This window comes from Marmota flaviventris, chromosome 3, assembly GCF_047511675.1.
Source record: "Marmota flaviventris isolate mMarFla1 chromosome 3, mMarFla1.hap1, whole genome shotgun sequence".
Taxonomy (NCBI): Eukaryota; Metazoa; Chordata; class Mammalia; order Rodentia; family Sciuridae; genus Marmota; species Marmota flaviventris.
In genome coordinates this window covers 79744635-80032992 of record NC_092500.1, presented here as the reverse complement: position 1 = coordinate 80032992, position 288358 = coordinate 79744635, and the positions used below count along the sequence as shown (strand labels likewise).

The 288358-nt window shown below is 37.4% G+C and overlaps 2 protein-coding genes and 1 non-coding gene across 20 annotated transcripts; 1 reads left to right on the top strand and 2 right to left on the bottom strand.

The window, feature by feature from the left end:
• Positions 1-106968: 106968 nt before the first annotated feature.
• On the bottom strand, positions 106969-179775 carry LOC114091683 (importin-8). 6 transcript variants are annotated; one of them, XM_027934172.2, is made up of 25 exons: positions 179542-179771; positions 173102-173183; positions 165635-165791; positions 159483-159641; positions 157920-158076; positions 155304-155393; positions 153825-153919; positions 152828-152912; positions 152242-152376; positions 149953-150052; positions 148503-148579; positions 148009-148125; positions 147488-147577; positions 147045-147210; positions 145887-146047; positions 145144-145269; positions 141178-141244; positions 136705-136830; positions 136015-136112; positions 132087-132182; positions 118345-118565; positions 115443-115648; positions 113332-113535; positions 110837-110953; positions 106969-108931 (listed from the first exon to the last, which is right to left on the bottom strand). In XM_027934172.2, exons 1-25 carry the CDS (start codon positions 179623-179625, stop codon positions 108834-108836), a joined length of 3114 nt encoding a protein of 1037 aa, XP_027789973.1. In that variant the 5' UTR covers positions 179626-179771; the 3' UTR covers positions 106969-108833. The 6 variants fall into 6 exon arrangements, with proteins under 6 accessions (XP_027789973.1, XP_071466117.1, XP_071466116.1 ...); XM_071610016.1 differs by lacking the exon at positions 132087-132182 and having other exon boundaries at positions 179542-179772; XM_071610015.1 differs by lacking the exon at positions 155304-155393.
• On the top strand, positions 150540-150612 carry Trnaa-ugc (transfer RNA alanine (anticodon UGC)). Its single transcript has one exon. It is a non-coding gene; the product is annotated as a tRNA-Ala (tRNA).
• Positions 179776-191921: 12146 nt separating the features above from the next.
• On the bottom strand, positions 191922-239524 carry Caprin2 (caprin family member 2). Of its 13 annotated transcripts, none has more exons than XM_071610004.1 (19): positions 239384-239524; positions 238087-238352; positions 234162-234224; positions 228489-228575; positions 226384-226622; positions 225148-225230; positions 222618-222785; positions 221179-221222; positions 219481-220158; positions 216314-216436; positions 215071-215152; positions 213624-213679; positions 210154-210258; positions 207004-207150; positions 202377-202545; positions 197963-198148; positions 197097-197197; positions 193861-193927; positions 191922-192849 (listed from the first exon to the last, which is right to left on the bottom strand). In XM_071610004.1, the coding sequence occupies exons 2-19, from the start codon at positions 238336-238338 to the stop codon at positions 192281-192283; spliced, it is 3219 nt and encodes a 1072-aa protein (XP_071466105.1). In that variant the 5' UTR covers positions 238339-238352; positions 239384-239524; the 3' UTR covers positions 191922-192280. The 13 variants fall into 13 exon arrangements, with proteins under 13 accessions (XP_071466105.1, XP_071466108.1, XP_071466109.1 ...); XM_071610007.1 differs by having other exon boundaries at positions 238087-238302; XM_071610008.1 differs by lacking the exon at positions 239384-239524 and adding an exon at positions 239272-239307 and having other exon boundaries at positions 238087-238302.
• Positions 239525-288358: the final 48834 nt, after the last annotated feature.

Below are 288358 nucleotides of genomic sequence, written 5' to 3'. Positions count from 1 at the left end.
GTAAATAGAAGGCACTACATGAGTAGGTTGTCGGCAATTCTACCAGGCCAGAAACAGCACCTTATGTGGAGTTTCTACCAAAAGAACTTGGAGCTAGGTGCAGTGGTGCATGCCTGTAGTCCCAGGGGCTCAGAAGGCTGAGGCAGGAGGATCACAAGTTCAAAACCAGCCTCAGCAACTCAGTGAGGCCCTAATAAACTCAGTGAGACCCTGTTTCTAAATAAAATACTTATAAAGGTTTGGGGATGTAGCTTAGTGGTTAAGCGTCCCTGGGTTCAATTTCTGGTACAAAATAAATAAAACATGAAAGGACCTTTATAAGCCCACAAAGGGTAGAAAGTTATTTAATCATGCTAGCTTTGTAAACATTTCAAAATTTTGCATTACCTAAGAGTTAGTTATACGAACATGTATCAGATCTGTGATCTCCTGCCAAATATGTCTACCTCCAGCTGCAAGTTTTTAAGCAAATGTAAAGTGCTATTTTTTAAAAGTAGACAAAAAGAACAGCACAGTCATTCCCTTTCTGAAGAAAAAGCAAAGGAAGAATTCAGTGTTTTATTTCAGCCATGAAATACCTGGGGGGGAAATGATGAACAAACTATGCCAAATCTAAAGGCGTTTGAACAATCATGGCTTACAATTTCTAATGTTTAATGTCATAGCTCACCATGAGAGTGCCCTGAACCACCTGGCAATGCTGGTGAGACAGACTCCAGCTCCACCCACAGCATGGCTGGTTCTTTCAATCTAGGGAGTCTCCTTAAGGGACACATTTAGAAGCCTTGTGAATCCAAGAGCCCTTTTCTTCTGCACACTCATGCAGCTGTGATGCCATCACCTCTCCTGAGAGCTGTGTTAGGACCTTCAAGCATTGGGTAGATGCAACATTTATCTGAATTGATTCTATCCCTCCTCAGTCAAGAGCAGCATTTCCCAAAGTGTCTTTCTGGAAAAAGAAGTTCTGAGTGAGGCCAGTGGGAGATTAATGGTCAAATAAACTGAGGAAATGCTGAGTTAAGCAAAGATAAGTAGGCTCCTTTGTTATGAGAGTCATAAATATATGATCATATATCTTGGGAATTTTCAAGAAGGGAATATGATGTTCAGATGTTTCTCCCAAAGTATGTTACTCAGCTATTTTTTATCGTAACAACTACCTGAGATAAGTCAACTTGAGAGAAGATTTATTTTGGCTTTCAGTTCCTGGTCAGTTGACCTTGTTATTTTGGGCCTGTGGCAGCGCAGCACATCATAGTGGAAGCTTATGGTAAAAGAGCTGCTCATCCTGGCCAGAAGCAAAGACAGACAAGAAGGGGCCCATGTCCCAATATCCCCTCCCAAATACACCCCAATTACCTATCTTCCTTCCACTAGGCCCTACCTCCTAAAGACTCCCAAGAGCATCACAGGCTGGTGACTGGCATACTGGCCCTATGGGGACATTTAAGATCCAAACCATTACAGTATGTTTAACTGACCTGTGTTTTGGAGAAAGTCTCTAGATAGGTGAATGGAAATGTCCAATCGCTGGGGTTTTTGCATTATTTTATGTTCTTGGAGTGATTTCTGACTAGAAACTGCTCGATTCCTTGGGACTCCAAATCTAGACTTGTTGCTTTTGGATCCTAACTATGAGATCACCTGAGAGATGTTTAGAACAGTGACTAACACAGTAACTAATGATAGACCCCAAATGTGCATCTGGTCTGATGCCTTTTGGTCCATATTAGGTTCTGTCAGGTGAGGGGAGAATACACCAAAGCCATATTCCAGCTGCAGTGGGCACTAGACACCAGCTCAAGACAGGGGCAGCAATTCCAGAGTGAAGTAAGGAGAATCAGTAGAAAGTAATTAACAAATGTGATGGACATTAACAAGAAACCAAACTGGAAACTATATGATTGAAAAGTTATTAATATAACCAGAGGGAAAAATACCTACACAGATGACCCAGCTAAGACTTACTTGTGAAACTTAAGTGTGTCGGTTAATGACACTTCAAAATAGCTTACCTTTGTTTTATCTTCCAGATCACTGTTACCAGTTGTTTTAAAAAGTCATAGTTCTTTTCTAAAAAGTTAGAATCAATCTCCTATGGATTTGCAGCAATTTGTTCCTTTTCTTCCCATCTGCCTTCTCCTTTCCTGCCACCTTTTATGTTCCATACACACCTAGCAGCAGACACACTCACATTCTTAATAAAAGCTCTGAATGATGCTATCTAAAGAAAATTCCTAAGGTGGTTCTCTCAGGCCTCAGCTCTCCTTGTTTTTCTAAAATGAATTTGACACCATTGAATCTTATATTCCCACCCTTCCCACTCTCACTCCTACAAGCCCTGACCCCCACTATTTTTTAAAGTCTCACATTCTTCATTTCTGTTCTCATGTAGTTTGTTTCTTCTATATCTGACACCACACTTTTTCTACTCTTTTTAAAATTCAAATTACCAGATATATTCATTGATTGCCTATTGTCTATCCACATATCCCAACTTTTAACGTTTCAGACTTTTCATAATCCAGTTACTTTTCACCACTATCTTCTCTGACTCTGTTATGCTACCAGCCTTTGGATAAAATGATCATTTGTCCATGAAAGGAAGATATAATTCTATCAAAATACATTGTATAGTGTTAAGAAACAACTAATATTTTCATATTCTGCAGAATTATGGTTTCCTGCCCAAACATTACTGGCAACCTGGGTTAAAGAATGATTGAAAATAGCCATGCAATAAAAGCTGGAGATTGTGAATTACTCCTAAGAGATTTATAAGTCTATCTCCCCTGGAGCCATTTATTCACAATTCAAAGGGTAATAAATTCCTAGCCTATGTTTATATTCCAAAGATCTGTAACACCTAGGGAATTTCTGCTTCCAAAAGATAAAATTTCTCTTCCTCTCTCCAGAGAGGAGGAGAACCTGTGCAGCAATCCCAATCTAAACTCCCAGGTTTATAATTTGGGGGCTTCTCCCCTATATTAAGGCTCACTCTATATCTCTGATTGTGGGATGACATCTATTCCTATTGCATTGCCCCAAAACTGGAATTAAGGACTACAAACCAACACAAGGATATTCTATAAGTAAATAATCTACCTCTGATCCAAAAACCTCATAATTGTTGTCAGGAGAAAATGAGAAAGTATAAATATTTAAAACTTATTAAATGGACAATTACAAATAAGCTCATTTAAGTGTTTTTTTTAAAGATGAGAATATTTTAAGTTCATTTAGAATGTTTTCACTTATATTTTTAGTTACTTATCAATTTTTATATAAAATTGAATTATCTATAAAATGGTGATAAAATTTTTACCTATATTCTTAAGATTGGAGAAGTTACTGTATATAAACTAATCATTAATTCTTGAAATGGTTTTGTGACTCTTTGTACTCCACCCCCACCATGAAATCTATCCATTCAAATTGGGATTTCTTTTGAACTAACATGAAGAGATTGTTAAGAAATCTGTAGCCCGGAGTCTCCTGTTTTATAAGGGAGCATCCTTTGCAACATCCCATCTTTTCCTGTGATGGCTGCAATAGACACACATGTATTGAGGCCAGAAGATAATTCTTCACAGAATGTGCTGTGGGTAAAAGCAAAGCTGTAAAGAGGGTCCCCCCCACACCACCAATTCTTCTAGAGAAATCAGAATGCCATTATTCCTTTCTATAAATATTTCTGACAGAGGCCAGACAGCTTTATCAATTATATGAAATGTCAGTAGTCTCCCCTGTCAGAGAGCTCATTTTCCCACCCCTACATGCTCATAAACTTTCCTGGATGCTTCGAAATCCAATGCTTTTATGTTCTTGAGTGATGACTTGAAACAACTCCAAAATCAGGAAATGGGTTGAGAAAGGAATGATTCAATTAAAAGAATCAGGGAAATGAGGCATATTCATTAGAAATCTCCCCTTATAGAGAAAGTATAGGAAGTGAAAGATCACCTCAATAAAGACAGATTCTAAAAAAGAACCAGCCAGAAATCCTGGAAATGAAAGACTCAATAAACCAAATTAAATATTTGATGGACAGCATCACCAATGGATTAGGACACTTTGAAGACAGATTTTTTAGGCCTCAAAGTATAATGTTGAAAATAATGTTGACCATAAAGAAAAGATGCTAAGAGATCATGAACAGAATATTCAAGAAATCTAGCATAATATTAAGAGGCCAAATTGAAGAATCACTCATAGATGAAGGCTCTAAATACAAGCTAAAGAGATGCACAATCTTTTCGATGAAATAATATCAGAAAAATTTCCACACCTTAAGAATGACATGGAGAGAGCTTCCAATCACTCCTGCAAGGTAGGCGGGCCTGCGACCCACCAGCAGAAGAGGAGCAGCGGCCTGCTGAGAGGCTGAGCCGCCCCCTCCCCCTGCGCCGGCAAAGTAGAGGGAACTGGGACCATGCACAGAGCAGGCCCAGTGGCCTGCTGAGGGGCAGAGCCGCCCCACACCCCCCGCGCCTGCCAGGTAGGGGAACTGTGACCACCGACAGAAAAGGCCCAGTGGCCCACGGCGGGACAGAGCTTCCAATCACTCCTGCAAGGTAGGCGGGCCTGTGACCCACCGGCAGAAGAGGAGCAGCGGCCTGCTGAGAGGCAGAGCCGCCCCCTCCTCCTGCACTGGCAAGATAGAGGGAACTGTGACCATGCACAGAGCAGGCCCAGCGGCCTGCTGAGGGGCAGAGCCGCCCCCCATCCCCCGCACCAGCCAGGTAGGTGGAAAGGTGACCACCGACAGAAAAGGCCCAGTGGCACGCGGCGGGACAGAGCTTCCAATCACTCCTGCAAGGTAGGCGGGCCTGCGACCAACCGGCAGAAGAGGAGCAGCGGCCTGCTGAGAGGCTGAGCCGCCCCCTCCCCCTGCGCCGGCAAAGTACAGGGAACTGTGACCACCCACAGAACAGGCCCAGCGGCCTGCTGAGGGGCAGAGCCGCCCCCCACCCCCCGCGCCTGCCAGGAAGGGGAACTGTGACCACCGACAGAAAAGGCCCAGTGGCCCGAGGCGGGACAGAGCTTCCAATCACTCCTGCAAAGTAGGCGGGCCTGCGACCCACCGGCAGAAGAGGAGCAGCCGCCTGCTGAGAGGCAGAGCCGCCCCCTCCCCCTGCACCGGCAAGGTAGAGGGAACTGTGACCACGCACAGAGCAGGCCCAGCAGCCTGCTGAGGGGCAGAGCCGCCCCACACCCCCCGCGCCTGCCAGGTAGGTGGAACGGTGACCACCAACAGAAAAGGCCCAGTGGCCCGCGGCGGGACAGAGCTTCCAATCACTCCTGCAAGGTAGGCGGGCCTGCGACCCACCGGCAGAAGAGGAGCAGCGGCCTGCTGAGAGGCAGAGCCGCCCCCTCCCCCCCGCGCCTGCAAGGTAGACGGAACTGTGACCACCATCAGAACAGGCCAGACCTGCAACCGAGAGACAGAACAGGCCCAGTGGCCTGAGGAAGGGTAGAGCCGCCCCCCCCCCGCGCCTGCAAGGTAGTCAGACCTGCGCCCCACTGGCAGTACAGCCCCAGAGGCCTGCAGAGGGGCAGAGCTGCTGCCTGCGCCTGCAAAGTAGGCAGAACTGCGACCACCGACAGAACAAGCCTAGCGGCCCGCAGAGGGACAGAGCCGCCGCCTGCGCCTGCAAGGTCGGCGGACCTGCTACCGACCGGCAGAGCAGGCCCAGCGGCCTCCCGGCGTGGTAGGCACATTGCCCCAATTGGAGGAGGGGCAGAGCCGCCGCCCGCGCCTGCGAGGGAGACTTTGCAACTATACAAGACCAAAATAAATATATAGGGGGAAAATTCAATAGCACAACAGTTTCACCAAGTAGAAAGGAACGCGAACAGTATGAAGAGACAAGGAAAGAAAGGACCACAAGCAATGCAGGTCAACTCAACGTTAGAAGAGGTAATAGCTGCAGCAGATGGAATGTCAGATAAAGAATTCAGGATATACATGCTTCAGATGATCTGGAGTCTCAAGGAAGACATTAGACAGCAAAATCAGACAATGAAAGATCACTTCAACAATGAATTACATAAACAAATCCAAGAAGCAAAAGATCAACTATACAGGGAAATAGAGGTTATAAAAAACAAACAGACAGAAATCCTAGAAATGCAGGAAGCAATAAGCCAACTTAAAAACTCAATTGAGAATACTACCAGCAGAGTAGAACACTTAGAAGACAGAACATCAGACAATGAAGATAAAGTATTTCAACTTGAAAAGAACATAGACAGCTCAGCAAGACTGTTAAGAAACCATGAGCAGAACATCCAAGAAATATGGGATAACATCAAGAGACCAAATTTAAGAGTCATTGGGATACAGGAAGGGACAGAGTTTCAAACCAAAGGAATGAGCAATCTATTCAATGAAATAATACGAGAAAACTTCCCAGACTTGAAGAATGAGACAGAACCCCAAATCCTAGAAGCCTACAGGACGCCAAATGTGCAAAATCATAAGAGACCCACACCTAGACACATTATAATGAAGATGCCCAACATACAGAATAAGGAGAGAATTTTAAAAGCTACAAGAGAAAGGAAGCAGATCACATTTAGGAGTAAGCCAATCAGGATAACAGCTGATCTTTCAACACAGACTCTGAAAGCTAGAAGATCCTGGAATAACATATTTCAAACACTGAAAGAAAATGGGTTCCAACCAAGAATTGTGTATCCAGCGAAATTAAGCTTCAGGATGGAAGATGAAATTAAAACCTTCCACGATAAACAAAAGTTTAAAGAATTCACAGCTAGAAAACCATCTCTTCAAAACATCCTCACCAAAGCATTACAGGAAGAGGAAATGGAAAATAACAATGAAAACCAACAGTGGGAGGTAGGACAGTAAAGGGGGGGAAATAATCAAAGAGGAAAACAAACCATGTTTAGTAACAGAAATAAACAAATATGGCTGGAAGAACAACCCATATCTCAATAATAACCCTAAATGTTAATGGCTTAAACTCACTAATTAAGAGACACTGGCTAGTAGAATGGATCATAAAACAAGACCCAACAATATGCTGCCTACAGGAGATGCATTTGATAGGAAAAGACATACATAGGCTGAAGGTCAAAGGTTGGGAAAAATCATATAACTCATATGGACTTCGGAAACAAGCAGGAGTATCCATACTCATATCAAATAAAATAGATTTCAAGCCAAAGTTAATCAAAAGGGATAAAGAGGGACACTACATATTGCTCAAGGGAACCATACACCAACAAGACATAACAATCATAAATATATATGCCCCAAACAATGGTGCAGCTATGTTCATCAAACAAACTCTTCTCAAGTTCAAGAGTCTAATAGACCACCATACAATAATCATGGGAGACTTCAACACACCTCTATCACCACTGGACAGATCTTCCAAACAAAAGTTGAATAAGGAAACTATAGAACTCAATAACACAATTAATAACCTAGACTTAATTGACATATATAGAATATACCACCCAACATCAAGCAGTTACACTTTTTTCTCAGCAGCACATGGATCCTTCTCAAAAATAGATCATATATTATGTCACAGGGAAACTCTTAGACAATATAAAGGAGTAGAGATAATACCATGCATCCTATCTGATCATAATGGAATGGAACTGAAAATCAACGATAAAAGAAGGAAGGAAAAAGAATACATCACTTGGAGAATGAACAATAGGTTACTGAATGATCAATGGGTTATAGAAGACATCAAGGAGGAAATTAAAAAATTCTTAGAGATTAATGAAAACACAGACACAACATATCGGAATCTATGGGACACATTGAAAGCAGTTCTAAGAGGAAAATTCATTGCTTGGAGTTCATTCCTTAAAAAAAGAAAAAACCAACAAATAAATGAACTCATACTTCATCTCAAAATCCTAGAAAAAGAAGAGCAAAACAACAGCAAAAGAAGTAGAAGGCAAGAAATAATTAAAATCAGAGCTGAAATTAATGAAATCGAAAAAAAAGAAACAATTGAAAAAATTGACAAAACTAAAAGTTGGTTCTTTGAAAAAATAAACAAAATCGACAGACCCTTAGCCATGCTAGCGAAGAGGAGAAGAGAGAGAACTCAAATCACTAACATACGGGATGAAAGAGGCAATATCACAACAGACACTTCAGAAATACAGAAGATAATCAAAAATTGTTTTGAATCCTTATACTCCAATAAATTAGAAGATAGTGAAGGCATAGATAAATTTCTTAAGTCATATGATCTGCCCAGATTGAGTCAGGAGGATATAGACAACCTAAACAGACCAATATCAATTGAGGAAATAGAAGAAACCATAAAAAGACTACCGACTAAGAAAAGCCCAGGACCGGATGGGTATACAGCAGAATTTTACAAAACCTTTAAAGAAGAACTAATACCAATACTTTTCAAGCTACTTCAGGAAATAGAAAAGGAGGGAGAACTTCCAAATTCATTCTATGAGGCCAACATCACCCTGATACCTAAACCAGACAAAGACACTTCAAAGAAAGAAAACTACAGACCAATATCTCTAATGAACCTAGATGCAAAAATCCTCAATAAAATTCTGGCCACTCGGATACAAAAACATATCAAAAAAATTGTACACCATGATCAAGTAGGATTCATCCCTGGGATGCAAGGCTGGTTCAATATACGGAAATCAATAAATGTTATTCACCACATCAATAGACTTAAAAATAAGAACCATATGATCATCTCGATAGATGCGGAAAAAAGCATTCGACAAAGTACAGCATCCCTTTATGTTCAAAGCTCTAGAAAAACTAGGGATAACAGGAACATACCTCAATATTGTAAAAGCAGTCTATGCTAAGCCTCAGGCTAGCATCATTCTGAATGGAGAAAAACTGAAGGCATTCCCTCTAAAATCTGGAACAAGACAGGGATGCCCTCTCTATCCACTTCTGTTCAACATAGTTCTCGAAACATTGGCCAGAGCAATTAGACAGACGAAAGAAATTAAAGGCATCAAAATAGGAAAAGAAGAACTTAAATTATCACTATTTGCAGATGATATGATTCTATACCTAGCAGACCCAAAAGGCTCTACAAAGAAACTATTAGAGCTAATAAATGAATTCAGCAAAGTGGCAGGATATAAAATCAACACGCATAAATCAAAGGCATTCCTGTATATCAGCGACAAATCCTCTGAAATGGAAATGAGGACAACCACTCCATTCACAATATCTTCAAAAAAAATAAAATACTTGGGAATCAACCTAACAAAAGAGGTGAAAGACTTATACAATGAAAACTACAGAACCCTAAAGAGAGAAATAGAAGAAGATCTCAGAAGATGGAAAAATATACCCTGTTCATGGATAGGCAGAACTAACATCATCAAAATGGCGATATTACCAAAAGTTCTCTGTAGGTTTAATGCAATGCCAATCAAAATCCCAACGGCATTTCTTGTAGAAATAGAGAAAGCAATCATGAAATTCATATGGAAAAATAAAAGACCCAGAATAGCAAAAACAATGCTAAGCAGGAAGTGTGAATCAGGTGGTATAGCGATACCAGACTTCAAACTATACTACAGAGCAATAGTAACAAAAACAGCATGGTACTGGTACCAAAACAGACAGGTGGACCAATGGTACAGAATAGAGGACACAGAAACCAATCCACAAAACTACAACTTTCTTATATTTGATAAAGGGGCTAAAAACATGCAATGGAGGAAGGATAGCATCTTCAACAAATGGTGCTGGGAAAACTGGAAATCCATATGCAACAAAATGAAACTGAATCCCTTTCTCTCGCCATGCACCAAAGTTAACTCAAAATGGATCAAGGAGCTTGATATCAAATCAGAGACGCGCCGTCTGATAGAAGAAAAAGTTGGCTACGATCTACAGTCGGTGGGGTCGGGCTCCAAATTCCTCAATAGGACACCCATAGCACAAATTTAATAACCAGAATCAACAAATGGGACTTAATCAAACTAAAAAGTTTTTTCTCAGCAAAAGAAACAATAAGAGAGGTAAATAGGGAGCCTACACCCTGGGAACAAATCTTTACTCCTCACACTTCAGATAGAGCCCTAATATCCAGAGTATACAAAGAACTCAAAAAATTAGACAATAAGAGAACAAACAACCCAATCAACAAATGGGCCAAGGACCTGAACAGACACTTCTCAGAGGAGGACATACAGTCAATCAACAAGTACATGAAAAAATGTTCAATATCTCTAGCTGTCAGAGAAATGCAAATCAAAACTACCCTAAGATACCATCTCACTCCAGTAAGACTGGCAGCCATTAAGAAGTCAAACAACAACAAGTGCTGGCGAGGATGTGGGGAAAAGGGTACACTTGTACATTGCTGGTGGGACTGCAGATCGGTGCAGCCAATTTGGAAAGCAGTATGGAGATTTCTTGGAAAGTTGGGAATGGAGCCACCATTTGACCCAGCTATTCCCCTTCTTGGTCTATTCCCTAAAGACCTAAAAAGGGCATGCTACAGGGACACTGCTACATCGATGTTCATAGCAGCACAGTTCACAATAGCAAGACTGTGGAACCAACCTAGATGCCCTTCAATAGACGAATGGATAAAAAAAATGTGGCATTTATACACAATGGAGTATTACTCTGCATTAAAAAATGACAAAATCATAGAATTTACAGGGAAATGGATGGCATTAGAGCAGATTATGCTAAGTGAAGCTAGCCAATTCTTAAAAAATAAATGCCAAATGTCTTCTTTGATATAAGGAGAGTAACTAAGAACAGAGTAGGGACGAAGAGCAGGAGAAGAAGATTAACATTTAACAGGGATGAGAGGTGGGAGGGAAAGGGAGAGAGAAGGGAAATTGCATGGTAATGGAAGGAGACCCTCAGGGTTATACAGTGGAGGAGGTAGAGAGAGAGGAGGGGAGGGGAGGGGAGAGGTGGGGAGGGGGGAGGGTGGAGGACGGGAAAGGCAGCAGAGCACAACAGACACTAGTATGGCAATTTGTAAATCAATGGATGTGTAACTGATGTGATTCTGCAATCTGGGTATGGGGTAAAGGTGGGAGTTCATAACCCACTTGAATCAAAGTGTGGAATATGATATGTCAAGAAATTTGTAATGTTTTGAACAACCCACAATAAAAAATTTTAAAAAAAAAAAAAAACTTTAAAGAGGAACTAATACCAATACTTTTCAAGCTACTTCGGGAAATAGAAAAAGAGGGAGAACTTCCAAATTCATTCTACGAGGCCAACATCACCCTGATACCTAAACCAGACAAAGACACTTCAAAGAAAGAAAACTACAGACCAATATCTCTAATGAACCTAGATGCAAAAATCCTCAATAAAATTCTGGCCACTCGGATACAAAAACATATCAAAAAAATTGTGCACCATGATCAAGTAGGATTCATCCCTGGGATGCAAGGCTGGTTCAATATACGGAAATCAATAAATGTTATTCACCACATCAATAGACTTAAAAATAAGAACCATATGATCATCTCGATAGATGCGGAAAAAGCATTCGACAAAGTACAGCATCCCTTTATGTTCAAAACTCTAGAAAAACTAGGGATAACAGGAACATACCTCAATATTGTAAAAGCAATCTATGCTAAGCCTCAGGCTAGCATCATTCTGAATGGAGAAAAATTGAAGGCATTCCCTCTAAAATCTGGAACAAGACAGGGATGCCCTCTCTCACCACTTCTGTTCAACATAGTTCTCGAAACACTGGCCAGAGCAATTAGACAGACGAAAGAAATTAAAGGCATCAAAATAGGAAAAGAAGAACTTAAATTATCACTATTTGCAGATGATATGATTCTATACATAGCAGACCCAAAAGGCTCTACAAAGAAACTATTAGAGCTAATAAATGAATTCAGCAAAGTGGCAGGATATAAAATCAACACGCATAAATCAAAGGCATTCCTGTATATCAGCGACAAAGCCTCTGAAATGGAAATGAGGACAACCACTCCATTCAAAATATCTTCAAAAAAAATAAAATACTTGGGAATCAACCTAACAAAAGAGGTGAAAGACTTATACAATGAAAACTACAGAACCCTAAAGAGAGAAATAGAAGAAGATCTTAGAAGATGGAAAAATATACCCTGTTCATGGATAGGCAGAACTAACATCATCAAAATGGCGATATTACCAAAAGTTCTCTATAGGTTTAATGCAATGCCAATCAAAATCCCAAAGGCATTTCTTGTAGAAATAGAGAAAGCAATCATGAAATTCATATGGAAAAATAAAAGACCCAGAATAGCAAAAACAATGCTAAGCAGGAAGTGTGAATCAGGCGGTATAGAGATACCAGACTTCAAACTATACTACAGAGCAATAGTAACAAAAACAGCATGGTACTGGTACCAAAACAGGCGGGTGGACCAATGGTACAGAATAGAGGACACAGAAACCAATCCACAAAACTACAACTTTCTTATATTTGATAAAGGGGCTAAAAGCATGCAATGGAGGAAGGATAGCATCTTCAACAACAAGTACATGAAAAAATGCTCACCATCTCTAGCAGTCAGAGAAATGCAAATCAAAACCACCCTAAGATACCATCTCACTCCAGTAAGATTGGCAGCCATTCTGAAGTCAAACAACAACAAGTGCTGGCGAGGATGTGGGGAAAAGGGTACACTTGTACATTGCTGGTGGTACTGCACACAGAGGCCTTTGAAATATTTTAAGAGGAAAATCAGGCCATGTTTCTCTTCTGCTAAAACTCTCTAATTCTTTTAAGACAGGTGATTAAGTTTTACAGTACTATTTTGATTTAAAGTGAAATATGATGAAGAAATAATGTTCTAATAGTCCACTTTGGATGATTGACTTTGAAAACAATTTTCACAGATGAGTTAAAAAGTATTTAAAGAAAAATCAACATGTTGTATGTTAAGTATGACTATTAATTATTCAAATGAATTTCAGAATATAAGGAGAATTATTAAAAATGATACTGAGACCATTGAACTAAATGAGAGTAATTCCTGGAATAGTTCAATGGGAATTTTATCCTGGGTGAGATGCCAAAGATTAGATTGCAGAAGAATAAATATAGAAGGCACTAACATTAAAACACCAAAATCAAAATAAATTTATTTTTCCCAGATTTTGTCATATGCGTGACATATGGAAACAACATATGTAAACATTAAATCCATAATTATTAATATTTTAATTGAGAATTGAATTTTGATGAGAAAAATGAATAGTTGAGACAATTTTTGAAAGGTGCTAGGACAAAGTAGCTCATATGTAAGATAAATCAGAGCCAGTTGCCCATAGAAAGTTGACCGTAATCTCTCCCTTTCAACCTTTCTGACCTCATTTCTTTGTATTCTCCTTATCACTCATGGGGCTATGACCACAGTTAGTATTTCTTGCAAACACCAACCACACTCTTGCCTTGAGGGCTTTGCAGTTGAGATCTTCTCTACCTGAGGTTTTCTTCTTCCACCTATACTCAATCCCTTCATTTCCTTCATATCTCTAAACAAATAACACTCTAATAGAGTCTTGTGTTTCCCTGGAAAATGTGTACCCATGATCATATCCTAGCTTCCTTGTTCTGCTTTATTTTCTATCAAATATCATTATTTGATATATTACATTATATATTCAATACATTATCTGTTTCCCATACATGTACTAGAGTATAAGCAGCATGAGAGAAGAAACTTTATTATTCTTTGATTGTTCTGTCTCCAGCAATTTCAATAAACCTTGGCACATAAAAAAAAAAAAAAAAAAAAAAACCACCCTAAGATACCATCTCACTCCAGTTAGATTGGCAGCCATTATGAAGTCAAACAACAACAAGTGCTGGCGAGGATGTGGGGAAAAGGGTACACTTGTACATTGCTGGTGGGACTGCAAATTGGTGCAGCCAATTTGGAAAGCAGTATGGAGATTTCTTGGAAAGCTGGGAATGGAGCCACCATTTGACCCAGCTATTCCCCTTCTCGGTCTATTCCCTAAAGACCTAAAAAGAGCATGCTACAGGGACACTGCTACATCGATGTTCATAGCAGCACAATTCACAATAGCTAGACTGTGGAACCAACCTAGATGCCCTTCAATGGATGAATGGATAAAAAAAATGTGGCATTTATACACAATGGAGTATTACTCTGCATTAAAAAATGACAAAATCATAGATTTTACAGGGAAATGGATGGCATTAGAGCAGATTATGCTAAGTGAAGCTAGCCAATCCCTAAAAAACAAATGCCAAATGTCTTCTTTGATATAAGGAGAGTAACTAAGAACAGAGTAGGGTCGAAGAGCATGAGAAGAAGATTAACATTAAACAGGGATGAGAGGTGGGAGGGAAAGGGAGAGAGAAGGGAAAATGCATGGAAATGGAAGGAGACCCTCAGAGTTATACAAAAGTACATACAAGAGGAAGTTAGGGGAAGGGGAAAAATAATACAAGGGGGACAAACGAATGTCAGTAGAGGGGGCAGAGTGAGAAGAGGGGAGGGGAGGGGAGGGGAGGGGGGATAGTAGAGGATAGGAAAGGCAGCAGAACACAACAGACACTAGTATGGCAATATGTAAATTAATGGATGTGCAACTGATGTGATTCTGCAATCTGTATATGGGGTAAAAATGGGAGCTCATAACCCACTTGAATCAAATTGTGAAATATGATATATCAAGAACTATGTAATGTTTTGAACAGCCAACAATAAAAAATTAAAAAAAAAAAGATAGAGACATAATAATTAAAACAGAATTGGGCTGGGTATGGTGGTGCATGCCTGTAATCCCAGTGGCTTGGGAGGCCAAGGCAGGGGGATCACAAGTTCAAAGCCAGCCTCTGCAATTTAGTGAGACTCTGTTGCTAAATACAATATAAAAAGGGCTAGGGATGTGGTTCAGCATCCCTGGGTTCAATCCTTGGTGCCAAAAAACAAAAACAAAAAAATTAAAGTTGAAAAAAAAAGAATGACATGGAAATTCAAATACAAGAAGCATTTAGGACTCCAAATGTACAAGATTACAATAGAGCCACTCCAAGTCACATTTTAATGAAAATGCCTAACATACAGATAAGGATAAAATTTTAAAAGCCACAAGAGAAAAACAGCTGGTCATATTTAGAGGTAAATCAATCTAGATTTCAATTGAATTCTCAGCCCAGACCATAAAATCCAGGATAGCTTGGAAAAATAGATACCACACTCAAAAGAAAGTGGATACAAACCAAGAATACTATACCCAGAAAAATTAAGCTTCAGAACTGAAGATGAAAGAAAAACTTTCCATGATAAACAGAAGCTAAAAGAATTCGTAACTAGAAAGCCTGTACTATAAAACATACTCAATAAAATATTTCATGAAGTAAAAACTAAAAATGAAACCCAGCAAAAGGAAGAATTACACTGAAAGAATAGTCAATTAAAGGAGAATCAAGTCCAGTTTGAACATTAGAAGTAAACCAAAATAGCAGGAAATAAAATTATCTCAATAGTAACATGGAATGTAAATGGTCTACACTCTTCAGTCAAAATATGTAGATTGGGCTGGACAAAATGGCACACACCTGTAATCCCAACAACTCAGGAGGCTGAATCAGGATGATCAAAAGTTCAAAGCCAGTCTCAGCAACTTAGCAAGGCCCTAAACAATTTAGTGATACCCTGTCTCAAAATTTAAAAAAAATTTAAAAGGTCTGGGGATGTGGCTCAGTGGTTAAGCTCACGTGGGTTCTATCCCCAGTACCCCACACACACACCCCAAAAATATATAGGTTGGCAGATTGGATTAAAAAATAAGACCCAACAATATGCTTTCTGTAATAGATTCACCTCACAGGGAAAGATATCCACAGACTGAGGGCAGAAGGATGTAGAAAAAAATCATACATCCACGATGGACTCAAACAAGTAGGGGTAGCTATTCTTATATCAGATAAAGTGGACTTCAAGCCAAATTAATCAGGAGAGACAAAGATGATCATTTCATACTGCTTGAGGGAATTATACATCAACAAGATATAATGATTATAAATATTTTTGCCCCAAACAACAGAGCCATCTACATACATCAAATCCTTCTCAATATTAAGAATCAAATAGACCTCAATATATTACTACTGGGTGACTTTAACACATCTTTCTCAACACTGGTTAAATCATTCAGACAAAAACCAAGTAAAGATTCTATAGAACTAAAATATACAGTTAACAATATGGACCTAACCTATAGAATATTTCATCCAGCAATGACTGAATTCACTTTCTTCTTAGAAGCACATGGAATTTTCTAAAGTAGACCATATTTTAGGTCATAAAGCAAATCTTAGCAAACACAAGAGATAATACCTTGCATTCTATCAAATCATAATGGAATAAAATTAGAAATGAACAATAAAATAAAAACAGAAACCAATCTAACACCTGGAGATAAATAATACTTTTGGATGGCAAATGGATAACAGAAGAAATTAGGGGAGAAACAAAAAAATTCTTAGAAGTAAATGAGAATAGTGATAAAACATCAGAATCTCTTGGGCACTATGAAGGCAGTTCTAAGTAGAAAGTTCATTGCATTGAGCTCAGACATTAAAAAAATAGAAAGATAATAAATAATCTAACATCACATCTCAAGAGCCCAGAAAAAGAACAAACCAACACCAAAATCATTAGAAGAAATAATTAAAATCAGAGCCAAAATTGATGAAATTGAGAATTTAAAAAAATACAAAAGTTCAATGAACAAAGCATTGGTTTAATTAGGAAAACTAATGCATTCACAATTGCCTCAAAAGATAAAATACTTGGAAATCAATCTGGAAAAGAGGTGAAGGACCAACAACAAACAATATAGAACCCTAAAGAAACTGAAGGCTTTAGAAGATGGAAAGACCTTCCTTGTTCATGGATAGAATTAATATTGTCAAAATGGCCATACTACCAAGAGCCCTGCAGATTCAATGCAATTCCCATCAAACCCAATGATACTCTTCGCAGAATTAGAAAAAGCAATAATGAAATTCATTTGGTAGAATAAGAGCCTAGAACCATAGCAATCATCTTTAGTGAGAAAAGCAAAGCAGGAGGCATCACAAAATGGGACCTCAAATTATACTACAGAGTTTTCATAACAAAAACAGCATGATACTGGCTGCAAACAGACAATGAAGATCAATGAAATAGAAGACAGAGACAAAACCACATAAGTACAATTATCTGATACTAGACAAAGGTGCCAAAAATATTTGTTGGAGAAAAGATAGCCTTTTTAATAAATGGTGATATGAAAACTGGAAATCCATATGTAGAAGAATGAAATTTAACCCTTTAACACATGAACCTTTGAAAGGCATTCACATCCAAACTATAGCATAATCAAAACAATATTCACTAAATAACCCAGGAGTAAAAGAATTCACAACAGAAATTAGAAAATATTTTTAATTGAATGAGACACAGAAGAGATTAAATCCTATGATATGTAACTAAAGCAGCAATTACAGAGATACTTACAGTCATATTGCAATATTAGAAAAAAAGATTTGAAAAATCACTGAAGACTCCATCTGAGGAAGCTAGAAAGAGATTAGCAAATAAAATAGGAGAAAATAAATAACAGTATCCACCTCTAATGTTATAAATATTAAATGTGATGTTAATATTCATTATCATAATTATCAAATATAACATTAAGTGCTCAGTTTAATGCCTATAACATAGGCATTGTATGCTTCAAGTTTTAAGTGTTATTGATTAGTATTGGCCTGGGACCAAAATCCCTCCTTTCTTTCAGCATGGTTTATTAGGACTGCCACAACAAAGAACAATAAACGGGGTAACATGAAAGCCAGATATTTATCACCTCACAATTCTGGGTGCTAAAAGGCTGAGATTATGGTGTTGGTTCTGAGGCTGTGAGATAAAGATCTGTTCCAGACCTCTCTCAGTAGCTTGTAAATGGTCATCTTCCCTCTATAATTCTTTACATCCAAGTTTTCCTTCTATATAAGGCCGCCAGGCATATTGGACTCAGGCCAACCCTAATTATCTTATTTTATCTCAATTACTTCTATTAAAACCCTATATCCAAATAAGGCCACATTCTTGAAGTATTGGAGGTTAAGAATTAAAACACAGGGCTTAGGAGGCTGAGGCAGGAGGATAGGGAGTCAAAGCCAGCCTCAACAAAAGCAAGGCATTAAGCAACTCAGTGAGATCCTGTCTGTAAATAAAATACAAAATAGGGCTGGGGATGTGGCTCAGTGGTTAAGTGCCCCCTATTTCAACCCCAGAAACGACCCCTCCACCCAAAAAAAGAATAATTAAAACACATGGATTTCAATGGATACATTTCAACATTACACTTTCCAATTTCTTTAGCTGAGACAATTTACATACAGTAGATTGCACAGAGCTTAAATGAACAGTTCAATGAATTTTGAGAAAAATATGAAACTCACATCCCCAACAAGCTAGAGAACATTTTCTTCACCCCAGAAGTTTTCCTTACATCATTGTGCAGTGAATTCTTGCTTCCAATTTTTACAACAGTTTCTCATGGTAAAGGAATGTGAATAATCAGTGTCCTGCAATTGGTCAGCCTTGGGCATTTGGCAACCTTTCTGTCGCTCAGGTTGCACATGAGTCCAAGAGACCGTTGTGTGGGTGCTCTCGTATTGCTCCAGCTCCAACAATCTGTGCTTGTTATCTAGAAATCTCAATTTGTAAACCCAAGTGTCAGTTAAAGAAGCCCAGAGAAGAAACAGCAGGTTCCTCTTCCCTTCAGAGGTATTGATTCCCTTTTCATGCTTTCTTCTGGAGTCACTTCCAGCGACACAGTAGTGAAATCCCTTAGTGATTTTCTAGATGAAAATTTTAGGTCAGGTGGGATGCTAACTGGTGGTTTAAACATTCACTGGATCTTGTCACATGCAGACAGTCTGCCAAGCAGTCTCTCTCCATTTCTTAAGCCTTACAGGAACCTTCAAGGTCGAGTTAACCTGCATTTCACAGATCAAGGCCCCAAGGCTCACAGTGGTGGTGCAGCTGATCCAAGTCACACAGCTGGCACATGGAAGCCCCAGGTTCCAGGAGCAGTTGGTCTGAACCTTTAATCAGTGACACACATTAAATTCCATGGCAGAAATGGCCCTTTATCAGTAGGGTGCCAGGCTCTTCCTATATTGCTTCAACCGAGCAGCTTGGCTTATATCTCAATATATTAGGCTTCTGAGTATGATTTCTTTGAAGGATGGGTTCCACAGCTGAGGTGTTTTTAATATCAATGACCTGTACCACCTAAGGACACTTCTGCATGTCTAAGCCTCCCCTGGGCTCTGTTTCCCTATGTCTCCTTCCTCTCCTAATGATGAGACTCAATGAACCCTCTTCATCCCAAACTTTCCCCAAAAAAATTGTCCCCATATAAAACCAAAAAGAATAAGAAAGTCTGAAATGGATTTTTGATTCTCAAAACCTAGATTAATTTAGCTTCTCAAAATTTGTCACAAATTAAAGCTACAAAAAACAAATTCATCACGTTAGCCTATTAATATTACTTTAAAAAAAAAACTTTTCAGTGTCCTAAAAATCAAAATCAGCCTTGCTTTAAAAGACCTAGTTTACAAAAGTCCAAACTAAGAAAGTAATGAGAAATCAATTCTCCCTTTTTAAAAAGAATTCTCCAAAGCTTTGACTTGGTAGTAAGGTGGTCCTCTGATGTACTCAAACTAGTTTCAGATTTTCCCATTTTACATGCAGCTTTTGAGACGCATACCTGGTCGTATATAAAAAACAAAATCCCTCTACCATTTTTCTCTCTTAGACAAACTTCTAAAGGAAAGGGATCCTAGATGTTTTTATGTACAAATCAGTGGGTCCCATCTTACCTCTGTGCTGGGGCAAAGAGCATGGTTATTACAGAGAGCCAGCTCTCAAAGGGTGAAAGCTACTTCTCTACAGTGTTGTGACGTAAACTGGACATTGGATATCCATACATGAAAATCAGAAAGCCCATCTTCAAAGAAATAGAAAAAAAATGTCAGTTAAAAAAAAAAAACAGAAAACTGAGGGTGGGGAGACCAAAAAATTCATAAAAGGCTATTCTCATTATCTAAGTAACAACTACCCTAATTGTAATGTGGACCAAAAATAAATATTTCTACACTTTTATTGGGGGTATTTAAATATTCTGGTCCCTAGATAATCATCAATAATTGAAAACAAAATACAAAGTCAATTGAAACAAATGAAAACCCAATGTCACAACTGAAATCAACTATCCTATTTTTGATCATATTAGCACAAATAGATTTATTCTGATCTAAAGCTCACTTTTGCACAGGCCCAGAAGAAACATGTGACATCACCTCCAGTGGGGGATCCAGAGAGAGCAGGTATAGTGAGACCCTGGTGGTATGCGCTGCCTTAAAAAGAGCATTAGAGGGAGAACTGAAATTACATGATGTGCAGCAGAAATCACCTACACAGGTGATGCTCTGAAAAACCACCCAGAATAAATTCAGAAAATGTTGCATGACACAAGTAGTAATCTCCTTATAACACCCGCGGTGGAGATCAGAGAGTAAGAGGGACTCTTATGAGTGGAAGATCTTTTACAACATAAACTTCTGTTTTATTTTTTAAACACAAGCTCCATTTGTTTGGGTTTCTTTTCTTTTTTTCTTTTTTAGTAGCAAGTGATTATATTCAAGCCTGATACTGGAAACATTTTAAGGTAGTTTCTAATGTCAAAGAAATCAACACCTTTCTGGTTCAGTAGGAAAATAATATGAATGGTTTATCCATCTCTGAAATTCTGTCTACAAAAGCCTGAATAAATTTATGCAGCACACCTTTCATGTACTAAACTGAGAAATAACCAACAAATTGATAAATGCATGACTTGGTAAAAAAATAATAATAATAAAGTAAGGGAGGTGGCTCACAGAGAAGAGTAACACATATTTTTATGAACAAATGGAGAGGTTAAAATAAAAACAGAAACCACAACACACTGTTTTTAAACATTGCATTCAGTTTTTTAAAATGACTTTTTCTTCTGATGTACTACTCTATGCATTTTTAAAAAATATAAATTTTCAAATCAACCACAAAAATCAGAATACAGAACAATTTCATCACTGGATAAAAGACTGTCATGCTTCCATTTTGTAGTTAAATCCTGCCTCCAATTTCACCCCCGGCCATCTCTAATGTATTCTCCTTGCAGTTTTTTTTAAATGGGATTTTTCCTATTCCTGTTTTATTTTATCCCCTTCACCTCAAGACCACTCACTGTTATATGCTTAGGGTATCTTCAATATTTGTGTCTCCTTGAAAACTACACAGTGTTGTGCATATGTGAATTTTCACTAGTTTTACTTTTCTAAAGAGAATAATCTATTGTTTTTTAGTATATTCACAAAATTGTGCAACCATATCCATTACCTTACACTAGAACATTTATATTGTCCCAGGAAAAAAATCCTATACCCATTAGCTGTCATTCCTATTTTTCTTCCTGTATCCCCTGATATGCACAATTACTTTCTGGGTGTTTTCTTTTGTTTTGTTTTACAGCACTGACGATGGAACCCAGGGCCTTGTGAACTCTAGGCAAATGCTCTACCACTGAGCCACCTCCCCAGCCTTTGCATTAATTGACTTTCTGTCTTTATGGTTTGGTCTATTCTGAATATTTCATGTAAGTGAAATAACAATGTACATCTGTCCCCTTATTCTCAACACATTTTCTGCTTTCAATCATATCATAGCACGGACCCAAAGTGCATCTCTTATTATGGAATGTTGTTTAATATTCCGTTGTATGGCTATGCCACAGTTTTTACCCATTCATCTGTAGATGGACATGGGATTGTTTCCCCTTTTTTGCTACTATAAACAATGCTGCCTTTAATACTGTAAATAACGAGTATTCATGTAAAAGCTTTTGATTGGACATGTCTTTCGGCTTCTCTTATGTAAATATCTGGGTTACATGGAACTAAATTTTGAGGAACTACCACTGTTTTCCAAAATGACTGCACCATTTTACATTTTTCCCAACATTTCCCATGAGTGCTCCAATTTCTCACACCACCTTGAACACTAGTTCCTTGTCCATGCTCTATTACAGCCACCCTGAAGGGGATAAAGTGTTATATCACTGTAGTTTGGAATTTCTCTAGTGAGTAATGACACTGAACATCTTTTCATGTGATTATTGGTCACTCATATTTCTTTCTTCATCAAAAGAAGTGCATATCCTTTGCCCCCCTTTTAATGGGCTTGTCTTTTATTATTTTTTTAATATCAATTAAGCTTTCTAGCTTTGTTTATTTATTTTTTTATGTGGTGCTGAGAATCAAACCCAGTGTCTCATGCAAGGCAAGCACTCAACCACTGAGCTACAACCCCAGCCCTTATTTAAGCCTCAAAGTTACGTGGTTAAGTCCTTCAAGATTGTTCTGGCCATTTTATGTATTTTGCATTTCTATGTATATTTTAGAGTAAATTTCTACAAAAAAAAAAAAAAAAAAAAAAAAGGTCTTCTGAAGTTTTGATAGGAATTTCATCAAATGTCTAATTTTAAAATAATTAACATCTTAACATGAGTTTTCCAACTCATGGACATATTTCTGTCTCCATTTATTTAACTCTCCTTCAGTTTTTCTCAGCAATGCTTTGTAGTTTCAACATAAGAGATACTATAAATATTTTGTTAAAAATTTCTCATTATCTTTGTGCCTTTGTGGTACAACATTTTTAAAATTGTCTAATTGTATTAAGATAATCTGTATTGACCTTTCATCTGACAACATTGCTAAAATGACTTACTAACTATAGTTTTATGTATTTATTTGTAGAGTGCTTGGAATTTTCTATAGATATAATCATGTCATCTGTGAATAAAAACCACTTTACTTCCTGACAATCTGTGTTCCTTTATTGTGTGTTCCTTATTATACTAACTAGGCCTCCAGTACAATGTTAAGTTGCAGTGATAAAATAGTTAAACTAGCTTTTTTTCCCCCAATGCTATAATCTGACTATTTTCTTGATCTGTTCAGGCTACTCTAACAAAACACCACAAACTAGGTTACTTATAAACAACAGAAATTCATTTCTCACTGTTCTGGAGGCTGGGAAATCCACTATCAAGTTGAAGGTCCACTTTCTGGCTCAAAGACAGCACTTTCTTGCCGGGTCCTCACATGGTGGAAAAGGCAAACAAGCTCCCTTGATCTTTGCCCTCCCCTACCCCTCACTTTTTTTTTTTTTTAAACACAGTGCTGGGGATCAAATCCAGGACCTGATGCATACTAGGCAAGTGCTCTACTACTGAGCTATACCTCCAGGTCTCCCTGGTCCTTTTTTGTAACACTAATCTCACCCATGAAGAGTCTACCCCATGACCTAATCACTTCCTAAAGAATCCACCTCCTAATGCCATCACCTTGAGAGTTAAGATTTCAACATATCAATTTGGAGGGAAGAAAGCATTCAGACTATAGCAAACATTAAGGATAATTTTAGTTACATGGTCTCTGTTGATGTGCAAGAGCTTTCTGTGAAATCATGAGATAGTTTAGCACAAATATTTGCACACATTTTGAGATGAGTTAGGTTTGGGACTAACTCTCCACCTCGCCCAAAACCAGTTACTCCTAACAAACCTGGCTCTGCATATAAAGAAGCACACCCAGAGGTGGCAAGCAATCAGAAGTAGTTGCATCAGAGAGCTAATGTAAGAGATTTCAAAGGAACAAATGGAAAAGGGTTAAACTAAAATCACTTCCAGAACCTGTGTGAGGCCTCTCATATAAATAATCTCCATTTCTGCTCTTCTTTATACAGAGTAAGAATGTTTAGATACTACTCCTCCATCCCCAGTGAGGGAGAGAGAAATGCACTCTACCAGAAGGCCATAAACTAGGTAAAAAACCTTTTCTCACCACACCATGCAAGTCTGGCTCCCAGGCAGTCACAGGGTTGCTGCAATGACCTAACTCTGATCATGCAGACTGATTATCCAGGCAAGGGGGAAACAACTGACTTCCTTTGATTCGAGCTGAAATAAGTTTCTTTTATCACCACCACATAATATGAATGTAAAACCTCCAGAAAGTTTTTATGGCATGTGTGTGAAGTCTATTTAGAAGAAACCCCACCCCAAACTAGATGTTATATTCCCACTGTATTTCCCAGGGATGAATTTGGAAAACAGCATTTTATATAATTTTATTTATTTATATTTTAGAGGAAAGAAAAAGACCCTAGGATCCTTCTACCCAATAATTTTCAGATGAGGAGTCATGAGTCAGGGAGTTTCAGTGGACTGACTGAGTTTTCACCACCAATAGGTGACAAACTCTGAATTGGAAATGAGAATTCTAAAACTCCTATGAATCTCATTTCCACTGATCAGCATGAACACTAAGTCTCTTACACCATAATTAACTTGCCTATTATGGGTCCTCATTAACCAAACTTGGATTTATCAGTTCCAATATGCCCACACCTAATCTACTAACTCAGAATTATTGTTAAATTACATTTTCAGGTGCATCTCTCTTCCCTTAAATGGACAAAAGCTGAGAAGGTTGCTGCAACAAATTGTGTGGAGAAAAATTAAAAGCTGTTTCAACAGAACAACACATGCTTTTTTGGCAAGTTATTGTGACATTTTTAACATACATGAGAATACACAGAACATAATCCAGTTTTCTTCTCAGGGTACACAAGTGTTTATTCAGGCTGATAAGAGACATGTTACAATTTAACTCTCAAAATTCAATTTTTTACAAGAGGTCATAATGTCTAATCTTTATGCATAATTCAGTCTGTAAGAAAAAATAAAAGAAAGCCATACCCTTTTTTTTAGTTGAGACATTGTTTAAGAACCTAAATAAATAAAGCAAGGAGACTCCCACAAAGGAATAGAAATTAAGAGTCCTGCCCAGCAGTTCAGACTCACACTGTGGTTAACAGGGAGTTTACTGCCACCAAGTGGTTTGTTAAATTCATTAATTCTGTAGTTCTCCACCTAGGGTTTCTTAAATGCCCTTTCAAAGCCTCTTGTTAGGACAACTAACAGCTACTGATAATGGTTCCCAAGCATTGTAACACAAGAAGATAATTTAGGGATACCTTTAAAAGCATTGATGCCTGGCTCTCACCCAAGGCACTCAATTAGTTAATACGCGGTGTGACCTGATCCTTAGGGTTTTGAAATTCTTCAGGTGATCCTAATGTGCAAGAAAGTTTAGGAACCTCCATCATTAGTCTAGCACATCATCACTGGAGGGTTATTTAACAAACAAGGAAATATACAGGATGCCAAATGGTCACACGATTGCCCAGCCTGGAGCCATTTGTACTCTCAAGTGTCTATCTCATTTGACCAGGAACCCCTCTGTTTTAGTCACTGCTGTGACTAAAGGATCTGATAAGAATAATTGTAGAGGAGGAAAAGTTTGAGGGCTCACAGTTTCAGCGGTCTTTGTTCATAGGCAGCTGGCTCTATCATGGAGGCTCAGGTGAGGCAGAACATCATGGTGGAAGAGTGTGGCAGAGAGAAGCAGCTCACATGGTGATCAGGAAGCAGAGAGGGACTGCAGGCACCAGACACAAATATATACCCCCAATCCACGCCCCCAATGCCTCTGGCCACACCCCACCTGCCTTCAATTACCACTCAATTAATGCCATCAGGTGATTAATTCACTGATTGGGTTAAGGCTCTCATAATCCGACCATTTCTCCTCTGAACCTTCTTGCATTGTCTCACACACAAGCTTTTAGGGGACACCACACACATCCAAACCATAACACGCTCACAGTTCCATCAAGGTGTTCATTTAAGGTGTTCTTCTCTGTGATTCTTGGGCTAAAGTAGACCTACTAAGTGAACAGGATGAATATCAAGGTGATACACACTGATGCTTTTCAATCATTTTATTTTACATTAACTCAACAAATATTGGCTAGTTAATTAAGTCCACAGGTTGTTTCTATCTGGAAAAACAACCTGTGGACTTGTTAACCAATATCACATGCTTGGTCAATTCAGAGGAAATTTTTATTTTATTAATTTTATCCCTCCTGAAGGCATCTATCAACCCAGCCAATATAGTTAATGGTATAATCCTTTATAGATGGAATTTAGATCCATACTTGACTTTGGGTTTCCCCTAAATTACTTAGTACACAGTCAGAACTAATTTATGAGGGTGTTTAGTAATGCCTGATACCCACCCCAACTCCAGATGATCTGTATTGTCAGAATAGACAGGCTATTTACATTAAGAAATTGCAAAATGCCTGCCTGAAATTTCCTACAGGCTTCTACCTTTTAATACTTAAGTAACTTAAGAATCTCCTCTTCCATAAGGCTTGCTTCTCACCAGTGTCCCACGCAGGCGACAGAACTGGGGTTTCTCTGCATGAAATGGGCTGGCTGTGAAATAAAAGATACTAAAGAGAAAATGGTGAAAAAACCACAGTACCCAGGAAGTAATTTTTTTAAAAGGGGGGGTAGGACAGCTCTCCGATCTTAGGGATCAAACTTCCACACTGGAAAGAGAGAGATGGAGCCTATGCTTGCTTTATTTATATGGGGGGACATCAAAGGTTTTCTATGGAATGTTCTTTGCCAAATAAGGTAGGAAGTGGGCTGTCCAGTTCCCAATGGGTTATGCCAACTCTGGATCTACGAGAGTTGTCTCACTAGTAGAGAGAAGACAGAGATCTCATGCCTTGGGCAGTTCGGTACACACTGGAAAGCCAGGATAATTCCTAAGGAAAAAAAAATGTAAGTCTCCATGGCTCAGTACCAAGTAAAAGACCACTCATATAGCTCACAGGTAGCTTCCCACACTTACTTAATTTCCCTAAAATGGAGAGTTCAAGTGGGTTCTGGTTATTTCTTACCAAAATATTCACCTTCAGAAATCACTGACAGAATATTCAGTAACACCCACTTCTTTGGCCCTCATGTCACATGCTGAGTGAATTCTGAACCAGGCCTGCCACTTAGGACTCCTCACCTCCAAGTTTGCCTGAGGATGAGGCTCCCAGGGGTAATGACTCTGTTACTGGTGTTATTTTGAAATTAGTGTAGTAATAGTATTATGTGTGACTATTGAAAAATCTGTTACATAAATAAATCTGTAATATCAGATATGAAGGAAAATTTTTTGTAGAAGTTTTAACTGTGGAAGGATCTTATGTATTGGGGTTTCAAAACACATTATATTCTTTGAGAAAATTTTTTAAAAAGAGAGAAAGGAGGTAGTTTTCAACAGTGATTTTTAAAAATTAGATAAGATGATAACTAAACACCAATAGTGCCTTCTGTGTGCCTAGCATGTATCTAATCATTTAAAATCATTTTACTCTCACAATATCTCAATTGTGTAGGCTCTATTAATTTTCCCATCTCACAGATGAAGAAACAAGAAGAACAAGAAAGTAAAATTTACCTAAGGACCCAGAGCTAGTAAGGGACAGGTGGGATTTGGACATAGCCTTCTTTTTTTTAATCTTTATTTTTGGTTGTAACTGGACACAATATCTTTATTTTATTTATTTATTTATTTTTATGTGGTGCTGAGAATGGAACCAAAAGCCTCCCATGTGCTAGGCAAGTGCTCTACCGCTAAGCCACAATCCCAGCCCCTGGACATAGCCTTCCGATCAAAGAACCACACTGTGGCCACTTAACAGGGATGGAGTAAATAAATTATTTGGCAAAGCCTTCTTAGTAGTAAGTGAGCAATAAATAAAGGCTCTGTTTGCATTTGTTATTGCTGTTGTTGTTGTTGTGTTTTATTGTTGTTTGGTCTTAAGTGAGGCTTGGGATGATCTTTAGGATTTTCACATCCACAGCCCAGTTGTAACAGGAAAGTGAGTCAGGTTGCCGTGAGTCCCAACATACCCAGAGACAGAATAGGAGGCCTATGGTTTTATTGAAAAATGCTTATGAGGAATGCCCAGTGTGATAGGCTGATCAATAGCACCTCCATACCTTTTCTTGCCAAGAAGCACCTCCTTTCTCTCATGGCATTTTGTCCAGTGGTGGCTGGTTGGACAATGACACATATCCTTTCCACAGTGCCCTAAGTTTCTTGCCCAACCCCACTGAGAGAAGGGTTTTATATGTGAGGCTGCAGAAGCAATGCTATCATGAGAATTGGCTTGCTTATTTTGCTTGTATGACCAGCATCCCACAGAGCAACTCTCCTGGTTTATGTGCGAAAGAGAAACTTTCCACAGATAACACTAACTTGCCCTAGTTCCCAGGGTGCATAACAGAAAGCCAGAGCCCTTCAAGATAACCCAGCCCTACCCAAACTAAATAAAGCTAGAGGCTATGAAGGAAGCGTTCTTGTATGTGAGCGCCTAATAATTATGCTCACAAAGGACTCTAGAGTTGCAAGTTGGTCCTGAGTTAATTTGAGCCAGACCTCATAGACCTACAAATCTTCCTAACCTGCTACATTGATAAACTTGATCTGTTTTTCACTGATATGAGTTGCTGTCTTCCTGGTTTTCAGAGACTGGCTGCGATACTAATTGCTTTTGTGCTAATCATTTACAAAAAAGTAATACTTTGCTGTCTAGTTTATTCTTACCTTAGCATGATCCTTGCCCTATCTATGCCTTGTCCAGTCACCTGCCATCTGCAGCTGTGGACCTTTGAACTGCTCTGATGATGAATGTCCTTCACTGTCCACGCCCCACATAAAAGAGATCAAGGACTTTGGGTTACTTCTCCCAACTTTGCCCTCTTTCAGCAGGAAGCAGCTTGGACATGCTGTCACCCATTTTTCATAGAAATGGAATGTATAAATTGACAGTGGGAAAATGTACAGTGGTCCACTTTTTGCTTTCAATATAGCCCTTGCTGCTCTGCCACTGCAAAAAAAAAAAAAAAAATTAAAAAGATACAACGAACAGGTTGCCCTGAACTCTCAGTAACTGACTATCCCCAAACAATTCCAAGAATAAGTAGCATTTTCCTAGAGCACAGACATAAGAAGTCTTATGGCCTGAAGTCTTGGCATCTTTTAATATTTCCATATAAAACCAAATTACCCAACAAGATGTCTTTTCTGGGAATGACATCCCTCAAGGGTACTTGGGAGGTGTGGTTTTCCATAAGAAGCAGAGTTCCCAGTGTGTAACTTTGATATTTAATAGAGGATTTCAGGTATTTAAATTCACATCAGGCACAGTGGCACATGCCTGTAATACCAGTGACTCAGGAGGCTGAGGAAGGAGGATCACTAGTTCAAAGCCAGCCTCGCAAAAGTGAGTCACTAAGCAGCTCAGTGAGACCCTGCATCTAAATAAAAGACAAAATAGGGCTGGGGATATGGCTCAGTGGTGGAGTGCTGCTGAGTTCAATCCCTGGTATCCGACCCCTTCCAAAAAAAAAAAAAAAAATTCACTATCTTAACTACCAGGTATTCTATGCAGCCTGGTATAAAGAGTCCCACAAACCTCCATTTAAAATGAAAAAAAGAAACACTGAAAACCATTTTCCTTGGCAGATGTGAAATAGCATCTAAGTCCCTTTATGATGGAGATGTCATATCCTGTAGGACATAAATAAATTTTCCTAAATTCATGTTTTTCCTTGAGACATAGGGAGAATTCCAAGTTAATGATAAAGACAAGAAATCTCAGAAGTGGAGTCCTGCCAGCTATAAAACCAGTAGTAAAATGATCAAGATATTTTAAAATCCTCTTTAAAAACATATCCTCATTAAAGTACAGCTTCAGGATATAATTTCGTGTAAAAGCGCAAATCTACACATTTAAAAATACACACACACACACACACACACACACACACATAATGGGTTTCTATGGTGCTTTGATCACCCAAAGGTGTTCAGGGTTTGGAATGAATTAGATGTTGTTTGACCACATGAATAAATAAACAAGAAAGATGCATTTTTAAAAAGTGCAGAACTATTGTATAGCATGGTGACTTTAGTTAGTAATAATGCATTATATATTTGAAAACAAAAAGAAGTTCTAGATTCCATGCTATTACAAACATGTGACTTTAAAAACAGGAATGGGATGAGTTACAATAAGCGGGGAGTAGTGAGAATGGCACCTCCCTTGGGAAATCACTAAGATCTGTACTTCACACAGTGCCTGGCCCAGAACAGACAACAATAAATATTTGCTAAACTGCATCATTAAGCATACGGTCACTGTAATAAAATATTTGCTAAGTTATATCATTAAGTGTAAAGTCGTTGTGGGAAATATAATTTTTCAAGGTCCTTAATAGCACACTGCCTTCCAGATGAAATTGCTTTGAATGAGCCGCTTCAAACACTTCATAATGAAAACTCATGGAGTCAAAATTAGTTTTCCTTCCAGAGAACTTCAACCTGCACAGAAATGAGCCATTAGGGTCTTGTAGCAGGTGCCACGCTCAGCTGCCTTTGATACTTCATGGAACAGTTCTCATGAAACCCAGCATGCAAATGGCCTCTAAGGACCTTGTAGAAACCTTATTTCAGGTCAGCATAGGCTGAGACTCTGCCTTTGTAACAAGCCCCCTCATTGATGGCATCGATGGGCCACACTCTGGGCAGTGAGTCCTGGGAAAGAAAGTGGGTTTCTTAAGGATGAGCAGGTAAGGGAAATGCAGGCACTGCACGTGGAGCCAGGGAGCTGCTATGTGAGCACATGAGTCATTGCCCTGAGCTGCATCCCAATCTGTCACACAGGAAAAATGGGTGCAATAATAATCATATACTTTATTTATTTATTTATTTTAGTTGTAGGTGAATATAATACCTTTATTTGTTTCTATGTGGTGCTGAGGATCAAACCCAGGGTCTCACACGTGTTGGCAAGCACTCTACCACTGAGCTACAGCCCCAGCCCAATCATACACTTTAATACACAGTTCATAAGATCCTGGTGAGAGATTTAAATGAATCATTTAATAGAAAAGGTCAGGAGCATTCTTGCACACAGCAATGCTCAGTAAATGCTGACCGTAAACAGCGGGCCCAGGTTAGGTGCATTCTCTGACTCAGAGAACTGCACCCCTCATTCATCTCTGTGCCAAGGACAGTGCCCAGCACTGAGCAGGGCTCAAACAGAATTTCTGAAGTTTAGTTAATAGCACAGCAGATTGATTCCTGTGTGTTTTGGCTGTAAAGACATTAATGTTTGGATAGTGTGATGGCTTCCTGTGGCACCAACAAAAGAAAATCTTCACCAAAAAAGTGCTAACTTTGAGGACCTTCAGACCCCTGAGCTAGCAGTTGAAGACAGAACCAGCTTCTTTTAATAAAAATATGATGTTAGAATAGCCAGCCTTTCCTTTCTGCTGATACTGCTTATGGCTTGAAATCATTGTGTATTACATTCCTCCATCTTTGGTGTATAGCCAGGCCTGTCCCTGGCAGGGGCCTCAGCCCCCATTGGAGCACAGCCTGCACTAGGATGGCATATACCCAGAGTCCAAATCATCCTCCAGAGCATTGTAAAACTGGCTCCCGTGCTCTGGAAAGTGCTTGTTGAAGGTTCTTTGAACAACTTGTGCACTTCTGAACAAAATGCTCAAGCAGCATAGCAGGTATGGAGGTAGAAAAACCAGAGAATTACCTGCAGAACTACTTAAGTCTTAACATTCCCTCTACTGACAATTCAGAAGCAGAAAATCTGTTAGCACCTAGACAAAATCTAGCTTGTTTGATTTTGAGTGAAAATCCATGATAAATCTTTGCTAAAACAAATGAGACTTTAAAATATTCCCAAAGCGTTCAAGCAAAATGTTCATAGAGATATTTCCCCCTTCTTAATAATCTGTGAGTCCCAGAAGAAAAATGAAGAAGCTATCATCTTACTGAAAGATTCCATTAAATTCGAGCCAGGGTTTGCAGGTGTGCCTTCAAATTCAGCTTCATTATTGGCCAAGCAAATGACTATTCTCATTCAACTTCACACAATTTTTAAAATTTAACTGTCAATATTATAAATGAGCATTGCAAAGATTTTCACACTTTCACACTCTGAGCTTTATTTTGTAACTTATATTGGGTATGGTATTAGTCTACTTGGGCTGCCTCAACCAACTACCAGACTGGATTACTTAAACAACAAACATGTTTTCTCATAGTTCTGGAGACCAGAAGCCCAAAGTTAAGATGCTTGTAGGGTTGGTTCCTGGTGAGGCTTCTCTTCCTGCCTGATAGAGGACTACATTCTGTATCCTCATGAGCCCTCTTGTCTGTTTAAAAGTGGAGAAAGATCGCTTCTTCTTCTTATAAGACTCCAGTCCTATTGGATTAGGGCCTCACCCTGATGACCTGACTTGACCTCAGTTACTACTTTGATGACTTCATCTCCAAATACAGTCACATTGGGGGTTAGGACTTCAACATATGAATTCTAGGAGAACAGAATTCAGTCCATAACTGACATTTTGTTTATATCTATGTCAGTTTTGTTCTTGACAAAAATCATAAGCCTAAATTTCTCACAAGCACATTCACTCATCAGTCTTGGCTGAGGGATGTGTGAATAATGATGTATGAACTCAGCATCAGCTTAATTAATTAAAGGAAAGAAGCTTCATCTTAATGTCTCTCAGAAAATCACAGAGGGCTATGAGGATGTGCTCCTGACAGACAACATTCCTGGTGTCAAGAAATAGAGATTATCTTGGATCCCTTTCTTCTTTTTAACTTGTTTCCGAATGATTTAATATTCCTTTTCAATGCCTTGCTCCTGCTATTAACATTTTTAAGTAAGTCAGTAGTCTTCTCCAAATTGATACATAGTTTTATTGATAACTGTAATAAACAACAGCTTCTTTATAATGCTTGTGGCGATAGAATGTCTTTAAAATCAAATTCATCACGTTTTGCCAGATTCCCTATAGAAACCATTACCTAATGGTTTCTATCTAATGAATCAATTGGCTTGTATCTCATGAATAATTCTATACTTCAGGTCAGTTACCTAGAGGTAAAATTTGCATTTAGTTAATCATGGAGAATTCACCAGGAAGCAAATAGATATTTCAGTGCATTTTCCCATGGCTATGGTGAGTGAATTCAATGTATGTTTAAATAAACAAACTAATATTTATCATGCTCTATGATATCACGAGTCCTCACCCACCTATTTGTGTGTTAGACACAGGTTTTCTGAAGACAGTCAGGCTCTATTCATCCCATAGTCTGTAGCTCACCCAGCCCTGGGTTGTTCCTTTGCATAAAAGGACCCTCCCCTTACCTTGACTGTCTGGTGGTCGCGCATGATCTAATTTGGCAGCAAAATCTATCAGGAAAAAACAACATTATTTGTAGAGTTTTATTGCCTTTTACTCCTCAGTCTTTGCTGGGGTGTGTGTGAACAATGACGTTTGAACTCAGCATCAGCTTGAGGCGGTGTTTAGCTCCTCTACACATGCTCACCAGGGAACCTAACCCAGAACCCTCAGCTGCCCTATTCCCACATGAGCAGCTAAAAAAAAAAAAAAACAAAAGAATAAAGAAAAAATATGCAGAATATATGTTGTCCACCCTTCCTGTTCTAAAAGTTACTCCTTTTTCAAGACAGATCATTAACAACCTGGATATATTCATAGAACTTCTGTGATTAGACTCTGCCTTGTATTGATTTTGGGGGTTTTCAGGCTTGTCTCCAGCTAAGGCTCTGAGTCTCCTTAAGAAAAGTGCTGTGTTCTCTCCTGCCAGAACTTGGTGTGGTACATTGCACAAACCATGTCCTCTACACAGTAGCTCTTGACTTCAATACTTTGGGTTTCGGTTACCCAGTGGGGTAATATAGAGAGCACTTGACTGTGAATGAGGAGGCCTTAGTTCTAGAGACACAAGTCTCCCTCCATCCTGCCCCAGTAACCAGCAGCACAAGCCTGGCCAAGGACTTGACCTGTTTCCAACTATGAAAAATATACTGAATGATCTTTAATGTCTTTTCAGTTTAATAGTTTTTAGTGTCCCTCAACATTGACTACCTGTCAATACTTTTAATAGATTGTTGAAATCATTGGTGTTCCTCTATAAATAATACACTAACATTACTTTTGAAAAGACATTTTACCTTCTTAATAATACCCTGAAGTTTTAATTACATTTATTTTGAAGAGGACAAAAATGAAACTTAGCCTTGAAATGATCAGTCATCCAAGTTTAACAAGCTCCAAGTTCATTATTTGAAAATGACTGAGATGTTTAATGACCTTGAATTTATGTAAATCTATCTTTACTGTGTTTCTACATTTATTCTTACTCTTAACAATTTTTTTAATTGGACATAGAAGTTAAAAATTGCCCAAAATGAATAAAAATACTCATTTTTTTTTACTTCATTTGTGTTTATAAATGGCAGGTGCCATGTTTTTTAATCAATAATCAGATTTCACCTAAATAAACCACCAGGGTACATGGATGAGACAGTCTGCATTTCACATAGTTGGCTTTGTGGATGATTATGAAGAAAAAACAGCATATTATCAAGATTAGAACTTTGTCTAAATCCAAAGGTCACACTCCTTTGCCAGCCTTTCATATGTGACTCTCAAATGCCATGAGATCTGTGAACGTAGTTGAAAAATCGAGAAGTTCTCACTTCAACTGTTTATTTCAGAACCAAGGATACAGAGCAGCCCACTCACTCCCCTTTCCGGCTTTCCTTATTTCTGTTTCACGTGCTGATTTCCACAGCGTGTTTTAATTACACAGGCCAGGCACAGAGAAGCTCTTAAATAAAAATTGATTTGACTCATTCTTCAGCAGCAATTGATTTGACTCATTCTTCATTTCAGGGTGACGCCACATAGTTCAGCCACCCATTTCAGGGTACCTACAGTACATGGGAGCCTTGTTTTCAGACAGTGGTCTGTCTGGTGGCCCTTGTCCCTCGTTCACCTGAGAGTGTTATATGTGCAGCACAGTTATCATGACTGTGTTGTATGCTCTCCTTTTTTAGCTGAACACCCACATCTTTTCTCTTCTTCCTCATTTGCCCTGGTTTCCTTCCATATCTCTTTCTGGTCACTTTCCTTGTATTACTTCTGGATTGTCTATTCCCCCCCCCCCCTTTAAATATTTAACCCACAGTTAAGTAGGGTTTCCTGAACTCTTGTTCATTATGTTGAGTGAAGTGAGATTATCTACGTCCCTTGCTCTGGACCCTAAATCTGTCATCCGATCCCAAACTTAATTTTTTATGCTTTTCCTCCATATGACTATGTGGATCACATTGGAGGAAAATATGAGATGCAACCAAATGAAACCTCTGATTTTTGTTCATATGAACTTTTGTTAAACCAAGTGTCATCCATCCAGTAGTTATACGCCTAATTTCTTAAACCTGAACTGAAGAATTTATATTGATCTGCACTTTATCTTCTTGACATTAGTCTAAATTTTTAGGGTTTGGGGGATTTCTCTTTTTTCTTGCATTCATTCGGGTTATTTACTTTAAGGCCAGTGATACAGAACAGCCTTCCTCCTTTCCAGCTTTTCTTATTTCCTCTTCATGTGCTGATTTCTATCGTGTGCTTTAGATACACATGCCAGGCCCAGAGAAGCCATTAGTGAAAAGTTGAATTGACTCATTCTTCAGCAGCAAGGAGATTCGTTATAAACAATCCTTTTTAACTATATTAATTGGACAAATTTGACAAGAATACCTTCTGAGTACTTGATTGACTAAAATGCTGAAGAGGTCAACACCTGACAGATCAGTACCCTTATAAATCTGCAGAACCTTCTTTCCAAGGTTAATCTTAATCAAGATTCTTTTTACAGTTTTTCAACCAACTATGGATTTATATAACCATTATCATCCAGCTCACATTTCTCAGTCCACAAGTTTGTCAAATGTTTTTATTGACTACTTCACTGAAACTATTCTCCTGGTCAAGTCTAATCAGTTCTCCCAAAATGAGTCCAGAATGCCCTGTTGCTCCTTGCTCCTTCTGACCATCATTCCTTGCCTTCAGAGTCATGATTCTTTCTAGTATTTTTCCTGAAACTGATAGTCTGTTACATCTAGAATCTATCTTTCCAATTATTTAAAAGTTAGAAAAAAAATTAGCCAAGCTGAGAGTGTTGCCACACACCTGTAATCACAGAAGCTCAGTAAGCTAAGGCAAGAGGATCGAAAGTTCAAAGCCAGCCTCAGCCATTTAGTCAGGCCCTAAGCAAATTAGCGAGACCCTGGCTCAAAATAAAATATAAAAAGAGCTGGGGATAGAGGCTGGGGTTGTGGCTCAGCAGTAGAGTGCTTGCCTAGCACATATGAGGCCCTGTCACCTAGCACATATGAGGCCCTGTCACCTAGCACATAGCCTTGGGTTCAATCCTCAGCACCACATAAAAATAAATAAATAAACTATTGTGTCCAACTACAACTAAAAAATAATTTAAAAAAAAAGAGTTGGGGATGTGGATCAGTACCAATACCATTAACCATGATTCTTTAAGTATTATGCTATACCAACATACTGCCTAATATTTGTGTAATGCTTTTGAAATATTGTGTCCTATTTGAATCTCACTAGGATGCTATTGTGGTTTAGATATGAGATGTCCCCCAAAATCTCACCTATGAGACAATGCAAGAATGCTCATAATCTAATGAAATAATTAGATTATGAGAGGTGTAACTTAATTGCAGATTTATCCACTGATATGAATTAACTCAGTAATAACTATAGTCAGGCTGTGGCTGGAGGAAGGAGTCACTGGGGGCATACATTTGGCGTTTATATTTTGTCCCTGGTGAGCAGAGATTGCTCTCTGCTTCCTGTTGCCATGATCTGCTTTCCTCCATCAGGCCCTTCAGCCATAATGTTCTGCCTCAACTCCAGAGCTATGGAGTCAGCTGACCATGGACCTCTAAAGCCATGAACCAAAATAAGCTTTTCCACCTCTATGTTCCTCTTGTCAGGTCTTTTGGTCACAGCAACACAAAGCCGACTAAAACAAATGCTTAGAAAGTTCATGCAAATAAAGATTAAAAATACATGAGGTAAAGCATCCCCAAACATGGACATGATAATTAATATGAACTTGGAGTGGGTTTTGAGGGAGGAACCAGGAAGACCAATGAGTACAAAGCAGCGGACCCCAGAAGAGCAGTCTGGCAAGGGTAGAGAATGTGGTTTGAGGATTTGTAATGAGGTTGCAAAGTTGAAGTAGATCAAAAGGACAGAGCAGTAAAACCAACTATGGGGGTCCAGATCTGAAATTGGTAGATAAAAAGGGAGCACAGATAGGTTTGTGGGAGAGGAAACATTCAGGATATTTGAGGGCTAGTAAGTGCATTTTAACTACAGTTGCTAAGAGCTCAGACATGGGCAGAGAATATGGTAATGGAATGATTCTGTTGTAGAATATTTCATTGCACTTGGGGATAGTTTGAGTATAAGAGGCAAAAATAAAGAAAAGAAATTATGAAGTCCAGAGCAGAACACCTAGAGGTCTGAGAAGACACATGGCCACTGATGGAGGTGGGGAAGCCATACAGAGGCAAAGTTGTAGAAAATAAGGAAATAAGATCAGCTTTTAGAATTAACCTTTCTTTCCAATTACACAATGGTATAAAAAGTATGATTGAGCTTGGAAAAAAATTTTTTAAAAACTCATGTGTGGTCATAGGTCTGAACAGTTATTGTCATTTTGGTGTATTTTCTTCAGAAACTTTGTAGGTGGTTCAGCTTGCATGCCCCTATGTTATGTTATATGTAAGATTGCACATATTTTTCATATATCAACATGGAACTGAACTATTTCAATAATATTTTGGTATTTATCAAATCAATGTATCAGGAGTTACCTAACTCCTTTGCTATTGGTCATTTAGCTTCCCTTCAACTTTGGGAGGGAGACAACATTTTCCCAAAATATATTTTGAATTATTTTCTTATGACGGATTCCTAAAATTAGAATGCCTGAGTCAATAAGTAGGATTATATTTCATGACTCTTAAGACATATTATTAATTTGCTTCCAAAAGAGGATACCAATTTCCACTCTCACTCTCAATGGTCAACATTTAAGTCTGAATATTAATGGGACCTTTGTATTATAATGGCATCTTGATAGTTTAGAGTTGAGGGAAATTGGAACTAGCAATAAACATCTAGAACATTTTGTATGGAGATAATAAACAAAACAAATAGGCAAATTGTATAAGGGAATGAATAGAGAGAATCATGTCAAAAGTTGGACCATAAACGAATATTTGCAATCTTCTCATTTTGCAGATGAACACAGAGTTTAGTAATTGCGAAAGGTCTTGTAAATGATAGGTAAGGAGATGGGGTGAGAAGTAGAGAAAGAAAGGGGAAGGAGGTAATGAAAGAGAATGACAGAAGTATAGTGCTACAGAAGAGAAACTGAAAATCTTGTCCACCAGAAGATGACAGCACCACCGTGTCAAGCAGCAAAGAGATTTATTTTTTTCAACTGAGAGTGGAAGATGGACTCTTGGATTTGAGAGAGGGTGGTTTTTGACTTCCTGATTTTCCTCTGATCCTCCTTTAGCTCAGAGAATTGGTCATTACCCAGCGTCACAGATGGACTTGTAAATATTTACGAGCCCACAAACATTATAATCTGCCTAGTTCTGCCCCAGGTTATAGTCTCAAGCAATAAAATAAATAAATAAATAAAATTTCATGATTCTGTCTGCCTATAAATTATTGCTACCTCGGGTTTGTGAACTATTGGAAAAACTAGACCAATTCACTTAATAGCACATCTAATTAAATATTTTCTTTTCATGCATTTAGGTACATCCTCACCCAGCACACAAATAAAAAGAATATTGGACCAATAAAATATAAATTTGTGGTGGAGACCTAAACTAGAGAATCCAACGTCAATTTCTCTTCTTCTACAAGTCCAGCCCTTTAGATATTTTATCTCATGCCACTATATGTGCATGGACAAGTCAAAATAAAGTACCTTACCTTAAGGATTTCAGGAATAGAAAGGTCAGGGTTCCTACAAGTGTAGATATTGCAGGCAAACATGGACGAGATGAGGGTGAGTCTGCAAAAATAGGAAGCAGTGACTACTTACCTGCTCTGCGGTTTTCTGCTTCTGTCTCCATCTTCACGGTCTCCAAACAGTTGCATACCTCTGTGCCTGTGGCTTATGACTCATGTCACACTTTTCTCTAACTTTGGGAATTCTTGGCATTTTCTCTTGAAGGCATATTTCTCTCTTGCTTAAATTGTCACTGTATTATGTTGATCTCATCCTGCTAGATGCAGAGAAAAACCCAAAATGTAGGGTTGGGGCAGGGGTGGGGAGTGGGGGGGGAACATTTGCTGGGTGGGTGGGTGGGTGGAGAGAATGCCAAATTTCAATTCTATGTGAAAGAGAGCAGATACTGATAACTGTCTCATAAGACGTTCACACTGATGACAGATGAGTGGGAGGTTGTTTTCTTGACTATAAAGGGTCTGTTTTCTTTATTTATTTATTGGTTACTGAGGATTGAACCCAGAGGTACTTTACCACTGAGCTAGATCCCCAGCCTTTTTATTTTTTATTTTTGTATTTTATTTTGTTTTGTTTTAATTTTTGTTTGTTTGCTTTTGGTACCAGGGATTGGACCCAGGGGCAATTAACCACTGAGCCACATCCCCAGCCCTTTTTTTTTAATTTATTTTAATTAGTTACACATGACAGTACAATGATTTTGACATATCACACATTTGAATCAGATGGGATATAATTTCTCATTTTTCTGAGTGTACAGGTTGCAGATTTTTTTTTTTTAATTTTTTATTTTGAGACAGAGTCTCGCTAAATTGCTGAGGCTGCTTTGAATTTAAGATCCTCCTGCCTTAGCTTCCCAAGCGACTGGGATTAAAGGTATGTGCCCAACTGCTTTATTTTTTTTTTAATTGCACATTTCTTAGAAAAAAAATAATTAGCATTAGCCTAAACACCCATTAGTCCTCAACTTAATAGAAGTGCCATACCTCAGAAAGTCACCTGGCTTTGGGAGAGCTCACTCAAGGGATACGCTCACTCAGAGGCTGGAGTGGAAAGATTTCTAGGAAGCAGAAGAGGAAGGTGACCGTGTTATCAGGACATTAGTCAGGTTTCCAGAGATGGCACCCTAGAACTCCATCTCTTCTTCTGTGGCTGCTTGGTCACTTGGAATTCCACACCCTTTGGCTTCTAGAAAGTAGGAATTCGTGATTGTAGACCATCCATTAATAAATGTCCATTTTTCTTCAAAGCCATTGTTACTTGAGTCTCAAGGACAGTTTTCCAATTACATTATTGTGCCAAGGAAGAAAATAACCTTCAAGGGTTCTTCAGGTTCTTCAGAAAATCTTTTTTTTTTTTTTTCACTTTTTCTTTCTCAAGATAAAAAGCATGCCTGGGTGGGTGATTATCTCACATGAGAGGAAGTATTTTTTTGGGGGGGAAGGATACGGGAGTGCTTTAGCGCTGAGCTACAACCAGTACTTTTTTATTTTTTATTTTGAGATAGGGTCTCTCTAAGTTGCTGAGGGTCTCACTGAATTACTGAGGCTGGCTCCCATCCTCCTATCTTAGCCTCCCAAGACTCTGGGATTACAGGCATGAACTCACTTTTACTTTTACCCCACTGCAATGTGTAACCACAGAGAGGAACACTGTCCCCCAACTTGCTGTCCCCAGGACAATTCAGGTTAATTAGTGGCCAGCAGGGATTCTGACATGCCACGAAGGAGATGGCTGTCAGGGCTGACCTCCAGCTCACATGCATTCTGAATTACACAATTGCTATGTGTGTTTTATCTTCTTTTCCTCCTGAGCTCACAATGTCAAAAGAGAAACCACAAATGGCCAGGTTTAGTCCAGAACTTTCTAACTTGATGAATTAAATACAAGAACAGCTTGAAATTGAATTTCAATAATTAGATTACTTTAAAATAACGCATTACCTTCCTAGAGAAGGCAAAAATAAGCTTTCTGCAAACAAGATACATACCAGGTATTTCCCTTTCATAGTGCCTCTTCTTTGTGGATTTAAAAAGTGAAACTTTATTCCCTGAAATTCAGAATCATGAAAGAAAGGGAAGAAGGCCAGTTACTGAGAATAGTGCCCACTGACCGGAGTTTTGAGCCTATTCTGGGGGATGAACTTGTTGAAAAGATTATTTGTTCTTAATGGAATCCCTCATTATCTTTTTGAACTTTAAAATTGAAATGCAGATCTGATTTCTATCCGATACCCAGAAGTGTAAGCAAGGCATTTTAGGTGAAAGACTACAATGTGGTGGCCTATCTTAAGTGGCAAAAAAAAAAAAAAAAAAACTTGGGGAAAAAAATAAAACTAAACTTTGTAATTGTACTTTGGATCACTGTTGTTTACTGTTATATTTGACTTCTGAAAGTTACAATGTGAAGGAATTGAACTGACCCTATATTTTCAAGAAAAACACTTTCAACTCTCAGTGCTCAGCTTAAATGATGCTCTTGAAATCTCAGGTCTTTACAGATGATTTTTCAAGCACCTCTGGGATACCCGTGCCCCTGGAGTTAGTGATAACAGGTGCAGTACAAGGGGGTGACATTTGGATCTTGACAGTACCTGATGCGAATTTCTGGCACATTTTTATTCACAAGTTAAAGTTGTTATCTCTGAGAAATTGTTAATGTAATTATCACTCCACATTCCCTTTCCATTTTTCTGGTTGAATACTCCATAGTAGCAAGTAGTCGTACAGTTATGAAAAATGTCCACACTCAGTGAATCTTGAGGAAAACATTGCCATGGGACTTGTGCTGCATCACCAGCTTGTACTCGACCTTCAGAGCTTATACTATAGAGTCATAAATTTCTTTAATCAGGGTTGAACCTCCATAGTTTAGAACTATTAATTCAATCCTACCCACTATAATACAAAGGTGATCTTAGTCATTTGAAATCTGAAAGCTTAACAATAATCGTTCTTGTGTTGTATTTAACCAGTAGGTACAGGTGGGGCATGAATCACTGTGAGGAGCTGCAGCCCACTCCCACAGAGCACAATTTTCTTTTGAAGAAGAATTAAAGTAGCCCTCTGCAGGGCACCTGATTTCACCAATTTGGGTTGTGGATATATATTAGTCAGCTTCTTATCACTTCAACCAGAATATCTAACAAGAACAACTTGGAGGAAGAAAAGTTACTTTGGGCTCATGGTTTCAGAGGTTCGGTCCATGGTCGGCAGAACAGCACTCTGCACCTAAAATGAAGCAGAAGATCATGGCAGAGGGAAGCTACTCAGTTCAAGTCAACTGGGAAGCAGAGAGAGGTGGAGAAAGAGGTCCCAGGGAAAATGAACCCTTCCAGGGCATGGCTTTAGCCACACACCTCCTCCAGCCACACCAACCTTCCTCCAGTTACCACCCAGTTAGTCCATTCAAACTGGAATGCACTGATGAGCCTACAGCATTCATATTCCAATCATTTACCTCCAAACAGTCCTGCGTTAACACAGGGGCTGTGGGGGGATTCCTCATATCCAAACTATAACAAGGTGCAAGTGATGGTCTCAGGTGGCACCAAGACATAGCGTGGAGTTGTGGGTCACTGTGCCAGGGGACACTGTCCTGCCATAGCCTGATTGCAAAACTATAAGAGCAGAGCGGTGTAGACAAGGTTAAACCGGGACTACTCCAAACCCTTCACTTGAATGGATTCAAAACTTCTTTTTCAAAAGTGAATTCATGTGCGTAGCCCTGGGTTCAATCCCCAGCACCAAGAAAAGAAAAAAACTGAAAGTGAATTAATGAACAGAAAGTGACCCCTGAGGCTGTGGGTGAAAGTGGCTGTGAAAGTTAATAGGCTGCTCTTGGTCCCTGCTGGACTGTGACCAGAAACCAATGAGCAGCCGGGGCGTGTTCTCAGCTTGACATGTGAAGATCTACAGAAGGGAATCAAATTAGGAATGAAAGAGATGGAGTGTTGTCAAGCGCTTTTTTTCAGGCTGTATAAAAGCTCTTAAGAAGTGGGGAGGTAGGGAAATAACATGGCAACCGGATGAGGGGAAGGACAACCATGCTTTGCTGGTTGTGTGGTTCATTCAACAGTGAGTCGGGCACCTGCGCCAAGCACAGGCGACGCCAGCAGCCATACGTTCAAATGCCTACAGGCGGGCGCCCCCAGTGAAATGAAGAGCAGATGCCCCTGTAACGGGGAGTCAGCTTCTGCTAACTGAGTCTATTAAAGAAATGTGGGTCTTAAGATGCCAGACCTTTTTTTGTTTTTCAAAAAAAGCCAGAAAGCTAGTTTTCATATATAAAATGTTTAAATGCTTACACTAATTTTGAAATGTTCGTTTTAAGAGCCAAACTAAACATGACTGATATGTTTGTGTGCATGCTCCATCCTGAACAATATGAACATGACTCTGCCACGGTGCAGAGACAGACATCAATTCCTGTCACACAAGCTGGAAGCCATAATGCCAGGAGGATGTTCAAGTGCCACATACAGTGGCAACAGGGACCCACAGTGGGACCGCAAGGGACCATGCACAGGGTGGACTACCAAGGGACCTGCAGCCTGCCCACAGTAAGGAAGCACAGATTGGTTAGTTCAATATCAAAAGGTCATCGTGAGCCAGGGGCGGTGGCACATGCCTGTAATCCCAGCGGCTGGGGAGGCTGAGGCGGGAGGATCTCAAGTTCAAAGCTAGCTTCAGCCAAAGCAAGGCGCTAAGCAACTCAGTGAGACCCTGTCTCTAAATAAAATACAAAATAAGGCTGAGGATATGGCTCAGTGGTTGAGTGCCCCTGAGTTCAAACCTCAGTAACAAAAACAAACAAATAAAAAAGTTCATTGTGTTACCAGCCTTAGGCTATGGAAATGTTCCAGGTATAGAAAACACAAAAAACAAAAAGTCCTCCCCATAATCTGCATGAGCCCATCTACTCACAAAACCTCCCCTAATGAATCAGACAATGTAGCTTCAAAATGAATATGAATTTTTTTCCCAGTTCTATTGAGATATGATTGAAAAATAAAAATTATATATATTTCAGGTTTACTACCTGATGATTTAACTCATCAAACAAAACAACCACCACAGTCAAGCACATTAACATTCCCTCACCTCCCAGTTACCGTGGTTGTGTTATTTGTAATGTCTACTCTCAACAAATTTCAAGTGTATGATTTAGTAACTATAGTCACTATGCTGTGTGTAAGCTCTCCAGAACTCATTCATCCTGATAACTGAAACTCTGTGCCCTTTGACCAAAACCTTCCATTGGACCCCGCCCACCCGCCCCTGGAAACTGCTTTTCTACTCCCTACTTCTGAGATCAACTGTTTTTAGATTTCACACATAATGATGTCATTCAGTATTCGTCTCCATGCCTGGCTTATTTCATTCAATGCAATGTTCTCCAGATTTACCCATGTTGTCACAAATGGCAGGATTTCTTTCTGTCAGAAGACTAAATTGTGTATATATACATATACAAGATATATATATATATATATATATATATATATATATATATATACACATACATATATACACTCAAAAATCTACACATATATGTATGCATGCATGTGTGTGTATATATATGTATACACACACACAATACAATCTATATCACATTTTCTTTATGCATTTGTTATGGTTTAGATATGAAGTGTCCCCTGAAACACTCATATGTTGGAAACATGGTCCCCAATGCAGAAATGTTCAGAGGTGAAATGATTCTGAGCAGTAACCTCATCGGTGGATCAACGTATTTGATCCATTTGATCAATCCATTGATCCATTTAATAGACTAATACTTTGAATGAACTACTGGGTAGTAATTGTAGGCAGGTGGGGCATAGCTGGAGGAAGTAGGTCACCAAGGGTATGCCCTTAGGGGTTGTATCTTATCCCTAGCTCCTTGCTCTCTCTGCTCCCTGGGTGTCATGAGCTGATCACCTTGCCTCTGTCACACCCTTCTACCAAGATGTTCTGCCTCATTTTGGGCCCACAGCATGGAAGATGGCCAACCATGGACTGAAACCTCTGAAGTTGTGAACCCCAAATAAATTTTTCCTCCTCTAAGTTGTTCATTTTTTAAAATTTTTTATTTGGTCTTTTTAGTTATACATGACAGTAGAATGTATTTTGACATATTATAATACATGGAATAAAACTTCCCATTCTTGTGATTGTACATCAATCATGTGGAGTTACACTGGTCGCGTATTCCTATATGAACATAGGAAAGCAATGTCTGATTCATTCTACTGTATTTCCTATTCGTACCCCTCCTCCCTTCCCTTTATTCCCCTTTGTCAAATCCAAAGTACAGCTATTCTTCCCTCCTCACCCCACTTATTGTGTGTTAGCATCAGCATATCAGAGAGAACATTCAGCCTTTGGTTTTATGGGATTGGCTTATTTTATTTAGCATGATATTCTCCAGTTCCATCCATTTACCAGCAAATGCCATAATTTCATTCTTCTTCTTGGCTGAGTAATATTCCATGGTATATATATATATATATATATATATATATATATATATATATATATATATATACCACATTTTCTTTATCCATTCATCTGTTGAAGGACACCCAGGTTGGTTCCATAGGTTAGCTATTATGAATTGAGCTGCTATCAACATTGATGTGGCCAGGCGCAGTGGCACACACCTGTAATCACAGTAGCTTGGGAGGCTGAGGCAAGAGGATCACAACTTGAAAGCCAGCCTCAGCAGTGCTGGTGAGGTGCTAAGCAACTCAGTGAGATCCTGTCTCTAAATCAAATACAAAATAGGCCTGGGGATATGGCTCAGTGGTCGAGTGCCCCTGAGTTCAATCCCTGGTTCCAAAAAAAAAAAGAAAAAGAAAAAAAAACCAAAAAACATTTCCAAGACCAAAGTCAAGAAGTTTTTTCCCTAGGAGTTTCATAGCTTCAAGAGATGCATTAAGTTGTTTAAGTCTTTAATTCAATTTAAGCTGGCTTTATTATATATGGTCTAAGCGTTCAGTTTCATTTTTCTGCATGTGGATATCCAATTTTCCTAATACGACTTATTAAAGGAACTATTTCCCCACTGGTTAGTCTTCCCCGCTGGTTATTAACCTTTGTTGAAGATTAGTTGACCAGGTATGTGCAGGTTTATTCTGGGCTCTGTTTTGTCCAGTTGGCGTATACATCTGTTTTTATGCCAGTATCATTCCATTTTAATTGCTGTAGCCTCCTAATATAATTTGAAGTCAGAAAATGTGATGCTTCTGCTTTACTCTTCTTGTTCATGATTGCATTGGCTATTCAGGGTCTTTTGTGGTTCATTATGAGTATGAGGATTGGCTTTCCTATTTCTGTGAAAAATGTCATTTGAATTTTGATAAACATTGAATTGAATCTATAGATTGCTTTGGATTTTCACAATATTAATTCTTCTAACCTATGAACACAGAATGTTGCCCCAGATATTTTCTAATTTGTGTTTTCTTCTTTTTTTTTTTTTTTTTTTTTTTACAATTTTGGGTTGTTTTCAGCATACAGCTCTTTCATCTTCTTAAATTATTGGTAAGTATTTTATTCTTTTTGATGCTATTGTAAATGGGTTGTTTTCTTAGTTTCCCTTTGGGTGTTAGTGTATAGAGATGTGTTAGCTTTTCATCACTGTGACACAAACTCCTCACAAGAACAACTCAGAGGAGGAAAGGTTTATTTTGGCTCATGGTTTCAGAGGACTCGATCCTTGGTTGGCAGCTGTATTGCTCTGGACCTGAAGTGAGGCAGAACATGAGGGCCGAAGGGTGTGATGGAGGAAAGCTGGGGTCAAAAATAAAAGCCGGTACATCTTATAGGAGAGCCTTTGCAATTAAGTGTGCTGAGCCCTTTCCTGTCTTCAGGGAATGTTACATTTCTGAGCTTCCAGGGTACCAGATATCCCTTTTTAGTAACCAGGGCACATTGCCTCACTCTCTGAGCACTACGTTTCTTTGAACACTGCATTTAAATTTTTTTTTTTATTAGTTGCTGATGGACCTTTATTTTACTTATGTAATTATATGTGGTGCTGAGAATCAAACCCAGGGCCTCATGCATACTAGGCAAGTGCTCTACCACTGAGCCACAGCCCCAGCCCTGAACACTGCATTATTAAGCCATATAGATTCTTAACTTCTCTAGGATCAGTCGTGTATTTTCAAAAAGTTTCAGACAAACTTTCTTAATACAAAACATGCCATTTGCCTTGATTTAATGGAGTTTATAAGGAAATAAAGCCACCGTGAGTAAAGGGACTCAATAAACTCACAAATTACAGATGGCAGCAGCTGCTTTACTGAAAGTCTTAGACTTCATCCAAGCATCATGATCTCTTTCCTTTTCCCTTTCTGAAACATCACCCATCTGGGTAGATGACGTTGTACCCAGGTCATCTGAGAAATTAGTTTGGCATAACCTCTTTTCCTTCTAGTTTTGCAATAAAAGATACATATGTGATTAAAAAAATAGTAAAGATAACTGATTGTAGCTCCATTTCCATTTGGAGTAGATGATGCATTCTTAAGATACTTGTTAAAAGACAAGAGTCCAAGAATTTTAACAACGGGACTTAAAGTTAGTAAACATAGTAGATGTTTTCATAGATAATATTAACATAAATACAACCAAACCAAGTGAAATGCTTATCAAGGTGCCTGATATATAGTAGGTGCTCAGGAAATGTTAATGCTTTTCCCAATTACCATCTCTTTCCTATTAGTGTTGACTTTAGTCTTGTGTTTTAAAGCTCTCACTCACTCTGTATTTACTTTTAAAGAGCAATTTGAGAAAGTCAAGGAAACGTTTCAGGATGTAATAAAGAACTTCTAAAAAAGGTCAGACTTGTACAACTACAGAGTTCTCTCTGTCAACCCTGGTAAGTGAGATTAAGGAGAAGCTATTCTGTTGAGATCAGGTGATGCCCATCAGGTCTATTGATGAAGAAAACAGAAGTCTCCCAAATAACAGAAATAAAATTCACTGGACCTGAAGGAAGCTCACATTGCTGATAATCACATTGTACCTTGAGACGAGACTGTGACCTTTGCAAATCTTCCGTTTCAGCGCACTAGAATCTGTTATAGTCATGTCTGTAAGGAATACACTGCAGCATGTGGCAATGGTCTTGATAATTAACTAAGTAAATTTGGCTTTTAGGACATTCATTACATTTAGAAATCCTTGATCTTGCAATGTATCTGAATGGTATACTGCAGACCCTGCATTTAAATCCAGTCATGGCCCATGGTACTTTCCACAGCTGATACAAACCCTTAGTATTTGTCTTATCTTTCCTTACTTAATATGCCTTTTAAAAGCAAGATTGTAATCATAGGATGCTCTTGTATGGCAAATGATATATAAAATATGCTTACTACATCTTATTTAATGTAAAATGTATTGGGCGGAAGTTCTGTTTTTGTTTTGTGATCTGTGTGGGTCTCCATATACCATTGGCATGTAATGAGCACTTACAAATAATGACAAGAAAAATGTTGTGTTTAATGCAAGAACATGATTTATTTTTCATTAACTAATAGACTGGCTGCCTGTAGGAAAATTCTGTTTTAATTATTTTTTTCAATATGGCAAGTTCAAAGAAGTTTCTCTTTTCTGGCACAGTTGAGACTTTTCTGTTTTCTAGAACATAAATTATATCATGAATTCATTTGAAACTACCTGCCTTAAAAATCTGCTTTTATTCATGCATATAAAATTGCTAGATAATCTTACTTACTAATATATAGAAGTAACATAATCCAAATTAGGAGCGACACAGATTAAGTAAATAAAAACCAGAGTAGACCTTAAGAAAATGATTTCTTCTACTTCAATAACCATCAAACTTCCAAATCAACCCACTATCCACTCTCTGTTTATTTTGCCAGCAATATGCTTTATCTTGGCTTTGATCTGTTCATACTTAAAAAGTGTCCCCACTTCCTCCCTTGACGTCTGCTGTGTATAGAGTTGTCTATAGGGTACTTTTGTCTCCCGCCAGTCAAACGTGGGTTCTAAGGCAGCCTGCCTGACAAAATCACTGTGCAAAGAATCATTCCTTTGGGGAAACTGTCTACCAAGTCCAGTTACCCAAGTTTAGAATCTCCCTAGGAAGCCAATTTAGAGAAAGTTCCCTGGGCCTCGGAGACCTATTTCTCAGTCCAACCCCCTCTTGCCCTCAGATCTTCGCCAGGATCCTTCACATCCGGGAGTTTTCGTTTCTGTCTATAAAGTCATCATTTTGCAATTTGTTTCTGTCTCTTATAAATCAAAGGAGTTTTAGGTAGCTGCATGATTTTTGAAATACTTGCTGTGATTACTTGACATCACAAAAGCAAGTGTGTTAGTCCGTAGATTACACTAGACAAATACAGAGTAATATTGTTATTATTACATGGTAAAATGCCCTGTTTGTGTAAGTAACATTAAGATAAAATTATATCTTAAAAATGCTCAAGTCCTGCCAGGTGTGGTGGTGCACACCTGTAATCCCAGTGGCTCAGGAGGCTGAGACAGGAGGATCGAAAGTTCACAGCCAGCCTCAGCAATGGCAAGGCACTAAGCAACTCAGTGAGACAGTCTCTAAATAAATACCAAACAGGGCTGGGGATGTGGCTCAGTGGTTGAGTGCCCCTGAGTTCAATCCCTGGTACCCTGTCCTCCGAAAATGTTCAAGTCCTAATATACACTGATTTAAAGCAATATCTTCAAATCCTATGTTTCAGTGTAGCAAATCAGAAAGTCCCTGAGGCTTTCTACTTCCCAGCTTATGAGGAGGCAGCCAGCGCCTCGATAAGGGGTCCTTCTTCCTGCCTGCAGAGGGTGTAAGCCACCAGAGAAGATAAGTCAGAAATAATCAGTGAAGAACAAAAGACACAGAGTCAGAAAAAAAATAGTTTCAAAAGAAATCTGGAGCACCTGATAGGCCCAGCCCACACAGGAGCTGGAGCTGGACAATTAGAAAACAGCTCCCATGATTTATTTAAGAGGGTACATCAAAGGCAGGGGTAAGGCTTCAGGGGTGGAGCCTTGATTCTGATGTCTTACAGTCAGCAGGTTGACTGGCATCTTGGCAGGTCACACCCATCTCTGAGAGGCTGTGTGGCTGCAGCAGGTCACCCCATCTCTGCTGCTGTGTGGGACCTGGGGCAGAGCTTGAATAGGGTCACATGTATTTGGGTGGTCTTGGCCAGAGGAAATTTCCACTGGAAGTTCCCAGACACCAGATTCTCCTATTTACTAGGTTATGATGCCAAAGTAGTGGACCCACAGTCCATGGATGGCTCTCAACACCAGCTGCCATGAACTGAGACCTTTTCCTCCACCCTGCCCTTCTACCATGATGTCTCTGCCTTGGAGACAGCTGACCGTGGCCTGAGTCCTCTGAAACCACGTGCCAGGTCAATGATGAGTTACTGGGTCAGCCCACCTACAAAGCAGAGGAGCCTGGGCATGACTAAAGACCTGACCAGATCTGAGCTTCCACATAAGCACTGCATTGAGTCGACCCTGCTGGAGAGGTCAGGGTAGATGCTCAGCTGGACTCAGGCACCAAGGCACCAGAAACAGTTCTGGTGAACCCTCACAGCTGCCAAGGGAGGCAACGGGGCTCTCCTGTAAGGCTGGATTACAAGCTTCCCACGAAGCCAGACTCTTCATAACTGAGATTTGGTTTAGGACTCCAGACAGCATCTCCCAGCTCAATCACCCAACCTGCTCAGCACACTTAGCTCCAAATGGCTGAGAACTGTTCTCAAAACCCACATCCCCGCTCTGAGGACACACGTTGTCAGAGTTATCTAAAACACACCTTGGATCAGGTGCATTAGTGGCTCTCCATTGCATAGAGAATTAAGCCCAATTTCTCAGGATGGTTTTCAAAACTTTCTGCATTTCACACCCCCACTTGGCTTTCAGTGCTGTCACCCACCAGCACTATTCCAGGAACACACGGGGCCCTCTCTATTTACCAATGCCAGCTACCATGCTCTGAGCCTTTCCTACATGCCCCACATTGTGCTAAGAGCTTTACATAATCTCTGATTTTATCTTTTTAAGATTTTGTAAGGGCTGGGGATGTGGCTCAAGTGGTAGTGCGCTCGCCTGGCATGCGCGCGGCGCTGGGTTTGATCCTCAGCACCACATACAAATAAAGATGTTGTGTCCGCCGAAAACTAATAAATAAATAAATAAATAAAGGTTCATCAACATCTAAAACATATTTAAAAAAAAAAAAGATTTTGTAAGGTAAACATTATTTTTATAACATGGCTAATAATAAAGCCATGATCATTAATACTTCATACAGTGCTCACAATGTGCTAAACCATTGTCCAACAGAAATATAATGTGTGCTACAGATGTAATTTGATATTTTAATAGCCACATTAAAAAGTAAAAATAAGGGCTGGCATTGTGGCTCAGTGGTAGTGCGCTCGCCTAGCAAGCACAAGGCCCTGGGTTCAATCCTCAGCATCACATACAAACAAATAAAAGTATTGTGTCCAACTTCAACTAAAAAAATAAATACATATATTTTTTTAAAAAAGTGAAAATAAGAGAAGGAAGGATAAGATAACATAAAGATAAAAGGAAGATCAGTAATGTAGAAGAAGGAGACCAAGAAGCGGAGTGAGGGCTGAGGTTATGGCTCAGCGGTAGAGTGCTCACTGTGCATGTGGAAGGCACTGGGTTCGAGCCTCATCACCACATAAAAATAAAATAAAGGTATTATGTCCACCTACAACTAAAAAAAATAGTTTTAAAAAAAGAAGCAACGTGGGGGCTGCGGTAGTGGCTCAGCGGTAGAGCTCTTGCCTAGCGCGTGCAGAGCGCTGGGTTCGAGCCTCAGCACACATAAAAATAAATAAATAAAAGAAAGTATTGTGTCCAACTATAAAAAAACTAAAAAATATTTTAAAAAAAGAAGCAATGTGAAAGAATGAGCAAGGGGAGGAAATGCAGAGGGAGTTCTTTAAAAATTATGTTATGTGCATATATAAATATACCCCAGGGAACTTCACCTTTTTTCATAAGAACCAATCAAATATAAATTAATAGATGAGCAAAAGGAAGTCTAGTAGTGTAGAGGAAGGAGAATGGGACAGGAGAGGGAGAGGGAGAGGAAAGGGTGGATCATGAACTGAAATTGGATTCCATGCATGTATGAGTTTGTCGGGATGAACAAAACTACTATGTATAACTACAATAAAAATAAATTAATTAAATTAATTAAATAAAAAATATTTTGAAAGAGAGCATATAATCAATATAAAATGTACACATGAAATATAAAATATTTCACATTCATGGTTTTCAGTTCTGTCACCCACCAGCACTCTTCCAGGAACAAACGATGCCCTCTCAATCAATGGTTTCAATATGAAGTTATTAAAGCACTCTGCATATTTTGTATCAACAATTTTGATGCTAAATTTTCATTGAAAACACTTGAGCCTGTATTTAGATTTCATAAAATGTACTGTAAAAAAAAAGTAAGCCATATACTCAAGTTGTTCCAAACATACTTAGAAGATTTCTAATAACTGAATCAATATAAAAAATAATTTCCCTTTCTGTTTTCATCCTCATTGCCAATAAACTGTTTCAATTAAAAATTTTTAATTTCACCTTTAAGCAGTTAAAATTAAATAAAATTGAAAAATTAGTTTCTTGGTTGCACTAGCCACATGTCAATTGCTCATTAGCCACCTGTGGCTTGTGGCTGCTGTGTTGGACAGTACTTCATAGTGCTCTACTATGAAGGAAATAGGGGCACAGAGATGTAGTGACTTGTACTGGTTAACACAGCTAACAAGCTACAGGTCAGAATAACTGATTTGCCCAAAGTGACTTCACTAGTAAAGACGGCGCCAGAATAAGAGCTCAGAGCTGCCTATTTCCCTAGCCTAAGTCTTAAGCCACTGTGCTAGTCTGCTCTGCACACTTAATTTTGCTCACTATTCTCTTATAATCCTTACTTGATTCTGATCCTTTCTTATCAGAGTATTGCCTCTCTCAAGAATGCTTTGTTAGGTCCATTTCCAATGTCGTCCATTCATTTATTCACTCTTTCAACAGACACTGTCAGCCATTTTTCATAGATTGTCCACAGAGGTGATAGCAGTGAATAAGACTGACACTGCCTCTGCCCACAAAGCCTGGAATCTAGAAGGAAACTTCTCAAACTCCTTTTAGTCTCAGGACCCTGCAACACAATTACGGAGAACTCCAAGGGACTTTCGATTAGGTTGAGTATAAATATCAATATCAATTGCACTATAAATTAAAACTAGGAACTTTAAAAATATTTATTTATTCATTTAAAAAATGGCATAAAGAACCAATTATATGTAGACACAAAGAATGCATGATTATTAAAAGATAATTCTATTTTCCAAAACAAAAAAAAATTACTAAGGAGACTGGCATTGTTTCATACTTTGGCTAAAATCCTTAATGTGCATCTCAATGAAAGATAGCTACAGTCTTAAAAAGAAAAAAAGAAAGTCCCTGAAGTCCCTGAGAAACTGCTACAGGATGATTTCCTTTGCACAATATTCAATTCCTTAATTTATATTATAGGATGCAGAGATATTTGAATAAATAAATGTTCTCGATCATCTCAAAATATCATAATAAGCTAGGATTGGCCCACACAAATGTTTACTAAAACACCTCAAAAAGCAAGCAATAGGTTTTAATTTTTATGTATTATAATAATGCATAATCATGTTTATATTTTATACAGAAAATTTATCCTCATCATTATTGTTCCTGCTTTATTATTATTCTCATTGAGGATAGAAGTAAATAGTAAAGTGATCTATAGTTAGGCAATGGCAAGGAGAGATATTTTAAAAGCATGCTAGTTTACACAGTGAATAATCAACCTATGGCTCTGCAATGCTGAAGAAGAATGTTATGTCACAAGAGTGATTGAGAAACTCAGTGTTTTATAAATACTAGTGTTTTCTCTCCTACCAACCTATAAGTGGGTAGAGGGGATCTAGACAAGGTAATGGCCAATACCCAACAGGCCATCCAACTTAACCCAAGCCACCACAGGGTCGTGGCGAACCTGGGCACACTCTGCAGGTCACTGGAGGAGAAAATAGTACAAATGGTAAAGTATCTCTCTTTTGTTTTGACAGTTGCTCAGAAACCCTAGCATTGCCCATCCACTTTGCGGGGTGGATAGTGGGGATTGAATTCAGGGGTGTTCTACCATTGAGCTATATCTTTCTTCCTCCCTCCCTCCCTTCCCTCCTCCCTCGTTCCCTCCCTCCCTCCCTCCTTCCTTCCTTCCTTTGAAACAGTTCTTAGCCTCCTAAATAGCTGGGGTTACTGTGCCCGGCTTACTTTTCAATTAATTGGAAGAGATGTGTTTGTAGGATATGTACTAATTTCCTCAACTTGAATGGTACCAATTTCCTTTCTCAAAAAGAATAATATATGGGCTGGGGATGTGGCTCAAGCGGTAGCGCGCTTGCCTGGCATGCGTGCGGCCCGGGTTCGATCCTCAGCACTACATACAAACGAAGATGTTGTGTCCGCCGATAACTAAAAAATAAATATTAAAAAATTCTCTCTCTCTCTCTCTCCCCCCACCTCCTTCTCTCTTAAAAAAAAAAAACTAAAAAATATAAAAAAAGAAGTTAGATTAAAAAAAAAAAAAAAAGAATAATATGGGGCTGGGGTTATAACTCAGAAGTAGAGCACTTGCCTAGAATTGAGGCACTTGAGGCACTGGGTTTGATCCTCAGCACCACATAAAAACTAAATAAATAAGCTGGGGACAGTGGTGCACACCTGTAATCTCAGATGCTTGGGAGGCTGAGGCAGAAGAATCGTGAGTTCAAAGCTCGCCTCAGCAAAAATGAGGCTTAGCTAAGCAACTCGGTGAGATCCTGTCTCAAATAAAATACAAAATAGGGCTGGGGATGTGGCTCAGGGGTCAAGTGCCCCTGAGTTCAATCCATGGTACCAAATAAATAAATAAAGGCATTGTGTCCATTTACAAATTAAAAATTAAAAGAATAATATATTAGACATCTAAATGGTATCTTAATTAATGACTTGTTATAAAGTGAAGTTTATGAAGTCAAAAGTGGAATTAATTTCCATGGAAACTAGTAACTTTACAAGGGGAGCAGATGAAAGGGTGTAGAGAGGACAAAACAAGTCTCACCCGGTTGATGGGACTGTCCCTTGGCTCTGGTCCCATATCGTGGTTCAGTGTATAAAGCGGTAGGTATGAGAACATATTTTTTTAAATTTTTTTCTTGATATAATGTCAAAGACCAAGCTAGCTCAAGATTGAAAATCCTCCTTAAATTTAAATTTAGACCTTTGGAAAAATACTTTTAAGAAAAAATGAAGTGTGATGCTCTGTTCTTAGAATTTGGTGCACTGCCAGGGGCACAAAGGGTGAAAGTGCCACCCTTGGGAGTGCTGTTACAACACGGATGGTGTCAAGAGGCCGTGCCATTCACCAGGAAGCTGCAGCTCCTCAGCCTGCCCACAGGAGTTCCGCCTGGCACTGATGAGAGGCACACCAACAAAGGAGAAGAGAGGAAGGAGAGGGAGCCTGGCACGAAACACAGGGAAGGCTTCGATGACCTCAAAATGGGGTGAGATTCATGTGACCCGCCCATCAGATCCATTTACCAAGAGCACCATGACCAGAAAAGTATACAGTTTATCTAAAAAAAAAATTCACAAAACAAGCTCTTCTCCTTAGAAATGCAATCTGTGAAGCTTCTCTTACACAGTTGTGTGGAAAACATAAACCATTCAGCTCTGTGGCTCTGGGTCATGATTTGTCATACTTAGTCAACAGTTTATTTAAAAGAACAAATCATCTATGTGGGTTTCTTTTGGCCATCTTTGCTAGCTGTAGATGGATGCACACAGGTGCACACACACACACATACACACACACACTGTAAACTGCAGCATATGTAACCCTAGATGTATGCACTACATAGAAACTGAAGGCTTTTTATCAGGAGAACAAAAGAATTGCACTGTATAAAATGTGTGTATACCTATATTAATATATATATAATGTGGGTATATATATATAGTAATATATAATGTAAAATATATATAAAACATTATACTATAATGTAATATGGTGCTCCCAAGGCATTTTCCCAATGTTCCTATGCAGGGATGCTTTATTTAATAAGGAATAACAAACTATCTTCTAAGCCAAGGTTCATGTGGTTTTGCAGACTCAGGTTTGGGGTATGAGGTTCAGACAAAAAGAATCACATTGTGTCACAAGAGACTGGATAGCTTGAATGCTACTGCCCCTTGCCAGCAATCTACAGCAAGCAGGGACACCATAACAAGAAAGCCACTCTTTGGTGTTATGTTTGAAGTCAAAAGTAGACAAAGATGTGAGGATAAATAATTCATAAATTTGCACATTGCAAAGGCTGAGACTTCTAAATACTGTCAGTTGGCAAATTATTTCACCAAAATACCATCAATCTTAGATTTCCTTTCTAAATGGTAGGATCTTTTTTAGCTCATCTTCAAGCTAAAGATTTTGCATGGTATTATCTCATCTTGTTCTCAGCGATCTCTATAATAAATAAAGACCAACATTTGTGCACAGTGTGCTTTGCGAACCTCAGGGTGATACACTGAATATTGATGGCACTCCTGCAAAACAGTGAACAGCTTTCCATAGAGCTGTTATCATTTATCTCTTTAAAAGTCACACAACCAGTAAATCTGTGATTCGGATCAACAAACATTCTGAAGGTCTTGTGTAGGAGACACTCTGTGGGGACCAGGAATTGAATGAGAAGATGAAAAACACTGCCTTTTCCTCATGGCACATATTGTCCAGTGAAGGAGACAGATACGAAACAAATGTAGGATCACAGCTGTGCTCACTGATGTCATAGGGTGACATGTCCCTAAATAGCATGCAATCAAGGGACCTGGGCGGTCTGGGAGGTTGGTGTTCCTGTGGAGAGATGTGCAGGAGCTGGGTGATGAATAGTTCGCAGTGAAACATCACATACAGAGGCCTCACGGCAGCAGCGAGTGTCCTGTTGGAGACGGGCAGGAGGGAGCAGAGGTACCGTGTGAGATACAGATGCAGAAGTGGGTAAGGACTAGACCCCTTGAGCCAAACCAAGGATTTTGTTCCTTATTTTGTTTAGTGTTTTTAAAGAGAAACGCAGCCAGCACTGTGCTTTGAAGAGCTTTCTGGCTGTGGTGTGGTCAGTGGGTGGTGGGGCAGAGTGGGCCCCAGGGGCCTCCAAGGAGGCTGCTGGAGTGGTCCAAATGAAGCCAAAACTGGCCCCAAATCTTCTTTTCTTTCCAAAGCATCACATGACCTTTCTGCAAAGTGAGCAGGAACATTTTATTGTCACCAAGTCATAAATAGGAAATGGAAGAAAACTGTTTCGTCAGGGCTACCTCATTTCTCAATGAGAAAGTCAGGAAGAATGAAGAATGTATTTGACTCACACCACAGTACGGTTTGATGCACCATGCTGGCTAAGGCAGAGGAGTAGGATTATTGCTTTTACCTTTTCGTCATGTTTTCCTTTAATATACTTGCATTCTGATTTTCAGCCTCAGCAGGCACTCTGGCTGAAACCAAAGGACCCTGAAGTTATAGCTCAGCTTTGGCTCACAAAGAAGAAACTAAGAAAGCAAAAACTCGACACAGCTCTTGAAGTATGAACATTGAGTCAGGCATTACATTTATGAATTAATACTAATACCCCTCAGTGTTTAAGCAAATACAGTAAAGTCTAACACTGTTAAGACTATTTATCTAATCAATCTTTAGTTAATTGACATTATGTCTTAATTTCTTTTTTATAACTGAACCTTCAATTTTTTATTATCCAGAGTCCCACAATACCTTTGGATTATTATTTTTAGCTTTTTTTTTTTCTTTCTGTTTTACTATAAAATCCTCTCTTCCAGCTCAACTAATACCTAGATATGCTTAGGGCATTTATACCTCTTGCCTGTAGGTGTCCTTGGAATAGACCACTTTATATGTCCTCCAAAGGTTCATAAGCCAAAGGCTTTGTCCCCAGTGAGGCAATATTCAGAAGCAGGGCTTTGGGGAAGTTACTGGATCATGAGGGCTCTGACCTTGTCCATGGGTTAATTCATTGACATATCAATAATTTGATCACATTAGTGAGAGATGTTGGTAACTGTAGGAGGTGGAGCCTAGTTGGAGGAAGTGGGTCACTGTGGGCATCACTTGGAAGAAATTTCTTGTCCCTAGCACCTTACTCATGTACTCCCCCTACCTCTCTCCTTCCCAACCATCATGAAGTGAATGGCAATTTCAAACATAACTTGAAAACTCTAAAACCAGTGGCCACAATAAATTATTCCTCCTTTAGGTTGTTTTTCTCATGTATTTTGTCTTCATGATGAAAAGTTTACTACCACAGAGGAAGTAGAAACTTTAGGAGGTGAGCACTAGTGAGCACTAGTTAGAGAAAGTCAGTCACCGGGGGCATGACCTTGAAGGGTATATTGGGAATCTCACCCCTTTTTCTCCCCAACCCCCAACCTCCTTTCTGGCTGCTAGTAAGTGAGCCAGTTTGCTTCACTATGTGCCCTGACACGAGTTTTGTCTTGCAAACAGGCCCAAAGCAATGAAGCCAAATAACCTTGGACTAAAATCTCTGAAACCACAAGCCCAAATAAATCTTTTCTCCCTTTAAGTTGGTTTTCTCAGATATTTTTGTCACAGAAACAGAAAACTAATAGTTCATCCCACCCTGACTTGAGTACAACTTACTCAAAAAGATACACTGACTCTTCCTCTCGTTGGAAGCTTTCCCTGATACCCCAGTCACAGTCACACTGACCTGGACACCTGTTGTCTATACGTGTCATCTAAAGTCACAGTCTGTTGAATTGTGGTATTAGGCCTCTTTATAAATATGCTTTACAGCATCTAATGGATTGAAAGTTCTTTAAGGGGAAAGACTGCTTCTTTCCATATTTATAACACTGTGTCTTGCATCCAATAGGTGTTTAATATCTACATCATTCATTAAAATTCATATAATATCTACATCATTCATTAAAAGTATACACAGCTTGCTCAATGGTAAACATTTACAAATAGAAACACTATATTTTTCTTTTATCTGACAAAGTCACTGGTTAGAATCTGTAACATCTTCAGATCATACCAATTATTTTTTGGACAAAATTCCAAGTGACATAATTTTGTCAGAAAATAAAGAAGTGACTTTTAAAATATTATTGAAAGGCAAGTACAAAGATACTTTGGGAAATAATTTGCTAAACTTGAGATGGAAATTATTCTATTATCTGTTAAACATTTTCAACACCAGCCTCTTCAGTTATTTTTACTAACATAATTTTTATCATTAATTTATATATAAATATAAATTACATGTGTACATATATATGTAAACAAGTGAATAAGATTATAAAGATGTTATTTTTTTAAATGAAGATGTTTGCTGATTGGCCAATGAATCAAATGTCATTATGTGGAAGATGAACATTTAGACTAGGACAGTAAGTTAATATTAATAGATAAAATGTTCTGGGTACTTACTATTTGACAGGCCTTATTTTAAAATTTTTATATGTATTAGCTAAATAAATGTTGATAAAAGGTCTATAAGATAGATGATACAAATCAAAACTACAGTGAGATATCACTGCACACCCAGTATGATGGTTGCATTTAAATAAATAGGTAACAAGTGTTGGCAAGGATATGGACAACTTAGAAACCTTGTGAACTGTGTTTGAAGAATGTGAAATGATGTGGCTTTTGTGGAAAACTGTTCCTCAAAAAATTACAAATAGAAATAGCATATGTTTCAAGAATTCCACTTATGGGTATAGACCCAAAAGAATGATCTGAAAGGAATACATGTATACCCAGATTTATAGCAGCATTATTCATAATAAGGAAAACCCAGAAGCAACCCAAGTGCCCATCAACAGAATATGAATAAGCAAAATGTGGTACACACATACAATGAAATATTATTCAGCCTTATAAAAGAAGGAAATTCTGGCACATGCTACCACACAGAGGAAACTTGAGAACATTATGCTAAGTGAAATAAGCACTTAAAGGCAGATGCTGTATGATTCCTCTTAGATAGGTACCTAGACAAGTCAAAATCACAGACAGAAAATAGAATGATAGTTTCTATGGACTGGGAGGGAAGGGAAAATGGGGAGTGGTTTCATGAGTACAGAGTGTCACTTTTGCAAGATAAAAAGAGTTCTAGAGATGGATCATGGTTGCTCAACAATGCGAATTACCTAATACTACTGAATTAGATGATTAAAAACAGATAAAATGGTAGAGTTCATGTGTATTTTACCACAATAAAAAATTGGGAGAAAAAAAGTTTTTCTTGCTAATTTCATTCAACAGAAGCAGTTTTTACAACAACTGAAAAACAGTTTTCTTGCAGGTCAAGGCCAGCAGGAAATAATCCCTGATAACAGAAATCGCCTGGGTTCCCACAGATGTTTTCAATCTCTTCAAGTCCACTAGATTATCTCTGCAGAGAAATTACACATTTCCAGTTTCCTCCACTTTAGAAGCAACAACTTTTGTGATACATAGCACTTTGGAAAATAATAACGTCTGGTTTTCTATTACTTTGGAAATAATAAAAAAATAATAGTGATAATTATATTAACCATTTAAATGTTAGTGTGTGAAGAGAATGATTTCCACAACCCTGTGGTGCTAAAGATGGGCTCTCATTCCTAACCTGAAAGTATCCCTTATTTATTTAGATCTATAAAGCAGCTATTGAACTAAATCCAGATCAAACACACGCCTGGATGAACACCAGGATAAAGGAAATGGCTCACTGCCTCATGAACAGAGGTTTTCCCCCTCTGGTTTCCCTTTCCATGTGCCTTCTCTTTTAAGTGATTATAAACCTAAACCCTCTCTGAATTCTCTGAAGTCCCAAAACATAGATGCTTAAAAGCAAAATTTGCAGTGTGTGCCCCACCTGTGGGATCTGGATGTTGAATGCCGTCAGTCCCTCCTTCTTTCATTATTTTTTAAATGTGTAGATGAGGCACCATGATTTTACCAGTCACAAACAGAATCACATGGACTTCTCAGAAATATCATTATATAGCAATTATGAAACAATTCTATGAACTAAAATCCTGTTCGAATTTAGTTGGTTTATTTTTTCTCACGATTTTACTGAAACATCAAGATGAAAGTGCTATTTTATCTTGGGGATGGAGTTTCCTGGAACCAAACCTGTGGACACTGAGGGGTCACTGTACAGATATGAGAGAGTGTTTTCCTTTTGACCCCCCAAAGGCCTGCCTATTGTAATTGGCAATGTCCATGGAACCTCTGCCTCCCACACACTTCCCTTCTGCCCTCTCATGGAAGGGCTTACCTGGAAGCTAATAAGCTTCAGCTTCAGGTATCTCACTTGCCTGGGCTCTTTCCAGGTTTTCAAGGGGCTGTAGCCATATGTTCAAATGGTCAGATGTTTAAAAAATAAAAATAAGTTGCAAAAATAAATAAATAAATAAGATATTTAAGAGCTGGAAAAAAAAAGTGCTATTTTAATACTATTTTCCTATTTCTTACCTAATATATCTTTCTTCCTTCCTGACTCTTTGGGTAAATTCCTATGCTTCCTTTTATTTACCTTTTTTTTTAAATTGTCAATGTTACCTTTATTTTGCTTATTTCTATGTGGTGTTGCCTCACACACGCTAGGCAAGCACCCTACCGCTGAGCCACAACCCCAGCCCTAATTCCTGTGCTTTTTATTTCCTTTTCTTCAAAAGAAAACCCAGCCTTGATGAATCTTCCAGCCAAGAAGGGCTGATAGTTATTTCTCTCTCTCTCTCTCTCTCTCTCTCTCTCTCTCTCTCTCTCTCTCTCTCTCTCTCTCTCCTGAAATCTATATTGCTGGGGCCACCATGCTCTGCCCTCACTCAGGCCTCAACACTTTTCAGGCCCAGCCCTCTCACACTCTCCCCAGCATCAGCCTCTCCATGAAATAGCAGGAGACTTTTGTTAGGGCTCCCCGTTCAGCGAGATCTGCATGGATCTACCTGACCTTCACCAGCACGGCTTCCCATGGGGTAAAAGAGAAAAGTGGAGTCAAGGCTTCCTCCAGTTAGACTCTAGATTATACTGGACAAATAAATGATAAAATGATTAAAGACTTGAATGCTCCTATCTTTTGGCTAATGGCTGCTTCTCATCACACAGGGGCAGACGCAGAGGCTGCCAGCCACTTTTAAAATCCTACCAACACCATCACCCTTTGTCGCAAGCCCCTCTTCCTCTGGCTGAAGTGACTTCCAGGACCAGTGCCCACGCACCCCTTCATTTCTCCATCAGTCCCCTTTTGGGAGTCAGTCATTAAAGACTAAGACCTTTAAAAGCAGCTAGCTGTATATGAGAGAAGAAATAGAAAGTTACATGCTCGTGCAGGGAAAGGTGCAGGTACAGAAAAAGACCTAAGACCTTAAATTTAGATCTTAGACTGATCTTCAGCACAGAGACAGTCCATAAGAACCAAAACCAAAACAAACAGCAGCAAACCTGGGGAAGGGATAGAACCTGCTTGTTAGAATCAAATGCCCAGCATTCAAAAAAAATCATGCCCACACAAAGAAACAGATCTATAGTGCACATTTAATGAAGGAAAAAAACTACAGAAACAGTCCCTGAGAAAGACCAGATAGCAGCCCTACTAGACAAAGACTTTAAAACAACTGTCTTAAGTACACGTATGAAGACACGAATTGGGTGTCAACCTACTTTATATACAAACAGAGATATGAAAAATTGTGGTATATATGTGTAATAAGTCTTTTGCCAATTTTAAGGTGTTTTTGGTAAAGGCCCCTGAGTTCTATCCCTGGTCCAAAACAAACAAACAAAAAAGGGGGGGAATGCATTCTGATGGGTAACTTCATGTTAATTGAAATGACCCAGACACACAAGGAAAAATACGTATGATTACACTTATATGATCAGGCAAATTCACAGACACAATAAGAACACAGGTTACAAGAAATAGAGTGGCTGGCCAGGTGTGGTGGTGCACACCTGTAATCCCAATGGCTCAGGAGGCTGAGGCAGGAAAATTGCAAGTTCAAAGCCAGCCTTAGCAAAGTGAGGCACTAAGCGATTCAGTGAGACCCTGTCTCTAAATAAAATACCAAATACAGAGGCTCAGTGGTTGAGTGCCCCTGAGTTTCAATCCCCAGTACCAAAAAAAAAAGATACAGCAGAGGGGAGAGGGGAGACTGGAGAATTTTTTTGATGGACACAGAATTTGAGTTTTGTAAGGCAAAGCATCATAATACAGCACTGTGACTGCATTAATGCCATTGAATTAGTCACATGAATATGGTCAAGATGGTAAATTTTGTTATACTTATTTTACTATAATTTTTTTTTTTTTTTTTTTTTTTTTTTGGTGATGGGGATTGAACCCAAGGCCTTGTGCAAGCACTCTACCAACTGAGCTATATCCCCAGCCCTACGATAGAATTCTATTTATTTATTTATTTATTTATTCATTTAATTTTTTAGCTTTAGGTGAACACAATATCTTTATTTTATTTTTATGTGGTGCTGGGGATCGAACCCATTGCCTCACGCATGCCAGACGAGCGTGCTACTACTTGAGCCATATCCTCAGCCCCTACAATAGAATTCTTTAAAAATTTTTCCAGGTTTCTCTGTAATAAATTCTGCTGCAATGCAGCCTTTCATTTAATAAATCTTTATTGAGCATCTGCTATGAGTCAAGCAATGTGGATAATATTTTGTAGATAAAAAAGGAAAAAGACACAACCAGCATTTATCAGGTACCTACTCTAGACACCCTGGCTCCTCAGTATTTTGAGAGATAGAAGCCAAAAAAATGCACAAATAACAGTAAGGACCCTATAAAGGGATCCTCAAGGATGCAAATGAAGCACTACTGGCTTTGTGAAGTGGAATGGCTCCATGAGTCTCCAAGGACTGGCCACCATGGTAACAGTGGGGCAGATAGGGTGAAACCAGGTGCCAGCAGGAAGTAAATGGTGGGGAAGAGAACAGAGACAAGTATGGTGGGGACATGGGACTTATGAAGAGGACGTGGGGAAGACTGGAAGCCCCGGGAGCTGGCTGGTTCCAGATCCTGAAGAGGTCACAAAGGCCAGTCGCAGCCTTAGTGGGTGAAGCCAAGGACATCTGTCGGTGCAAGATGCAAGGTGATCTTGAGTGGGAGTAAAGCAAAAAGAGAAGGCAGGATCCAGATGCTGTCCATGGAAAATTCTGGTCTAAAATGAGTTTGTGTTGACAAAAGCATCTCTTGCTAACTTCTAAGCGCATGGAAAGTCTCATCTGTACACTCCAACTTCTGCCTAGTGAAGAAAAGCCAAGTGGGAATTTTTCCATCAAGACCTTGATTAGGGGAAAATTCCTTAGGACAGACAATTATGTCAATATATTTCTCTAATTTATATTTTGAAACGCACTAATGTTCACAGAGGCCTGGTGACAGACTTAACATTTATAAATACCAAAAAGGTAATCTGCTGCAACTGCTGGCCCCTTTCGGATTTAACCAGTCTGGCTTTTTTTTTTTTTTAAAGACAATTGTGCTTTCAATTTTTAAATATGCAGCTAATCAGTCTAAGGAAAAACCAAATTTACTCCAATAATGCTGCAGAAGAGCATATTCCCTCAAACCCTGTTTATTCAACATCAGAGTTTTTCTTCTTGAATCGAGAGCTGGAGACCTATGTACATCACCAGGTACATGAAGGGAAACCTGAAGCGCTGTGAGGTGCAGGCAGATGTGGTGGTGTGGAGTCCACCATGAGAACCTGGCACTAGAACCCCAGTCTAGTTCCTAGCAGGTGGCAGGCCCTTAAAAAGTTACTTAGCCTCCCTCCCAAGAGGTCCCTTATTGTAGTAGCTAAAAGCCAGGGACTTCTTGGGCTCAACTGGCAGTCAATCTCTCAATGGGGGGGTACTAAATTACAGTACCTATTTAATGACATCATTATGAGGAGTAAATGAGTTAACATGTAAAATACTTAAAAGAGTACCTGTCCCATAAAGAGTAATGTATAAATGCTTTCTGGTTTATTATTAGTTAAAAAGAAAAGAGGATATAAACCCTCATAGGGTACTTGTGACAATTAACTGAGATAAAGACAAAATACACAGATTCAAATCCTAGCTCTGCTACTTACCGGTCCTATAAACAAGGACCTTTGTCTTGCTGTACTTCAGACCTGAGATCAAAAGATCATGCACTTGCAGAACTTAGCACAGGACCTTGCACACAGTGAATAACAGTAAGTGTGACTACTATCATCTCACAACTGAAACACATGGTATAAAATAAGAGAGAGAGAGAGCGCTCAACTCTGCCAAAGAGAAAGCTCCTTCCAGGTGAAGAAGTGGTGAGCTGGGTATAAAGAGAGAGAGGAGTCTTCCAGGCTTCCAGGCATAGGCAAAAGAGCATTCTAGGCAAAGAGATGATGTCTATAAAACCTTCCCCTCAAGGTCCTCACCATCTGTCCAGGGAGGCAGGGTGTACATGGTGTTGAGTATAGTTATTCAGGTGGAGGAATAAATACTCTGCTGGAAGATTAAAATCAGGACCATATGAACAAGGCTGGAGAGACCAGGACAAGTATCACCTTAGCCAGGTTTTGAAGGACGTGTGAGCCACAGAAGGGCATTCCATGCACAAGGAACAGTATGAAGATTTGCAATGATGCCATGTGTAAAGTGGCTCAAAAGTGCAAGCACATGGAGTCCAAGGCAGGATTTGAAGATGCATAGTGAGCGCTGTGCTAGGGGACTTCCACATACCTCAGTTGATCCTTCTAACAACTCTATGGGATAGTTTGTCAAGGTTATTAATGTTGCTATAATAGAAAACCCTGAAATCTCAGGGGCTCTCCACAATAAGGGGTTATTTTTATTTTTTTAAATAGTTTTTAGTTGTCATTGGACTTTATTTTGTTTATTTATATGTAGGTGGTGCTAAGAATTGAACCCAGTACCTTAGTCATGCTAGGCAAGCGCTCTACCAATGAGCCACAATCCCAGCCCAATAATGGGTTATTTTTCAGTTGCATTAAGTCTAACACAGGTGGAGCAGCCCTCCTACAACCTCAGTGTTTTAGTCAGCTTTTTTTTTTCTGCTGTGACTAAAAGATCTGGCCAGAACAATTTTAGGGGAAGAAAAGTTTATTTAGGGGTTCACAGTTTTAGAGGCCTCAATCCACAGACCACCGCTCCATTCCTCAGGGCTCAAGGTGAGGTTGAACATCATGGCAAAAGAGTATGGCGGAGGGAAACAGCTCACATGGTGATCAGTAAACAGAGAGAGACTCCATTCACCAGATACAAATATATATCCCAAAGCCACATCTCCAATGAACCACTTCCTCCAGCCACACCCCACCTGCCTCCAGTTACCACTTAGTTAATCCAATAAGGAATTAATTTGCTGGTTAGGTTAAGGCTATAACCCAATCATTTCTCCTCCAAACCTTCCTGCATTGTCTCACACGTGAGCTTCTGCGGGACACCATATCTAAACCATAACAACCAGCTATGCCATCCTGAGCACGTGGCCTCCAGGGTGGTCATGGCAGGAAAACAAATAGAAGAAGGTCACAAGGCCCATACCAATTCCACTTCCTGTCAATTGGCCAAAACAAGACCCCTGGCCCAAACTTAACTTCAGGAAGAACTGAGAGACACAGAGAAGTGTGGAGGTATTTTCTGAGCAAATGTCATAAGTAGATAATGTTATCATATTCCCATTCCATTAGAGAGGTTAAGTGTTTCTTTCACCCAGAGCCACACAACCAATAATCAATGTAGCCAACAGTCTCATTTAACCATCTGATTCTAAAACCTACATTTTACCCACTGAATGGCATTGTCAGATGTGAAGAGCTTTTTATTATGATAAGATTAGATGATATCCTGCAGACAATGGAGAGCTACTCAAGAATCTGAAGCAGATGAATGGCATGATTAGATTTTTCTTTTGCATAGATCACTTGGGCTGTGGTTTGGAAGAAGGCTTTGAGAGATCAAGGTCAGATGTATAAAGGACACTTAGGAAGCTATGACCACAGTTCAGATGAGAGATGATGAGGGTCTCAAGTAGAGCAATAATAGATGGAACAGAGAAGAGGGACATACTGGAGAAGCTTTGGGGACATGGATAAAATTAGCCAGATTTATTGATTTATTATGAGAATGAGGAATAAGAACTATTTAAGAAAGATATCCTGGTATTTGAATTATGACCTAAAAAGACAGTGTCATAAATAAAAGCAAAATACATAGTAAAAGCAAGTTTAGTAGAGAAAATGATGATTTCAGTTGTGGAAATTTGAAAGACATCAAAGTACAATGCATAATCAACTGCTTATAGAGCAAAGTTAGGGAACAAGTTAGGGTAGGAATTCATAGATATATAAGTGGCTGTTGAATAAAAGACAAAGAGTTAGAATCCTGCAAAAAAACAATCATTGAAAGACCAAGTTCTCAAAGGAGAAAGAAGAGGAAAAACCCAGTGGTGGTACAATCAAAGCAGCAGACAGTCCAATATAAATATCAGTTGGGTTTTGTCATTGAAAGTCAATGATGATCATAGAGGAAAGGCTTCAGTGAAGTAGGAGTCAGGGGCAGAAGTCATCACATTGCACAGGGAAAGTGGATGTAAAATGCTGCCTCTTTTAATTCTCTCAATAAGTAATTTTGTCATCACTACTTTATAATGAAGCTCAGAATGGTGACTTGGGGTCTTGGGGCCCCAGCTAGGAACTCAGACTCTGGAACATGGCTATTTAAAATTGGGTTCCTTGAATTAAACTCTGAGATGGATATTGCATGCAGGTTTATTGGGGTGCATTTTCAAAACCAATGTCTATGAGGACTGGGGATGGGAGGTGGGCAGGGGTGACTAAGGAGCTATAGGAGGGCTACTCTGACCTTGCAAAGACCTCTTGGACTGGAAAGGGCATACCAATACCTTAACATAGAGGCTTTTAGTCCACATTGCCCAGACATTGGGAGTGAGATATTCCAAGAAAGGATTTGATCTGGGGTGTGGCAGCTCCCTTTGGTCAAGGACAACTTCCAGAGAGGGACTCAGCCAGAGCCATCAGGATGCCAGTTTTCCCAGCAGCCTGGCTACTGAACACAACAGATCTGAACAGGGACTCTGTGGGGCCCATGACAGGATCCATGACAACACTGTCTAGTAGGTAGCAATCTCAGTTCAGCCACTTACTAGCTATGAAACCTAGATTAGTTTCCTAATCATTCTATGTTTTAGTTGTCTCAATTCTACATCAGGAAAAATACTATACATATATATTCTCATTCTGATAATTGTCATGAAGATTGGATGAGTTAACAAAAGAAGATTCTAGAAACATGCCTGATACAGGGTCAATACTTCATAAGGATAGGCTGTTATCACTAAAGGTAGAAAAAACACTGTAGCCCAAGTCTGCAGATTTTCAGACCTGGGCTGCTTCTTCAAATCATCCAGCCTCCTCCAGTCTAATTCTGTTTCCAGTACATGAAGTACTTAAGTATGGTGGGTCACATCACCATGGTGAAGTACATAGGCTACACCAGGTTAATTTGCTCCTTTACAAAAGTCTGTGTTAATTTAATATTACCAAAACAAGGATCTTAACAACCTGGACATTTAAGTAATTTTATCCCAAACCTTTGCCCCACTCATACATCTGAGGGTTTAGGTGATATGGCAGGGCTTAGAGGCACCTGCCTCCTAGCTGCAGGCTGAGTCCAGGCCTGCTCCACGTCACTCACCTATATTATCAGTGCCCCTGACATATTATTTTCATGGTAAAAGGGAGGTGCTCATGAGAACACCCAAATATGCAAGCACAGTTCAAGGCTCTGCTCACCTCTGTGGACCTTCCCTTGGCTAAAGCAACTCAAGTAGCTGAGCCCAAAATCAAGCACATGCAGGAGGGTAAAGAGCATACGCAGAACACCCAGGGAGGTTGGAGTGAAGGAGGAAACAGAAAATTGCTAAACAATATCCTTCTACACATCTGAAGAACAAAGATTCTAAAGTAGAAAAGAAGATACCTGTGACAAGAATTTAAAGAAAAAGAAAGAAGGAAAAAGCTACAATTGCTGGGCATGATGGTGCATACCTATAACCCAGCAACTCAGGAGGCTGAGGCAGGAGGATGGCAAGTTTGTGTCCAGCTTGGGAAACTTAGTAAGAACCTATCTCCAAATAAAATTAAAAGTTTTGGATATATAGCTCAGTGGTAAAGCACCACTGGGTTCAATTCCCAGTACTAGTGGGGGTAAAGGTTGCACTTGAAAGCCTTTATTAAATATGTTTTTCTGGTGTGTCTGGGTAAGTCCTTCTAGCCTCTCTTTAACTAAATTTCCTCATTTATAAATCATAATTACAATATTACTTCAACTTAACCTGCAGGCATGAGATATCATCATTCTCATCTATGTGTCATACTTTTATGTGAAATATTGAAGCACCTTTTATGACAAATTGAAATTTTTGCCATCTAGTATAATTTTTTGTTGTTGCTACTAAGAAGCAAGGTGTTTATTTGAAGACGTAATCAATTCAATCAGGAGAATGCTTGTAATTCTTTACTGAGTGTTCCAACATGCGCCTGATCCCCAGTGCTGCCATAAAAAGACACAGAATTGCAGATTAAGTAGATGGAAGCAGATGGAATCTAACACACTACAGATTCCACACGCCCTGGGTCTTCTTCTAAAAGCCTTGACAGTGCTCAGTATGTAGAGGATCTTCCGCACTATCTAGTTAATTTCCTGAACTCCTACGTCTTCAAGATTGGTTAAATAGAAGATGGTACCAAAACACTGCTGAGATAGATCCCTTTCAGCCAGTGGCCTATGCTAAAAATCTAATCAAGTCTCATTGCCAATCACACTAAATACACAGCTGAGCACATCCCTGCTTAATTCCAAAATCTTCTATTTGGGCACTACCTGTGAAGAAGCAGTAAGTTTCCTCAAAAAAGGAAGAAAGAATTGTGGTTCAGCAACCTGCATCTTCTTGTCCAAAAAAAAAAAAAAAAAAATGTTTTTTTTTGTCTTTCTAATCTTTTCAATTACAGCAAGACAGACGCCAAACTCTTATGGCCTCTTAGTCTAATCAAATTTGTTTACACAAAGATGAAATCTTCCTCTCTCCACTTGCCAGAAACAAGACAGAATCTTTATCCCCATAAAAAACTATCTTACTACAAGCATCATCCAGCTCCTTAAAGATACTCTGAAATCATTTAGATTTCAGTAATGTTTTTCATTAAACCTCTTCTAGATAGATCTTTTATAAGTGCTACAAGACTTCTTGAAAGAAACACTGGAGAAAGTCTCAGTGGCTTAGTGACTGTTGCTAGGACTGTGTAGAGAGCAGCTGTGACCTGCTCAGAGTTATTATAAGATGCATAGAACAGCAAGTTTTCAGCTGTGCCTAAACCTGTGTTACTCTGTTTTTTAAAGCAGTAGTTTGCCATGAGCTACTATATTTTGAATACAAGTGCCAAGTAGAATAAGTCTAAACCTTGATCACATAATAGCCACCTTCAGCCCAGTACAATCATAAGGCATGAATTGAGAAATTATATGTGCCAACTTATTAAACTAAATCAAGTACCTAGACACATGGACATCCAAAATCATATCAGAAACACCAGACACAGGAGCTTATCAACCACACCAGATGCAACCCCTTGCCTAAGACCTATAAAAGGAGGAATCCCCTGAGAATAGACATGGCAGTGCCCTGATCCCATCATCTGAGCCCTACCCAGAAAAATCACCACAGTGACACACCTATGACTCTCTGTTCTCTGGCTTCATCTGAGTGAGGCTTCTCCTGCTCCTGATGACTATTCATCACCCAAGCTGAGAATGTGAAACTGAAAATGACATCCATTGTTGTCCAGACCCTCTGTTTTGACAGAACTGGTTCTTGACATTCTTATCTGAGGACCTACAGTGACTCTGACTCTGCATTCATCTCTCTGCCTCTGCCCTTGGCTCAGCATTCTGTAACCCTGTGGCTGCCTAAACCTTTCCTTCATCTGTCCATGATATATATATATATATGTATACATATTATATACATATACATATATCATATATGTCACAGCATATATATGTGTATATATATGTTATTATGTGAAGTATGTGACTTGAGTGTTAGAGATATTAGAAATTAAGATTAGAATTTAAAAAAAACATGCTTGCTTAGGTGACCCACAAGCATTTGAAGAATCATCATTAATAAAAATTTATTGTTATTCAAAAGTTCTGACACTGTGGAAAGACACAAACATGTTTGGTCTATGTTAATGACATAGCTTGCACACAACAGGCTGCCATAAAAAAAAGTTCCACAAACTGAAGGGTTTAAATAACAGAAATTGTGTTATCTCACAGCTCTGGAGGCTGGAAGCCCAAGGTCCAGGTGTGAGCAGGGTGGTTCCTTCTGACGACCGTGAGGGAGGACCTGTTGCAGGCCTGTCTCCTTTCCTCACGCTTAGCTGACATTTTGGCATTTTTTGGCTTTGGATACCTCACCCAATCTCTCCTTTAGGTTCACATGGCACTTTTCCATCTATCTGTCTTCAAATGTCCCCTTCATATAAAGACACCAATCATAATGGATGAGGAAATAGCCCAATAACCTCATTCTAAGTTGATTACCCCTGTGAACACCCTATCTCCAAATGAAGTCAAAATCTGAGGTTTTAGCAAGTGGGACTTTGATATATAATTTGGAGGAGACACAATTCAACTCACAATAGTGACCTTGTGTGACACAGACTTCTAATAAACCATAAAAAAATACAATTGATAAGTTGAATGTCATCAAAATCAAATACTTCTGGTATCCAAAAAACACTGTTGAGAAAATGAAAAAAAATCAGCCATAGACTGAGTGAAAATATTTCCAAACATGTATCTGATAAGGAATATATAAAATATAAAGAAATCTTAATAATGACTCAATAAGAAAAATGAAATGACAAATAATCCAATATAAAATGAATAAAAGATTTGGACAGATATGTCAACGAAGAAGACATATCTGTCAATAAGCTTATGAAAACATGCTCAAAATTATTAGTGATCAGGGAAAAGCCAATTAAAACTACATAATACCTTTGCACATCAATACATGAAAAATCAAAGGGAATGACAATACAAAGTGTTGGTAAGGCTAGGGGTCAGCTGAAACTCTCATGTAGTTGTGTTGGAACACAGTATGGCATTTCCTTGTGAAAGTCATCATATCTCCATATACAATACACCAATACAAATCTTAGGTATTTTACACAAAAGAAACAAAACTCACATCTATACAGAGACCTACATGAATGTTCATAATATCTTTATTCATAGTAACCCAAATCTGGAAACAACCTAAATGCCCATCAACTGAAGAATGGATGAATGATGATATACATGTACAGTGGAATACTATTCAGTAATAAAAAATGAACTTCTAATACAAAAGAATATATATCCTGTATTCAATATATATGTCATTCTAGAAAAGAAAATACTATAGAGACAGGAAATAGATCAGTGGTTAACAGGAACTGGGGGTAGTGGAGGGAACTAACTGAAAAGGAGAACAGTAGAACTTTGGTGTGACAGATATTTCTGTACTTTGATTGACAGACTTCTGTATCTGGATGATAATGATATTAGATGACAATGCATTTACCAAAATTCACTGAGCTCTACTCTTAAAAAGGAGAATTATTGTATGGAAATTATTTTTAAAGAACTACCATATCTCTCATTCCTCCAGCATTTACAAAGATTCCTGAAGCTGCCCCAACTCCATGTGCAATGCACCATGCAAATCCCCACAAAGTCATCGGGGATGTAGTTTCTCCTTGCAGCTCATTACTAGAGCCAGCTTCCCAGCTGGAACATACCACATACCTGCTGACTTTGTTATTCTCCCTCTGATCATTTATGGGATGAGTGTCCCCAGCCCTTCTCCTTTGCAGATAAATCAGGTTCTGGTTCTGCCCACTGATTGGTACCTTCCCTGCCTCTCCCTCTGAGCACAAGTAAGCAACACTGAGGTCCTTGGGAGACAGAATTGGGGCAGGGGGAGGGGAGCTGAGGAATGAAAAGTTATGAAAATATGCTTCACTTTCCAGGGCATTGAGAGAAGAATCCCACACCTGGAAAGTATGAAGAGACCAGAGCAGAACTGGGAGAGTTGGGATCAGGGTGGTTCAGAGAGAGAACCGGGCTGGGCCAGTTCCTTCTGTGGGAGAGATGGGCCTCCATCCATGTTGTCAGGTGCTAAGGAATGTGAGGGAAAGGGGGTTGGGGTAAGAGCTGCCTAAGAGTTGCATATTTGATTTGTGTGATTTTGATTCATCTTTGTAGTATTTTTTGAACGTGGCTCCATCCCAAATGAACCACAGAGGTCGTGATTTTAAGATGATCATACATATCACAAGCTTTTATCAAACAACCTTCTGGGGATCCCATATCTCACTATGCAGCAAAGGATAAGCAAAAGATATAAAAGACAGCTTTCAAAATCTTGGGATGTTTGATACATTATGATTTTATTAAATCCTGATAAGAACTTGGTGGGACAGATAGAATGGGTCTTATTTTATCTAACTAAATAACTGAGAGTAGCTGGTGTTCAGCTCAATGACAAGAATCTGAACCCAGGTCTGAAGGACTGCACATCTTGTCCCCTTTGTTCTCTCTGCAACCTCTCACTCTGTCTGGTCTGATAAGAATCATGGAATACCCAAGAGAGACTCAAAGCGGAAGTCCAGTTTTTGGTGTGTAAAGAGGCATTCAGGGTTTACTACAGACATGCCTAGTTCCCTTCAGAGCAAGGATTGCCAATAAGGATTCACAGCATGTCAGGTTTCTAAGTCATCATCTGCCTTTTGGCTGGACAGTCATTCTTGGTCTAAAAGAGTTGGCTACACCACAGGCTCACAGACCACTAATCCCATCACATCAAACATTGGGAGATGACTTCTATTTCTGCTTATCTCCTGGAATCCATGCTTAAGAAGAAAGAGGATCAAGTTTATCAATTTAGCACCATCCCACACAGAATTCTGTACATGAAATGCTTTTGCCCAAAACTCCATGAAGACATCTGGCCTCCCTAGTTTTCTTCCAAGGAGAGCTGTGGATGGATTAGCAGTGATGAATGGAGAGAGGCTATGACTTTCTTTGAGGCAAATGATACAAGTAAGGCTGCTATTGTGTTGTATTTTCTAAATCGATAAATATGTAGCGTTGTTCTTTCCTTTGGTACAATATAAACCTAATACCTCACGTGCTCTTGCATTTCTGTCTCCAATGCTTTCAGGCAACATGGGCTTTCAGAACAGTTAGTTTTCATTACTCCATCTACCCACCATTCCTCCACTTCATCCTCTCAGCTTTAAGAGTGCATTCATCTCAATTCAGAAAAGAAGAGAAATACCTATGCTATTGTTTTTTAGATGACTCTGAACCAATTCTAACGTAGCACTCAGAAGCAGATATTGCTTATTCTTTAAAGATTCTAAAGCTCCCTGAAAGAGATATTTTTAAAAACTGGCACAAATTATCAATGGGTCATATTATTTACTATATTTTAAGGTTTCATGAAAAAACATGAAACAATCTGGTCTGTAACTCACAATTTGAGTGTTAACTCAAATTTTTAAAATATGTAATTTTAAAATTAATGTGGTACAGATAAATTAGAAGTCATACCTGTTGGCCTCAGAGTTATTTAGTATCTTTAATTCTCTAAAGTTATTTAGTATCTTTAATTCTCTGTCATGAGGAAGGATTAACAGCTAAACTGCTTCACTGTAAGCATAGCAATTATTGTGGTTGGAATTCAGGGTTCTGTAAACTATCCCATCAAAGTATGTGAAGGGCAGTTGTTGAAGGATTGCTGCCATTATGCCACTTAGATCATACATCTTCATTTCCTATAATAAGCTCAACTTTCACAATGTTTGCATAAGAAGAGTGAGGTAAATGATGGGACTGACCTTTGACCTAAGGCTCAGGAAGCCTTCTGGAAAGATCCCAGCAGCAGCCCCTGCTGTCACTCTCAGATCACCTCTCAGCACGTCATAGTCCATGTTCCTGTCCTGTCTGGATGAGTTTATGAGGGTTGTTTGGACTAGATGTAGAGACTGAGAATTAGTAGGCACCCAACTGTATTATGATTTGGAAGATTCTTCAAAGGATGCCCCTTCTCCAAGGTTATTCCCTCTACCTTCCATTAGGATATTTGAAATCCAGATCTCAAAGGCATTCTAGTTCTTCTGACATTTTTGTCTAAGACCCACATCTTACGTGGGTCACAGAAGAGGCAAAAGAGAAAGACAACACTGGGAACACTGGGATTGGTCTTTCTCCAATAAACAAGATTGCAGAGCTGGCTCAAGAAATCAATCCTTCCTTCCTTCCTTTCTCTCTCTCTCTCTCTCTCTCTCTCTCTCTCTCTCTCTCTCTCTCTCTCTCTTTCTTGTCCTACTCATTCAAAATATACTTTCCACTTACATCTTCTCTTCCTTTTGCAAATTTATTCTCTTTCCTTCCCTCTCCTTTCTCCCTTTGTTTCTCTCTCCCTTCCACCTCTGATTTCTTTCCCCAAGATCAATTATAGAAAATTACCAAGAAATTATGATATTCTTTTATCTTCTGTTGGCCCTTTTAAAGACTTCTCAAATCTTCTCAAAATTCAAATTAAACATGTGACTTATAAACACCCTGATCCCCAACTTCCTTGAAAGTTGTGCACTGAAATGCACAAAATACACAGAATCTGACTGAACCCCTGGGAAAACTTTGCTTTTGTTTTCTGAACAATGCAAATACATTTTGAAAATATGCTAGGATTTTTATATAGTTATAAACATATAGTATAAATATGGTGATAGCATAGTTATGAATTTTCCCATGACTTCTATTGAAAACCACAAGGAGCAAGACAGATAATTTTTTTAAAGAGACAAACTTAATTTTTGTAAAACTATAAAAAAAAAAAAAACCTATAAATTGAATGGAAAGGTTTTCAAAAGCTGCTTAGTTCGTTCAGCAGAGCTTTTTGAGAGGCAGAAATGAGACAACTAGGATGATAAGGAGAATGCAGAAGCACCTAGTAGTAACCCACCTCAGAAATTACTAGCAAGAGTTTTCTCCCAGAGGACCTCCCCCTGAATGACAACTGCTGTGGGCAGGGATGATGTTGAGTAGGTTTCGAGTTCTAGGAAAGAGTGAGAAAAGAAGGTGGAAGGTGTACAGGGGTATGCAAAGTGGTAAATATAAAAAGCAGCAAGCACCTACTTGAGTAGGCACATCATTAAGTGAGGGAACCAGGGGAGTGCAGATGGCTGTGGCCACCACTTTGAACCAGGTGAATTCAGAGACACTATATTTAGAGAAAAAAGAAAAAAAAATATTTGAAGAAATGGTTACAAACTTCCCACATTTGCTCAAAAACAATCTATATATCCAAGAAGGTCAATAATTTCTAAATAGAATAAACTCAGAGTTCCATGCCTAAACATATCATACTCAAATTGCCAAAAGACAGAGAAATTTTTGAATACAGCAAGAGAAAACTTACCACAAAGAATCTTCAATAAGATTAACAGCTGACATCCCATCAGCAACAATGGAGGCTAAAAGCAGTGAATTAACAAGGTCAAAGTGCTAATGGAAAAAAAGTAGACAACTAAAAAGTATATATCCAGCAAAATTACCATTCAAAAATGCAAATGAATTAAAGAAAGACATTCCCAGATAGTCAAAGTCTGAGAGAATTTGCAACTAACATATCTTCCCATACAATTAATTCTAAAGGAAGTCCTTAAGTTTAAAAGGAAATTACACTAAACACAACTTGAATCCATACAAGAAATAAAGAGCACCAGTAAAAGAAGTTATATCTTTCCTATGGCTAATGTAACAAGTTACCAAGAAATATATAGTGACCTAAAATAATGCAAAATATTATCTCATCTGTGAAATTTAAACGTCTAATCCAAGTTTCACTGGGTTAAAACCAAGGTGTCCTGGAGAAAGGGGAAGTCTTATACATTATTGCTAAAACTAAAACTTACACCACCACTATGAAAAACAGTATGGAGTTTCCTCAAAACAGCTAAAAATAGAACTATCATGTGATCCAGCTATCCCAGAACTAGCTATATCCAAAGAAAATAAAATCCACCTATCAAAAAGACATGTGTATTCCCAGGTTTACTGAGGAACTACTCACATAGTCAAGATATGGAATCAGCCAAGGTATGCATCAACGAATAAACATACAAAAGAAAATGTGCAATACACACATACATACACAATAAAATATTATTTAGCCATAAAAAGAATGGAATTCCATCATTTGTAACAACTTTGATGGAATTGGAGGACATCATGATAAGTGAAATAATCCAGGCACATAAAGAAAAAGACTGCATGTTCTCTGTCATATGTGGAAGCTAAAAAAGTAAATCCCATTAATGACTACTGACAACCCCATCAGCAATTTTCTAGGCAAGTATTTTCAAATTTTTAATTGTTCTTTGCTTTCTTGAGGGGACATCTTCTAAGTGGCCTATTTCTCAGCTGATTTATTACTGTTGTTTTCTGAAATTTCTGTAATGTGTCCTGGAGCACAATTGTACTAATTTTCAAGAACCATGCTCCCTTTGAAGAATACATCATTTCTTAAATATAAAGCAAAATAACATGCTTTTGAAGACTAAATATTAAAATAACTTTGGCAAAATTGCCCTCTTTTTTGCTCCCTGTTTTTTATTCTAAATTACAAAGAAGGAAGGAAGGAAAGAAAGACAATCATCCTTTTACAAAATGCTGCCCTCATGATAATAAGGGTGTAATTCACCAAGGCAGCGAGGTTTCCCTCTACAAATGCCATTCCACAGAAAAAGAAATCACCTGAGCCAGTGTCAAGACCAGGAACTAAAATACAAACATCCAGATTTCCTGAATTTTCATCTGAAAAAATATCTTTCTCCTACCTGGACAGCTCTGGCTAATAGTCAGTTAATAATATCTAAAGATAATATTTAAAATAATAAACATTCTTCAAAACAGAATCCTTGAGTTACTGGCTAATGTTCTAAATAAATAATATGAAAGTATTCCGTGATATTAGTATAAGACTGTGGCTTAATTTCTAAAACCAAAATTATACTCATTTACCTTTCTCCCTTTGATTTTGATTTTCATAAAGATCAAAACATGTAACTGGCAGTTTGCCAACAGTCTCAGTCCTCTAAGTCCAACAGCAATTTTGGAAACAAAAGTAAAGATATGCTAATGATTACTATACACCAGTTACTTCCTTGAAGTGCTATTAAGTAGACAATAGCCTTTAGCCCCCAAAGAGATAACCCCTCCCAACAGTTTTTATGTCTAAAATATTAAAGCTAAACATTCAAGTCATCTTGGAGCAGTTCTTTTAGCTTGCTCACATGGACAAACATCTTCCACTCTTTTTCTCTCCACTTGGTTTAAGTTCACACTGTGAGGTGCATTTGTGAATGGATGATTCAGTCAGCCTTATCTGGGGCCCTTCAGAGCTGGGAAGGATCTCTGATTGGCCGTATTCTATAGTGACTGAGAAAAGTGGCAGGGAATCAACAAATCAGAAAATAACAAGTACTGACTAGAAGTGCTGACAACGTCACACCTACTGTGTGCTTAGTACAAAGCAGGCATTGGCACAGTGGGGGGGTGAGGTACAGGGGAAAAGTACTCACACCCCCAGAGTTCCTCAGCAGGGCATTCCTAGCACCAGTTGCATCACCATCATCCCCACCACCCTATGCACCAGACACAGCCCATGGTCCACTCTGATCTCAAAGCCTTTGAAATGGCACAAGTTAGGTGAATTTTCATTACTAGGATTTGACTTTTTTCCCAGCTCTGCCAATGACCACAACATGATTGATATTATCTACTCTTTCCAAACATCTGCTTTCCTCCTTCCCCCTTTTTCTTCTTTTGTATCTAATAGTCAAAATATGCAGAGTGAACCAGATTAACAATCCTTCCACCTCTAAAGTGTCAGTAGGTAGTTAATGAGCTTAGCATGAATGGCTGCAATGTTCCTAATATAAACTAAACTTTCAAATAGGAAGAGATAAAGAGGTATCTAAAGAAATATTAGAAATCAGAGGAGAAAATAGGAGGATGACAAAGTACAAAGCCTTGTCAAAAATGGTATCAATGACCTTTAAAAAGCATGTTGGCCCATAAATACTTTTTTAAAAAGCAGGAAACAACATACCAAGAATTTAAAATCACAGCATGTTTTAGAGAGCATCAATAAATTTGTGTGGGTAAAAATAATGTTTGAAATTTCAAAGACAAAGTAAGTCACAACCTCTTCTTTGCAGTACTAGTAACAGAGAATGCAGGTGGCCTGGGGTGAGGCAAATAGCTCAGTGGCTCTTCCTCTGCTTGCCCAGTGTGCATGGAAAAGCAGAAGCTAGCCTTGGCCTACATTATGTCCATATTCTTAGATGTTGACTTTCAGACAATCTTCAATAGATGGAGTTACCATCTCTATCTATGGTGACTTCTGTACATATCTACAGCTTTTAAAAGAGGAGAGTTGTGCAAAAATGTACACTGCATTTTAAAAACATTCTCTTGCACTGTCACTCAGACACATATGAGAGCTTAGACAAACTAAGACAGCTACAATGTCACCAGGCAATATAAACTAATAGGACCAAGTATGTGCAGTATGTGATTGTTTTAGACAGCTTTTGCATTGCTGTGACCAAAACACCTGACAAAAACAACTTAGAGGAGGGAAAGTTTATTACATTTCATCGCAAAATCCCTTAGAGGCTGGAGGTTTGGTCAAACCTGATTGACAGCACATTCCATTACTCTAGTTTAGTGGTTCCCTGAATGGCAAAATAGAATTAACAGTTTTACCAAATAACCATTGTCAAGTGACAGTTCAGCAAAGACCTGAGGAGCCAAAAGCCTGTGTTATTTAATGAAACACAGGCAATTCTACTGTTGTATTTTAACCTTAGATGACTCTGCAAATCAGATTTCTAAGTTGAATATAACAAGAGATGATAAAAATAGAACCCAATGGCAGAGAGACATGCGTACTATTCATTCATTCATTCATTTGTCAGGAATCACTCTGGAAATACAGGCTCTTAAGTCCTGAGCAAGAGATACTGAAGAATTATTGAGCCCTGCAATAACATGGGCTTTACCCCAGCTCAGACAACACGGCATGGCTCCAGGAGTATAATCCGAAAGAAACTATATATTCTTATATTAATCTCACTACAATCCTTTCTAATTATAACTTTTTCTGCCACTGAATTAATCATATTCTATATCCTATTTGAAGCTACCCTAATCCCTACGCTTATTATTATCACTCGATGAGGAAACCAAACTGAACGATTAAATGCAGGACTATATTTTCTATTTTATTTTTTTTTTAATTCTCTGAATAGCTTTTATTTATTTATTTTTTTTAATTTTTTATTGTTGGCTGTTCAAAACATTACATAGTTCTTGATATATCATATTTCACAATTTGATTCAAGTGGGTTATGAGCTCCCATTTTTACCCCATATACAGATTGCAGAATCACATCAGTTACACATCCATTGATTTACATATTGCCATACTAGTGTCTGTTGTATTCTGCTGCCTTTCCTATCCTCTACTATCCCCCCTCCCCTCCCCTCCCCTCCCCTCTTCTCTCTCTGCCCCCTCTACTGACATTCGTTTGTCCCCCTTGTATTATTTTTCCCCTTCCCCTCACTTCCTCTTGTATGTACTTTTGTATAACTCTGAGGGTCTCCTTCCATTTCCATGCATTTTCCCTTCTCTCTCCCTTTCCCTCCCACCTCTCATCCCTGTTTAATGTTAATCTTCTTCTCATGCTCTTCGACCCTACTCTGTTCTTAGTTACTCTCCTTATATCAAAGAAGACATTTGGCATTTGTTTTTTAGGGATTGGCTAGGTTCACTTAGCATAATCTGCTCTAATGCCATCCATTTCCCTGTAAATTCTATGATTTTGTCATTTTTTAATGCAGAGTAATACTCCATTGTGTATAAATGCCACTTTTTTATCCATTCATCTATTGAAGGGCATCTAGGTTGGTTCCACAGTCTTGCTATTGTGAATTGTGCTGCTATGAACATCGATGTAGCAGTGTCCCTGTAGCATGCTCTTTTTAGGTCTTTAGGGAATAGACCGAGAAGGGGAATAGCTGGGTCAAATGGTGGCTCCATTCCCAGCTTTCCAAGAAATCTCCATACTGCTTTCCAAATTGGCTGCACCAATTTGCAGTCCCACCAGCAATGTACAAGTGTACCCTTTTCCCCACATCCTCGCCAGCACTTGTTGTTGTTGACTTCATAATGGCTGCCAATCTAACTGGAGTGAGATGGTATCTTAGGGTGGTTTTGATTTGCATTTCTCTGACTGCTAGAGATGGTGAGCATTTTTTCATGTACTTGTTGATTGATTGTATGTCCTCCTCTGAGAAGTGTCTGTTCAGGTCCTTGGCCCATTTGTTGATTGGGTTGTTTGTTCTCTTATTGTCTAATTTTTTGAGTTCTTTGTATACTCTGGATATTAGGGCTCTATCTGAAGTGTGAGGAGTAAAGATTTGTTCCCAGGATGTAGGCTTATATTTTCTATTTTATACCTTAGTAGGTTCTCTACCCTTACTAGTGGCATTAATTTATATTCAAAAATCTACTGGATCTTTAAACTTTATTATTTCAATATACCAGTCATCTGGGCATTTAATTCACTTTTGAACGGCCATTCACATAGTTGCTAACTTAGTAAGTGCTTTTCTTATAGAACCCCTTCTTAATGAGCAATATGCCTCCTACCTGTACTATCTTTCTAATAATGCATTAGTTTTTTTGTAGGTTAGTAAAAGTGCATTCCTGTTTTCATGTTACTTTATTCAAAGCTAATAAGTACTTTCCTTAGTTTTCTAATAACTAGGTGTAAAAATCATGTGTTGCAGCTTTACAGTTTTTAAAATATTTTAGATATTCTTCAACTATGAATCTTCTTAACATCACTGTCTTGCCAGATTATCAACACTGTCACGTGACTAATACTGACCCTGTTTACCTCACACACACACACACACACACACACGGACACACGCTTCCTGTTGTGGCTTTGCCTAATGATGTTCTTTGGGTCTGTGAGGTTCTGTAAACTGTGATAGTGCTAACAATGTTCTGTACAACTTAAACTCACTGGCAAGAACACAATGTTGGACCTTTCAACCACTAGAACAAAATTTTTTAAATTGACAGTTGCAGAACTGTGGAGTGTTTTTACATTGATCTTTTGCTAATGCAATTAGCAGTATGTTTTGCATGTATGACTTAATAAATTCTTGAATCATAAAAAAACATTAAAACAAATGATAGTCCTTAAGAAATAATGCCTTGGGCTGGGATTATGGCTCATGGGCTGGGATTGTGGCTCAGCAGTAGAGCGCTTGCCTAGCATGGGCAGGACCTGGGTTCGATCCTCAGCACCACATAAAAATAAAGGCATTGTGTTGTATTCATCTACACCTAAAAAATAAATATTAAAAAAAGAAAGAATGCCTAGCATCTGTAAACAGGTGCAAACTGAATCTAAACTGTTTTCAGGTATACCTTAGTTTGAAAGTAGACAATCTAAACCATTTTAGGTTTATCCTATTCACTCCAAATCACTAGGGGGAAAAAGAGTTTCTGAGCTCCATACAATATTTTACAAAAATTACATCTCTTTACAAGGGATACATGCCTTTAATTGGTCACTTCCATGGGTAAATAAATAACAATCATAGAAGTGATGTTAGAAAGCATATGGGCTTTTATTTGCTGACAGACTTTATGAAATGCAGAAAAAGATAAAAGGGGCTTCCTTGAAATTAGCTGCTTTTAGTGGGCTGCTTGATATGAGCAATATGCCACCATCTATACCACATGATCTATGAGTTCAGCAGATTATAAAATCTGTCTTCCCAAGTTGCTAGACCAGATGGCACATCTTATCAAGAAGTGGTGGTCTGTTGGAAAGGGGCCAGGATTGTAGCTCAGTGATAGAGCACTTGCCTAGCATGCATGAGGCACTGGGTTCGATCCCAGGCACCACATAAAACTAAACAAATAAAGGTATTGTGTCCATCTACAACTAAAAAAATTATATATAAAAAAAGAAATGATCTGTTGGGCTAAGGCTATAGCTCAGATGGTAGAGTGCTTGCCTCACATGCACAAGGCCCTTGATTCAATCCCCAGCACCAAAGAAGAAGAAGAAGAAGAAGAAGAAGAAGAAGAAGAAGAAGAAGAAGAAGAAGAAGAAATCTCTCTCCCCTCCTTTCTAATCAGGGCCTGACTATGACTCACCTTGGCCAAAAGGATGCAGAAGTGGCACTGTGGGACTTCTGAGGCTGGACAGCAAGAAGCTTTCTACTTTCTTAAAACATTTCCATATAAAGGAACCCAGTCTTGCTTCGTTAAGGCTGCAAGTTCAAATGGAGAGGCCCAACTATCCCAGGGGAGCCCAGTCCTCAGCTGAATTGCCAAATGGTGAGCCCAGCAGAGCAGCAACCAAACAACTTACAAAATACTGAGAAATAACAAATTGTTGTTTTAAGCTGTGAATTTGGGAGTGGCTCTGTAACAAAGGCCAACTGAAAAGGGGGGGGAGGGGGGACACCATAACAAAAACCTAAAACACATAGCATTAGCCTTTGAAGCAGATGAAACACTGAAGATAGAAAGTGGGGTAACCACTATTAGATTCTGGAGAAATCATGACCCATTGTCTTAGTCAGTTTTTCACTGCTGTGACCAATAGATCCGACAAGAACAATTTTAGAGGAGGAAAAGTTTATTTGAGGCTCACAGTTTCAGAGGTCTCAGTCCATAGATGGCTGACTCAATTGCTTGGGCCTAAGGTAAGGCAGGACAAAATATATAGCCCAAAGGCACACCCCAATGACCCAACTCCTCTAGCCACACCCTACTTGCCTGCCTTCAGTTACCACTTAATCCCTATCAGAGAATTAATGCACTGGTTAGGTTAAGGCTCTCATAAACCAATCATTTCACCTCCAAACTTTCTTGCATTGTCTCACACATGGCTTTTGGAAGGACATCTCATATCTAAACCATAACATGCATGCTCTATACTGGTGGAAACATTGGTAAAGCTGTTGCCCAGGTAACTCGGAGAGTTATTTTTAAAATGTACCTAATAAAACTGTGTATCTGATTAAGGATATTTAGAGGCAAATTTTGTAAAAATCAGCGGGCTTTTTTTCTTTTTTAACTCTACATGATATAGCACGAAAAGAAAACTAAAAAGATTTGTTCAGTTTTCAAGTCAAATTTGGAGGAGGTATAGAAGACCCAGGAAATAAACTGTTAAGCATTTCTAATATTTCCAATCAGCAAAAAACATCAAAGTAAGAAAAGACCTTGGTGTAGAATCAAAGATGTGGCTATAAGATCATCTTTTGTTGAGACTTCAGAAAGATGTAAGGCAGCACCTAGTAGACATTGCTCAGCAGGATAAAAGGCCTCCTAGGAATCTCAAAAACATTGTCTCAGCTGTGGGACAATTTAGGTCTGTCTCAAAAGAATAATGCACGTGGCTTTGGATTATGAAAGGAACCCCAATAAGACACATAACAAATCCACAAAGTTTCTGAGAGAATTACATTGGTAAGGATGCCACTAGTTTAGAATAGAAGAGACAGAGACAGTAAAAAATGGAGAGTCTGGGCTTAAATTTTTCTACAGTTGGCAAATAGGAAAAGAAAGTTACTCTTCTACAAACATGGGACAGTTTTAAACCAAAAAGGAAAAATATCTCAGAAGGCACAACTGAGGGCCTAAAGGGAACCAAGATCCCACTGCAAAGCCAAGAACCAGGGATCAAGTAGGATAAGACAATCACTCTAAGGGACTAGAACTAGGTGCTTGTTAATCATTCCCTGTTACCAAAGAAGTGGGTCCTGGCAAGATGAATCCAGCCAGCCACGTTTCAAAATTGCTGTTAACTAGTCACTATCAAGTACCTTCCATTCCTCATATTTTTCCATGAGAGTGTTTTGTGGACATCCTCTTCCTGTCTCACCTTCGTATGTGCATTGGGTGGGGAGGGAAGAAAACCTCTGAGCTCTCAGTTCTCTGCATCAGGAGGAGCTACACCCATGGAGGCTAAACCATTTGGACCTAATGCAGATTATAAAATAATGGACTTTGGGACCAATGCAATAACTGGATAAGACTTCAGGGATCTTGGGAAGAGCTGAGTGTACTTTACATGTAGAAGGAATTTGAATTACTGGGAAAGAATGCAAAAGTGGCAGGTTCTTTCTATAATGGCTTCCAATGAATTATAGCATCCTGTGGCCACACTCTTTTGTAATGTGATTTTGCCACTCCACCCATCAAGAACTAATCTGTTTCTATCACTTTAATCTGATAAGGATTTGTTTTATACAATAAAATGCAGCCTAAGTGATTCCGTGACTTCAAAGGCTCTTAGACCATGCAGCTTCTATTCATACTGTATCATGTGAAAAACTTTGGCCTTCCAGCTCCAGGATGAAAGAGGCCTCATTTGCTCAGGTGAGCACCCCCACAGGCAATCAAGCAGCTAAATGCAGTTGCATAAGTGAGTCCTGAGAATGTAACCAAAAACATGCACAGAATAGTGTGAGGGAAACTTATTTTTTAAGCCAACAAATTTTGGGGGTGGTTTGTTACACAGCAAAACTGAAACAATATATAACAAAATGCATGTTTTGGAATAGGTAGCTAACTAATTTTAAATCCCCTTCTTAAATTGTCTAATTCCCAAATCTTTGCCATCATTATTTAGCCTCAACAAGATGCAGATTATATGATCAATCTACTCAAGTTTTACAATGTGTCTACAATTGCTTTTTAGAAACATTAAAAATGCTTCATCCCTTTTCCTGCCTTGTCCCCTCTCAATCCTGGGTATGAACAATGTATTAGTTATTTATAGCATGTGGGAAGCCATCCTGACACGTGACTGGGCGGCTCCCGTTAAGGGTCTGAGGCGTTCTGGCTGTGTCGGAACTTTCCCGGCCCTTTCCTGATGAGAGAACCCGTCCGTGTGGGGTGTGACTAACCACTGACCCTGGGGGCCCAATCACTGACCCTGACCTTGGAGTGCAGTCCCCCCTCAACCTTCATTGGATGGAATTCTCCCCTGAATTTCTTGTTCCCCAATAAAAGGCTACTCCCAGGCGTGTTCACTCTCTCTCTCTCCTGCTAGCCCTGAGTAATCCTTGCTGCCCTGCTGGGCGGTTAGAGGTTGGAGCCAGAGAGGGGAGCCGTCTCGGACCTGGCAATAGAAATAAGGTAACTGAGTCTGTGTGTTTTATTTCGATCTCTTCTAGCTAACTTTTATGCCAAGAACCTCATTAATGAAACCATTGCGCAGGCCGCATGGTGGAATAGCACATAACAAACTGTTCTCAAATGTAGTAGCTCAAAACAATTATTGCTGAAGGGTCAGGATCCAGGCTCTCAAGAGGTTATAGTCAAGCTGTCATCCAGGCTGAAGATTCTGAAGACTCCACAGGGTTGAAGTCTACCTTCAGGTTCACTCATGTCTTTTGGCAGGAGGCTTCAGTTCCAAACCACGCAGATCTCTCCACAGGACTGCTCATGATGTGGCTTCCTCCAGAGTCAATGATATAGCAGAGAGACAGGGAGAGAGAGCACCTGAGACAAAGTCACAGCTCTTTATAACCTAATCTAGGAAACGACATACCATACATAACTTCTCCTGCATACTATACCCTGAAGTCCAGCTGCAGAGCAATGTGAGAGGGACTCACTGGAGAAACAGAATTTAGTACTGGACACTCAAAGCAGATTAGGGACTAAGGAGGTTGGATATTAAAACAATAAGGAAGAAATCTCCAGCACCACAATCTCAGCTTCTGCTAGAGGCACCAGCCAAAGCGGTCCCTCTCTGAGCACAGTGGAGGGATAGGAGAATTAGAGGTACCTGCATATTTAGGAGGGCTGGGGTGTGTCTGGGTACAGAGAGTTTACAGATCAAAGACAACTTGCCTGACTAAGCTGAAAGAGGTGCTTCATAACAGCCTTGTATGGGAAAGAAACCACACCTCTCCTGGAGGTGTGTGGAGGACAGAAGAAGAAACCATTTGAAGCTGCATGTAGGGACTAGCAGCAGAGGAGCCAATTCCTGGCTAACCCAAATCTGGCCCAAAACACAGGCCTGGCAAACCCACACTGCACAACATAGAGTGTGCCTAAGAATATCAAACCTGGAGAGAGGTTTACACAGGAGACAGCTGGTCATGGAAACCCACATAGCTATCCTTCTCCCCTTCCGATCAGGCTGCTTGCAGGACCTCCTGGGAGACACATGCCTGACCAGGAATTTTAAAAGGCCAGGGAGGGAGAGATTGAGTTTGGAGAGTGAACCTGAAACCAGGAAATGTGGGGCCCACAGGTGACATAGTGGACTAAGAATTTGCTCCTCCACCACATGAGTGGAACCCAGAGGAGATCCCTGGTGCAGACTTACAGCTTGGACCAGCAATTGCCAGGCCCTGGAAGTGCACTGATTTAAAATCTCCAGACCAACTGGCATTCAGCAAAGAGCCTGCAGCCTATTTAAGCCTAAATCCTGCCTTCAGAAGTCTTGCCTATGGGATTACCTCTCTCACCCTAGCAACCCCACACTAAGGGTGTAGCAAGCATCATACTGCAGAAAACCACACCAAACTATTGAGAAGGAAAGCTGAGAATCTTTTGAACTCCAATAGAAACAATTCTTTAACTTTTCATTGAGATCTTTTTCCCCCTTTTTCTTTTCTCAAGTTAGTTTTTGAGGACTAGGAATATGGATTGTTATATTTCAGTTTTGTTTTGTATTCTTTTATTTTTATTTCTCAAATTTTTACTTTATATATTTTTTCTTTCACTTATCTATTTCCCTTGAATCTTTCTCTCTTTTCTTCTGCCAACAGCCAATCCCTATTGTTCTTTTACTCTTCCTTTAATTTTTTACTTCTATTCTTTTCCCTCCTTCCTTATAATCATCACATTCTACATCACTTCTTTTCTCTCTCTGTGCACTATTTGAACTGTAAACCCTTTTGCAAACTAACTGTTTTTACTGTAAGCAATAAATGATCACATAATTTCTATTTATTGTAACAACACTATAGACATCATAGCAGGGGCTCTTTGGTTTAATGCTGTATATTGTTTGCATTGGTTGTTGTTATCATTTGTCTCTCCCCTAGATGGCAAAATCTTCAGGGAAACTATATATTCAAAGGGTAGAAACTCTACTGCCTCAAATTTATAGTTAGATGGGTAGATACACAAACAACATGAAAAAGCAAGGGAACAAAATGTACCAAACAAACCAAAATACTTCAGTAACAGAATCCATCAACACCACAGTGGAAGAAATGTCAGAGGAGGAGTTTAGAATGTACATAATTAAACTGTTCTGTGAAGCAAACAATGATATAAGGAGTGAAATCAGAGAGAAAATACAGGAGGTGAAAGATCACTTCAACAGAGAGATGAAGATTCTGAACAACAACAAAAAAAGCAGAAACCTCAAAATGAAGAAATCAATAAACCAAATTAAGAATTCAATTGAAAGCATCACCAACAGGCTAGACAACTTGGAAGTCAGAATTTCAGGCAATGAAGGTAAAATATATATTCTTGAAAACAAAGCTGACCATGGAGAAAACATGTTAAGCGACCATGAACAGGACTTCCAAGAAATATAAGACAACCTAAAAAGACCACACTTAATATTTATTGGGATAGACAAAAGCTCAGAGGTAAAAATGAAAGGAATGTACAATCTTTGCAATGAAGTAATATCAGAAAATTTCCCAAACCTAAAGAATGAAGTAGAAAATCAAGTACAGGAGGACTACAGCACCCTTAATATACAAAATAACAACATACCCACACCAAGGTACATTATTATGAAAATGCCTAACATACAGAATAAGAATAAAATTTTAAAGGCTGCTAGAGAAAACTGACAAGTCATGTTTAGAGGGAAACCAATCCAGATCTCAGATGATTTCTCAACTCAGACCCTCAGAGCTAGGAAGCCTTGGAGATATATATATCTCTCTCTCTAAAAGAAAATGGATGTCAGCTGAGAATACTACACCCAGAAATATAGCTTCAGAATTGACAATGAAATAAAAACCTTCCATGATAAAAAAAGTTAAAAGAATTCACAATTAGAAATCCTGCTCTATAAAACATACTATACTAAAAGAAGAGTAAATCAATGGAGAAATTAATTCAAATTAAAAACCAGAAATAAATAAAAATGACAGGAAATAAAAATTATTTCTCAATAACATGAATGTAAATGACCTAAACTCATCAATCAAAAGACATAGACTGCCAGGTTGGATTAAAAAACAAGACCTGGGCTGAGATTGTGGCTCAGTGGCAGAGTGCTTGCCTAGCATGTGTGAGGCAATGGGTTTGATTCTCAGCACACATAAAAATAAATAAATAAATAAATAAATGTCCATCAACAACTAAAAAATATTAAAAAAAAAAAAACAGTATGTTGTCTCCAAGAGCCTTACCTCTTAGCAAAAACATTCACAGACAAAAGGTAAAACTATGGGAAAATACATATTACTCACATGTATCTCGTAAACAAGCAGGAGTTTCTATCACATAAAGTGGACTTCAAGCCAAAGCTAATCAGAAGGGACAAAGTACATTTGCTTAAAGCAATTATATATCAATAAGACATAACAATTATAAATATTTATGCCCCAAACAATGGATATCTACATACATCAAACAAACATTTCTCAATTTCAAGAATCAAATAGATCATAACACAAATAATACTGGGTGACTTTAAAACATCTCTCTCACCATGGGATAAATCCTCCAAACAAACACTAAAAAAAGAAGTGATAGAACAAAAAACTACAATTCATAATTTAGACTTAAGAGACATATTAGAATATTTCATCCACCAATGACTGAATACACTTTCTTCTCAGCAGCACACAGATCCTTCTCTAAAATAGACCATATCTTAGGCCACAAAGCAACTTTTAGAAAATAAAAAAAGAGAGAGAGATAATACCTTGTATTCTATCATACCATAATGGAATAAAATTAAAAATCAATGAGAAAATAAAAAACAGAAGCTACTCTAAAACTTGGAGACTAAATAATAAGATATTGAATGACCAATGGATAGCAGATGAAATTAAAAAAAAAAAAAAAACACTTAGAAGTAAATGAGAATAGCAATATATCATGTTAAAATCTCTGGGACATTTTGAAGGCAGTGCTAAGACAAAAGTTCACTGCATTAAGCTCATTCACTAACAGGATAGAAAGTCAACAAATAAACAACCATCATTACATCTCAAAGCCCTAGAAAAAGAACAAATCAACACCAAAATGCTGCAACCTGCACGGCCATTAATTCAGAAACCCAGCAAAGGGTGATGGTGGCCTGGAAAAGACAGACATACAAAGAGAGAAAAAGCTGAAACCAGGTGGATCATCACACTCTGATGGAGATATAATGACCCAGAGATAGCTCAGCACTTTTATTATATAGGGTTTAATATCAAAAGGATTTTTTCTGGGAAAGTTTCTCCAAAGCAGGCAGGGTAAAGGATGAACGTCTGGGCAGCCTAATTATAATTATCAACTTGTGCTCATAATTCTTTACCCCCAGAAGCTGGTGTCTGAACTCAGTGTCAAGACTGATAGTCCCATGACTAGCATGAAATCTCCTTTGTACAGGGCATCACCATAGCAACTGGACAATCTCAATCTGTGCCTTTCCACAAGGAGTTCCCAGCAGAGGCATGCTCCTGTTGCCAGAGAGTCAGAGAGTAATTCAAATCACCACTCCCAACACCAAAAGCAGTAGAAGACAGGAAAAATAATTAAAATCAGAGCTAAAATCAATAAAATTGAAATGAAAAAAATATAGACAAAACAAAACCTGATTCTTTGAAAAAATAAATAAAATGGATACACCTTTGTCAAGCTAATGAAAATAAACAAAGAAAAATCAGTAAAATTCATGATGAAAAAGGAAATATCACAACAGATACAACTGAAATACAGACAATAATCAGAAACTATTTAAAAATTTTATTCTCTAATAAAATAGCAAACCTTGGGCTAGGGTTGTGGTTCAGTGGTACAGCGCTTGCCTAGCATGTGTGAGGCACGGGGTTCAATCCTTAGCACCACATAAAAATAACTAACTAAATAAAATGTCTATCAACAACTAAAAAATTTTTTTAAAAAACAGAAAATCTTGAAGACATTGGCAAATTTCTAGAAACCTATGACCTACTAAAATTGCATCAGGAGGACGTAGAAAATTTAAGCAGATAAGTTTTAAGCAATTATATTGATGATGCCATTAAAAGCCTACCAACAAAGAAAAGCCCAGGCCCAGATGGATTCTCAGTCGCATTCTACAAGACCTTCAAAGAAGAACTAACACTAATCCTCCTCACATTATGCCATGAAATAGAAAAGGAGGGAACCCTTCCAAAATCATTCTCTGAAGCTAGTATCACTCTGACACCAAAATCATAAAGAGACACACAAGGAAAGAAAATTTCAGACCAATATCCCTAATGAGCATAGATGCAAAAATTCGTAATAAAATACTGGCAAATTGCATACAAAAACATATTTAAAATATAGTGCACTATGATTAAGTGGGGTTCATCTCAGGGATGCAAAGTTGGTTCGACATACAGAAATCAATAAATGTAATTCATCACATCACTGACTGAAAGACAAGAATTACATTATTATTTCAATAGATGTAGAAAAGGCATTTGACAAAATACAACATCGATTCATGTTCAAACCACTAGAAAAACTAGGAATATTAAGAACATACCTCAACATTGTAAAAGCTACCTAAGCTAAACCCAAGGCCAACATTATATTAAATGGAGAAAAATCAAAAGCATTCCCTCTAAAAACTGGAACAAGACAGGGATACCCCCCTCTTTTACTACTTCTATTAAACAATCCTGGAAACTCTAGCCAGAGCAATTAGACATAAGAAAGAAATCAAATGGATACCAATAGGAAAAGCAGAACTCAAACTATCTCTATGACATGATTTTATATTTAGAAGACCCAAAACACTCCACCAGAAAACTTCTAGAACTCATATATGAATTCAATAAAGTAGCTGGATATAAAATTAACACCCATGAATCACTGCATTCCTATATATCAGTGATGAATCCAATGGAAGAAAAATTAGGAAAACTATCCCATTCACAAGAGCCTCAAAGAAAATAAAATGCTTGGGAATCAATCTAAAAAAAAAGAGGTGAAAGATCTGTACAATGAAAACTACAGAACTCTTAAAAAAAGAAATTGAAGAAAACCTTAGAAGATGGAAAGATCCCCCATGTTCTTGGATAGTCAGAATTAATACTGTCAAAATGGCCATACTACCAAAAGCACTATACAGATTTAACGCAATTCCTATTAAGGGTCTAATGATGTTCTTCATATAAATAAAAAAAAGCAGTCATGAAATTCATTTGGAAAAATAAGAGACCCACAATAGAAAAAGCAATCCTGCAGGAAAAGTGAAGCAAGAGGCATCATAATTAACCAGAACCTAAATTAGACTACAGAGCTATCATAACAAAAACAGCATGGTATTGGCACCAAAACAGACATGAAAACCAATGGTACAGAACAGAAAACACAGAGAAAAACCCACATAAATACAGTTCTCAAATACATTGAAGAAAAAATAGCCTCTTCAGTAAATGGTGCTGGGAAAACTGGAAATCCATATGTAACAAAATGAAATTAAACTACTCTCTCTCACCCTGCACAGAACTCATCTCAATGTGGATCAAGGACCTAGGCAATAGACCAGAGAACCTGTGCCTATTAGAAGAAAAAGTAGGCCCAAATTTCCATCATGAAGGGTTAGGAACCGATTCCTCAACAAGACTCCTAAAGTGCAAAAAATAAAATAAAAAATCAATAAATGGCATAGTATCAAATATCAACCTAAAAACTTCTTCACAGCAAAGGAAACAAGAACATGAAGAGAGAGCCTACAGAGTAGGAGAAAATCTTTGCCACCTGCACCTCAGATACACCATTAATTTCCAAGATTTATAAAGAACTCAAAAAGCCAGGCATTTGGCACACACCTGTAATCCCACAGGCTCAGAGGCTGAAGCAGGAGGATCGTGAGTTCAAATCCAGCCTCAGCAAAAGCAAGGCACTAAGCAATTCAGTGAGACCCTGTCTCTAAATAAAAGACAAAATGGGACTGGGGATGTGGCTCAGTGGCCAAGTGCCCCTGAGTTCAATCCCTGGTACAAAAAAAAAAAAAAAAAAAAAAACTAAAAACTTAACACCAAAAAAACAAATAACTCAATCAATAAATGGACCAAGAAACTGACACATCACAGAAGAAGAAATATGATCACTCAACAAATATATAAAAAAAAAATATTGAACATCTCTAGCAAATTAAAACTACACTGAGAATTTATCTCACACTAGTCAGAATGGCAATGACCTAGAATACAAGTTAATACAATAAATGTTGGTGAGGATGTGGAGAAAAAGATTCACTCATACATTGCTGGTGGGAATGCAAAATGGTGCAACCACTCTGGAAAGCAGTATGCAGATTCCTCAGAAAACTTGGAATGGAACCACCATTTGATCCAGTTATCCCACTCCTCAGTTATACCCAAAGGACTTAAAATCAGCAGACTACAGCAAAAGAGCCACATCAATGTTTATAGCAGCTCAATTCATAATAGCTAAGCTATGGAACCAACCTAGGTACCCTTCAACAGATGAATGGATAAAGAAAATGTGGTACATATACACAATGGACTATTACTCAGCCATAAAGAATGAAATTATGGCATTTACTGGTAAATGGATGAAACTAGAGACTATCATGCTAAGTAAAATAAGCTAATCCCCCAAATCTCTCTGATATGCAGATACTGACTCAAAATAAGCAGAGGGTAGGGAGAAGTTCACCAAATTGGAGGGAGTATGGGCAAAAGAAGGGGAGAGAATGAGAATAGGAAAGACAGTAGAATGGATCAGACATAACTTTCTTATGTTCATATATGAATACACAACCATTGTAACTCCACATTGTGTACAACCATGAAAGTGGGAAGTTATACTCTATGTATGTATGATATGTTAAAATACATTCTACTGTCATGTATAACTAAAAAGAACAAAATTTTAAAATTAGCTGGCTACAAATACATGGGTTTATTTTTGGTTCTCTATCCTTTTCCACTATTTGTGTTTCATGCTGTTGCAGTTACTCTATCTTTGTACTGTGTTTTAAGTATTGTGAAACCTCCAGCATTGTTCTTTTTGCTCAGAACTGCTTTGGTTCTTTGAAGTGTCTTGCAGTTTCAAACAAATTTTAGGTTTTTCTATTTCTGTAAGGAATATCATTGACATTTTGATAGGGAGTGTCATTAATCTACAAATCTCTTAAGGCACTATAGACATTTTAACAGTATTAATTCCTCCAATCCACAAACATGGGATGTTTCTCCATTGTGTGTGTGTGTGTGTGTGTGTGTGTGTGTGTGTGTGTGTGTGTCCTCTGCTGCTTCATTCATCAGCAACTTATAGTTTTCATTGTAGAGTTTTTTTAATCTCCTTGGTTAAATTTATTCCTAGGTTTTATTTTTGTAGCTATTGTTAATGGAATTATATCCTTGATTTCTTTTTCAGCTAATTCATTGTTGGTGAATTGAAATGTTAATTTTTGTATGTTTATCTTATGTCCACAAATCTCTAAATTTATCAGTTTTAAGTATTTTGATGAAGTCTTTAGGTTCCTCTATTTATAATGCCATTTGCAAACAAGGATAATTTGACTTCTCCTTTCTATTTGGATGCCCTTTCTTTTTCTTGCCTAACTGCTCTGGCCATGACTTCCAAATTGGGTTGAATAAGAGTGACAAAACTGAGCTTCCTTGTCTTGTTCCAGATTTTACAGAATGTTTCCAACTTTTCTCCATTTTGTATGATGTTAGCTGTTAATTCATCATAAAGAGCTCAGAAATTATATTGTCTATATCTGATAAGACTTTTTATCATGAAGGAATATTGAATTTTATTAAATACTCTTCATGTCTATTGAGATGATCATATGGTTTTTGTCCTTTTGATGTTTAATATGCATATGTTGAACCATCCTTGCATTCCTGAGATAAACCCACTTAATCATGGTGTATAATCTTTTTTGATGTGTTGTTGGATTCAGTTTGCTAGTATTTTATTGGGAATTTTTGCACATATTCACCAAAGATATTATTAGTCCATAATTTTATTGTTATTATAATCTTATCTGGTTCTGATAGCAGGGCCATTCTGGCCTCATAGAAGGAGTTTGAAAGTATCCCCTTCTTTTAATTTTTTTTGAGGGAGATTTTGAGAATTGGTGTTAGTTGTGCTTTAAATTTTTGGTAAAATTCAGCTATAAAGTCATCAAGAGAGATTTTCTTCAAAGAGGGCACATTACAAGCAATGCCACAGAAATTCTTTTAAAAAGATCATAAGGGACTATTATGAACAATTACAGGCCACCAAATTTCACAACCTAGAAGAAATGAATAAATTCATGGAAACATATAAGCTACCAAGATTAAATCAAGAACAAACAGGGAGCCCAAGCAGAAGAAAAACAATTGGGATTGAGTTAGGAATTTTAAAACTTCCAAAAAAGAAAAGGCCAGGAACCAAGGAGAAGAAACACATGAATTGGAACCAGTGAAAACAGGCAGCTAAAGCCTATGGAGGGTGAGGAACAGCCAGATTACTTTGGACATTATACATCACATTAAAGATTTTTTCTTTATCCAAAGCCATTGAATGACATCTTAGGTTTGTGATACCATCAAGATTAGGATTTTGAAAAATCACTCTGTCTTCACTGTGAACAATGGGAAAAGACAGTGAGATGGGTCACAGGAGCAGGTAGACGATCTCAGGTTTGAGAATATTAGGATAACCTAGCAAAGAAATTGTGATGACTTTCACTAAAGTGATATAGGAAGAAGTAAACAGATTCAAAATGTATTTCAAAGAAGGAATTAGTGAGACATTGTGTTTGCAGGGTGAGTGTGAAACAGTGGGAGTAATCAGGATGAACAAGCTTAGAAGTTACACAGAGGATAATGACTCCATAAAGGGGAAAAAGAACATGTTGGAGTTAGGAGAAAGGAAACTCAAGTGAGGTCTGAGAAAGAAAAAAAAAAATAGGGGGAGGAGCCTATTTTGAACACTGTTCACTGCTGCACATAAAAACTGTGCACTGGGGGGTGTGGCTCAGTGGTAGCCCAGTTGCCTGGCATGTGTGAGGCACTGGGTTCAATTCTCAGCACCACATATAAATATTTATTAACAGCTGAAAAAATATATTTTAAAAAAATTGTGCACTGGGTGTAGAAAGAACAGGAAGTACAGCCACAGTGATTCACAAACATCTCGCTTTCACTGGCATAAGCCAACTTTTCTTATAAAGGAGCTGCTGCTGATACTGCATTTTTGTTTTCTCCTTCTAAAAGCCAGGTGCCTCCACAGGAACCGCTGTCTCTAAGCCCTTTTTTGTGGCCTCTGAGATATTTCTAAGTTCCAAGCTCATTGGTAGAACCTCAAATATTCATTCATTCAATCAGCCATGCTTAGTCACCAGGTGCAGCACATCATAAATATGACAAGATGTTTTTATTTTTATTTATTTATTTTATTTGTGGAGCTGGGATTGAACCCAGCGCCTTGTGCATGTAAGGCAAGCACTCTTACCAACTGGGCTATATCCCCAGCCCAAATAAGACAAAGTACTATATAAAGCAGTCTCCTCCCTCAAGCCTATCATCAATGGTGTAATTCAAGGCAAGGCAATAAAACACAAGTGACAGGAACACAGTTCTAGTTCATTGCCATGCTTAAGGACATAAGACTAGTGGAGTCGGACTACATGGAAATCAGTAGGAGGGAAGACCCAGCTATAGAACATATCTCCAGGGCAGAATGACTGGCAAGGAAAAGAAACTGAGGGCACTGTCCTCATCTTCTAGGCAGCAGAACTGGAGAATCATTCTAAATGTACAAAAGCAGTGTATTTGACGACGAGACACAGCTGAAAGGTACCCATGAGGCCTTGTGGGGAAGTTCCCGTTCTTCCCAGATTTTTCTTCCATGCCTGGGTAGGTTCTTTGGAGGAAAAGTTTCCTGAAGATCATTCTTCTCCGAATAGATCTTAGCTCCTGTACATTCCAAATCCTTGTGAAAGTCTTGAGACACCCCCATCTACTTGCAAAATCTTTCTCACAAGTTCGGCAACCTCCAAGATGAATTTCTTCTCATGTGTCCTGCTAGGAGCACGTGAACCCACTCCCTCTTCCTCCCTGATGGTACAGTTTGCATCCCCTCTCTCCGGAACACACTCCTCTCCTTCCTCTACCAGCACTACTGTCTTGCCCATCCTCTCCAAACACATGCTGTTGATTATATACTTCTGCTGTCTTAGCTACAGAATCAACTGTTTGCCCTATGCTTCTTCCTCAAGCACGGTCCATGCATTAAAATGAGAAGCCACTCTCTTGATTTTGCAGACTTATCAGCAGAGTACCCAAAAGCTCACAACCCACCCAGAGTCAGCACTGAACACTCGTCCCAATGCAGACAATGGAGTAAGGACAGGAAGGCAGGAAGGGTTGTCATCTACAGCACAGCTGAATGATTTTTAACAGATGACACATGTGTGCATGCACACAGAGATGGTTCCTAATACTAGGCCAAGTTCCCCTGGATTTTCAGTCCCCTTTACTGAAAACTATACTATATGTAATTCACTCTACCACTTAGAAAACAATTATTTAAAAATCGTCATTTATCTTAGAAATGTTCACTAACTTCCAGTGTATTGGTTCAGTGTAGTCTTAAAATAATTTAGAGGTGAAGTTTTTATTGTCAAGAAAGGGAAGCACTAAGAATATAAAGGCTAGCATATATCCAACCAGTTATGACCACTCCGAATTTGATATTAATAAGAATATTGTGAGGGAAGATGGCGGCGAGGGGAGTGCATTGCCCCCGTGTGCTGCTTCACTGTGTGGGAGTATGACAAGTCAGGACGACTAAAGGATATCTTGTTAGGAATTTCCAGCAATAGTGGGGTGCTCCGGAACCTGGAGGAAGGATTTCCATCGCACGAGGATCAGCTACGGGGACTCAAACGCGAGAGGTTTGTCGCACGGAGGGTAACACTGCTTATTCAGCAAATCGCCCCGCGGCTAGAATCTGCAGCGTGCGCTGGGATAGAGACGCAGGGTTACAGCGCTGCAGTTTCTGCCAGGCGCGCAAGCACCGTACTCAGGGCTGAATTCTGGGTTCGAGACGGGGGAAGGAAGCGGTCCATCTCGGTTCTCCACACCGGTCAGACCACAGAGGAGGCCAGCAGCCACCATGTTGGTAAACTGACGTCACCACCCCTGTTTTCGACTGACCGCAGCTCATTCAGCCATAGAACAGGTAATTTCAGGCTGCAATTCGCCTGCGGCTTGCAGACAGATTGCTAGGGCTCAGCGCCTGGGTGCTTCTTAGAACCTGATCTTATCAGAGTGAATACCGAGCGCGGGGCGGCCGAGTTCCGGCTCCCGGAACTGAGCCCGCGGGGACTGCTTCTTGGAGCTTACATTTATAGGAGCTTACACCGAGCACGGAGTGGCCGAGTTCCGGCTCCCGGAACTTCCCTGGCCCGGGGCTAGGAGCCCGCGGAAACTGCTTCTCGGTCCGGGTCCTGCTGAGGGCCGGTCAGGACTCACCCGGTGCTTTGGTTGTCCGGCAAGGGGAACGAAATGCTGCCATTCGCATAGGATACCAACATGGCAGAGATCTGACGTCTGCAGAAAGCGGCGGAGGAGGGAACTTCATCAATACCAGTGGTGACATAAGCAGTTGGTCTCCTGGTAGGGGGGGTGAGGCACAGTCACCCGAGTCTCCTCAATTTGTCGTCGAGCCAGAGGGAAGGAGCCGGGCCGCCGCCAGCGCCCGGAGCAGGCCCAGGGGCTCGCCAGCGTGGTGACCGCGTGACCCCAATTGGAGAGGGGGCGGAGCGGAGCCGCCACCCGCAACCGCAAGGTGGGCAGACCCGCGACCCAGTGGTACAAGGGCGTGGCAGGAGGGGCAGGGCAGAGCCGCGGTTCGCGCTTGCAAGGTAAACAGACCTGTGTCAGCCTGGCGGGTCAGGCCCAGTGGCCTGCCAGTGTGGTACACACGTCACCCCAACTGGAGTAGGGGCAGAGCAGATCCTTCTCCCACGCCCGGATCAGGCCCTGCCGGTGTGGTGGTCACGTGACCCCAATTGGAGTGGGGGCGGAGCGGAACCGCCACCCGTGCCCGCAGGGTGAGCAGACCAGTGATCAACCTGCAGATCAGGCCAAGGGGTCCGCAGGCGTGGTAGGAGGGGCAGGGCAGATCCGCCGCCCGCGCCTCCAAGGTAGGCAGACCTACAACAGACCGGCGGATCAGGCCCAGGAGCCTGCCGGCGTGGTACAAACACCACCCTAATTGGAGTAGTGGCAGAGCAGAGTCGCCGCCCGTGCCAGGAACAGGCCCAGCATCCTGCAGGCGGGGTAGCCACGACACCCTAATTGGAGTAGGGGCAGAGCAGAGCCTCCACCCGTGCCCGAAAGGTGGGCAGATCTGCGACCGACCAGCGGGACAGGCCCAGTGGCCTGCCGGTACGACAGACACGTCACCCCATTTGCAGTAGGGGCAGAGTAGAGCCGCCACCCGCGCCTGCAGGGTAGGCAAACCTGCAACCGACCGGCGGATCAGGCCCGGTGGCCTGCCGGCGTGGTACACTCGTCACCCCAATCGGAGTAGGGGCAGAACAGAGCCGCCGCCAGCTCCCAGAACAGGCCCAGTGACCTGCCGGCGTGGTAGCCACGACACCCCAATTGGAATAAGGAGAGAGCAGAGCCGCCGCCCGCACCTGCAGGAAAGATACGCAAGCAGTATGAAAAGACAAGGAAAGAAAGGACCACAAGCAATGCAGGTCAACGCAACTTTAGAAGAGGTAACAGCTGCAGCAGATGGAATGTCAGATAAAGAATTCAGGATATACATGCTTCAGATGATCTGGAGTATCAAGGAAGACATTAAACAGCAAAATCAGACAATGAAAGATCACTTCGACAACGAATTACGCAAACAAATCCAGGAAGCAAAGGATCAACTATACAGGGAGATAGAGGTTATAAAAAACAAACAAACAGAAATCCTAGAAATGCAGGAAGCAATAAACCAACTTAAAAACTCAATGGAGAATACTACCAGCAGAGTAGAACACTTAGAAGATAGAACATCAGACAATGAAGACAAAGTATTTCAACTGGAAAAGAACATAGACAGCTCAGCAAGACTGTTAAGAAACCATGAGCAGAACATCCAAGAAATATGGGATAACATTAAGAGACCAAACTTAAGAGTCATTGGGATACAGGAAGGTACAGAGCTCCAAACCAAAGGAATGAGAAGTCTATTCAATGAAATAATACAAGAAAACTTCCCAGACTTCTGTATTTCTGAAGTGTCTGTTGTGATATTGCCTCTTTCATCCCGTATGTTAGTGATTTGAGTTCTCTCTCTTCTTCTCTTCGCTAGCATGGCTAAGGGTCTGTCGATTTTGTTTATTTTTTCAAAGAACCAACTTTTAGTTTTGTCAATTTTTTCAATTGTTTCTTTTATAAGGAGAGTAGCTAAGAACAGAGTAGGGTCGAAGAGCATGAGAAGAAGATTAACATTAAACAGGGATGAGAGGTGGGAGGGAAAGGGAGAGAGAAGGGAAAATGCATGGAAATGGAAGGAGACCCTCAGAGGTATACAAAAGTACATACAAGAGGAAGTGAGGGGAAGGGGAAAAATAATACAAGGGGGACAAATGAATGTCAGTAAAGGGGGCAGAGAGAGAAGAGGGGAGGGGAGGGGAGGGGAGGGGGGATAGTAGAGGATAGGAAAGACAGCAGAATACAACAGACACTAGTATGGCAATATGTAAATCAATGGATGTGTAACTGATGTGATTCTGCAATCTGTATATGGGGTAAAAATGGGAGCTCATAACCCACTTGAATCAAATTGTGAAATATGATATATCAAGAACTATGTAATGTTTTGAACAGCCAACAATAAAAAATTAAAAAAAAAAAAAAAAAAAAAAAAAAAACAAAGTACAGGTGTGAAGAGATGAATTGGTGTGAATATACTTTGTATACAACAAAAAAAAAAAAAAAACTTCCCAGACTTGAAGATGAGACAGAACCCCAAATCCTAGAAGCCTACAGGACGCCGAATGTGCAAAATCATAAGAGATCCACACCTAGACACATTATAATGAAGATGCCCAACATACAGAATAAGGAGAGAATTTTAAAAGCTACAAGAGAAAGGAAGCAGATTACATTTAGGGGTAAGCCAATCAGGATAACAGCTGATCTGTCAACACAGACTCTGAAAGCTAGAAGATCCTGGAATAACATATTTCAAACACTGAAAGAAAATGGGTTCCAACCAAGAATTGTGCATCCAGCGAAATTAAGCTTCAGGATGGAGGATGAAATTAAAACCTTCCACGATAAACAAAAGTTTAAAGAATTCGCAGCTAGAAAACCATCTCTTCAAAACATCCTCGCCAAAGCATTACAGGAAGAGGAAATGGAAAATAACAATGAAAACCAACAGTGGGAGGTAGGACAGTAAAGGGGGGGGGGGGGGGGGGAATAATCATAGAGGAAAACAAACCATGTTTAGTAACAGAAATAAACAAATATGGCTGGAAGAACAACCCATATCTCAATAATAACCCTAAATGTTAATGGCTTAAACTCACCAATTAAGAGACACAGGCTAGTAGAATGGATCACAAAACAAGACCCAACAATATGCTGCCTACAGGAGACGCATTTGATAGGAAAAGACATACATAGGCTGAAGGTGAAAGGTTGGGAAAAATCATATCACTCATATGGACTTCGGAAACAAGCAGGAGTGTCCATACTCATATCAAATAAAATAGATTTCAAGCCAAAGTTAATCAAAAGAGATAAAGAGGGACACTACATACTGCTTAAGGGAACCATACACCAACAAGACATAACAATCATAAATATTTATGCCCCAAACAATGGTGCAGCTATGTTCGTCAAACAAACTCTTCTCAAGTTCAAGAGTCTAATAGATCACCATACCATAATCATGGGAGACTTCAACACACCTCTCTCGCCACTGGACAGATCTTCCAAACAAAAGTTGAATAAGGAAACTATAGAACTCAATAACACTATTAATAACCTAGACCTAATTGACATATATAGAATATACCACCCAACATCAAGCAGTTACACTTTTTTCTCAGCAGCACATGGATCCTTCTCAAAAATAGATCATATATTATGTCACAGGGCAACTCTTAGACAATATAAAGGAGTAGAGATAATACCATGCATCTTATCTGATCATAATGGAATGAAACTGAAAATCAACGATAAAAGAAGGAAGGAAAAAGCATACATCACTTGGAGAATGAACAATAGGTTACTGAATGATCAATGGGTTATAGAAGACATCAAGAAGGAAATTAAAAAATTCTTAGAGATAAATGAAAACACAGACACAACATATCGGAATCTATGGGACACATTGAAAGCAGTTCTAAGAGGAAAATTCATTGCTTGGAGTTCATTCCTTAAAAAAAGAAAAAACCAACAAATAAATGATCTCATACTTCATCTCAAAATCCTTGAAAAAGAAGAGCAAAACAACAGCAAAAGAAGTAGAAGGCAAGAAATAATTAAAATCAGAGCTGAAATTAATGAAATCGAAACAAAAGAAACAATTGAAAAAATTGACAAAACTAAAAGTTGGTTCTTTGAAAAAAATAAACAAAATCGACAGACCCTTAGCGATGCTAGCGAAGAGAAGAAGAGAGAGAACTCAAATTACTAGCATACGGGATGAAAAAGGCAATATCACAACAGACACTTCAGAAATACAGAAGATAATCAAAAACTATTTTGAATCCTTATACTCCAACAAATTAGAAGATAGTGAAGGCATAGATAAATTTCTTAAGTCATATGATCTGCCCAGATTGAGTCAGGAGGATATAGAAAACCTAAACAGACCAATATCAATTGAGGAAATAGAAGAAACCATAAAAAGACTACCAACTAAGAAAAGCCCAGGTCCAGATGGGTATACAGCAGAATTTTACAAAACCTTTAAAGAAGAACTAATACCAATACTTTTCAAGCTACTTCAGGAAATAGAAAAGGAGGGAGAACTTCCAAATTCATTCTATGAGGCCAACATCACCCTGATACCTAAACCAGACAAAGACACTTCAAAGAAAGAAAACTACAGACCAATATCTCTAATGAACCTAGATGCAAAAATCCTCAATAAAATTCTGGCGAATCGGATACAAAAACATATCAAAAAAATTGTACACCATGATCAAGTAGGATTCATCCCAGGGATGCAAGGCTGGTTCAATATACGGAAATCAATAAATGTTATTCACCACATCAATAGACTTAAAAATAAGAACCATATGATCATCTCGATAGATGCGGAAAAAGCATTTGACAAAGTACAGCATCCCTTTATGTTCAAAACTCTAGAAAAACTAGGGATAACAGGAACATACCTCAATATTGTAAAAGCAATCTATGCTAAGCCTCAGGCTAGCATCATTCTGAATGGAGAAAAACTGAAGGCATTCCCTCTAAAATCTGGAACTAGACAGGGATGCCCTCTCTCACCACTTCTGTTCAACATAGTTCTCGAAACACTGGCCAGAGCAATTAGACAGACGAAAGAAATTAAAGGCATCAAAATAGGAAAAGAAGAACTTAAATTATCACTATTTGCAGATGATATGATTCTATACCTAGCAGACCCAAAAGGCTCTACAAAGAAACTATTAGAGCTAATAAATGAATTCAGCAAAGTGGCAGGATATAAAATCAACACGCATAAATCAAAGGCATTCCTGTATATCAGCGACAAATCCTCTGAAATGGAAATGAGGACAACCACTCCATTCAAAATATCTTCAAAAAAAATAAAATACTTGGGAATCAACCTAACAAAAGAGGTGAAAGACTTATACAATGAAAACTACAGAACCCTAAAGAGAGAAATAGAAGAAGATCTTAGAAGATGGAAAAATATACCCTGTTCATGGATAGGCAGAACTAACATCATCAAAATGGCGATATTACCAAAAGTTCTTTATAGGTTTAATGCAATGCCAATCAAAATCCCAACGGCAGGGGCTGGGGATGTGGCTCAAGCGGTAGCGCACTCGCCTGGCATGCGTGCGGCCCGGGTTCGATCCTCAGCACCACATACAAACGAAGATGTTGTTTCTGCCGAGAAATAAAAAATAAATATTAAAAAAAAAAAAAATCCCAACGGCATTTCTTGTAGAAATAGAGAAAGCAATCATGAAATTCATATGGAAAAATAAAAGACCCAGAATAGCAAAAACAATGCTAAGCAGGAAGTGTGAATCAGGCGGTATAGCGATACCAGACTTCAAACTATACTACAGAGCAATAGTAACAAAAACAGCATGGTACTGGTACCAAAACAGGCGGGTGGACCAATGGTACAGAATAGAGGACACAGAAACCAATCCACAAAACTACAACTATCTTATATTTGATAAAGGGGCTAAAAGCATGCAATGGAGGAAGGATAGCATCTTCAACAAATGGTGCTGGGAAAACTGGAAATCCATATGCAACAAAATGAAACTGAATCCCTTTCTCTCGCCATGCACAAAAGTGAATTCAAAATGGATCAAGGAGCTTGATATCAAATCAGAGACGCGCCGTCTGATAGAAGAAAAAGTTGGCTACGATCTACAGTCGGTGGGGTCGGGCTCCAAATTCCTCAATAGGACACCCATAGCACAAAAGTTAATAACTAGAATCAACAAATGGGACTTACTCAAACTAAAAAGTTTTTTCTCAGCAAAAGAAACAATAAGAGAGGTAAATAGGGAGCCTACACCCTGGGAACAAATCTTTACTCCTCACACTTCAGATAGAGCCCTAATATCCAGAGTATACAAAGAACTCAAAAAATTAGACAATAAGAAAACAAACAACCCAATCAACAAATGGGCCAAGGACCTGAACAGACACTTCTCAGAGGAGGACATACAGTCAATCAACAAGTACATGAAAAAATGCTCACCATCTCTAGCTGTCAGAGAAATGCAAATCAAAACCACCCTAAGATACCATCTCACTCCAGTAAGATTGGCAGCCATTAGGAAGTCAAACAACAACAAGTGCTGGCGAGGATGTGGGGAAAAGGGTACACTTGTACATTGCTGGTGGGACTGCAGATTGGTGCAGCCAATTTGGAAAGCAGTATGGAGATTTCTTGGAAAGCTGGGAATGGAGCCACCATTTGACCCAGCTATTCCCCTTCTTGGTCTATTCCCTAAAGACCTAAAAAGAGCATGCTACAGGGACACTGCTACATCGATGTTCATAGCAGCACAGTTCACAATAGCAAGACTGTGGAACCAACCTAGATGCCCTTCAATAGACGAATGGATATAAAAAATGTGGCATTTATACACAATGGAGTATTACTCTGCATTACAAAATGACAAAATCATAGAATTTACAGGGAAATGGATGGCATTAGAGCAGATTATTCTAAGTGAAGCTAGCCAATCCCTAAAAAACAAATGCCAAATGTCTTCTTTGATATAAGGAGAGTAACTAAGAACAGTGTAGGGACGAAGAACAGGAGAAGAAGATTAACATTTAACAGGGATGAGAGGTGGGAGGGAAAGGGAGAGAGAAGGAAAATTGCATGGTAATGGAAGGAGACCCTCAGGGTTATACAGTGGAGGAGGTAGAGAGAGAGGAGGGGAGGGAAGGGGAGAGGTGGGGAGGGGGGAGGGTGGAGGATGGGAAAGGCAGTGGAGCACAACAGACACTAGTATGGCAATTTGTAAATCAATGGATGTGTAACTGATGTGATTCTGCAATCTGTGTATGGGGTGAAGGTGGGAGTTCATAACCCACTTGAATCAAAGTGTGGAATATGATATGTCAAGAAATTTGTAATGTTTTGAACAACCCACAATAAAAAATTAAAAAAAAAAAAAAAAAAAGAATATTGTTCCATTTTAGTCACCTTTTCTCTTCCTTCCCTTTCACCTTCCCTTCCTGATGTAGGTAAATGACCTTGCTTTTCCAGAGCTCTGTCACTCTCATTTGGATATGTGGCTAGGGCTCAGTGGTAGAGTACTTGCCTATCACTGTGTGGGGCACTGGGTTCAATTCTCAGCAGCACATAAAATAAATAAATAAAGGTGTTTTGAGTCCATCTACAACAAAAAATATGTGGGGGGGGGGGGGCTGGCTTCCTACCACTCCCCATACTTTGGCTGTTCCTGATAAGACCTTCTGTTGGCCCAGATGAGTCCCTGGTACCATCCAGACCAAGTCACCTTGCTGCAGGATTCAGAAAAACGTACTAATACTTTGTTATCATCTACCTAAAGCACCTGCACATTTTGGAAAACATTTCACACAGAAGAGTTCAGAATTCTGGGAATCAGTCCGCATTTTATTTTACAGTACATTCGTGTAAGTTCCTGCATTTCCAAGATAACCAGATCACATTCAGGTTAGCACTGCTGGTAACAAAATCATACAACTTCCCTGGCTTCAAAAACAAGATAGGGCAATGCACATTAATACTTCTTTCCCTTTAATACTGCAGAAGATAATACATCACACACACAAAAATCACATGCCTTTTACAATCCAGTGTGAAGGCATTTTATGTTAAAATTAAGCCATGTGGAACATGGGCAGAGTAAGAGTTCCAAAGTTCCCTAACATTTCCAAAAATGCCATCTTTCTCTTAACTGACAAGGATAAGATTCAGCTTCAATGCCTTGGGAAGTGAGGGATAGGAAAGCAGAGGATTATTTAATTCTGAAACTCATGGCTTTTCAGGCTACTTCTGTGAAAATTATTTAAATAATCTAAAATTGTAAAGAGTTAATATGAATAAGGGATAGTAATATAGGAAGCACCTGGGAAAAAAATTCCACCAGTCACTGATGGGAAATTTAAACTGCAGACATTTCACAAAAATGGAAAATCTGTATCACATCCAGTAATACGTAAATTCTCAAGATACATTTTCATTTTACTGAATGAACACACTATGATCCATGTTCAGGTCTTGAACAGTTCAGAAAAATCCTCCATCTGCAATATTTACTAAAAGCCATCCTAGATCATTACCCATCTAAAAATACAACTGACCAATATACCCAACCCTTACAAACTGAGCTATAATAAAAACGAAAACAAGATATGTAGGAGAAAAATCAGAAGTGTGGGAAAGCAAGTTAGACTTGTTTAAGTCGTGTGACTAAATAAACAATTTCATTATAAAATGGTTCAGACCCTGGTCCAACACAGCTGGAATGATGAGTTACTGAAGATACAAGCCCCCATCCAGAAAGACACTGTGCTACGCAGCATCTTTCTCCTAAAAGTTCAATGTGCTTTAGGTAAAATCATTACTTCACTGCATAATTAAGTACGTGATTCAGAATATCTTTAGACTTGCTGTTAACTCCAGTGACTAATGAGCCTCTGCCACTTGCTTCCAAGAAGCTGCTGAGTCCTGAACGTATCAGGTTCTGAATAAAATCGATATGCATATTTGTTGATCCTGAAAGAAATCCCACCCCTTTCAAGGCAGAAAAATATGACGGAAGAGGGATTAAGACACTTCTTAGGAAAGCCACAAAACAACTTATGAAAAACCAGAGCCAGTGCATATTTTACAACCCCTGAAGAAAGCCCCCGTAGCAGGGTGGGCAAAGGGAGCAGTGATGTTTTTGAAACCAGAGTGACTTGCAGCTAACTGCCTAACAGTAAATTCACAGAGTAAAATGCAGAATAAGTCGACATATAACCAAGGTTTACATTATATCTAGAAATATGTTTTATGCTTTAAAAAAATTGCAATGCACTCCAAAAAAATTTTTCTGATAATTCATGTACAACAGAAGGCACTATTATCCGCATAAATCCATGGATTCTGCATGGCAAAAACCTGAGACCTGCAAGTCAATCCAATCCTCTAAAAATCACCGTAGGCTGTCAGCCTTTGGAGCGTTAGGTTTGTCCTTTTCAATGCAATGATTCTGTTTTTTTTTTTAATTTCATACATTACAGTAGCTGTTGAAAATATATATTTCAGGGTGAGAAAGGTCAAAGGGGAAAGGGAGAGTGGAGAAAAGTACTGCCTAATGCCAGATGATAACTGGTACAGCAGGAGGGCCCTGAAAAGCAGCCCCCTAATTTCTCCCCTTGACTCTCACACTCCCTTTGTGAAATTGTGAGATAAAACACAGCAAAGACATCTGGTCAGTTGATGTCCTTCCTTCAGTTGTTGCCCGGCACAGTCCCAAAGTTAAAGGCAGAGAGAACTCCTTTGTTTTCAAACGTGAAGCCTCCTTGTTGTTCAATCTTCTTCTTTGCCTCTAGCATTTTCAAAAAAAAAAAAAAAAAAGAGGAAGAAAACAGAAGAGTCCTTAAGGCACAAAGTTGGAAAGAATCTCTGTAAAGCCAGATTCTTTACATACTTAGAACTGAAGAACCGTGACTTATGGTATTTGTTACTTGGCCAAATTGAATGCCAGCCTTTAGCAGGAGCACATCAATGAGTAATTATGTTTACTATCACAGAAAAACATTACTACAATAAGTGAAATGAAAACAAGTCTCAAGCTAGATTCCAATAGCTTCACTGTCTCTACTGCTGAAAAGGCACCAGACTTTTCATAGCAGGAGGGTCAATACCAAATCTGAAGACCTAAGTCTGTGCAGAAGAACCAGAGTTCTCAACTCTAGACGCCTGTCCACGATGTTTTCTACCAAAATATTTTTGTGATCACAAAGTCTTTTCCATTGCTAATCTAGGAGTGGCCATTAACAATCTCAACATAAAAATAATTTCTTTAGCTTAAAAACTGAAAATCAACATGAGTCACCAACACAAAAAGCCCAACAAATATAAATGGAGAGCATTTGTTAGTTTGGATTGTAAATATCCCCCAAAAGCCTACATGCCAAAGGCTTGGTTGCCAGCCTTGGCACTCCTAGGGGGGATGAAACCTTCAGGAGGTGGGGCGTAGTTACAGGAAGTTAGGTCAACAGGGGCATGCCCTTTAAGGGAACACTGGGCCTTGGCTCCTTCCTTCCTCTGTTTCCCAGCCACCTCTATGAACAGGTTTCCTCCACCACAAACTCCTAAATGTTGTTCAGCCGTACCACAGGCCTAAAAGCAACAGGGCCAAGTGACCGTGGATTGAAGCCTCTGAGACTAGAAGCCAAAATAAACTTTCCTTCCTTATAAGTTAATTTTCTCAGACATTTTGTCACAGCAACAGAGAGATGACTAATGTAGTATTTCATTTCCAGGTGTAAGGGTAAAAGAAATGGAAGTTAAAGTATAAAAGACCGGGCATTGTAAAGTTTCTAAGCTGCAAGGCCTGAGTTAAAATGTAAAGGACCAGGTATTATTAAGTTCCTATGCTACATGTAAAACCTGAAATTCGTGTAGCTGTTAAGACAATACTTGGAACTGCCCAGTAAATATTTCCCCTGACCGCCTGGTTGTTTAATAACCTAGGACTCTGTGTGACCTTGCACGTAGACATCGCAGGGCCTGAACCAATCAGTTTGAATGTGTACCCTGCTTTAGAACTGACCTATCACCCCCGCCCGACCTGTTCCCACCAATGAATGTACTAATCATGTCTCAGAATTGTTGTTTGATTTTCCCGCGGTGTATGATTTGTTAAAGGAGACTGTGATGTATGTAAAGTCCCGCCCTCCCCAAAAAGTGTACTTAAGCATTGCTCAACCCCTGCTCTGGGCTCTGGGCTGCTCTCCCTTCTTGAGTGAGCACGGAGCCCCAGCGCGCTGGAATGGATCCCCAAAAAATCCCCTTCTGCAATTGCATGAGTCAGTCTCTTGGTGGTCTCTTCCTCCAACGCTTCGCCGGACCCTTACACAGGAATACAAGTTCCTTGCAAGAATTCATAAAGAGACTTTGGTCTACCTGTGGTTAAGATGTTTAGGTAGGTGTCCATCTGATTAAGTCTCCCTCAGCAAGATTCATGCCTACCCTTACTTTTTACCTATACCTCCAAAATAATGTAAGGCTCTGAATGGGAATACCACTGATAAACACATAATGGAAAGATTTTTGCAAATCTAAGATATTGGAAATGATTAAAAAACCAACCATTCAATGATGACAACTCCTCATTATCATAAAGGGTTGGTCTCTAAAAATTTAAAAAGCATATTTAGGTGCCCCCTAGGACACTGAAAAAGTCTGGCTGCTGGCAGTCTGACACATGTGGAAATGAGTGGCTGACCTGCCACCGTCCTTCGGTGCTCTGCCAATGTGTACACCTCCTGCAGTGTTCTCTTCTGGTCCTCACTGAGAGGGGCTAACAGCAACTGGTACCAGGCAGCATCCCGATTCTGCACAGCTGTTGCATTTCAGGGGTGTATAGGAAAAGGAGAAAAAGATAAGAGTCCAATAACAACTATTACTCAGAGAAAAACAAGTGGCATGATCAAATTACAATGAAATTACTTCAGATAATAAGGGACAGGATGATGAAACTTAACCAACGAATAAACTGTTCTTCTTTCTAAATTTTACCATCTATAAATGTTCCCTAAAATCCAGATCATGGGACATACACCTGTACTCACTTGTTACCATTTTCCTCTAGAGTTTTCTAGAGGAAAATGCAGCTTCAGCATTGTTTCCACAACAAGGACCCACATCTGTGTGCATTTAGGCAAAGTCTTCCCCTTAGCTACTGGACTTTCCCACTTAGATAGCTCATCTCAAATTCTACACAATAAAAACAAATTCAGCACTTTCTCCCCAACTGTATTTATCTCCCTATTTCTATCACTGGTTCTATTAGTCTCCCAGGCACCCATCCCAAGCCCTTACCACCTCTGGCCACATTCTCTTCATGTCCAATCCTCTGAGACTTGATGTTTTCTACCCATATGATTCTTTCCATTAAATCCCATTCTCTACTCCAGGACCTTATTACTCCTACCTTAACAAAATAATCTCAGAATGCTTGGTTCCCTCAGCTCTTTTTACACATTGAACACCTGGAAACTCCCTTACAGAAAACACTCAACACTCCACTAGGGAATGGCGACCAGAACTCAAAGCCGCTACAATCTCGTCCTATTTCATTCCTTCACTGAGGCTTTCAGCAGTGGTCATTACAAACTGGTCCAAAGCTGGGTGCCTAACTATCACTTGAGGAGCATTTTAATAATACCATACGTGCTGGGTACAGAGGCACACACCTATAATTCCAGCTACTCAGGAGGCTGAGGTAGGAGGATCACAAGTTTCAGGCCAGCCTCTGCAATTTAGCAAGACCCTATCTTAAAATAAAAAATCAAAAGGACTAGAGATAGGGCTCAGTGGCTAAACACCCCCGAGTTCATTCTCCAGTACCTAAAAATAAAAAAGCGGTGGGAGTATAGCTCAGTGGTAAATCACCTCTAAAGTCAATCCCCATTACTGAAAAATTAAAAAATGAACTACATCTTTTGAGACTCCACTCAATACCTAAAAGTTTCGTTGGTGACTAGGGTGCACACCCATGTCTGGAAAAAACTATCTTGGTAAACATCATATTTCCATCTCCACATTTATGCTTTTATTTTCCTATTGTTTTGTAATGACATTCCTTGTACTCTCTTTAATTCCTGTGAAATTTCAATAAAAATATTTAGGTAGTTTTTAATCTTCATCAATGGTGTTTGCAGCAACACTAAATGATGCCAATATTATGCTAATATTGTCCCTGTCAGTAAAAAAATTTTATACCAAAACATATCCACTTTAATATCACTTATAATAACAAAAAACTAGAAATAATCCTACATGTCCAACAATAAAAATAAGTTATATTATGATACAATCACAGAAATACCATCTACCATAACAGAATATACATTAGTGGGATTTTTCTCATTATAATTTCTTTAATAATTTTCTAAATATTATCATTGGTTTATCATTTCTTTTGCGGGAGGGACTGAACTCAGGGGCACCCAACTACTGAGCCACATCCCCAGCCCTATTTTGTATTTTATTTAGAAACAGGGTCTCACTGAGTTGCTTAATTCATCACATTTGCTGAGTCTGGTATTGAGCTTGCAATCCTCCTGCCTCAGCCTCCAGAGCTACTAGGATTACAGGCATGCACCACTATGCCCGGTTCATTTATTTTTATTCTGTAAAATTTCTATTTCCCATTTTTATACTAGTTCATTGGTCTTACTCATTTGTAGAAGGCTTTTGGCTGTTGTGCATCATAAGCCTATGATACATTTAGCAAGTCTTCTCTCCCAATCTTCAATGAAGATTTTAATTATATTTATGTGTCTTGCTGTACAAAATTGGTAAACTGTTTAAGAAGTAAAGAGCTACTCTCTGTTCCCTCAGGGACTGTGAATAACTAAAAGGTTTACATCATCATTTTTAAGTAATATACATCTGAAATACTTCATTCTTTTCTGTAAATGCTTGCTCGCTTTTTGCCTAAAGGATCAACAACACATTTGCCTGGAATTGCTTTCGTGAGGATAACCTACAGGCTCACCCTATTGCTTTAAAATGATGAAAGATGCTAGGACTGGGTGATGAGAGTTTCTTTATGCTAATCCCTTTCATTTTGCATATGTATGGATATTTCTGTAACAAAAAATTAAAATTTTAAGTGTCTATACCAATTTTTAGTCAGACCCCAAAACAAGTAACAGAAAGGAATGAAAAAAAATTTCTAAGAAATAGCTCAAAATTCAGGGAGTAAAGACATACTTAACAGAGCTTGTGTAAAGAACTGATATTCATCCACACTATTGTCAAGGTCAAGTGGAGTGCTGAACCCCTCAAGGGCAGTTTCTTCCAGCACTTCTTCATCCCAGTCATCCTCCTCTTCCTCCTGGTCTCCACCTCTCCCGTTATTTGCCTGCATGGCTTGAGCAGCAACGTTTGTATCCTCCTCATCACTGGAAATCTCCTCTGTGGATCCATTAATTATTTAAAAGGAATCAAAATATGCAAGTGTAATAGATAAAATTCCATGAAAAAGACTATTTTAAAAATGTAGAAATGGAAAAAAAAATTTTACATAAATACATAAAAATAAACCTTATGCCTACTCTACAGTTTGATAAATTGAGAATGGCTTTATCCTTCTCACTGAAAACAATTTCCCTAGATCTGCGGGTTACCTGAACATTGCTAATGTTATACTGTAGCTGACTCATTAACTTGAGAATACTATTTAACTGCAGATTTCCCATAATTTTTGTTAAAAAAAAAAAAAAAAGACATCAAATGATTTTGTAATCAGTACACGTTTAGATAACAATGACCTCCCATTGACTAAACAGATTACCAAGTGTTCAGAAGTACCAAAATGAGGAGGTCATTTCCTTTAATAGAAATAGTAAAAATGCAAAAAATGTAAATAATAATAAAGTAGTCAACTACATGTGGCTTGAAAAGTTATAAGCCAAGTTACGCATGACCTATTTTCAGTGCTGCTCTGTTCCAAGTGGTTAGATGAATATTGTAACTGGAATATTGTAACTAGAAGGCAGCAAATGCAGAATAAAAATCAACTTAAAAGGAAAAACCTAGAGTAAACCAGGCAACGTCAATCTAAAACTAGTTGCATAAAACACACCACACTGAAACAGTTGGATTAAACTAAAAGACAGGGATAAAACAAGAAACCATAGTTTGGGACCAGACATGTAGTGGGGGAAAGTGGCAAAGGTACAATTACAAAGATAGCAAGAAATACCTTTGCTAGTTAATAATTCTACAATTTGGAAGGAAATTCAACAAGTCTTGGAATATTACTAGAAAAAATTATTTCAAGCCGTATTATTTATAAGCCAAAAACCAGCAAAACATGAAGTTAGAAAGAGATCATAACAAAATGAAAAAAAAGAATTTGTAATTCTTGGCATATGCTTAGCCCCCTCCAAAAAAAAAAAAAATAATAAAGAGGGGAAAAAAAGTAACTTCTAGAAAGAAACTACTTCAAAAGATCTACTCAGAAATCAGAAAAATCAGAAACTTTTGTGGTAAGAGTGGTGAAGGGTAGCTTAAAATTCCTTATATATGAACAAACTGGGATACCAGTTAAAACAAAAAGTGTTTTAAATCTATACCTGAAATCACAAAGTTTAGCATCAAAAAATAGTTTGGTTTTTTGTTTGTTTGTTTGTTTGCTTTTGTTTCCTGGCAAGAATTCTGATTTTTCTTAGCTAAAGATAAACGTCTTTTTTAACCAGAAAAGGAAAACCTCCACTCAGAATTAAATAGTGCTACTTCCTGGGCCCTAGCAAGTAGCTTTACAATCTCATTATTAAATGTCTTATATTCTTGATATTGACAATCTTATTCTGACTTTAGATTAAGCAAATCATCTTCATTTCTGAACTTTATTCTAAATGTATATTTAGACCACAAATACATCTCTCATTAATAATTTTGGAAGATGAATCACCTACCAATCCTTTTTTTTTTTTAAATCAATCTCCACTGTTCTTAATCTAGTGTTTCACTTAATTCATGGCTGCTGCCTTCATTGAGTCTATTAGCATTAACAAGAAAATAAAATACTAAGTTGTTAACATGTATCAAGACCATATGATTCTGTTACAAATATATTTACCAGGTATAAAAACATCCATTAGGCTCAGGTTTAAAAATAATTCAGTTTACAGTTTCAAGAAGTACACAAATCTGTTATCCCACATGATACAATTAACAAGTCAATCAAGTCCAAGATATTTGTTAAATGTTCAGCAAGCCAAAGAATGTAAATCTGTTTAATGAAGCCAAACAGACTAAAAGTCAAAGAAAACAATACTCAAATCACAATCAATTCTAGCACCGTATAAGACTTTTACCATTTTCTTCTATGTCAACTTTCTCTGCTTTTGAGCGATCTTCCCGGTTTACCAGTTGCCTAGTGGCACAGACCTGCTTTAGGCCAAGGAAAAGAAAAAGTATTGAAGGGACAATCTGTCCCACCACAGCATCTACTGCAGGAGGTCGATTTTGCAATTCAAAAAGGATACTCAGTCCTATTATACACATCTTCCGATCATGATGTCTGCAAAATTTGAAGGGAAAAAAATGTAGTCATGAGAAGTGCAATAAAGGACAAAACCCAGAGAAATTACAAAAAGAAATGTTCAAGGCAAACTCTAGGGTTTATTCATTGGGATTGTACAGAAATATCTCCAGTTTTCTGCTATATGAAATCTTACATTAAAAAAGTTTTATAAATCATTATCATTAAAGACCCATGGGAGTCTGCAATTAGCATGGTGAATCTTGCTATAATACCAACTTATGACTAATGTAAATGCTACATTTGAGTGTTGGCATAATGGGTTTTGTTAAAGCAGAAAATTCTTATACAATGGAAAACATGGAGAATTCCCCAGACTCTTCCCATTAGACTAGTCCTCAAGTTTTCTTGGCACAGGTACTATACACTAACATCAGGTGTCAAAAGGTGTTTCAAAAACTCGACATCCAATAAGCTGAGCTTAATAGATCTAAGTAAATCTACTGGCATCCTCTGCTATAACACAGATAAGAAACTCTTTTTATTAAATTATTTATTCTAATTTGTTATACACAATGGCAGAATGCAATTCATTTCATATTACACATATGAAGAACAATTTTTCAAGTCACTGATTGTACACAAAGTATTTTCACACCATTCATGTATTCATATGCGTACTGAGGGTAATGCTGTCTAACTCATTCCACCATCATTCCTACCCTCTTGCCTCCTCTCTTCCCCTCCCTCCCTTTTGCCCTATCTAAAGTGCCTCCCATTCCTCCCATGCTCCACACCACCCCAGGAAAATTTAATTCTGAAGGAAAAGATGTTTGACCAATTTATATTAGTCATATTTTTCTATATATTCCCTTTAAATTGTTTAAAACTAAAGATACTAAGAACTAAAAGACTATTATATTAGTATAACCACTTAAAATTGTAAGCATGAACAAAAAAAATCACTTGCAGTGGTTCAATTCATTTAAAATGAGATTATAATACAACAACCTCATGAATACTTTACAAGCTTCTGTTATTCCTCATTATATGCATTGCTTGCTTCATTTGAGTTACTAATGGCCAAGCTGTATGACATAAGAGGAATTGTACTTGACCTGAAGGCTTTCTCATTCTCGTAGTACCAAACTAGTAGTGCATACCAGTCAAGTGGATCATAGCAAGAAAGATGATTAACCAGTGGGTCTCTAAAGAATCTAAGGAAGCACTCTCCAAGGATGCCCAGTGTATGCAAAAGCTAAAAAAAAGACTGTCTTTAAAAAACTGCTTATTCATGTTGACAAAGATATAAGAATACCAACTACATAACTTTGCATGAACAAATCTCGACTCTAAATCTTTGTCAGAGATAACTTTAAGCACACTTTTTTTTTGGGGGGGGGGCAGCCTCTGGGGATTGAACTCAGGGACACTCAAACACTGAGCCACATCCCCAGCCCTATTTTGTATTTTATTTAGAGACACGGTCTCCTTGAGTTGCTTAGCACCTTGCAGTTGTTGAGGCTAGCTTTGAACAATGTTTTTCCCTTGAAAGTTTTATAAACAAATATAAGTGAGGGACAAATTCCAGGCTTCTACAAGTAGAAAACAGGCAGAGTATCCTGTAAGTGTGTTCACTCAGTCCTATTCTACCATCCTAACCCAGGCCTTCATCATCACCCACCCACATGGTAGTGTACTGATCATTTCTACCCAAGTGTCTACTCCCTTCAGCAAATTTTTCTAAGTAATATCTTATAAAACTTTAAAAATGTTCCCAAATTAAGACAGCAAGCAAGCTCAAATTCTAACATAATATGGCCATCAACATGTGTTGGGTGACTTGAGATGGGCATATAACAATGTAGGACCTTACTTTTCCTGAGTTTGAACCATGCCCCCTGCCTTTTTTTTTTTTTTCTCGCAATACTGGGGATCAAACCCAGGGCTTCATGCATGCTACGCAAGCACTCTACCTTAGCTATATCCCCAGACATAATTTGTTTTTTTTTCTTTGTAGCACTAGGGAATGAACCCAAGACCTTGTACATGTTTGGCAAATGCTTTACCACTGAGCTCCGTTTCCATCTCCTATGTATGAAAACTAGGAGAGTGTTTCACAGAAAGCCAAACTCTTCTACAGAGGCAATCTCTAAGCTAAAATTAATAATCTTTCTGACCACATTTGAGAACAGGCTCCTTTGAGAGCTGCAAAGAGCTAAACATCCCAGGACAGTATGTAACATCTTTGGCAGACTGGTATCCTCCTTAGAAACCTGATTCTCCCTAGAGTGTCTGCCCACAGACACATAATAGTCATAGCATTTAGACCCTTAATTTTTGCTGCCTAAGATATAATGACATACAATAATCAAAAACAAATGGGAAGGGGCTAGGGATGTAGCTCAGTGGCAGAGCACTTGCCTAGCACATGTTGAGGCACTGGGTTTAATCCTTAGCCCACATAAAAATAAACAAAATAAAGGCATTCTGTCCATCTACAAGTATTAAAAAAAAAACTTTTTTAAATGGGAAGAGGTTTGAATTCTTTTCAATAGATTTTACTGTTGAAACACATTCATAATACTCTAAAAATTAAACATCATGTTACTAATATACCAAAAATAGTTCCAATGATATGAAAATTGATTTTGTACATTCTATCCTACATATATATATATGAAGTAAACTTCCCAGAAACAGAAAGTCAATATTTAGTCCAAAGGCACACATACCCAAGAAAATAATCTGTATCGTTCATCCACTGGTTTATAAACTGTACAGTGATAGGTCCAGGGTTGTGAGGCAACTGAATTCGCTCTAAAGTATGTAGCAGCAAATCAGGGTTATAGTACAAGGCAGCAATTGCAACCTGAAGACACATCGTACGGAGTTCACTAGTTTTGACCCCTCGAGTTAATCTCTCCAAAACAAGTTGAACAAAGAGAGGAATGCACTAAAGAGTAAAAAGAAAAGAAGAGTCAACCATACACAGAGCAACCAAGTAACTTACAGAAAGCTAATGCTGGCAAAGAGTAGTATCAAAAAGTCTTAATGACAATAAAATTTTTGCTTAAATTGTTTTTAGATATTTACAAGATTTATATGTTCATAAAATTCACAGAAATTAAGTAAACAACAGTCCTTCAGCAATGCCAGGAAATCTGCTTTCTTTAGTGAACACTGGAGTTCATGGAAGACTGTCCAGTAGAGTCCACACTCAAATGGTGATAATAACCCATGAATGAACCCAGCTAGATAAAATGATGAAGGTGGATTTTTCTTTGATTAATCAAATTGAAAATAAATGATTTGGACTAAAAATAAGTATGACAGTCTCAGTATGTCTCTTGAAAACAATTTTACATGAAAGATGAAAAAGAAGTGGTGAACCCCACACATTAAAATAAAATGATCTAATTCCAATGCTAACTCTGTTTCTTACTCAGATGCAGAATACTCCTGGTTCTAATGTAATAGCACAACACATATGATTTTAAAATAGATTAAAAATTATTACCCTGGCCAAATAATTGGTTGAGAATCAGTGAAGCCACAATGGAAAATAAGCCTGAAGAGCTCTTTTTGAGAGGTTTTAAAAGTAAATTTTTACTAATACATACAAAGCCAAGAGGAACCAAAGGAATCTTTAAGTTTTAAACTAGTAACAGTAAAATTATCCCCTTTACAGTATATTAAGACAAAACTGATTATGGAGACAGGTTGGACAAGCTACACAAATCCACAAATAAAGCACGGTGCAACTACAAGAGCAGTGCAGGAGAGCTGCGCGTACCACTGTGGAGGGTGGTCACCAAGAGAAGAACGGCGAAAAACATAGGTAGAGTGCATTGCTATGTATCTAAGAAGCAAGGAAAGAATGAATTTAAAATGGGGGGGAAATAGGGAATTGCAGTAAGGTAAAAGGATCAGTGATGGAGGATAGACTCCTCTGAATACACCTTATTTATTAAGTTAGACTTTAGAACTGTGTATATGTTCTATATTCGTTAATTTTTTTAAAAAAAGCAATCCCTAAAAATTCAGATTAATTGAAGTAAATGAATAAGCCAAACAGGGATTATTTTAGTGACTTTAAATTTAATCATTTGACTGTATATTAACTACACGTATATATTTATATACTCCTAGAGTATGGACATACCTTAGGTGAAAAGAGCTACCAAAAAATCTTGAACTGTTAATAGTAATCACATATTTTTTTTTTTGAGAGAAAGAGAGACAGAGACAGAGAGAGAGAATTTTTTAATATTTATTTTTTAGGTTTTGGTGGACACAACATCTTTATTTTATTTTTATGTGGTGCTGAGGATCGAACCCAGCGCCCTGTGCATACCAGGCGAGCGCGCTACCGTGTGAGCCACATCCCCAGCCCAACAGTAACCACATATTGATGATAATAATGATATAATTATTCTGAGACTATTGTTTATATTAGTGGAATAAAGCACATAAGTAATTATGATGATAACCTAATTGATCCTATCTCCTACACCAAAAATTATAGTTAACTAAAAATAAAGAAGCCCTGAATTTTAATTGGAAATTAGAAATATCTACATATATCTATGTGTACTAATGATGCACAGACTAAAAAAAGAAAAAGGTATTTCAGCTCTTCTTCATAGAAACAATGACCAACTCAATATTGATGACTGTACATAAATAGCAGTAAGATATATATTATATATGAATGTTAATATATAATTGATGCGAAGCCAGACCGGAGGAGGAAGCCGCCCTGCGCCAGCCAAGCCAGACCGGAGGAGGAAGCCGCCCAGCACCAAGCCAGACCGGAGGAGGAAGCCCGGCCCCGCCCCGTGTGCTAGTCCGGAGGAAGCCCATCAACCCTTAAAACCCATCAAAGGGGGTGTGGCTACCAGCACGGTTCTGCAGCTGATCCAGACTCTGAAAGCTAGAAGATCCTGGAACAACATATTTCAAACGCTGAAAGAAAAAGGGTTCCAACCAAGAATCATGTATCCAGTGAAATTAAGCTTCAGGATTGAAGATAAAATAAAAATCTTCCACAATAAACAAAAGTTAAAAGAATTTGCAGCTAGAAAACCAGCTCTTCAAAACATCCTTGGCAAAACATTACAGGAAGAGGAAATGAAAAATAACAATGAAAACCAATAGCAGGAGGTAGTACAGTAAAGGGAAAATTAATCAGAGGAAAAACAAATCATGTTAAGTAACATACATAATCAAATATGGCTGGAAATACAAACCATATCTCAATAGTAACCCTAAATGTTAATGGCTTAAATGCACCAATCAAAAGACATAGGCTAGTAGAATGGATTAAAAAAAAAAGATCCAACAATATGCTGCCTACAGGAGACTCATCTGATAGGAAAAGACATACACAGACTGAAGGTGAAAGGTTGGGAAAAATCATATAACTCATACGGACCCCAGAAGCAAGCAGGGGTGTCCATACTTGTATCAAATAAAATAGACTTCAAGCCAAAGTTAATCAAAAGGGATAAACAAGGACACTACATACTGCTCAAGGGAACCATACACCAACAAGACTTGACGATCATTAATATATATGCCCCAAACAATGGTGCAACTACGTTCATCAAACAAACTCTTCTCAAGTTCAAGAGTCAAATAGACCACAACACAATAATCATGGGAGATTTTAACACACCTCTCTCACCACTGGACAGATCTTCCAAACAAAAGTTGAATAAAGAAACCATAGAGCTCAATAATACAATTAATAATTTAGACTTAATTGATATATACAGAATATACCACCCAACATCAAGTGGGTACACTTTCTTCTCAGCAGCACATGGATCCTTCTCAAAAATAGACCATATATTATGTCACAGGGCAACTCTTAGCAATTACAAAGGAGGAGAGATACTACCATGCATTTTATCTGATCATAATGGAATGAAATTGGAAATCAATAATAAAATGAGAAAGGAAAAATCCTACATCACATGGAGATTAAACAATATGCTACTAAATGAACAAAGGGTTACAGAAGACATCAAAGAGAAAATTAAAAAATTCTTAGAGGTAAATGAAAACTCAGACACAACATATCGAAATCTCTGGGACACTATGAAAGCAGTACTAAGAGGAAAATTCATTTCATGGAGTTCATTCCTTAAAAGAAGGAAAAGCCAACAAATAAATGACCTCACACTACACCTCAAAGCCTTAGAAAAAGAAGAACAAATCAGCAGCAAATACAGTAGAAGGCAAGAAATAATTAAAATCAGAGATGAAATCGAAACAAGAGAAACAATCGAAAAAATTGACAAAACTAAAAGTCGGTTCTTTGAAAAAATAAATAAGATTGATAGACCACTAGCCACGCTAAAAAAGAGAAGAAGAGAGAGAACCCAAATTACTAGCTTATGGGATGAAAAAGGCAACATCATCACAACAGACAATTCAGAAATACAGTAGATAATTAGAAATTATTTTGAAACCCTATACTCTAAATAAAATAGAAGATAGTGAAGGCATCGATAAATTACTTAAGACATATGAACTACCCAGATTGAGTCAGGATGATATAAATAATCTAAACAGACCAATATCAAGTGAGGAAATAGAAGAAGCCATCAAAAGACTACCAACCAAGAAAAGCCCAGGACCGGATGGATATACAGCAGAGTTTTACAAGAACTTTAAAGAAGAACTAATACCAATACTCTACAATCTATTTCAGGAGATAGAAAAAAAGGGAGAACTTCCAAATTCATTCTATGAGGCCAATATCACCCTGATTCCCAAACCAGATAAAGACACTTCAAAGAAAGAAAACTACAGACCAATATCCCTAATGAATTGAGATGCAAAAATCCTCAATAAAATTCTGGCAAATCGGATACAAAAACATATCAAAAAGATCGTGCACCATGATCAAGTAGGATTCATCCCTGGGATGCAAGGCTGGTTCAATATACGGAAATCAATAAACGTTATTCACCACATCAATAGACTTAAAGATAAGAACCATATGATCATCTCGATAGATGCAGAAAAAGCATTCAACAAAGTACAGCATCCCATTATGCTCAAAACACTAGAAAAACTAGGGATAACAGGAACTTACCTCAACACTGAAAAAGCTATATACGCTAAGCCTCAGGCTAGCATCATTCTAAATGGAGAAAAACTGAAGGCATTCCCTCTAAAATCTGGAACAAGACAGGGATGCCCTCTCTCACCACTTCTATTCAATATAGTTCTCGAAATACTGGCCAGAGCAATTAGACAAAAGAAATTAAAGGCATGGATGATATGATAATATATCTAACAGACCCAAAAGGGTCTACAAAGAAACTGCTAGAGTTAATAAATGAATTCAGCAAAGTGGCAGGATATAAAATCAACACGCATAAATCAAAGGCATTCCTGTATATCAGCGACAAATCTTCTGAACTGGAAATGAGGACAACCACCCCATTCACAATATCCTCAAAAAAAAAAAAAAACAGCATGGTACTGGTACCAAAACAGGCGGGTGGACCAATGGTACAGAATAGAGGACACAGAAACCAATCCACAAAATTACAACTATCTTATATTCGATAAAGGGGCTAAAAGCATGCAATGGAAGAAGGATAGCATCTTCAACAAATGGTGCTGGGAAAACTCGGGAGGCTGAGGCAGGAGGATCGTGAATTCAAAGCCAGTCTCAGAAATAGCAAGGCACTAAGCAACTCAGTGAGACTCTGTCTTTAAATAAACTACAAAATAGGGCCAGGGATGTGGCTCAGTAGTCAAGTGCCACAGAGTTCCATCCCTAGTACCCAAGATAAAAAGTATTATTTTGAATCATGGTAGAAGAAAGAATTAACATACTTAAATACTCAAACTTTCTCAGGATAATCTGATAATTTATGAGAAAACATTTCGTTTTATAGAAATATTTCATATAATAAATGAAGAAGGAATGGTGATTAGAATATCACTTTCAATACCACTAACCTCAGAGGATAGGAGACAACTAGACATATTGTGCTTCCTGGGAAAAATACACATCATCACCCATGACTTGTTATTGGCAAAAAAGTCAAACCTGAGTCTAACCCAATCTCTAAATTTAACTACCACGTGACAGGAAATTTAGAGAAATGGAATGCCAAGGTGATGTGTTCCTTAATAGACAGTTAATGCACTGTCTATTCACAACCATTAGAAATCCTCTTAAGTCCTCAGCTTTCTGATTAAAAATTCTCTAATACTATCTTCCCAGATCATTCTACCACCCAGTTTTAGGAGTGGAAATTGACTATATCACTTTAGAGATTTTTGGTTGCCGACTTTAAATGAAACTACACAGATAAAAAACAATCCTCTTATTCAACTCTTGATTACCTACCATATTGCTCCAAACTGAAATTTCAATTTTTTGCACTTTTACAATTCTTCCTAATTTGCTGATAAACAAAGCCAAGATAGGCCAGTAGTTCAGCAGAGAAAGCCAAGGAAGGAGACAGCCAAGAACAACTCTCCTGGGGAACAAGAACAACCCTCACGGGGACAAGACAAACCTCAGAAGAACCTGAAAACAAAAAATCAGTCATTACAAATGCTTCAAGAATAAAGGAGGGCTGGGATATAGATGAGTCTAGAGTGCTTGCCTAGCAGGTGAAGCCCCTGGGTTCAACCACCATGAAGGAAGAGGAAACCATTCTTAAAGGAAACTTTGACTACAATACCTCAAATATAAAATAACAATAAAAACAGACATTATAAAAAGAACCAAACAAAAATTCTGAACTTAAATACTATGAACAAAATGAAAAATTCACTAAAGAAGCTCCACTGGCCAAAGGTTTAAAATGGCAGAAGAGAGAATTAACATACTTAAAAGACAAGCAATAAAGACTATGAATTCCAAAGACCAGAGGAAAAAAGAGAACAAAGAAAAATGTCCACAACCTCAAGGAAATGTGGAACATAATTAAGCACACTAGTATACGAATAACAAGAGTACCAGGTAAAAAACAGGACAGAAAGGGGGGGAAATACAGAAACAATGGTTGAAAACTTCCCAAGTTTGACAAAAATAATCTGCACATTTAAGAAGCTCACAAATTTCAATTAAGATAAACACAAAGAGAGCCACACACATCCACATCATAGTAAAAATGCTGAAAGACACAATCTCGACAGTAGTGGTAAGAGAAAAACATATACGAACACAATGAACAAAGGAAGGTTAATAAGATTAACATCTGTTAATCATTGTTTCTTCCCAGAAATAAACAATGTTTCTTCCCAGAAATAATGGAGGCCAAAAGGCAATGTCATAGCATAGGTAAAATTTTGAAAAAGTTGTTCACCAAAAATCTACCAAAATTACCTTTCAAATATGAAGGCAAATCTTTTCTAGCTACTCTTCTGACAGAGGATTAATATGCAGAATATATAAAGAACTCAAAAAATTTAACACCAAAAAAAAAAAAACCCCACCAAAAATCAAATAACCCAAATGATAAATGGGCAAATGAACTAATTAGACACTTCTCAAAAGAAGAAATACAAATGTCCAAAAAATGTATTAAAAAGTTCAACATCTTTAGCAATTACAGAAAAGCAAATCAAAACTATACTGAGATTTCATCTTATTTCAGTTAGAATGGCAACCATCAAGAATACAAATGACATCCAGGAGTGGTGACATATGCCTATAATCCTCAGCTCAGGAGGCTGAGGCAGGAGGATCACAAATTCAAAACCAGTCTCAGCAATTTCGCAAGGCCCTAAACAACTTCATGAGACTCTGTCTCAAAATGAAAAACAAAAAGGCCTGGGAATAGGGCTCTGTATTTATGTAACCCTGGGTTCAATCCCTGGTACCAAAAGAGTATGAACAATAATAAATGCTGAAGAGGATATGGGAAAAAAGTTAAATTTGTACATTGTTGGTGAGAATGTAAATCAGTACAACTACAGTATGAAGGTTCTTCAAAAGACAAGGAATGAAATTTCCATATCACCCAGCTATACCACTCTTATTTATACAAAAGAATTTTAAGTTATCATACTATAGTGATACATGCATACCACTTTATAGAAGCACAACTCATAATATCCAAACTATGGAACCAAACCTATGTGTCTCTCAGTGAATGAATGAACAAAGAAAATGTGGTATGTACACACAATGAAGTTTCTTTCAGCCATAACTAAAAATTATGTCATTTGCAGGAAAATGGGTGGAATATGAGACCATTATGTTTAGCAAAATTAGCCAAATTCAGAAAGTCAAGGGTCATGCGTTTTCTCTAATATGCAGAAGCTAGAAAGATAAAAAGAAAAGAAAGGTGGGGGTGGATCTCATGAAAATTGAAGGGACATTAGTAGAGTAGAGGAAAGGGAACAGGAGGTGGGAGGAGGGGAGGTAAAGGAGAAATACTGGGAAATGGTATCGGCCAAATTATATTGTTATATTGTGTGCATGTATAAATATGTAAAAACAAATCCCTCCATTATGTACAACTACAATATACCAATTAAAATATTTTTAAAAAATAAATATCCCTTTAAAAAACAAATACAAGGGACTTGGATTGCAGCTCAGTGGTAGAGTGCTTGCTTAGCATGTGTGAGGCCCTGGGTTCAATCCTAAGCACCACATAAAAAATAAATGAATAAAATAAAGCTATAAAAATATGAAGGCAAGATAAAGGCATACTCAGATAAAAAAAACCAGAGAGGGGCTGGGGATATGGCTCACGTGGTAGAGTAGAGTGCTTGCCTCACATGTACAAGTACAAGGCCCTGAGTTCAATCCCCAGCACCACCACCAAAAAAAAAAAAAACGAGAATCCATTGCTAACATAGCTGCATTATAATAAGTACTAAAGGAGGTTCTCTGGGCTGTGAAAGCAAATGACCCAATTAAACGTTACACACACACACTCATACACATACACACAGGCACCAGTAAAGAGAGCATACACAATATTTCTTTGACTTTGTTTTCTTTACTGTTTTAAAAAGCAACTACATTAAACAAAGTATACCACAATTGTACTGTTGGGCCTATGACATAAAGCAATGTAATAATACAGAAGAGGTAGGAGAAGCAAGGTAATCCTGAAGCAAGGAAATAACACCAGATGGTAAGTCCACAGGAACAAGTAAAGGAATCAGAGATGGTTAAATAAGAAGGCTAATATAAAAAGCCCCATATTCCACAAACCAAGAACAACTTTGCGCATACATACTTGGTTATCTCTCCTCTCTCTCTTCAATTTCTTTAACAGATGCAAAGTTACAAAAAGTAATAATTATTAATAATGTATTATTGGATTTGTAACATAAACGTAATATGTATAAGAACAGTGCAAAGAGAGAAGAGGAAAGAGTTATATCAGACTATTTCTGTTATCTTTCTGAAATTAATATTAAGTGGATTCTATAAATCACCAGAAAAAATTTATTAAAATGAAAAAGTTTATAAGCCTATGTCAGATTCTTTAAAATCTTCAGCTATACCAACAACTCCCGAGTTCCTTAAACTATAGGATCCTGGCCATGATTATTTGCTGTAAACCCATGATAAAGGGGGATCAGAAAGAGAAAATATTTAGGCTGACAGATTTGGCCTTAGGTTTCTCTGTCCAATTTCCTGGCCTATGCGTACTTCATTTCAGATGGAATCTCTCACTGGGCTTCTCTGTGAATCAAATGAACAATCACTATTTATATCAAACACTACTTTAGTCATGTCTTTAAAGTTTTTAACATCCAAAAAAATTTAAATAGTGAAAAAATATGGAGTAACCACTAAGAGATCAAAAAAAGTATAGTGAAAAAAAATAATTAAAGAAATTAAGATGTGACATTGGAAAATATTTACTTAATCAAAATAAAGCAGATAAAGGATTAAAAAATGAGAACAAAAACACATGAGATATAAAAAATTGACTAAATCCACATGTAACAATAACAGAGAATGTCAGGATGTCAGATTGGATTAAAAAACAAGATCCAATTATAAACTGTATACAGAAAACACTTTAGATTCAATACACACAATAGATTAAAAGCAAAACCATTGGAAAAAAAATATATCAGGGAACACAACTATGAAAAAAGATAATATCAGACAAAATAGACATTAAAACAGTTTCTAGAAATAGAAATTTTGACTAATGAGTCAATCCATCAGAAAGCTAAAACCATTATAAATATACACAAACCTAACAACAGAGCCAAAAAAAATATGAAGCAAAAATGAACAGAAATTAGAGAAGTAGACAATCCAACAATAGTTGCAGGCGACTTAAATACTTCACTTTCAATAATGGACAGATCAAGTAGGCAGATCATCAAGATATACAGGACTTAACATTATAAACCAACAACCAGACCTAACAAACACCTACAGAACACATCAAAGAACAGCAGAATATACATTATTCACAAGTGCACACAGAACACTAAGACAGACTAGATGAAAAGCATAAAACAACCCCCAAGGTCTTAAAAAGGAGTGATATGACAAAATGTGTTCTCCACTCACAATGGAGTCAAACTTAAAAATTTCTGAAAATCTACAAATTCACAAAAATTAAAAATAATACTTCTAAATGATTGGTGGGTCCAGAATAAATCACAAGGGAAACTAGAAAACATTTTGAGATAATAAAACAAACATATCAAAATTTATGGAATTTATCTAAATCAGTGCGGAGAGGAAAATCTATAGCTATAGGTTCTTATATTAAAAAAGAAGAAAGATCTCAAATTGATAACCTAAACTTCCACCTTAAAATACTAGAAAAAGAATAACAAATCAACAGAGGAGAAAAAAAATAAAGATTAGAGGGGAGACTAAAAAATGGAAAACAGAAAATAAAGAATGAAACCAAAAGTTAGTTCTTTAAAAAGATGGACAAAATTGACAAAACCATTAAGTCAATTACCGAAGGGAAAAAAAGAGAAGACTGCTGAAATCAGGAACAAAATAAGGTCATTATTGCCACTCCTATAGAAAAAAAAAAGAATTGTACAGAATCACTATAAACAACCACATGTCAACAAACTAGACAACTTTGATGAAATGGCCAAATTCTAGAAAGATGCTAGATAATGAAATTGATTTCAAAAAAAAACTGGAAATATGAATAGACTAACAAATGAAGAGACTGTGATAGTAAGTTTACAACTAACCACTGAAGTCTACCAAACATAGAAGAATACCAATCCTTCACAAACTCTTGGAAAGAAGAGAATAGGGGAGAACTTCCAAAATTCTGAGGCCAACATTACTCTGATACCAAAGCCAGCAAAAGACATCACAAGAAATGAAAATTCTATATTAATCTCTCTTATGAATACAGACATAGCCAGACATAATGGTGCATACCTGTAATCACAGTGGAAGGGAAAAAGAGAAAAAAAAAGTAAGGAAGGATGAGAGGGAGGGAGGGAGGAAATCAACAAACTTTGTCTAGAAATACATAAAATGAATTATACTCTATGCCCAAGTTTGTACCAGGGCTGTAAAGTTGATTTAAAATCTGAAAACTGAAAGAAGGGGAGGAAACCACATCATCTCAATTGACGCCAAAAAAATCATTTGACAAAAATTCAAGCCCCCTCATGATAAAAATATTCAATAACCAGCAATAGTCAAGAACCTCCCTCAACTTGATGAAGGGCATCTTTGAAAAACCCCAATTAACACTAGATCTAATGGTAAAAGATAGGAATGTTTTCTCTTCCTAAGACCAGGAACAAGACAAGATGTCACCTCCCACCAAAGGCAGTCAACATGGGATACAAAGTTCTAGTCAGGCAATTAGTCAAGAGAAAGAAATAAAAAGCATCCAAATTAGAAAGGTAAAACTATTTGTAGATGATATGATCTTTTATATAAAAAATCCTAATTACTAAAACAAATGAGTTTAGCAAGGTAGTAGAAGATAAACATACAAAACACATTTGTTTTTCTATACATAGGCAATGAATCTAAAAATAAAATTATGAAAACAATTCTACTTATAATAGTATCAAAAAGTATAAAATACATAGAAATATTTTAAGAATAGAATTGTAAACCATATACTCTGACAACTATCAAATATTGAAAGAACATAAAGATGATCTAATAAAAGTAAAGACATACCATGTTTAGGGATTAAAATACTAAATATTTTAAAATGGCAATACTTCCCAAATTGATCTACAAATTCCAAACAAGGCCTATCCCAATCCCTGCTGGGTTCTTTACTAAAATTGGTCAGCTGATTCTAAAATTCATACGTGGAAATTTAGGGGATCCTGAATCGCCAAAATGATCTCGCAAAACAATAAAGTTGGAAGATTCAAATTTCCTGATTTCAAAACTTACCACAAAGCTACAGGAATAAAGATACAGCAGTTACTTGTAAAACCAGATAAATAAGTAAATCACAGTGACAGCCCAGAAAAAATACCCTCACATTTAAGGTCAATTGATTTGACAAGAGTGCCAAGAAAACTCAATAGGGGAAAAGTCTTTTCAGTATACTGTGCTGAAACAACTTAATATCCACATGCAATAAGTAATTTAGAGCTCCTCTCACTTCATATGCAAGAAATTAACTCAAAATGGAGCAAAGATCCAAGTATAAGAGCTAAAACTATGAAATTCTTAGAAGGAAACAGGTAAATCTTTGTGATCTTGGATTTAGAAATTTTTCTTAAATATGACACTAAACAGGCAATAAAAGAAAAAATAAACTAAACAGCACCAAAATTAAAAACTGATGTGCTTCAAAGGATATGATCAAGAAAGTTAAAAGACAGCCTACAAATTGAAAGAAAATTTGTGCAAATCATTTATCTGCAAGGGACTTGAATCTAGAATATATAATGAATTCCAACAATTCCACAATAAAGAAACAATGCAATTAAAAATTAAAAATAAGTGTAGAATTTGATTAGACATTTCTCAAAAAAAAAAAAAAATAAGTATACAAAGTCAATTATCCTTGAAAAGATCTTCAACATCCTTAACTATCAGAGAAAAAAAAAAAAAAAAAAAACTAGAGCAAGGCACTAGATTCAATTCTCAGCACTACACAAAAATAAAATAAAAGAAAGGTATTGTGTCCATTTACAACTAAAAAAAAACCTACAATGAGACACTACTTAATACCTACTATAATGACTATCACAAAAAGATGAAACAAGTGTTGTCAAGGACTTGAAGAAATGGAAAACCGCCTTCACTCCTTTGGGGAATAGAAACAGTTTGACAATTCCTCAAATGATTAAACTTTGAATTCCACATTATCCAGCAATTCCACTCATAGGAAATGAAAATATGTCCACATAAAAACGTATACACAATCATTCATAACAGCATACTCATCATAACCACAACAGGGAAATAACTCAGATGATGAACAATTGGTGAATGAATGAAAAATGTGATATTTCTACATGATGGAATATTATTTGGCAACAAAAAGAAATAAAGAACTGATACACTACCACTTGGATTAACCTTGAGAACCTTAAGTGAAAGAAGCCTACAACAAAGGATCATATAATGTGATTCCATTTGCATGAAGTGTTCAGAATAGGCCAGTCTATAAAGATGGGAAATACAGTAGTGATTGCATGGGCTGGAGGGAGTGAGAGGAGTGTTGGAGAAAAGTGATTGCCCATGAAAACGGAAAGGTTACTCTTTTTGGGTGGGGCAGATGATGAAATATTATAAAATCATGGCAATAGTTACACAATTCTGTGAATACAATGAAAATCATCAAGGTGTACACTTTAAATGGGTAAAATGTATATCATGTGAATTATATCCATACTACTATTATAATAAATAAAAGAAAAATACAAAACTAAAGAGAAATTCACAATTTTACTCTAATGCCTCCATATGTATACTTAATCATTGAATATCATAATAGTACCAAAAAGTAATCTCATTGAAAATTTATAAATTTATCTTATAAAAAAGAAAATATAAATTTATAATTTTTAAATTTGTCAAGAGAAACTTTCTCCTTTTCATTTTTTCATAGTATCTTAATTTCTGTTTAGAAAAGATATTTGTTGAGTATTTAAACACTATACACAAAAACAAAGAAATGTACTAGAGAGCACGGCGGTTGAGTGCTTGCGTGTGGGATGCCCCGAGTTTAATCCTCAGCACTGCCAAAAAATAAAAGAGAAACATGCAAACACTAGGGCTCCAAATAAGTAAAATTTACTTACACACTTATTTCTTTCATTATTTCATAGCTCCTTAAATTATTATATATTTATTGTGCATCCTTCTCAGCTAGGATGCAAGGTACAATCTCCAAAATGCATGATTGTTTGGTCATTTAAATAAAATTTGCACCCACAAGCACAAATTATAGGCTACCTTTTAAATTTTGCATCAAAAGAAAATGTCAATCAGGCATATAAATTTTAAATTTGAATGTTTAGACACTTTCCAGAATTGTATTACCTGATCAATTCCCCTTCCTTTGCACTGAAGAATAATGACTTCAAGAAGTTTGGCTGCATGACATTCTGCATCTTCTCCTGCATCTCCACATAGTACCTACAGCAATTACAATTTACCTCAGTAGTGAGTGGTATTGCATGCAATTTAATCAAGACCACTTGAAGCAAATATTCTATACAAACTCAATCATAGGGATTATAGCTTTCCAAGTTTACTTATCAACCCAAAGAAGGGAAGGTCAAAATAAAGTCCATTTATCTTCTCTAGTACCTACTCTAATTCCTTATAAGGCATAATAATTCACTCATTTGACTCTAAATTAATAAAGTAAGCTATTTGCATTAACTATCCAGATAAATAAAGATTCCCTTTTAAAGCAGCAATGAAAACAAAATAACTTTTCAAGCAAACTATTTTTCTGTCTCTTTTGCCCATTTTTTTCATAACTGTAATTTGATACTATACATTTTTTAATTTTCCTACCTGGAATTCATAATTAGAATATTTTCATTGGATGTTATAACTATTCATGTTACATATAGTAGGACATAGTACAATAGTACATGAATATAACAAAGTTACTAAACTGTTTTTCTATTGTCAATTCTGTATTTTTGCTATTATAAATGATTCTATAATAAACATGTTCATATGTAAAATATGGAATATAATTTTCTTATGATCCCTAGAAGAGAGGTTCCTAGAGTAGAACATGCTTATATTAGAAATTAAGACAAAAAATAATGAGTCCAAACACAAAACATAAGAAAATTAACTGACTTAACCCCAAAAAAATAGAAAAAAATGAGAGCAGAAATTTAAAACACAAAGAGATTACAAAGAGAAACCAAAAGCAGATTCACTAAGAAAAAAAAGACTAAGTAGACAACTCTTGCCAAATGTTTACAAAGCAAAAACTTAAATATATTAGAAATGTAAGACAAATATAAAAGAGAAATAAGAAATAGGAATATGGGGAACACTATTTCCATATTTGAAAACCTAAACAAATTGAATTATTTCCTAGAAAAATACAATTTTAAAAAACTGATTTGAGAAAGACAACAGAAGGAACATTCCTATTTAATTGCATTCCCTCCCGAGAGGTTACTAAAACAACAGTGAAGAGTTTTTAACAGCACATATTCAACAAAGAGAAAAGGAAAGATACACCAGTAAAAATTTTGGAAGCTGGAAAATAGTGAACTGATTCATAAGCAGATGACAGCAGAGCTAAGAGTGAGGGCTATTTACATAAGTTTAAATCTCTCCCTCCAGGACAATGTACAAAATCCAGCTTCTAAAACAGCTCTGGAACAAGTACAGCTCTGCCAATCATTACTTGTACTTTTAAAAGCCACTTAACCCCTGTGTCTTACTTTCCATCTATAAAATGAGGATAATAGTACCTACCTCAGGGATTTGTAAGATATGTAATGAAAAAAAAAAAAAAAAACATTTCCCAAAATTGCACTCACATGGAAACTTGTTTGCTTAATTGATTTCTGTTTTCTCAAAGGGAAAGAAACAAGATACATCCTGTAATTTTAAAAATGGAGTCAAGGAATGGTAGCACACACCTGTAATCTCAGCAACTCAGGAGGCTGAGGCAGGAGGATGGCAAGTTTTAGGCCAGCCTCAGCAACTTAGCAAAGTCCTGTCTCAAAAAAAAATTTTTAAAGGAAGAGGGGGTATGTTGATGGGAGAATGCCACTGGGGTCAATCCCCAGAACCACTAAACAGGTAGAGAGGGCTCTGGAACTAGACTACCTGGGCTTCAAATCTGCCTCCAACACATAGTAGCTATGTGATTTAAAACAATTTACTAAACTCTAGCCACAGCAAAAGAAATTAAATTATGCCCTAGTTCTCTCATTAATAAAAATGTGACACCTTCTTCATAATGTTACAAAGATTAAAAAAGTCAGTATGTATAAAGTGCTCAGAAAATACCTGATATATTGAGAATTAAGTAAATATAATTGATATTAAAACCAAGAATATGAAATATATTTTAACTACTTGGTAAGTATAAGGACATTATGAGTATCAGTTTTAGTGTACATGCTTTTTTTTTTTTTTTTTAAAGAGAGAATTTTTTAATATTTATTTTTTAGTTTTCGGCGGACACAACATCTTTGTTTGTATGTGGTGCTGAGGATCGAACCCGGGGCGCACGCATGCCAGGCGAGCGCGCTACCGCTTGAGCCACATCCCCAGCCCCTATGTGTACATGCTTTAACACAGAGCACCTGAGTTACTAATGGAACATACAGGACTGCTGTTTTCTACTTGTTTTCTTTCTCCCTTTCTGTCTCCATAACGGGAAAACTGAAGATGCCAGTGATTTTGATTTAACAAGATGGGCTATCGCAGTGCTAAATTGAGGTTTTTAAATATCACAGCTTAGATGTGAAGTTTAATGACTTCCCAAAATTTCCCAGGCTTTTAATAATGAACTAGAACCTAAAAGAGACAGACTGATTTTCACTTCACAGCTCTTACCATATTCTGGTACACATCTCTTCCAGTGAGAATAATGGGTTATACACACTTGCTATTTTATTCCCTACTCCAGAATCAAACTTTTTGTTTTCAGGCTAGTTAAGCTTTCTAAAATCTGCCTGATGGCTTTAGGCAATATAGTTTTAAATTTATGTATATGCCAATAATTATCTAAATGAGAAGGAAAACATTATTTAGCCATCAAAGATTCCAAGACATAACCAACAGAGGCCTAAATCTAATCTATAAAGACAACACAGTAGACAATCATGTTTGATAAGATAAGAATAGCTATAAAAAATAATAACAATAAAATAAAGAATAAATTAGGGCACAGGGGCTGTGGCTCAGTGGTAGAGTACTTGGCTAGCACATGTGAGGCACTGGGTTCAATCCTCAACACCACATAAATAAACAAATAAAATAAAAAATAAGAAAAAAAAAGGATTGCCATTATAGGGATTATAAATTATCTTGTCCTGAGCTAAATGATGCTGTTTTTCTAACTACTATAATTGTTTGGGGCTGGGTTTATAGCCAAGTGGTAGAGCTCTTGTCTAGCATACATGAGGTCCTAGATTCAATTCCAAGTACTGCTTAAAAAAAAAAAAATTTTGTCTTATATTGTTTATGTTCAAATTACCTATACCTCGTGATTTCCAATATACACATTCAATCAAATAAGAAAATATCAATGACAGAATGGGAAATTGTGTGGCCAGTTTTCCTAGCTTTTCTTAGCACATTTCTTTAATTAAGTAATGAGCTTATATTTTAGAAAGAAAAAAGTAGAGAAGTACAGTTGGTCCTCCATAGGTTACCTATCCAGATTCAACCAAAATATCAAAAATACTTTTTAGAAGAACTACATCTGTATTGAACACATACATAGTCTTATCATATAACAATTATTTACACAGTATTTACATTGTATCAGTTATTATAAGTAGAGATGACTTAAAGTATATAGAAAGTATGTGCATAGATCATATGCAAATACTATCCCCTATTACTCAATGGGCTTGAGCATTCCTGGAGTTTGGCATCCATGGGGATCATGAAATCAATTCTTCATTAATACTAAGGAACAGGGCTGGGGTTGTGGCCCAGTAGTAGAGCACTTGCCTAGCATATGGGAGTCACTGGGTTCGATCCTCAGCAACACATAAAAATAAAGTTGTTCATCTACTGCTAAAAATATTTTTTTAAAAATTCTAAGGAACAATTATATTTATCTTCAAAATTATAATGTAGATATTAAAGTAGTAAACATTTTAAGCACAACATAGATCGTGAAACTTTCAAATTACAACAACCCCAAATTCATTTTGAAAATGCAAATTGACAAATACATGTTGATAAAGGATATAAATATTCAAGTATTAGTAAGAAACACTGTGACAATTGATTAGGATATGCTTACCTTTCTACACATTGTAAAAAGTACTTCTAAATGCTTTGGATTTGATAGTAAAGTATTTGTATCTATTGTCACATAATTATGCAGGAGAGGCATCATGTCTAAGAAAAAATTCAAAATCCCAATGAGATTTGAGCAACAGGAGTAGAAATAATTATTCCTAGTGAAACCACACTTCCGTAATGCCCAACATAACTCTCTTACCTAGCAACTACAAAATGCTAGAAATGAAGGTGGTCTGCCCTTTTTGTAAATGAGGAAAATGTGAATTTGAAAGATTAAGATGCTTACCATTTATTGTAGTGATTGTCCTGAATTTTTGCTTATTCACCTGAATACTTCCCTGCTCTCTCCCATTCCCCACCAGAATGCAGGCTTCAAAAGGGTTTCTGAAGTTCACTGCCATATTACTGAATTTAGAAGAGCATATGGAACATAGCTGACATTCAGAAAATATTTATTGAATTAACATAAGGACATGTGCTTTGGTTGCAAAGTAACTTAACACAACAAGAAATACAGCCTAACTCTTTTGATTATATATAAACACTGCTACAACAGCTCCACCCTATTCATGACAGAAAAATAAGAACATTTTCTAATTAGTGCTAGAATCATGTGTGATATTTGAAGTGTCAAAGGAGTAAATATCCAGAACCAGAAAGTAAAAAGGCTATATGGTCAAAGCCATACCTGTAAAGTATTCAAAGCAATCCTGCTGGAAAACTTCATATAAAATACCTAGAAGTTGCCACATTTGAGGGGAAATTGTGTGACAGGTTAAACTATATGCCAGTGAAAGAATTTCTTCATAGAATTCTAGAAGGAAAAAAATCTCTCATTAGAACACCAGAAATAGCAAAAATTAAACGCAAAGACCACGCAGAGGAGCAACACACGTTCCTCCTATATTTAATGTGCTTACCAGCATCCCTTTCTCAGCATCAGCACTTTCAGCCTTCAAGATTTGTCCTCAACTTGAGGCAAGGCAAAAATTTGTTTTTACTAAACTTTCTTTTAATACTGGAAAAAATATAAGTTTTTCTATTTTATAACAAAATATAATTTATTTTTATAAAATTATATTAGAATGCATGAGAGAAGGAATAGATTATCATACCTCTTTCACGTAGAGGATTTTAAACTTACAAATAATAATATTCTTTAAAGAGCTTAATTACATAGGGATTGAAATATCTACCTATTTCACATTTATATTTTTAAAAGCAATTGTTGCTACCAGTATTTTTCAATCCATAAAACTTAAAGATTTGCACAGTATTCTTTAATTTACCTCAAAACAATTATACCCACGGGGCACAGTAGCACACACCTGTAATCCCAGTGGCTCGGGAGGCTGAGGCAGGAGGATCTTGAGTTCAAAGCCAGCCTCAGCAAAGGTGAGGTGCTAAGCAACTCAGTAAGACCCTGTCTCTAAATAAAACACAAAATAGGGCTGGGATATCGCTCAGTGGTCGAGTGCCTGAGTTCAATCCCCAGTACAAAAAAAAAAAAAATTATACCCACTGTAAAGTAGAAGAGTTCAAAAGAAATGTTCTTACATTCACACATATTTAATACCATCACCCTCAATCAAAAGTAAATTATAGCTAAATATATAATCAGAAAAGACAAGCCTCACTATAAGTTTCAAATAACTCCTACCATGTCACTGAGCCAAGAAGTCGAACTAGAAAGTTTTATTTTTGTCTCAGAAAGGTAACTAATACTTACCCTGAAAGCCTGAATAATATATTCTTTGTCTTACTTAAAAGAACATATTCAGAAGCTACTAATACAGACATTTGCCTTATTAAAAGTAAAATAAGATAGAAAGTATAAATTTGGGGAAATAATCTGCTATATATAAGGTAATCACTTGAAAACCAACAAATTGTCTGAATAAAGGATTTCTGAAAGTTTCAACATGGCATAAAATCAGTAAAATAGAATGGAAAACCTAGAAATAAATCCATATTCACACTCAACTCATTTTCTACAAAAAAAAGCACAAGAACACATATAGGGAAAAGACAGTCTCTTCAATAAATGGTGCTGATAAAACTGGATATCCACATACTGAAAAATGAAATTAGATCCTCATCTCATAGATATACAAAAATCAACTCAAAATGAATTAAACACTTGAACATTAAGACCTGAAATTATAACACTACTACAAGAAAACAGAAGGAAAAGTTCTGTGCCATTGCTCTGGGGAGCAATTTTTTTATGACCCCAAAAGTACAGAAAACAAAAGCAAAAAATAGACAAACAGAATTATGTCAAACTAAAATTTTTCTGCATAGCAAAGGAAACAATAGAGTGCGGAGACAATCTATAGAATGTAAGACAATATTTGTACACCATACATCTGGGGGGAAAATCATATGTCTAATAAAGAATTACTATCCAAAATACATTAGGAACTTAATTCAACAGCAAGAAAAAACAAAATATAATTTTAAATTGGAATCACGCAATCTGGCATGTTCCCATAGTCCAAGCTACTCAGGAGGCTTAGGCAAGATTGCTTCAGTCCAAGCCACAGTTAGACCTCATCTCAAAAAATAAAAAGACAAATAGATATTTTCAAAAGAAAACATGTAAATGGCCCATAAGTATATGAAAAAAATGCTCAATATAACTAATCATCAGGGAAATGCATATTAAAGCAGATTAAAACTCACATCTGTTAGAACGTTTATTATCAAAAAGATAAATGCTGGAGAGGATGTTGACCAAAGAGAATCCTCAAACACTGTCAGTCATGCAGCCACATGGACAACAATGTAGAGGTTCCTCAAAAAAGAAAACCCAGAACTACCATATGATTCAGCAAAACCACTAATGGATACATATCCAAAGGAACTGAAATCAAGATCTTGAAGAGATGTAATAGTTAGAAATGAAAAAGCTAAGTGCCCATTGACAGATGAATAAATAAAGAAAATGTGGTACATATCCAGGATAGAATACTATCCAGTATTTTGGAAATTCTATTCTATTATTACTACTACTACTACTACTACTACTACTACTATTAAAAATCTTTACAGTTAATTCTTTATACTGCATTTTATGCATTTTGACAAATGTATATAATGACATATGTCTATCAATACTGTATCATACAGAAGAGTTTCAATGTCCTAAACATCCCGTACTCCCACATATTCATCCTTCCCTCTCTCCCATTCCTAGTCCCTAGCAAGTATTGATCATTTTACTGAAACACATACTTTTTAAAAATTATCTTTTACGTATTTTTTAATTGGCCAAATTAAAAATGTGCATTTTATAGTGTACAACAAAATGTTTTGAAATATACATGTTTTCCGGAATAGTTAAATCATCTAATTAAGATATCCATTACTTCACATACTTATTTTTTGTTGTGAAAACACAAAAACGACTCTCTTAGCAATTTCCAAGTATATAATACATTAACTATAGTCACCATTTTGACCAACATCTCCACATCTCAATCCACTCCCACCCTTGGAAACCACCATTCTAGTGTCTCTTTCCAAGAGTTCAACGTTTTTAGATTTCACATGAGATCTCACAGTACTTGTCTGTTTCTGACTTATTTCTATCGAGAGCCATTCGTCAACTATATGTGAGGACCTTTTCAGCATTGCAGCCAAGGAGTGGGAAAGTCTGGTATTAGGAACTTCCCGTGGCAATCCCATAGAGTAAGATCACCCAAATACATGTGAACTCCCTCTCAGCTCTGCTCAAAAAGGTCTCACACAGCACCGGAGATGGGGTGACCTGCTATTGTCATACAGCCTCTCAGAGATGGGTGAAACCTGCCAAGATGCCAATCAACCTGTTGACTGCAAGACATCAAAAGCAAGATTCCACCCTCAAAACCTTATCACTGCCTTTCATATATACCCCCTTAGATAAACCACGGGAACCATTTTCTAATTGTCCAGCTCCAGCTCCTGTGAGGGCTGAACCTATCAGGTCCTCCATCCTTCAAAACTATAATTCTGTCTCTGTATTTTGTTCTTTACTAATTATTTCAGACTTTAAGTTCTTTAGAGGTTTATCCCTCTGAGCAGAAAAGGGTTCCCTGGTGAGGTGCTGGCACCCACGATATATTTCACTTCATATAATTTCCTTTAGGTTCGTCTTCATTTTTGCAAATGACCAAAGTTCCTTCTTTTTAAAGGTTGTGTAAATACTGTGTGTGTATGTACATGTATCATATTTTATTCATATTTTATTCAAATAATCTCAAATACTATAAGTATTTGAGTGAGATCAATACTTACTGAATAAATAATCTCAAATACTATTAATATATATTAGACATGCATGCTCAATTTTTTTTTACTAATGAGTGAACAATAAAAAGTTTGGAGATAACTACTCTTAAGCCATCTTTCTACATCAGTACTAAATAACTTGTGTCTTTCTCATGCCCACATGTCTTGGGATTGGCATCTTCAAAATGCTTGAAACTACAGAAAGTAGCCTCCTCTATCAAAAATACCCATCAGCTCATAATATCTAGCATCAGTTACTGATTCTACTCACAAGTCAGGCACTTTTAACAGAAAACAGGACAATTCACACTGCCAGCAATAAATATTTCTATTTTTAAACATTTTTCAATCCCAGATTAAAGAATCTCACCAAAATCTCACCTCAGTTCATTTCTGAAAATGTAAAATACAACATTCTTTGTCCTTTATACTTTTCAAAGCCAAAAATTCTCACTGGATATATTATATAAGTTACTCCTTCTCTAAATTGTCCATCTGTCAAATTGAAGGGCGAAAAATGTACTTTAAGTTCATCAAATTGAGAAAAATAAAGTCTCGATTATCTTTCTTTGCGGGGGAGGGGTTTTGAACCTAGGGTCTTGCACACGCTAGGCCAGTGCTCCAACATTAAGTTATATCCTCAGTCTTCAATTAACCTTTTTTGGGAGTGGGGTGGTGGTACAGGGAATTGATCCCAGGGACACTTAACAGCTAAGCTATATCCCCGGAATATTTTTATATTTTAATTAGAGAAAGGATTTCACTGAGTTGCTTAGGGCGTTGAGGCAGGCTTTGAACTCGCGATCCTCCTGCATCAACCTCCTGAGCCGCTGGGATTACAGGCATGCACCACCACTGCCGATTTTTATTTAACCTCTGAACTTACCAATTACATGCTTCTGTAAAACAAGGTCAATGATCCGTAGACAGATATTCTCTAATTGCTGTGTGATCTGAAAACAAATTTTAAATATTTACTTTAAAATTCATCATGATAACCTTTAAGTTAATATACAAATTAATATTATCCCAATAAAAATACCTACAAGACATTTCTGAGGGGAACTTGATAAATTAATTCTAATTTTCATGTGAAAAATTAACCATGCAAAAATGCAAGGAAGGGGCTGGGGTTGTGGCTCAGCAGTAGAGTGCTCACCTAGCACATGCAAGGCCCTGGGTTCGATCCTCAGCACCACATATAAATAAAATAAAGGTATTGTGTCCAACTAAAAAATAAATTTTTAAAAAATGCAAGGAAATTCCAAAAAGTAGACCAAAGATGGGGATAAGAATAAATCCATAGTAAATCTGTGAATTAGATTAGTTCCTTACCTGTTTTATAACAAAATAAATTTATAATGGATAAAGATTTCAGATGCAAAGAATTAAAACAAACAAAAATACTAGAATAAAAAAAAAAAAAAAAAGAATTCTTGTGTAATCCTGAAGTGGGAAACTGAATCGAAGCCCAGAAATTTAAAAAAAAACTGAACCATCTGATTGCAAAAATTAAAATTTTCTGCATGGAGCCAAAAATAAAAATTTGAGTGAAATACTATCAAATGGTATTACAAAAATCAAATTCCCATTATATGAAATCAACAGAAAAACAGGCAAAGGTTATGAAAAATAAATCTAAACAAGCCTTAAGCTTATAAAAAAAGATGTTTACTCTAATATGAGAAAATTATAAATTCAAAGTGCAATATTAATACTTTTGACCTATCAGACTGCCAATGATCAAAAAGTATGAGACTGGAAAGAAAGACATTGTGGTACATTGATTCGTGGACTATAAATGGGCGCACTCTATTTAAGACAAATTAGCAACATCCTTAGAACTAACTCATATACATACCATTTAACCCAACAATTCCACGTCAAGAAATTACCCTCCAGACATTGTTATGTGCACAAAATGACATGCAAAAACATTCATTGCAACAATATTTGTGATTTCTCACCAATGTCAATTTAAACAAGGGACATCTAAATTATTCCTATTAACTAGCAAGCTGTTATATAAATTTGACACATCATACAAGAGAATAGTATGCAACCATTAAAAATATGTAAGTTTACTGACTGGTATAGAAGGATCACCAAGATGAATTAAATAGAAAATGGTAGCTAAAAATTGTGCATAGTATGTTACTGTGTTCATAAAAGAAAAATATGTACACTTTTTGTTTGTATGACAGTAGAAAAACCTCTGGAAGAATACCAAAAAAACCTGAAAAAACTTTGCTATCTTCTGCAAGGGATAAAATTAAGACAACTAGAGAACTGAGTAAGAAAGTGAAATTTCACTGAGTAATCTTTTCAGACCTTTTAAATCATTCAACATATTTGTTTTAAACATTTTTTAAATAAGTTACAATTAAAATCCATCATGTTAGATTTTTACTGTAAATATCCAATTTCATCTTTTAAGCACTTTCTAATACTCAATTATTTTCTTCATTGTTGTTTTTGAAGTATTGGGGATTAAACTCCTGAACCCAGGAGTGCTCTAGCACTGCCCTATATTCCCAGTTTTTTTGTTTGTTTTTGTTTTGAGACAGTCTAAGTTAGCTAGGCTGGCCTTCTAATCCTCCTGCCTCAACTTCCCAAATAGCTGGGATTATAGATCCATACCACTACATCCAGCTGTGTTTTTATTTTTAATTTTCACATAATAATGGTGCATTTTTGTGGGATACAGTTTAGTAACCCGATACATGTTAAACTATTTATCTAAAGTTCAAATGATCCAAAATGTCCCAGTTTAAAAATTGCCAATATACTTAAAACCATTAAATAAAAATGTACATGCTTAAACACCTATTTCAGATTTCCAATTTTGTTCTTCATGCATTAAGTATTTGTACAGATATAGGTTTTTTCCCTTTTAAGGAAATACTGCTTTCAAAGTTTGCTTTTAACAAGGCAAAGTTCAAAATTAAAGAGCAAGTGACCTAGAGACCAAGATTTCAGTTGGTGTTTCGCCTCTAACTACCCATGACCTCAGTAAAGCCATTTAGCTAAATCATTAAGGCTTTGCTCTATAGTATAGGTAAGGAAGTTAGATTTGTATTTCTCAGTTTTAACCCACTCCTCCTTTGAAAACCAGAATTCACAGCTCCTTTAACATTATTAGAAATTCAAAATAAATTTAATATCAATAGTGAAAAATTAAAACAAAAAGACAAAATGCTATTTTGTTTTCAAACTAATCCTAAAGCTAATTCTCCTACTTCTTACACCCTCACCCACACTCAGAAAAACTGGAATAAGTGATTTCTAAGGTCTCTTCAAATTTAAAGCATAAGTTCCAAATTTAAGGTGAAAAAAACTATCCTTACAATACATATTATAACTTAACTTGGAATATCTCACTGTTACAAGAGGACCATAGAGTTTCAACATGAACAAAAAAATAAAATGATGATTATGAAAATAAAAATTCACATTAAGCCCTTCAATTAAGAAGATGCATCCAAGAGAGAATACTGAACCATTTTTAAGACACTAGGAAGCTCTCATTAATATCTGATAAACACAGGATAAATCAACAGTCACATAGTTTAACAATAATAATGCTGTTATGGTTTAGATGTGAGGTGTCCCCCAAAAGCTCAAACGTGAGACAATGCAAGAAGGTTTAGAGAAAAAATGAGCCTTAACCCAATCAGTGAATTAATCCCCTAATGGGATTAACTGAATGGTAACTGAAGGTGGGTTGGGTGTGTCTGGAGGAGGTAGGTCCCTGGGGGGGGCGGGGGGCGTGCCTTTGGGGTATATGTTTTTGTATCTGGTGAGTAGAGTCTCTGTTTTCTGATCATCATGTCAGCTGCTTCACTCCAACACACTCTTCTGCCATGTTGTTCTGCCTCAACTCAAGTCCCAAGGAATGGAGCCAGCTGTCTATGGACTGAGACCTCTGAAACTGAACCCATAAATAAACTTTTCCTCCTCAAAACTGTTTTTGGCAGGTATTGTAGTCACAGCAGCAAAAAAAAAAAAAAAACTGACTAAAACATGCTATTTAAAGAACTGGCACCTACTCCCTAAGTCCTCACTGTATAAAACAAGAGCTCCATCCCTGACAAACCAATCAACTTGTGCTCACAGAAGTAATGAGTAAAAATCTAATTTGAGGTGAGTCCACATTATAATTCAGAAGGAGAACTGCAGGTTTTAAGTGGTGGGGAAAAACCAATACATTATCAGAATGATCTGACTACAAACCTAAATGCACAACTTATTAGCTCTGTAACCATGAACAAGTCTCCTGAACCTACCTGAGCTTGTTGGCCTGTTTCAGCAAAAGGAGACTACCAACACCTGCGCGCGCACGCACTCTCTCTCTCTCTCTCTCACACACACATGGCATCAATAAGACTACATCAGTTAATGATGTGAAGACACAGGATACATGTCTTTGTAAATTCTTATCCCAATACTATTTTAGAAATTGGTTTATGAAAAATGTCTAAGTTCTTGCCACTCTTCTATTCTTACAATACTAGTAACATCAGAATTCTATTCCTTTACTTAACATTTGCCCTCTACCACAAAGACCGAACTGTGGGTTCCCAGAAAACAGGGTTCATGTCTTATACAAAACCTAGCCTGGCACATAGCAGATATGATGAACTAAACTCTTTAATACAGAGAGATATACTATATACTTTAAGTGCACAGGTAATAGTTCCTCTTAATTTTTTTTTTAAATTTGAGGGCAATTCTTAAAGCCTAGCAACATAACTAAATAGCAACTTCAAGGTCAAGACTTTAAAACTCATGCCCACCAGTCATAAAAATTTCAGTCATTATTATGTCATAATAAAACACAAAGAAATCCCACCTCTTTATGATCTTCTACAACTGTTAAGATAGTGTCAATAGTATGTAAAATTCCCATAGCCATTACTGTTTTGTCTTCAACTTCTTCATATTCATCACTTTGAAGAACTTTGCCAAATATCTCAGCCTATGCAAAACATATTAAAATATTCAACAGTTGGTACTGTTACAACCCCCCTCATTATAAAAATTAGCAAAAGGGTAATGTCACACATTAAAATATCAGCATCACTCAAACGTTAATTTCTGCACTTTATGAATAAATCACCTTTTTTCTTACAAAAATAGAATCTGTCATATTTTAAATATAGCCATTTCCCCCATATAGTTATCAATGTGGAATATTCATTAGTCATTACAACCGTTAACTAATTTTATTGGTTGTCATTAAGCAAAATGACTTTAAAAAACAGTAGAGAGAAATTTATCAAAGTGGTAAAACAAAAACAAAAATGCCCCAATGTAAAGGAATTGAGATACCAGAATCAAAGTTAAGAAAGTAAAAATTTAGAACGTTCACATCAAGGCACATTATGAAATCTTAGGATACTACAGATGAAGAGAGATTATCCTACATGTTATTAGCTTCAAGTCTGCTTAACTACAGGAATATCAGAATTATCAGAGCAAACATTTTTATATTAGTATTTCAGTTACAAATAAAACTGAACTTGAAATTATGGGGTTTAATTTAGATTACTCAAGGATTCCAAGCAAAACTAACAAAAAACTGTCATGTCTTACCAAGTGTTGGGTCATATCAATAGCAATCGAGGCTACCTCTTGACTGTATTCACATATCATCTTCTGGATTACATTAGTAACATCATCATTTTCTGTCTCTCTAACAATGTGCAACAGCTCCTGCATAATAGGCCTCACATGTGGCTTCATATATTCCTTAGCTAATGCAACAAAACAAAATTAGTAAATGTTAGCCATTCACAGATAGTAAAAGGAATTAACTTGGTAACAGGTCAAGTGACACAAGGTAATACCTAGATAAGGTTCTAGATGCACTCATGCTCTATGGTGAGTAAGTTACAGAGTTGCATCAAATAATGTTCACCACTATACCAACTTCAAGAATATCAAAGGGATAAGCAGTTCTACATAAGAAAGGACAGTCCTATTCCAAATGCTAATATTTCCCACTGAAAAATTCTAACTACACATATTGTCATCAGCATAACTTGGAGAACATAAATATTACATCAGTCTTGATGACAAATATAAAAACTCATGTACATAAAGACTATCCCCAACACTGATGGGGCCCACTCTCTACCCTAACCCATTTCTACCCCCAGATCTCCTGGAAAATCCTCATACAAAATCCAGTCCTCCCATTAAAACATGTTAAATAAAGGTAAACAAGGTTCATGTTTTTCATAAAGCTGAATTTGTTTGTAAAGGTTTATTTGAACTTTGAACAGAACATTCTTCTAAACAAACAAATGAGATATTTCTTTTATCACTCCCTAGAAATATTACTTTCCTGAACTGGTAGAACCAAAGAATTCTAAAGTTGAAAAAAATCCTGAAGCCATCTAATCTAACCCCCTCAAGCTTAAATATGTGGAATCTAAGCTTTGACAGATCATATGTCTCACCCAGCTTTCCATGACAAATTAGTAGCAAAATCAAAACTGAACCCAAGCCTCTCTTCCCAGTCTACCTTAGTGCCCAGCAATTATTAACTTGTTCCTCATGTAAAACTTTTCCAGAAACCACAATCAATAGGAACTCCTAAAAAAGGGACAAGAATAATCCCCTACAAAATTCTGAGGGAGCAAAAGCCCAGGAATCCAAACTCTGAACCCCTGGAACCTAAAGAACCCCCTTTATCAGGGAAGGAAGTGAATGAAAAATTACCCTTCTAAAAGGCATTTTTGGTTTTACCTTGTATCTGATTAGAAATTAATGACTGAAGAGCAAGGGCAGCTTCAACTTTGACGGGCATCTCCTTATCTTCAATCAGGCTCTTCTTTGCTAATTCAACTGCATTTCTGAGGTTGAGTTCATTGTGAAACTTCAAAGAACTAAATGCATGAAGCACCCAACATGACTATAGTATGAGCAGAAAGTAAACAGAAAGCTATTAGAATTATGGCACTGAGCAATAATGTCACATAAACAAGAACTTTTTTTTTTTTTTTTTTTTTTTTTGGTGGTGGTGCTAGGGATTGAATCCAAGGGCTCACACATGCTAGGCAGGCACTGTAACTATAAGCTACACCTGCATTCCTCACACAAGAACTTCTTATTAAAATATCACATTTATTTCAATAATTTTCTTACAGACGAGGATTTTAAGGTATAAAATAGATACACAAAAAACTTACTCTAGCTCGAAGATATCCCAGGTTAGACAACAATAAAGGAAATACATGATTCTGTAGGAATAGCTCGATTTGGTCCTTGAATAAACTCTTCTGTTAGGAAACAGAAATTAAATTTCAATTTATCAGTGGCTTTTCTCATATGTAAGAATCACTTCCTGATAAAGCATGTTTATTATGACTTGCATTTATATACATCTATTCACAATTTTGTAAAATTGTCTGACCTACATACTGCATATTTTAAAACACAATAAGTCAATTAGATATTAATGGATTTTTGTAGAAATAATAACACTAAAATCATTTCGTATCCTTTTTTATAGAGCAGTTTCATAAGGAAAAACTGACAAAAGTCAAATTTTCTTTTAATAAAGAAATAGGTTACAAAAAGAAGGATCTGTATCGTTGACTCAATCACCCAGAGGAAGTCATAATTTTTAAATTATCCATAACTTTCATACTATCTTATTAGTCTGTGCTTTGCAATTTTATTAAGTAAATTAAATTTTGATAATCTTAACCTTCAATAAAATCTCAGCTAGGGAACCAATCACATGCAGGGCTCCATCTTTCTTCCTAGGGTCAAAGTTCGGGTCTGTTAGGATTTGATAACAGAATGCCATCATTTTTGGCAACACCTAAAGAAATAGAAGAATCCATTTTAGTCTACAAGAACTTTCATTATCTTAATAAAGTATTAAATATGATATAAATTTTCAAAAATAAAAACCATTTTATTGTGTTTTATCAAATAACCTTAAGCTCAATAAGAAAGGTACAATTTATTAAAAAAAAAAAAATAATAACCAAAAGTACTTCACTCTTTTCCCCTACTAGAACAAAGAATATTCTTAAACTGACAAGTTACAACTTATGATAATATTATTTTTGAATACTAGGGGTATATTAGAATATACTTTTTCCTTACTAGAGCAAAAATATTCTTAAACTAGGTTATAACTAATACAAGATAATTTTCAAATACAATGGGACATTAAAAAGAATAATTATATACCTCTTTCCTTTTCTTTGCAGCAGTATATAAGAGAGTCTGGGCTGCTGTGGTAGGAGAAGCATAATCTTCAAAAATATCTAAGATTTCAAAAGGTCAAACCATATTAGTAAAAATGTAGTGACTTATGATACAGATTTTAAATCTGACCAACCAATAATTCAGACCAAAAAATAAAATAATCCACATAATGCCATTCACAGCATAAAGAAGCTAAGAAGAACAGGTGCAGTGGTACACGCCTATAATCCCAGCAACTCTAGAGACTGAGGCAGGAGGAACACGGATTTGAGATCAGCCTCAGCAACTTAGTAAGATCCCATCTCAACAAAAAGGGCTTAGGAGTGTAGCTCAGTGGTAAAACACCCTAGGGTTCAATCCCTGGTACCAAGTCGGGGAAAAAAAGAGGAGAAAATTAGCTAATCATTTTGTCTTGTCAAAGCAAAGTAGGAAAACAAATACATAAGGAAGGGGAAGTAATAAATTCTACACATGACTTTCAAAAAATAAAGATAGGATAAAGAAACAAAGCAAGTGGTAAATGTTTCATTTGCTCTTCCTGAACTTTGTCTCCAAGAGAAAAAGTGCCTCCTCACTTACAAAACCCTGTAAAAACACCAGAGTCTGATAATCTAATGCTCATACCAGTAAGTTTAACTCAGATAGCTAGAGACACCTGGCTGAACAGATGACAGCACAGCTTTGTCATGGCACATTTGGCATCTTTGTGTTAGTTCTAGTAATTGATTTCGACATTTACTGAAGACATATTAAGGCCACGCACTAGCAGAGGAATACAGAGGGAGGAAAGGATAAAAAATATAAAATAAAACAAATAAGACAAAGCTCCTGACTTCAGATAGCTTCTAACTTGTGGGAGAGATAGAAACACACAAATTAATATTTTACTATGTTAAGTGCTTAAAGAAGGATAAAGGGAAACAACTTAGGCAACCTACACAGTTCAACAGCGTCCAGGAAGATCAAACTGAAAAGAACCCCAGAGAATCGTGCACATGCAGTATGTCTAAAAGAAATCCTATTCCCTGTGGAATACTTAGTCATAGGGAAAGGAGACAGGTGAAATAGGATGCCCCCAAAACATGCAGAAATCTAAAGGCTGTCTCAGAGTTGAGAACAACCCAATCTGTAGGTGAGAACAAAGAAAAAGATGGTCCCTGAAAATACACGGGACACAGCCTAAGTAACAGATGGCTTCATGAGTATTTCAGCACTCCTAAGAGAGATACAGAGGATTTTCATCTCCCACACCCAAAGGCCTCAAATTCTCTTGTTCAAAAGGACACCAAACTCTCATGAGCTTCAGTTAAAGAAATAAAGTGAAACTTTGGGAATTTAACAAAGTGATTAAAAAAAAAACTGCTTAAAATGTAAATATAGTTATATTATTTTACATATCCAGGAACTATTAAGGAAAAAATATCTCAAGTACCAAATTTCATCCTTATATACTCATATGGATCTTCTTGCCACAGCTCTTCATCCTCATCTTTATAGCACATCACAGAAAAAATCACATCTTCAGAGATATTCTAAGATGAGAAACAAACAAAACAACAAATGGGTATGGGCTATTCAAATTTGGGGAATACCAATAGTGTATTCATTGACAGTTTCTATGATCGTATTCTTCCAATTATAGTAATTCTTCTTTTAAGCCTGCATTCACTATGATGAAAGCAAGTAAACAAAAGTCCCCAAGCAGGCATAGGGGTTAGAATTACAGGTAAGATTGCTTTTGAACAGCGAGTAAAAGCACAGAGGAAGAAACAAATATAAACTACTCTTTGAAGCAACAACAGGGACAATGAAATTTTACTAACAAATTGACATTAAACAGACTTTGATTTCTTTAAGGAAGAAAAATGTCAAGTCAGGGATATATTTCTATTTCTTATGTTGAAATTCTTAACATTTCCACATTGGTCCTAAATGTCCACTTATCAACAATATTATAATTTTTTTTTCTTCCACTTTCAAAAGACTAATTTTCAACCTCCAAACTGCATGTTTAGGGCTGGGGATATAGCTCAGTTGGTAGAGTGCTTGCCTTGCATGCACAAGGCCCTGGGTTCAATCCCCAGTACCCCCCAACCCCCGACAAAAAAATGGCATGTTTAGGGGAGTCCTAAACTAGTGGCCTCTCTTACACTGCTCTAACAACTACTTATACAAAACTGAATAATTCAAGAATGGATCCTTCTCTAAAACAGACCATATCTTATGCCATAAAGCAACTGTTACCAAATACGAAGAATAAAGGTAATACCCTATAAGATCATAATGGAAAAAATTAGAAATCAATGATAGAATAAAAAATAGAAGCTACTGTAATACCTGGAAACTGAATAATATGCTATTGAATGATGAATGAATAATAGCAGAAATCAGAGATGAAATTAAAAAATGCTTAGAGGTAAATGAGAATAGTAATACAATGTATCAAAATCTCTGGGACACCATGAAGACAGTACTAAGAGGAAAGTTCATTGCATTGAGCTCATTCATTAAAAGAATAATAAGTCAACATATAAATTACCTAACATTACAACTCAAAGCCACAGAAAAAGAACAATTCAACACCAAAAATAGAAGACAGGAAGTAACTAAAATCAGAGCAGAAAATAATGAAATTGAAACGAAAGAAACAACTGAAAAAACTGACAAAACAAAAAGTTGGTTCTTTGAAAAAATAAGTAAAATTGAAAAAAGAAAGAAAGAAAGACAGTTCATCAACAACTAAAAAAAAAAGAAATAGAAAATGCCATCAAAAGCCTACCAATCAAGAAAAGCCCAAGACAAAACAGATCCTCAGCCAAGTTCTACAAGATACTATATATTTTTTTAAAAGTACTTCTCAGTTCTCAATGGGCGTCTATTTTATTTATTTATATATGGTGCTGAGGATCGAACCTAGTGCCTCACATATGCTAGGCAAGCACTCTGCCACTTAGCCACAATCCCAGCCCCAAAATACTATATTTTTAAAACTAATAGTAACAGAATGCTAACCAAATCCTATTCTGGACACAAAGGAAAAGTGAAACAATTTATTTTCTTGTTACATACCAACTTACAGAACTGAAGAACTCATAGTTGGGAAGTGGTGATTCAGCTCCTAATGTTTTTGAATTAGCCAGGATTATTTATGTGTGAGTTATTTATTAATGGCCCATAATTTTTTATTCTCGTTTGTAGTTTAAGTAATAATGCTGAATTCTACCTTAAGTAAACAATTGGTATAAAAACAGAAAATGTTAACTTCTACTGAAGAACTTAATCTAAAGAAAATAAAAAACTTTTCTGCTCAGACCTATAAAAGAAAAATGGTCCACATATCAGATTTTATTTTCTATACAATAATACTGTCTTAGTAGAGCTCAACTGAGTTTTCAAAATACTTTCTCACAAAATTTGTGATCCTAGTAACCTTTAGATAAGAAACGTTATGAGCCTCAACAGAAGAGAAACTGAGATAAATGAGATTTTAAACAAAGTCAACTGAATCCAAGTCTTCCAACTCTCAAAATAAAAGGCCTCGCTCTTTTCAAATGACTAAATTTTTCCAAGTCCATAACAGATGTAAGATTGTGCTTATTAGAAGTTATTAATGGAAATAAAGAGATACTAAATATAAATACAGGATTAATAACACTCCTTTTACCTGGGAAACCTAAGTTAACTGGAGAACGATTCTGGAGAACTACTCTATGACACTTACCTGTATGTGCGGCTTCATCTGCTTCCAGGTTACAGAATGAACAACCCCTTGGTTGAGATAGTTGAATGCTTGCTGAAGAATACGAGGGGCTACATACTCTTTCTGTCTATATTGATCTAAAATTTTTAGTAGTACCTACAGGAAAATAGGAAGAGAAAATATGGGAAAACAACTTTAAAATTAAAAGAGATGGGGCACTTTAGGCATAACAAAATCCAAAATACATAGAGATTAAAAATAATAGATTTAGGAGGAAATCAATATTTTGTGAGAAAGCTCACATAGGCATTTATAATTATTAGATACATTCGTGTTATACTGAATCAAAGGCTGTCTTGCTGTGACTCCCAGGCATTTGTCCTATTTCTAACCTGCAGAAATACTCAGACTAAGTCTAATTTCTATTCCACTGTTGGCTCTCTGAAATAAATTAAGACTTCTATTTTAAGAAAAATGCAGCTCAGTGGTAGAGCACCCTAGCTTCAATCCCCACTACCACAAAAATAATGTAATGAATTAGTATGTCTATAATTCACCTTTGAGTAGATGGAAATAATTTTCTGTTTTAAAAGTGAAGGCTTATTACCTGCTGAATTCCCACTGCATAGGTTTTCAAGAAGAATTCAGAAAATTCAAAATATTCTTTTGTGACATTTCCTGGGCTTCCATACCTTAAAATTCAAAGAAAATTTTCAAATACTATGAAGTTTAAAAACAAAGCAAGCTCACTAGCTTAAATATAGTCATTGAACGATGCATTCTATTGTAACAAAACTAACACATTCCTCTTTTTCAGAAGGCACAAAATGAAATCATAAAGAGCTATGCTCAAACTCTGAGCCATACTTAAAATTTCACATGTAAGCTTTTACCTTCTAAATCAAGAGTTCCTACAGAGCTAATGGTAGGACTAAAAAATGCTTATCTGACATGTAATAATTTTCTTTCCATAAAATGTTTATCTGACATGTAATAAATTTCTCTCAATAAATGTTCTTTTTTAAAAATTTTTTAATTTGTTCTAATGATTTATACATTACAGTAGAATGCATTTTGACACATTGTACACAAATGAAGTACAACTTTTCATTCATCTGGCTATACATGGTGCAGAGTCACTCCAGTAGTGTAATCATACACATACGTAGGGTAATAATGTCCATCTCATTACACCATCCTTCCCATCCCCACAGCCCTTTCCCTCCCCTCATTGCCCTCTGCACAATCCAAAGTTCCTTCATTCTTCCCTATCTCCCCAATAAATGCTCTTAAAATTAAATTTTACTTTCTAATGGAGCTTGATAGCCATGCACCTTCTTACATAATTCCTGGATATTTCTAATGGACTGAATAATGTTATTTTTCCATGTTTTTCACAGAATAAAAGAAAAGAGCCAGAGAAGGCTCCCTACCTCATTATGATCTCAAAGCCAATGATCGCAATTAAGCCACTTTAAACCAAGGGTGACTTTTTGCCCTCTGTGGTTTTGAAGACATATAATTATAAACTGCAGAGCAAGAAGGGACGTATCCACTTTTATTATACTGACTGTACAAGCTAAATGTAATAAACAGAGAATTACCGTTCAAAGAGACGAGCTACAATATGCAGAGCCCACTTTTTACACTTCCACCATACTAGTTCTGGTCTATCATCTTCATCAATTTGCAGAGTCTCCTGAGAGGGCAAAAATCACCCAGATTAAATGTCTGCATAATAAAAGGATTTATGTGACTAACAAAAACAGAATAAGTCTTGGTATAGATTAAGTCATATTAAATGTGTAGTTAGATTGCTCTACAAGCATTCTTTATAGATTGCTAGGTAGGAATTAAATAAGCAAATTTCATAGTCAATGCCATTGTTCACATTATCTACTATCTTCAATAGGGCCAAATAAGTAGACAACAAAATATAAACATCATGATCCCTTGATAAAACTCTTGAGATAACAAAAAGCCTCTACATTTTAATCTGAGTGATGCTCACAAAATTTTACATACTAAAATTTGAGCATCTATATATGTACATTAAACCTTTATATACTATGTTTCAAATTAAAGAGAATAAAACTAGGGATATAGCTTAGTGGTAGAAAGTATAGTTAGCATATGTAAGACCTAACGTTTATTCCTAGCACACACATATACACCAAAGATAAGAACAATGGAAAGAATATTGTACACTTTAAGACCAGCTTAAATGTAAAAATACAAAAAATTAAGCCAAATGTAGTAATCCCAGCAACTCAGGAAGCTGAGGCAGAAGTATCACAAGTTTGAGGCCAGCCTAGGCAACTTAGTGAGACCTTGTTTCAAAATTTAAAAAGGGCTGGGGATGTGTCTCACTGTAAAGGACCCCTGAGTTCAACCCTAAGAATAGCAAAAGAAAAAATATATTGGGGAGTGAGGGGTTAATTTGACAGATGCAGAAATACTCTCACTGCAAATCAAAAGAAGAGACATATGAAATAGGCAAACTTAGAATTCAGTGTATACTCATAATAGGCATCTTCAGCCACTGTTTATTAAAGTATAAATCAGGGTGCCCTTTCTGGAAATCATTTCGTAAGATGTGTCAAAAGCCTAAACACTTTTAGAAATTTTTCTAGAGAAAATAATTGTGCACGTGCACAAAAAGTTAACTGTGTTCTCATATTTAAAACACTAAAAGCATCTGACAAAAATGAAGTATAAAACATTCATAATCTATATATATATATATATATATATATATATATATATTAAATTTTAGGCCAAAATGAACTTCAAAATAGTATATACAAGTACTATTTTTTATTCATAAACTATTGTATATAGATGCAGAGAAAAAAGGCTAGAGGAATACCAAGTTTTAAAAATGGTTTTTACCATATTTAGTAGAATTAGCTATTTCATTATTTTTGCTTCTGAGCTTTCTAAAAATGATTATTTAATTAATTAATATTATTACAGTAGCAATTTTCTTTTTTCAAATAGCAGGATAGGATAATGAATTAGCCCAACACAAGTACTCCAAACCCAAGACTGTCCATTTTTTTCTCAGAACACCCCTATCTTACAGGAGGGACTGTCCTGTCAATAATAGTTCGGAAGATCTCCATCCATGTTGTCATGGTTTGGTTATTCACCAACTGAAGAGGCAATGCATACTGGAAAAACAGAACAACAACATAAAGAAGAATTCCCATTTACCATAAAAATCAGCAATTTTATCTATTCTAAAAGGTTAAAAATATGTAAAATAGCTAATTTTTAAGCATTAAAATAGCAATTTCATATGATTTAACCTAAAATTAACTTGAATTAGATGTGTAAGTATATGTCTACGCTAGGGATATAGCTCAGTTGGTAGAGTGCTTGACTAGCATGCACAAGGCCCTGGGTTCAATACCCAGCACCAGCAAAAAGAAAAAGTAAACTTTTAAATTATGTATAATTTTGAAAAAAATTTTAATTAAGCTCTTATTTATTCAGCAACACTATATCATTAAAATGGACAAACGTAGTCTATAGATGGTAAAAGTAAATAAAACAGGACCTACATAACTGTGAGAAGCTTACCTATGGACCTATACTTTTAACTAGAATTTATATTCCAGGTAAGTGATTTTTACTGTTTATCCCTTTGCGTGTCAAACTTTTAATTTCAACCATTTTAATGATAATCTTTACCTTACTGAACACTCATGAAACTATTTTTTAGTTACTCTCATCTACACTGTGACATAATAACCACAGTCCACTTTGAAGCAGGCACTTGTCTTCCTGCTACATTGTGAGCTGTAGGAGAGGAGGGACAGTGCCTCCATGTTTATTCCAAAATGTGCTAAGGACATAGTAAGTAAGATAGTCATTGCCCTCACAAGCTTACAGTCTAATTGGAGAAAACACACACACACACACACACACTCACACGTAGAAGTGGTAAAGATAAAGGTGGAGGGATGAAGAATTTTATAGGCTACATTCAGTACACACTTTATTCAAAATGCCCTGAGGATGCATTCAGACTTGAATTAGGGTGCAGAGGAGGACCAGGCTGAGAGTTACGCAAAGAATGGTGATTTCTCTGGAATGTATGAAATATCCAAGTACCCATACAAATAAATGCTACTCAGACAAAATCAATCTCATTGTACAGACTTTTAAAAAATATTCCTCTGCCTCTTTCCATACTGGCAGTCACTTTTTAGTTACATTATTATTGCAACTGTGTCCCTCAATGCTTTGAAATTTTTGCTTTCAAAGGAACATATTATATTAGTACATTAACAGATTACCAAAATGGTTAAAAGTGTTGAGGGTATTTACCTATTTTTTAGGTTTTTAGCATGTATAGGTTGAGAGAAAAAAAATTAGATTTTGCCCCATTGGCAAATCAACAATAACAACAGGCCTTAGGAAAAATGATTTGGTCAGTCTTTATCTTACTGCTCAATTCCTAGCTATGTTTCTCCCAATAAGAAAGTCAAGTCTGGTCCTAAACAAAAGGGTTATTATCAAATCTAATGGCAAAACATCTCACTGAACAAAAAATTTGCCTCAAAGTAAAGTGATCCTCCTGAGGAAGATTTCAAAACAGTGCTTCGATAAGTAGAGGCATCATGCATCTTCCTTCCCTATTCTATTTAAAAAAAAAAAAAAAAAAAGGTAGAGGAATATATTTTTCTAATATTCTAGTTCTCTCTTCTCAGATTTGCCTCCTTTTCTTTCCTCTCTCAATCCCTCAAAAAGGCTGACCTGAAAAACAAAAGTCTGGCTCAGACTGTCTTTAGTAAAAGTTTAAAAGATGTAAGGCTGAGGGTGTAGCTAAGTGGTAGAGTGCTTGCCTGGCATACCCAAGGTCCTGGGTTCAATTGCCAGTAATACCCCCTACACAGACAGTTTTAAAGATGAGACTTCAATATAACTATAAATCTATATTGAAATGAAATGTTCTGAAACAGTGCCAAGAATAAACTGTCCTGCCTCTCAAGTTCAACAAAACTATCCTAGTATCATGAGGAATTTAACTAAAAACATGTATTAGAGCTTCAATTCACTAATCAATACATTATTTAGGGTGACAACAAGGATTCTTCCCCAACCAGACCTCATTTACCCAAGCCTTTCAAGGATTTATTGTTAAATACTTTTATATTTTAAATACATTACATGTCTGTCTTATAATTTTTTTCATTCCCACATTAGTAGCCCTTATAGCTTTCAGATATGAAAAAAGAAAATTTTGAATCAAGAAAAATGAGCCACCGAATCTTGGTTAGCTTTAGGTTGGTGGAAGACAGAGAAATTATCATAAATATGATTTTCCAATAAAAGAAGGACTCTATTCTTATTTTCCTTACTCTTTTCTTATAATCATAACTATGCTTTGGGCAGAAATGTCTACTAATGCAGATATAATATGCAGTGCTTCTCAAACATTTATTAACAGTTTTTTGGGGGAAAGTAATGTGTTGGTTCTTACTGACCTGGAGCTTCAGACACTGGAATGGAAGCACAGACACTGAATCTCACCTCTGTTAACTTCTGTGATCCTGTTTCTCATATTTCTTTTTAAAAGAAATATATATGAAAATATATAATAATTTTTAATAATAACTGACTCTGAGCATTTTCCACACGTGAGGAAGAAATACAAGACCTCATTTTTGGCTTCTGCAGTAGAAACTTACCTGAACAAGAGCATAAAAGATTTTGAGAATCTGTTTCTGTAGTAATACAGAATAATGGGAGGAATCAGGAAGGAGCTGCATGATTTGCTGCTGAATACGTGGCAGAAATATCTGCATCGCTGCTATAAGAGGTTCTCTTTCTTCTGCTTTCTTATATCTACATGAGCAAAGACAAAAAGAATGAAAAATAATGTCCCCTCTTCCCCAAAGAACTATAAACAATGAATGAAAAATATTTGTTAACAACATAAAACAAACCCCTCCCCAAAAATTTTTTTTGGCTTACACTTTCTGTTTGGATTGTTGGAATAAACTTTGGGAGTATGTCCCTGTTCTAAGCAAAATACCTAAAATCTTTCTAAAAAAAATTAAGGCTTATTTTTAATAAAAGCATCCAAGACTAATGCAGCTTTCTTAAATTTTTCTAGTATCTACAGTCATTTTTATTAAATCACAATTCTATAAAATACAAGTTGAAAAGCTAGTTTATATAGGCACTCATAATATGGGGAAATTTTTTCTTATTATCCTAAATTGAGAAGTAAAAATAACTTACAAATTTAGCTGCTCTTAGATCACTTTAATTGCTAAAAATCTAAAATATTCTATAAAAATTGTACAAATAAGAGTCTGAACTAATTTCATGAGTCAGCCATGGGCTGTGTGTGTGAGCTATGAGCATTTGAGCGCTGGAGGGGACTGGACTGATGCTGCTGTTCTGAATGGGTTGTGTGTCCTTTTCACTCGCTCCTCCTTTGATCCCACACAGCACCTGATATGTGTGTGGCCTTCCAAGATGTCAATCTGCTGACCATAAGACATCACCAAGCAACCTCCTGAAACCCAATCCCATACCTTATTTGGGTTGAACTTTCTTGACTGTCTTCCCCTCAATAAACAGGATGGTCTCAGGAGTATTCTCTTTCTTTTGTCTGCCTCTATTGCTTCCTTTGTGGGAGCTGGGGCCAAGGAGCAATCAGAAAAACATACTTTCTGTGTCTGTGGGATTATTCAGTGCCAAACCAATTTACCTGGAGTGACCCTGACTGATTTAGTTGTGTGTTGAGGCACATTAAATATTTTAAAAGAAGGGAAATAATAAGATTTTGAATGCAAAAGCAGAAATCCTCTTTTAAATCAGAAAATACTATTAAATGTGATCCTAGTCCTCTACCTCTCAAACAACTTTTATGGGAGAAGAATATCCCCAAAGAAACTTTAACATTTTCATTCTTACATCCAGAAAGGTATCTGATTTGACTTATTTCATAATATGCTCCTGAGAAGACAAATGTTAAGGTAAAACATTTAGAGTCTCCAAGTAAAACTGTTAATAAATGTTTGAGAAGCACTGCATATTATATCTGCATTAGAAATTAGCAATATACATTAAAGACTAAAGTGGCTTTGAATAACTGCAGTAAATTAACATGCTTAACTATATTTAACCCAACATTTTCCAAATTAACCTGGTTTTACAGAACACCCACAGCAGACCACTCTACGCAAATCAATCCCAAGTGACACAAGACTGTTCTCTTCAGCCAAGAGAAATCAACTTACTCATAAGTCTTCACCAGTTGGTAAAGACATAACAAACTGCCAAGCCAGCTTCCACTGTTCTGCGATTGTAAGTAAAAGTTTATCTTGTCTACTACCGCTGGCCAGTGACCAGGAAAATCATGCTTAATGATGACACGGAGACACATTGTTAACTGAATTCTGTAAGGTAAGAGGGAAAAAGGTAAAAAATACAAGTAGTTAGAAGTATAATGTATCAAGGACCGCTAATATTTTACATAAAAGTTCTCCAGCTCCTATTTGCCCATTATGTAGTCACAGTCACACATAACTTACCACCATGGGTAATGTTATGAAAAATGCATAAATTAGCAAATTCACAGCTTTGGGAACAACACAGAGTGGACTTTTTATAAACTTAAGACGGCTATATCACTAGATAATGTAATTTTATGGGACCTATCATCATATATATGGTTGATCAAAATGGTGTAATGTGGCATGAGGCTGCATTATATGTGGAGTAGGAAGGAAAACAGTAGTCCTAAAAAAAAAAAAAAAAAAAAATTCCTGGGGCTGGGGTTGTGGCTCATTGGTAGAGTGCTCGCCTAGCATGCACAAGGCACTGGGTTCAATCCTCAGCACCACATAAATGTAAAATAAAGATACTGTGTCCACCTAAAACAAAATAAATAAATAAAAGATACTCTATGTGCTGGCAGAGAATCAACAAAATAGGTTTTTTTTTTAAAAAAAATTCCTCAGTAGCTCAATTTACTGAAAATAAACAGAATGAAAATGAATGAAGCCTTTCAAAGTGTCTTATTTTAAAGACAGCTTTTTAAAATATGAACTTAAAAATAAATTTGTAAGGCCAAGCACAGTAGTACATGCCTGTAATCCCAGCAACTCAGGAGGCTAAGGTAGGGGAATTACAAGTTGGAGATCAGCCTCAGCAATTTAGTGAGACCCTGCCTCAAAATAAAAAATAAAAAAGGGCTGGGTATGTAGCTCAATAGTAAAGTATCCCTGGGTTAAATCCCAGTACCAAAAAAAAAGAACTCATAAAAATTTCAAAACAATGAATCTACCTCAGCTTTGTAAGATTTCTCAGCATGCTGTATTTTATATTTTGGTTACCAAATCCTAAAAGGAATGAGGAGAGAAAATAGTTCATCATTTCAACTGTTCTGCGATTCCACTGTTTTTTTTAAAAAACTAGATAGACCTAGTTTGCAGATGGTAAAAGTAAGTTAAATGGAGGTTTACAAAACTATGGGAAGCATCTCAATGAACCCAAACATTGAACACTCATCCCTCATCAGTTCACAACCAGCAGTGAGTGCTGCACTCGTCAAAGCAGCTGAGATACTAATTTTGTACTCTGAGTATAAGAAAAAAACATGCATTAGCCAGGCAATTTCTGAAGAGGAAAGCTAAGAGCCGTCTCCAAATAAATAAATTTAGAAAGCAACAGAAAAGATACAAAACAGAAAAAGAGACTATCCCTTTGATGAAACCATAAAGTGATAAAAGATGTTGTCTCAACAATTAGTTCAGTGATCACTTCCTCAATAGGCTCTCAATCATAATAGAGATTTAAAATAAGGGAAAAAATGTGGCTTCTAGAAACTATCAACATTATCACTAGGGGCCGGGGATGTGGCTCAAGCTGTAGCGCGCTCGCCTGGCATGCATGCGGCCCGGGTTCAATCCTCAGTACCACATACAAACAAAGATGTTGTTGTGTCCGCCGAAAACTAAAAAATAAATATTTTAAAAAAAAAATGAATCAGGTGGTATAGCGATACCGGATTTAAAACTATATTACAGAGCACTAGTAACAAAAACAGCATGGTACTGGTACCAAAACAGGCGTGTGGACCAATGGTACAGAATAGAGGACACAGAGACTAATCCACAAAGCTACAAATATCTTATATTTGATAAAGGAGCTAAAAGCATGCAATGGAGGAAGGATAGCATCTTCAACAAATGGTGTTGGGAAAACTGGAAATCCATATGCAACAAAATGAAACTGAATCCCCTCCTCTCGCCATGCACAAAAGTTAACTCAAAGTGGATCAAGGACCTAGATATCAAATCAGAGACTCTGCGTCTGATAGAAGAAAAAGTTGGCTCCGATCTACATATTGTGGGGTCGGGCTCCAAATTCCTTAATAGGACACCCATAGCACAAAAGTTAATAACAAGAATCAACAAATGGGACTTACTTAAACTGAAAAGTTTTTTCTCAGCAAGAGAAACAATAAGAGAGGTAAATAGGGAGCCTACATCATGGGAACAAATTTTTACTCCTCACACTTCAGATAGAGCCCTAATATCCAGAGTATACAAAGAACTCAAAAAATTAAACAATAAGAAAACAAATAACCCAATCAACAAATGGGCCAAAGACCTGAACAGACACTTCTCAGAGGAGGACATACAATCAATCAACAAGTACATGAAAAAATGCTCACCATCACTAGCAGTCAGAGAAATGCAAATCAAAACCACCCTAAGATACCATCTCACTCCAGTAAGACTGGCAGCCATTATGAAGTCAAACAACAACAAGTGCTGGCGAGGATGTGGGGAAAAGGGTACACTTGTACATTGCTGGTGGGACTGCAAATTGGTGCAGCCAATTTGGAAAGCAGTATGGAGATTTCTTGGAAAGCTGGGAATGGAACCACCATTTGACCCAGCTATTCCCCTTCTCGGTCTATTCCCTAAAGACCTAAAAAGAGCATGCTACAGGGACACTGCTACATCGATGTTCATAGCAGCACAATTCACAATAGCAAGACTGTGGAACCAACCTAGATGCCCTTCAATAGACGAATGGATAAAAAAAATGTGGCATTTATACACAATGGAGTATTACTCTGCATTAAAAAATGACAAAATCATAGAATTTTCAGGGAAATGGATGGCATTAGAGCAGATTATGCTAAGTGAAGCTAGCCAATCCCTAAAAAACAAATGCCAAATGTCTTCTTTGATATAAGGAGAGTAACTAAGAACAGAGTAGGGACGAAGAGCAGGAGAAGAAGATTAACATTAAACAGGGATGAGAGGTGGGAGGGAAAGGGAGAGAGAAGGGAAACTGCATGGAAATGGAAGGAGACCCTCAGGGTTATACAAAAGTACATATAAGAGGTTGTGAGGGGAATGGGAAAATAAACAAGGAGAGAAATGAATTACAGTAGATGGGGTAGAGAGAGAAGATGGGAGGGGAGGGGAGGGGAGATAGTAGAGGATAGGAAAGGTAGCAGAATACAACAGTTACTAATAGGGCATTATGTAAAAATGTGGATGTGTAACCGACGTGATTCTGCAATCTGTATTTGGGGTAAAATTGGGAGTTCAAAACCCACTTGAATCAAATGTATGAAATATGTCAAGAGCTTTGTAATGTTTTGAACAACCAATAAAAAAAAACAGAAAAAAAAACTCTCTTAAAAAAAACAAAAACATTATCACTAAATTTGTTCTTACATACAATTTGCAAATGGTTAAAAAATTGGTCTGGCAGATTAGGATTCTATGATACAAAAGAAAAAATGTTCAGTTCAACAGCTGCTAACTTGGATTCCCAGAAACCAGTAAATTTAAAAAAAAAAAAGGCTTTTTCTTGTGCTACCAAATCTATTTGAAATTTTCTTTGCAATACTTTTAAATAAAACTGGAGAACTGGAAGAAAATATGTCTTCAGGGTGATCACAATTAAGCCTTAAAGACAGAAGGAGCAAAGCCACAAAGAACTTTCATAACAGGAGGCCTTCTCATGTCACCAGCAACAGTCCTTACAAATAGGTCATATTTGTATGTAATAAAACTGACACTTTTAATTTCTTAAAAATCTCATCTTCAAGGAGCCAGGCACAACGGTGCATGCCTGTAATCCCAGCAGCTGGGGAGGCTGAGGCAGGAGCATCGTGAGTTCAAAGCCAGCCGAGGCACTAAGCAACTCAATGGGACCCTGTCTCATAAAATACAAAATAGGGCTGGGGATGGGGCTCAGTGGTTGAGTGCCCCTGAGTTCAATCCCTGGTACACCCCCACCTCCAAAAAATTTCATCTTCAGAGCTGGGGTTGTAGCTCAGTGAGAGAGCTTGCCTAGCACGCAAGGGCCCTGGATTCAACCAGCAACACCACAAAACAAGAAAAAAAAACCATCTTTGGTTGACCTCTCAGTTCTTTCTCATTCCAAGCCAAAGAATGACTATGAAAGGCCATCCTTCATGTTACTATGTAAAACCATTAGAAGATTCAGGTAGATCAGATAATGTAAGCATTTTGACAAAAAAATGAATACGTGATGATATTGCAGGGTTATCAGGGCCATGACTGGCAACCAATGAGAATCATGATGATTTTCATCAATTAGCACATCTATTTTTCTCCTCTTAACAAAATAACTGCACAAATGGTTCAATGTTTGTTCTTCCTGTTACTGTTAACTCTCTTATTTACCTCCTTTCCCATTGCCTATATCATAATTTCTGTTAGACGCTCAGGGCTAAAGTTAAACAATTTCATTCCCTTACCACTGTTTAATCTGTTTGCTTCCTTTTTTTCTTTTTTTTTTTTTTTCTCTTTTATACTGGAGACTGAACCCAGAGACCTTTTACCACTGAGCTACACCTGCACCCCTTATTTTTCACTTTGAGATAGAATCTCTAAGTGGCCAAGGTTGGCCTCAAACTTACAATCCTCTTGCCTCAGGCTCCCCAACAGCTTGGATTACAGGCATGCACCACTACATCTGGCTTGCCCAACATTTTTTTTTTTTAATATTTATTTACATGTAGATGAACACACAGTATCTTTATGTATTTTTATGTGGCACTGAGGATTGAACCCAGTGCCTCACACATGCGAGGCAAGCACTTTACCATTGAGCTACAATCTCAGCCCCTTGTCCACCATTTTTAAAAGAAAATAACTAGCTCATATGTTGGAGTAAATCTGTTTCTACTACTTTAATCCATTTTTGTTCCATTATTCCAAATGTGAAACTATAAAAACTAATAAATTGAGCAACAAATATAACACTATGGTAAATGATATTTGAATATTTACTATATTTGCAGAATTGGAAACTTGGGACTTAATGGGTTAAGACTGCAAAACTTGGGGCTGGGAGTGTAACTCAGTGGTAGAGTTAGCATGCACAAGGCTCTGGGTTCAATCTCTAGCACTGTAAGAAAAAAGAAAAAAATCTCAACCTAAGACTGCAAAAACTGTATGACTCATTGCTTTGTTGCTTAACAGAACAGTCACTAACTACATATACACACTTTAAATGCATCAAAATTAAATGAAATTTAAAATGCAGTTCCTCAGTTATACTAGCCACATTTTCAAGTGCTCAAAAGGCAAGTCACATGGCTAAATACTGGACAGTTTGGACAAAGAACACTTCTATTACTGCAGAAAGTTCTATTGGGCAGTGCTCTCTACAGCATCTAATCTAATCTATGAATCTAAAAAACTGGCATTAACTTTTGTAGTTTATATTGACTATTCTTTCTTTGCTGCAGGAAAAGACATTTAGTTCATTTAAAACATGAATAAAAACATAGGTAAAGAATTAAAATAACAGTAGATTAAAATTCCCAGAATTGGCTGGGCACAGTGTAACCCCAGCGGCTTGGTAGGCTGAGGCAGGAAGATCACAAATTCAAAGATAGCCTCAGCAACTTAGCAAGGCACTAAGCAATTTAGTGAGACCTTGTCTCTAAATAAAATATTTTTAAAAGCTGGGGATGTAGTTCAGCACTCCTGGCTTCAATCCCAAGTACCAAAAAGAAAAGGAAAAAGAGAAAAAAAGAAAATTCCCAGAATCAATCCCTCATATCAAAGAAAAGGAAAGCAAATATAAAAGAAAGAAGAGATTATTACTAACAACATAGGTTATTTACTTCACAAGAATTTACACGATCATTTTAGTTAAGTTTGATTTTTACCTTACTTTTTTGGGGGGCAACTTATGACAACTAAATCTTTTCCAAAATATTTTGAGGCAAAGAATTATAAAGGCAAAGACATAAGTTAGATAATACTCCTTGAGTGTCCATCTTTCTTATTTACCTTTTTTAAGAAAAAAACAAACTCACCGCTCTCATCCCCAGATCCAAATATTTCATGTTCCCTAGTACTTACACAGATAAAACACAACATACCTCACTAAATCTGGTGATCGAATTATCCCTTCCACAATGTTATCACGTATTTGCTGGCGGTCATTTTCATGAATATTGAAGGGAAATATTGCTTCTCCTGGTGGAGGTTCTCGATCTGGCCAATACTGGGTCACCATGTTCTTTAGGTAGATGGCAGCTGTGTTTGGGAAAAGAATGTTAATGTGTTAGTATCAAAAGAAATGTTTTAATTCAGCTGGATAGGGCAGGAAAGGCTAAGCCCTTCAGTGCCAAACATGACACCCTGCAGAAAAGGCAAATCTTACAGGAATAAAGCCAAGTTAGGAAGGGGAAATAGGTAAGAATTTAAAGGTTTCACTTTAGGTAGTCAAAGCAGAAAATATTTTGCCAAATCAAACTCCAGAGCTTAAAAGCCAGAAAAAAAAAATGATCTAGGAATCATGTATATAGATATAGATATATCCTTAGACAAAACACAAAGTGGTCTAAATGAGACCATACAAAATACACACTAAGATCACAAAATTACACTTTTCATAATGCCTAACACTGAACTGACAACAGGTAAAGCTCTGCTTTCCTTTACACAGACTGGTATTTCCGTTTATTTTCTTTCACTGGCTACTATCTGGTACTACCATCTTAGAATATTTATGCTTTTTAAAGCACTGGTAATTTTTATTTAACCCTTTTGAGATATTTATTACTTATAACTAATAGGGAAATTTGGCATCATTTCTATCCTTCAAATATTTTTGGAAAATCTCAGGAAATTTTTCTTCTGTTTATTTCTTTTCTATTTATTTCTATCAAAATAAATACAATCAATTATTTTGTTCCCACTCTTTTTTTTTTTATAAGAGATGTCTTTATTTGTTCTTTTTAGTTATCCATGACACCGTAGAATGCATTTGACTTATCATAGATACTGGAGTATAACTTCCTATTGTTGTGGTTTACATGATATAGACTACACTGGTCATGTATTCATATATGAATACAGATATTCTTTCCCATTCCCATCCCCCTTCCTTTGTCACCATTCCAATCTAGTGAACCTCCACTCCCTTCAACCCCATTGTGAGTCTGCATCCACATATCAAAGAGAACATCTGGCCTTTGTTTTTTTGGGATTGGTTTATTTCACTTAGCTTTAGAGTCTCCAGTTCCAACCATTTACCAGCAAATGCCATAATTTCATTCTGTGTTGTTGCTGAGAAGAACTCTATCTATATACCTATCTATCTATATCTATATATATATAGATATAGATAGATATATAGATAGATTAGATAGATAATAGACATAGATCTATCAATCTATGTCTATTATCTATCTATATATCTATATTAACCCATTTATTTATAGGCACCTGGGTTGATTCCATAGTTTACTATTTTGAATTTTGCTGCTATAAACACTGAAGTAATGTTTTAATCATAATTTTTTTAATGGACACAACACAATGCCTTTATTTTTATGTGGTGCTGAGGATCGAACCCAGGTCCCGCCCATGATAGGCGAGCGCCCTACCGCTGAGCCACAATCCCAGCCCCTTAATCATAATGTTTTAATAAGTATTTCCATCTCTTCAAACATTCACTTTTACGTGCTGGGAATTTTGTTCTATTCTAATCATTTTGAAATATGTCATAGATTGTTTTGATCTATCATTACCTTATTGTGCTAAAGAAGAACCAGAAGTAATTCCTCTACTCTGTTTTGGTGCCCCTTAATGAAATTCTTTCTAACCCCCCTTCACCCTAACTTTTCAAAAGTCTAATGACCACTATTCCATTCTCTTCTTCTACAAAACTCACTTATTAGCTACCACAAATGAGTGAGAACATATGGTATGTGACCTTCTGTGTTTGCCTAATTTCACTTAGCATAATGACCCCCAGTTCTGTTCATGTTGCTACAAATGACAGAATTTCATTCTTTTTAGGGAAGAATAATATTTCATTTGGGGGGGATCTTTATCCACTCATCCACTGAAGGACATCTAAGTTGATTTCATATTTTAGCCGTTATGAAAAGTACTGAAATAAACAGGAGAATACAAATGTTTTTGGAATAATAATTTTATCACCTTTGGACATATACCCAGAAGCACAGAGCTGGATCATATGGTAGTTCTATTTTTAGTTTTTTGAGGAATTTCCATACTGTTTTCCATAGTGATTTTACTAAATTTACATTCCCACCAAAAGTGTGTAAGAACTCCCTTTTAGAGAAAAGGAAGCATTTGCTTTTTTAGTTATTCTTTGTTTTCAATACTGGAGATCAATCCCACAAGGCCTCACACAGGTTAGGTAAGGGCTCTCCCACTGAACTATGTCCCCAGCCCGTTTTTTGTCTTTTTGATGATGACCATTCTAACTGGGGTGAAATAATATCTAATTGTGGCTTTCAGTTGCCTGCCTCTCTCCTTCGCAAGCACAATGTATCATCACTTAAACTTCACTCTCTACTCAGAAACACAACTACAGAAATAAATTGGGCTCCACAACCTCAAAGGATCAAGATAGTGCTGTTATAAACTCGGTGAGGCAGAATGCCATGCTTTTTAGGTGATCTTTCTAAGTCTTTGCATTCTTCATCATAATTTGGTAGCCCTTCTCTCCATTGCTATTACTTCAATCTGTTAAAGGCTAGATCTGATAACAAATGTATAAGCTATAAATAAAATTAAAGAGATTTTTAGTAAGAGCAGAGAAGCATCCCACAAATAAAACAGTTTTAAGAAAAGAGCTTTTTGAAATGTTTCTGAAATGATAAACATTATCTTTCTGTTTATCACTAGCTTCTGCATTTTAGAATGCTGAAGTTAGTCTTAACAAATTATACATAAAAAACTATAAATTGTAATATCATCACCCCATCCCTTTGACATACAAAAAGGAAAACAACCTAGAAGAATGAAAACCAGGCAGGTAGGGGAGCGGGGTCCTGAAAAGCTTTTTCTGTTTTTTCCAATTGATTGGTCCTACATCATTCACTGCAGATGACTTCTTCAGGTCCAATATAATATTCCTCTCAACCTCCACTTTTAAATACAAACTACTCTTCTCACAGCAACTGCAAAATGCATTAAAGAAAAGTACATTCTGAAGCCAAGTTTACATTTACTAGAGGAACTTTAATAAAGGGTCTCTTTCTCTTCAGAGACAAGGAGTTGAACACTTAAAAACAAAAGTGACTTGAAAGATTCCAAACTACAACTTCAATATCCTATATTTAAAATAGGCTTCCTCCCAGGTGAGGTGGCACACTCCTGTGATCCCAGAAGCTTGAGAGGCTGAGGCAGGAGGATTGAGAGATGAAAGCCAGCCTCAGCAACTCAGTCAGGGGTCGAATGCTCCAGTACCAAAAAAAAAAAAAGTTTCCTTCTCTGCATACTACCTGGTTATATTATTAATATTATTATGCTTATCAATACTTTGAAAGGAAAGCAATAGAGCAAACCTCCAAATTTATTTTGACATGGCAATATTAAAATATTAATTTTTTTCCTATTTCTTGAAAATTCACAGTAAGCTAAAAGCAAACATTTACTACTAAGTTTACTTAATAATAGAAAGAATATTTTAGAATTGTCTGCCAAAAAGGTGAAAATTTTAAAAAAAAAAAAAATTTCCCAGGGGCCAGGGGTTGTGGCTCAGTGGTAAAGTGCTCGCCTAGCATGCACAAGGCACTGGGTTTGATCCTCAGCACCACATAAATGTAAAATAAAGATGTTGTATCCACCTAAAACTTAAGAATAAATATTTTTTAAAAAATTTTCCAGCGCTAAGAAACAAAACACTAACATCTTAATCCAATTCATAAGGAAATAAATTTGTTTTCCTACAAAAACAGGGCTATGTAGAGCTATATCTTTCCACTTAATTTTTCTTTTTTGGTTGGTCTGTTGTTTGCTTTTTGTTTGTTTATTTTAACAGTTTATACAGGCTGATCTTTCTTTAAAACAAAGACCACATCATTCTGTTTTTAATATCATGATGAATGACAGGCTAACTAGATGTCACCTTAAAGTGATAAAGCATCCTTGTATTTTAATAAAAGACTAAATAGAAAAGAACATTTATAAACTATTCTTTAGGATAGCTGTAAAATGTTATACAATATATTTCAAACTCAATGGCAAAAATGGATGCTTTAAGATTGAAAGTTTGTTCCAATACATTAGGAAATAATCAATCACCAAACCAAACTGTCCTGCAGCTAAAAGATTTAAAATTCACATACATTATAAAGAAAACAGCACCTTTACACACAGATTATATTTTATATGAAAACTTCATTACCTAAGTTATTAAGATTCAAAGTTGTAGAGCTAGAGATATGGCTCAATGGTAGAGCACTTGCCTAATATACAGGAGGCCCTGGGTTGTATTCCAAGCACCACAAAAATAAATTTTTTAAAAAAGTTGTACACAGGGCTGGGGATATAGCTCACTTGGTGGAGTACTTGCCTTGCATGCACAAGGCCCTGGGTTCAATCCCCAGCACCACAAAAAAAAAAAAGGTTGCACACAGTTAGTGAGGATATGGGGAACCTAGCATTCTAAGGCACATTTTTTCCTCCACAGTGCTGGGGATCAAATCCAGGGCCTCCTGCCAGGGCTCTGCCATTGAGCTACACACCCAACCCTCTTAGGTACAAAATTAAGCAAGGGCTGGGGTTGTGGCTCAATGGTAGAGTGCTTGGCTACCATGTTCGAGGCCCTGGGTTCGATCCTCAGCACCACATAAAAATAAACAAAATAAGTATCCAACTAAAAAATAAATATTTTAAAAAAGAAAGAAAAAGCAAAAGTAATTTTGTGATCGGATTCAAAATTATAAATGTTAATATCTTTAACATCTATTAACCTAGCATTTCATTCCTAATAATTCATTCTAAAAAATAAAAATTCCCAAATACCTAGAGGTACATTTCCAAAGATGCTCATTAAGCACTGCTTCTATTAACAACAAAAAAGGACAATGAGGGAAATGTCTGTCAATATCAAATTGTTTAAATAAACCATGACAGTTCTACACAATGAAATACTACTGAGTCACTATAAGAATGAAGAATGCGTGTGTACACAAACATGGAATAATCTCCAAGGTACATGGTTTAATGAAAGAAAGGAAACTTGAAAATAGCATGTGTAATGTAAATGGAAAAAACTAAAGCATTGCCCCAAATTTGATGGCAGCTATCTTTGAGAGTGGTGTTAAGTGTAATCTAATGTAAAAGTTCTGTGTTTTGTTTGTATGTTATATAAACAACACATTAATGTAATAAATTGTTTTAAGATCTTCTAAAACAATATATTTTAAAATATTTTTAAAAAGCTTCATAAGAACATCACAATGTCCCTACAAATACCTGGATTATTAAAATAGGTTTCATTTAGTAAAATGTTGTTTCAGAACAGCCCCACTTTAATTTTTTTTTTTTTATTTTAGAGAATTTTAATATTTATTTTTTTTAGTTTTCGGCGGACACAACATCTTTGTTTGTATGTGGTGCTGAGGATCGAATCCGGGCCGCAAGCATGGCAGGCAAGCGCACTACCGCTTGAGCCACATCCCCAGCCCTAGAACAGCCCCACTTTATAAAGTCAAAGATTAAACAAATGAGATCTAAAATTGCAAAAAGCATTTACAGAATTCTTATAAACCTTATTAAAATAAATAATTCCAACATGAATTTTTTCCATAGGTTTTTCTTTTTTATCTAAACCACAAAGCAATCTTGTAGGAAATCATATAGAGTTATGTTCCACATAATGACATTTCAGTCATTACGACAATCAACCACTTTTCCAAAGATAAATACCACAAAGCCTAGATGTGTAGGAAGCCATCCTGTCCAGGTTTGTTTAGGTAGATGCTATGATATTTGAACAGTGATAAATAAATTGCCTGCCTACACATTTCTCAAAACATGTCCCCATCATCAGGCAACACATAATTATATTTTCATAAACATAGTCCCAGAATTTAATTATTCCTTCTTTATTTTTTGTCCAAGTGAAATTAAATACTTTGATCAGCATGTAGATTATAATTCAATTTCTATGAAACTATTCTTCAACCCTTGTACCTGAACACATGCAACACTAATGTTCACCTAATGTCAATGAGGGTCATTTCTGAATGATGAATATTGGATAATTTTACTTTCTTCTTTGTATTCTTCTTCATTGCTCAGATCACTTATAATGAATAGAGATGACTTATCGTGGTTCAATGCATGCTTATTTAACTTTAGAATGATGCAAAAGAAGTATGCATTCAATAGAACCCATACTTGAAATTTTGAACTTTGATATTTTCTGGGGCTAGCAATATGTTGCAAGATATTTTCTCATGATGCTAAGCAACCACAGTCAAGAGATCATGAGGGTAAACAACAGAAACTCAAGAGTATACTGTGTTGTTAAGCTATGGTGTTCAGTAGATTAGGTGCATCAAATGCAATTTATTTGTTTGTTTGTTTGTTTGTTTTTTGGTACCAGGGATTGAACCCAGGGGCGCTCAACCACTGAGCCACATCCCCAGACACCTTCATTTTCTATTTTGAGACATGGTCTCACTAAATTACTTAGGGCCTCACTAAATTGCTGAGACTGGCCTCAAACCTGTGATCCTCCTGCCTCATCCTCCCGAGTCACTGGAACTTCAGGCATGCACCACCATGTCCTGAATCAAATGCAATTTTGACTTATTATTTTTCAACTAACAATGTTTTCAACTTATAATGGGTTTATCAGAAGGGAATCCATCATTAGTGGAGGGACATCTAAATATATCACTAACATAAGGCTTTTAAATACACTTATTTTTTAAATTAGCTATTGTCATTTTACCCGTTAGTTTATAATTATTATCTTTTCCGGATATTCCAAGGACTTGTGATATTCCAAGGCTTTCTCAATATTTAACCTTTGAGCTCTAATGATAAGCCCACTTTAAAAAAAAAAAAAAAAAAAAAAGTGCATTAAGCAATTACATAAAATCCCAGACTTAAGAATAAATTTGTGTTTAAAACAAAAAAGTCCAGCTCTCCAAACATCTGGTTAGGAACATCTGTGTGACAATTACCAACATCATTTGACACATAATTAGAGCTTGAATTCAGATACATAAACTCATGGTCTTAATCTGTGGGTCCAAAGGTGAAGCTATCAGGAATCATAAGAAATTAGGGAGATAAGCAATTAAAACTGGGAAAACTAAGTGGGAAACTGATATTGTAACAAAGGCAAGGAACTGATGGGTAGAGCAAGGGGGGCGGGGGGAGCTATTTGAGAGTTTAGTATTTACCTTTAAGTTTTCAGGGGGAAAAAAAGGTAAATTTTTATGCCTTAGAAATACGTAGATGTGCTTCCTACTTTTTCAAGAAATTATATTTAGAATTAAAATAAAATTCTCATTCTATTTTCACCTATAAATCAATTTTTAAAGTATTTAAAAAAAAAAACTCACCTGCCTGGCGTACTGGAAATTCCACATGGTCAGAGACTATAATCCGAAGTAAACTGGGGGCAAAATTGATAATCTTGTAAGACTGAAATGACAAAGAATAGTTTTATAAAAAGAGGGAAATGTCAATAAATATCTATTAGCACCTGTTAATGAATACCTTATCATCCAGATAAAAGAAAAACTGCTAATATAAAACAAATTCTCCATGGCAAAATGAAGATTATTAAGATACTTCAAGTCAAAAGACAATTTCTTAGAATAAGCTCATAAATAAAAGTGTGAACACTTATGATTTTTTTTTTTTTAACTAGGTACTGAATTTAGGGGCACTCGGCCACTGAGCCACATCGCCCAGTCCTATTTTGTATTTTATTTAGAGACAAGGTCTTATGGAGTTGCTTAGAACCTCATCTTTGCTGAGGCTGGCTTTGAACTCAAGATCCTCCTGCCTCAGCCTCCAGAGCCACTGGGATTACAGATGTGCACCACCCTGCCAGGAGGCACTTATGATTTTTGACATATGCTGCCAAAATGCTTTCCACAAAAGATATGCAAAATCCCACATATACAAGTGTCCATGTAAGCAGTGTAGGTACAGTATTAACCATTTCTTTGAAACTTTAAAACTTTTTAATACTTTAAGTTATATTTCCTCTATTACTAAGGAGGCTTTTTGTGGTTGCTATTGTTTTGTTTGGGAGCTAATTGCTTCTACAAATTCCTTACTCCATTTATCTTTTTGTAGGTGAAATTTTCACTTTTTCTCAATAAAGTCTAAAAGCTATTTATGGATTTGAAGTCTCTGAATAACTCATCACAAGTGTTTATTCTCAGATTATTTATATGTTAATTTGTTTGTTATTTTTTGACAAACGCAAATCAAGAAAACATCAGCTACAGAAAACTGGATATCCAGTACCATGAACCAGACAATGTTAAATAATGCCTAAGCTATGGAGAAGAGCCAGTCCAAATTGGAACAGTGTGACTCACAAGACAGGGTTGAGAGCTGTCATTGCCAGCTGTCCTCTGCGGCTATATCATCTTTTAAACTTAACAATGCCTAAGGGAGCCTGTGCTGATGGAGTTTCTTCTCTGCCCTGCTGCTTGAGTCACTTCACACCCCAGACATGCTCTACACCAGTAATCTGCTCCTGAGTTTGGCCATTGGTAACCTTAGAAGCAAAAAGAAACGAAACAGAGCAGCCGGTTCCTTTTGGCCATGCTCTACATAGATGTTTAGTATCTGGACCTTCACAACCCTGTACATTCCCAGAGCCCATAAATGGATTTGCCCACTGAAAATCCCAGAAAAGAATTGTAAATTCTCACTGAAGCCAAACCAGACAATGCCCCAAAGAGTCTGTCTAGCTTACGTTCTCCTGGGAGCTTGAATCTCTGGTATCATCCCTTTGAAGATACAGCTGGGTTTGTGCATACACTCATTTATTTAATCACCTTTTCTATTATTTTATTTATAAAGTAGCATTTAAGGTAAATATGATTAAAAATAAGTTTGGAGAAAAACAACATCTTTTCCATTCAAGTACATTTTTGTGCTTTCCCAAATACTTCAGTAAAATTTTGTATTATCTTATAATTATTCTTCCTTTCATCCTGTATAGTCTTTAAAATCTTAAATGTGGGGCTGGGGTTGTGGCTCAGTGGTAGAGTGCTCGCCTAGAATGTGAGAGGCACTGGGTTCGAAAGATTTATAAATAAATAAAGGTATTGTCAATCTATAACTAAAAATTTTTTTTAAAAAATCTTAAGGGGCTGGGGATATGGCTCAAGCGGTAGCGCGCTCGCCTGGCATGCGTGCGGCCCGGGTTCGATCCTCAGTACCACATACCAACAAAGATGTTGTGTCCGCCGAGAACTAAAAAATAAATATTTAAAAAAAAAAAATCTTAAATCTATCATACTTAAGGGAAATTCATTTTCGTAATTGAAACTACAAAAAAATTTTTTTTTTTTTTTTAGTTGTAGTTGGACACAATACCTTTATTTGTTTTTATGTGGTGCTGAGGATCGAACCCAGGGCCTCGCGCCTGCTAGGCAAGTGCACTACCACTGAGCAACAACACCAGCCCCAAAATTTCAATTCTTAAAGAAACATATTTAACTATAGTTTACAAGTGGCAAAATTAATATAGATTTAGCACCATCTTCTATATCTCTCTACATACACATTATAAAATAATTCATTTGTGCTGGCACAGTGGCACACTTCTGTAATCCCGGCAGCTCAGGAGGCAAGGGCAGGAGGATCAGAAGTTTTGAGAGTGAAGCCCTAAAGCAACTTAACAAGACCCTGTCTCAAAATGAAAAATAAAAAGAGGGCTTGGGATGTGGCCCAGTGGTTAAATGCTCCTGGGTTAAATCCCCAGTCCAAAAAAAAATTTCATTTACTTTAATCATAAAACTAATTGGTTACTTTTTTAAAAAATCTTCCTACACATAAAAACAACATAACCTTTACACTTAGATAATGCTACTTATTTGAAATTAATTTCAGCATTGTTGCCACAGTTGGAACTTCTCTTTTTTCAACTGTTTACATTTTAAAGAACTTCAGAAACTTTGTCTTCTCCTTTTAGCTTTGTTTTAATGTATGTTAATTTGGCCAGATAAAACATTCAGCAGTAAATTCTGGTATATTCTCACACTATTTGCCTCACAAATATTACTCCATTTCTTTGTCCTCCTTTGGGCTTCAAGTTTCTAAAAAATAAATAAATATTTAAATAAATAAATAAATGGGATAACTGATTTCCTCATAATTTCTTAAGGATGTTTATTTTGAATCTGTGAAGTTCACTGAACACTGTTTTCTTGCTTAGCTATCTTCTGTATTTTATGAGAACTCCTATAAAGCAAAAGCCTGATTTTCCCATTCTCTGATTCACTGCTCTGACTACATTTACCTTTCAAGTCCTCTAAAATGACAGGTTGAGGGCCTTTTCTGAACTTGCTATTCCCTCTGCTCCTCTCCCAATTCTCTTAGCTCACTCATTCACAACATCTATGTCTATTCAATGTCATTCCTCAGAGAATGACTACCCTATGCATACATTCCAACACACTTTCTCAGGCTTTATTAGCATGAAATTATATTATTTGCTTGCCTGTATCTCTCACTAACATGTAAGCTCCATGGGAGAAGAATCTTATACCAATGCCTACAATATAACTCTGTAAATATATCTGTCATTCATATAAACAAACTCTCTAAAAGAGGAATAAAAATAGGCTAGGAGTGTAGCTACTGGGTGTAGATTAGTTACTAGGGATCTACTGGGTGTAGATCCCATTAATATGCAAGCATGCGCGCGCGCACACACACACACACACACACACACAGTTCCATGGAAAATGGAGATTCCAAAATTTGGCAATTAAATTATCTTTATTTCCCTACTGAAAAACATGTGGAGTTGGGCTGGGGATGTGGCTCAAGCGGTAGCGCGCTCGCCTGGCATGCGTGCGGCCCGGGTTCGATCCTCAGCACCACATACAAACAAAGATGTTGTGTCCGCTGAAAACTAAAAAATAAATATTTAAAAAAATTCTCTCTCTCTCTCTCTCCCTCCCTCCCTCTCTATCTTAAAAAAAAAAAGAAAGAAAGAAAAGAAAAAGAAAAACATGTGGAGGATAATTTTTTTAAAAAGACAACTTTTTAAAAAATGTTTAGTTGTAGATGGACACAATACCTTTATTTTATTTATTTATTTTTATGTGGTGCTGAGAATCAAACCCAGGGTCTCATGTGTGCTAGGCAAGCACTCTACTGCTGAGCTACAACCCCAGCTCAAAAGAAGACATCTTGAGGCTGGGGTTGTGGCTCAGCAGTAGAGCACTCACCTAGCACGTGTGAGGCCCTGGGTTCGATCCTCAGCACCACATAAAAATAAATAAAAACAAAGGTATTAAAAAAAAAAAAAAAGGACAACAACATCTTTATGGATGAGTTACAGAAGCAAGACATCTACCCAACCATACTCCTCTATGCTGCTGCTAAAGGGACTTCTGGTGGAGAGACAGTGAGGAAGGTGTACAGCATTCATTTTTAATAAAAAAGACTCAAAAATCCGTTTTCCATAGAAACAATATCACCAACAGAGAACCAGTCACTGCTAAGAGAAAAATGCTGGCCTAAGAAAACATAGCTTCCAAATAAGAATTTATCTCTTAGATCTTAGGCTGTTATGCTGAAGCTACTTACTCTTAAAGCAATTGACAGATCAATCAGTACACTGTAGAAGCTACCCCCATTTCCTAAGCAAAGCATATTTGCTGAGGTGGGGCAGTCTAGACTAAAATTAATGAGCTGGGAACTAGAATCTAGTTCCATGGTAGAGGATTTGTCTAGCATGTGCAGGAACCCGGAGTTGGATCCTCAGTACTATGAAAATAAAAATTTTAAAAACACAAAATTTTAAGAGGAGAACCTAAATACTTATGATAGATTACCCACCAGTTTATCCAGCAAAGCAGGAAGTTACAGTGGTGGTAATGGACAAGCATACAAAACCCAAACACCATAAACCATGTGTGTTTTTGTTTTCCATACTGGGGATTGAACCCAGGGATTCTCTACCACTGCACTACATCTCTAGTCCTTGTTATTTTAAGACAAGGTCTCACTAAATTGCTCAGGCTGGCCTAAAACATGCAATCCTTCTGCCTCCAGCCTCCCAAATAGCTGGGATTACACATGTGTGTCACCATGTCTGGCTAAACCGTGTTTTACTATAAGGTTAAGTAACATTATATGGTGGCCTTCTACTTAAAGACAATTCCAAAAAACTTAGTGTGGATATACTGCAGTGCAAAACACCATACAAAACAAATGCTAAATGAGTGGCATGGCAATAATCTGCATACATTTATTTATTTATTTATAGAGTTTTTTGTTGGTGGTGGTAGTGATTTGGTTTTGGTTTTGCAGTGCTAGGGATGAACAAAGGGCCTCAAGCATAAATAAGGTACCTTAAGAAGTTGCACTGGAAATGGTCTGTGATGAGGAGAAGGGGGGGTCACAAACAAGCTAACTCTCCTGTTCATATTAGAAAATTGCAAGTTCAGCTCTTGTTTTGTTCTTCCTAACCAACCCCTGGATTACTATTCTTCCAGCTAATCAGCATGCAGTCCTTCTACTCTGCAAAGCAGGTGCTGACTTTAACTTTATCCTGAGTGATGGTCCTGACACATCCCCTTTGGGTTTTAATACAATCTCTCGTCTTCATAGTACTTTCACAATCCCTTTTATCGCTTGGGAATCCTGGTTTCAGTCTACTCAGAACTCCACACAGATTTCCCATTAAGATAATTCCTTTCAAAGACTCACAACTCTCATCTGCTTTTTAAAATTAACCCCAACAGAAACATTTACTTAGGACAGACTTTATCACATTTTAGAAGGAACAGAATCACCTGGTGAGTTAGTTAAAACACAATTGGTTCCCACGCCCATAATTTCCCTTTACGTCTGGGAAGAAACCCCATAACTTGCACTTTCAATAAATTCTCAGAGGATGTTGATGTGCTGGTCCTGAGCAAATACCTTGGGAGTAATTAATTTGAGAATATTCCTTTATATTTTAAGGATTGTTAGAACTTCAAACAATGGTCACCTCATCCTAGGAGTAGGTATCATTTGTACTTTTTAGTAACAGGTCTATGGTTCAGTGTTACAGGTATGAAGGAAGAAATACGTTAGAGTTCGGGATCATTAAGTTTTTGGAATATTGGGGATAACACTGTAACAAAGCCAAGGTTGGTTAGGAAGAACACCTGAAGTCGAATAGAAGAAATTCTTACACATTTTAGCATTTTAAAGAAATCCCTCCAGACGCGATTAGGGGATGTGCCTTTGGTAAAGCACATGAAAACTGCCCTTTCTTCCCAGAGCACTCTCCCGACAGCAATGCCCAGCGCTCCAACAAAACTCTTGCCACTCTTTGACAAAAGAGTCCGTGCCAACCCCACAGAAGCAGGCGATGGGCAGGGTTTCCCACAGCAACACCTAAAAAGGGTTGGGTCTGGACAAAAGCTAACTCGGCTTTGAATATGAAGTGAATTTCCCCCAACCGCGTCCCCAATTTCAGAGCGCTTACGGAAAAGCTTCCCACCCTGAAGACACCGGCAAAGATTGCAAAAGCTTCTCTATTTGGACCAAGTGGGGTTGACAAACTGCACTGGGAAGGAAGGCGACACGAAAAGATGCAAAGGTGACCAACAGGTGCGTGAGTTGTTCCGCAAAGACCCCGGGGGAGTGCCATGCTGCTCCACTGGACCCGGGGCGGGACAGGCCGAGGGAGCGCCGGGGTCCCGAGCCCGGGTGGGGGTAGAGACGAAGGGCGTCGAGCGGGGAGAGCTGGCAATCCGGCTGGGGGCTCCGCTCCGGCGGCAGCGGGGCGCCGAAGGCCCGCTCTCACCTGGTTGAGCTCGTTCTCTGCTGCAATCCGAAGCTTCGGGTCGATGGTGCCCTTCAGCGCCTGGATGATCCGGTTGAGGTCCATCTCCCCGGGTGGGGGCTCCGCGGCCCCCGGACCAATAGGCCAGACTGCAGATTTAGTTTTACTTGGACCCTCTCACCTTCCTCCTCCGCGACGCCTAGACTACCTCACTCCCCAACCCCCGCCACGGTCGCCACCTGCAGCCACTTGCTGCGCCACTCTGACTCCGCGCCCCCTGTCCTCCCTCTTTCCCCCCCACAACTCGCTCTCCATTCACCCTTTTACGACAGCCGGTGGGAGGCGGGAGAAGTAAGAAGAGGAAGCGGCGCCTCCTTTACGGCGGCCTCTTCCCCCGGGCGTGATGCTGTGACCGGCTCCCACGGGCGGCGCCATGATACTGTACGGACAGAGCTTTCGACTTCTACCCGCAGAGGGAACGTGCGGCCGAGTTCAGGAAGGCAGCTGCCATGCTGCTGTACGGAAAACAGCCTCGGGGGAAACAAGCTTGCTTGTGTCCTCTTACAGCCACTTCCAAATGAAGCGGATCTAGTGGAGTGACACTTTCTGTTAGTCCGAAAACTGCTTGGGCATTGCAGCTAAACCTATTCCAGAACAGACTTGTTGGGACCTTAAGATTACGTAGCCGCCAGGAGGACAGAGTTGCATCCCAGTCTATTATGGGAGTCATCATTCATTCATTGACTCACTCACCGAACATTTGTTAAACTTATATTTCGGATCCAGAATTCTAGGATGTCTAAGTACCACGTTATAACAAGATGAATTCGATACAGTTTAATATAAAGGCATTCAGGACCTGCTAGGAAAGACAAATATAAACATATGAAGTATATTTTCAGCGTGAGGAAACACAGGGAAAGTCTATGGCTGAGATTTTTCAGAAAAAAAATTCCAGAGACTCTCAGAAAAATAGTGAATGGCAAGAACAGGGTGACACTATTTCCAATTACAACAGCCGTACCTGGCCCCATAACTTTAATGACATAAGAATATAGAGCAAATTTTTCCTGAAATTAGCCCAAAAAAGAGTTTTAATTACATTTAGTAAACATGGCTGTGAGCAAAATACAGTTGAGGGATGGTGGTCTTTCCAGGAGCACAAAATCAAGATTGATTGGTTCAATTAACTGGGTTTAATGAAGAGGGTAGAAAATGTGGCAGAAAACTTATCTAAAACAAGTCCCTTCAGCTGGGTGCAGAAGTAATGAACTTGTCTCTGATTGCTTTGAGTGTTGCCCCTCTTTTAATTCATTATCCACAGTACCATCAGAGTAAGGTTTCTGAAAGGTTAATATGGTCCTATCCCTTCTTTGACTTTCCATAAATTCTAAGATAAAAAACAAATTCCTTAACACTGTAGGGTCCTTTGAAACAATGGCTTTCATCTCTTTCATTGTGGCATTCTCTCTCTCTCTTGGACCTCATGATTATCTCAAGCTTCTTTACATCTGAAATCTTAACTCCAATATCATCTTTTCTAGCCAGGAAGTGTTGTTCCATATTTCTCTTGCTCAATAATTCTACACCTTTTTTCCAACCCAATTGATACTACTGGTTATCTGCCACGAATTCTGCTCCCCCACATGTTGATATTTGAACATTGGAGAAGCACTCTGGAGGCAAGCATATAAAGCAGGGTTTATTTAGAAAGGGATAACATAGGAGGAACATAGGGAGGGAGAAGGGGGCCATAGCAATATCCTGGTATCCCCAGAATCGAGGTGTTCTGCCCTTTTTATAAGTCCTAAGCTTCCTTTGTTCTGCCCTCTTCCCCTTATCTCTCTCCTTCCTGCATACAGGATTAGGCCTAGGAAATCCTTGGTGGGATGGCCAAAAGGTGGAAACGGGTGGGATGAAGGGGGAAAGGCAGAATAGTGCAACTAAGGACACATTAACAACCTTATAGCTCCCTGTAGGGCGGTTACCTTGGCAACAGGTTGGAGCCGGGGCAGGTTCTAGATAAGGGTGATGGAAGGGCTCTGTAGAAATTAACATTTCAATCCTTCAGGGGAGTCTCCAACTTCCTGGACTCACTCAAAATTGGCCTCCTTGATCCGACTTGACTCAATTTACCTATCTATGCTGACTGCCTGTCTAATTCTGGCTTCACAATCACTACTTCAGTTCTCTTAGACTATCCACTCCTGACTCCACATCCTCTTCTGCTATTAAACTCCCAATTTAATTTCTCAAGCCCACCCTGGCCACACTATACAAACTGACAACACTACAAACTTGGTTTTTTTTCCTCAGACTCAACAATCCTATTCCTTGTGATTAATCAGCACCATCTCTCATTTCTTCAATGACTGCTCCAACCCTCAGGACTCTTCTCAAACCCACTACCCCAAGGATGAGGAAAGCCATTAGGTTGAACTCACCAAACACAAATTAATCTCAGCTTACCCCTCTCCACCTCCCTCCCACCAGTCTGAACCAAATCCTCTCTCCCATCTCTTCCAGAACCTTTCTCCTTAAATTTCTCCTTTCTTTTGTATAATTTTTCATTAAGATAAATTTGGGGTATTATTACATGACTAATTATAAGATTTTTTCCTATATTTTGGGGGTATTCTCCCCAGTAATTCAACTTTATCCTAAAACATTGGCCTCCAGTTTTTTTAAAAAAAAATCATTTTTTTCCATTAATACTCTCTAATTATTGCTTATTCTTTTCACTTTACGTTCAAAGAATCGCTTCATTCATTACCTCCACTTTATTTCCCATTCATGCTTCAAGTAGGAATCCCTGGTCTTCTGCCTGCATTTCTACTGAAACTGCCAAGCAAAAATGAACACTCATCCCTTTAGCTACCAAATGCAAGATATATTTTTAGTCTTCCAATTAAATTGTCTCTCATCTGGCATATAACACTGTATTATATGCTCTTTTGCTAATGTCTCACTTCTTGTTTTACTTTCCAAAGTATATCCTAGCCCTTTGATTACTCAGTTACCCAACTCTTAAGTATGAATGGTCTCTGGACTCAGTTCCTTTCTTTCTCTTCCACCCACACTGCATGAGTCATTTCATCTACTTATATAACTTTAACCATAAACTTAATAGAGACAATTCACAAAAGTTCTAACCAATGTCTCTTTCTTTAAGTTAGATGAATCCAAATGCCTACTACATTTATACCAAGATATGTCATCTCTCAAAAATTTTTCGGCCCATGTCTGAAAATGAATTTTGACACCATTAAAGAAGATGGTCGGGAGTAGGGAGACTTGATGTAGTTATTTCAATAATGTAAAAGGAGAGGAGACAGAAAAATTCTAGTGGTTTGAAGTACTGGCTGGAGCAGCTGAGTGGTAAAAGGGGCCATTATGGGAGCAGGAGCTGCCTATTAAGCCTGATCACGATGGCAGCACCACAAAAGCACAGAGATCAAGTCAGTAGTTTCTGGAGGCTTATGAAGGGCAACTTGAGAGATTCTTGTAATAATAGAAATGTTCTGTATCTTTTTAAAAAAAAATTATTAGTTCTTAGTTATATATGACATGTTCTGCATCTTAACTGTATCTATTAGTATCCTGGTTGTAATATTGTACTATAGTTTTGCAAGATATTACCATGAAAGAAACTGGATAAAGGATACATGAGATATATTTGTATTATTTCCTACAACTGAATGTGCACCTTCAATTATCTCAAAACAAAATTTTAAACTAGAGCTAGGGATGTAGCTTATTGGAAGAGACCTTGCCTAGCATGCAAAAGGCCCTGAGTTTGATCCCAACTCAAATATTAAATTAATTAAAATAATACATAACCAAAAAGTCAATTTTCCCATGAAAACCTTTTCAAAAAAAAATTTTGTAGTTGTAGATGGACACAATACTTTTATGTTTTGTCTATTTTTATGTGGTGCTGAGGATCGAACCCAGTGCCTCACACATTCAAGCAAGCATTCTGCCACTGAGCTACAGCCCCAGCCATCCCATGAAAACTTTTTATGCTTTAGTGCACACTCAGTGAAGACCAAAAAAAAACTATCAAATTTGGGGTCACCAAGGTAATAGGTAAAGATCAATCGGGATAAAGATATAGCCTCTCAGATTCTGCTCTAAATTTTCTTTACGTGTGTTTTGCTCCCTGTTACATGTGGTTCATTGTTCTGAGTCCTTTCTTTTTGTATTACTTTGCGTGAAAGGATTTCTATATTTCCTGATGACCTCACTTGGGTCTCAGTACCTTGAGTCACCTATATTGTCTTGTTATAATTTGCAGATATGCTTCATCTCTTAGCACTTGTTTCCTCATCTGCTTCTAAGAGTTATTGTGAAGACTAAATAAGTACTGCTGCCCATGGGAAATGCTCAATAAATCGTAACCACTATTGCCATCTCTTTAAAAGGAAGGAAGAATGCTGGGCCCAGTGGCTCATGCCTATAATCCCAGCAGGGTGGGAGGCTGAGACAGGAGGATCACTAGTTCAAAGCCTGCCTCAGCAAAAGCGAGGCGCTAAGCAACTTAGCAAGACCCTGTCTGTAAATAAAATACAAAATAGGGCTGGGGATGTGGCTCAGTGGTCGAATGCCCCTGAGTTTCATCCCTGGTACCAAAAAAAAAAAAGAAAGAAAGAAAGAAGAAAAAACATCTTATTCAGACTTCACTGAATAAGACATAAAACAGCCTCACAAAATAAACAACCAGTAAGTACTAGTTGAATACATAAATGCATGCATGTGTGATAACAATGTGTCTGAAACAGGATGTCCACGGTAGGAATGAAGGTAAGAAAAATATGAGACACTTTGCAGGTAGAATCAACAAGGATGTGTGACTGATTAGGTACACAAAATTATCTAAGGGAAGTCAAGAATGATGCTAAAGTTTTAAGCTTTGATGACCTATGGAAGTCATTAGCCAGGGGAAATGGAAAATACATTTTGGAGGAAAGATGAGGTTACCTTTGGACATTATGAAGTAGGAATGCTTATAGTTTATACAGCTGGTGAACTCCAGTGCATAACCTGAAACCACATCTGTACTTATAAAAAAGCTGGGGGAGGAAGAAGGAAATGATGATGGAGAAGAGGAAGAAATAAAGGGACAGAGAGACATGAGTCATTTGTGTACATAGAGTAGTTGACATCAAGGACATGATGGCATTACCCTAGAATACAGCATAGCGTGAGAAGAACTGGCATGATTACAGCTCAAATTACAGAAAGCAACTGTTAGCCCACGCACTGCCACTATGGCCTTTTTTGAGATTTAACATTTTAGTCATCTAAACGGAATATCACACAGCTGTGCTCCCCATCTGCTGGCAGCAGCTCATCCGTTGGTCTATATTAGCAGGTTTGAATCTAGTCCGTAAGGTAAAAGAGAAATAGGAGTTCAAAACCAATGCATAGGGCTGGGGCTGTAGCTCAGTGGGCACAGTGCTTGCCTAGCACATGTGAGGCACTGGGTTTGATCCTTAGCAACACATAAAAATAAACAAATAAAATAAAGGCATGCTCTCCATTCATCACTACCCCCCCAAAAAAAAGTTTTTAAAACAATGTATAAAAATCCTATCTATAAACTCAATAATTCATCTTTTAGACCACATTAAACAGTCTGTAAGGGAGTGCTGTGAAGTTGGTTCTTAAAACATCTCTATTCCCAAAGTGTCTATCTTGGCGTAGCTCTAAGTCATAGCACCTGACATATCAAGTGCACACGGGTACCTCCTGAAAATGTAAGATCTTCAATATTTTCTTTCTTTTTTTTTTTTTAAGCATGTACCTTTTATTTATTTTTTTAAATTTTTTTTAAAGAGAGAGAGAATTTTTTTAATATTTATTTTTTAGTTTTCAGCGGACACAACATCTTTGTTTGTATGTGGTGCTGAGGATGGAACCCAGGCCGCACGCATGCCAGGCAAGCGCGCTACCGCTTGAGCCACATCCCCAACCCAGATCTTTAATATTTTGTTAATGGAAGTCAACAGAAATCTCCTTTAAAATCGCACCCAAGTAGACTTCCCTAAAAGAATGTAACAAACCTCCCAGTTAAATAAAACTAAAAAAAAGGGAAAAATGAGTGACATATGTAGGGCAGCATTACAGTTTCTCAACAGAAGCCAGAAAGTTACTTTTCCAGAGACTACAAAGGTAGTAGTGGTGGGAAGTTTGAAACTAAAGATAGTAGTATTAACTGGGACAAAAAGATGACATATCTACTTTCAAATAAGTTTTTTTGTTGTTGTTGTTGTTGTTGTTCAAAATGTTGTTTCTTCATTGCCTCAAGCTTTCCTCATTCCACAGTGAGAAAGGAGATGTCCCTTGCCTCAGCTTCAGCACCTGTGAGGAACTACTTTATGACAACCTCAAATGAATCCGGCTCGGGTGGTTCATGAAGGATGTAACATGCCATGCTAAAATTTAGTGCCCCCAAAACATGTGCAAGACAGCAGTGGAAGATATGGTGATAGAAAACACTACACTATTCAGACTTGGGAGAGACAATTGGCTCTGTGCTTCTGCTCCCTTACAAAGTCTCTAAGAGTCCCCATTTTCTTATGTCCCACACAGGATCTATCTCACCAGCGCCATTGTGAGGATCAAGTAAGATTATATACAAGAGGGGCTGGGGATGTGGCTCAAGCGGTAACGCGCTCGCCTGGCATGCGTGTGGCCCGGGTTGGATCCTCAGCACCACATACAAACAAAGATGTTGTGTCCGCGGATAATTAAAAAATTTAAAAAAAAAAAGATTATATACAAGACAAATCCTGAGGGGAAATGCAAGTAGAGTGGGGGTGGGGATGGTACTCCAGCTTTTCTGTTAAAACTCCTCCATGTGTTATCTCAGGCTGGATGATAATACCCAAACTCCACCCAAGGAAAGACAAGACTGGGCAATAGCATACAATCTACCTTTTTAAGTGTTTTAAAAGTGATATATACATTTTTATGGTAAGATGCAGAATGAAGAGTCAGTCTTCTTTCCCCCTACTTGCAACTCCCAAAACCTTTACACAAGGCCAAAACTATCAAAATCTTTGTCTACCCTATCCTACTAGGGGAAAAATTTAAAAATCAAGTCATCAGATATATGCTTTTACATTTTTGTCACACAAATGAGATATTATGCACTTTGATCTGTGCCTTCCATTTTGACTCATTTAATTCCCTACTAGCGGGCATCTGTGTTGTTTCTCTAGTTTTTGCTAGTATAATTAGTGCTGTACAAAATATCTTTGTGCATGTATCTTGGCATAATTCCAAAACTATTTGTGGAATAAATTTCCAGAAGTGGGATTTCTAGGTCAAAAGCATGTGCTTTTTTATCTTGACAGCTACTGCCAACTTACCTTCCAAAAACATGTCAATTTCATTCCCATCTGCTGTATTTGAGCCTCCACTTCACCCTCATGCTTGCCCAAATACGTATTTGAAAGGTTTACCTTTTGCTTACCAATCACCTTTAGTATGCATGTGTGTGTGTGTGTGAATCACCTCATCTTTTTAATTCATTTTTTCCCACTCTAGGTAGTCTTCTATCTTTTGACATTGATATTTTCCTGAAAACAGAAGTTTTGGGGGAATAAATTCTGTGTGTCAAATTGATCCATCCTTGGGGCTAGGGATGTGGCTCAAGTGGTAGCACGCTGGTCTAGCATGCATGAGGCACTGGGTTCGATCCTCAACACCACATAAAAATAAAAGAAAGATATTGTGTCCACCTAAAAATAAAAAAGAAATATTAAAAAAAAATTGATCCATCCTTTATGCTGTTTAGGTTTTGTGTCCTACTTAGAAAGCTCTTCCATACCCCCACATTGGTGTTTCTTCCTCCTCTCTGGGGAAAAGAAACATCATAATACCACAAAGTCCAAAGTCAACAAGCCCCACCTCTGTGTTCAAATTTTCCAATGCATTTTTGGTACCGTGTTCTTCGTATGAACAATAGCCAACTACCAAGATTCTGGGCAAATATAATGATAAGAAAGTGGATGTAAAAAGTATAGGAATAGACCACAGAGAGAAGAAAACCTAAAAAAAAAAAAAAAAAAAAAAACCTTTGCCATATAGTAATGAGAAAATGCAATCATGAAATAAGGATACTACAAGAAACATTCTGATAACAAATGTATTTAGATATTTTAAACGTGAGCAGAAATTTAAAATGCTGTGAAATGGTAGAAATATAAAATCTCCCAATAAAGAAACCTTGAAATAAAAGGTCCAAAGAGGTCTAGTTTTGAATAGTAACACTTCTAAATAAAAGAGGTGTGTCAGAAATCAGAGAAATAACTTGAGATTTGCTCAGTAGAAGAAAGTGATGAACCTGATGTATATGAATATTTAAATGTCATTCATCTTTGCAGTCTGAGTCAGGTACAAATGAGATTATCCCAATATTTAAAAGACTAATCATTAGCAAATTATGATATTGAAATAGTCAATGAAACAATAATGATTAAGAAACTTAGAATTAGTGAGCCTTCATCCTCTTGATATTGATAATAGATGATTTTTTATAATCTGGCATTTGGTGTCACACACTGGTAGTAAATGAGCTGTACCTATCAGTTGTCAACACTTGCTCAAAAGTTGAAAAAACGAGGACAAAGCCATTGTAGCCTCATTACTAAAGTAGTCAAAAAGATACCTTTACTAAGGTAAATAAAGTAGCAAGTAGAGGACCAAGAGACAAATTTAATTTTTTTCCCCTTTTAGAACACTTAACATATTATCCTATTTATCACAAGGACCACAATGTAACACCAGATCATTTAAGCTAAAAAGTTTAATTTGCAAACAGAAAAGATTAAAATACAGTTAAAGGATTATAACTGTTAAGGAGTTGAGAAAGGGGACAAATCAGCAAACCTCTAAGCTTCTTGCTTTAAATGCCTGCATTTACTCACAAACCAATTTAGAGACAATATGCAAAAACTAACAATTGTGGATGTGAGAAGAAGTCATTTAACAAAAAGACTTAAAGTGAAGGAAAAGAACTTGGGGGAGAATATGGTAAACATGTACTATACCCTGTCCATCTCCTTCAGTAAGACAACAAAGCATTTATATGTTCAGGTAATTATGAAATGCCTTTGTACTTCAGTTCTATTTTCAAGATCTTCCCAGTAAAATATAAGTTCTTTATAAAAGCTCCATTAAGGGGGCTTTCAATTTCTATGGATGTTCACTCCATCTCTTGCAAATGTATAAATATGTACATATGAAAATCTTCCTGTAAGATATTATGCTTCTACTAAAACATCCCAAAGCTATCTTTAAAATTTTATACTGCAGGGTTGATGATTTAGATTTAGTGGTAGAACACTTGCTTATGAACATGCACAAGGTTCTGGGTTCAATCCACAGAACTGCAAGAAATGATACTGCTTCAGGAGGAAAGATCATGTCCATTCATTTTCATAAGTCTAATTTATAATTCATAGTCTTTATATTTGGCAAAATAGTAATTTCAGACACTCCCATAACTCCAGTTGTGGTAGCACATGCCTCTAATCCCAGCTACTTGGAAGGATAAGGCAGAACAGGATTGTCCAAGGTCAGCCTATCCAATTTAGCAAGACCCTGTCTCAAAATAATAAAAGAGGGTGGGTGTCACGAGCCATCCATGGGTTGTAAGTATAAGCTATGTGCAATTTGAGCATATGAGAGGACTGGCTGCTGTTGTGTGCTCTTTGGGCTGTGTGACACACATGTGCCCTTTCCTCTCGCTCTGCCTGTGTTCCCACAAGGCACCGAGATGGGTGTGACTTACCAAGATGTCAATCAATCTACTGACCACAAGACATCAAGAAGCTAGACTCAACCCCCTGAAACCTGATCCCTTGCCTTATTTGGAATATTCTATGAATGGTTTCTCCCCAATAAATAGGGGGACTTTAGGTTTGCTCACTCTCTTGACTCCTTTGCTCCCCATGCCCCGCAGTATGGAGCTTGATTCTTGAGGCTGTAGAGCTGTCCTGAACTCTGAAAAAGGCATTTTCTGTGTTTGTGTGGTTTTTTTGTTGCCAGCCCAATTTACCCAGAGTGACCCCGATTCCATCGCATATTGCGACAGGTGGGCATATGGGTCAGTGGTAAAGCATACCCAAGTTCAATCCCTAGTGTCAAAAAAAGAAAACAACTCCCCTAAAACAAATATTATGATATCCCGTTTAATGAATCCCCATTGGTGCATTTATATTTTAAAAAACTCAAGAAATGCTCACACTATTTAAATAAGCATTTATTGTGTGCAGGAGAAAAATAAGACTAAGCTAAAAATCCCAATATAGTAGGAAGCATAATGGATAAAGGCCTTGTTGAACTTGAGGACTCACTATTCCTATACACCAAATTTTGCTTTCAATCATTATACTTTGTGTTCTGGACATAAATGCCAAACCATGAACTAATTTATTTAACTGAAATACTAACCTACAAAGTATCTACCATGAACTGAAAAAAATTCTGTTAAATAGTGACTCACCCCAAATCCTCTCTACTGAGAACACTAAAATTTAAAACCACAAAGAGAAGCCATGTGTATGTACCTGTAATTCTAGCAACCTCGGAGGGAGGATTGAGGATTGAGTTCAAATTGAAGGCCAATGTGGGCAATACAGTGAGAACCCATCTCAAAAAAAAAGAGAAAAAAGAAAGCTGGTAATGGTGGCACACCAAAAGCAAGGTGCTAAGTAGCTCAATGAGATCTTGTCTCTAAGTAAAATACTAAACAGAGCTGGGGATGTGGCTCAGTGGATAAGTGCCCCCAAGTTCAATCCCCGGTAACCGCCCCCTGAAAAATAAAGTTATGCATAGCTGCAGGGTTTAACTGCTGAACCCAGACCCAGCTCAAAAATAACTTTTGTAGATATAAAACCTTTTACCAGCTTCCCAAGTTTACTCAACATCTCAGAAAAGAGAATTGAAACAACTTTCTGCTTTAGCAGAAGACTTGCATCTATTTCTCCATATTGCAATAAAATAGTTTTGATGAATTTTATTCAGCCAAAAAGAAAAATGAAATTACGGCAATTGCAGGAAAATGAATGGAATCAGAGACCATTATATTAAATGAAATAAGTCAAACTCAGAAGGTCAAGGATTTTATGTTTTCTCTCACACTGGAAGCTAGAGAAGAAAAAGGAAAAGAAAGATGGGAGTAGATCTCCTAAAAATCAAAGCAAGATCAGTAGAGGAAGGGACCAAGAGGTAGGAAACAGGGAGGGAGGGGGGAAGTCCTGGGGAGTGATACTGATCAAATTATATTATTGCAATGTGTGCATGTACAAATACATAACGACAAATCCCATCACAATGTACAACTAATGCACTAATAAAAAATGTGGGATGAAAAAAAAAAAATCAAGCTCTGAGTACTTGTTGTGCTTGTTGCTAATGAAATAGTACTGCTTCTAAGAGCTTTGGTGAATAGAACTAATTTAATGATTTTTAAATGCAAAAAAAATTGAGAAATAAAATATTAATTATTAATGAGAAAGATAAAAAGCTTAAAGGGTGAAGTTTGAGATGTTACATGTCTCAAATGAACAGTAAACTCTGGTAGTACCTACTATACTGCATAAGGCAACATATACACACATACACAGAACCTTGTATAGTCTTCAAAATGAAGAAAAAATAAAAAAACCCACAGCACCTCATATTCATTTAATGCCAAGAGCCAGGCACTAAGTCTTTTAGACATATTCTTAGCTAAGTTTCACAACTGCCCCATGAGACTGACCAATCATCGTCATCATTCCCATTTTACGTGTGTAAAGACAGTCTTTAAAAATAAACGAGAGAGAGAGAGAGAGAGAGAGAGAGATATCTTAGAGGTAAAACAGCTTATTCAATTGGATAACTTATCCAATCCAGATCAGTTATGAAGTGGTAGCACCAAGGCTCAAACACAGTATTGCCTGACCAAAGACTATGCTTTTTGATGATTTAGCATTTTACCTAATTCAAATTAAATCAAGAACCCAGGAGAAAGCAAAAGCCTTACTGATGGTGGACCAGGATATTACCTGTGTATTTTCTATTGTATCTTGTATTATTATACATGTAGGAGGTTCCAAAAAAAGACCTAATTAAAGGAAGTACATGCCCTACTGCAAAAAAAAAAGAAAGAAAAGAAAAAAGTTTCAAGGAGAATGTGTGATTTGGTCCATTGAAAACATATTAAATTTTTTAATTAAAGAGATGTATATCAGTGACCCTGAAAGGAACTGTTATATATAAAAGTCTTATTTTAAAATAACAGCATGAACCCATGAATAAATAACCATTCAAGAATTATCAGTGATGAATTCTAAAAACTTAGGTATCTTACCTCTCATCTAAGTGTTCAATCAAATAGGAACAACTGAAGGTGCAAGTAACTTTTTTATTGAGGCACAACAAGGCATTGTAACTTGCCTGAACTTGAGGCAGTCAGTTTAGTAAGCTCAACGTTAATACAGTTAAGGATTAAGTGCAAACAATATACATTCACAGCTTGACTAGCGAGGCTACATCACAATTTATAAAGTGCCAGATTAGTGCTAATTGTCATTCAGCTTGAAATTTTTCACCTAGAGAGGAAAACAAAAAAGTAAGGACCTCCACCTTCCTCTAGGAATGAAAACATTTTCTTAAACCAATCAGTCACCAGGGCAAGGACTACATTTTCTCCAACCCCACTAATTCGAACACCATCCTTTTATTGTCAATTCTGAACTGACTTTCAATCTTGATAAAGAAGATAGCCTGAAAATGTAGAATATTTCCAACTACTTCCATAAATTGCTCCCCTGTGCAAACGTAACCATATCTGGTCTCCCTGGAAGAGCTGAAGAATTGCATGATTGCTAGCAGTTTCATGGTCTGGAGCACCATCATTGGCATAGGCTGATACCAACACCTCTTCATTCTTCATGAGGTTGACATACAGTGGCACATTCACTGCCAGCTTTAGCATATGGAAAATGAAAACATAAGTGCCATTCACTGGGCAATTGAATCTACCAAGCTGAAGATCAAAAGTCTCCCCCAAGTTATTCAGAAGAAGATCAAACACAATAGGTTGGTCTAAAGTTCCAGGGGCCAGGTTAGAGGTTCTGGCTGCTGAGAAAGCAACTCTCATCTGCTGAGGCAGGGGATAGACGTGTACTGGCAGTATGGTGGCTGCTGGGTTTGTCACTGGCACATCCACAGGGGTCATGCTACGGGAGTCTCCTTGTCCAGAGTCACCACTGTTAAAGGTTTCGTTGTCTCTTTCTGGGCTGCTCACCTGAGAAGAATCACTCCACCCTGCTGTTTTATTAGCAACAGTGAGTTTCTCATAATGAAGCAGTTAGCTTTGAACACAATATTTAACATTAGTCGGCTACTGAAACACAGATAAAGATACATTTTATAGTAAATTCCAAAACAAAAAGCAATAAAAATGTAAATAGCTTATACTTTCTTAGATTTTCTGGAATAGACTTTATAATACTATTCTGAAGCCAAAAGGGACCTAACTAATCTTGTCTAATTGTCATTTTAAAAATTTTCTTAAGAAAATGTGGTCCCCGAAAAGGTTAGATTAAAAGGTTAACAAAAACTTAACCCCAGGTGTAAACATTTTTTACTTCTGTATCTTTTTCCCATAATTCTGACTCAGTTAATTTCTCATGATCCATCTTCTACTCAAAGTAGGTAATATAGAAATAAAATAAAACCTAGATTAAGAAACCAACTTTTAGAACTACTGGCTAATAGCTCTTCAGAGATATTTTGATTTGGTACTAAACCACATGATGAATGCTTATTTTTTATTTCCAAGTTAATGTGACATCAAATAATTTTAATGTGATAGGGGCCATACAAAAATAATGCTTAGGTCAGGTGCAGTGGCACACACCCATAATCCCAGCAACTTGGGAAGCTGAGGCAGAAGGATAGCAAGTTTGAGGTCAGCCTCAGCAACTTAGCAAGGCTCTATGCAATTTAGCAAATCTCTGCCTCAAAAAAATAAAAAAGGGCTGGAGATGTAGCTCAGTGGTAAAGTGCCTCTGGGTTCAATTCCCAGTACCATTAAAAAAAAAAAAAAAAAAAAAGCTTAAATATAAGGCAAAGATGTTGTAAATATTGGTTACTTTTTCAAAAAGAAAAGATTGTTTTTAGGCTGGGGATTTAGTTCAGTATTACTCTTAAGAAAACTAAAACTTTAACAAGATCAATGCTGGAAGCAATACACTTTGGGGGAGAAGTTGGAAGAAGGTGCAGAATGAACTAAAATTATGCTTTTGATAAATAAACTACTCACTTAATGACCCTTACCTCTTGAATTTGCCCGAGGACCACCAGATGTTGTCCCTCCTCGCTTATAACACTGTTGGAAATTATCCTAAAATGAATACATGAATATTCACCTTGGCACCAAAAATGCAGGACAAAAATTAGTTATTACACAGGATTATTGGCTGCTAAGTCTATAAGATTAAAGTCCTTCTAATTCTTTATCTGACCTTCCCCAGCAACCATCAAGAGGCTCAAGATGTTCCCAAACACCAGAAAAAACAAAGCAAAGGCAACAGTGGCAATACTTGCTTCATCTGTTAATTAACCTGACCAATTAGCTATGTATATGCAAAAACAATAAGTCACTTAGAAAACACTATGTAGAAGGTACAATACTAGGTAATGATGGCAATTCAGAAATACTGCATGGTCCTTTGTCCTTCATCTCAATATAAGACATAAAGCAAGAACAAGAACATAAAGCCAGGTGAGGTGGCGCATGCCTTAATTCCAGTGGCTTGGGAGGCTGAGGCAGGAGTATTGCAAGTTCAAAGCCAACCTCATCAACCTAGCAAGGCCCTAAGCAACTTAACCAAACCCAGTCTCAAAAAATAAAAAGGCTGAGGATGTAGCTCAGTGGTTAAGCACCCCTGGGTTCAATCCCACATACCAAAAAAAAAAAAAAAAAAAAGAACAAATTTTTTCAATCTTGTTTAATTTGTAAATCAAACTGAGAAGACTTTGTTTGTTTGTTTTTTGATAGATAAAATTAAAAATTAAAAATAATTACATCATGTAAGTGTATTTATTGCCTGGAAATATGATCTAAAATAGAAAAGAATAAATATTCAAGGTGCAATGCTTCTAACTGATTCTCAAGTATGGAAAAAGCATCTCCGCATAATCCATGAAAATAATAATTAGGGGGTTTTTTTTTTGGTTGTTTTTTTTTTTTTTGAGAGAGAGAGTTTTTTAGTATTTATTTTTTAGTTTTCAGTGGACACAACATCTTTATTTCTATGTGGTGCTGAGGATCGAACCCAGCGCCCCGCGCATGCCAGGTGAGCACGTTACCGCTTGAGCCACATCCCCAGCCCAATAATTAGTTTTTTAACTAGTTAATATGTACAATTTTGGGGAAAAAAACAGGCCAGAAGACATTCAATAAGAATAATTAAGTCTCCTACTCCAGAAGTCCAGAATCTCCTTTCTAATAGCACCAATATCAATTTCTTATGTTTTCTCAAAGAAACTTAAAGCAACACACAAAAACACTGGAACACTGATACTAAGAACAAATAGTTCTATTATGAAGTCTACATTTATCAACACCTTCCCCAAATATAGTCACTGAGGATCATATAATAACAGCTAATATTTGCATGCTTGATATACACTCAGCATTGTGATGTTAAGCACTCATATGTATTGTTAGTTCATCTGATCCTCAAAATATCTCATGGAGAAAACCTCAAAACCCCTCAGAGTTAGATGAATAACTAAGAGATGAGTCCACATCTAACAGATAAGGAACTAGAGCTCAGAAGGCTAAAGGAACATATCTAAGGTCACAAGACAAGAGAACTGATAAAGTAAGAAAGTAAACACACATCATTTAGATTCCAAGGTGTGTCCTTCACTCCTTTTCAATCCTGCCTCTATACAGACATCTACCCTACCTCATGTAACTGAAAGCTCCAGAAGAATAGGTATTTGATATATTAACAACAAAGCTCAGTGTAGTACATATACACATGCACCTCTTCTTTAACGGGGTTATGTCTTGAAAAACACATCATACATTGAAAATATTGTAAGCCATGTAAGTATACAAGAGAAAATTGAACACTTAAAAAAAAAAAAAAAACTAACCATTCCTTTAAATATATATATATTTAAATATATTTAAATATATATGTATATATATTCCTTTAAATATATATATATATATTTAAATATATATCTATATATTTAGTTGTAGACAGACACAATACCTTTATTTTATTTGTTTTTATGTGGTGCTGAGGATTGAACCCAGTGCCCCACACAAGCAAGGCAAATGATCTCCTGAGCTACAACCCCAGCCCAAAACTGATCATTCTTAAAAATGTTTAAGAATATGCAATTTGTAAAAAAAGAAACTAAATAATCACAATAAAGACACATGTTCGCCCCCCCCCCCAGCAAAAAAAATATTGTAAGTTAAAAGGCATTTAATATACCTAACCTACTGAACATCACTGGTAAGTAGCACAGTATACTACACAGTATAATTGGTTGTTTACCCTCATGACTGCACAAATGACTAGCCCTCTGGCCACTGCCCATGATCATGAGAGAGTATCAAAATTCAAAATCTGAAATAGACTTTCTACTAAATGTATATCACTTTCAGTCATCATAAAGTCAAAAAAAATCATTAAGTTAAACCACCTTAATTTGGGGACCATCAGTACATATTCAAAATCTTATAAAAGTCCAAAATGGAAAATACTGATGTGGTATAAATTTATATCTAGGATACCAATGACTGCCTCTTCCTGGTTTGTAAACTTTTTTTGGGCAGCCAGTGGGAGGCGGGGGGCTGTGTGCGTGTGTGTGCGCTGGGTAGTTGAACCCAGGGCCTCATGCATACTAAGCAAGCAATCTACCACTAAGCTACACCCAACACAGCCACACCCCTTTAAAAAAAAAATAAATTTATATCCATATATGACCAATAACAGGAAGTTTCAAGGTTTGTTAAAGCAAAATGTCTAACATCCTATCCAGTCTTCCATCAGATGTAGTGATGGAAGATGTTTTGATTTATTGCAATCAGAATAAAAGACAACAACAACAAAAAAAGAGCTCTGTTAATTAAGCAAGCTAAGTTAAAGGCAATATGGTAAAGTTGAGATCATGAGGTTTGGAGTTAAGAAACTCACATTCCAATCTAAGTTCTACAATTTACTTGCTGAATGACCTTAGATAAGTAGAGAAGTTACTTAACCTCTGAACCCCCAGCTCCTTTTTCAAGGTGAAGGATTAAATGGGCTAATGTGAACATGATTACTAAAGTCCTTAACACCTTTAAATTCCAAATAACCAGTAGCTGACATTTATCTTCCTTGGGTGACTGGGAAAGCTTCCAAATCAACACTCCATAGGACTTAAAATAGTTCTAGAGCTAAGAACACACTTGTACAAAACAGATTATTACTGTTATAGTTTAATCACCAGCTTAACACCAACAACTGTAATACTATTCAACTATAACAACTAGTCTTACTTACCCTTTGGGAGTAAGGTGTTCCAGGATATTCTCTAGCTTGGAACTGCAGCTGGCTATAATTTCCATTGGAAATTGAAGGTGGTCCTCTGTAAGTATCAAAACCTAACAAATAAACAAACAATAAACCAATGAATAAAGCATACTAAATTAATGTGCACATACAAATATGTAACAAATCTGTTATATTATAATGCATCAACAAAAAAATGAGTGAAAAAAGCATATTAAACTATACCACTGCAAAAGATAAACTGACCCTGTAAAGCCATCATTACCTCTTTAAGCAAAGACATTAAAATTGCTCCCACAGTAAAAATACATTTATAAAATATCACTGACTTTAAACAAGCCCAGTTTAGAAATTTGCTGCCGCTGGAATACAGGTAGGGTATAGGAAAAAGTGGTGGTAGGGCAATTAGGGGTACTTGAGGCTTCTGTCTTGAATATTTTGCTAATACTAAGCAGTAATTAAAATACTTGGGATCATAACTAAAACTTAATATCACTATCATAGTTTCAAATTCTGTGTTCCTGTGTGTAGTAGGATTAGACAAATAATTAGAAAATAGATATTATCTAATTGTGACATATTTTTTGACAAAGTTAACATAAAAAGAAACTATTCAAATACAAAAGCCAAACTTATCCCTAGAAAAACAAGAAGATTGACCATTCTATTTAGTAAGCAGCAGGATTAATCTGTTCTTCAAAAAGGTAGTTCTGTTATAGAGAGCAGGCATACTATGTAGAAGACCCCCATTTCATTACAAATGGCAATGACAAAACAGAAAAAGGTAAAAACGGATTGAGCCAGGTAAATATACAGGCAAAATAATTCAGTACAATTAAAGTTGATTCACAGCATACCTTTATAACTACCAGGGGACCTATATGAATTGGTCAGTAATCTCCCACCACGAGTACATCCTCTCACAGATCCCCGGCTGTTGACAAATGGCTGAGCAGGTCTGGGAAATACATTCGTCTGTGCTGGGTAAAAGGCAAGGCTACCATTGCTTACTTGAACAGTTCCATCAGGATGATAATTTGAAGCTTAAGGAAACAGTTAAGAGTTAAATGGTAATAAAGGTCCGATACACTTTATATGTAAAAAAAATCAATAATCAAAACCTTTAATATATTTTCTCCCTTTAAAAAGAAAATGATTTAAGTGATGAAGCCACTACAAGAGAAACTAGGAAAACTACCCATTCATAATAGCCTCAAAAAAAAAAAAAAATACTTGGAAATCAATCTAACAAAAGAGGTAAAAGACCTCTACAATGAAAACTACAGAACACTAAAGAAAGAAATTGAAGAAGACCTTAGAAGATGGAAAGATCTCCCATGCTCTTGGATAGGCAGAATTAATATTTTCAAAATGGCCATGGGCTGGGGCTGTAGCTTAGTGGCAGAGCACTTGCCTAGCATGTGTGGGGCACTGGGTTCGATAAAAATAAACAAATAAAATAAAAGTATGCTGTCCATACACAACTGCAAAAAAATGTTTTAAAAATGGCCATACTACCAAAAGCATTATACACATTTAATGCAATTCCTATTAAAATCCCAATGATATTCTTCACAGAACAATTGAAATTCATTTGGGAGAAAGAAAAAAAAAAAAAAACCCAGAATAGCCAAAGCATCTTAGCAGGAAGAGTGAATCAGGAGGCATCACAATACCAGAGCTTAAACTATACTATAGAGGAACAGTAACAAAAATGGCATGGTATTGGCACCAAAATAGAAATGTAGACCAATGGTACAAAACAGAACACACAAAGACAATCTCCCATAAATCCAGTTATCTTATACAAAGGTGCCAAAAAACATACATTGGAGAAAAGACAGTCTATTCAACAAATGGTGTTGGGAAAACTAGAAATCCCTATGTAGCAAAATTAAATTAAAACTCTATCTCACCCTGCACAAAAACCAACTCAAAATGGATCAAAGAGAGACACTAGAACAGAAATCCTGTACCTAATAGAAAAAAGAGTAGGCCCAAATCTTCATCATGTCAGCTTAGGATCTGACTTCCTTAACAAGACTCCTGAAGCACAAAAAGTAAAATTTAAAAAAAAAAATCAATAAATGGGATGGATTCAATCAATAATGTGAAGAGAGAGCCTACAGAATGGGAGAAAATCTTTACCACATGTACCTCAGATAGAGCACTAATCTCCAGGATATATAAAGAACTCAAAAAACTTAACTCCCAAACAACAAATAACCCAAATGGGCTAAGGAGCTGAACAGACACTTCAGAGAAGAAGAAACATAATCAATCAACAAACATGAAAAAATGTTCATCATCTCTAGCAATTAGAGAAATGCAAATCAAAACTACTCTAAATTTCATCTCACTCCAGTCAGAATGGCAATTATCAAGAATATAAGCAATAATAAGTGTTGGTGAGGATGTTGGGGAAAAGGAACACTCATGCATTGCTGGTGGGACTGCAAATTGGTGCAACAACTCTGGAAAGTGTTATAGAGATTCCTCAGAAAACTGGGAATGTAACCACCATTTGACCCAGCTATCCCATTCCTTGGTTTATACCAAAAGGACTTAAAAATCAGCATACTACAGTGACATAGCCACATCAATGTTTATAGCAGCTCAATTCACAATAGCTAAACTGTGGAACCAACCTAGATGCCCTTCAACAGATGAATAAAGAAAATGTGGCATTTATACACAATGAATTTTACTCAGCCTTAAAGAAGAATGAATATGGCATTTGCAGGTAAATGGATGGAAGTAGGGAATATCACACTAAGTGAATTGAGCCAATTGCAAAAAAACAAAGCCTAAATATTTTCTGATAAGCAGATGCTGGTCCATAGTGGGTGGGGGTGAGTGTAGGGAAGAATGAAGGAACTTTAGATTGTGCAGAAGGGAGTGAGAAGAGGGGTGGGGCATTGGGGATGGGAAAGACAGTAGAAGGAGACAAACATTATTACCCGATATACATGTATGATTACACTACTGCTGTGACTCAGCACCTCTACAGCAAGAGGAATGAGAAGTTATGCTCCATTTGTGTATAATGTGTTAAAATGCATTCTACTGTCATGTATAACTAATTAGAACAAATAAAAATAAATTGCAGGGGCTGAGGTGTGGCTCAGTGGTAGAGTGCTTGCCTAACATGTGTGAGGCACTGGATTCTATCCTCAGCACATTAAAGATAGTAGAGGATAGGAAAGGTAGCAGAATACAACAGTTACTAATAGGGCATTATGTAAAAATGTAGATGTGTAACCGACGTGATTCTGCAATCTGTATTTGGGGTAAAATTGGGAGTTCAAAACCCACTTGAATCAAATGAATGAAATATGATATGTCAAGAGCTTTGTAATGTTTTGAACAACCAATAAAAAAAATATATATATAGACCTTTATAGTCTCTAGTGCATATCAATTTTTTTCTAATTTACCAAATGGTGAATTTTAAAGAAAAGGCAAAAATGAGAATTTTAATGAACTCAGCAAGCACTGGCCTTCTGTAATGTTGCTTACTTGGAATATATCAATTGATATTAAACTGAGACACTTTCCGAAATGTAATGCTTTGAACATGTATCAGTTTTGCACAAGACAATAAAGGCTTTCTTAGGAACAATAAATAAATAAATAAGTGAATGAATAAATAAATTTTAAAAATAAATAAATTGCAAAAAAGTGATTTTTGTGTGTGTATATGAGAGAAATGAGTATGATTTATTATTTCTTATAAATGAAAGAAATTTGACACATGCTACAACATCAATGAACTGTGAAAAAAAATTATACTAAGTGAAAAAAGCCACTTCCAAAGGACAAATATTGAATAATATAACAGGAAGCTAAAGTAGTTAAATTCATAAAGACACAAAAGTAAAATAGTGGTTGTCATGAGCTGGAGAGGGAGGAGAAGAGGGAGTTCATGTTAAATGGTTCTAGTTTCAGTTGGGAAAGACAAAGTTTTAGAGATGGATTATGGTGATGGCTGCACAACACAAATGCAGTTAATGTCACTTAGCTGTACACTTTAAAAATGGTTAGAATAGTCAGGTTCATGTTATGTATATTTTACCATGATTTTAAAACATAATAAGCTAACCTTTCAGGCCAGGGAGTAGAAGAAAATTAGTCCTAATTCATAGAATTCATAATTGAAAAAGCATATGACAAAATATTATTTATGTAGATCACCTGCCCTATATTTCAACAAAATAGGTGAGAACAGAATGAGGTCCCTGTGGTTAGAGATTTATAATTACTATCTCTTCACCATTTTATTGAAAAGTACCAACAAGCTGGGCATGTTGGCACACACCTGTAATCCCAGCTAAACAGGAGGCTGAAGCACGAGGATCACAAATTCAAGGCTAGTCTGGGCAACTTAGTGAGCCCCTGTCTCAAAATATAAAATAAAAACAGCCAGGGATGTAACTCAGCAGTAGAGCACTTGCCTAGCATGAGTGAGGCCATGGTTTAATCCCCAATATGGAAGAAAAAAAATGCTCAGTTCACTTGCTCAGACATTAAGTTTCAGAAAAGTGAATAAGGAGTTGAAATACCAACACTGAAAATCTACAAGAGCTCCTTTAAGAAATAAGTACAAAGTTGCCTATTTCATAATTTAAAGTAGCATAAAAGATCAAAATATTCTTCTTTCTCTGTTAACAGTATAATAAGCATACTAAGTTATATCTTCACATTAATCAATGTTGTATGTAAGAGAGGGAAAGGCCAGATAACCCTTTGTCTGTGGTGAAAAAATTAACACAATGGTTTCAAAATCTTCATGCACTGCATATGGTAGCACACACCTGTAATCCCAGCTGCTTGGGAGGCTGAGGCAGGAGGATTGCAAGTTCAAGGCCAGTCTCAGCAATTTAACAAGGCCCTTTCTCAAAATAAAATATGAAAAAAAAGAGCTGGGGATATGGTTCAGTGGCTATCCCTGGTACCAAGGTGGGGGGCGGGGGGGGGGGGAATCTTCACATAGTCAGAAAGTACCCTATCTACCTCAGTGGAGTGCTCAAAGCAATTAGATTTTAAAAAACACAACTCTACAAGGTTAAATCAGCCATCAAAGTTCTGCCTCTCTATAAAAGTTCAAATTAACAGGTGAACTTAACTAAAGAGAAACAAAGACACTCAGTGCTTCTCAACACTTTAGAAAGGTTTATTGGACAAGAAAGAACGTTTTGAGTGTCACTACAGACTTCCTTTCCATTTAATTACCTGTTACCAAAATCTTCAAAATATATGCAAAGATCTTACCAGTTTCTTGAGACATGCCAGTTGGTTCTACATGTATTGCTGGCAGTTGGCACTGGGGAGGCGTTTGTGTACTTGCTGTAGTAAAACTTTGATTGTAGCCAGGTGTATAAGGGGATTCTTTAATTTCCTGTTCTTTCCGTGGAGGCAGAGGTGCATTAACATTAAATACCTTAAAAGATAAGGGTAAATAAGGCCATTTGTGAATGTTTATAGGAAATACCTAAGGATAGCATTCATCAAACTACAATATTTTGATATTTCTATTTGTATAAAGGACTTGAATAGACATTTCTCCAAAGAAGACAAATAAGCACATAAAAACATAATCAACACACTTAGTCATGAGGAAAATGTAAACCATAATAAGATGCCACTTCATACCCATTAGGACAGCTATTATCAAAAGACAAAAAACAAGTGGTATCAAGGATGTGGAGAACATACATTGCTTGTGGGAATGTAAAATGATGCAGTCATGAAAAACATTACAATGGTTCCTCAAAAAGTGAAACATAAACAACCATATGATCCACCAACTTCACTTCTAGGTATGCACCCAAAATAACTAAAGCATGGACTGGAATAGATATTTGTAGACCTGTGTATTTAGCAACATTATTCATAACTGACAAAAGGTAGAACAACCCAAGAGCCCGCCAACAGATGAATGAATAAACACAATATATACATGAAATGAAATGTTCTTTAACCAGAGGAAGGCATGAGAATCTGATGCATGAACCTTGAAGTACTACACAAAGTGAAAGAAGCCAGATACAAAAGAACAAGTATTGCATGATTTCACTTATGTGAGGTACCTAGAATAGGTAAATTTATTGATATAGAACATGGAATAGAGGTTACCACAGGCTGGGGAGGGGGAGGAATAACAACTTACTACTTAATGAGTACAATGTTTCTGTTTGGTATCATGAAAAAAGTTTTGAAAATAGTAGAGAGGGTTACACACAATATGAATGTATTTAATACCACTGAATTACACACTTTAAAATTATTATAATGGTAAATTAAATTCCATTTAATTCCAGACAGAACTGACACCAAAGAGTAAATGTTAAACGTCCTATTAAGCTATCATAATAAGGCTTACTGAGAATAAAAGTTATATAGAAGAAAGGGATCCTTTTTATTTTTTTTTTAATTTTTATTGTTGGTTGTTCAAAACATTACATAGTTCTTGATATATCATATTTCACACTTTGATTCAAGTGGGTTATGAACCCCCATTTTTACCCCGTATACAGATTGCAGAATCACATCAGTTACACTTCCATTGATTTACATATTGCCATACTAGTGTCTGTTGTATTCTGCTGCCTTTCCTATCCTCTACTATCCCCACTCCCTTCCCCTCCCCTCCCCTCTTCTCTCTACCCCCTCTACTGTAATTCATTTCTCCCCCTTGTATTATTTTTCCCTTTCCCCTCACTTCCTCTTGTATGTACTTTTGTATAACCCTGAGGGTCTCCTTCCATTTCCATGCAATTTCCCTTCTCTCTCCCTTTCCCTCCCACCTCTCATCCCTGTTTAATGTTAATCTTCTTCTCCTGCTCTTCGTCCCTACTCTGTTCTTAGTTACTCTCCTTATATCAAAGAAGACATTTGGCATTTGTTTTTTAGGGATTGGCTAGCTTCACTTAGCATAATCTGCTCTAATGCCATCCATTTCCCTGAAAATTCTATGATTTTGTCATTTTTTAATGCAGAGTAATACTCCATTGTGTATAAATGCCACATTTTTTTTATCCATTCGTCTATTGAAGGGCATCTAGGTTGGTTCCACAGTCTTGCTATTGTGAATTGTGCTGCTATGAACATCGATGTAGCAGTGTCCCTGTAGCATGCTCTTTTTAGGTCTTTAGGGAATAGACCGAGAAGGGGAATAGCTGGGTCAAATGGTGGTTCCATTCCCAGCTTTCCAAGAAATCTCCATACTGCTTTCCAAATTGGCTGCACCAATTTGCAGTCCCACCAGCAATGTACAAGTGTACCCTTTTCCCCACATCCTCACCAGCACTTGTTGTTGTTTGACTTCATAATGGCTGCCAGTCTTACTGGAGTGAGATGGTATCTTAGGGTGGTTTTGATTTGCATTTCTCTGACTGCTAGTGATGGTGAGCATTTTTTCATGTACTTGTTGATTGATTGTATGTCCTCCTCTGAGAAGTGTCTGTTCAGGTCCTTGGCCCATTTGTTGATTGGGTTATTTGTTTTCTTATTGTCTAATTTTTTGAGTTCTTTGTATACTCTGGATATTAGGGCTCTATCTGAAGTGTGAGGAGTAAAGATTTGTTCCCAGGATGTAGGCTCCCTATTTACATCTCTTATTGTTTCTTTTGCTGAGAAAAAACTTTTTAGTTTGAGTAAGTCCCATTTGTTGATTCTAGTTATTAACTCTTGTGCTATGGGTGTCCTATTGAGGAATTTGGAGCCCGACCCCACCGTATGTAGATCGTAGCCAACTTTTTCTTCTATCAGACGCCGTGTCTCTGATTTGATATCAAGCTCCTTGATCCATTTTGAATTAACTTTTGTGCATGGCGAGAGAAAGGGATTCAGTTTCATTTTGTTGCATATGAATTTCCAGTTTTCCCAGCACCATTTGTTGAAGATGCTATCCTTCCTCCATTGCATGCTTTTAGCCCCTTTATCAAATATAAGATAGTTGTAGTTTTGTGGATTGGTTTCTGTGTCCTCTATTCTGTACCATTGGTCCACCCTCCTGTTTTGGTACCAGTACCATGCTGTTTTTGTTACTATTGCTCTGTAGTATAGTTTGAAGTCTGGTATCGCTATACCGCCTGATTCACACTTCCTGCTTAGCATTGTTTTTGCTATTCTGGGTCTTTTATTTTTCCATATGAATTTCATGATTGCTTTCTCTATTTCTACAAGAAATGCCGTTGGGATTTTGATTGGCATTGCATTAAACCTATAGAGGAAAAGGATCCTTTTTAAAAAACTAAAATAATTTATTACTTCCTGAATTTTTACTATGTGGCAAGCAATAACCTTCCAGAACCTGGTCATAATTTACAAAAGAACATTTCTGTTACCTTGGCTTTCTTACCTTGCTCCATTTTTCCTTATATTACATGGCATCTGATAATATATATATTTGTCTTTCTAAATCTCCCACTTCTATTAATAATAATAATATAATAAATTATTATTTAATTTGCAATAATAAAAGTGCAAACTTCTTGAGAAAAGACCTATTTTTAATTGCTATAATCCCAGTGATTTTGATCTGGCTTCATAACTACATTTCTAATGAATGAATAAATGAGAACTGATCTGAACTTGAAAGGCTTCAAAACAGGCAGAACACAGAGGCATGAGCAAATAGGTACTGTGCCAACAATGAGCAAGCCAAGCCCATTAGGGGACTGGTTTGACAAGTTATACAAGACTACAAAGGTATTGAGTGTCAGGCAAAAGACTCAATTTCATTCTGTAATGGACCACTGCTTGCTTTCAATTAGGCAAAAGAAAAAGTAAACCCAATGTGGCAAAACTGTGTAGGATGGACTGACAGGGAAAGAGGAAAAGCAAGGAAACTAAGATATTCTAATTGCTTAAGCACAGAGTGAAAAGATTGGTGAATTCGGGTGTCGAACTTCACCAGCCTATCCCTACATTGTGCCTGCTTCCCATTGCCACTCCAAGGGCCCCCCCACACACACACACACACCCCATCATCACTCCAAAGGAGCTGGAGTGGAACACTGAGCCAATTAGGCTCACTAACAGCCCTACAGACTGTTTCATGCTACTGTGTTTAGAGAATAAATGTAGAAATCTAACTGCAATATTATCATTAAAAAAAGAGAAAAAAAGTTTTAAGCCAGACATGGTAGCACACACCCATAATCCCAACAAATCAGGAAGTTAAAGAAGGAGGATCACAAGTTTGAGGTCAGCATCGACAACTTAGCAAGAACCTGTCTCAAAAAAATAAAAAAGGGTTGGGGATGTAGCTCAGTTGTAAAGTGCCCCTGGGTTCAATCCCCAGCATGATAAATAAATAAATAGAGTTTAAAACTATAATTTGTAAAGAAATACATAATTCAGAACACCAAACAAATCTGAATAAATCTCTACGAACAAGCATGAGACCAGGATGAAACCAAATGAAATCTCCAATAATGAAGTGAGGTGCTAAGCAAGTCTGTGCCCTGAATTTCAGGTTACTAATGCTAAGAACATTGCTAGTACCCTTTTAGTAATGATTAGTATTATTAAGCTGTTCCTAGAAACAGATGTTTTTCACCTGCACATTTTCATCCCTTTTTTGCTGTGCAGGGTACTGAATCAACCACATATTTTATTTGTCTGATATAAGCCTTCAGCTTTGCCTGCTAGTTTTCAGAGTGGGAACAATGCTCTGATAAAAGACCCATTCAAAATTCTAGGGACTGGGGATTTAATACTCCTCTGTCAAAAACAGTATGTCAACTAGACAAATGTAAATTCTAACCACCTAAATAAGAATACAAAAGGCAAACTTTTCACATAGCACTAATAATAGATGTAAGAGAAACAAAGACTCTTAAGCAGAATAATGAATAATTAACTGTGATCATCATTCCCGGTTCATACTCACTGTCTGCATGGCTTGAAAGGGTGCTGTGTTAATGGTTATTGAACTAGTACTTGCTGGAGGTGACTGGAAGCCCTGTTCAGAACCCTTTGCCATGGAAGGAGTTGGAGCAGCTAGTGAAGACGGTGGCTTGCTTGGGGGAACTGCTGCCTGCAGGGAAGAAATGCAACATCAGCCAATCACCTGCCATATAACAAGCAGTTCACTTACACTAAACCCCAAACTGGCGCAAGTCAGCAAGTTCTTTAGGATGACATTTGGACACAGGAATGCAAAAGAATAGCTTTTGCTTACAATTTCAAATCTCAATTGCTGAGGATGCACACTAGTATTTGCTTTGCACAGCCTGCTGACTAAGTCAAAGAGTCTTACTGATAATCAGTCTAACAAAAGAGGGGCTGACCTTTTTACAAGCATCTAATCATTTCTGAACCCTGAAATACCATTTTCCAGTTAAGAATCTAATGTTATTCCAAATTTATACAGTGGAATTGAGCTTAAGAAAAATCTTGGTTACTTCTTTAGTGTTAATTTTTCTCTGTTTTAAAGACTTATTAGTGGATTTCTGAATCAGTTAACTAAAAAAAGAAAGCCAATCCTGACCTATTTTAATTAATCTTTAAGGAAACAATTAGTTCTTGACATAACAGACTATGAAGACGAAGACTTCTAAAAAGATAGTAAAACCAGGCTGGGGCTGGGGCTCAGCAGTAGTACACTTGCCTGGCATGTGTGAAGCACTAGGTTCAATTTTCAGCACCACATATAAATAAATAAAGGTCTATCAACAACTTAAAAATATTTTAAAAAAATAGATAATAAAACTCAATTCCAATTAGTTATGAAGCAGATACCTGTGGTCACTTGGTAAAAATCACTATCTACTTTTTTTTTCAATACTGGAGATTGAACCCAGGGATTCTTTACTACTTAGCTACATCCCCAGTCCTTTTAGTATTTTATTTTAAGGTAGGGTTTCACTAAGTTGCCAAGGCTGGCCTTGAATTTGAGGTCTTCCTGCCTCAAGTTCCCAAGTAGTTGAGATTACAGGTGTGCACCACCACCACATCCAACTGATTTGCCACTATTTTTTTTTTTTTTTTTTTTGAGTACTGGAAATCAAACCCAGAGGTTCTTAACCATTGAGCCACACCCCCAGCCTTTTTAATTTTTTTATTTTGAGACAAGACCTCACTAAATTGCTAAGGCTGGCCTGAAACTTGTGATGCTCCTGCCTCAGCCTCCTGAGCAACTGAAATTACAGGCATCTGCCACCACACCCAGCTTCTTCCCCCATCTTTTTAAAATGAAGAACCAAATCTCAATTTAGACCAAGGTAGCGCCATAAAAACTAATGATTGTGGGGCCAGGGTTGTGGCTCAGTCGTAGAGTGTTCACCTAGCACATGCATGGCTCTGGGTTCAATCCTCAGCACCACATAAAAAAATAAATTAAATAAAGTTTTTTTTTTTCAACTACAACTAAAAAAAATAAATATTTTGAAAAAACTAAAAACTAATGATTGTGTGTTTTGGTTTTTTTTTTTAAGTTATCAATGGACCTTTTTTTTTTTTTTTTCTATGTGGTGCTTAGAATCAAACCCAGTGCTTCACACATGCCAGGCAAGAGCTCTACCTCTGATCCACAACCTCAGCCCCTCTATGTTTTCTTGTATTGTATAATGAATATTTCTATATAATAGCACACCCAAAATAAAACTAATAGTTGTTAAATTGTCCTTCAAAATTCATTTTATCCTGCTATGTCTGTCTCAAAGATTTGCTCAAACATCAAAATCTATAACTCAGAACAGTTTGTAATCCCAGCAGCTCAAGAGGCTGAGCAGGAGGTTCATGAGTTCAAAACCAGACTCAACAACTTAGCAAGGCCCTAAGCAACTCAGCAGGACCATGTCTCTAAATAAAATATAAAAAAGTGCTGGTGCAGGGTGTGGTAGCTATTGGTGCACACCTATAATCCCAGCAGCTGGGGAGGCTGAGGCAGGAGGATTACAAGTTCAAGGCCAGCCTCAGTGAAAGTGAGGCACTAAGCAACTCAGTGAGACCTTGTTTATAAGTAAATCACAAAACAGGGCTCGGGATGTATCTCAGTGGTCAAGTGCTCCTGAGTTCAACCCCAAGTTCAATCCCCGTACCAGGAAAAAAAAAAAAAAAATACTAGAAATGTTGCTCAGTGGTTAAGCACCTCTGGGTTCAATTCCTGGCACGCACGCACGCACGCGCACGCGCGCGCACACACACACACACACACACCAAAAAAAAAAAAAACTGAAAGCACAAAAAAACCTAATATTGTCAAATAAGCCAAAAGAGTAACTCACAACTGAACTAACATTAATCAGTTTTATTTGATTTTGTTCCAGAAATTAAACGCAGGGGCATTTAACCACTGAGCCACATCCCCAGCCCCTTTTAACTTTTTTTATTTTGGACAGGATCTTATGAAGTTGCTTAGGACCTCACTAAGCTACTAAGGCAAGCTTTAAACTTATAAACCTCCTGCCTCAGCCTTCTGAGCCACAGAGATTACGGGCATGAACTACCATACCCAACTTTTGAATTAGCATTAATTTTTTTTTTTTTTGATACTAGGGATTGAACTCAGGGACACTCAACCACTGAGCCACATCCGCATCCTACTTTTGTATTTTATTTAGAAACAGGGTCTCACTGAGTTGCAAAGCGCCTGGCCATTGCTGAAGCTGGCTTTGAACTCTCGATTCTCCTGACTCAGCCTGCTGAGCCACTGGGATTACAGGTGAGAACTGCCACACTGGGCTAGCATTAATCTTAATCCTAAAAATTATTGTCTTCAGTCATGAAAAAATAAAAACTTGTCCAGGTCTTCCTTAGGGAAATCTGGCCTACTGTTACCTAAAACTTTTTACTTTTCTATATGAAAAATTAAATATTTATTACAAAAGATAAGGCAATACACTATTAAATTTACCTATATCGCAAAGCCACTGTAAAGTTACCTAGAAAAGTTCTAGGACCACAACATCTATAAAGTCATACCTTAATAAATTAAACATTACATCATTCAACTAATCATTCCTGTAATTCATAAAATAAACTAGTTCTGCTATTCTTTTAGGAAGAAAAGAATTTAAGACCATTAGCCTTTTATTACCTCAGGAGTCTCTGAGGTCACAAATTCTGTTTCAGATCCCGTTGAAGCCTGATCAGCAGTAACCAAGCAAGCATTTGAGCTACAAGTAACTGGAGAAGCAGTAGCCTAGACACAAGAAGACATAAAATACTGTAAAAAAAAAAAAAAGTCATATTTTGCTCACTTTCTGTTTCCTGGGCCCTAGGTCTCCTAATATGTTCCTCTTACTAGCCCTCACTAGTGTTAAGCATTATGTTAAGCCCATCACACATATTAGTATTTAATACTAATAATAACCCTGTAAAATATGTACAACTATCCCCATTCTATTGATAATCAGGCAGAGACAAAGAAAAGTGAAGTGATTTTCCCAAATTACACAAAAACTATGTGGCGGAATTAAGATTCAAACTCCAGGCCTAGGGCTAGACTGAGTGTCTCAAAAAGCAGCTCACTGAGGGTGTAAGCTCGGGCACATGAACTCTTCAGCCACAGCACTGTCAGCGATCATCGAAACTAGGCTTTTATTCTATAAGTACTTTCTGAATTAAAGAGGAATTTGGAAGTATAAATGGGATAAGCTCCACATAAATCAAAATAACACTAAAATTCTAGTGCAAAACTAAATTAAAAGCATGAATAAAAGAAAAATTGTGAGATAGCACAGCAGGAACTAAGGCTGCACCAACTGTAACCAATAAAATACTATGAGAGTAGCTAGGAAGGAAATCTATGGCACAGCAATTATTAGAATATATCAGAGATACCTCCCAAAATCTAGTAAGCAAGGTCTAAAGCGTCCACAAATTCAATAATTTTATCTAAATGCTTCTATGTGGTTCTCAGAAGCTCAAGTAATAAAACACATGAATGGAAACTAACGAGGGGTAACCAAACATTAGAAGTTATACTGCTGCAACCCTCCAAAGGGGCCTTCATGATATGCTGCTCCTTTAGGAGTGTGGGACCAAGTTTTAAAAAAGATCACATGGAAATAATTTTTTAATCGTGTACAACATTTTATAAACATAAACAGGAATAATTTATATCCAACTAAAATATTAGAATATGAGATTGAACACTTTTAAAACTATGCCTTTCTTCTGTCTTCTGAAAGGACTTTCAGAAGTGGAAATTTTAACATCATATCTATGTTACACATAGCAGAGAAGAAACTGGAAGAAATTAAGTATTCTAGGCCAGAATGTTCCTATTTAGAAGACACATTTAGATACAACCATTGCTGGATGTGTGTAGTTTATTCAGCATTACTGTGCATAAAATCTACAAACGTTAAGTCCTTATTTGAAACATCTGGTCATTTTAGATGTTTAGAAGTGCACAAAGTATGTTAAAAACAGAGGTACTAAATAAAACACTTCATAGATATTTTTTAAAAACTGACTTTTTTTCTGTGCTTCTTATTAAAATAATGAGACAACTGCAAAAAAATAAATAGAACTGGCTGTTGTGAGGACATAAGTCTCTCAACAAAAGGGTTTCACAGATGCTAAGTATTAAAGCTTCTTGGACCACCTGGTAGTTAAACTTTAAAAGACTTGAAGCCAGGCATGATGGCACATATTTATAATCCTAGTGACTAGGGAGGCTAAGGCAGAAGGATCAAAAGTTTAAGGCCAGCCTTGGCAAATTAAACTTAGCAAGACATGGAGATACAGCTCCATTGTGGGGTGCCAATGGGTTCAAATCCTAGCACCATAAGAGATTTAAGGGGGGGAAAAAGTTTACTTAACAACAAAAAAGACAGACACATGTTTTTTCCCCTAGTACTATGAATTGAACCCAGCAGTGCTTAACACTGAACTACATCCTAGCCCTTTCCTTTAATTCTTTAAATTTTCAGACAGGGTCTTGTTAGATTGCTGAGGCTGGCCTCAGACTTGTGACCCTCTTGCCTCAGCCTCCCAAGTAGCTGGGATTATAGGTGTGCACCACCAAGCCCAGCAAAGACATATTCTTTACACTTGTATTCATGTTATAGCAGCTCTTGTTCCAAACTACCACTCTTTAAAAAGTGAACCAGCTGGAAGAAGATTACATATTGGTGAGTAAACATGATGTTTGAGATGAGTGGTTCCAAATACAGATATGCAGATTCACCAGGGAGTTATATTCAAAAGATAAATACTTAGCCAGGTGCCTCATGTGCCTGTAATCCCAACTACTTGGGAGGCTGAGACAGGAGTATTCCAAGTTCAAGGCCAGTCTTGGCAACTCAGCAAGAAACTAACTCAAAATTAAAAAAAAAAAAAAAAAGGATTGGGGGGAGGCTTTGGATCAGTGGTAAAGCACCCCTGGGTTCAATTCCCAGTACAATAAAAAAATTTCTTTAATAAAAAATAAATAAATAAATGCTTAGATAGCAACCCTGGAAATGATGCTCCAGCAGGTTTAAAGTTATACCTAGAAATACATATTTTTATTAGAGTGACCAGAAATTCTGATGTAGCCATCCTGTCGGCCTGTACCTGAGAACTTCTACACAGACCAGTAGTTATTCAAAAAGAATTTATCTTGACAAATGAAGGCGTTTTGTAGAATTCTAACAGCTAGATAAGATAAACAAAACCACTTTAGTAAAAGCGTAAGTGGAAAAGATAGGGCAAAACACCCCTGATATACCTTGCTTAACAAATACAATTTAAAAACTGAGGACTCAAGATGTAGTCCAGTGGTAGAGTGCTTGCCTAGCATGAACAAGGCAATGGGTTAAGTCCCCCGTACCCCAACCCCAAAAACTAAGCCACACCTTTTCAAATTATATATAAACCACCATAAACAAATGGTATTTACTCAGAGGATTTCAGAAGGGAAGATCACAACTGCTGAACCAACTAGTCAAAATATTTAACTTACTGTCAAAAGAGCTACTGTCAAGAAAATTGTCATAAGGCTTTCACAGAAACAGTGAGAAAACGTTTTCAAAAATAATGGCCAGTAAGTTTGGGCTTACCTTTGATGGAAATGCAACTTGACATTAGGGATCTCAAAATCTAATTCCTTTGTGCTTCTAAGTGTACTCAGTGAAAATGAAAAGAATGAACTATTATGGGCTGTGGGGGATGGACTGGTTAACCATGGACTAAACAAAATTAGTTTCTTTCTTTAGACCCTTTATTATGCTAATGAACTGTAACTTGCATAGCTCAATAGAAAAGCAATATTCTTAGACAAGGTACCCCTGAATTCTTCAGGGTTGTTCTTTACTCACCAAAATCAGTCAACTGTCTCTACTGTAATAGATGTTTTCAGCATAGTCAGAGAATCTTTTTAGAACCAGTATGCTTAATCTAAAAAAACTAGATAGTCTTAAAACACTTTTAACAATTTAGGCAAGTGCTCTACCACTGAGCTACAACCCCAGCCCTACTTTAAACAATTTAGTTAGGTATCTTAATAAGTCTGGTCTTTCTTGCCAAAGCAAGAGGTCCTTCCCTGAATAATAAAAAAGAGTAATCTGAGGATATTACCTGTAATGGCTCTTGAAGAAAATCACTTTGACTGGAAAGAGTTTGTTCTGTAGATACTGCAGAGAGTAAAATAAACCATTATTGAGGAGGAGAGAAAAGTTACTGCATAGCAATTGGAAAGAAACTAAAGTTTACACTTTACAGCAAAATCGTTAGCTGGAAGAACTAGGTATTAAGTCCATCATGCACTCTTCATTAGTACTCTAAAAAGAGCCAGAGAAACTGGGCACAGTGACACATGCTTGGTATTCCAGCTACTCAGAAGGCTAAAACAAGAGCATCACAAGTTCAAGACCAGCCTGAACGAATTATCAAGACCCTGCCCAAAAATAAAAATAAAAGGGGCTGGGGGTATGTGTTGTATATCAGTGGCGAGAACTCCTGGGTTCCATCCCCACATGCAAAAAAAAAAAAATCAGAGAAGGTGGGGAAGAGCTGAAAATACTAATTTCATCTGTGATACTTTTTCATGGTGATATTTTAAGGTTAAAGGGTTATAAGCATTTCAAGGCTTCTAAAGAAAAGAACTAAGACTTTACAAAACAACCAATAAAACACAAGTTTCACAGGTTTCAAAATAAGTCTTAGCTGGGTCATCTGTTTAGGTATTTTTCTTGCTGGTTATAATAATATGCTTTTCAAACATGTAGTTTTCATTTTGGTTTCTTGTTAATGTCTATCACAATTGTTAATTACCTTCTACTGATTCTCCTTACTTCACCCTGGAATTGCTGCCCCTATCTTGAGCTGGTGTCTAGTGCCCACTGCACTGGAATATGGCTTTGATTATATTCTCCCCTCACCTGACAGAACCTAATATGAACCAAAAAGGCTACCTGTTAAAGCAGCAGACCAGATTTACATTTGGGGTCTATCATTAGTTACTGTGTTAGTCACTGTTCTAAACATCTCTCAGGTGATCTCATAGTTAGGATCCAAAAGCACCAACTCCAGATTTGGAGTCCAAAAGAGTCAAGCAGTTTCTAGTCAGAAATCACTCCAAGAAGAACATAAGATATCGCCAAAAAATCCAGCTATTGGGCATTTCCATTCTCCCATCTGAAAACTTGCTCCCCAAATGCAAACAGGTCAGGTAAGCACAGTAATGTCCTAATGGTAATTTATCCTTATATAACTCTGATGGCAGAGGATACAATTAGAATAAATTATTAGAGACATATTTCAGTTTAACCCTTATGCTATCTAGAGCAAATGATTTGTAAAGAGATATAACTGTGAGCTCTAAAGGTGTTTGTTCTGAGTTTTTTGTTGTTGTTGGTGGTGGTGGTGTTTTTTTAGTTATACACAGACACAATATCTTTATTTTGTTATTTATTTTTATGTGGTGCTGAGGATCGAACCCAGGGTCTTACATGTGCGAGGCAAGCACTCTATCACTGAGCCACAACCCAAGCCCTTGTTCTGAGTCTTTAGAATGATTACATACCTACTGGGCTACCTGGAGAAGCTGAAGGCGGCTGTGATGATGGAATTGCACTTGAAGGTTTGTCAAAATCCAGAACAGACTCCTGAAGATAAGATTTTAAATAATGCATAGGGAACAAAGATCATTAATTTAAAAGATATTACCATTAAATTATTCATGGTATTGCCCATAGCTTATTAGCTAAAGCTATAGGTATCTAGCTAATTAACATCTCAAGATGTTCAAAATTCAGCATAAAAAAGAAATTAAGAGTCAAAAATCAACTCTAATGTAACTGCCAAATGTTAAAAACTATGATAGCAATTACAAGGCCTAACTTGGGAAAGACACTCCTGTTTTAAGCATAAGCATCAATCTAGTCTGTACCCTCATTTTTATTATTCCCAAATTAGAGAGGGTCTAATTATTTTACCGCAACCTCCTACTAGCTCATGTTGTTAAAGACTTTAGTGATGAGAACCATTCTCATTTCCTACCTACACTACATATCTTGGTTATCTCAGAGAAATTTCCCCACATTTTGCATACTTAAACTACATACTTGTAGTAAGCATTTTAGTTCTTTTATTTTCAAATAATCCACAGAGGTAATCCATTCCTTAATTTTGTAAATAAGTAGAGGTTTGGAAGTTAAATAACCTGCGTGGATTATATAAGTCTTAAGTGGTAGAACTGAGATTTAAACCCAGGTCTAAATGCAAATCTCAAGATCTTTTTGCTAAACAAAAATACCTTATTTGACTACTTCAGTCCTCAGTAATATCATGCTATTATGAAATTCTGTAAGACTCTGTATCTCATAATTTAGCATTCAACTATTGATATAGCAAAGTTTATAATCTTATACAGCTGGAAATATAAACTCCTCAAAGGCAAAAAATGTCCTATCATTTTCTATATACAGCAGTACCCAACAGAAGACCAAGCATGGAGCAGGTTCTCACAGCCTGAGTGGAACTACTGGTGACCTACAGCGGTAATAAGTACTTGAAGTTTTTTTATATGTCTAATTCATTTCTTTACTCACAACAAACTTAGGAAGTAGGGAATATTATCTTCATTTTTCAAATAAAGAAACCAAAGCAGAGAATCAAGTAATTTGCCCTCAGAACTAAAGGACAGCAGAGCCAGGACTCTCACTCATTCTGGACTGCAGAATCCACAATTTCCCTGTAATTCTTCAGATCAGAAGTTAACTGCCCCATGAATACCTCCAAAGATTCTTTTTTAAAATGGCTCATACTTGCATAAAGTTACAAGTTCCTTGAATCTGGGTCATCAGATCCTGCAGTTTTTCTTTCCTCAATACTGGATCCTTTGGAAGAGCAGAGGAAGAACCTACAGGCTGAGGCATGGGCTTAGGCACCTATAAGACAAACCCACTACGTATAAGAGAAATTCAAAGTCAACAGCCTTATTCAGGATCTCACTATATTTTAATAAAATTAAAACAAACAGCAATGTTCATTTATCAGATTTATTACAAGTAAAGAATTTCTATATAAATGCATTTTCTAAATAATGTAAGCAAACTTTAAATGATTTTCCCTCATTCATGACAACTTTAATGGAGATCTTTCTTTAAAAACCTATTTCTAAAGGGAAGACCTAGAATAACAGAACTTCCTTGTTAAGAGATGAGATGTTCACTACTGACAATAGTTATCAGTATGTTCTCTGCACTGAACATACTCTTAACAAGGATACCACTGACAAATACCAATGATTTTTTTCTCTCTGGGGAAAAAATTACTACTATTACATTAAATATTTTTAAGATGTATCTGATTTCAGAAACACTAAGATACAAATACATATACACAAACACAGGCACCCTAGAACTGAGGAAATACATTATTACATTTTGTTACTTTAGGGCTACTGATGTTTAAAAGGTGATTAGCTAAAATTGCTGTACATTTTGAATTAGACCTAATTTACAATTTATAATTACTCCTTACAGATGTTAGGATGACAGGCTCCATCTGCATCTCTTCCCCAACTTGTAAGTCACCTGAGTGCTTGTCAAAGGTACCAGATAAGCTAATAGACTATAAGTAAATAAATAAAGAACTCTTTCAGGAGAAAAATATGAGCTTTAGTGATTAATTTCATGTTACCTAGTCTTTTGGCTTTGAATTCATTTTGCCCTTGCCTATACCTAGTCATGTTCTAGACAGCTGAAATCACAAGACAGACAAAATCTGCACTACACAGAGTAGTATCCTCTCAGTTACTTAAAAACAAAAACAAACAAACAAAAACTAAAACTACACTAGAATGCTGTCTATGCTATTAAAGCAAATCACATGTGAGTTCTGACCTTTCCAACTAAGCATGTAACAAACAATGCATTATCACTATTCTGTCATGGAAAAGGTTCAGCATTGCTATACCTAGTCCAATTTCCCATTAGATTTTTTTTAAACAGCTGTCTGGAGGTATTAAATTAGGTTTTTAAATGTTTCTCAAAATAGTTATGACACTGCAGTTACTGTTGTATAATATCAGGTTAATGAAATACAGCTACAAATTTTCTATAGAGAAGATAAAATCAATATTAATACTCCTAGAAAAGAGAGGGAAAGGAGAGCAAAAGATAAGTAACCCAACTCTTTCCATAAGAGAATCGAGCTAGAGGTAGCAGAGGTAGTTAGTTCACTGTTTATAAAATGTAATGCTTGGTTTTTTTCAAGCTAAATGTTTTAAGGTATAAGGCTAAAGACTAATTGGAAAGCCTTGACTAAAATGGCACAGAAATACAAGAAAGACCACTACACAGAGGCGGAGAACATTGGGAGGATAAGTTCACACTTCTTATAAAGCAAGGTGGTAACAAGTTTGTGTTCACCACAGTAGTGAGCAATTTAGTAACAGGCAACATTAGCATGGGACTGTATCCAAGGATTATTCATTATTAGCCTCATCTTCCTGAAATAGGTTATTTATCATTAACAGAATGAGGCCTTCTTTTTTCAAAACTACAAAATATTTAATGCCTATATTTTCTTATCTCTGGAAATTATTTTGAAACAAAAATACAAAACTAACTCAAACAGGGGCTGGGATTGTGGCTCAGTGGCAGAGCGCTTGCTTCACACATGTGAAGTACTGGGTTCGATCCTCAGCACCACATAAAAATAAATAAAATAAAGGTATTGTGTGTCCATCTACAACTTAAAAAAAAAAAAAGCCTAACTCAAATAGTTCCCCAAATACCAGGATATCTGTAACCATCATGTATCTCACACTTCTTCTTCATAAAAATTCAGGCTAGTCTGAGTGCTACAAATGAAAAATTACAGAAAAATGTAACTTCTGTCAGAAAAGATCACCCATGTGCCCAGTGGAAAAACTCCACAAATAAAACACAGTGTAACAAGTCTCCCATTCTGTGACAAGTATTTATATTACTCACTTATTCACATTAAGGTCTTGTCTGAAATAGCCACTATCTGATGTCATACTGTACCATTAAAAAGTCAACATTAATATGTATCAAAAAATAAGAGTAGCCGGATACAGTGGCCTACACCTATAATCCCAGTGACTCAGCAGGCTGAGGCAAGAGGATCAAGAGTTCAAACCCAGCCTTAGCAATTTATCGAGGCCCTAAGAAACTCAGCAAAACCATCTTTAATAAAACATAAAAAAAGAGTTGGGGATATGGCTTGGTGGTTAAGTGCCCCTGGGTTCAATACCTGGTACCCCCCCACACACAAAAAAGACCAAATAAAAAGCAATCAACCTGTATTAATAAATAAATAAGACAAGATTTACGATAAGTATAGTAGACATAATGTGAAGTTGTTCAGATATCACATGAAGTTAGATGCTACTGGAGCCTTACAGTACATAATTAAGTTTAAACGTTCAGTCACAAACTATGTATTACTTATATAAAACTGTCCTAAGTAAATCATTGTTCAGGATTAAAATAAATATATTCCTCAATTTCATTAAGAGAGGTGTTGATAGCTCAGTCACATTGAAATACTATAAATCCACTGTGAATGAGGTTCAAATCTGAATTATGTAACTTATTTTTTGACTCATAGAACCCAATTAATTTTATTTGTTTTATTTTCCTCACATTTGAATTAGAAATAACAACTTCCTTAATTCATTAAGGTTCTATGAAATATATTTGGTAATATGTTAATATAGGTACTTCATATCTTTTCATTAAATATGTGTTGTACCTGGTCAAAAAATTGGCATTAAATCTTAACATTTTATAATTGTAGAAATTTCATCTTCAGTTAGACTCCTAGGAAAAATAACAGATCAACTCATTAAAGAGTTAAGGGTATTCAATTAATTTCACAAGGGGTTTGTTTTTAAAAGAAATGATCATTACTACAATTCCTTATGCCTCCACTGACAGAGCCAATATGCAGATCTACTCACATCTTTGGATTCTGTATTAAACTTCCTGGGCAGGAGCTGGTCATTTGGTATGAGGCCTGCTGTGGCTACTCCCCAGGACTTTGGAGAAATCTGTGATTGTGATGTTAAAGAGTGTTTTTGACTCTCAGCATTGCTTTCCCAAGATTTTGGAGTCCCTGGCTGTTTTGCATCCTGCTCTTCACACATGGTAGTGGACCATGACTTGCTGACATTCTGGTCACTCTGCACAGAAGGTGTCCAGGACTTTGGAGTTTGCTTCTTTGGATCCTGTTCTTTATGCAGCTGAACTGGCCAAGGCTTTGGTGTCTCCTGCTTCTTCTGCTCCTCTTGAATATATCCTGCTTTAGACTTTGGAGTTTCTTGCTTCCACTGGCTGGAAGGTGGTTTGGATTTAGAGATCTCCAGCTGCTTCTGCTCTTCCTGCAAAGTTGACCTGAGTTTTGGAATCTCTTGTTTCCTCTGATCTAAGGAAACTGCAGGCTTTGGTGTCTCCTGTGGCTTAACAGGAGACTCCCAGGACTTGAAGGATTTCTGTTTCTTCTCTTGACCATCTGGTTCAGTAAGCATATCCCAACATTTGGGGAGATTTGGTTTCCTAGCATAATCTGCTTCCCAAGATTGCTCTTCATCTTGTTTGCCTGAATAATCCACTTCAGTCATATAGCGTCTGTTAAGAAACTGAACCAGAGAAATAATGTGCTTGAGTCATAAATTTATTTAAGACCTTGAAAGCAATGTTCAAATCTACTAGTATTCCCATATCCACTGGTCTGAACCATCATGCTGATATGAAATTTCTGTCCTTATCTTACTTAAAAAGACTGGCCTACTTCTTTGTTCATTCCTTTTTCCTCAATTAACAGAAATATAAACTTTGATATTCCAAAAGCAGCTATTTATGTTTGACTCACTTATTATTGGCAAGAACAGGGCCAGGGTTGTGGTTTGGTGGTAGAGCGCTTGCCTAGCATGCATGAGGCACTGGGTTCAATCCCCAACGCCACATAAAAATAAACAAATGAGGGTACTGTGTCCATCCACAACCAAAAAAAAAGATTGGTAAGAACTACCCATTGTGGTGCCACAACTGTTTGATTTAGGCCCTTTAACCAAAGCTATTTCACCTCTGCCAGCCTTAGGACCCTTCTACCTACTTGACTCCCTTAATTTAAATAGTTCATATAAGAAAACCTGCTTAGTTCTATTTCCTGTATTACCAGCCTTTTCTTTTATTTCCTTCATATATCAATTATACTATGTTTTCTTCTCTCACTCTTTTTGGCCCACAAATTTCAATGTCACATCTAAAAGAGGGAAAAAAATATACCCTTTTCTGCTAACAATGTGAGTAAATTCTGGAGAGAGCATAATACCATACATCTTTAAATTCTAACATAAGAATAAAAACATCAATAACAGTTAACAGCACTAATTGTGTGTCAGGCCAAATTCTAAGTAATTTAACTCCTTTGATCCTCACAATAACCCCATGAGGCAAACATTATTATTATCCTTATTTTACATACGAGGATAACGGACACAGCTGGGCCAACAATCTTACCCAAGTCACTAAGCTAATAATCCGCAGAGCTAGGATTCAAGCTCAGGCTGTCTGGCTCCAGAGCCTCAGCTCACAACTACAACACTATACAAAAGTCTGAAAAAACAGCATCAGCAAATGATCTTTCAGTCTCTTACCTCCTGTGGTTGTATCTCTGGCTGTGCAAGTTCCATGAGAGACTCTGGGAAGATAAAAGAATGTTAAATAAATACTAAATAAGAATATTAAATAAATACTAAGTAATTCTAAGTTTTTAAACTTATTATAACTGTAATTCATTCCAGCAACATATTTCAGAGGACTTCAGAAGAACAACAGAAAAAGAATAGTACAATTAAGTACATTCATTGTACGAATGATTCTAACTATTGCTTTATTGGTCAAAAGCATGTGGAGGGGCTGGGAATGTAGCTCAGTGGTAGAATGCTTGCCTAGTATACGTAATGCCTGGGTCGAACCACACACACACACACACACACACACACACACACACACAAACACACAGCAGCGGGTGGTTTCTAACTAAAGCTAGTGGCTCTCCTATATAAAGCATTCTGTTAAAGTCAAGTTTCAGCTAAAAATTTATTTCTGATTGAAAATAATACTGTCTCCTCCTACCCAAAATACAGCTTTATTTAAATTGGAATTATAGTTCAGGTCTTATGTGATAAAAATTAGTCATCTCAGCTTTGAAAAAGAGCCCTTAAAGACCTCTTCCAAGTCAGTTTAAGGTCAGGAAGGAAGCGAAAAAAGAGAGATACTGAAACACTGGTCTTAGAAGTAAGGAGAAGTAAACTTTGAAAATAACTTTACTCTCACTGGTAGGCACCAGAACCCTACCTGGACTACCTCCTTGAAAGAGACTTTAATAAATTCAACCTCAACAAACAAAAGCAAATTTCTTCTTGAAAATCTTTCTTTCTCAGGAAAATAATTTGAGAAGTATATTGTCTTTCTTAATTTTGGCAATTTTGTTCCTAAATCAGTATTTTGATTTTAGATTATTTAAATTTTCATTCTACCTCAGTATTGGATTCTACTATAACTTATATTTATGGCACAATTTTAAGCAGAATTATCCTACTAGTAATTTAACTGAGAGGTTAAACCAATATATTCTCTTGGAACAAAATATAACCTAATGTTTCTCTTAAGGTTTGCTCTATAAATCATGGCAACAAAGGCTGGAGATGTTTTCTAAACTCAGGCTTACCTGGAGAAAAGAATTCTATACATAAAGAATCAAATGAATTAAAATAAGAAATCATTTTTTAAAAAAAAATTTTTTTTTTAAATGCAGTGTTAAGAAACCAATAAAGAGAGGCTGGGACTGGGGCTCAGCGGTAGAGCGCTCACCTAGCACATGCAAGGCACTGGGTTTGATCCTCAGTACCACATATAAATAAATAAATAAAGATATTATGTCCAACTACACAAAAAAAATTATATATATATATATGTGTGTGTGTGTGTGTATATATATTTATATATATAAACCATTATATATATAATATGTATATATATGTATATAATATATATATAAACCAATAAACAATTCCAGAGATTTTTAACAAACCTGACTCTCTGATAGATTCAGTCTTCAATAATTGATTTTTCTTTTCTGATTGTATTAGAATTTCTTCCTCCAAGGATACTTCTTTTTCCTTAGCATTTTTGGGAACAGGGATGCTTTCGAAATAACCTGAGTTCAGCAATTTAGACAGTAGATCTTTCATGTGTTTGTCTAAGAAAGAGTTAATTAGGACTTAGTTATCACATAACCTAATAGTTCATTGAAAATTATGAGGAATAGGAATCCTAATTTTACCCAAGTTACAGTACATCATTACAAAAGTTAACATAGAGATACTCAAAGAATTAGTCCAATAAAAAGTAATAAGCAGCCCATCTCTATTTTATGCTGAATCAATATAATTGTTAAAGATTAGAATCTCAAAGTTCAGCAAATTACTAAAGTTTCTCTGGGCCTCCATTTCCACCATATGAAAAATGACTTAAAATTAGAGATCCTAATCAGACTCTACTGTCACAAATGCACACATTCCCTGAACTGAGAGACAAGTCCATTTGCCCGCCAAGATATCACAACTAGCAACTGCTTTGTGTTCCCCATTAAGGCTTTGGAGAAGTAAAAGACAGTTCCTCAAAAATAACCAATGTAAAACCATAATTGGACGATCTCTTAATGAAAATATAAAATTCCATAATTAAGATTTTACTGTTATGTTGTAGCACATCACATTAATCATATGATAAAGTTGCCCACTACAAATAGGTCTAAAGAATATTTCATTTTAAATATCCAATAGAAAAATAATTCCCAAACTAAGCAGAGTTCCTATGCTTGATCTGGGTCTATTATTCCTTTCATAGAAGAACTATGACATAGATTTTGTCTTTTTCTTTTTTTCATCAGCTTTGAGATATAGCTTACAAACAACAAAATTCACCTATCTTAAGTACAGTTTTACCAAATATATAGTCATGTTACCACCCTTTAGAACCATGATATAAAGCATTTTCATAAACCCAAAATATTCCTTATGCCCCTTTTGCAATTACTCCCCTTCCCCAACCTCCAGCAACCAACAGCCTATCTAATTATGTCTTTCCTAGAATTTCATAAAAATGAAATCATATAATGTGTACCCATTTATTGTCTGGCTTCATTCACTAAGCATAATTATTTTGAGATTCATCTATATTTCACATATGAATAGTTCATTCCCTTTAATTGCTGAGTGGATTCCACTGTATAGATATTTTGTTTATTTTTTTTTAATATTTATTTTTTAGCTTTCGGCGGACACAACATCTTTATTTGTATGTGGTGCTGAGGATCGAAACCAGGCCGCACGCATGCCAGGCGAGCACACTACCACTTGAGCCACATCCCCAGCCCCTAGATATTTTGTTTATTGATTTATCAGCTGATGAACATCTAGGCTGAGGGATTATTATGAATAAAGCTAGCATAAGCATTTATGCACAAATACTCATATGAACATAAGGTTTTCATTCATCTTGGGTACTAGAAGTATCAATGTTTGGTCATACAGTAAGTGCAACCCACTTTTGCCCAGGTTGGCATTGAACTCCCACGCTGAAGCATTCCTCCTACCTCAGCCTCATGAGTAGCCAGGAATACAGGTGCATGACACCACACCCCACTCAAGAAATAAATTTTTAATTGTGACTTAAACTTTGAGTTAGAAATCTTAATAATTATACGTACTTGGATTTTTTTTAAAAAGGAAAGCAATTAACTTAAATGTTAAGCAATCAACAAAAATGTCTATTAGCTTCCAGTAAGTTTTCATTATTCTGAGCCAGTATAAAAAGCTATGTCCTGCCAGGTATAGTGGCCACAGCAACTTGGAAAGCAGAGGCAAGTTCAAGGAGGACTGCAAGTTCAAAGCCAGCTTTAGCAACTTAGTGAGGCCCTAAGCAACTTAGTGAGTTGTTTTATTTCTCAAAATAAAAAATACAAAGGGTTGAGGATGTAGCTCAGTGGTTAAATATCCTTGATTTGGGGGGGGGGGGGAACTACATACATATGTACATCACATGTATCCATTTGTGCTTGTTCATTTGACCAATAGATATTTAGGAAGCCAAAAGGAATCACTCCCTCTCCAGATAATTTTCAAATCAATAAAAAACAGTGCTTCAACAGACTAACCAAACCATTCATATTTTCTTATGCCAATCTGGTAGATAAATCCATGCATTACTAATGTCAAGGTTTTAAGATTTTTAAATAGAACAGGTACTTCCACTCAGAATAGAGAACTGAACCCCAAAATAATCAAGCTAGTATTGAAGCAAGCACTATTACTTAACTTTTATTCTCAAATCACATTGCTTTGCCACTTCAAACTTTTCCCTTAGTTCCACTTTAGTAAGACTACATAACAGCTGCTTTTAACAGAACTGAACAAAGGGATTATTTTCTCAATGAATATAATATTGTCAGACATGTAAGTTCTGATGGACTGACACAGCTTAGACCCTCAATATCATACTAAATTTCTAGACATAAAGTTTAGTATTTACTGCATAAGTCCAGAGTAGAGAAAACTCACATGTCGTTCCTACCACTGCTTTCTCACTACCTTCCAAAAGGTCCCAAAAGTACAAGGATGACTGTTCCATCTGGTCTTCAACACTGACAAGGAAAAGCAGCAGCAGAACAAAGTGGCTTTAGAAGCACATATGTATATATGTGGAGCAGTACAATTCATGCAGTATAATCCATTAACAGTCAAGACAGTCAAATGTTAATATTGTCCATTTTACTCATTGGAAATGAAAAGTGAAATTTTTATAAAGGGTGAAATTTTAAAAGGGTAAAATTCCCATTTACAGATTTCAAAAATAAGAAATTTTTCTTAAATCAACTAAAAATATTTTACCAAATATGACTATCAAAGAATAGACCAAAAGAATTTAAGACTGCCAACGAAGTATCATTAGTTATAAAGCAAGTTTCATAGATGAAAGAAAAATGAATTGGAGTCAATAAAAGCTGCATTTAACTTTAAAGACAGCAGCTGATTTTTCAAATTACATTTTGCTGACATTTCACATACTTACGTATGTTACATTCCCTGGACCCACCAAAGTGAGAAGGTAGCAATAAGCAATCTAACAGTAGTAATGAGGTAAATTATCAACATAGGAATAAAAAGATAAATAGCTATCTACAGGTAATTAAGAGTTTTATTGGGCACCTTCATGATATAAGGCTGATTTCTAGTAACAGATGAAATTTGACTCTCCTTTAACATGACTGACTAACACAAAGTTGGGACAACATGTATTTAACAAAGCAAAAGCATAGAGATATATTTATTAACTGATTTACTCTCTTTAAACAAAAATAGTAAGTGGCTAACTATAAGGAAAAAATTAGCCCAAATTTGTTGATTGTAAAACTTACATTATCAGATCTATGTGTTTGCTCACAGGATAAAAACATGCCAAATAAGTCTCATTTTTAAAGTTCAATGATACTGACAAAGTTAAACTTTATTACCTCTATTTAAGTACAGCAGGAATAAGAAGATAAAGACAAAAAGTTTTCAACTGTCTATAATTAGTATCATGGTTAATAATTGTATGGGGTTAAAACTTGATCAGACATTTTTTAAACATTGTTACAATGAAAAAGCACATTAACACATTCAAACTAACTTTTTTTCTGGACAATCTATCAAACGCCAAAGTTTTCCATGTTTGATCAAATTAATGTTTTCTTCGTTGATATATACTAAAGTGCTATGGGGCTCTTATTTCGGGAAAATTTTTCATTAGCTTACCTCAGACTTTCGTTTCTTTCAGGGCAGGTCAGTTTTGAAAATTTAATGAGGTAGTCAAGTTCTTTTGAAGGCAAATACACTGCACCATTCAAGCCCCCAATGAAGTCTTTTTGTACATGATCCTGTGTCAGATTCTGCAATACATACTGAACTTGAAGTATAGTTCGAAGCTTTTTCTTCTCAGCCTCAAGTTTTAGCATGTGCTCCCTTCTTTGGGCCTTTTTCTGAGCTTTCAGTAGCTGTTAAAATAAATGCTGAATGACAACTCTCCACCACCCACATTAGCTATTCATAGATTACAAGATATAATTCCAAATAGCTGAGATTAGATAATAAATCTTATTGCTTAAGCCATCTCCTTTTCCAGTTAAAGAACACACTGCCAGGTGTGCTGGCCCACACCTATAAACCTAGCAACTCGGGATGCTGAGGTTCAAGGCCAGCCTCAGCAAGGCCCTAAGCAACTTAGTAAGACCCTATCTCAAAACAAATAAGAAGAGCTGAGGATGCAGCTGTGGCTTAGTGATTAAGACCCCTGGGTTCAATACCCATACCAAAAAAGAACTCACTGGTTTGTCTCAGGTAACCAGAGACAAGGGAATCCAAATATCTGACTTCCAACTCCAGGATATACCTGGTGTCTTTAAAAATACCATGATACAAACTAAAATACTAATCACTGATAGCCATACTTATTTCAAGATTTTACTTTTTATATATATATAAATTTTTTTAGATGTTAGTGTACCTTTATTTTATTCATTTATTTATATTCAGTGCTAAGAACCCAGTGCCTCACACATACTAGGCAAGCATTCTACCCCTGAGCCACAACCCCAGCCCCAGATTTTACTTTTTCTTATTATGTATATCAAGCCTTTTAAGGCCAAATATTTTAAGAAAAATACTTTAATTTGGGGTTTTCAAAAATCCAAAATCTGAAAGCTCCAAATCTGAAATTTATTGAGCAGCAACATGACAGCATAAACAGAAAATTTCACACCTGACTTCAAGTGACAGTGTGCAGTCATATGAAAAACCAATGACAGCGTATTTCTTCTTATTGGAAATTCAAAAGTCAGGTTACATTTTCCTTATCTTCCAATTGAAGACCAATTTGGAAAGGAAGAATTTATACGAAATAAACCACTCCAAATCGATAGTAGTGAATGACAACTTATTTTCTGAACCATGACTTAGAATAATGAATCCCTCTGACAAGGACAGATCTCATCTCACAATGACAAAGGCTTTTTCTTTTTCTTTCTTCCCCCGCCCTCCCCGATGCCAAAGGAACAGTAAAGAAATTTTTAAAAAGGAAAAATATCAAAAACATAGAGACTATTTATAAGACACGCTCCCCATGGAATCAATTTTTTTTTTAATTTCCTCAATTGTTGAAACATGACCTTTAAAGGAACTTCTAATGCTAAAATCCTGAAACAGTGAAGAGTATTTCATTAAGGAATGCTTAAAACTTTATATTAACTACTAAATACGTCAGAAATAAAAGTTTGAGGGGCTGGAGATATAGCTCAGTTGGTAGAGTGCTTACCTCACACACACAAGGCCCTGAGTTCAATTCCCAGCACCACAAAAAATAATAATAAAAATAAAAGTTTGAAAAGTTTGTATTATCAACATAGAGAACTTAACTATTACAAGGCCAGACTTAATTTAATACGAATCACAAATTTTCCATAATAATTTTCATGCGCTCAATAAGAGTACCAACTCTATTTCCTCCTTTATTAAATAATGTTCAACTAACAAGCCTATATTGTGTAAATTTATAGGCATATGTTCAAAAATTATCTTCAATATACTTGTCAAAATTATTCTCAATGATTTCTGTGATTCCACGATGAAATAAAATATTAAATAACCAATGCTTCATTTACAGTGTCCCATATTTCAGGTGCTATTTGTGTTCCCTTGAGACTCCAGAAATCTAAAAAAGTATTAACTATCCTCAATCTTTAATACCAATATAATATCAGCAGAAATTAGAAGGATGATAAACAAACATTGTTATTAGATACTGACATTTCTTCAAGGTGGTTAAACTGATTTCAGGAAAAGCAAAAAAAAAAAAACATACTCACATCTTGACTTAGTCCAGAAAAGGTTTTCTGAAGCTCCTTGGCAAATTCCAAATTATGTAGCACTTCTTCATATTTCTCTACTGCTTCCTACCACACAGGATAAGAAAACATCAATTCTGTGACCATATAAGTACAAATATGTAAAAATAAATGTTCCTTAAATACGGCAGAGGAGATTTAAGATTTCAGGAACTAGCCATTTACTATATACACATTGAAAAATACTTACCTAAGGAAAAATAACAAGCAATATAAAGTTAAATGTAAAAATTATAAAGTTATATAAAGTTAAATGTAAAAATTCCACTTTAATGCTAGAAATTCAAGTTTTATACTAGAAATCAGACTCCCTAATTCTACCCTATCTATGAAGTTTAAGGTTAGAGAGGCCTGCAGGTTTTAAGAGCACTGAGCCTATAGGATTTCCCTATAAATATTCATTCATCAATCAAATGTACAGTAGCACAGTAAGCATCACAGAAATCAATGAGCGACCTCAAGACATTTATGATATTGTGGAAAATACATATAAACAATTATTTATTAATAGACAAACAATATCCTATAGGAAATTAAAGGAGCAAGTTTAAGATTTCTCAAATGAACACAATTTATTTTAAAGAATGACTTTATTCATGATAATTTAATTTGAATCTATATGAAAGAAGGGCCAATTGAAACACACACAAAAATTAGAGAACTTGCCAAACCAGATAAAGACAAATAAATTATCAGTAATTAAAATAGTATAGCATTGAACCCCTAGATATTGCCCAAAAGAAATGAAAACATGTCCACAAAAAGATGTATGAATCTATATAACAAAATTACTCTTAATAGCCCAAAATAAAAACAATCTAAATATCCAGCAACTGATAAACAGATAAACAAAATGTGTGTAGCCTTATAGTGGAATACTATACTATACATACTATTACATGGAAAAACATTAGGCTAAGTAAAAGAAGCCAAATGCAAAAGACTTTATTTTATATGAAATGTCCACAAAAGACAAGCTTATAGAAACAGAAACAAATCAGGACACAAAAGGGGACTTCAGGGGGTAAAATATTCTAAAACTGGACTGTAGTGATAATTGCGTAACTCCACAAATTTAGTATAAATCTCTGAATTGTGCAATTGTAATAAGTTTATTTTGTGACACTTACCTTATGCCTCAATAATCTGTTGGGAAAAGTCTGATAATACTAAGTTCCTATGAAGTTATAGAAAACTAATAACTCCTTGTACCATCAATATTAGTAAAAATTGGTACAATAATTTTGGGAGACAGTTTAACATTTGTACCCATGAAGTTAACTATGGGCAAACCTTACAGCTCAATGATATGTATATACCCTAGAAAAAATCTTTCTCCCATGTCTCAATAACATATATACATAAGATTGATGAAAGAACTGTTCAAAATACATCTATTTACAGATTACTATTAAGAAGAGAAAAATATAAAATACAGTTACTTGCATCGATAGAAAAATACTAAATATAGTGAGTGAAAAAGGAAAACTACAGAATATATAGTGTGATACCACTGATTATAAGGTACAAAAAGTAGCTCTCACAGATTTAAGGGCAATAAACAAAAATTAAATTAAAAGTGGGGAGAGAGTTTCAAGATCACAGTTACAGGAAGGAAAAAATACTGGGTAAGAACTTCAGTAGTACTGACAATGTACTATTCCAGTTGAGAGGTGGTTCTGCTGCTTGCTTTATTATGCATTATAACTCTGATGCAACACTTTGTTTGGACCATGTTTCATAATAGAAAAGATAACGTGGCCTCCCATCTATAGAAACATGAATGGGCAGATAATAAAACCATAGCATATAATCCTCAGAGGGACATAAATCTAGAAAGGAATACTTCAAATCCATTCCCAAATGGTATTAGCTTTGAGCCACCTGACTTCCCATCACCCAATGTACACCAGTCCTTTCCTTACAGAGTAGAAGAAATTCTCTCCACCTGTGCCTTGGATCATATTTAATTCTACTTTCAAAGAAATCCGTATTGTGATTCTCTCTTTAGAGTTTTCTAACAGAGTTTCTCCCTCTCTGTTGATGCTTTAAATCAGCGTTTAAAAAGTCCACGTCATGGGCTGGGGATATAGCTCAGTTGGTAGAATGCTTGCCTCACGTGCACAAGTCCCTGAGTTCAATCCTCAGCACACACACACACAAAAAAAAGTTCAAGTCATCCCCAAATAAGAAAAATTTAAAGTTTCTCTCTGGCAACCACTTCTTTCCAGTCTCAGACAAATTTCCAAACTGATGATCTCTATTTCCTTTTCAGACTTCATCAGCCTAGATTCTGCTTCTACCATTCCACTAGACCAGTTCTAATTGAAGTCGGCGATGTCAATCCCATTCTTTAAAGCTCTGGTTTGGGTCTTTTATGATTTTCATTTGATTGATTTCTCAGCAGCCTTCAACAAAAAGGCACTCTCCTGCTTTATAAACACCTTGCTTCTCATATAATAAACTTCTATTTTTTCCCATTTACCAGCTGCTTATTTGCCAACAATATTTCCATTAACTTCTCTCACTTCAGTTTCGAGTACCTGTAAGATAGGCATAAGACCTACTGCACATAGATGCTGTAGAATTTAAATGACTTAGTACTTATAAAACACACAAAATGATGCATGAGCCCTAATAAGTTCACTGTATCTTAAGCTATTATCCAAACATGAAATGTCAGATCCTCAGGACTCTGTTCTCAGTATCTATGCTGCTTTCTATAATCCTGCCCAAGATAGTCTCATCTTCTCTTATGGTTCTATTAGCAGCCATATAGGTGATAAATCTCTAGACAAAACTTTATGCTCCAGGTCATATACTTTTAAATACATACATACCCCATGATATCTCATAAGCACATTAAAATCAGAGGTTAGGGCCAAAATTGGTTTCAGGCTTTCACAGTTGGATAGCTGGCAAAACCATTTAATGAGCTTGGAAATACCAGGGGAAGGTTTTTGTTTTGCGAGGATGAGGTATAAAAAAAGAGATCAATTTTGTACTGAGATTTCTGTTTCACAACAAGGACACAAGAGACAATAGGACTAAAGTCCCAAGAAAAGGCTAATAGTTAGAAAAATAATGGACAGTTCAAGTGGCCTACCTTGATTAGGCAAATAAAAGAGGAATGATGAAGGAAAGAAGATTCTATATTATTTTTTTCCTTTTTGTGTGGTACTGGGAATTGAATGCAGGGATACTTAACCACTGAGATAGATATACCCTTAGCCCTTTTTTTCCCCTTATTTTGAGACAGAGTCTTACTAAGATAGGCAGGCTGAACTCAAACTTGCAATCCTCCCACCTCCGCCTCCCAAATCACTGGGACTACAGGCATGGACCACTGTGACCAGAAGATTGCACATTATTTAATGTGCTTATCAGTAGGTGCATTAATTACAACACAGGATCGGAGTTTAGCGGTAAGAGAAACCAAATCCTAATTCTTCAATGGCAAAAACTTCTGTAGAACCAAAGAACTCACTTGTAACTTGGTTCTCCATTTCAAATCTATATCTGAACTAAAATATGTAGTTTTAAATGGGACTCTAAAATCAACTCAATTAAGATATTATCTTTGCCAGGCATCATGGCACATACCTGCAATCCCAGTGATTTGTATAGCTGAGGCAGGAGCATCACAAGTTCAGGCCAGCCTCAGTAACTTAAATACCCTATCTCAAAATAAAATAGGGCTGTTAGTGGTTGTGTGGGGTGGTGATGATGTAGGTCAGTGGTAGAGTGCCCAATACAGACAAAAAAAAAGAAAAGTTGCCACTTCAAAGTGGATAAAAGAGCCATACAGACAAAAGAAAACTTTATTTACAATATTACCAATGTCTGTTGGGTTAAAGAAGAAAATCAAACTAAAATTATCAAATTTCTCACAATTAAAAATACAATATCAATACCTAACACCACTAAAGCAGTGCTTGACGGAAAAATCACACTCAAAGAATTTTTACAAATAAAATTTTTATGTTAGAAAAAGTAGCAAACAAATCAAAAGGGAAAAGAAAAGGCAAAAAGTGAAATTTAAAACAAAAATTCAAAAACTAATTCTTAAGGAAAAAAAAAGTATAGTGTGTATGTGTGTGTGTGTGTGTGGTACGTATAGATACATATATACACACTTTTTCTGCAGACATACATGTGTACATACACACAAACACACACCTATCATGAGCTAGCTTCATTAAGAATAAACTGAGGTCTGCCTGTGTAGGCTGCTAGCACTGAAGTGGATTGCACAGTGGGAAAAAAAAAAAAAAGAAAGAAAGCCCTACTTGGCAGAAATATTTAAAGGTTAAAATAAAATTTTCAAGATTAAAAAAAAAGAAAGAAAAAGAAGAAGAAACTGAGGAAATAGAAATACAAAAAATTAAAAATAAATAGAAAGTAACCAAAGAAGCAGGCAGTGAAATTTTATTAAAGGGACAACTTCATTCCAATCTATGCAAATAAATTTTAAAAAGTAAATAAGTGATTTTCAAGAAAAAGGTTTTGAAAGTTGCTTCCAAAAGAAAAAATCTAAACAAAATCAATTTTCAAAGGAAAAAAAAATAGTATTTTCAAAGAGCTCCCATTCCCACCTCAAAAAAAAAGTTCAAATAGTTTCACAGAGGAGCTCAACCAAACTTTAAAGACTGTGTATTATGGAGATACTACTGCCACATAAAATCAATGAAAAAAAAAATTAAGTGAATGAATAAGTGTAGTACAGAGACGATTTAGGACAGTGAAACTATTCTAAATGACACTAACGGTAGATGCATTTATCAAAATACATAGAATACACCAAAGGGGTTGGGGGTATGTCTCAATGATAGAGCACTGGCCTATCATGCAAACTGGGTTCCATCCCCAGCACCAATCAAAAAAAAGAATAAAACAAACAAAGAAAAAGAATATGCAACACCAAAAATCAACCCTAATGAACTTTGATGATAATGTGACAATGTAGATTTATCAAATGTAACAAATGCATCTCTTTGATGAGAGACATTATAATGGAAGAGGCTGGGGGTAGGCAAGGGGGTACATGGAAACTTGTATTTTCTGCTCAATTTCCCTATAAACCTAAAATTGTTCAAAACTAAAGTCTATTAAAAAATAGGAGGCAAAAATAAATCTTTTTTATAAATTTATATAAATTTAAAGAAATTCTGAAAGAACATAACAATGAGTATACCGTAACATGAGAACTGAACAGTGAAAAGATGAGGTGAAAGAAAAACTACAACTTTTTAAATATTTCCTGGTTTCTGCATTGTATGAAATATTACAAATTTTAAAAACTAAACTCAGGGCTTGTTTTTTATCTTTAATTGACATAGTAACTGTACATGTTTGTGGGATAGAGTATGATATTTCAATACATATATACAATGTGTAATGATCATATCAGGGTAACTGGCATGTCCTTCACCTTGAATATTTATCATTTCCTTATGATGAGAACATTCAAAATCCTCTCTACTAGCTATTTTGAAATACACAATTATTTGTTGTTAACCTAATATGCATCAGATACTAATTCCTTTTGATCTATTAAGCCTCTGGTCTTACTAAATCCACCTAGAATTTTATTAAGAAACCAGTATGTTTGACAAAGAATCATAAGCCACTTACCAACTGGTCTGGATTAAGTTGCTCTCCATTTTTCAGACGATCTTTATAATCTTCCAGTTTGAGCTGCAAAAGAGAAATTTGTATCTACTATAATATGATTTAAAAAAAAACCTGAAGCAAATAAATATCAGACTTTGTTCCCTTTGAAAACAAAAGGTTTCTTGAAGTAAGCAATCAATACTCAAGAATTCCATTTTACCATAGGCAGAGAGCAATTAAATGAGTTCCAGTCGTGAGGGGGCGGGCACATAGAATAACATTACTCTGGTCTCGGCACTGCTTCAGTGTAGCCAGACCCTTTGTTCCATAGAGTTGAGCCCTGAGATTTCCCACTACTTTTTTGTGTTGTTGTGTCCAACTGCTGCAGCAAAACCCTGATGTTGGCTGACTTTAGGTCAATATCTCATAGATGGAACAGCCTCAGCTCCAAGTACAACTTAAATACCATAGGTATAAGCCATTGAAAATGGGATATTCTGATGCTGGTATTTTAATTATTTATACAGTTGCAATAGAAAAGTGCCTCTCTTGAGGTGAAACATTCTTACATGTAATAACTATGCACCCCAGGAATTAGAGCAGTGGAACAGTGCTGAGTGGTGACAGGACAGTGTGACAGCTGCTTCAAATTCATTTAGTTCTCACAACTCTGAGTTAGGTAGTAGTATCTCATTTTACAAATGGAAGAAGTGGGTTAGGTGGTTGAGTTCCCTACGTGTATGAATCTCTCTGAAGAAGGAGCTCCACAAAAGTAAATTTTTGGCTGTGTGACTGATGGAATCTGTGGTGATTTAGTGCCCCAGTGTAAGAGTAACAAAATTTCAAACAGATAAGGCCAGTTTGGGGGAAGGACCACTGTAGATCCTTTAAGAATATAAAGTCTGCCAGGCACGGTGGCACATGCCTGTAATCTTAGCAACTCTAGAGTCTGAGGTAGGAGTATCACAAGTTCAAAGCCAGCCTCAGCAACCTAGTGAGGCCCTAAGCAATTTAGTGAGACCCTATCTCAAATTTTAAAAAAGTAATAAAACAGGCTGGGGATGTAGCTTAGTGGTTAAGCACCCCTGGATTCAATCTGCAGTACAAGAAAATAAAAAAAGAATGAAAGGTCTTAGAAAAGAAAGGAGAAATACTGAGGAATGATATTGGCCAAATTATATTGTTACACTGTGTGCCTATATGAACATGTAACAACGAATCCTACTTCATGTACAACTATATACACCAATACAAAATGTAGAGAAATAAAAGAATGTAAGGTCTTCATAGTACTTAATTGCTCTGAACCTACAGAAGTTTCCCAAAATTGGGCACAAAGGGAGCATCTGTAAACACGTCAGATGTTTTTGATGTATGAAGCATAATGAATTGCAAAAAAAAAAAAAAGGGGGAGGGTGATTTTTTCTTTTTTCCAGTACTTCCAGGGGCACTTAACCAAGAGCCACATCCCCAGCCCTATTTTGTATTTTATTTAGAGAAGACAAGGTCTCACTGAGTTGCTTAGGGCCTTGCCATTCCTGAGACTGACTTTGAACTTGCAATCTTCCTGCCTCAATCTCCTGAGCCACTGGGATTACCCACCACACCAGGCTGAAAAAGGGAGATTTAAAAGGATGCTACAGTGCTAGATTATTAGAATATGAAAGTATTGGAGGTAATGGGCAAAGCTTTCATATGAGAAGAAATGTGACAGATTAGCAAAACACATGTAGCCCACTCCATGCTAGCCCAAGTTCACTCCTATTAACCAGTCTACATGTCTAGCAATTGAGATTTATTATTAGAGCCTGTATGCTAATTATAAATAATTCATTTTCCAGGACCTTTAAATGAAGGAATTTAATATTTTCAAAAAGAACAACATTATTCTAAAATTATAATTAAAAGGTACAATACTTTTCTCTTGCTTTTTTAAAATTTTTTTAATTATCAATGGATCTTTATTTTACAAGCAGTGCTGAGAACCAAACCTATTGCCTGACACATGCTAGGCACTGAGCCACAACTCCAGCCCTTTCTCTCTAGCTTTTTAAGACAGGGGTCTTGCTATATTGCCCAGGAGGGCCTCAAACAATTCTCCTGCTTCAGCTTCCCAAGTAGTTGGGACTAAGGGCACATGCCACTGCACCAACTCAAAGCATTTTCCTCTTAAAACTTCTATTTATAATTAGACTACTTAGTGCACAGAGACTTACCTTAGTCAATCATATGTGGTGTTCATTTGGGCAATTTTGTCCTCCAGAGACATCTGGCAATGTCTGGAGACAGTTTGGGTTATCACAACTTGGGGAGTTAAAAGTGAGGTGGACCAGCATCTTTTGGTAGAGGCCAATAATGTCACTAAACAACCCATAATGCTCAGGATAGCCCCTCACAACAAAAAAATTATCTGGCACAAATCAATATCAATGGTGTCAAGGTTTCAAGTTCTGCTCTAACCTCATACTTAAACTTATTAGTTCAATTACCTGCTGAAGTATATGACAGTTTCCTAAAGGAAGCACAAATGTAAAAGAATTCCTTTCTAATGTTATAGTAGCCACAACTTATTATTTTTCATATTAAACTTGATATTTTATTTAAAGAAATACATGAAAAATAAATTGCATTTTCAGTGCCATAATGATAACATAAACCCAGTATATTTGTCAAGCATTTCTCAGGTTCCTCCTATATTGCTTTAGAGTCTAAAAATGCTTTCCCAGAAGCTTGAAATGAAAGCACCGGTACTTCCAGGTATTCAAAATTAAAGAGGAATAGTAGTTAAGCTAGAGAATATAGGTTTACATATATGTAGTTTCTCTATCTGAGGAAAGCCATTAATGAATCTCCATTAATAGTCCCACTTTGACTAGTTCTCATAGTGGTAGGAAATTTGTGCTGACCCAGGCAAATTCACCTTATCACACTTGTGATCAAATGCATATATTCAAAAGAAAAATGGTGAAGATACTAGCAACTGGCCCTTCTTTACTACCTTCCTAGCTGAAAGAAAGAGTGAAAAGAAAAGACAGGTTGAGGGGAGATAAAGTCAACCACATTTTTAAAATCTGGTTAAAATTGGGCATTGAAAGAAACTTCCCAGGATTAGGGGTATGGCTCAGTGATAGAGCACTTGCCTAGCATGTCTGAGGCCCTGGGTTCAATCCCCAGTACCACAAAACGAACTAAAAAAAAAAAGCAAAGCAGGCTTCCTAAGGTTTAACTAGATCTTGACATAAAAGTATGTACAAACACGTAGGTCCAGATAGTTACCCACTCAGCCTTACCGTCTAAATCAGAAGAGAATCATGACACAACAAAGAAACGTTCAGTACTGTTTCATAGGCTACATGACTCAGGAAATGGAAAATGATTTGGATACATCAGCATTTACTATAACTTTAAGCTGATAATAACCCCTGGGCTTTTTTACAAGGCTGTCCACAATACTTTCCCCTACCAATCTTAAACCAACACCAAGCAAACACAAAAATTAGTGCTGAAATATTTTTTGGCTCTACCATGGTTAAAGCTTCCAATGACTGCAGCAGCAATACTGCAATATCAACTGCTGCAGAAAGTCACAAGGAAAACAAGCTAAAAAAGCAGGCTTTTACTCATCCTTGAAAAGAAACATTAATTCTGTAACTCAAAAAAATTATCTGCCCCAAAATAACTAGCTCTTCAAGAATTTCAAGAGCAGTATGCATAATAGTTTTACTATGAAGAATACTGTTATTCAGCTGTGTTGAAAAAAGAAACAGAAGGTTTAATACATCCAATATTTAGCCTGCTTATTTAAATTGTTCTCAGACTAAATCCCAAGGTTAGTTAAATCTTCAGGAAGGAAGATCTGTGATTCTTGACATAAAGAAAATGTCAATTCTTTAACCCTTGTTTAAGATCATGCATACAGAGGGCTGGGAGGGGAAAAAAAAGTTACCTTCTTTTTCTCGATGTTTCTAATTTTGTGTTTAAGGCATATGAGTCCATTATCAATATAGGTCTCATACGCCTGGGAAGGAGATGCAGCAGAACTGAGAGTAGACTGCAGGGGGCTGAGGGCCCGCTGGCTTTCCCCGTGCTGATTGTGGTTCACTTGGGGCTTGGCTGACTTCATATTCCCCTCTCTTCCCTCCTCTGAATGGCCTGAAGGTGACTGGTAACCAAAAGGGGATGGAGAGAGTTGCACCATTGAAACAGATGAAGCTGAAGGAGGGGGGAGGGGGAAGTTAAGAATAAAAGTAAACTAGAGGGATAAACCAGGCTTTAACTTCCCTAGGGAAGTCTAGACCCACTTTCTTAAAATTCTCTTCCACGGAAGTGAATTCAGAACCTAATGGTGCTTCAGATACTGGACGTCCATCCCATTATTTTTAAAGTAATTAGTGACAAGCACTGGCCTAGGCAAAATCTACAATATAGGGGATATTTCCAGAAATTCGATTTTCCACATGGTCAGAAGAAGAACCCATAAGCAATGGCTTCCAAGCTCCTCTCTCCACTAAGGGCATATCACATTCTGAATAATTCTGTGATCAAATGATTTCTCACATTCACACACAAATAAGCTTTCCACGTTGGGACCTTTATCTAAAGCAACCACTCAAACCTCTTTATCTGATCTCTCATCCCCAGCCCCCAATCTCATTTATATGAATGACATTTAAATCTTAAAACTCACTCGCCAAGTGAACCAGCAGTTTCTTGAACAAGAATGTTAATTAAGTTCCCTTTGACTGCTCTAGAACCTAGAGGTTAAGTCCATCACTTCTGGACATTTTTAGCCAGGTACCCTCTCAAGCTGCTAGCACCCTAGTTGATTTTCGGTTGTTTTAGGCGAACCCAAAAATCACTCACACTCAGCGGGTTTAAGAGTTCATTCTAACAAGCCTTCAACTTCCCTCAGCAGTGGCCCTTGGGCACTGCCATCCCATTCCCATTAGGAGCATCCCCAAAGCAAGGGCAAAACAGGCCCCTCGCACGCCAGCGCTATTCCCAAGTCCCCACATGGGCCCGCGCTAGGGGCACCTAGACCCAGTGGTCACAAGCACCCTGAAGGGACAGACCCCTCCCCCTGCCCACAGCCCTTGGGGTCCACTTCTGCAAGGTCGCTGGGGAGGCCGACCTGGGGAGAAAGGCACGAGCCGCTGCCCTCGAGGACCCCGCCCAGCGATGCCGAGCCCCCCTCCACCTTGTCGCTGCCACCCGGACCTGCCCACCCTCGCCAGGAGGGTCACCTCCCCACGCCGCGCCGACCGAGGCCGCCGCAGCCCGGCTTCACCTCCCCAGGCCACAAGGCCGCCGCTGCCGCAGCCCGGGCCCGCCTTCGAAAGCCCGCGGGAGCCAGGCGAGCTGCGGAGGTGGACCGGCGCCACCCCGCACTCGCGTCTCCTCCTCCTGTCTCCTCCCTCTCCCCTCCCAGTCCTGGCCCGCGGCGTCTGCGGCGCTGGGCTCTCCGCCGACTCAGCCGCTCGTGCCCAGGCCCGCCCTTTCCGCCGCGCGCAGCTTTTATAAGCCGCGCCCCGCTCCGTCCCCCACCCGCGCGCGCGCCCGTGAGCTGCCCCGCCTCCTTCCGGTATCTAAGGTGCCGGCCGGGGGAGCTGGGCGTTAGTTCCCAGCCCAGCTGCGGCTGGCGGTCGGTCGGGAGAGGGCGCATTCTCCAGCGGTTGCAAATTGCTGGGCACCAGGTGACCGGGATCAGGACGAGCGCCGGCAGGCTGTAAACCGCGCAGCCCTGCCGTGCGTTGCCGATTGCATTCAGTACTGATTGGCAGCGCGACCTTGAGCAGGTGATTTCAATGCCTCGAAAAGGGCAAAACGCCCAAGTGGGCAGTTGTGAAATGGCAGAGGCATCTTTGCCACTTGGGTAACACCCTTCATAGTAGGATGGGGAAAATCACTATTTCCAAAGCAGGGACTTGGCCTATAAGAGCAGAATGCTCCAGATCAGCATTGCCACAAAACTGTAGTAAGGCAACTCTGTATCCTTCAATAATAAGATTATGTTTATTTGGGCTGTTATTTGTTGCTATGGAACGAATTAATTCATTGGCACTCAAAAGCTGGTTAAAAAAAATTATTTTTGGTAAGGATGCATAAAATTAGGAGGAAAGGCTAAAAATACATCAGAGTTTCTGAAGGAAAGGACAAGTGTTTCTGACCAACTAAACACGTTTTTAAAAAATAAATAACTTGGCTCAAACACGTGTGCAACTGTTTTCATCAAATGGAATTGTTTTAGGTCTTGTATCTAAGGCTCTGATAAAAAAAAAAAAAAAAAAAATTTAGCCTAGCTAGAGAACAGAAAAATCAGGAGAGTAATCAAGAAAACAAGGCTCCAGTTTAACAGTCTGGTAGATTCCACATAAAAATTTTCTGTGTTAGCATTTTTTGATACAGTATTTTGCCATTTATTATCTGTGTTCTTTTCAGTTCCTGGTGTTACATTTTAATTTTGAATCTCTGAATTTCATGTGGCAACATTGAAGGTCAGACAAATAGGAGAGTATTCATTTGACTCTTTGTTTATAACCAGAGAAAGAACAAGCTGCTGAGGAGAGGAGAAAGGCTATGCCTCTCTTGACCACACACTAAAAGAGTGGACATGATTAGAAAAAGTGTGAGGACTGAGGAGATAGCTCAGTGGTAGAGTTTTTGCCTAGCTCACTTAAGGCCCTGAATTCCTCCCTGTACTGAAAAACAAGCAGAGGGCACATGTTTGAATCAAGGAGTGGCCACAAAGTTACAACATGCCTTATACAGATTGTTTGTAGCTTGAGCTAATAATAAAACCTAAAAATTATATTTCCAGACCAGGCAGAACTATCCGTTGGGTCATATAGATCTCACCATAGATCCCAAATAATCCATTAAATGAAATAAATCATTTACTTCCAAACATATATTGCAAAAATGAATCAAGAAAGAATGCAAAAACAAAAATAACTAAACAAGTCCAGTACAATATAGTCTATGTAAGCATAGCATAACATTTATAGGAGAATACACAATAATACTATAGCCATGTCTTCTGAAAAATGAAAAAGATGATTTAGAAAAAAAAGCTTTCCAGGGCCTGGGAATGTAGCTCAGTGGTGGAATGGCCTGCCTTATATATGTAAGGTCCTGCATTCAATCCCTCTCACCACCAAAAAGTAAAAAGTAAAACAATTTCCTGCCAGAGGAGATCTTTAAAGCCAGCAAATCTGGCTTGTTTTGAAAAGAACTGCCCCCAAACTTTTATGTGTCAATGATTTGACTTGTTTCCTCTTCCCCTATTCCCTATTTTCTATGAACTTAATTAAGTTAAGTTTCTTGAACAAGAATGTTAACTAAGTTCCCTTTGACTGCTCTAGAACCTAGAGGTTAAGTCCATCACTTCTGGACATTTTTAGCCAGGTACCCTCTCAAGCTGCTAGCACCCTAGTTGATTTTCGGGTGTTTTAGGCGAACCCAAAAATCACTCACACTCAGCGGGTTTAAGAGTTCATTCTAACAAGCCTTCAACTTCCCTCAGCAGTGGCCCTTGGGCACTGCCATCCCATTCCCATTAGGAGCATTCCCAAAGCAAAGGCAAAAGCAAAACAGGCCCCTCGCACACCAGCACTATTCCCAAGTCCCCACATGGGCCCGTGCTAGGGGCACCTGAAGGGACAAGTACATGCTTGTAATCACAGTAGCTTGGGAGGCTGAGGCAGGAGGACCATGAAGCCACCCTCGGGGACAATATGGCCCCTTGTCCTCCTGGAACTGGGTGGGAATTCAAGCTACAGATATAAATGGCAAAACAACCGAATCAATAAAATAGACAAAAACGCTAAAGAGTCATCATGGATGGTTTCATTCTGACAAAAACAACCAGACTTTACATCCCTTGAAAATACGAAATGTTAAGTATGCATTGTCTGAGAAAGGTACCATCCCTGCAGGGTATGTTGCAGTCACTTATAATTAACGTAGCTTCATGTTGTTGAAACTGAAAAGACTAATTCACCAGAGGATGTGAAAGTTGGTAGTCTACAAGTGGAGATGTGAGAAATTATCTTGGACATTTTGATATGGGTGATAGAAGTCAGCTTCTCAGTGGTTCTGTAAGATTTGGGGGAAGGAGGAAGGGAGGAAGAAAAGGAAAGGGAAACAAAGAGAGAGGGGAGCAACCAAGAAAAATAAGAAGGCAAAGGAAGATAAAGATTCTTGGGCAACAATTATCATAAGTTTATTTAAAATATGGTACTTTCACATATTTTCAGATTGACAGGGTATCTTATCTCTTCAATATTTGAGGAAAATTTTTTTCATGTAAGACAAGACTCAAGTAATGCAGGCCTCAAATAGAAAAAAAAAAAAAGTTTCCACAGTCATCTAGGGCAATTTTTAAAGAGAATTCCTAGTTTTTAAGATTAATATTTAAAGACTTCCAACTAAGAAAAGCCCAGGTCCAGATGGGTATACAGCAGAATTTTACAAAACCTTTAAAGAAGAACTAATACCAATACTTTTCAAGCTACTTCAGGAAATAGAAAAGGAGGGCGAACTTCCAAATTCATTCTATGAGGCCAACATCACCCTGATACCTAAACCAGACAAAGACACTTCAAAGAAAGAAAACTACAGACCAATATCTCTAATGAACCTAGATGCAAAAATCCTCAATAAAATTCTGGCGAATCGGATACAAAAACATATCAAAAAAATTGTACACCATGATCAAGTAGGATTCATCCCAGGGATGCAAGGCTGGTTCAATATACGGAAATCAATAAATGTTATTCACCACATCAATAGACTTAAAAATAAGAACCATATGATCATCTCGATAGATGCGGAAAAAGCATTTGACAAAGTACAGCATCCCTTTATGTTCAAAACTCTAGAAAAACTAGGGATAACAGGAACATACCTCAATATTGTAAAAGCAATCTATGCTAAGCCTCAGGCTAGCATCATTCTGAATGGAGAAAAACTGAAGGCATTCCCTCTAAAATCTGGAACTAGACAGGGATGCCCTCTCTCTCCACTTCTGTTCAACATAGTTCTCGAAACACTGGCCAGAGCAATTAGACAGACGAAAGAAATTAAAGGCATAAAAATAGGAAAAGAAGAACTTAAATTATCACTATTCGCAGATGATATGATTCTATACCTAGCAGACCCAAAAGGCTCTACAAAGAAACTATTAGAGCTAATAAATGAATTCAGCAAAGTGGCAGGATATAAAATCAACACGCATAAATCAAAGGCATTCCTGTATATCAGCGACAAATCCTCTGAAATGGAAATGAGGACAACCACTCCATTCAAAATATCTTCAAAAAAAATAAAATACTTGGGAATCAACCTAACAAAAGAGGTGAAAGACTTATACAATGAAAACTACAGAACCCTAAAGAGAGAAATAGAAGAAGATCTTAGAAGATGGAAAAATATACCCTGTTCATGGATAGGCAGAACTAACATCATCAAAATGGCGATATTACCAAAAGTTCTCTATAGGTTTAATGCAATGCCAATCAAAATCCCAATGGCATTTCTTGTAGAAATAGAGAAAGCAATCATGAAATTCATATGGAATAATAAAAGACCCAGAATAGCAAAAACAATGCTAAGCAGGAAGTGTGAATCAGGCGGTATAGCGATACCAGACTTCAAACTATACTACAGAGCAATAGTAACAAAAACAGCATGGTACTGGTACCAAAACAGGCGGGTGGACCAATGGTACAGAATAGAGGACACAGAAACCAATCCACAAAACTACAACTATCTTATATTTGATAAAGGGTCTAAAAGCATGCAATGGAGGAAGGATAGCATCTTCAACAAATGGTGCTGGGAAAACTGGAAATCCATATGCAACAAAATGAAACTGAATCCCTTTCTCTCGCCATGCACAAAAGTGAATTCAAAATGGATCAAGGAGCTTGATATCAAATCAGAGACACGGCGTCTGATAGAAGAAAAAGTTGGCTACGATCTACATACTGTGGGGTCGGGCTCCAAATTCCTCAATAGGACACCCATAGCACAAAAGTTAATAACTAGAATCAACAAATGGGACTTACTCAAACTAAAAAGTTTTTTCTCAGCAAAAGAAACAATAAGAGAGGTAAATAGGGAGCCTACACCCTGGGAACAAATCTTTACTCCTCACACTTCAGATAGAGCCCTAATATCCAGAGTATACAAAGAACTCAAAAAATTAGACAATAAGAAAACAAACAACCCAATCAACAAATGGGCCAAGGACCTGAACAGACACTTCTCAGAGGAGGACATACAGTCAATCAACAAGTACATGAAAAAATGCTCAACATCTCTAGCTGTCAGAGAAATGCAAATCAAAACCACCCTAAGATACCATCTCACTCCAGTAAGATTGGCAGCCATTATGAAGTCAAACAACAACAAGTGCTGGCGAGGATGTGGGGAAAAGGGTACACTTGTACATTGCTGGTGGGACTGCAGATTGGTGCAGCCAATTTGGAAAGCAGTATGGAGATTTCTTGGAAAGCTGGGAATGGAGCCACCATTTGACCCAGCTATTCCCCTTCTTGGTCTATTCCCTAAAGACCTAAAAAGAGCATGCTACAGGGACACTGCTACATCGATGTTCATAGCAGCACAGTTCACAATAGCAAGACTGTGGAACCAACCTAGATGCCCTTCAATAGACGAATGGATAAAAAAAATGTGGCATTTATACACAATGGAGTATTACTCTGCATTAAAAAATGACAAAATCATAGAATTTACAGGGAAATGGATGGCATTAGAGCAGATTATTCTAAGTGAAGCTAGCCAATCCCTAAAAAACAAATGCCAAATGTCTTCTTTGATATAAGGAGAGTAACTAAGAACAGTGTAGGGACGAAGAACAGGAGAAGAAGATTAACATTTAACAGGGATGAGAGGTGGGAGTGAAAGGGAGAGAGAAGGGAAATTGCATGGTAATGGAAGGAGACCCTCAGGGTTATACAGTGGAGGAGGTAGAGAGAGAGGAGGGGAGGGGAGGGGAGAGGTGGGGAGGGGGGAGGGTGGAGGATGGGAAAGGCAGCGGAGCACAACAGACACTAGTATGGCAATTTGTAAATCAATGGATGTGTAACTGATGTGATTCTGCAATCTGTGTATGGGGTGAAGGTGGGAGTTCATAACCCACTTGAATCAAAGTGTGGAATATGATATGTCAAGAAATTTGTAATGTTTTGAACAACCCACAATAAAAATTAAAAAAAAAAAAAAAAAAAAAAAAAAAAAAAGATTAATATTTTATGGGCTTTTTTCATAAAATTATAATTACACATTCCTAGTAGTTTGGTTTATATTATTTTTTTAATTACTGGAATTAATGCATTAATAGTGCTTCACCATTAAGTCCCTTTGAAATAAAAATCCTTTGGCGGAAGAATGACTCATGCAGCTGCTTCCATAATGTACCTGTCATGGGCTACCTTACATTTTCTTTTTTTTTAATATTTACTTTTTAGCTTTAGGTGGACACAATATCTTTATTTTATTTTTATGTGGTGCTGAGGATCGAACCCAGTGCCTCACGCATGCCACGCAAGCGTACTACTACTTGAGCCATATCCCCAGCCCCTACCTTACATTTTCTGTGATGCTTTCCTACTTCCCTTTCCAGTGTCCTCTCCCTACTGCCCAATTTGAAGTGCCTACCTTGGATTATTTTTGTTTGTAATTAATATCAAGTAAAAATTCAGACAGCAAGCTCTACCTTTCCATCAGCAGTTGAGCTACTTGTTATTGATCTAAATGTCCCCTTCATCTGTTTTATACTCATCATAATGTTGATATTCTTTATAGACTATTGGAAATAGCCTCTTTAAAACTATACAGCAAGTCGGCTGTGGTGGCGCTTGCCTGTAATCCCAGTAGCTCAGGACGCTGAGGCAGGAGGACTGCAAGTTCAAAGCCAGCCTCAGCAACAGCGAGACATTAAGCAACTCAATGAGACCCTGTTTCTAAATAAAATACAAAATAGGGCTGAGGATGTGGCTCAGTGGCTAAGTTCACTCCCCAGTACCAAAACAAAACAAAACAAAAAAACCACTTTACAGCATAATTAAAGCTCAGCAGAAGCCTGAGCGAATGCATATTATTCCTGTAGGTTGACAGTGAAATGATTTGGGGATCATGAAAAAGAAAGGAAAATAAACAGTATGTTGTTTTCATTTTATATTTTTTAAGCTATGTAGACTTTAGAAACCTTCACTTTTTTTTCAAAATGCCTAACAATAAGTACAACATAGTGAGGAACAAGACAAAATGGAGCTGCACTTAAATAAAATTCACTTAAATGTTTTTTTTGATGCAAACTGTTTTTCTAGGAAAGAGATTCCCCTTCAGACACAAGTAGATAAAAGCACACACACACACACAAAAAAAAAAACACAAGCTAAGTGTAAGTTGGATTTCTTAGAACTTTAGTTTTATGACCTCTAAAATAAGATAATAATTCACAGTGATGTTTTGTTGATTAAATGTAAAAGTACTTAGCACATTGCCTAGCATGTAATACTAACTTTTTTTTTCTTTCTTTTTAAATTTTTTTCCCAGCAGTACTGGGGATTGAACCCAGGGGTGTTTTACCCCTGAGCTATATCCCCAGCCCTTTTTATTTTGTTTTGAGATGGAATCTCACTATACTGCTCAGGCTGACCTCAAACTTGGTGATCCTTCTGCCTCAGCCTGCTAAGTCACTAGGATTATAGGTCTGTGCCATCACACACCTGGCTGGTAGTTATTCTTACAAAAGCAGTTTCCAACTCATGCTATTGTGTACACTAGAAGACTAGTATTGAGCCAGGAGGAATGCATCCCATGGAAACTTCTTAACCATTTAGACAGCCTAAGGAAAGGAAATAGGATACTGCATAAAGAATTCCTATAACTGGCACCCCACACATCTCAGAGGAGTGCAAATTGAGAAGATAGCACAGTCTCCTTTCACATGCGTTGCATTTTGGGGGCCACCCAGACTTCTATAAATGTGTGCCCAGGGACATCACAGAACTTACTACACATGAGAATAAATTCTAGGGCTTCTTGCTCATGCTGCAGTGGACGTCTTCTCTCAAAGACAATTGCCTTTGCTAGCTCTACCTACCACTACCACTATTAATGTTACCAATTCCAAAAGTGTCTTTTAGAGTTACAGCAACTCTAAAAGATGCTTTTGGAATTGGTAACATTAATAAAATAATTAACAAAAGCAACTGATTCTCCTTCAAAGCAACCTGTACTTTGTGTGAAGCAAAATTTGGAGGTGAGAGATAGAGGCAGGAACTGAAACATGGCATCTATAATCACATATAGAAAATAGAAAGAGAACTGGACTGACTCAGGGAGAGTTCTACTTCTGGCTCTTCCCATGATAGTTTGTGAACTTGGGCAAATTACTTAATTTGTCTGTGAAGAGTCCTATGATAAATCAAGTTGATAGCAGTTCTATCCACTTTTCTCTATATACTCTATCACCAAAGCCAGGCTTCCATCTTTTATGCAGGATATAGCAACAGACATCTCTGGATTTCTTGCTTCCTTCTTGGTACCACTATAAATTTCTCCTAGACACTTAAGCAGAGAGATATTTAAGAAGTGTAAATCATATAGAATTCCCTGTTTAAGAGTCAAAATTGTTTTCTACCCTACTTAGAAAGAAAATCCATACTATCTAAGATGGTGGGAGCTAAGTATATAGCTCAATGGTCAAACACATGTGTAGCATGAAGGAAGCCCTTGATTAAATCTCCAGTACCTCCCCTCCAAAAATGATGGTGTTCATAATATAATCTTTCTGCCAGCCTCCCACCTACAACCTCCCTGACATTATTGTAGCTGACAGACTCTAAGGTGGACCCCCATGATCCCCACCTCTAGATATTCATTCCTTGTGTGTTCCTTGCCCAGCAGGTGGGATATGAATGTGTTTAAACATAGAATACAGCAAAGGTGATGAGATGTCACTTCCATGATAACATTACATAAGATGATAGCCCATCTTGCTGGGAGACTCTCTTTCCTTTGCTGTCTTTGAGGAAGCAAGCAACCAAGTTGGGAATAACCACATACACAGAGCTGAAAGCACCCTCCATCTGACAGCCAGCAAGAGATTGAGCTCCTCAATACAACAGCCATAAGGGACTGAGTTTCCCACAACTATTCAAGCTCAGAAACAGATCCTTAATAAGCTTCAGATGAGACCCCTACCCTGGCCAACACCTCGATTACAGCTTTACAGAGAACCCAGTTAAGCTGTGCCTGAATTCCTGATCCACAGAAGGAGACAATAAGTTGTTTTAAGATGCTATATTTGTGGTAATATTGTTACCTAGCCATAGATAACTAATACTGTTGTCTTAAACCACACTCCTCACCTACAGCCTGCCTACCCTGGCTTTCATACTGCTCTCCGCATATGTTAAGGTCACTCCTTTCTAACCATCATCCCACACCCTAGGAGGTTCTTAACCTACATCTCCACTTCAACTGACTTTTTCTTGTCATTCAAGGTTTTAGCTCTAATATTTTTCTTATCTACCTAATCATTATGACAGTAGCATATTATGTTTTATTTCTCTTCATATGATTTTTTTTTACTACATGTAAAGTTTTCTTTATTCTGTTTCCCTACTCTATAATGTGAGTTATTTGGGGAAGGACTTGTCTATCTTGTTTCCCATTATATACCTAGAACCTCAAACCGTGCTATAAGTAATATTCACTAAATACTTTGTTATCACTGAATAAGCATTGGGAGATATTTAAGCTCTTGCCAATATTAAAATAGTCTCAGATTTATAAGGGACATATGCAGAATGTTCATGGTAATAATATTTATGATGTCATGAGTGGGAGATAGTGTGGGTGTTCACCACTGAGAGAGTAGATCAATGAAATTGGTGGATGCACACATGGAGTACTGTGCAGCAATTGGAAGCAACAGATCATATGTGCATGTGGGCATCTTCTCCATGGCTTGACTTAGAGCATAATGCCCAAGATTAAGATGGATATGATGCACATATTTTGCAAACAAAAATACATATGCAGACAAAGATGCCTATTTTTGTAAGAACCAGGCAAACAAAACTACATTAGATAGATTAGAATACATGTCTTTAAGAGAGAAGGAGCTGGGTGCGGTGGTGCACACCTGTAATCCCAGTGGCTCAGGAGGCTGAGGCAGAAGGGTCGCAAGTTCAAAACCAGGCTCAGCAAAAGCAAGGTGCTAAGCAACTCAGTGAGACCCTGCCTCTAAATAAAACACAAAATAGGACTGGGGCTGTGGCTCAGTGGTTGGGTGCCCCTGAGTTCAATCCCAAGTACAAAAAAAAAAGAAGAAGGAGAAGGAGGAGAAGAAGAAGAAAAAAGAAAGAAAGAAAAGCAGGGGGAAGGAGATACAAGTGGGAAATGGGGTTAATAAGGAGTCAATAAAACAAGAGAGGAACCTTGCACAGACTAATAATGATACTGTTCTAGGAATTGAGCTGTATGATTAATTCCATCTTCTGCATCTGAGAGCAGAATTAAACAAAACAAATTGTGTGATTCAGAGATCCAGAAGATTGTATCACCAGCCTAAAGCTAAGAAATATTGGATTGCATACTGGAAGGTGACCTACACTAGAAGTCTCAGTGTCATCCTTGACCCCTACCTTTCCTTCCCTCTGGTTAATACTAGGCATCTAGGTTCTTCCAAATTTTATCTCAAATTATCCCACCCACGTCCCGTGCGGGCGGTGGAATTTGGGTTTCCTCTGCGTGGAGTGAGCTGGCTGTGAAATAAAGCTATGAAGGTGGTGAAAAAAACCACACTACACAGAAAGTAATTTTAGAAAGTGGGGGTGGGGGGCTGGGGTTTGGCTCAACGGCAGAGCACCCACCTAGCACGTGGGTTCCATCCTCAGCACCACATAAAAATAAATAAGTAAAATAAAGGTATTGCGTCTAACTACAACTAAAAAATAAATATTAAAAAAAAAAAAAAGACGGCTGGGGTTGTGGCTTAGTGGTAGAATGCTCACCTGGCATGCGTGAGGCACTGGGTTTGATCCTCAGCACCACATAAAAATAAATAAATACAATAAAAGTATTGTGTCCACCTATAACAATAAATAAATAAATAAGAAAGAAAGAAACCAGGGGTGGGACAGCTCTTTGACCTTAGGGTTCGAGCTTCCACACTGGAAAGAGAGAGCGCCTGTGTTTGGTTTATTTATATGAGGGTAACATCAAAGGTTTTCTACAGAATGTTCTTTTGCCAAATAAGGTAGGAGGTGGGCTGTCAAGGCCCAAAGGGTCATGTCCAATTCCAGAGCTACAGAGCAATCTCCCATTGTGTAATCCACTAAGTGGGAGGAGCCACAAAATGACTTGCAACCCAAACCAAAATCTCCTTGGCTCAAGGCCAAGTGAAGAAGATTTTAAATAGCTCAGTAGTGACTTCCCACAAAATTAGTCTCCACCTATCATAGGTTTCTGTCATGATTAGACTTAGCCACTCTTGCATTAGAAAGTATATAATGTATAACTATCTCTTTTTTTTGTGACATTGAGCTCTTAATGATCAAAGCCACATGTCTTTATGTCTTAGTCTATGTAATCACTTTGATTATATGAAACTAATGTTTATTCCAAAGGAAGAATTTGTGGGAGAAATATTCCCTGGGTTTTCAAATCTCATAACAATTTGTCTATGGCCTTCATTCTCAAAAGCCAATTTAGCAGGTTATAAATCCTTGGCTCATGTGTTCTTGCTAACACATAATGGACTGTCAGACCTCTGTGTTGCACCTTATACCTTTCTCCACTGAAATGTCCTTCCAACTTATCATCTGTCAAACTCTATTCATCCATCTCTGCCCAGTGATGACTTCCTATCACTACAGAGTCTTTCCTGTCTGCTCTTTATAGAATTAAGTTCTAATTTCAAAAGTCCTCTTATAAAACTTTATATATTACATCACTTAATACTTCCGGCAAGGCTAAATTTGTTAAGCTTTTCCTATGTGCCAGGTACAGCTGAGCCATACAGTAGACTAATTACATGTAGTGTACCTCAGTAAAATGATACTGCTTCTACACATTTATGTTTGCTCTGGAATAAAAACTTGCCTAAGCATCTAAGGAAAATAATAGTAAAAATAGTCTTTTAATCAACAGACTTAACGTATAATAAAAATGTTTCCAAGTAATGCAATCTCACCTCTATTCCTCCATTCCTTTCCATTTCCATAAGAAAAAAACTGAGTTTTTATTTGATCAAATTTTTATTTATGTGTGTATTAAATAAAAAAAACAGTCGAAGGGGGCTGTAGCTGTAGCTCAGTGGCAGAGTGCTTGCCTAACACTGGAGTCAATCCTTAGTACCACGTTAAAAAAATAAATAAAATAAAATAAAGGCATGCTGTCCATCTACAACTCCAAAACAAAACAAAACTATATGAGGGCTAAGGATGTGGCTCAGTGGTAGAGTGTCTGCCTGGCATGTATGAAGCCCTGGGTTTAAATCCTAGCACCACAAATAAGTAAATAAAGATATCAACAGTGTTTCCTGCTTTGAAAAAAAAAAACTACATGATACAATTTATGTATTCTGTAACTGGTAGAATGCCATTGTCTACTCCAAAGAATGCTTATATATTGTCATAACTATAGAAGAGCAAAGTATAAAGAATTACATATTATTCTTAAGGTAGCATCTGTAACAGGACTAGGTTTGTTTTTCATTCCAAATAATGTTATCATGCCCTATCATTCTTTAAACTAAATATGCTTCTTTGAGTAGAAGAGCTATTGAAATTATTTTGTTTAAACAGAATATTTTGTTTCATTAAGAAAATTAATTTCTGGGGTTGGGGTTTGTGGCTCAATGGTAGAATGCTTGCCAAGCATGCATGAGGCACTGGGTTCAATCCTCAGTACCACATAAATATAAAATAAAGATATTGTGTCCACCTAAAACTAAAAAAATAAATATTTAAAAAAAGAAAATTAATTTCATTTCTTCTCAGAATTTTTCTGCCAAACCTTATAGTATGCATAACTTTTAAATAAAATATAAAAGATGTGTCTGCCTTATTTTAAAAATTGTGTAGGCAGTCATCAAGAATACAAACAATGGGCTGGGGATGTGGCTCAAGTGGTAGTGCGCTCACCTGGCATGGGTGCGGCCCGGGTTCGATCCTCAGCACCACATACAAACAAAGATGTTGTGTCCGCTGAAAACTAAAAAAAATAAATAAATATTTAAAAATTCTCTCTCTCTCTCTCTTTAAAAAAAAAAAAGAATACAAACAATAAGGGCTGGGGTTGGTGGCTCAGTGGTAGAGCACTTGTCTAGCATGTGCAAGGCCCTGGGTTTGATCTTCAGCACCACATAAAAATAAATAAACAAAATAAAGGTATTGTGTCCAACTATAACTAAAAAAATAAATGTTAAAAAATACAAACAAATGGGGCTGGGGATGTGGCTCAAGCGGTAGCACGCTCGCCTGGCATGCGTGTGGCCCGGGTTCGATCCTCAGTACCACATACAAACAAAGAAGTTGTGTCTGCCGAAAACTAAAAAAAAATAAATATTAAAATTCTCTCTCTCTCTTTAAAAAAAATACAAACAATAATAAAGGCTGAAGAGGATGTGGAGAAAAAGGAGCACTTTCACATTATTGGTGGGTTGTGAATTGGAACAATAGAAGTCAGTTCGGTGGTTCCTCAAAACACTAAGCATAGAATCACCATATGACCCAGCTATACCACTCCTTGGTATTTATTCTGAAGAATTAAAGTCATCATATTACAGTGATATATGCATACCCATGTTTATAGCAGCACAATTTACAATAGCTAAACCATGGAACAAGCCTAGGAGTCCATCAACAGGTGAATGGATGGAGAAAATGTGGTGTATATATATAATGAAGTTTTTTTCAGCCATTAAGAAAAATGAAATTGTGCCATTTGCAAGAAAATGGATGGAACTTGAGAACAATATGTCAAGCAAAATAAGCCAAATTCAGAAAGTGAAGGGTTCTATGTTTTCTCTCATATGTGGTAGTTAGAGAGGAAAAAGGAAAATAAAGGTGTGTGTGTTGGGGTGGAGGTGGGCATCTCATGAAAATCAAAGGGAGATCAATAGAATAGAGGAAAGGGACCAGTAGGTGAAAGGAGGGGAAGGAGGGGGGAGGGGGTCCTGGGGAGCCAATTGGCCAAATTATATTGTTACATTGTGTGCATGAACTAATACATTAACAACAGATCCCACCATTATGCACCACTACAATACACCAATAAAAAATATAGGGGAAAGGGGCTGGGGTTATGGCTTAGTGGTAGAGCACTTACCTAGCATGTGAGAGGTACTGGCTATGATTCTCATTACTGCATATAAATAAATGAATAAAACAAAGGTCCATCAACATCTTAATTTTTTTTTTTAATGTGGGGGAAAAAAACTTGCCTAAGGCCTAATTGCTTAGTTGTCTAGGCAAACAAAAGAAATTTGTGTGCTTCATTTTCTCTTTAGAAATATCGCTTGTCAATCACCCTATCATCCCCAAATTCTTGTCTACATCTTAATACACATAAGTCCTTTAAGTACTATAGGAACTTCATTTTCCTGGAAATTCTCTCCCAAAGCTCTCTGACCTGCTCAATCTGTACTGCTGGGTCTAGTGTAGCTGCTCAACTGCAATCAGATATTTGTGCACACACGATTTTGGGGTGGTAAGGGGCACTGCATGATGCTGGGGATTGAACCCAGGGCTTCATGCATATAAAGTAAGCACTCTACCACTGAGCCACACCCCCATCCCTAACCTCTTTTCTTTAATTTCCTATAGTTTTCTGAGAAAGGAATATTAGGGGTAAAATATTAGATTTTAAAATTTCTCCATTCTCACCTAGGTGTAGTGGCACATGCCTGTAATCCCAGCTATTTGGGACGCTGAGGCAATAGGATCACAAGTTCCAGGCCAGCATCAGCAGTTTAGCAAGATGCTGTCTCAAAATAAAAAGTTCTGGGGATTATAGTTCAGTGGTAGAGTACCATTGGGTTCAATCACCAGTACCACAAAAAACAAAAAAACAAAAAAAAACCTGTTCTCCATCCTCACATGGCATTTATGGCGCAGTTTATAATTCCAGATTAGACATAGTTTTTCTCTCAGAATTTTGAAGACATTGTTCTGTTGCCTTTATAGCTTACAGTGTCACTGCTGAGTACCCAATGCCGTTATGATTCTGAATCTTTCACATGTGACCCTTTTTTCAACCTGGAAACTTTTATAATCCTTTTGTTTATCTGATGGGTTCTAAAATTTCAAGATAGGTACCTTGGTAAACTCACTGGGCCTCTTTAACCAGAAACTTAATTCTGAAAGGGTTTTTCAAATTAAAAATCATTTATCTGATAATTTCCTCCCCACTCCCCAAACGCTTGTTGTGCACGTTTCATCTCCTGGGTTCATTTTCTAGATTTCTTATCTTTGCTTTCCTATTTCCCATCTCTGTCTTTTTGTCTGCCTGAGAGTGATTTCCTCACCTTTAATTTAGAGTTCCACATTTTAAAAAAGTTTTTTAGACAGGCATTTTTATATTTCTTAAAGGCAATTATGAAATCTCAAAATACCAGCATCTAGTATAGTTACCTGACATGTGGGAATAGGTGCTGAGTACATAATTTTTGAAAAAATAAAATGGAGTCCAACCCCTAAACTGTCACTCTAATAAGTGAGTATAGAGACCAAAAGAGCTAACAATAGGTTCCATGAATTTCCCATTTCTCTCTCTCTCTCTCTCTCTCTCTCTCTCTCTTTCTTTTTTTTTTCTGAAAACAATACCCAAATAATAGGGAGTAATTTAAATCATATGAATTTTTAAAGAGTCAAAATGATAGTATATCTAGTCTTGTTTTTGTATTCTGAAAATAGTTTTAGATAACTCAATTATATTTTTAGCTTCTTAGATATTTTACTAAATTAAGAATCCAAATTAAACACGGTTATTTGCAAATTTCTTTGAAGAATTAGAAGTAAAACACATTTTGTGACAGTGCTTCCATGTTAAGCATACTTGGCTTTAGACTTTGTATAGGAAGTGGCATCTTGATGACTGCCTTTTATCAATTTTTGAAGGTTAACCCCAAAACTTATTTATCATTATTAGAAATTTTATGTCGCACTGGCAAAGCGTTTGTACATCATTATCGTTCAGGAAAGATTCCAATTTTTATTGTATTTTATTGTATTGGGGCAATAACGTTGTTGGATATTCTGTAGAAATAAGTGGCTTGTTATGAGAAAATTCTATTTCAATAATCATTCTATTTTAACAACTGTCCAGATATAATCTTAAGTCCTAAGTACCATTATGATTGGCTGTCTTCCTATGTTGTCCTTTCCTCAAGAGTTACCTTTAAATAGCCAGTATGTTCATTATGGGACCAACATATAGTTAGGTTCCTACTGAAGCCTGTATGCTTAAATCCATGGATGGGTGTAATATGAGTATCGGTAAGACCATCCATCATATGAGTATCATTAATAAATACTGGGATGTGTGTAGGTTTTTTTAAACATTTATTTTTTAAAAGTAGTTGGACACAATACCTTTATTTTATTTATTTATTTTTATGTGGTGCTGAGGATCAAACCCAGGGCCTCTCTCATGCTAGAGGAGCACTCTACCACTGAGCCACAATCTCAGCCCCGGGATGTGTTCTTTAGTCCACATTGCTACGCACATTCAAGATGGACTATGGTCCATAGAAGTCTCTCCATTGATTTTACTTACCTGACAGCTCACAAAGTCTGTATGACTGTAAATATTGTGGTTGGAGATTTACCTTCCTGTGTCAGGTTTTTCAGCCATTTTCCATGATGACAGATTTAGAATCTTTCTTTGAAATCTGATTTATCCTTTTGTTCCATGTGTTGCTCAGTAGCAGTAAGACTTTGAGTGTCATGATTTAAAGAAATTTTAAAATATTTTTGTGAGATTTAGCAGAGACATGTAGGGTTCTTTTTCCCCCTTTATTATTTTTTTAAAATTGAAGAAAAAGTTGATATAAGTCAGAATATTATTGGCCTTAAACTGTATACAATGACCTACTATAGTACAAGTATTTTAATAAGAAGAAAAGATTTACTATCTTTAGTTGGCCGGGAAAATTGGCAAGAGTTATGTATTAGGCATGTTAAGGTTAGTATTATTGAGTTAGAAAGGAATTATAGTAAATGAAAGTTTAATTTTTATCAAATGTATGATTAACCTCTATAAAGGTATAGAAGACATAAATAGAATATTTTTTGAATAAAAATTATATTTGTGTTTAGTGAGTATAGGGAAAAAAATTTTCTTTAATACTAATAATGAGAAATGAAATAGGAGAATGAATAACCTTTTACTTACCAACTTAGGAAAAAATAATTTTTATTATCATTAAATCTAATGTTGATCTAAGTATGGGGAATCAGTACTTTAAATATTGATGAGTAAAAGTGTATCAGTAGTATTGCTTAGGACAGTGATTTAACAAATTATTTAGAAAAATTTTATATGGCATTGACCCAGCAAAAGCATCTCAAAGAACTTATGTCAAAACAATTTTTATGTATAAAGATATAGTTGTATAAATATCTTTAATAACTTTGTATTTTAGGTAGTAAGATCAACTCAAATGTTTAACATAAGGTTTTGGATAAAGGAACTATATGATAGAAAATTTGACATTAAAAGTGTCACTGTAAAAGAACATCAATCATGTATAAGTTTATAAGTTTTGTAAATACTAATATGATCCTATATTTTTATATAAAATATGTATATCTATGTGTATAGAAAAAAAAGTTTAGAAGGGTATGTATTAGATGCCAATAGCAGTTAACTATGGACAGTACTTACAATAGTAGAACCCTAAGAGATTTTTATGTATACTTGTTAATTTTTCTAACAATGGGTCTCTTGGCAAAAGTTAGGTAAGATGTTTTAATATCAAAATTAATTTCATTTTTCCATCTGAATATCAGTTTATAAACTTTGGTATGCAATCTTTGGGATAATACAGACTATCTAAAATATGAAATGGACAAATTAAGAGAACTTTTAATCCCTTCTTGAGATAAGGTGTTAAAATATTTTTATATCTTATGTTACCCTTTTAATAAGCTAGTGCCTCTCAATTGTCTTTTAAAAATATACCTAAGCTTACTTTCCAATGTAATAACATTTAAGTTTTATATAATTACAGAATAAGTCATATGATTAGATTTTTAATTATTTTGCTCATTATTGGATGAATTGTTAAGAAACCATTATAAAAAACTAGTTTGTAGAGCATCAGTTTAGTAAAATGTTCTCTTAAACCTTATAATTAAGGATTTATATATTTAGGAAACAGAGATACAATTGATATATAAGAATTAGTAATAATAATTATTATTATATTGATGTTTTAAAATCAATTAAATTTATCTTTCAAAGAGAGGTTTGACACTTGGAACTCAAGGTGGTATTTGAAAACAATTACCATTTAATCAAAATGTATGACTCTTAATTTCTTAAAAATTAGTCCTTTTTTAAATAATAAAACTTACTAGGCATAAGTAATTATTCTATTGGAATGAGAGTAGATAAATGTTTCAAGAAGTTTTTGTCATCTCAATGTGTAGGTTAAAATTTTGGTTTATATTAGTATGTTAATATTTGCTCTTAGGGAAAAGCCTCAAATTTTTTTTTCAATTTTTTTTTTTTTTTTTTTTTTTTGTGTGTGTGTGTGTGTCAGTGGACCTTTATTTTATTTATTTTTATTTGGTGCTGAAAATCAAACCCAGTGCCTCACACGTGCTAGGCAACCGCTCTGCAACTGAGCCACAACCCCAGCCCAAGCCTCAAATATTTTTAATTGATTGTTCTATATATTTATAATCAATTTAGTTACACATATCTGTTCTCTATTTACTCAAACCTTTTACATCACCTATTTAGAACCTTCTGTGTATAATCATATAAAGACTCCTCTATCCAGAAAAACCTTTTTCTTTCTATTATTAGAAACCTTCAATACATGAAGACCTGTTTTACCCAAAGATGTTTTCTTTCTTCCTTCTAGGACTCTCTAATTTTTCTTTCCTCTCTGTAGAAGCATTTCTTTCTTTCTAGACTTCTTCTTTTTGGTTACATTTTGGAACAATTCCTGTAAATCTCTGAATCTAGATAAATTATTGTATTTTAATAAGAAGAAATATTTCAATGAAAATGTAGCCAAAGTTTTTGGACATCTTTGTACATAGAATTATATTTGTTCACCACTTGATGAAAACCTAAACAGTAGTTAGGAGTTAAGATTACTTGATGTTTGAATCTTCACTGTATAAGTCATTAAGTATCTCCTGAAACAGGCATTTATATAATGAATTACATTTATTGTGAATTTATCCCTAACTGCAAAAGGCAGGGCATCAGGTAAATGTACATAATGAGTTATGTATTTCCTGTTGAAGAAAAACTGTTAGAAGTAAATAGACATATAGGTTAATTATCCTTTAAATTAAAAATTATGTAGATTATTTAACCAGCTGGAACAATATGTATTAAGAATGAAGACATTGTCTGTTTTTATTTAATTACCTATTTTTAAAAAAAAAGAGAGAGATAATTTTAATATTTATTTTTTAGTTTTCAGTGGACACAACATTTTTGTTTGTATGTGGTGCTGAGGATCGAACCCGGACAGCACACATGCCAGGCGAGCGCGCTACCGCTTGAGCCACATCCCCAGCCCTTAATTATCTATTTTAAATTGAATTTTATTAAATCACAATTTAAAAGAATTTGGATGGGGGCTGAGGCTGGGGCTGAGCAGTAGCTTACTTGCCTGGCATGTGTGAGGCAATGGGTTTGATTCTCAGCACCACATATAAATAAATAAAATAAAGGTTTATCAACAACTAAAAAATTTTTTAAAGTGTTTGTATTCACTTTTATTTTACTTTAAATATTATGAATGCACTCTTTTATCTATGCAAACTTTGACATGTAATGAAGTTAAAATAGAATTTTTGTGCATATACATATTTAATCCTTGTGTTTACATATTTAGAAATCAGAAGAATAAAAATTTTCGTCATAATGTTGTGAGATTAAACATTTTAGATTTCCAGCTTCTGTTCTCATAATGGTCAAATTTATCTCTAGTGTCCCTAAAAATAAAAATAATGTGTGAGAAAACATAAGTAGAACATCTTTTGTTAACATAATAATTTTTTGCAACTCTTCCTTAGCATAGCTATAGAGAGAATGGGAAATCAAATTTCTTGGAAAAACCTGTTGATGGGATTAGAGGTTAGTTTATGTAACTCAGCATAGGGAAAGAATTAAGTATAAAAACGAAGGAGTTCGTTGGTTTGGACCCTGCCTGTTAAGAAAATTTTTCATTAGCAAGTATATATCCGGAGCTGGGTGTTTGCGTGTGAGAGACAGCAATGCTTGGAGATACAGGTTCCGCCAAACTGGAGGGCGGGCCGGAAGTCCCGCCCCGGGATGGTGGGGGACCAAGAGGAAGCCTGCGACAGCGCAGGAGGCGGGGCTTGAAGGAATCCACCAGGTTGCCGGTGGCCCTGTGCTAGAGCCATTTTCGCATGTTTTCCATGTGACCAGAAACTCTGCTTGCAGCTCTGGGGTCCCCATCCTGTACACTGTTCTGCTCTGAGTGCCTCCCATATTCCATACCCCATGGAAGTTAGATTACCGGTGACTTTTGTAGGATTTTGCCAGGCGGGTAGCTACCATCCATGTCCCCCAGGGCGATGGAATCTGGGTCCCTCTGCGTGGTGTGGGCTGGCACGAAAAGACCACACAGACACGGAGGTAATTTTTCACAACCCAGCCTCCCCCCACCTCCACCCCCAGTTGTAGTTGGACACAATACCTTTATTTATTTATTTTTATGTAGTGCTGAATATGGATTCCAGGGCCTCGCACGTGCTAGGCCAGCGCTCTAATGCTGAGCCACAACCTCAGCCCTTTTTTTTTTTTTAAAGTATATTTTTGAGACAGGATCTTGCTAGGTTGCCCAGGATAGTCTCAGACTTGGAATCCTCCTGCTTTAGCTTTCCAACTAGTTGGAATTATCGGCACGTACCACTGTGCCCAGGTCAGAGTAATTTTTTAAAATAAATAGCAATTATTCAAACAATTCTATTTATAGGCTAAAACTAATCAAGAAACTAGTATCTGCTCTGATATAAATGGCAAGATAGCAATTGAAAAAATAATGTAGCTATAACTATATGCATATTACATGTATGAAATACGCATGACAACACTTAGGTTACTTTCTACCATTTTCCCCATTTTATAGAAAAGAAAATAAGATGCAGAGAGGTTGAATAACATCCTCAAAGTTATATAACTATGTGACATCTTTTGATAAATTTCTCTTAATTTTTTTTATTTCTACTATGATTTTTATTTTCAGGAGTTTTTTTAATATTTATTTTTTAAGTTTTAGGTGGACACAAAATCTTTATTTTACATTTATGTGGTGCTGAGGATCGAACCCAGTGCCTCATGCATGCTAGGCGAGCGCTCTACCACTGAGCCAAAACCCCAGCCCCTTTCAGGAAATCTTTAAATCCTCTAAATATAGCTTTTTAAAAAAATCTCACTCTTTATAACCTACATCCTCAATCCTTTTTTATTTTGGAACACGTTCTTATTGAATTGCTTAGGGCTTCTCTAAGTTGCTGAGGCCGGGCTTGAAATTTAGATTCTACTTCCTGAGTCTCAGAGTTGCTGAAATTACAGGCATGTGTTTACATGCAAGCTCCAAACTCTGTTCTGTTTGTCTTTTATTTTTTCATAGTGCGACTTTCCTACAATGTTGATTCTTATCTATTCATTTGTATTTTAAGAGTGAGGTCTAAAACCCAACAAGAAGACCTTTGTGGGAAAATGCAATGGACTGAGTTGTAGACTTTACTGCAGAATTACTAAAGGAAATTTAGTAATTCCCTTTAGTAATTCCCTAAAGGGAACCTCCTCAGAAATGTGCCAGCATCTCCAGCAAAACCCAGTTGGTCATTTTCTCCAGAGAGAAATTCTCCCTTCAGCTCCTAACCTTGATGAGTGTCAACTTGGATGCCAGCATTCTAGAGGCCAATTTAGGGAAGGAGGCTTTAGAATCCTACTTTGAAATTATATCTTGATTTCTGCTTAGTCCCCTTGTGATCTGCAGGGCCCCCTGCCTTTCAGCTATGTTTGAGGCCAGTACATTTCAATATCCTTCCATTTCCTGCTGGGTTGTGTACTTGGTTACCTGTGGTGTGGAAAGGGACATGAGGGTCTGAATTGCTTCATTTACAAACTTTCAACCCACCCTTCTGTTTTCAGCCCCACACCGCCCCCTGCCTTCAGAGATGACTGGTACCACCAACTCTTCAGGTTTTCCAGGATTCTAAGGCAGGATTTTGCTTCTTGGTTTCCCTCTGCAGGCAATGTGGCTTTAGCTTTCTCTGGTTTTGTTAGATCAGTTAGCAATTGCTAACTGGTTTGGGAGCTTCCAAAATTTGGCATCTCTTAACTGTTTTTTGTACCCCCCTCCTGTTGATTCCCCTCATGTTCTTTTCCTCCTCATAGGTTTATTAATCCCTTTCTCATCATCTGGGTAGAGATTCAGGTAGGAGCAGAAGTAAATGCAAGCATCCAGTCTTCCACGGTTAGCAAGACACCTGTGCTTTCAACCTCTCTGTTATGCTGATGCTGTGTATAGCTTGCATGTCTGTCACCCACAGAGATTCTGATTTCTTGAAGGCAAAGACCTGTAAATAGTTCCCACACTCCTTAGGAAAAGACTGAATGCTCTGTAGTTATGGCAACAAGTAACCACCAGAACCAGTTCTAAACTGGCTTAATGGATCCATGACAGCTTGCCTCAGTTTAATGAATCAATGGCAACTTGCCTAAGTGAACACACTTCTGAAAACCAGCCAGAAACAGTCCTATGCTTTTAAAAGCCAGCCAATCCACAGCATTCTCATCTGAAAAAGCAAGTTTCCATAGTGACACCAACTAACCCACACCCACCTCTGGAAGTCCACCAACTCCATATTCCATAAAACCCTAAATAAAGACAGCTCCTTGCTTTGCTGGAAGTGATTGCAGCAGCCACCACAAAATCTGTCACATTGAAGGTACCAAGCGGGGAGGTAAGGGAAGGTGCAGAAGGCAACTTAATTGTGTCCTAAATAAAAGGTCCTACGATTTGGGGAGGCTGAGGCAGGAGGATCATGAGTTCAAAGCCTAAGCAACTCAGTGAGACCCTGTCTCTAAATAAAATACAAAATAGGGCTGGGGATGTGGCTCAGTGGTTGTGTGCCCTTGAGTTCAGAGTTCAATCCCCAGTACCAAAGGTCCTAGGCTACTTGCTCTAGTGAGCCCTATGGCAAGGCTAAACTCAATATAAAATTCATTCAACATTCACTCATTATTTAAAATGTATATGCCCCTGACATGTAAGAAACCTACATATCTGTATCCAGAAGCAATATGTTCCTTCCATCTTTGATTCAATATTGTTAACTATATGTTGAGAGCTGTCCATGGGCTGTGTGTGGACTGTTGCACATCATAGCCTAGTGACTAGGGAAACCTGGTATCTGGGAACTTCCAGTGGATATTACCTCTGGTTGACTACTCAAAGACATTGTGAGATTGTGAGCCCTATTTAAGCTCTGCCTGTTCCCACACAGCACTGGAGATGGGGTGACCTGCTGTAGCTGCACAGCCTCTCTGAGATGGGTGTGACCTGCCAAGATGTCAATCAGTTCGCTGATAGCAGGAAGCAAGACTCCACCCTTGAAACTTTACCCCTGCCTTTGATGTACTCCCTTAAGTAAGTAATGGGCGCCATTTTCTAATTGTTCAGCTCCAGCTTCTGTGTCCTGGACCTATCAGGAACGCCCCTTTTAAAACTATCTCTTCTGACTTTGTCTTTTGTCCTTTACTAATTATTCTAGACTTTAATTTCTCAGGTGGCTTACCTCCTCCTTGGCAGAAAGAGGAACCCCGAAACAAGGCACTAGCTGCCTCCCTATAGCTGCATACATCCTGAACAATGAATAGGACCAGCTGCTACCAAATGGGTTTTTCTTGTTTTGTTCTATGACTACACTTTCAATTCAATTCTGTTTGTGTTCTCTCTCTCTCTCTCTCTCTCTCTCTCTCTCTCTCTCTCTCTCTCTCTCGGTACTGGGGATTGAACTCAGGGGCACTCAACCACTAAGCCACATCCACAGCCCTATTTTGTATTTTATTTAGAGACAGGGTCTCACTGAGTTACTTAGCGCCTTGCTTTTGCTGAGGCTGGCTTTGAACTTGTGATCAGCCTCCCATTTCGCTGGGATTACAGGCATGTGCCACCACACCCAGCTCAATTCTGTTGTCTTTATCCTAAAGAAGAGAAAGAAAATCTCCCTCAACAGAAATCACATTTACAGTTACAAAACTGATTCTAGTAGATATAGGAAAATATCCTATATGGAACTAAATTATAGGATTAAGGGTTCTCTAGGTAATGCTTCAACTGGGAGAAGATGTTCATTTTATTATACACACACACACACACACACATATACACACATACATACACACACCCATACATATATACACACACATACATATACACACACACACACCAGGGATTGAACCCAGAGGTCCTTTACCACTGAACCACATCCCCAGTACTTTTTTATTTTTTATTTTGAGACAGGATCTCAGTAAGTTGCTGAGACTGGCCTCGAACTTGCAATCAATCCTCCCACCTCAGCCTCCCAAGTCACTGGGATTACAGGCACGTGCCACCATGCCAGCCGCCTAGACTTCTGAGGGATGGAAGTTGTAAATATTTGTAAGGGTTTCCTGATGTATTAATTAGTTTTTGCTGTATCCCAAACTATCTCAACTCTCAGTAGCTTAAAATAACAACCAGATATTCAGCTCCCAATTCTATGCTGTGGGTCAGCAATTTGGACGGGGCTCAACTGGGCAGTCTTCTGTGATCTTGTTCATACATTTACAGTGAGCTGCTGGATGTACAGTTAGTTGGCTGGTCTATTGGAGGCTGACTGGTCCTAGGCAGCTTTGTTTGCATATCTGGCAGATGACCAACTGTCAGCTGGGGCGCCTTGGTCCTTCTTCACATGTTCTCATTTTCTACCAGACTAGACCAGCCTTGTTCATCTGGTGGCAGTGTTCAAAACTCACATGGTATCAGTGACGGTGTCACTTCTATCACCACCTTTCAGACAAAGAAAGTCATGAGGCCAACCAAGAGTCAAGGTCAGTTAATACACCTTTCATCTTTCTTGACAGGAGTTGTACTGTGACCATTTTTGCAACTATTACTAATTATTATAGTAACCCACTATTTCCCATCCTGGTTGTTCCTGGATCCCATCCTAGCTTTCACAGGCTCCAGGCCTGAATCCCACTTGACCACAGATCCTGTTAATTCTTACATCAGCGTTGTGCTGGGTTCCCAGTTCCCTCTGCCATCAGATTTCACATGTATTCAGCCTCAGAAAATCCCCCCAGTGTTTGATCCCCTGAGAATTTTCTTATTTTTGAGCATCTTTGTATATTCACCTAGAACTAAGGTAACCATATGATTTATCATTCAAATTGGGACTTCTGAGAATGCACTGCGACACTATCAATAATCATGCTAATACACGAAGCATAAACTGAGATGTTCTTATTTAAAACCCAGTGGTGGGCTGGGGCTGGGGCTTAGTGGTGGAGCATTTACCTCTCACATATAAGGCACAGGGTTCAATCCTCAGCACCACATAAAAATAAATAAATAAAATAAAGTTATTGTGTCCATCTACAACTAAAAAATAATTTTTTAAAAAAAATTTGGTACTGGGGATTGAACTCAAGGACACTCGACCGCTGAGCCACATCCCCAGCTGTATTTTGTATTTTATTTAGAGAGAGGGTCTCACTGAGTTGCTTAGTGCCTTGCTTTTGCTGAGTCTGGTTTGAACTCACGATCCTCCTGCCTCAGTCTCTAGAGCTGCTGGGATTACAGGCGTGTGCCATAAAATATTTTTTTAAATAAAATAAAATCCAGTGGTTATAAGCACAGGTTCTCAGACCCTCATTATTTGGGTTTGAATCTTAGTTCTTCCAATTATTTACCAAACTCTTTTATTTATTTTTCTTTAAGTTTCTTATGCAATACTGGAGATTGAACCTAGGGTTATTCTATCACTGAAACTATGTCCCCACCCCAACCCACCCCCTTTTTAAAATTTTTGAGCCAAGGTCTCCAACTTGACAATCCTTCTGCCTCAGCCTCCAAAGTAGCTGGGATTACAGGCATGTATCACCACACCTGGCTATTGTACTAATTTTGAACATAATTCTAACAAACTTGTTTTCTGGTTTCCCAGAACTCCCAAATTAAAAGGAAAAAAATAGAAGCAGGTTTTTAAAAAGCCTGAAAAAGGTAACTTGGGAATATTTGCTGAGAATTCAATGGTAAGAGGAAAGACAAAAATAAAAACATGAGGAATAGGACTGGGGATGTAGCTCAGTGGCAGAACATTTGCTTAACATGTGCAAGGGCCTGTATTCCACACCCAGCACTACAAAAAAAAAAAAAAAAAAAATGAGGAATAAATCTTAGACATCTGGTATCATTTAATGGGCAAACACATCTTCAGTATTCAGTGTTTTATGACATTGTTGTTTGTTGTAGACTATAACAGTTAATGTTCATTATAACACTGGATGATCCATCAACAAAATTCCAGAATGTAGTAAGCAAATTTTGCTGTAGAGTGATTGCCATTAAAAAGTAAAAATAAAACTTGTGTTGAAAGAGGACATCTGCTGCTTTGCTTTATTTTATTTTTAGGCTTTGAATTGATACAAACAGTCATATGCCTTTGCTAAAGGTGAGATGAGAAAGCATGGAGGGAGTGAGCTCTATATTCAGGAATAATAATGAGGGTAAAAAACCTGGGACAGGGGCTGGGATTGTGGCTCAGTGGTAGAGCGCTCGCCTAGCACGGGCAGGACCCAGGTTGGATTCTCAGCACCACATAAAAATAAAAGCATTGTGTTGTGTCCATCAAAAAAAAAAAAAAAAAGATATTCTTGGGGCTGGGGATGTGGCTCAAGCGGTAGCGCACTCGCCTGGCATGCGTGCGGCTCGGGTTCAATCCTCAGCACCACATACAAACAAAGATGTTGTGTCCACTGAAAACTAAAAAATAAATATTAAAAATTCTCTCTCTTTCTCTCAAAAAAAAAAAAAAAGACCTGGGACAGGGGCTGGGGTTGTGGCTCAGCGCTAGGTTCAATCCTCAGCACCTCATAAAAATAAATAGATAAATAAATGTATAAAGAGAAAAAAAAGAAAGACCAGAGACAGAGCCAGAAAGACAGAAAAGCTTTTTAAGATCACAGAACCTCTGACACTTACCTGTATTGGTTATTATTTGTTGGCCCCTTCTGTGCTCAAAGCAGAGATCTCTCTACAAGTCTTCTTATATTCCCAAGCAGCAAGAAAGTAGGAAGCTAATATGTTATTTCCTCTCCATGTTTCTTCAGACATGCTATAGTCAAGAGAACTCCAAAGGGAGAATGGCTGGCTAGGTACCCATTAACTCTGCAGCAAAGAACAACTTGGACATCCATCTCAGTCTGATGAAAAAACTGAGGGATTCAGTAGTATAAAAATCTAAAATGATTCTCTTATCAAGCATCAAAATCCCTTGGATGGCTTGCTGAGACATTATTACTCCCTTCACATCTACGACTTATTTAGAAGGACTGGATCAGGCCTAAGAATTTGCATTTTTAACTAGTTCCCAGGTGATTCTAATAATGTAGGACAAATCCAGGGACTTTGAGAACCAGTACAGGCATGGTTCCCAGTACTGACTAACCATCAGAGTCACCTGTGAGGTTAAAAAAAAAATTTTCCTGAGAGCCTCATAGTAGAGCCCAATTAGAATTCCCAGAAGTTCCCTGACCCCCACCCCACCATGCCCCCTCAACCTGCCCTACTGTGGAATTTGCTTGTTTCTTTACCTCTCTCCATGACTCTTTGGTGTTCAGCAGGTGTGGATTTCCACAGCCCAAGAAAGCCTTGACTAATGGATTAATTTAGACCAAGAGCATTTTCAGCACTTAAATGTGAACACTCTTGTATACTAATTTTTTTACTTAATTCATGATGATGATATTCTTTGGAGAATATCTGTATTGGTCTTTTAGTTGCATCAAAATGAACACTTTTGGAAGGAAGACCTCACAATTCTAATAGGTAAATTAAAAAGTTCTGGCACAACTATATAAATCATCAATATTTCTGTGGCAACAACATGAAAACTTCATTAAAAAATAAAGCTATCATGAGATTCTTTCAGATTTATCCTTTAGAAATTAATACTTATCTTTTATCAGAATTTCCTAGCAATGTAACCAAATTGGTAGCTCATATGCTTATCAAAACTAGGGAGGGTAGATTTTGCCAGGGAGCATTACTTTCTACAACATAATCCTCTTTGTAATTCTCTAATTTTTCCCCCAGTGCTGGAAGTTGAACCAAAGGGTGATCTACCACTGAACTACATCCCCAGTCCTTTTTATTTTTGATTTTGATTCAGGTTCTTACTAAGTTGCTGAGGTTCTTGCTAAGTAACTGAGGCTGGTCTCAAATTTATGGGAGATTCTCCTGCCTCAGTCTCCTGAGTAGGTGGGATTACAGGTATGCACTACCATGCCTGGCTGACTAATTATTTAGCAAAGACTAAAAGCAGAATAACACTGTTATTAACGTTTAAAAGTATTTTATTAATAAGAAGCAAGGTTACCACTTCAATGGTAAATTATGTATTAGATAACATGAGTTTAAAATGTATAATATCATCTTTTCTTCATTCTTGTAATTTCCTATCTTGATTCTGGAGATTTCTTGCTAATAAATGTCTAGATTCTGCCAAACCTATATAGCTAAAATGAACCATCAAGCTTTGGTTTGTTACAGATTTACATGAATGAAGAAAAAGTAGCTTGGAAGCTTAACTCTGAATTGTGGCTCATCTACGGAAGTTGATTACCATTTAATTTGTAGATTGAGTATTGAACTCAATGTTTCTGAAATTAAATAATAGTGTGTTATTACTGACCCAAATGGAAAAACACGACCCATATTCATTAGTGAAATGTAAAACAGAATCTCGTCATTCTACGTGTGATGACAAAAAATACAAAAGCAATGTGAGAATTAACTTAATTGGAAATATTGTAAAATTATTTTCAACATCATCTGTCAAATTAAGGAGTTGCTTTGATTGCTAAGTAGATAATAGAGAAAGCCAAAGTAGTAAGCCTGGTTAAAATGTGCACAGATGCTTTATAAATTGCTTATTTTCCAGTATTATCACAACACTTGATAGTGGTACATTTATAATAGGAAGAAGAATTTAAGTTAACCTAGATGAGAGTTAAGTCAATGATTTAAATAAACTGAAAATTTCTCAAACTGTATTTCATCTTTCGTAACTATAGAGCTAAAAATACATTCTCCATGTTTCAATACTTTCCCCAACACATAGTTGGCAGTCAGTGTATATTGAGAAAAAGGAAAAAAGGAAAGAACAAATGAGTATCAGGGAAACACTTATCTCCTTGGTGTTAGAGAGAAACAAACTAGAGATCAGCTACAAGTCCTCTCCTAGGATTAGCAAGTCTTTTGCCAGTCCAGTACTCTCCCAAGAAGTCCAGATATCAGCTTTTACTCGACAGCACTTCAGGCAATACAGCCAACTCATTAAGAACACAGATGCCAAAGCAGGGCAGCCTGGGTTCAAAGCTCTGTATGTTACTGATGTTAGTTATTTTACCTCACCCAAGTTACCTCACTTCTTGATAGCTCACTTGTGAAATGGAAACAGCAATGTTGCAAGGATTAAGTGGATGAAAACTGAAGACATGTAAAGCGTTGAGAATAGTTCCCACCAGCAAGCACAGTGGTGCACACCTGCAATCCCAGGGACTCAGGAAAGTGAGGTAGGAGGATAGCAAGTTCAGAGCCAGCCTCAGCAACTTAGTGAAACACTAAGCAACTCAGCAAGACCCTGCCTGTAAGTAAAATATAAAAAGGGCTAGGGATATGGCTCAATGTTTAAGCACCCCAGTATCAAAAAGAAAGAAAGAAAAAAGTTCTGACCTGCCTATAGTTGGCAGCTCGTGACATAGCTCCCAATGATCCCCAACTCTTGGTGTTCAACATTTATGTAATCCCTTCCCCTTGAGTATGGGCTGAACCTAATGATTTGCTTCCTACACTGAGAAAACAGCAAAAAAATGATAGTGTGATGGCTAAATCCACCCCCCCCTTTTTTTTTTTACTACTAAGGATTGAACCCAAGTGCACTTTACCATCCAGCTAAATCTCCAGCCCTCTTTATTTTTTATTTTGTGGCAGGATCTTACTGAGTCACCCAGGATAGCCTCAAACTTGTGATCTTCCTGTTTTAGCCTCCCAAGTTTCTGGGATTATAGGAGTGGGCCACCATACCTGGTGGTGATAGTTGTTTTTATGTAACTTAACCAGATTAAGAGATTTCCAGACAGCTGGTAAAACATTACTTCTGGGTGTCTTTATATGGGCGTTTCCAGAAAAGAGTAGCATTTGCAACTATAGATTTAGAGAAAATGGTCTCATCAATGCAAGTCGGCATCATCCAGTCCATAGAGGGCCTAGAGACAACAAAGAGGCAGAGGAAAGACAAATTCACTCTCTGCTTGAGACAGGTCATCCATTTTCATTGATTTTGCCCACAGGCATGTGCTCCTGGTTCTCAGGCCTTCATGTTGGGACAGGAGCTTTATCACTGGCTTTCCTAGGCCTCCAGCTTGCAGATAGATCATGGGACTTATCAATCTCCATATCTCATAAACCCATCCCTCATAACATATATATTTATGTATAGATATCCACACACAGATATAGAAATCCTATTGGTTCTATTTCTCTGGTGAACACTGACCAATATAGATTAAATGACATTTCTGTGACTAGTTCATAAAAGACTGTGATTTCTACCTTGCAATTTCCACTCTCTTTAGCCCTTCCTGATGTTGTCACCTCCAGTGTTATGAGAAGCTCTATGGAGAGGCCCATGTGGTGAGGAACTGAGTGAGGCCTTTGATTAAACAGTCTGTGAGGAAATGAAGCCTCAGTTCAACAATCAAATCCTATTAGCTATCAGCCAAGCCAGCTTGGAAGCTGATCCTTCCCAGTTGAGTCCTAAGACAATGGTAGCCTTGTGAGAATCCCAGAGCCAGAGGACCCAGCCAAGCCTCAATCAGATTCCTGACTATGAAACTATGAAATAATAAAAGTTGTTTTAAGCCACTAAGTTTAGGAATCATTTGTTATGCAGCAAGAGATAACTAACATAATGCTAAGGCATTCTATAAATGTCAGCTGGTAAACAGACATCTCAAATTTCATATCTCCTTCCCTCGAACTCACATCTCAGTAAAGGGGATCATCATTCAAGTTGACCAAACCAAAACCCTAAGAGAAAATCATCTATCATTCTTTTCCTTTTGTCAACGCTTCCTTCTCTAAAAAGACCAGTTTCATGAATATCTGAGAAAGAGTATTTTAGGAATGGAAGGTTCAAAGAGTCTTAAGGTAAAAGTAAGCTTGGCTTATTTTTCTATGAGAGAGACGACAGAAAGCTGAAGCTGGAGATCATAAGCTGAGGCCAGCCTGGGCAACCTAGTGAGACCCTCTCTCAAAACCTAAGAACAGCTGTAGAGTATAGCTAAAGCATCCCGGGGCTCAGTCCCCATCCCACAAAATGAAATAAAGCAAAGAGGGAAATCAGTGTGGCTAGAGCTGCTAGCAAGAGGGAGAATGATATAATCAGAGAAGAAGGCAAGGGGCCAGATCACTTAGGACCTTGAAGGCCATGATAAGAAGCTTGGGTTTTTTTCTGAGTGTAATGGGAAACAAACAGAAGGAGAGACAGAGTTATGACATGGTCTCACCATTTTGGTCTGAGTCTTAGTCCTAGGAAAACCCTTTGGCTTCTATTTTGAATAACAGTTATAAGACAGGAGTAAAGCAGAGAGACAAGTAAAGGAAATAGCATTCTAAATGAGGGATGATAGTATTTTAGACTGGGTTGAAAGCACTGGAAATAAAGAGAAGTGGGTGTTCTGGGGATAGATATTGGAAGCAGAGCCAGTAAATTTGCCAAATAATTGGATGGGGAAAACACAGGCACCAATGTTGGCCCATAGGTGTTTTGGCTGAGCTACAAGGGAAGAGGAGAGGGACAAGTCTAGGGTAGAAATCTCAATTTCTCTTCTGATCATGTAAGCCTAAAATGAAATTAGTTATCCAGGTGGAAATGTCAAGGGGACAGATGAATATCCTCACCCAGAGTCCTGGGGGGACCTTTGTTCTGGAGGTTGGGGACAAATTAAATAAAGATGACACTTAGCTTCCAAGATCTTCAGGGGATTATCCAGGGAGAAAATCTAGAAGAGGAAGAGGACCCAGGTCCAAGCCCTGGGAAACTCCAAAATGTAGGAGTCTGAAAGGAAAAGCTGGCAAAGGAGCCTGAGAATCAGTGGCCCAAGAAACAAAGCAAGTAATCCCCGCCTGGGAGCCTGGGAAATTATGTAAAACTCCCTGAACGCAACCCCAGAGGTGGCAGGAGGAACCCTAGACTGAGGTTAAGTTGATATCTACACACACACACACACACACACACACACACAACTAAGATATATATATTTGGACACAATACCTTTATTTTATTTATTTTTATGTGGTTCTGAGGATCGAACCCAGCATCTCACACATGCTAGATGAGCGCTCTACCGCTGAGCCACAGCCCCAGCCCTTAAGTTTTATTATTATTTTCAGCACTGGATACCAGGACCTCACACATGTTAGGCACATGTTCTATTACTGATCTCTGCTCCCAACCAGAGGTTAAGCTTTATACCTGGGCTGAATGGCTTTGAATCAGAAAATCTCTGTTGTAGAATTTTTTTTTTTTTTTTGTACCAGGATTGAACCCAGGGGAGCTTAACTCCTGAGCCACATCTCCAGCCCTTTTTATTTTTTTATTCTGAGGATGTCACTAAGTTCCTTAGGGTCTCAATAAGTTGCTGAGGCTGGCTTTGAACTTGCAGTCCTCCTGCCTCAGCCTCTCAAGCTGCTAGGATTACAGGCGTGCGCCACTGCTTCCTGCTGTTGTAGAAAAATTTTTAAAATTGAACTTGCTGGATATCTGAGCTGAGGTGCTAGTAAAATAATACATAAAATTTATATTTACATAATTAACTAGGTTATTTATGTCTTTAAATAAATATTATATAAAATAATTAGTACTCTGAAAGCATAAAACAAGAGAGCTGGGGACGTAGCATACACAGGGGTCTGTGTTCAATACTCAGCACCCCTTAAAGAAAAAGACCAGCCTAAGAAGAAGATGAAAAGGAAGCTCCCTTGAGATGTTGCCTTCAGGGTGAGAAGTGAGCTCTTATGATCCTGAAGGAGGGAGAATTTTACCAAAAGGATGAGAGAACAGAGATGAAACCAACTCAATTTAAGATTTAGGGAACAGAGGTATATGGTATATGAGAATGAAGGTGGGGAAAGAAAAAGAAAAGCCCTAAGGAGATTTGGGGGCAAACTGACACCTCAGAAGAAAAAGTTGAATTTTCATCCTTCAAAAAGACAAAGGAAGGGCTGTGGATATATCTCAGTTGGTAGAGTGCTTGCCTTGCATGCACAAGGCCCTGGGTTCAATCCCCAGCACCACAAAAAAAAAAAAAAAAAAAAAATGGGAATGGTGGTGCACACCTGTAATCCCAGCAACTAGGGAGGCTGAGGCAAAAGGATCAAAAGTTTGTGACCAACCTCAGTATATTGGCAAGAACTTGCCTTAAAAAAGGAGTAGGAAGGTAGCTCACTCATAGAGTGCTCCTAGTTCAATCCCCAATACCACACCAAAAAAGTGATGGAGAGAAGTAGTTTGCAGCTTTTCTCAAAAGAGGCTCCTCAACTGAATTGGTTCCTTTTTTTCTGAACCCGAAATCTGAACACATGATGGGAGTGACTTTCACTTCCCACAAGAATGGTAAATCTAGAATCCAGAACCGATGGGACTGCTCTGGATGCATGATGTGGAATTCCATGTAATTGATAATTTAGAGCACAGGGGCTTAATTGTTCTTGGAATCCCAGTTGGAAAAGGCCTCCCCTAAAGACGTGTTTGAAAAATAACACAGAAAACAGAAATTAAGGGCTAAAATTTAAAACAAAAATGAAGATCTCACCCAGTAGAAGTCCAGCCTCACCGAGTCAATGTAGAGTGATGCCGGAGGAGGAGAAGACTCCCAATGCTGAGGTCCTGTCATTCTGTGCTTACAGCCAATGTGCTTTCAGCTGCTTTTATGATAATTGCACCTGCCTTCCTAAGAGTTACTCTATCACCTAGCCTCTATTATGCTGGGACCCAATCATCTGGTGGCAGTGAACCAGATCTGTAACAGCATCTCCTACCATCAACCCTGACCTGCAGAGCTCTTGACAGCAAATTTAGAGCTTCTGTAATTCAGTGTCCCTCTCATCAGACCATGACTTACTGTGACAGTGAATGGAATATCCTCTGGGTCTTCCCATCAACAATGTCAATGGTGGGTTTTGTGACCTTTATATTGTATCCAGTGTAGCATGCGCACTTCTCTGGACATTTCCATTCCTTCTTTCACCATTTGCATGGCAGCTTTTCCAGTTCTAGCTCACTTAATTCGAACCAATGTTTTTTCAAGCTTCTAAAAGGCAATTTTTCAGTGTATTAGCATCATCTCCTGGGGGTCCTTGCTAAGGTATAAGTCCTGTACCACGAGAATGTTCTCATAAATAAATTATCCCTTCTCAAATTTTATATTGTATCCCTCTTGATTTGGCATTCTTAAGATCGAGTGCAACACATATACTCCCTGTTTCTCACAGTACATGTTGGCCAGGGCCTGCAACTACTTCAGGGTATAGTTCTTTCTCTCCCTTAGCAAGCCTAGCACTTCTGTAACTTGACCCTATTTATGGGTCTGATAACCAATAAGACAAGTAACAATGGATCTTGAACAGGGCATGGTTTTTCTTGCAAGGTAGGATCCTCTGCCTGATCTTTAAATAAATAGGACACTAACTTTTCACAGGAAGGAGGAGTTCACTTCTGCAGGCCCAGAATATCCAACAGAACCTGAGCATTCAAAATCTATTAGTGCAGAGACCCCAATGTCCCCATTCAAAGTCTCAGGGTCTTACTCCTTCCAAATAGCATCCTAACCTGGATGCTATTTGGAAGGAGTAACTGGTGGGAGTTGAGGTTCAATATTCTCTTTAACTTTGTTACTCCTAAACTGATAAGTTCTTGGTGTTATTGCACCCAGGCTAGAGGAAATGGTAATCTATTTATATATAGCCAAAGAGACTGTATATAAATCTTCTCACTTCCTCTTATATTGATGAATAAATAATCATTCGTAGGTTTTCATTGTCTTTCTCCAAAGCACATGGACCCCAAGCAATAGCTAATTCCAAAATTCTTTATATTTACTTAATTTCTCCTGAGACTCTCAACTCCCTGAGACATTGCACTTGCCAGTGCATTCCCTTTCACTACTGTCTCATCCTAGGTTATCATCTGTGAAAAGTTTAACAATTGTGCTGGAACTTCATGCCTTGGGCTATTAGTGCTGTACTTCATACAAGTGATACACTTCTTATTTACAGCCAGCCAGGTCCAGCAACAAAACCTCACTTTAGACATGGTCCCCAGGACTCCATCCAGCAGCAACTGGCATAAATTGGGTTCACTGAGAAACAAACTCTGAGACCTTGGGTGTGTGTGTGTGTGTGTGTGTGTGTGTTGCTGGGGATAGAACCCAGGGCCTTATGCATGCGAAACAAGCATTCTATTGAGTTATATCCCCAGCCCAATATGGCTCTTAACCACTGAGCTATATCCCCACCCCTTTTTTTATGTTTTATTTTGAGACAGGGTGTAGCTAAATTGCTTAGGGCCAGTCTAAGTTGTCGAGGCTGGCTTTGAACTCACAATTGTCCTGCCTTGGCCTCCCGAGCCACTAGAATTACAAGTGTGCGCCACCACACCCAGCAGACACTGAGATTTCTGAGCAGAAGTTATAGGGAAATAATGACAGAATAGCACTTGCAAGGGGTAAAGAAAAGATTTGGCAAAGAGAAAAATTGAATTACACTCATTTGCCACACAGAGGTCTCAGCAGATCCCATAGGGAACTCTAGAGTTAGAATGGCCCTTCTGGGATATCCCTACCTGAGGCAAGGTGGACAAGTATTTGTACCCCATATGTACCAGTCATTAAATATGCGCTGTGTCCAGGCAGGGAGCATAATCTGGGTGAAGTGTCTAACTAAGGAAATGCCAGGAGAGTAGCACAGCTGAGAGGCATCATCCAGCAACTCCCCCAGCTGCTGGAGGAATTGATGGCATCTCCATCCTGGAGGGGGATCTGAGTGGCACACCATAGCATCTGCAATACTTGCAACAGTGAGACTCTTTCAGAGACTCTTTCCTGGCCTGCAAAATAAGGAAATAATAGCTACCTCAAAAGATATCTAACGGTGCAATGCTGCATCATGTACAACCAGAGAAATGAAATTGATGCATTGTGTACAATGAATCAAAATTCATACTGCTGTCATATATACCTAATTAAAAATTTAAAAAGATATCTAAAAGAAAATACAAGTGTAAGCAATTTGTAAATTGTTAACATGGTTATTCTTTCAGTCTGTATTCTGTAGTAATCTCCATCACCATTTTTCTTTCTCTCTCTGTTTTTTTCTCTTCTGGTACCGGAGATTGAGCCCAGGGACTTTATCACTGAGCGACATCCCCCACCCTTTTTATTTTGAGACAGGTTTATTTTGCACAGGTTGGCCTGGAACTTACAACTATCCTCTTGCCTTAGCCTCCCCTGTCACTGGAATTACAGGCATAAAGCAAGGTGCAGGGACATCACTGTCTTTCTGTTAAGCCCCATACTCATATTTTACAATCAGTATTTTACTTTTCTACCATTATTTATCGTGTGTGTGTGTGTGTTTCCAGTACTGGGGATCCAACCCAGGGCTTCGCACATGCTAGGCAAGTACTCCACCTCTGAGCTACATCCCTAGCCCTACAAGATTTATTTTTAGAGTTCAATTATACATCTCCAAAAAGTTACAATTATGATGTCAAGACATGTTCATTATAAATTAATTTCTAAAAAAGGTCTTATAAAACAACAAAAGAAACCTTTAGTCTATAATCTTGGGATAAAATTCAAGAATTTTTAGTTTGTTTGTTATTTTTTGTTTGGTTTTGGTACTGGAGATTGAACCCAAGGATGTTTTACCACTGAGCTACATCCTCAGTCCTTTTTATTTTTTATTTATTTTTTAATTTTTTTGGAGTTATAGATGGAAAGTATGCCTTTATTTTATTTGTTTATTTTTATGTGGTGCTAAGGATCGAACCCAGTGCCTCACACGTGCTAGGCAAGTGCTCTGCCACTGAACTACAGCCCCAGCCCTTAATATTTTTATTTTGAGACAGGATCTCCCTAAATTGCTAAGATCTTCAATAAACTGTTGAGACTGGACTTGTACCTGCATCTCAGCCTCCAGAGTTGCTGGGATTACAGCATGCGCTACCATGCCCGGCTCCAAGAATTACTAATTCTGAAAAATTGAAAATTGCTGGGCATATTAGCAAACATCTGTAATTTCAGCTACTTGGTTGGCTGAGGCAGGGGGATTGCAAGTTAGAAGTCAGCCTGGGCCACTTAGTAAGCTACTGTCTCAAAATAAGAAATAAAAAGGGCTGAGAATGTAGTTCAGTGGTAGAACTCTCCTGGGTTCAGTCCCCAGTACCACCACCACCACCCCAAAATTGAAAACTCCTCTCAAAAAGTTTACCAGTTCAGGGCTGGGGATGTGGCTCAAGCGGTAGCGCGCTCGCCTGGCATGTGTGCGGCCCGGGTTCAATCCTCAGCACCACATACAAACAAAGATGTTGTGTCCGCCGAAAACTAAAAGATAAATAAATATTAAAAAAAACTAAAAGTTTACCAGTTCAAAGGAGATAAGTGAATCACATAATTTTAAACAATTTTCAGGGGCTGGGGATGTGGTTCAGTGGTAGCGCGCTCGCCTGGCATGCGTGCGGCCCGGGTTCGATCCTCAGCACCACATACAAACAAAGATGTTGTGTCCGCTGATAACTAAAAAATAAATATTTAAAAAATTCTCTCTCTCCCTCTCTCACTCTCTCTTTAAAAAAAAAAAAGATAAATAAATATTAAAAAAAACTAAAAGTTTACCAGTTCAAAGGAGATAAGTGAATCACATAATTTTAAACAATTTTCAGTAGATGGCGCTAGTTACAAATATATACTTTCCCACATAACCTCAATTTCTGAACCTAAATAAATATCAAAAGTGTATACTAATTGTGTGTCTAAATCTGTTTGGTCATTTGAAAATATTTTTTAAACTCTGAAATACTTTCAATTAGAAAATAGCCAATTAGACCTTAACCAAACTTCTAGAGTGAACTTAAATAAGTTCTTTATACATTTTGCAATATTTGAAATATTTATGCAATAACTAATATGTTCCGATACAATATCTTTTTGTATACTTAAGGAAAGAGACACAGACTCAATTATCTATAAGTTCCCCTCCAAGTCTAACTTTTTGTGATTTATAAAAAGATCAAGTTTGGAATATGAAATGTAAAAGCATAATTTATGCAGGCAACAGAAGTATATTAGTTTAGAGCATTAAAAATGCTTTTGTAATACATGGAGCTACAACATGGTGAACTATAAGGAATTTAGCAGATTTCTTAAAATTCCATTTTATAAAATAAAATCAACATCTTGAGAATAGAAGACACTTTTTTTTTTTTTTAACTAGGGATTGAGCCAAGAGGTAGTCAACCACTGAGCCATATTCCCAGCACTTTTGTATATTTTATCTAGAGACAGGGTCTCACTGAGTTGCTTAGGACCTTACTAAGTTGCTGAGGCTAGATTTGAACTTGTGATCTTCTTGCCTCAGTTTCCCGAACCACTGGGATTACAGGTGTTAGCTACTGCCCCTGGACAGGAGACACTACTGATGCCATGTTTAAACATGATTTATTCTAATGATTTAGTGCTGTCTGCGGTGTTAAAGCCTCCCCCTGTCCACTCGACTTTTATTTTCTTGATATAGGATCTGGCTATGTTGTCCAGGCTAGCCTCAAACTGCTGAGCCAAATGATCTCTAACTCCCAAGTAACTGGAACTGCACATGCACACCATGACACCTGACTGTAGCCTTCATTTTTAAAAGAGAACTAGTGAGGGGAAAGAGGTCATTCCCAAATTTTGCCATGTGGAACTTAGTATTATTGCTGTTTTTTCTGAACTATACTAAACAGAATTATACCTCTTCCTCTCCCCTCCCGGGACATCTTCATTGAATTCTAAAATTTGAAAGTTTTCTACTTTTACTCAGTCTGGTTTCCAACTACCCTCTGCCCCAGTGCTGGGAATTGAACCCAGGGCCCTGTGCATGCTAGGCAGCACCCCACCACTGAGTTACACTCACAGTCCTCAGTTTAATTTCTTGACTTGATAAAGACTGGGACAAAATAAGGAGGAGCAAACAAGAAATAAGAAAAGTTAGTTGCAACATGGTACAAAGTAAAATGGCGTCCGGCATGATGGTGCACACCTGTAATCCCAGTGGCTCAGGAGGCTGAAGCAGGAGGATTGGAAGTACCAAGGCCATCCTTCGCAATTTAGTGAGGCTCTGAACAACACAGTGAGACCCTATATCAAATATAAAAAAGAGCTGGGGATGTGGCTCAGTGGGTAAGTACCCTTGGGCTCAATCCCTGGTTAAAAAAAAAAAAAGTTAAAAAGGCCTTTGACACTGGAGCTGGTAGACCGGTGTCTGGAGAAATTTCATAACCTCAGGCAGCTCCCCCATCCTCTTATGTAAAATGGGGACAGAATAAGATCCGTGCTGCTTCGGTGTTGTGAAGTGTAAAGTGCTCAACACAGTGCCCCAAGCAGAAAGCCTTCGCTCATATTGGCCATCTGGGTGATGAGGGAAAATGCCAGAGAAGTAGGAATGGCAAAAGTCCAGATCATGTTCCTAGACTAAACTCCCAGAAATCAAGCAAATGATTCTGGATCAGAAAGGAGCCTTAGAGACCATCAAACCTAAATGATGAGCAGGCGCATATGGTGGCACATGCCTGTAATCCCAGCAGTTTGGGAGTCTAAGACAAGAAGATGGAGAATTCAAAACCAGCAACTGTGAGGCACTAAGCAGTTCACCAAGATCCTGTCTCCAAATGTAATACAAAATAGGGCTGGTGATGTGGCTCAGCGGTTGAGTGCCCCTGAGTTCAATCCCTGGTACCATAAAATAATAAATAAATAAATAACCTAAATGATGAGAAGGAGGATCAGAAGGATCAGAGAATATGTACCTTTCAAAGGTTTCGCACATGATTTCTCCACAATAAAATACCCACAGCGATAGACGGCCTTGCCTCCTGTTCATCACTCTGTCACGGATGCTGAGTCTGTGACCCACAACCTGGGTGCTTGGCCAGGGCTCAGGCACACAACCAGAGCAAGTTTAGTGCCAGAACATCAGGATAGGACCGAGCTTCCCGCGGAGTCTTAAAGAAAGCAGGCAGTCTCTAGCTTGTGGAGAAAACTGTTCCAGTGCATGGTGATCTCCTTTGCGTTACCTCTTCCTTCTCCCCTTTAGGCTAGAAGGTAGAAATTGATCAGGGGCTCACTGGGATCAAGGTGGAGCTCAGACCTAGAATACAAGGAACAAAGTGATTGAGGTTGGATGTACGCTGTCTATTTTGCTAGCTCCTTCTTACTTCAGTAATCTCCCCACCCACCCCCACCCCCGTTCTCACACTATGGTGTGGCCATAGAAGAAAGCAAGAAGAGCACTAGAGATGCTCTCCTCTGTGCCTCAAACTAAAGGGCCAGATTTCTTGTGACTCACACAGCTGGAGACGCTAAACCCAGAGCCAAAGCCCTGGCTAGCAATTAAAGTAGGTTCAATGGCAGATGTGGAGGCTAGGAGGCTCAAAACCTGGAGTCCTGGCTGCTTTTCTCCAGGTATATGATGATCACCCAGACTCTTCCTCTTTACAAGTTTCTTTTGTAACCTTCATCTGTACCTTTCACAGGCATCCCTAGGTAGTGCTTTATGTTGTGCTTGATGCAAATGAAATAGTCATTTCAATTGCACAAATTAGCTGATGTAAAAAATATTCCTTTTCTTCAGTCTTTCACTTTGACCTTTTCATTCCACATTAAATATCATGAAAAAAAAAAAAAAAAAAAGCTTTGCTCAGTGGTTAAGCACCCCTGGGTTCAATCCTCAGTACAAATATATATATATATATATATATATATATATAAAATAAAACTTACATGGTCCAAACCAGTTGTACCAGGTAACAAGCTATATGTCTGAGGAACTTTTCTTTTCCTACATTCTCCCTGTACTACAAATACATACACAAAAAAATACCTATACCATGCATATAATTGTAAATGAAGATAATAAAAGAAAAATACAATTTAAAAGGGCATGGTTAAGCTGGGTGTGGTGGCTCATACCTTTAATCACAACTACTTGGGAGCTGAGATTGGAGGATCACAAGTTCAAGGCCAGACTAGGCAAATGAGTGAGACACTGTCTCAGAATTAAATAAAAAGGACAGGGATGAAGCTTAGTGGCAGAGCACCCCTGGATTCAATACCTAGTCATGCAAAAAAAAAAAAAAAAGTTTAAAAAAAATACTAAATAAAATAAACATTGAATTTGATCTGTACATACACAAAAATAAGAAATATGCTAGAAATTTTCAATTATAAAAATATCACATATACAGATGAAACAAATCTCAATAAACTGGATGATTAATTTAAAAAAAAGAAATATAATGGCCAATGTCAACTCCAGAAGTTGAAAACCTGAAAGTTATGAACAAAGAAAAGCTTTTTAAGTTATCAAAGGAATGTCTACAGAAGCTCTCCAGACTCATAGCTTTACTTTCCTATTTTAAATTTTCCATAGCTTAACAAAAATATGAAAATTAATAAAATGGTTAAACTTGGTTTATGCAGCAGAACTCATTTACCTTGAGTTCAAATCAAATAATTCTCTTTCTTCCATTGATTCATAGAAGTCTGGTTCCCATACAGGCTGCTTGAACACTTGATTGGATTTTTAATTTCTTTGGCTAGTAGGATGTTAAATTTTTTTTTCTGGACATCTCTATAGATCTCTGATCTTGATGAAATTTTGCCTTCTTATATTCTTATGTGAAGGGCCACTCAACTTTAAACATTTTAAACAGCCTCTGATTGCATTCTGGAAAGCTCTGTGATTTGACAGACCCTGAGATTACACTTCTTAATGTTAGTCTCCTAATTAGTACTTCCAGGTATTAAGACATTATAAAAGCTGGGTACAGTGGCACATGTCTATAATCCCAGCAGCTGCTGAGGTAGGAGGATCACCAAGTTTGAGGCCAGCCTCAGCAACTTGGCAATGCCCTAAGCAACGCAGTAAGAACTTGTCTCAAAATAAAAAATAAAAAGGGTTGGGGATGTGGCTCAGTGGTAAAGCACCTCTGGATTCAATCCCCAGCACCAAAAAAAAGAAAAAAATATATAAAATCATAATAATTAAGATGGAGTGACATCAACATAAGAAGATCTTTTCAGTCAAAGAGAACACAGACACTCACTAGATTTTAAAACAATTGAATATATGAATATGTAATAATTACTGATCACCAGGAAAGGGAAACTTCTATTGCATAAATAATGTTGTAGAAACTGAACTAAAATTATGAATGCAAAACAAAGCCAAAAACTATAATATGAACAACCATCTTTGAATAGGAAAGGATATAAACTTAAACACAAATGTATCACTATTTGCATAAAAATTTAAAATATCTTTTTTTATTGTAATATTTTTAACAAACATGACAAATTCTTAATGTCTTTTATATATAAAGAGCTTTCACAAATCACTAAGACTACAATAGGAAATTGAGCAAATTATATATAAACAGATCTCCCAGAAGAGGAAATACAAATGAAGAAGGAACATGCAAGAAATCAACATTGCTAGAAATAAAAGCAAAATTTTTAAATGTTAAGATACTCTACTTTTTCTGTGAAATTATAAAGACTACAGAATGAATACTCAGGGGTGATGAGGGTATAATAATACAAGCCCTCTCACATGCCTTTGATGGGAGTTGATCAGTCTAACCTTTCAGGAAAGCCATTTAACACTATCAAGTGCTGCGACACAGGACTAAATCAGTCAGGGTCACTCCAGGTGAATTGGGTTGGAACAAAATAATCACAAGGAAGAGGGGTTGTGGCTCAGTGGTAGAACACCAGCCTAGCATGTGTGAGGCAATGGGTTCAATCCTCAGCACCACATAGAAATAAATAAATAAATAAAATGAAATCATCAAAGACAGACAAAATACCTTTTTCCTTGGGTTCTTCAGCAATAGCTCCTCTGCTCCAGCTCCTACAAGGGAGACAAGGAAGGCAGACAAAAGAGAGAGGAGCATGTTCTGAAGTCCTTTTTACTGAGGGGAAGACACTTGAGAAAGTTCCATCCAAATGAGGGTAGGAGTCAGGTTTTGCGGGGGAGGGGGGGTGGGGGGTGGAGTCTAGCTTGGTGATGTCCTGTAGTCAGCAGATTGACTGACATCTTGGAAGGCCACACCCATCTCAGGTGCAGCGTAGGGATCACCGGCAGAGCGAGTGAAAACGACACATACATCACCAGCCCAAACAGAGAGGCAAGGTCAGTCTAGTTCCCTCAAGTTCTCATGCTCTCATAGTTCACACACACACAGCCCACAGCCGGCCCACAACAATCAAGTATGTTTACATAGTCTACCTTTTGTAGACCATGTAAAGACTAAGACAACCCACTTGTCTATATTTTACTATTCTTACATAACAAGTACCCCAGGATTTGACACTTTAAAGGATATTAATATTTCTGGGGTTGGGTCCTAGGAATTGAACTCAAGAGGCACTTAATATTTTATTTACAGACAGGGTCTCACTGAGTTGCTTAGTGCCTCACTTTTGCTGAGGCTGGCTTTGAACTCTTGATCCTCCTGCCTCAGCCTCCTGAGCTGCTGGGATTATAGGTGTCAGCCACTATGCCTGGCTAGGACATTAATATTTATTATCTCATGTAGTTTCTGCAGGTTGGGAATCTGGGAGCCGTTGAACTAGGTGGTTTTGCTCAGCGTTTTTCATGAGGTTTTATTTAAGCTGAGGGCCTCAGTAAATTGCCTCAAACCTACCATTTTGTGAATATGGATGTTGGGAAGACACACAAGGGCAGGAATGCAAAAGACAGGCTATTTGAGAGGCTACCAGAGTTTATACCTAGAAAACTAATTTAATCAAATAATCTTAAATGCAGAAAATACTTTACTTATTAAGACATTCACCCAGCAGCTTGGGAGATGGATGCAGGAGGATCCCAAATTCAAAGCCAGCCTCAGCAATGGCCAGACACTAAGCAACTCATGAGACCCTGTCTGTAAATAAAATACAAAATAGAGCTGGGGATGTGGTTCAGGGGTCAAGTGCCCCTGAGTTTAATCCCAGGCACCTCCCACACACAAAAAAAAAATCAGGCCCAGCATGGTGGTGCACATCTGTAATCCCCAAGGCTCAAGAGGCTGAGGCAGGAGTATTCCAAGTTCAAAGGCAGCTTGAGCAACTTAATGAGGCAATGAGCAACTCAGTAAGCCCCTGTCTCTAAATATTAAAAAGGGCTGGGGATGCGGCTCAGTCGTTACATGCCGCTGAGTTCAACCCCAGTACCAAAATATATATGTATATATAGATATAGATAAATATAGATATATAGATATATATTCATTATGAAGCAGGTAAGAAGGTGCATGCCACTTATCTCAGCTACTGGGATGCTAAGGCAGAAAGATCACAAAATTAAGGATAGCCCCAGCAATTTAGCAAGACCCTGTCTCAAAACAAAATTTTTAAAAGAGCTGGGGATGTATCTCAGTGGTAAAATGCTTGCCTAGCAGGTGCAAGGCCCTGGGTTCAATCCCCAGTACCACAAAAAATGTATACATATATGTACACATATGTTCATTATATGCAGGGAACAGTGGCACCTGCCTCTAATCTCAGTAATTTAGAAGGTTGAGGCAGGAGGATTGCAAGTTTGAGGCCAGCCCGGGCAACTTGAAGGGACACTCTCTCAAAAAATAAAAAGGGCTAGGGATGTAGCTCAGTGACAAAGTGCCCCTGGGTTCAATCCTCAGGATCAATAAAAGAAAAGAAATCTGGGTTTTTTGTTTGTCTTTTGAGTTGTGCAGGGTCTCATGCATAATAAACATGTATTCTACCACTGAACTACATCTCCAGCCCTTAGAGACTGTTCTAAGTGCTTTATATGTACTAATAAACTTAATCCTCACAATAACCCTACAGAATAGGCCACTAATAGAATACATTTCACCCAAGGAAACTGAATTACACAGATAAGCAAACAGCCCAGATTTCCACAATTAGAAAGTCAATGATTCAGAATTCAAATCTAAATAATCTGACAATGTTAATCACTATCTATATTTTCTCTTAAATATGGTATTATATAAAATATTTATCATTCTCATATGTCTATATACATATTTATGTGAGTAGGAAAAAAGATAAGAGGGAAAAAACCTAAAATATCATTGACTACAACCACGGAGTGATGGAGTTCTGATATTGTTTGCTTTATTTTTCATACATTTCTTCTTTTTCAAAACTTCCTAAAATGGATACATATTACATAGACAATCAGAAATGATCCTTTCAAGGAATTACAAAAATCAATGGGACACTGTGCCTATACTGTACCAGGGAAAGAGAGAAAAAGCAAAAAAGAAAGAAAAACTTGGGGGAGGGGGGAAGGGAGGGCAGGGGTTAGCAATGATGGTGGAATGTGATGGACATCATTATCCAAAGTACATGTATGAAGACACAAATTGTTGTGAACATACTTTATATACAACCAGAGATATGAAAATTTGTGCTATATGTATATGTAATAAGAGTTGTAATGCATTCTGCTATCATTTATTTTTAAAAAGTAAATTTTAAAAAAGGAAAGAAAAACTCACTGATCTTGGAAAAGAATTATCAAAATTATTTCACTTTTTGGCGCAATACATAGCAAAATTATTATGTCGAAGATATAATGTATCAGTCTGTGTGTTTTATGTACACAAGTAAAAAAAATGACAGCATATTTTTAGCATACTTTGTAGGGTTCACAAAGCACATTCACAGTTATTCATTTGATAAAACAAAGATTATTTCTGCTATTAATCTACCCAGCTATTTACATCACTCTTGAGATGTTTGAAAAAATGCTCTTTGTTAATTTTAACTGAATGGAGTCAAATTCTTCCAGGGCAGGTGGCTGTACGACATTCACTGAGGAATGCAACCAACTGTTTGCATATATTCCCAGGACAGAATTTGTTTAAAAGAATTGAAATACAGTTAAGTTAAATCTTTTCCTTCTCTGGCTAATGATTATCACTTTAACTGTGTTCTTTTCAAAGCTTTATTACACAAGCCATGAAAATACAGCGCTTAAGCCTGCTGATGGGAAGCAAGTAATCTGCTCATTCTTTCAAGGTGCATTCATCCTTTCAGGTCAAGAGGGTCACATTGCAAGACCTGAAAGCTAGTGCACAGTTGAATTAGAAAGGTTATAATTGAATTTGCCTAGCTCAGTACCTTAGCTACTCAGTTGTCCTCAGCGGAACTTTGTTGAAGGGTATATTTTCATTATTTCTTGCCAGACTATTAAAGGCAAGGATGGTATTGCTAAAACCAGGTAATTCTCCCATGCGGGTTGACAGGGGGGAGACATAACTACCATAACAGCCATTATATATCTTCTACATTACTTATTAACAAAACATTAAAAGGTATGGCCATTTATGCTAGACAAAAATATAATAGAATATTTTATTCTGAATCTAAATGACAAAACAAAAAAATCTTTTAGAAGGTGTATAATGAGGGCTGGAGTTGTGGCTCATTGACAGAGCATTCACCTAGAATATGCGAGGCCCTGGGTTCAATCCTCAGCATCACATAAAAATAAATGAATAAAGTGAAGGTATTGTGTCCAGCTACAACTAAAATATAAATACATATTTAAAAAAGACATTCTTTAAAAAGGTGTATAATGAAGACAAAGAAGGAAATTTAGGTATTTGTCCAAGGATTGAGGGTTTGGTTGTAAACACAGGGATAAAAGAAAAAGGAAGAAATTGAAATTGAAGATTTAAAGCCTACAAAATGAAGGGCACAGCTAACAAGGTGTTTGGTTGATTTCCCTTGAGGGAAATTCAATAATTCAGCTTCAAAGGAGATTTTTTTTTTAATGCTTGAATTTGTCCTATTTTACTATATAACCACCAGCTTTCACCTTCACATCAAAAGATGTCCAGGTGTCATAGTGCCCTGGTACATAGCCCCAGCTAGACTATGTCTAGTTGGAATCCACTGTTGTGATCATCTGATTAGCAAACACACTGTCCTGTCAGGAGCTGCCCTGGATGTAGACACCTTTTAAGTCCTGATGCCCAGGGTTCTGAACAATTATTGTCTTCAGTTTGGCATGGGGTAGTGACAGGTAGCAGTAACTTGAGCATTACCCCAGCTCCGGATAACACACCATGCCCAGCCAAGAAATAGTTCTTGAACAAATGAATGAATGAGCCAATAGAAAGCAGAAATGGCTGTTTATATATTACCATCGACCTACAGCAAGAAAGAAACTTGATGCATTTTGTGATGAATAGTTTTATGTGTCAAATTGGCTAGACCAGTAGGGTGCAGTAGTACACACTTGTAATCCTAGCTCCTTGGGAAACTGAGTCAGGAAGATCCTTAGAGTCCATGAGTTTGAGATATTAAACATTAATTGGGGGATTTCTACATGTAAGACACTATTTAGAATTTTTTATGTTCGATCACCCTCTTGGCATATAACAAATCTGAATGTGTCAGTTGAGTCCTCTGGGAAGCAGATGGAGATGGGAATGCAAGGTGTTTATTGGTCAACAATGCATGTGGAAGAGAAAAACTGGGAAAAGTAAGCTTAGGGAGTGGATATCTTCAGACCACACTGCAGATCTGACACCTATTAAAGAAAAGGGAGAAGAAGCAGGATTGAGTAGGAAAAGCCTCAGAGCACCCTGCAGATCTGACAGTGTTGACCAACCTGAGAACATCCACAACTCCGGAGCAAAGCTGACGCAAGAAGGGAGGCTCTTCCTGGGTTAGAGTGCCCATTCTTGTACTTGAGGTCAGCCACTCCCTGGGGATTGTCCCAGAAGAGCATGATCTTATGGCATGTTTGAAATAAATCACCAGGTCAGTCTTGAAGCAAGACATGGAACTTTATTTGCCATGGAGGGTTGGAAGGACAGCAATCAAGTCACCTCTGCAAACTTGACCCATTGCAGAAGGTAGGATATCTCTTTTATAGCCAAAACCCACAAGCTACCAGTAAGTCCAAAACCATAGCAACATAGGAAGTGGGTCAGAATGACCCAGTTCAGGGTACAGTACACTGCCCAAGAAAAATGGGAACTAAATGGAGAATATCTTTACAAATGCATTTCTTAATAATACATTGTATAAGAAAAACAGAAACTTTTTTTTAACCACCACGCTGTTGTCAAACAGGGTGTGCTTACCAGGAGGTGGCAGAGGCGGGTTTTCTCATGGGAGAAGCATTTCTTACAAGAAATGGAGTCTCAGGGTAAAATGGAGTTTGTCTGGTCAAGGCAATGTGGATTGGCCCATAACAGTCTTACTTACCTCAAAGGGGAGGCAGATCCCAAGGGTACTAACATCTGAATGCCAGCAGCTCACTGTACTCCTTAGAACTGACAGTAAATCCTTCCTTG

What these genes read in the sequence shown, in the direction of transcription:
- LOC114091683 (XM_027934172.2), bottom strand. Translation starts at nt 179,625, where the DNA reads ATGGACCTCAACCGGATCATCCAGGCGCTGAAGGGCACCATCGACCCG. An exon ending in TTGTAGAAGATCATAAAGAG is followed by an intron (nt 141,245 to 145,143) that starts GTGGGATTTCTT and finishes ATTTGTTTTCAG; the next exon opens with ATCACACAGCAATTAGAGAA. An exon ending in GATACAGATTATTTTCTTGG is followed by an intron (nt 115,649 to 118,344) that starts GTATGTGTGCCT and finishes CAAATTTTGCAG; the next exon opens with ACATCATGATCGGAAGATGT.
- Caprin2 (XM_071610004.1), bottom strand. Translation starts at nt 238,338, where the DNA reads ATGGTGCAACTCTCTCCATCCCCTTTTGGTTACCAGTCACCTTCAGGC. An exon ending in AGCAGTGGTAGGAACGACAT is followed by an intron (nt 222,786 to 225,147) that starts GTGAGTTTTCTC and finishes ACTCTTTCTTAG; the next exon opens with ACAAACACATGAAAGATCTA. An exon ending in TGAATCTATCAGAGAGTCAG is followed by an intron (nt 221,223 to 222,617) that starts GTTTGTTAAAAA and finishes TTATCTTCCCAG; the next exon opens with AGTCTCTCATGGAACTTGCA.